Genomic DNA, 288,358 nt, shown 5'->3' with positions numbered 1-288,358 from the left:
ATACATTGGGGTATGAAGAGTCAGCACAAAAGAGTCATCCTAATGCAAGTTACACATGTTGTTGCCATAGGCAACAAAGGTACAGTCAGCAAGCATCCTGTCGATAGTGTGTACCGATTGTAGGTGGAACTACCACAGCGTTCTGTTTCTCATAGCAATGGAGCAGATATGCATCACAGAGGTTCTTATCCTGTACAGAGGTAGAGAAGTTTAAGAGTTAAAGGTTGAGTGCATGAGTGGAGCCCACACTAGGTGCATGACAGGCCCACTCTGCTGCTGGGGACAGTAGTGGAAAACACTGGACAGGTGGCTGTGGTCAGTGTTCGGCATGGCCCACCTAATTGCAACCTACAGTGGGAAGAGGTACATTTACATGGGGACCTGAGAGTTAACTGAAAAACAGTTGTGGTGCAAGTGTACATGATGTACATTCATATCTCTTATAGTAGGGACCTGCCTTTAGGTCGAGTATTCTCCAACGGCAACCTCAGCCTTTTCCCAGGGCATTGGTGAAAATGGCACAAAGTAAAGGTACCCCATGTGTATTGAAACTGATCCTGTTACAGGTGCCTAGCGTAGACCAGAAGAAACCATCCTGGAGTAGTCCTCTTATGTGACCCAGACTTGGTGCCTGATGAGTTAATGAGGAACATGGAGGAAGAGCCACAATCACCCCTACCCCACTGAAAAGCACCTTGTCCCATTGTTGAGGGATAACAGCTGCTTGAGCTCATTTTGCTCCCCAAAAAGGATGTGGTAAGGACTGATAAGTGTCTGGAAGCCACTTTTATAATAATCTGTCCCCTTCTGATGAAATGAGTACAGAGCTACATTAGTACCCCTTATTAACCATTCCAAAGAAGCACACACCTTGAAAAAGTAATTCATTTATTGTACATGCCAAAAAAACACAAATAAAATGTAAATAATGTCCCCTAATGTAAATTCATTATCAATCATGTCATCCAAGATGTCCCACCTCCACTTGCCTCTGTACTTCCTAATCCACCACTCACCTCTTCACCTCCTTCACCCCCTCATCCACTAATATACTCACCCCCATTATTCCCTTTGTACTTTTCCTCCACCAATGCACACCTCTACAAGGGGCAGACTGACAACTCATGGGGCCCCTGGGCAATAGGGGATCATGGGGCCCCTGTGTTCTTGCCCAAACTCAAAAAAGCCTATGAAAAAGGTACCAGGGGCATCTCATGGGGCCCCCTACTGACCCCGAGCCCTAGGGCAGTGCCCAAGTTTCCAAATGGTCAGTCCACCCCTGCCCTCTACCATTGCTAACCTCTGTAGCCCTCTTCCACTACATCGTATCTCTGCACCCCTCTTCCACTACTGCTCACCTTTGCACCCCTCTTCCTCTACTGTTCACCTCTGCACCCCTCTTCCACTACTTCTCACCTCTGTACCCTCCTCTTCCACTACTGCTCATCACTGAATGCCCTCCATCCCTCTTCCCCATTGTTCACCAAGTGTTAGGGCATGAAAACGCCTTACAAGCAGCACTTTCTCAGTAAGTGTGTTAGAGCCTAACGCTTACTGGATAATCTGCAGTGCTGGTCATTCTGTGACTGCCAAGCTGTCTTCTCCCTTATCACATTCATAATGCAGCCTCCTGCCACCCTTCATGCTGACATACAATGCAGCTCTCTGTCACTTTCACTTCACACTCACATACAATGTAGCACCGTCACCACCTACTCACATACAGTGCAGCTCCCTGCATAACCCTTCAACGCTCACATGCAATGCAGCTTCTTCTTTCCCCTTCACCACAGTGACGGCATGGCTCCTAACTGTTCCTCTTATGATACCAAATCCCTCTGTCCCTCTTTTTGGCCTAATGTGTACATTTCTATACAAAATATACTTTTTTGCTACAAAAATGTTAATAATGCACTAAACTTTGTATTCAACCTCTATATTACTGCATTTGTTATTTTTGAAAAGTCAATATAAAGGAAAAATAGAGGTCGAAAAAGTGTGAGATTTAGTCACTCATTTCTGCATATTAGACCTTTGTAGTCTGTGTAACCAGGATCATTGTAAGAACTTGTATTTTGCCTACATACTGTGTGGTAAAGGTGTCCCTTTTTATAATTTCAGGAAGTTGGGAGGTATTGGTGACAGTGTCTCACAGTCAGTCTAGATCCGCCATGCTGATGGCTAAGGGTGAGCATGTAAAAGAAACCAAAAAACTGCTCTAAAGTACGTGATAAATTAATAAATAAATAAAATATTCTATTGCTGCCACTTCTGATAAATCAGTGTAAACAACATTTCCTCTAAGTGATTCAGATAAAATATCATAAACATAAGTGTGAAAGTGAAAACTCATACAAGTGAAAAAAGTCCAAGAAGAGTCTTTATTTATCCCAAGATAATTCAGATTCTCCAAATGAAGTCACCACATGTGCAAATAATACAGTGTCCCCTCTCTGGTGTGCACTCACCACCTGATCATACCTCCCATTCTCATGGTTGGCGAAATCGCTTAAAAGATGTTATCCACAAGAAGATCAACTTTCATACTCAATGACAATCGCCTCCTCCAATTCACCACAATCTCCCTTGTTCCAGGGTATCCCAATGACATAGCACTGAGAGATAAATAATTGGTGTAAAGGAGCTAATGATGGTGTATAGCCAACTTCCTTCCTCCTAGGTTATCGTCTCTCAGACAGTCATGCAATAGACAAAACACAAAGGAACCCCAATGGTGCAGTACAAAACAGCTCCTTTATTGCCTCAAATAGACAACCACTTACAAGCTAAAATTGATAATCAAGCCCAATGATGTTGCAGATAAAGATCCAGATAACTGAACTAGGAAATTGATGCAGTGCTCTCACCAACGCCGAGTTCCACAAAATGGCGCTGCTTGTGTCACTTCCAGTTCTGATCACGTCACTTCCGGTGGCCACACCGGAATATCAGATATGACGAAACACGTCAGAGCGGGACTATGCAGCAACCAGAAGTGACGTGATCGGAACCGAAAGTGACGCAAGCAGAGCCATTTTGTGGAACTTGGCGGTGGTTCAAAAACCATAAGACCCACAACAGAGGCAAATGAGTTGGATATCAGAAACACACCGATTCCAACAGTACCAACACCTACCAACACCACCATCCTTACCACCAACATCCTCCCCACAAATCTCCAACCACTTCCTCTCATCATTTCAACAGGAAATCTTCCAACCAAACAACCAACCAGAGACTCTCATAGAAGTAACCCCCTTTAGGGAGTAAATCCACACGAGGACCACAAGGAGATGTTCATTCCAAGGTCCATCCATGCGCAGCTACATGTGCAAGCACATCTATTGTCCATTCATATTACAATTACCCTAACATTAAAGACAGTACTCTTGGAAATACCAGGGGTCCTGGCTGCACCGATCATCTCCCCAGTTCCCCCTCTTTTGTTAGAGAAAGGTATAGCGGGGATCACTATGCCCACACCAATACCTCAGCAGAGTCCTGTTGCACAAAAAACTTGGGGAGAAAAAAAGAGGGAGAGGAATGTGGTGAAAAAGAGGAGGAAAGAATAACAAAAAGAGGAAGGAGATGACTACTACACATTCTACTATAAAAATCTACAATATATCCAGTTTGGTGTTCACAGACACCGAACTTAACTTACTATGGAAAGGTCTTAATTTTGCTCTATACCCCCCCCCCTCCAAATTATTCAAAGATCTCAATAAATATGTCAGGAACCTCACTGTTAAGAGGTATTTTGCCCTTAAAAAAGAATCTCCAGAGGTCCCAGATCTCCACCTGAAGCAGCTACGTAACACCAGCTCTATCTGTAACGATCCCACACTCCCCGAAGTTGGAAAGCTTACTACAAGAAGGTGAATGTGACGGGTTTGCATTAACATTTGACAATCATTTGAGATCCCTTTTACCAGAAAAAGACAACATCATACATACAGATTTCAAACCTGCTTCTACCATCTTTCCACATTGGGTCAAAGGGAACTTCATCCCAACTTTCTATGAAATGGTATTTGATGATATCAAGAGACTTTGTGAACACAACAAATATCACTGAAACCCCAAGGAGTCTACATACTCTTTTGGGGGAGAAAATCTCGAAATTACCATGACCCATATCAAAAACAGGGACAACATCATTATTAGACAAGCAGACAAAGGGGGTGGTCTGGTCATTCAGGATAAAGATGTATATCTTTCTAAAGCCAATAGACTCTTAGGAGACCAAAACACCTATGAACAAGATCCTCTACCTGAGTATAAAGAATCTTTAAAAGAGCTTCTGGACGAAGCCCTGACCTACAAAATACAATCCAACAATGAATACATATTTTTGCTCAAACAACATCCATTAACCCGTACTTCTATCATATACCAAAAATCCATAAAGATTTGGAGAAGTCCCCTGGCAGGCCTATCATAGCAGGCACTGACAGCAGCACAAGTAATTTGGGATGCTACATAGACCATTTTCTTCAAGATTTAATAGTCGATTTACCATCTTATGTCAAAGACTCTGGACACATGCTGAATATCCTATCATCTTTCACATGGCATCCTGAACACAAATTGTTATCCTTGGAAGTCACATCCTTACATCTATTGAACATCAGTATGGTATGTCAGCGATCAAACACTTCTTGGAAAATAGCAATATACCTCCCATCCTTGTTGATTTCCTACAGAAAGCCATCTACTATACCCTGACACATAACTACTTTTCCTTCCAAGGGAACTTTTATAGACAAACTAGAGGCACGGCTATGGGGTCAGATTTGCCCCCATTTATGCCAACCTGTTTATGGGGTATTGGGAAGAAGAGTACATTTGGGACAACAACCCCTACCGGGCCAATCTAGCTATGTATGCTAGACGTATATATGTATAGACGATATCCTCATCATTTGGCAAGGGCCAGATGATGATCTTGATGGGTTTCTTGCCCACTGTAGAAATAACCCCTTTGGTATTGGGTTTACACATGTGGTGGACACTAACAGCCTGGTGTTTCTAGATCTAGAACTAAGAGCTGAACCAGATGGGTCAAAATCATTTCAAACCTAGCGCTGGCAATTCTTATTTGCATGCTGGCAGCCACCCCCACCCTAAGTGGATCCGGAATGTCCCATTTGGACAGTACTGTAGACTAAGAAGAACATGCACCACCAGAGATGACCATGAGGAACAGAGTGCCATTTTGAGGACCAAGTTCCCAGTAAAAGGCTACAGTGAGGTTCACATTGATGAAGCCTATCAAAAATATTGGGCCCAGTATGGAGAGAGTCCACTCAATACACATTTTAAGCCTGCCAGGCAAACCACTAAGGAGTCGAATACCAAATATCACAACCAAGTCAGATTCTGCACTAGGATCAACACCAAAAGCCTTCGATATACAACAAAGCATACACTGGAACACATATAGAACTGGAAAATCTTGAAGCAGGATCCTGTGTTGGGACAGTGTCTGGCTCCAAGACCAGAAATTGTGTTTAGAAAACTCAGGGACCTCTGGAGTCATATTGCACTTAGCAGGATCAGAAAGCCTCTCAGTAGTGCCAACAACACAGCCAATCCTTTGTCCACCAAAAAGGCAGCTACAAATGTGGAGTGAAGAACTGTAGAGCCTGTAAATACATGTGCCACAGGAAGAAAGAGGTGGTAGGTGCGAATGGTCAAACACATAAGATCAAACAGTTTATTAACTGTGGTACCACTTTTGTCATCTATGGGTTCATCTGCCCTTGTGGTCGTCTATATGTTGGCAGGACCATACGTCCCTTGAGAGTTAGGTTCGGCGAACACAAATGCAACATCATCAATTACAAAGAGAACAACAAAAGTAAAAACAAATACTCTGCACCACGACACTTCCAAGAGGCACATAACGGTGATCCGTTAGGCATTAAAGTCTTTGGAATTGAATCCATTACAGAGGTCCCTGATGGTGGCAGGAGGTTCCAGAGGGAATGTAAAACAGAGATCTATTGGATCTTTACTCTGGGCTCCCTTGCACCTGCTGGATTAAACGAAGATCTAGAAATACATGGGGTCATTCACTGATCCCGTACCATCTTCCACAGGGGTACTCCACTGAGCTTCACATGCTCCCGTTGGTCCTTCTTTCTCTCCCTTGCCCTCCTCCTTTGTGAAATTCCATCCTCTCTCTTGTGCTTACGGTAGGCACATGAACTTTTTCAGATGCATGTTTTTATGCACAGTAGTATCCTTTCATGATCACACTTTTTAATATGTTAGCTATCATATGTCTGTACCCTTATATGTCAGGTTGCTCACACTACAATACTTTGTTTGATGGTTTCGTGCAAGTACAGTGGGGATCGAAAGTTTGGGCACCCCAGCTAAAAATTTGCATTAATGTGCATAAAGAAGCCAAGGAAAGATGGAAAAATCTCCAAAAGGCATCAAATTACTGATTAGACATTCTTATAATATGTCAACAAAAGTTAGATTTTATTTCCATCATTTACACTTTCAAAATAACAGAAAACAAAAAAATGGCGTCTGCAAAAATTTGGGCACCCTGCAGAGTTAATATCTTGTACTGCCCCCTTTGGCAAGTATCACAGCTTGTAAATGCTTTTTGTAGCCAGCCAAGAGTCTTTCAATTCTTGTTTGAGGTATCTTTGCCCATTCGTCCTTACAAAAGTCTTCCAGTTCTTTGAGATTCATGGGCTGTCTGTCACACACTGCTCTTTTAAGGTCTATCCATAGATTTTCAATTATGTTGAGGTCAGGAGATTATGAGGGCCATGGCAAAACCTTCAGTTTATGCCTCTTGATGTAATCCCCCGTGGATTTCGAGGTGTGTTTAGGATCATTATCCATTTGTAGAAGCCATCCTCTCTTTAACTTCAGCTTTTTCACAGATGGCATCAAGTTACCATCCAAAATTTGCTGAAATTTTATTGAATCCATTTTTCCTTCTACTCGTGAGATGTTCCCTGTGCCACTGGCTGCAACACAACCCCAAAGCATGATTGATCCAACCCCATGCTTAACAGTTGGACAGAGGTTCTTTTCATTAAATTCTGTGCCCCTTCTTCTCCAAAAGTACCTTTGCTCATTCCGGCCAAAAAGTTCAATTTTAACCTCATCGGTCCACAGAACTTGTTTCCAAAATGCATCAGGCTTGTCTATATGTTCATTTGCAATGTTCAAACGATGATTTTTGTGGTGAGGACGTAGAAGAGGTTTTCTTCTGATGACTCTTCCATGAAGACCATATTTGTACAAGTATCTCTTTATAGTGGAATAGTGTACCACAACTCCAGTGTCTGCCAGATCTTTCTGGAGGGATCGTGCAGTCAAACGTGGGTTTTGAAAACGTGGGTTTTCTCACAATCCTGCGAGCTGTTCTGTCTGATATTTTTCTTGGTCTTCCAGATCTTGCTTTTACTTCCACTGTTCCTGATGACTGCCATTTATTAATTACATTCCGAACAGAGGATATTGACATCTGAAAACGCTTTGCTATCTTCTTATAGCCTTCTCCAGCTTTGTGAGCGTCAACTATTTTCAGTTTCAGTTTTCTAGACAACTGCTTAGAAGAACCCATGGTGCTGATTGTTGGGGCAAGGTCAGATGAGTCTGGGCATTTAAAACCTTTGAGATTGACATAACCTGGTCTTCCCAGACGATGATTGAGAACAATCCATGACACTGGCAGGTCTCAGTTTCGCAAAGGGGGCAGTGCATGCTATAAATTCTGCAGGGTGCCCAAACTTTTGCAGACACCATTTTTTTGTTTTCTGTTATTTTGAAAGTGTAAATGATGGAAATAAAATCTAACTTTTGTTGACATATTATAAGAATGTCTAATCTGTAATTTGATGACTTTTGGAGATTTTTCCATCTTTCCTTGGCTTCTTTATGCACATTAATACAAATTTTTAGCTGGGGTGCCCAAACTTTCGATCCCCACTGTATATGGACAGGCACCCACACGCAAACACTTATGCACACCTTTGTGATGGGTGTGTGCAGTGTGGCAGTGCTATATCAGTCTGTGTATGGATCTCATTCCTTTCAACTATTCTATTATTGTGTACTACCTATTGCATCATGTATCATACACATTTTTTAATATATACATATATTCACAATTTAATAAAGATAAACTGATGTAGCGCTACTCACAAAACATAATTAACATATTTTCATTAATATAATCATAAAAGTGGAGACTTACTATGCAGTGACACAATGTGCAAACTAAACCATGTGATAAGATCCTTATGGGGTCTTTATCAAATAACTCAATCGTGATATGATCCTAATTGGATCAACAAGTGAATAGAAAGGTGAAAAACACACATCTACACAATATGTGAAACCATATAATAAATAAATATAATTAGTGAGTATATCCTAAGCAGGATAAGATAGTGATGGTGGATAATAGTCCCACTGGGACTTAAAAGTGGCGAGTCCGTATAAATAAGGACTCAGCTAAGAAATAAACGCATAAACATGTAAAAGACAAATAAACGTGAATAAAAGATGCAAATTAAGGTATGATGATCATATATCCAGTGGTGCAACTATCCAAAAATCAAATTGCAAATCAAAGAAAAAAAAATATAAAAAATACAATAGTGAAAAAAAATATACAATAGTGAAAAAAAGTCTGTGTAAAACAGCTTCAATTATGCGGCGAACCGCACACTAAGGAATAATACACGACAGATATGTGAACCAAAGTCCAAAATGGTGCTAACCACACCACTTTAATCCAAACCCAGATGAACACTTGTGCCTGTGTATGGTGACTGTGGGTAACCACAGACAAAATCCAAAAGTGGCAAGATTGGCCTCTCACCTTATAGCTTCGACCCATAAGGATCACAGCATATTTGGGATCACAACATCAGATCCTCCAAGCATATGATTCCTCTGCTACTCAGACCTCTCCCCGTAAATGGTCTCCCTATCTGGGGTATGCGTAATGGTGGTGGCTTCCTCTCCAGGTATACAGTTTGGGGTGTGAGCCAATATCTCAGTGAAAAACATAAGTACAACTTCCCATAGTGTAATACCTTTTATTATTAGAGAAGTAAGCAAAGTATTTCCAAATTTGCACTTACATCATTCTTCCTGATTCATAAAGCCTTCAACCTCATGCTTTGGGTGTATTTGCATGGGTATGTGTAAAAAAGTGTAGAAAGATGGCATCTACGCCGGAAGTGCATACACAATTTACTATGGGGCCCATGTGGGCGCATGTGCTTCTGCACATGGGCTCACAGTTTCACACACGTATACACGTCTTCTATTGATTTTTCAGATTTCATAATTTTACAACCTCACAGTTTTATATTTATGTTAATAGGAACACATGCATCCATATACTGTAGATATGTTCTGACACTTGCATGTACACATGCACTGCCATTATTTGCCTATGCATTGCCATCCTTTTATCCAGGTGCACATTCCTCTTATTATGCAATACATCTCTAACATTATTACCACTATTAGCACCTTCTGGATTTATCATCCATTTTATTTGCAAATTATTTATTTGCTATTTGTTTATCTATTTTTTATATAATATATTACAATGTATTTTATTATTCATACTTCATTGTTTACACTTATTTCCATTCCTTATATTTATATACATATTTTAGTATGCATGTATTCATAGTATACAGTAGGTAGGAATGGGGCTTGAAAGTGAAATTGGTGTGTTTACAGAAGAACAATTAGACTCCATTCACATCTGCCTATTTCTGATTGCACTGCAAACCACACACCCAATGCAAATGTGCATTTGTTAATGGCACCCCAAGCATGGGTAGCAGACACGCATTTGACTTTAACTTTAACTCTTCAATAAGGCAGAAAATTTTAATCTAATGTAGGTTTTCTTCAGATAACTGCAATACAGAGGATGTTTTTCCAGTCTTTTAAAGTTTAAGATGAAAACAACTTTATTGAACCCTGTTTCTGCAGTGGAAAGTCAAATAACTGTACAGTAGGGTGATAAACAAATAGCACTAAACAGGAGGGGGTACAGGGGAATATACCATGGGCAGACAATAAACAGGCTACTGTGGCAGGCAGCTTCCTACCTGGTATCGGTAGATACTGCTATTATTATTATTTTCACAAACAATGCAGCAAACACAATAACAATGCTGTTCTACTAACGGTTAGCCGACAACTAGCTAACAAAACTGACAGAAGCAGCACTGTTCCAAAATGGAATTTACTTCTATAAATAGTTCTGTAAAACTGCAATACAATCACATGCTGTAAACTGAAATTACAATATGTTTTTAAACATGTCTCTCACAAATGCATACAATGAAAACATTTCTCGCAAACAGCTACCTACAAGTCACATTACATTCATTTAAATGCGATCTAGCTATGTATGTCACTTTGACAAACACAATGAAAGAACTTACAGAAATATGTGTATCAAAGGAAGAATGGAGGAGGCCTTCACTGGTGTTCTTCTAGAAACTGAATGGCTGCAATGGTTTATGGGAAATCTTTATTTTTAACATACGTGAAACACTTGTTCTATATTGATAAGGGAGCAATTGCAGTGAACCCCAATAGATGGCTCCCTACTCAACACAATGATGATATATGATATTCCACTTTCTTCTTGTTTGAAGGGATGACAAATACTTTTGCTTCCAGCATTTCCAAAAGGTATCAGCAAGGTTCTGAACCTACTTCCGCTGGCACTTGTAAAGATTTTTTTAAAGTGAACTTACCAGGTGGTGCAAATACTGCACAAACCTTCTGAGTATTGCTGGTGTAAGAATTTCAGGTCTAATCTCACTGTCAGAATTTGGTTCAATAAGGTCAAATACCTTGGCTTCAGCTTACTTGTATCTGCATGATGCAAAAAATCTGGGCCTGAGAACCATTTGGTGTGTTTCATTAGTCTGGTACTGTGATTTGCTAGGTTCTGAGCTCTGACTAGTGGTAAAATAATGCCACTGACCTGGCTCAGTGGATTTTGTAATGCGAATTACCCTGTTTGAGACATACTGTATATATAACATTTTCTAGAGGTATTGTGAATATAGCCGTGACCCAGCCCTGAGGCCCTCCTGCCTACCCCCGTGAGTAGCGAGACCTGCCACAGCCTACCAAGACGCAGCCCGACCCTGACCCGAGGCCCCTCTATCCACCCCTGAAGTAGACTTGGCGAGCGACCCTACCCCCGGAGAACGGCCCTGCCTTGGTGAGGCCTACCATCCCGGACCTCCTGTGCCCACTGGATGATCAACCCTATCCTGACCTGCAGCCCACCTAACGACCCCCTCATAACCCTCCAACCTGGGACTCACGCAGACTGGAACATGCTACCTGCAAATTACCGAACTGATCTTCATCCACCCAGATCCTAATCACTAGTACTCCTGCTACAAGAAGCTACTTCCATGGGATCCGCCACTGCACGGCAGACTTTCCGCATCAATACGCCCTGACGTGAAACCTTTCACCTCTCTCACTTGACCAGCAGTCCGCTCACCCTCTTAATATGCCACCTGTACTCCTCCTCCTCATACTCCTCTCCTCCATTCCCAAAATCTCCTCCCTCTACCCCCCTACTCCCCCAAAACAACTATACATCACACCCTCACTACTTCCATCTCCCCACTACAACACCTCCTCCTAATACTCCACTCTCCCACCGACCCACACACCACCTCTAACAGACCCACATGCTCTTGCACATCCCCCTCCCATGCCACCTTTCTCACCCTTCTTCTTCTCCTAACTGCCGGGGACATCTCCCCGAACCCTGGTCCCTCACCACCTCACTCACCCACTAGGCACCCTCCTACGCCCACAAACTGCCGCAACCCCCTCAACCTAATACCTGTCCACCTCCTCCCCACATCCACCCCTCCATTCTCGGTTGCACTCCTGAACGCCCGACCATTTTTCAACAAGCTCACCGCCATCCATGACCTCTTTATCTCCCTCAACCTCCTAGCGGTCACCGAAACCTGGATCCAAGCCACTGACTCCACCTCCCCTGCGGCACTCTCCTATGGAGGTCTCGTCTGGACCCATTCACCCAGACCGAACGGTTGTAGAGGTGGTGGGGTCGGCATGCTCTTGTCACCGCTGAGCACCTTCCAGGTCCTCTCAAACCCCCCCTCTCTATCCTTCTCCTCCTTCGAGGCCCACTGCATCCGGCTCTTCTCTCCCACCCCTTTGAGGTTTGCAGCAATCTATCGGCCTCCTGGACCATATCCCTCGACGATTTTTCCGCCTGGCTACCCTTCTTCTTCTCTTCTGAGCTACCCACCATCATCCTTGGTGACTTCACTATCCCTATCAACGTCAACAACCTGGCTACATCCCAACTCCTCCATTTAACCTCTTCTTTTGCACTCACACAGTGCACACAGTCCTCCACGCACACCGACTGGAATACCCTGGACCTCATTTTCTCTCATCTCTGCACCCCCCACAACCTCACAAACACCCCTTTACCTCTCTCTGACCACAACCTCATTACGTTCTCCATCTCCCCGTCCTCAAACATCTCCCCCCCAAACGTCAAACCATCACCAGCCGTAACCTCCGCAACCTGAACCCGGCCCCTCTCCACTCTGCAGCTGACCGTCTTTACGACAGTATCCTTCCACTGTCCTGCCCTGACGCCAGGTCAGCACTCTCTGCCTCCCCCCCCCCACCTCCACCCAGTGCCTCACTCACCGCCCACGAGATTGCCAACCACTTCCAAAACAAGATCGACACAATCCGTAAAGACATGCTCAATCTACCTCCTCACCTAGCCCACGATAACCCCCTCAACTCTCCCCTCCTCTAACCTCGCAACCGCCCTGACCCCCACCACACCTAACATCCCGCACACTAAAACCTCCCCAACACTCCACTCCTTCAGCCTTGCTACCACTGAAGAGGTCACTAAGGTCATCTCAGAAGCCCGCCTCACCACTTGCCCCCTTGACCCTGTCCCCACACAACTCCTCCAGTCTCCCTCCTCCTCCATCCTACGCTCCCTCACCACATCTTCAATCTCTCCCTCTCTGATGGCACATTCCCCTCCCCCCTAAAGCACGCGCACATCACTCCCATACTCAAAAAACCCTCCCTGGATCCCACCGACCTGATCGACCTAAGACCCATCTCCCTGCTGCCATTTTCATCCAAACTCCTCGAGCGCTTAGTCTACAATCGCCTAAGCTCCCACCTCAATGACAACAACCTCCTTGATCCACTACAGTCTGGCTTCCATCCCCTACACTCCACCAAAACCGCCCTACTCAAAATCACTAATGACCTGCTAACCGCCAAAGCTAATGACCACTACTCAGTCCTCCTACTCCTTGACCTCTCCGCGGCCTTCGACACAGTTGACCACCCCCTCCTCCTTAATAAACTATATTCCCTTGGCATCAGAGACTCCGCTCTCTCCTGGCTCTCCTCCTATCTATCCCAACGCTCTTTCAGCGTTACCTATAATGCTGTCACCTCCCCCTCTCTGTTGGGGGTCTCCCAAGGCTCTGTCCTCAGGCCCCTTCTCTTCTCCATCTACACCTCCTCCCTTGGCCAACTGATACACTCCCATGGCTTCAACTACCACCTCTACGCCGATGACACACAAGTCTACCTCTCTACCCCTTGCCTCACCCCTTCAGTCTCTGCCAGAATCACCTGCCTACTGAACAACATATCAGACTGGAGGTCACTCCACTTCCTCAAATTAAACCTTTCCAAAACCGAGCTCCTAATTTTCCCCCCAGCCCGCGCCCCCCCCACCCTCTCCATCACGACCAACAACGCCACCATCAGTCCCACCCCGCAAGCCTAGGTGTCACTCTAGACTCAAATCTGTCCTTCTAACCCCATGTCCAAGCGCTGGCAAACTCATGCAGGCTCCACCTCCGCAACATCTCCAAAATACGTATGTTCCTAACCCCAAACACTACTAAACAACTCATTCACTCCCTTATTATCTCACGACTCGACTACTGCAACTCCCTCCTCACCGGCCTACCTCATCACAGACTATCCCCACTTCAGTCTATCCTGCACTCAGCGGCCAGACTCATCCACCTTACCAACCTCTCCGCATCTGCCACCCCCCTCTGTCATTCCCTCCATTGGCTTCCGATTGCCCAACTCATTAGATTCAAACTACTAACATTGATGTACAAAGCCATTCATAACACTGCCCCAAACTACCTCACCGACCTGATACCCAAATACCACCCAACCCGTACTCTTCGCTCCTCACAAGACCTCCTACTTTCTAGCTCCCTGGTCTCCTCCTCCCACGCCCAACTGCAGGACTTCTCCAGGACTTCCCCCATCGTCTGGAACTCACTACCCCAATCCATCAGACTGCCACCTACCCTCCTCAGCTTTAGGCGCACCCTGAAAACCCATCTCTTCAGGGAAGCCCACCCCACCCTAACAGCCGATATCCTCCACTCCTCCTACCACTCCGTCCCCCACAGCCACTTCATCCTGTACCACTATCCCCTCCCTCCTAGATTGTAAGCTCGAAAGAACAGGGCCCTTGACCCCCTCGTGTTTTGTTTTGTTACTGTATTGTCTCATGTTCTGTCCCCCACTATATTGTACAGCGCTGAGCAAACTTTTTGGCGCTATAACACTGTATAATAATAATAATAATATAGCCTAATACAATTTTGCTGTTAGTGTAGTATTTAACTGCATCAGGCTCAAAGTCAATTTCTTCAAGAATCAGTTCCGCTAGCTCAGCTGACAAGGCTGATAACTCTAAACTTTGCACTGTGTGGGCTAGTCTTGCAGCTAGTTTAGATTTGGCCATAATAAAGCCTACATGACATTGGCCATTACTGTCTATCACCTTGAGATACACTACAGCTGCTTTTGCCACAGTAGAAGCATCCTAAATTACACATACTTCTCTTCGCACTGTAGATGTTAGTGACACTGGCACATAGGGCCTGGCAATACTGAGATCTTCAAGATGAATCAAGTCTTCTGTCCATGCTCTCGACTGATTTTTTCTTTCTGGTGAGAGTGAGGAGTCCCAGTCACATTGATCTATTGAGAGCTCTCTAAGACTTTGCATAGTAATCGAGGCTGCAAACCCAAGTCTGTTTATTGTGGCTAGGATACCTCTCCATATGTGTGGCTTCACCTCTCTAGATACTTGAAAGGTAAAACTTTCTGTCTGGAGTATCCAACTTACTCCTAACTCCATTGAAGGGTCAGAGGATCGACACCTAGAATGAGGTCTTTTAACTCTTTAGCTCTGTCATCTGAAGGAAATGCATCCATTACTGAGCTTCTATTGGATGCAATCTTGTGTAGCTTAAGATTAGTATACTGCAAGCATTTCCCTAGCTTTCTGCAGGAGACTGATCACTTCGGCTTCAGTAGGCACAGTCATCTATGGAGAAATTTCTTAAGATGAATCATTTTCCATCTTCTCCATATTAACTGGCTCCATGCTTAGCTATTTGTCTTAGACCATAAATAGCTATGGACAGGTTCTGCTTGGTCATGGTAAAAGATCTTTTACATAAAGTTAACAAAATGTTCTTTCATTTCAGGCAAAGGAGCACCGTAGAACAAAGAGTCTCTTTTGTGCTTGCTTCCTGTTTGGTAGTCTAGTTCGAGGTGAGCGACATGGTAGGGATGCTATCCAATGGTTTGTTTTGTTTAAAAACATTTCCTTTTCAACTACATCAAGGAACCCATGATCTTCGATGGACATAGCAGGTCTTCCATCATTTGGCGTTTTAGTGAACATGTTGTCACCTAAACTGTCCACGTTGAGAGCGGTGGTCCCAGAATGGCATAATGAGGGAGTGCATGACTGTATTTCGCAAGCATTAAAGTTCTTTTGTACTCGCATATAAGTGGTGCATTTGCTGAATAGAAAGGGGCACCTATTAGGCAGCACATTTGTCTTAAATGAGGAGTATTTAGGCATTAAGGTCAATTGTGGGGATCTTATCTGCTAAGGATTTCAAATGAGGGAAAAGCAGTGTAATCTCAGGGGTTAGTATTTCTGACCTGTTATCAGGCATCATGTCACATTCCATGAGAATGGGAAGTTTCATGTGTTTTCCCATCAATAGATTGAACAGTAAAGTTGAATGCCCCATGCCCTGTTTTTACCATAGTACCTGAGCATGTTTTTAGTGTGTGAGAAAATGTCTCACCACTAATGTTAAACACATTATAGAACTCTAACGTGACTAATAAGCGATTATTTTGATCATCTAACACTGCATAATTTTCACAGAACAGTCAAGTTTGTTAAGGGGTATACAGTCACTAAACAGATCTTGAAACATAATATGGGTCTTGTCTCTTTTGCACATACCTTCAAACACTTGGATATACAGTGGGGAAAATAATTATTTGATCCCCTGCAGATTTTGTAAGTTTACCCTCTTACAAAGAAATTAAGGGTCTATAATTTTTATTATAGGTGTCATTTAAATGATAGACAGAATATCAACCAAAAATCCAGAAAAAAGACACATGATACAAATGTTATATATTCAGTTGCAATTCAGTGAGTAAAATAAGTATTTGATCCCCAAGCAAAACATGACTTAGTATTTGGTAGAGAAACCCTTGTTGGCAAGCACAGAGGTAAGATGTTGTTGGTTACCAGGTTTGCACACATCTCAGGAAGGATTTTGGTCCACTATTCTTTACAGATCTTCTCTAAATCCTTAAGGTTTCTTGGCTGTTGCTTGGCAACTCAAAGTTTCAGCTCCCTCCATAAATTTTCTACAGGATTAAGGTGTGGAGACTGGCTAAGGCCACTCCATGACCTTAATGTGCTTCTTCTTGATCTCCAGGACTGTTGGGTAGTTAGAGCCCTATATCAGGTAAGAATGGGATGACATTCCTCTCCTAAAACTTCAGCAACTGGTCTCCTCAATTCCCAGATGTTTACAGAGTGTTGTTAAAAGAAGAGTGGATGCTACAGTGTGGTGAACATGGCATAACTTTTTTGAGATGTGTTGCTGCCGTCAATTTCAAAATTACCTTATTTTTTTCCTAAAAAGGTGCAATTTTTCATTTTAACTGCTCGGTTTGGTCATGAAGGGGGTAAAACCTTCCAGAGGTAATTTTTTGTTATTCAGCACTGCGTCAAATCTAACTGGCAATTGCACGGTCATGCAACACTGTAAACAAGTTTAATTTATATCATTTTTTCAAACAAATAGAGATTTCTTTTGGTGGTATTTGATTACTACTGGGTTTTTATTTTGTATTATATAAATAAAAAAGACCGAAAAATTGGAGAAAAAATATTTTCTATCTTCTGTTACAACACATGTCCTATTAAAAAGTGGGGGGAAAAAAATCAGATTTCTTCATACATTTAGGCCAAAATGTACTCTGCTACATGTCTTTTGTAAAAAAAATTCCAATATGTGTATATTAATTGGTTTGTATACAAACTATGGTATACTGTTTTTTTGAAAATTGATCAGTTCTTATGTATTGGCAGCATATCTCATTTCTTGAGGCCCTTAAAATGCCAGGACAGTACATAAGTACATATACCCCCAAAATTACCTCTTTTTGGAAAGTAAACAGTATGGGGAATGGCGAGTTGCAAGTTTTTTGTCACACTTTTTTTGAAAACGAAGAAACTAAATACATTTTTTTCCCCAATTTTTTTTACATACTGTCACCAGTGCAGTACAGTATCATCATATGACTGGCGTGGGGGTGATCAGGGACACTGGTGACAGCATGGTGAATAAATGTTTAAATTTAAAATGTTTCTTTTTACTTTTTTTTCTACTCTGGGAGGGTGATCAGAGATTTTTATTTTATTTTATTTATTTTACACTTTGTTTGCTGTTACAATGATCACCCTAACAGCAATGTTTTGAACTGTCATGAATGGGTTACATTCATAGCAACTGTGATTACTAGTGATCTGTGATTGGCTCGGGTACCATGTGATAGCTGTAGGCCAATCACAGCATCCTTGTACAGGAAGAGCAGCTGTTATGAATGAAATTCATTCATATTAGCTTTGTTGTCATAGCGATCACATGATCTCTGGGCCACTCAAAAGGGTTGTAAATACATAAGGATGAAGTATCTCACAAAACTTTAGGAGGTAGACTTGACACACCAAAAACAGTAATTGAAAGCATTAACCAATTTCTCCAAGAATGGCATAGCTAGCAAAGTCTATTATGGGTGGAAGAAGGATAGTTTATCTAGTTGGTTGAAGGGATGGATAAAAGAGAAGTTCAGGATTAAAAAAAAACATTAAACCTATATACTCACCTAGATGGCTGCAGCATCGATCCAAGCTGCAGATGTCCTGTGCCGCCTCTACACTGAGAACTGAATGATCAAAGACCACTAAACGCTCAGTTTTCGGATCCGCTCTGAGCAAAGAGAGAAAGAGTAAGGTCTTGAGCAAACCGCTGGCTTCTACAGTTCTCCCTATAGTGCAGCTTGACATCATGCTGGATTGAGATGTGAGGGGAGGTGGTGTCTTAATACTTTTTTGTGCCTTTTACTTTGGTTTACAAACATAACTGCATAGATGTCTTTCTTGTTCAATGTTTTTATTGATCAAAAGATAACGTGTACATAACATCAATTTGAAGATTACAATAAAGGGTGAGGCTTGCACCAACTCTAGAAACAATAAACAGAAAAGTATGTTGCACAAAGAAATGACATACTAACATACAGAGTAATCAGTAATGTTTTACAAGATCAAAGAACAGGAGCACTAAGCCCTTTGAAATGGGATTAGCTGATACACAAAAATGTTAATAGCAATATCAAGTAGCCAATTCAGAAAATTCGTAGTGAAAAGCTTATATTAAAACTTTAGTGCAAAACTTCCACAGATAGAGGAGAGTGGAAAAAGAACATAAAAAGAAAAAAAGGGGAGGGGGTAGAAAGAGGATAAGAGACAAAGAAAGTAGGTCACCCAGTCCCGAGAAGCTGTGATCGCTACATCGGGTAGGGGTAGAAGGTCAGGACTTGAGTAGGGATGGGACAAAACCAGGTGCTAATAAATTATCTACCCAAGGTTGTCAAACCTTAAAATGCATGGGGACGGTGTCTATCAAAGTGTCCTCAGTCTTACTATGAATCATAGCCTCTATGTTTTGTTTCTAGGGTGCAAAGGGTCGGGGTCTTCTAAGCCTTTTTCATCAATTTTTCATTAGATTACAGCAGTTTATATCAGTTTTTCATTAGTTTTTACATCAACCTTACCACTTGAGTCCCATTTTTTAGGCCTGAAGATTACTTAACCCCCCCCCCCCCCCCCCCCACCAACACCACCACCAAATAAAAAAAAAAAAGATATATTTTATGAAAGTAGACACCCTAGAGAAAGTAGACACCCTAGAAAGTAGACACCCCAGAGAATACATTTTTTGGTAGTCCCAATTTTCTATGTCACATGATCTTAGCGCAACGGTTTATAAAATGCAAAAATTCAGTAAAAAACGCATTAAAGTCAATTTTAGGGCACACAAACACAATAATTTGCCCAACGTTTGGTAAAAAGATGAAGTTGCCCCTAGAAAATAGATACCAAACATGTCAAGCATTAAAATTGCATGCACCCGTGAAACAGTAACATTTTTCATAAGTGATGCTTTAAAAGCCCCTACAGGTCATCAGTTTAGCGTTATCCATAAGCTCTGGTGCGGAAATTATCGATCTCTCTCTGGCATGTGCGGTAATACGTAACATGTGTAGCACAATTGCTGTTTTATGCATAGGCGCCCCAAAAATTGCATTTTTTTATGCATTTTTTTATGCATTTTTTTAATGTATGTCTGTGTATGTGGGTGTGGGGAAGCTCACTTTTTTTTTAATTTTCATGTGTCTTAATTTTTCTTTTAACTTATGATTTTATTGCTATGACATAGGGGACCAATAGGATTGGCATAAGGCCAATATGGTGCCTATATTTAAAAAGGGATCAAAATTTTTACCAAGTAATTATAGACCTGTTTAACTTCGATAGTTGGGAAGATACTGGAGAGTTTAATAAAAAACCACACAGGTGAGTTCTTGCTGGAAAAAAATATTTTAAGCAACAGACAGCAAGGAGGAAATTGTCAAGCTGTGCAGTGGAATAACGCCCTTACGTCCTTACAGGATGTCTCCAATTTACAAGCCGATCTCAATGCACTGTTTAATTGGGCAACTATGTGGCAAATGAAGTTTAACATTGATAAATGTAAGGTTATGCACTTGGGGGCTAAGAATATGCATGCATCATACATACTAGGGGGAGTACAACTAGGGGAATCAATGGTGGAGAAGGATCTGGGAGTTCTAGTAGATCACAAGCTTGCCAAGCTGCGGTTTCTAAAGTGATCAAAATCCTCTCTTGTATTATAATAGGTAAAGACTCCAGAGAGAGAGATATCATTTCCCCAGGTACACATTATTAGTAAAACCTCGTCTGGAATATGCAGTTCAATTTTGGGCACCAATTCACAAAAGACTTCTTCAGATTGCCTTGTTCTGGAGAAGTCTGCAATGATTGGCAGTGGATGGTTTACTCCATACCTACTGTATATACAAATATCTCGGACAGAATATTGCTGCTAATGCTTGCTAAAGCTTTTCTATACTAACTAGCTAGCATACTTGCTCACTGCCCAGGTTATCCACAAATTGGACTTATGAAGGGATATATATATATATATATATATATATATATATATATACAGTATATATATATATATATATATATATATATGTACTAATCACCTTTCTACGCTAATCCTACAGTCAGAGGACCTGTGATTATATATCTGTGATTTATGCTAATAGCTCTTCTCAGAGACTAGGTCCAGGACAACTAACTACCGTTCTTCCAGTAGATGTTGTAAAGCTTCTGGTGTTGAGCAGGTATGTTGTTTGCCATGGTAGGAGAACTGAAGAGCGAAGGTAAACCTCCAAATGTACAAAAATTTTACAAAATTTGCAGTTGAGGATTCATAGCCCATTGTTTGGCAATCGTTAATGGTGCCCAGTAAGACATTTTTTGGTAAGCATTACCTTGAAACTGGAGGGTATCCTTAGAATAAGCAACGGCCAGAAGTTGCTCCTTTTTAGGATAGAAGTGCAGCACATAATTGTGTCAGGAGGATTCAACAAGAAAGAAAAAAGAGAGAAGCCTCCTGTGCTGCAAAATGAACTATCCCAAAAACTCAGTGGCTGCTAGCACCTAACTATAATCAAATAGTGAAAAATATGTATGAAGAGAAATGGTGCTGCGCCACTTATCCTAAAAGCGGATAAACAATACACATAAATACAAAAAAAATACTGCACTATTGATAAATAAATGAATGAACAATCACATAGAACCCAAAAATTAGTGACCAATCCACATAGAACCATATAACTAATGTGCAAAAGAATGTCAACAAAAGTGAATCCACAATAAGTGTATCAAGTGACAACACGAATGAAAAGTGAACAAATGGTGAATGCAAAAAACATCAAGTGTTCAGTGGATAAATGGCATAAAAAAATACATGTAAGAAAAACAAATGCTATCAAAGGCGATAAATGAGTAACATAAAAGAGTGGCAACAAAGATAAAAAGTGGCAAAACAGTGAATGCAAAAAACATCAAGTGTTCAGTGGATAAAATGCATAAAAATATATAAAAAACAAATGTCAATGGCGATAAATAAGTGGCAAAAAAAGACAAATAGTCCCAAAAACACAAAGGGTGTGTGTATCTTCAGCACAAAGCCGTGAAAGATCAGTAACCACAAACAAACGGGCTCACCTTCAAACTGCGACCCTCAAGGAGTCGCAAAGCATAAATACAGGTAGATGATCCCCAACCAGATGGATCACAATGGTAAGACAAATGAAGGCTCCTCTCTATGGCATACACAGCAATCAATAATAGTCCTTAAGTGTGTGTACCTTTAAATCTCCTCCTCCAAATTCCTCACAAGAAAGGATCAAAAGAGATTTTCACAGTGTAGTAAGTAAGGCTTTATTAATAAGTACAAAAAGAAACTACTCACAAGTGTAAATGGGTGTAAAGGGGCCAAAGTCTCCAGGGTGTAAATCCACCATGTCTCCGCCTGACTCAAGACCTGGACCTTATTATTACCTCTCCAACGGGGCTAACATTTTTAAATCCCCCAAGAAACTAAAGAAGAAGGATCCTTATAATGATGGGTGGCAAAATGTTTTGAAACACTGTGTTTGGGGTAACCTTTCTTAATATTTTGCAAATGTTTCCTCAATCTTTTCCATAATGGTCATTTTGTTCTTCCAATATATTGTAACCCACATGAACATTGGAGGGCATAGAGCACTCCAACTGATCTGCAGGTAATAAAATCCTTGATCTTGAATTCTGACCTATTTGTATGTGATACAAAAGTGTTCCTTCTAGTATTCTGCCCCTTGGTTGCCAAACAGGCATAACAGCTTTTGCACAGGAAGAAACCATCCCTGCTTAGAAAAGTAACCTGTTTATTTTTCTTTGGATGGTCAACTTCATTTTTTGCCAATTTAGCTCTAAGATTCAGGGCCCACCTATAGATGAACTGGGGTTGGGTGGGCAAAATATCTTTTAATAGCCTATCTGCCCTCAGTAATGGCCAATGTTTATTTTAAAAATGCTCTCTATCTTCTTATGATGTGCATTAAAATCCAGGATGATAGGCATCTTGTCCCAAGCCACATCTTCCTTCATTCTGTCTTCAATAAGACTTTTCCAGTCTAATTTCAAAACATCTTGGATTACTTCCTTAACTACTTTCCCACCTGAGGATTTACCCCCCTTCCTGACCAGGCCTCTTTTTGCTACTCGGCGCTGCACTAATTCAACTGATAATTGCGCGGTCATGCAATACTGCACCAAAATGAAATTTACATCGTTTTTTCACACAAATAGAGCTTTCTTTCGGTGGTATTTGATCACCTGTGCACTTTTTATTTTTCACGCTATAAACAAAAAAGACCAAAAATTTTGAAGAAAAACAATATTTTTTACTTTCAGCTATAAAAAATATATAGTAAACTCAAAGTTAGTTATAAATTTAGGCCAAAATGTATTCCGCTACATGTTTTTGCTAAAAAAAATCCCAATAAGTGTATATTGATTGCTTTGCGTGAAAGTTATAGCGTCTACAAACTATGGTATAGATTCTGCAATTTATGCCTTTTGTTTGCTGTACAGCGCTGCGCTAGTTTAATGGACAATTGCACGGTCATGCAATATGGTACATAAATGAAATTTATGTCCTTTTTTTTCACACAAATAGAGCTTTCCTTTGGTGGTATTTGATCACCTGTGCGCTTTTTATTTTTGGCGTTTTTTTAAAAACAATATTTTATCATTTTGGTCATAAAAAATATGCAAAAAAACTAAAATTTCATCATAAATTTAGGCCAAAATGTATTCTGCTACATATTTTTGGTTAAAAAAATCCCAGTAAGTGTATATTTATTGCTTTGTGTGAAAGTTATAGCGTCTACAAACTATGGTATAGATAATGGAATTTACACAGCTTTTACTTTCTGACTGCCCATCACATTTCTTGAGGTGCTAAAATACCAGGATAGTACAAACACCCTCAAATGACCCCTTTTCAGAAAGTAGACACCCTAAGCTATCTGCTGAGAGGCATATTGAGTCCATGGAAGATTTATTTTTTTCCACAAGTTTCTGGAAAATGACAAAAACATTTTTTTTTTTTACACAAAGTTGTCATTTAAATGATTTATTTCTCGCACAAGCCATGGGTATATGTAGAATTACACCCCAAAATACATTCTACTACGTCTACCGAGTATGGGGATACCACGTGTGTCAGACTTTTTGGGAGCCTAGCCACATACAGGAGCCTGATATCCAATGACCACTTTGAAAGCCTGAAGGTCCGTAACTTCCTCATTACACTTCCTCACTACCTATCACAGTTTCGAAGGCCCTGACATGCCAGGATAGCACTAAACCCCCCCAAATTACCCCTTTCTGGAAAGTAGACACCCCAAGGAATTTAAAAAGAGGCATAGTGAGTATTTTGCAGATCTCATTTTTCCTTACAAGGGTTTGAAATATAAAAAAAAATAGAAAAAATATGTTTTTGTTTTTTTTCTTCATTTTTCAAAAACTTGTGGCAACAAATGAGATCTGCAAAATACTTACCGTGCTTCTTATCAAATTCCTTGGGGTGTCTACTTTCCAAAAAGGGGTCATTTGGGGGGGTTAGGTGCTATCCTGGCATTTCAGGGCCTCCAAAACTGTGATAGGTAGTCTGGAAGTGTAATGAGGAAATAAAGCCCTTTAAAAGCCTGAAGGTGCTTATTGGATTTTGGGGTCCTGTACTTGGTTAGACTGCCAAAACGTCTCTCACATGTGGTACCCCCATACTCGGGAGAAGTAGCAGAATGTATTTTGGGGAGTAATTCCACATATACCCATGGCATGTGTGAGCAATAAATCATTTAAGTGACAAGTTTGTGTAAAAAAAAAATATATTTTTTTTTTTGTCATTTTCCAAAAACTTGTGGTAAAAAAATAAATTCTTCTATTGATTCAACATGTCTCTCAGCAAATAGTTTGGAGTGTCTACTTTCCAAAAAGGGGTTGTTTTGGGGGGTGGGGGCATTCTATGCCCAGCATTAGAAGTTTATGCCACACATCACTCACTCTTCTAACCACCTGAAGACACTTTTTGTTCACATGAAAAACTTTTTTTTCTAGGAAATTAATTTAAACCCCCAAACTTATATATTTTTTTAAAGCAGACACCCTAGTGAAAAAAATGGTGGGTACTACAATTATTTTATGGCACATAGCACTCGCACAGCAATTTTTCAAAAGCAAATTTAAAAAAAACCAAAACATTTTTTACTTTTAATGCACAAAAAGACAATATATTGGCCAATTATTTGGTAAAATAGAAAAGATAATGGTATGCCAAGTAAATAGATACCAAACATAACATGCTTTAAAACTGCACATGCCCCGTGCAATGGCGACAAACTGCAAACATTTTTAATATCCATAGGCAACGTTTTAAAAGCCTTTAAAAGCTACTATTTTAGATTTACAGAGGAGGTCTAGTGTTAGAATTACTGCCCTTGATCTGACGTTCACGGCAATACCTCACATGCATGGTGCAACCGCTGTTTACATACCGGCACAGGGTCAAGGCTTGTGCGCACAGGTGTGCATGCATGGGAGGGGCGATTTTTTTATTTTATTTTATTTTTTTACATTGTACCTTTCATTTTTTTTTTATCACTTTTATGCTATAACAGGGAATACAAATATCCCCTATAACTTCAATGGGCATTGTCACATATTCTTTTTTGAGAAATCTGGGGTCTATCAGACTCTGGATATCTCCTCTGGACATCTCGGTGTGATTAGATGCTTTCCCAATTTACAAATGGAGCTGTTTATATCCTGCAAAACTGAAGTGATGAAATGTTTGTAGCTTCCGAATTCTTAGACTATAGAGATGATTGGCACCACTCTGGTCTCCAATCAGCTCTATGGTCAGCTGGCAGAAACACCGGCTGCATTCTCAGGTTCCCCCGATGGCACGAGACTGCCCGAGAAGGCCGTGGAAGGCAGCGGGGGAGGGGGGTCATCATCTCCCGCTGCTTGTAAAAGCAATCCTGCAGCTAATTAGCCACTATGATTGCTTTTACATGAAAGCTGATTGCCGGCTGAAAAAAACGACACCAGGATCATGCCTGCAGCTGTAGGCATCATCCTGGTATAACCATTCAAAGTCCAGTGATGTACCAGTACATCGCTGATCCTTGTTGGGTGTATATGCTATGCTCTTTTTTTTTGTATGTAGCCTGTGAACTGAATGAAAAAATTAGAAAACATCTCTGCCAGAAAAAGTGTGTGGTATGCCCACCATAAGAAAATATCGCCCTGTATCCACCCACTTCTAATGGTGGGCACACATTAGGTCACACTTTGCCACAAGCGCCAGTTCCAAGATTGAACAAATGTCTAAATAGTGGCACGCTTGAATAAAAATTGTCCACGTGTAAGTGGTACCCCATATGGAAAAAGGATGACACCAAGTCCCAAACTATCTTGCCACTGCTCCCCATGTAGTCTGGGCATCCAGGGGGCTCCACCTGACTATCTTTTCCCTCATAAATCCGAAAAGTATAGCCTGTTGCCCTCTCACAGGTCTTCTACATCTTGACCCCATATCTGGCACGCTTGCAGGGGAGAAATAGTTTGAATGCAAGGCGGCCAGAAAAATTAATGAAGGACTCATCAACGCAGATATTTTGCTAGGGAGTATAGACATCTGCAAATTTTTGGTTAAGGTGATTTGCGAGGGGCTGAATTTTGTGGAGCCGGTCAAATTCAGGGTTACCCCAACGATGACAGAGTGTATTGTCGTTGAAATGCATAAAACACATTATACTCTCATATCTATGCCTGGCCATGACAGCAGAGAACATGGGCATATGATGAATCCAGTCTGCAGACCAATACAACCGCAATTCATTTATTTTAGTAATGCCCATGTTGAGGGTTAGGCCCAAAAAAAATGTAAATTTGATAACTGTAATGAGTTTCCATGCGACTGGTCTGGCAAGGTTTGAATTTGGGTTGGCGGCAATAAATTGTTGTGCATGTAAATTGCTTTGATCCACAATCAACGCATACAGATATTCCGTGAAAAACAGCTCCAAAAATCAAGGAGGTATGTGAAAGACCAAGATGTACTAGACCGCTGGTACTCGCCAGTTCACCAAAAGGTAGAGCGGCACTAATACTGGCACTCTGCTGCATATGAGATTTATCAAAATTGCTAGTGCTAACAGAGATCAGGCCTGATTCTGCAAAACTGCTGTTTTATGTGCAATGTATCAAGTGACAGTGACCTACTGACACTGCACTTGCTGGGGGAGAAGGGGGGGGGGGTAAGCGTAGGGGCTAAACGCAGGTGCTGGCAGGTGCCGGGGCTGATCCCGCTAATGCTGCGTTTTGGGAGATGCTATACTAATGTGAACGCTGGTATAGTGCTGATCTGATCAAAGATGTTGACCCGTTCAGACACTATACTAGCAATGGAGGTTTATTGTGCATGAGCGTGCTCCTGGCAATCAAGGGGTTAAATGTGATGATTGGTGTTCTGACGGGCAATCTGACGCTATCTGGGAGGGGCGTGAAAACCACAGGAGCGCGAATCACGTGTATATATATATATATATACAGTATATACAGTCATGGCCGAAATTGTTGGCACCCTTGATATTTTTTTTGAAAATCAAGTATTTCACACAAAAAAGGTATTGCATTAACACATGTTTTGCTATACACATGTTTATTCCCTTTGTATGTATTGGAACAAATATAAAACAGAGGCAGAAAAGCAAATATGACATAATGTCACACAAAACCCCAAAAATGGGCTGGACAAAAGTATTGGCACCCTTAACTTAATATTTGGTTGCACACCCTTTGGAAAACATAACTGAAATCAGTCGCTTCCTATAACCATCAATAAGCTTCTGACACCTCTCACCCGGAATTTTGGACCACTCTTCCTTTGCAAACAGCTCCAGGTCTCTCTTATTGGAAGGACACCTTTTCCCAACAGCAATTTTAAGATCTCTCCACAGGTGTTCAATGGGATTTAGATCTGGGCTCATTGCTGGCCACTTCAGAACTCTCCAGCGCTTCTTTGCCATCCATTTCTGAGTGCTTTTTGACGTATGTTTGGGGTCATTGTCCTGCTGGAAGACCCAGGATCTTGGACGCAAACCCAGCTTTCTGACACTGGGCCCTACAGTGCGACCCAAAATCCTTTGGTAATCCTCAGATTTCATGATGCCTTGCACACAGTCAAGGCACCCAGTGCCAGAGGCAGCAAAACAACCCCAAAACATCATTGAACCTCCACCATATTTTACCGTAGGTACTGTGTTTTGTTCTTTGTAGGCCTCATTTCGTTTTCGGTAAACAGTAGAATGATGTGCTTTACCGAAAAGCTCTATCTTGGTCTCATCTGTCCACAAGACGTTTTCCCAGAAGGCTTTTGGCTTACTCAAGTACATTTTGGCAAACTGTAGTCTTGCTTTTTTATGTCTCTGTGTCAGCAGTGGGGTCCTCCTGGGTCTCCTGCCATAGCGTTTCATTTCATTTAAATGTCGACGGATAGTTCGCGCTGACACTGATGCTCCCTGAGCCTGCAGGACAGCTTGAATGTCTTTGGAACATGTTTGGGGCTGCTTATCCACCATCCGGACTATTCTGCGTTGCAATCTTTCATCAATTTTCCTCATCCGTCCACGACCAGGGAGATTAGCTACAGTGCCATGGGTTGCAAACTTCTTGATAATGTTGCGCACTGTGGACAAAGGCAAATCTAGTTCTCTGGAGATGGACTTGTAACCTTGAGATTGTTGATATTTTGCCACAATTTTGGTTCTCAGGTCCTCAGACAGTTCTCGTCTCCTCTTTCTGTTGTCCATGCTTAGTGTGGCACAGACAGACACACAATGCAAAGGTTAAGTGAACGTCTCTCCTTTTTATCTGCTTTCAGGTGTGATTTCTATATTGCCCACACCTGTTACTTGCCCCAGGTGAGTTTACAGGAGCATCACATGCTTGTAACATTCTTATTTATCCGCAGTTGTGAAAGGGTGCCAATACTTTTGTCCAGCCCATTTTTGGAGGTTTGTGTGACATTATGTCGAATTTGCTTTCTTTCCTCCCTTTTTTTGTTTTGTCCCAATACACACAAAGGGAATAAACATGTGTATAGCAAAACATGTGTTAATGCAATACGTTTCGTGAGAAATACATGATTTCCTGGAGAAATATCAAGGGTGCCAACAATTTCGGCCATGACTGTATATACATATGTGATTTTGTGCACCCGTGCCTCCCTATAGCAGTATTTCTGCTATAGGGCGGTCAGGAAGCGGTTACGGAAGCGGTTTGTGTTACGGCGGTGCGTTACTTTAACTGACAATTGCGCGGTCATGCAACACTGCACCCAAAACAAATTTACTATTTTTTGCCCACAAATTGAGCTTTCTTTTGGTGGTATTTGATCGCCTGTGCGTTTTTTGCGCTATAAAAAAAAGGCTGACAATTTTGAGAAAAAAAAACAATATTTTGGACTTTTTGCTATAATCATGTCCAGTAAAAAAATATAAAAATCAAATTTAGTCATAAATTTCTGCCAAAATGTATTCTGCGTCTTTGCTAAAAAAATCCCAATACGTGTAAATTAATTGGTTTACGTGAAAGTTATAGTGTCTATAAATGGCTGGAAAGATGCTGGGATTTTTTTTTTATTATACTAATAATGGCGGTGATCAGCGACTTATGGCGGTGATCAGCGATTTATGACAATGATCAGAGTTATGGCGGGACTAAGGGACTGCGACAAACATTTTGACACTGGGGGGGAACTGACTTGGGGTCACTGACATCCCCAGTGACACCAATACAGTGATCAGTACAAAAAAAAACACTGACACTGTACTAATGGCACTGGGGAGGAAGGGGTTAACATTTTTTAGGTAATGAAAGGGTTAACAGTGTGAGGGGAGTGTTTTATTAGGGGGCAGGGGTGTGTACTTCACGGGAACACGCTGATCCCGAGAGATAAACTCTTCTCTCAGGATCAGCATGCTCGGAACTGACAGATAGCAGAGCTGCAGTGTAAACACTGCAGCCGTGCTCCCTGTCAGTGATTGAAGGTAATCGCCGGCCGGGACCTAGTGATTGACACCCGCTGCCGTGATCGGCGGGACGGGTAGGGCGGGCACACGCTTCGCGTGCCCCCTACCTGTTTTGCAGACCGTTGTTTAAAAATGGCGTTCTGCGCAGCGGTGCTGCCCTGCCTCAGTAAAAACACTGTGGCTGGTCGGCAACCAGTTAATAACTCTAGGTTTATAACCTTTATCGATGAAACGTTTCCCTATTAGATTTGCTTGGCTTTGGAAGTCATCTCACGTAGATCAGATATTCCCTGGATCAACTTTACCTATAAATGTTAGTATCCAGTTATATTCTGTGTATCTAAGAAATAATCCAGTCCTTTTTTAAAGCAATCCACTAAGCTGGCCAGAACCAACTCTTGAGGGAGTCCATTCCACATTTTCACAGCTCTCACTGAAGAAAACTTTCCATGTTTGGAGATTAAATGTATTTTCCTCCAGAAGTAAAGAGTGCCCCCTTGTCCTCTGTGGTGACCTCAGGGTGAATAGCTCTACACCGAGTTCACTATATGAACCACTGATGTATTTATATATGTTGAGAAGAGGAGTAGAGATGAGCGAATCGAACATTACGATGTGGAATTCGTTTCGAAGATTAGGAAAAATTCGATTCGCGCCGAATCCGAAAATTAGCAAACTTCGGATGCACGAATCGAATTTTCACAAAAATGGCGGCGACATGTGTGGCGACGGAGCGGGGATCTCTGGGAAGGCGCGCAGACAAGGCGCGCTGACCCATAATGCATTCATTCATGACATGTGATCGCATTAGCCAATCAGCAGCCAGCCAGCCAGCACTGTGTAATGGTGGAGCTATAAATCGCGGCCATCTTAGAATTCTCCATTAGCCTTTGGTCATTCAAGAGAGACAGACCTGTCTGTATTAGGGACAGAGTTAGGGCCACAGAGACTTTAGGGCCACAGAATCGTTACTCAGGGACACAGAATCGTTACTCAGGGACACAGAATCGTTACTCAGGGACACAGAATTATTACTCAGGGACACAGAATTGTTACTCAGGGACACAGAATCGTTACTCAGGGACAGACACAGAATCGTTACTCAGGGACACAGAATCGTTACTCAGGGACACAGAATCGTTACTCAGGGACACAGAATTGTTACTCAGGGACACAGAATCGTTACTCAGGGACACAGAATCGTTACTCAGGGACACAGAATTGTTACTCAGGGACACAGAATTGTTACTGAGGGACACAGAATCATTACTCAGGGACACAGAATCGTTACTCAGGGACACAGAATTGTTACTCAGGGACACAGAATTGTTACTGAGGGACACAGAATCGTTACTGAGGGACACAGAATTGTTACTCAGGGTCACAGAATTGTTACTCAGGGACACAGAATCGTTACTCAGGGACACAGAATTGTTACTCAGGGACACAGAATCGTTACTCAGGGACACAGAATTGTTACTCAGGGACACAGAATTGTTACTCAGGGACACAGAATCGTTACTCAGGGACAGACACAGAATTGTTACTCAGGGACACAGAATCGTTACTCAGGGACACAGAATCGTTACTGAGGGACACAGAATCGTTACTAAGGGACACAGAATCGTTACTCAGGGACACAGAATTGTTACTCAGGGACACAGAATTGTTACTGAGGGACACAGAATCGTTACTGAGGGACACAGAATCGTTACTGAGGGACACAGAATTGTTACTCAGGGACACAGAATCGTTACTCAGGGACACAGAATCGTTACTCAGGGACACAGAATCATTACTCAGGGACACAGAATCGTTACTCAGGGACAGACACAGAATTGTTACTCAGGGACACAGAATCGTTACTCAGGGACAGACACAGAATTGTTACTCAGGGACACAGAATCGTTACTCAGGGACACAGAATCGTTACTCAGGGACACAGAATTGTTACTCAGGGACACAGAATTGTTACTCAGGGAAACAGAATCGTTACTCAGGGACAGACACAGAATTGTTACTCAGGGACACAGAATTGTTACTCAGGGACACAGAATCGTTACTCAGGGACACAGAATCGTTACTCAGGGACACAGAATTGTTACTGAGGGACACAGAATTGTTACTGAGCGACACAGAATTGTTACTCAGGGACACCGAATTGTTACTGAGGGACACAGAATCATTACTCAGGGACACAGAATTGTTACTAAGGTACACCGAATTGTTACTCAGGGACACAGAATTGTTACTCAGGGACACAGAATTGTTACTCAGGGACACAGAATCGTTACTCAGGGACACAGAATCGTTACTCAGGGACACAGAATTGTTACTGAGGGACACAGAATTGTTACTCAGGGACACAGAATTGTTACTGAGGGACACAGAATCGTTACTCAGGGACACAGAATTGTTACTCAGGGACACCAAATTGTTACTCAGGGACACAGAATCGTTACTCAGGGACACAGAATTGTTACTCAGGGACACAGAAACGTTACTCAGGGACACAGAATCGTTACTCAGGGACACAGAATCGTTACTCAGGGACACAGAATCGTTACTCAGGGACACAGAATTGTTACTCAGGGACACAGAATCGTTACTTTCTGCTTCACAACCACTATTGTACGTTCAAAGAGTTAAATCTGGTTTTATATTTGGGGTGCTTATTATTGAATTAAAGAGTATGTCAGACAACACGCAGAGGAGTGGCAGAGGAGGCAATGTTTCACGAGCGAGCAGACGTGGCAGCAGAGGAAGGGGTCGAGGCAGCACTAGTTGCAGCCAGAGGCCAGTGCTCCCGGTGTCATCCAGCGGTCGTGTCTCCACCGACAACCCTGCCGTCATCGATTGGTTGACTCGGTCGTCTTCCTCTTCCCAGGTCACCTCTGACACCTACAGCCAACGGTCGGTGGGTACGTCAGACACAACCGTTAGTTGGCATGGCCCGGGAGCAAGCCCACTGAAATCACGTGTCCTCTACCTGCCCCTGTCCTTTGGTGTTCCCTCACCAAGCGAAGTATCGCATGCTGTGGGCTCAGCCCCACTGTACAGTGAGGAAGAGCTAACAGAGGGTGGTCAGGAACGGGGGGAGACATCCGCCTCTTCAGCAGCCAGGCGAAGAAGTACTGGCGAGGAGAGTGGCTCGGTAGCCGGTCTAGAGACAGGTCTGTCTCCTGACGCACACGCAGCCGAGGGGGCTAGTAGTGACACGGAGACCCTAATTGATGATGATGAGGCTGATCGCACTTGGCAGCCTCGTCGTCATCAGGCTATTGCTTCTGCATCATCAGGAGAAGAGGGTGGCAGCTTGCCAGCGAGCAAAACAGTCGGTGGGTTGCCCAGGAGGCAGCAGGGTCGCAGCAGTGTCAGTGGAGACAAACGGCCACGGAGTACAGCACCAGCTCCACTGCAGCCTACCACCACGGCCAGTAGTGGTGCCGGTGTGCACGGAGGAAGTAGCAGTCAGCCAGTGAGGAGTAGCGGGGGCAAAGTTTCCTACTCGGCGGTGTGGCAATTTTTCGTCAAGCCGCCCGAGGAAGTAAACGTAGCCGTATGTCGACTATGTGGCCAGAAAGTCAAGCGTGGCCAGGGGGCCCATGTTGGGACTACAGCGTTGCGTCAGCATATGCAGCGTCGCCATTCGGTGGCCTGGGAAAACCGTGATAAAGATACGGCGGTTCTGCCTGCCCCAGCCCCCGCTCCATCACCCGCTCCGTTACTTGCTCCGTCACCCGACGTCAATCGCCCTCTATCAGCCAGTCAATGCTCCAACACCTCTGCTGAGGGGAGTTGTCGCTCGTTGGCATCTTCCGCTCGTTCAGATGCTCCTTCTCCTGCTACTCCTCTTCACGGATTCCGTCAGCAGTCTTTCTTGGAATCCGTTTCCAAGAGACAACAGTTTGCGAGCACGCACCCGACGGTGCAGAAGCTGAACGTCCTCCTGTCCAAGTTGCTGGTGCTGCAGTCCCTCCCTTTCCAAGTGGTGGACTCAGCACCTTTCCGAGAAATGATGGCTTGTGCCGAGCCGCGGTGGAGAGTGCCAAGCCGGCATTTCTTCGCCAAAAAGGCAGTGCCAGCCCTGCATTCACATGTAGAAGAGATGGTGGGCCAGTCTTTGAGCATGTCGGTCTCTGCCAAAGTGCACGGCAGCGCCGACGTGTGGAGCTGTAACTACGGTCAGGGACAGTACATGTCATTTACGGCCCACTGGGTGAACGTGGTGCCGGCACAGCCGCACCAGCAACTTGGACAGGTCACGCTGCTTTTGCCTCCATGTTTGCACGTCCTTGGTCCACAAAAGATGTCCGCCTCTACCACCTCTTCTTCCGCCGTGTCCTCAGCCGCCACCCCCGTGCCAAGTCCCATTACCCGACCGGCATATCACATGTGCAGGGCGCAACGGTGTCACGCTGTGCTGCACCTGGTATGCCTTGGCGAACGTAGTCACACAGGGGAGGAACTTCTGAGTGTAATGAACAGAGAAATCGACAGATGGCTGTCTCCGCGCAAACTGAAAATCGGAACCATGTTGACCGACAACGGAAAGAACATGGTGTCTGCTCTGCGTCAAGGAAGGTTGTGCCACGCGCCATGCATGGCTCACGTGTTCAATCTGGTTGTCAAGTGGTTCCTAAAATCCACCATCCCACTGCAAGACATCCTTAAAATGTCACGTAAACTTTGCATGCATTTCAGCCATTCCTACACCGCAAAGCACACCCTCCTTGAGCTGCAGCGGCAGAACGGAATTCCACAGCATCGCCTGATCTGCGACGTTGCAACAAGGTGGAATTCAACCCTACATATGTTAGACCGCCTTTACGAACAGCGAAAGGCCATCACCGATTTCCTGATGTTACAAGCGGATAAAGGTACTCCCCTGTGTAACTTAGATGTCAGCCATTGGCAGCTCATGCGTGACTCCTGCCGCTTGCTCAGGCCCTTTGAGGAGGCCACGCTATTCGTGAGTTGGCAGGACTATGGGATGAACGACGTCATTCCTCTGTTGCACGTCCTGGAACAAATGCTGTTAACAATGGCTGGTCAGGGTGCGGTAGACGTGGCGCACAGATCTCAACGCCACATGACCCCTGTGGGGGCAGGACAGGAAGAAGAGGAGGAGGTAGAGGAGGACATTGGTGCTCAGGAATTATTGAGTGAAATGGGTGGTTTTTCCACTCAGCGGACAGGAGTGGAGGAGCAGGAGCATCTGGTAGAGGAGGAGGAGGAGACAGAGGACCCAGACGCACCGTGGCAGTATGCTGTGGAGATGGAGGCAGGGAGTCCCTCGCATTCCTTGGCACAAATGGCCCATAGCATGCTCGCTTGCTTGCGTAGCGACAGCCGAATAATAACCATCAGACAGAGGGATGACTTTTGGCTGTGCACCTTGTTGGACCCTCACTACCGTTCAAAAATGGTGGCCTTTTTCACACCTGCTGAGAGGGAGGCCAAAATAAAGTACTATAAAAACCACCTATGTAGTCAGTTGGTCTCTGCCTTTCTGCGTCAACGTCCATCCTCAGACACTGTGGGCCCTGTGCGCTCGCGTTCCGCTGCCATGGCAGCAGGGGAGGGGTGGGGTGGTAGGAGCAGTGGCAGCTCCACCAGCAGCGGCTGCCTCAGTCTGCAGTCGATGATGAGTAGTTTTCTTCACCAGCGCAGTGAGGAAACTACTAACCAGCCGCAGCAGCAGCATCAGGTGGACCTGGAGCAGGACCTCAAACAACAGGCTCGGGCCTACTTGGACAGCACCCTGCCAACCGAGGTAGACAATCCCCTTGACTACTGGGCAACGAAACTTGACCTTTGGCCCCAACTAGCTGAATTTGCCCTTGAAAGGCTGTCATGCTCGGCCAGTAGCGTGGCATCGGAGCGCGTGTTTAGTGCGGCAGGAGGTATTGTAACTCCGCGGAGGACACGACTGTCCACCCAAAGTGTGGAGAGACTCACGTTTGTGAAAATGAATCAGGCGTGGATTAGTCTGGATTTCAAACCACCAGTTCCTGACACAACTGACTAAATCCGCCATGAATCATGCCCCAAACATGTTATTATTTTTAACATAGGCCTCTGTATGGCCTTCAATTTAAGCTGCTTACACTTCGCCACTCTGCCATGGGCCCCTGTACCGCCTCCTCTTGCTGCTGCCAGGTCCAGAGTGTGTCATGGGTCCCTGTACGGCCTCCCATTGCTGCTGACTTCATCGCCAGACTCTGCCATGTGCCACTTTCAGGTCTCCTTACACTGTTGGTGGGTTCCATTTTGTGATAGGGTGCTGTATGGCCTTCCATTGCTGCTGCCTCCACCGCCACCCTGCGCCATGTGCCTCTGTCGCCTGCTCACGCTGCTGACGGCTTCCGCTTTTTAACCGAGGCCTGTGTTTGGCTTCCGAATACTGCTGCATCCACCGCCACCCTGCGCCATGTGTCTCTGTCGTCTGCTCACGCTGCTGACGGCTTCCGCTTTTTAACCTAGGCCTGTGTATGGCTTCAGAATAATGCTGCCTACACCGCCACCCTGCGCCATGTGCCCCTGTCGTCTGCTCACGCTGCTGCCAGGTCCATACTGATTCATGGCCCCCTGTACCGGCTCTTCATGAACGTGGTTCAGCGGGTTTGCATCACTTAACGGCAAATCGTTGACAAACGCTGGGACGTTCAGTGTTGTGCGCATTAAGCCAGACACCAAAGGGCAGCACAGACCTGTTATTACTCGCTCAAGCATGGCTGAACAAAACCAGTCTCTACCACAAATTGGACCCAGACCTGCCCAGGGTCTCGTAAGTAGATTGCACGGAGGAGTAGAGTTCGTTATTGGAATTAACTGTGAGGGACTTTTAAACCTAGGCCTGTGTATGGCCTTCAATTGAAGCTGCTTCTGCTCCGCCACTCTGCCATTGGACTCTTGATACTCGACGACTATCAAGAGTCCAATGGCAGAGTGGCGGAGCAGAAGCAGCTTCAATTGAAGGCCATACACAGGCCTAGGTTTAAAAGTCACAAAAATAGAGCAGAAACAAGCCACCTAAAATGACATGAATAGCTAGTGTCATTATCATATCTCCGACTCACTTGTATAAGTGTGGATCCATAAACCCAAAAAAATGCATACTAAACAATATGGTAGTGTGACAAGAGCACCCCTACCTGGAAATAGAAGGTTACTAAAAGATCCACGCGGAGTACCGTATTTTCCGGCGTATAAGACGACTCGGCGTATAAGACGACCCCCCTACTTTTCCTGTTAAAATATATGGTTTGGGCTATACTCGCCGTATAAGACTACCCCTCTTCCAACGCGCACCAAATAAAAATGAAAAAACATCACGGCAAGTGATGTACGGTATTTTCTGTGCACACTGCATACAAAGCCTGTTTGGATTGGGTGGGTCAGCTCTCCCTGCCTGCCCAGCCCTGCCTGTCTCCAAGATACCATAAATTGCACAGAACTGCCACAGACATTATAATATTAATAATTAATTACCGTATCTCATAGAAGTTAAGGGGACAAGGTCGGATGCAGCAGTACCATACCGGTACTTCTGAGCTGACACTTCTGCACATGTCTAGGGCAGCAGTAGACGATCACTGATCACCATTCCTCGCAGAACTGCATGAGACGTCGGATGCAGCCGTTCAGTGCTCGATTGATCGTGACTGAAACTGTGACATGCGCAGAAGCGTCTTCTTGCCGCTACCCGATGTGTATCCCCTCTCTGCATATCACAGTTTCAGTCAAGCTCAATCGAGCACTGCTGCATCCGACGTCTCATGCAGTTCTGCGAGCTTTGGTGATCAGTGATCGTCTACTGCTGCCGAAGACATGCGCAGTAGTGTCAGCTCGGAAGTACGGTAAGGTTTCAGCACAGCACCCGGCGTATAAGACGACCCCCGACTTTGTAGAAGATTTCCAGGGGTTAAAATGTCGTCTTAAACGCCGGAAAATATGGTAATATGAATTCAAAAAATTCAGACAATACTTTATTTGATCACATAGATCATACGGAGGTTAAACATGAGCACGGTGAACATGTCAAACAATTAAAATCATGTTTAAAATGCACTAGGCGTCTTCATTGTAGGGTCATTTTAGCAAGTAGGGCACCATATATGGCGATATAGGGTAGTGGTGAGGAAATTCTCCTAGGTTTCCATGGATTTCCAGCTTATATTGGAGTAAGCCATGTATACAGCGGATATATTCCCAATATACGTCAGGAACCTCCTGGTATGTGAGAGCTGGAACACAAATAATACACAATATATATATGAGAATATAGGAGTTAAATCACCTCCAGGCCTCACCGCACCTCCCTCTCCAGCAAAAAATGGACACTTCAATTACCTTCTCAGTTGTAAGACTGTCATACCCGCTTCTCAAATATAGGGACCTCCTGGGTAACCACCCCAAGTGAAACAATGTCCACAGTACCAAATGATTCTGGGGATATATACAGAAATGAATATAAGTATATAAATCACAGGCATCAAGTGAACCCTGAAAACAAGGGACACAATATGGGTATATTACCATCAATGAAGATCAAGAAGACACCCGTCGACTTGAAATAAGATCAGGTCCTTGATGCTTGTTCAGAGGTGCATATGGGGGTGGGAAGCCAGGTAGTCACAGTACGTAAATTCCAGACACATGTACTATGTATGCAGCAGGCCGTGAGAACCTGAGTCTATATACCCAATAAAGGGTTTCCAAAAATTACTCAATCAGAGAGAATTGAAGCGGTTTGATTAGGATATGGCTATGTCACAGCATACAATGCCTAAATAGGATAGCGTGTATATATGCATATATATGTTATCCTCGTGAAGAGGATTTCAAAACATTCCCCGTATGTACAGGGTAAATTAGGCCCACATGAGATACCTTCTAAACTCCATATTTGCTCTATAAATCTAGACAGCTGAAAGCTTAAATAACTTGCCACCGGTGGAAGATATATTCCCCTAGGGGATTGCCGTTTTCAAACCGCTGTAATAGTAGCCTTATGGTAGTTTTTCAGAGGGCCTGGTGCCTTCCTAGCAAGGAGCTGTGACACCGCCGTTCCTTCCCACCTCGTGGACGCCACACCCTATGAAGACGCCGAGCGTAGTGACGTCAATACGTTGACGCGTTTCGTCCGCCAATCACCGCAGACTTCGTCAGAACTGGGAGGGGACTTCCATCCTTTGCCTTATATGGTGCACTAATTGCATACCAAAGAATCTCCACCTCGCCATCTTGTGTTGAAAGAATATCACTACATTTGAAATATCCAAAGTGAACTAAAACACACATACTAAATTTAAATAGACTGCTGGAAATAAAAAAGGAGGGACCATATTGCTGTAAATCAGATCATCTTTAAAGAGGATAATGGAGAGAAACTATTATTATAGTAATTATCATTCAAAAAGGGGAGACATCAAGATAAGGTTCAACTTCCCAATTATAATATCAATCTAGTTATTATAAGAATTTAAATATATAATGGGAATAGAAAGAATCACATAGTTAGATTCATATTTTATCCAGATAGATCAAAATTTCCTTCCCATATAAAATTCCCCAATACAGGTTATAACTCAAGGTATATTAAAGGTTAAAAATTCAATTCAAAAAAACCCCAAAATTGAGTTCTGTATTTAGTCCATATGGGACAAGTGCACCCAGGGTATAGATCCAGAACTTTTCTTTTCGTAGGAGGACTTTATCAAAGTCCCCCCGACGAGCTGAAATATTCAGCAGGAAAATCCCTTTCACATTTAGACCTTCTGTTTTACCCCCATGTACTTCTTTAAAGTGTTGTGCCAGTGGATTCTCTTTCTCTCCCTTTCTTATATTCCTATTTTCATTTCTGATATCTCTCAGATGTTCACCAATCCTAGTCCTAAGATTCCTTTTCGTTTTTCCTATATACATCTTCTTACATGGACACTCTATCATGTATATTATTCTGCTGCTAGAGCAATTAATAAAACTTCGTATCTGGAATGCCTTGGATTTATCATTGTTAAAGAACTGATTAGACTTATGTACAAATGGACAAATTTGGCAGTGGCCACATGGGAACATACCACATAGGCCAGTCCTCCTAGTTAACCAATTTCTTTGTGGTGCCCTCTGAAACTCTGATTGTACTAGTATATCATTCAAGTTCCGAGCTCTTTTTGCTACCATTTGGGGACTCTCCCCTACCACTCTTGCTATCTGTGGATTTTGAGTTAGTAAGTACCAATGGGAGTCCAGGGCCTTCTTGACCTCACCCCATTGTTGTCCAAATTTAGTTATGAATCTCACCGGTTGATTTACCGAATTCGCCCCTACCTTAGTTTTTGATTTATTTATAAGCTCATCTCTTGTTTTACCGAGGGCTCTTCTTTTTGCTCTTCTTAGGGTTCTATGTGAGTAACCTCTTTCTCTAAACCTCTTGTAGAGCTGAATAGATTCATTTCTATATTCAGCTTCTTCTGTACAGTTCCTTTTTATTCTCTGAAACTGACCAATGGGTATTCCCTGTTTTAGACTCCTTGGATGATAGCTATTAGCATGTAAAAGTGTATTGGCCGCTGTTTCCTTTCTAAACGTTTTAGTGACTAATTTATTTCCGTAGACAGAGATTGATAGATCTAAACATGTTATTACCTCTCTATCAGCTGTGTAAGTAAGTTTGATATTCCTATCATTCTCATTTAAGAATTCCATGAATTTTTCTAGGTCATCTATACCTCCATCCCAAACCATCAGGACATCATCAATGTATCGCAGCCATTTTATTGCATGCTGCTTATAGGGAGTGGAGGGATATACCAACTCCTCTTCCCACAGCCCTAGGTGTAAACATGCAAATGCCGGGGCCCAGGGTGCTCCCATGGAAGTACCGCATATTTGCTGGTAAAAGGAACCCAGAAACTGAAAGCAGTTATGCGTCAGCATAAATTCCAACAAGTCTGATATAAATTCATTTTGAGCCTCCATTTCAGGGAAATATATCTCCAAAAAGTGGGCCACAGCTCTCCGTCCCCAAATGTGTGGAATAGAGGTATATAATGATTCCACATCAATGCCCACCAGAAGTGCATCCTTTGGTACTCTTACATTTAGAATCTTTTTCAGTACATCTCCCGTATCCCTCACATAGGATCTGAGTTCCTATGTGAGGGGGGACTTTTTAACATAGGCCTCTGTATGGCCTTCAATTTAAGCTGCTTACGCTTCGCCACTCTGCCATGGGCCCCTGTACCGCCTCCTCTTGCTGCTGCCAGGTCCAGAGTGTGTCATGGGTCCCTGTACGGCCTCCCATTGCTGCTGACTTCATCGCCAGACTCTGCCATGTGCCACTTTCAGGTCTCCTTACACTGTTGGTGGGTTCCATTTTGTGATAGGGTGCTGTATGGCCTTCCATTGCTGCTGCCTCCACCGCCACCCTGCGCCATGTGCCTCTGTCGTCTGCTCACGCTGCTGACGGCTTCCGCTTTTTAACCGAGGCCTGTGTTTGGCTTCCGAATACTGCTGCCTCCACCGCCACCCTGCGCCATGTGCCTCTGTCGTCTGCTCACGCTGCTGACGGCTTCCGCTTTTTAACCGAGGCCTGTGTTTGGCTTCCGAATACTGCTGCATCCACCGCCCGCCCACTGCTGCTGCCAGGCCCGTAATCTGTCATGGGCCCCTGTACCGCCTCCTCATGCTGCTGCCAGGTCCAGAGTGTGTCATGGGTCCCTGTACGGCCTCCCATTGCTGCTGTCTCCATCGCCACACTCTGCCATGTGCCACTTTCAGGTCTCCTCACACTGCTGGTGGGTTCCATTTTGTCATAGGGTGCTGTATGGCCTCCCATTGCTGCTGCCTCCACCGCCACACTGTGGCTCCACACTCTGGTTTTGGCCCCATGACTGCCCAAATGAGTGAAGTGTGCGGTGATTCTAAGATCGACGGCACTCATCTGCATGTCATACTGACTGACAGTATTAGTTCTCTTCCCCAGCAGACTCCAAGGGCATTTAAATTAAAGGTACAGTGTTCTGCACTAATATAAAGGCTCTCTGAAGCCTAGAAACACTCTTTTTATAAGTTAAATTCGCAGCGAATATATTCGCTTCGAATCAAATTTATTCCGCGAATTCGGCGAATCAGCCGAATCGAATTTTTGAATAATTCGCTCATCTCTAAAGAGGAGGTTAAGGGGGGATATGATCAAGGGAGAATAAATTCAGTTCCTCTAATCTTTCCTCATAGCTGAGCTCCCCCATGCCTCTTATCAGTTTGGTTGCCCTTCTCTGTACTTTCTCCAGTTCCACAATATGTTCTTTTTGTGAATTGGTGCCCAAAACTGAACTGCATATTCCAGATGAGGTATAACTAATGATTTGTACAGGGGTAATATGATATCTCTCTCTCTCTGGAGTCTATACCTCTTTTAATACAACAAAGGATTTTGCTCGCTTTAGAAACCGCAGCTTGACTTCAATGCCATCCTGTTGGCCAATAATGGTATAGAAGGATGCTATATCGGCAGTTACCAAAAAATATATAATTACTGAATTGGAGGCCTGTCTGAAGATCATCAAGGAGTTGTATGAGATGTTTGGTATCTCTAAGATAAGATCTCATCTTCAAAACCAAAGGTTGTAAAAAATAATCAATGTATTGACCTAGTCTAGCTCCCTCCGACTGGATCCCATTAGCAATGGGCACGACCTGGTGGCTTAAGCTTACCCTTATGAATCTTCGGAAGTGTATAAATAACAGGAACCCTGCAAGTGTTCGGGACCAGATACCTAGATTCTTTAGCATTCAAAACCTTTTTCTTCACCCCTGTTTTGATAAGGTGATGTAGTTCCTTCTTATATTTGATCGTGGGATTAGACAATAATCTTTCATAGGTGTCTGTATCACATAATTGGTTTTGGAGCTCCTTCAGATAACAATCCTTGGAGAGGACAACAATCCCTCCACACTTATCAGCTGGCCTAATCATAATATCATTTCTTTTTTCCAGTCTTTTTATTCCTGTCTCCATCCCTTTATTTTGTACAATCCTTGGCAGTTTAAGCGAATTCAGATCCTGGGTAACCATCCTCCTGAAGACTTCTACATGGCCATTATCATTAATTTGAGGGTTAAACAATGATTTATTCCTAAAGTTGGTATGTTCCATTTCCAAATTGATGTGGTCGTTCTAGTTTCTCTCACTCCCGGTTGATTCAAAACATAGTTCTTGATATTCAGTTTTCTAACGTATTTTTGGAGATTAATATAAACATCAAATTTATTTGCAAGCTTCTTGGAAGCAAATTTAAGACCTTTTTCTAGCACCCTCAGCTCTTTTTTGCTCAGGGGCACTCCACTAAGCTTAAAAACACCCTTCCAAATCACTCTCTTTTTCTCTTGCTTTTTCCTCCCTGCTCTGCATCCCTTCCTCTGTTTGCACTTCTTCTTATCCATCCTTCTCTCTCTGGGGTCCTTTCTTGTCTCTCTCTCTCTAAACCACCTTTCTGATAGTGGTCATATATGGTTCCATAATCTTCTCTTAATGGTTCGTACCTATTATAAGTCAGCAAAGGACTCCTTCCCCCTTGTGATGGATTCCATGATCGAACACGTGGCCTTGGGCTCCTCTCTTCATACCTCTCATCATATCTAGGGTAATATTGAGGTCTATAGTTGTTATAGGGGGTCTCCAGTGTGTCCTCTCCCAGATGGTCTTCTTTGGAAAGAATTCCCATTTCTAGGCTTCCATTCGTTTTTAGGTGTCTGATAATTCTGAGCATAATATTCATGGTCACTATCTCTTCTCATATCCGCTAGTTTTCACACATTCCTCAGTGTCGGATGATTAGACCCATAATTATTTATTCTCATAGCAACTGGGGGATCCTGGTTCATATTCCCATTGTCAGGAGGATTGCCATCTGGTAGGTGACAGGTCAAAGCTCTATGGATGCTATCAAACTTCAGGTGTTCAATGAGTATAGCAGGAGAGAGCTCCTAGAAAAGTGCATTGGTGAAGGAAGTTAAATACTTTACAGCAGTGTTTCTCACCCTTTTTTCCTTCGAGGACCCTTTGCAAAAAGTTTAAGATCTTGGGGAACCTCTGAAAAAATGTTTCAGATCTACAGCTCATGGAACATTGGATCTGATCAGCGAGCTGTAGATGAAGCACATGCCTGGATGAGAAGGTGAAATTCAGTGTATGGCAAAGCTGAATGCAGAGAGGGGGAGCAGAGAGTGGGAGCATGTGGCTGAATGAGACTGAATGTAGCAGGAGGTGAGATCATAATAGCTTTATGTACATTTATGGCATAATAACAAAAAGTTTGTATCATCTCACCTGCTACATTCAATCTGATCCAGTTATGTGCTCCAACTCTCTGCAGTCTGCATCCCTACTGTCATACACTGGATGTCACCTCCTGCCTCTTTTCTGCCCCTCCTCCAGCACTCTGCATCTCTAAAAATATCTCACCTCCCTTACCGCCACATGCTCTGAAGGCTCTCTGCTTCCTCCTCCTCGCACTCTGCAGTAGCGCGGCTGTAACAGGATCTCGCCTCCGGATCCAGCTATCTGCTCCAGCGGCTGGAGGCTCTCTGCCCTCCTCCCTCCACCACCTCTTGCACTCTGTGTCTCTGTAGCTGTAGGATTTCACCTTCCAATGCAAGCCAAGTGCTCCCGCTCTGTGCTCTGACTTTATAGGGGCCGCAACTATAGAGAACGCATCGGGCACCAATGTGCGCTGACACTACTGACTGTCAAAGCGTACTGCGAACAACACTGGAAACAACATTAGCCGGTATACATCCGCCATAATGTTGTTTCATGGCTGGGGACTTCTCGGTTGAGAAACACTGCTCTACAGCCTTGGATATAACTTGGAGTCGCAGGTTAGAGCATTGGGAATGGTTCTTTGCATCCTCCATGCAAGATAATAGCACTTTGTTTTCCTCACGGAGGGCCTCTATTTCTTGGGTATGCTCATTTATAGTGAGCTCCAGATCATCTACTCAAGTCTCTAAATCAGTAGCCCTTTATCCCAGTTCTCGTATCTCCCGAGAGAGATGATCAGTAATTTGATTGTACGTTGATTTCAGGGCTTTATGCAATATCTTTACAATTTGTTGGAAAAAAGCCTCTCTAGGACAGGTTAGGTTGTGGTGAGCTACTTTGGTCAAAAGTAAGTTCTTCCCCACCGCTCTCTATGGGCTCTAATTGTGAAGCAGAGGGTGCGTGTACTTGTGTTTGTGCTTTCGCCGTCATCTTGGAGGAGGCGCGGGCCAAGTCCTCCTTGATCGGTTTAAGCTTGCTCTTTGTCTTATGGCCCAAAAATACCATCCTGTGATCTCCTGCGATATTCTGGCTGTGGGTCGCGTCTAAAGGGTGGTCATAAATAATAACACAAGTTACGTGCTAGGGGGAGAACCTTTGGGGGAATCTAGGATGGAAGATCTGTGGCTCCTAGTAGATCACAGGCTCAGCAATAGCATGCAATGTCAAGCTGCAGCAAGCAAAGCCAGCAGACTATTAGCATGCAGTAAAGGGATATTTACTTAAGAGATAAAACTATAATCCTGCCACTTTTTAAAACTCTGATCTGGCCACACCTTGAGTATGCTATCCATTTCTGGGCACCAGTCCTCAGGAAGGATGTGCTGCAGAAACTCCAGAGAAGGGTAGCAAAGCTAATAAAGTGGACCGGAAGGTGATTACTCGTTGGCACCCGGTGATTTCTGCCAATCTCGGATGGGGAGGAGAACTGTTTTCTTTACTAACAGTTCTCCTCCCTGTCAGCTCGGGCTGCTTTGGATGGCTGTGCACAGCACAGCCATCCAAACCAGTGTGCTTACAGTAAAGCACACTGACATGGCCCCCTATGTAAAACACTCTCAGCACACAGTTAACCCTTTGATTGCCACTCATGTTAACCCCTTCCTGCCCAGTGCCATTAGTACAGTGTCAGTGCTTTTTTTTTAGTACTGATCACTGAATTGGTGTCACTGGGGAAGTCAGTTCCCCCTAGTGTCAGAATGTCTGTCGCAGTCCCGCTATAAGTCGCTGATCTGCACCATTACTAATAAAAAAATTAAAAATTCCAGTATCTATACTGCCATTTGTAAATGCTAAAACTTTCATGTAAACCAATTAATTTACACGTATTATAATCCAAAATAAAGGCTGCAAAAATTGAAAATGAACGTTAGATTGCAAAATGATAGCAGGACCAACCCCAAGAAATTCTTCAAATATATTAATAGTAAAAGGTTTGGTCCGAGCATGTAGGGCCTTTACAAAATAATCTAGAGTGGGTGATTGGGGACAAAGAGAAGGCAAATTTATTAAATACCTTCTTCAGCTCTGTGTATACAAAGGAGCATTGGAGAGCTGTTGTCCATATTGGGCATGGTATTGACACAGCTCCAGATGATCCACATTGGCTCATAATTGATATGATCCAAAAATATTTAAACAGAATAATGGTGAATAAAGCACCTGGACTGGATGGCATACACCCATGGGTCCTTCCAAAAGCCATTGTTTCTAATTTTTATGGCATATTACAACTGGATTGGCGTAAGATCAATGTGGTGCCAATATTTAAAAAGGGGTCAAAATCTTTACTTTATAAGTAATTATCGACCTGTTAGTTTAACATCTATAGTTGGGAAGATACTGGAGAGTTTAATAAAATACCACACAGATGAGTTCTTGCTGGAAAAAAAATATTTTAAGCAACAGACAGCATGGATTCATGAAAGACAGAAGTTGTCAATCAAATCTGATTTCTTTTTATGAGGAGGTGAGCAAAACCTTGGACAGAGGGGTGGCGGTGGACGTGGTATACTTGGATTTTGCAAAAGCGTTTGACACAGTTCCCCACACACGGCTAATGTGTAAGGTGAAGTCTACGGGCTTGGAAAAATCCATTTGTAAATGGATAGAAAACTGGCTAAAAGATCGTATTCAAAAAGTAGTGGTTAATGATTCATACTCAGAATCGTCTCGGGTTGTCAGTGGTGTACCCCAAGGTTCGGTCTTGGGACTCTTTTATTTTTTAATATATTTATAAACAATATAGGGTCTAGGATTAAAAATAACATTTCAGTCTTTGCAGATGACACCAAGTTGTGCAGTGGAATAACGTCCTTACGGGATGTCTTCAACTTACAAGCTGACCTCAATGCACTGTTTAATTGGGCAACTATGTGGCAAATGAGGTTTAATGTTGATAAATGTAAGGTTATGCACTTGGGGGCTAAGATTATGCATGCATCATACATACTAGGGAGAGTACAACTGGGGGAATCAATGGTGGAGAAGGATCTGGGAGTTCTGGTAGATCACAAGCTTGATAATGGCATGCAATGCCAAGCTGCGGTTTCTAAAGCAAGCAAAATCCTCTCTTGTATTAAAAGAGGTATAGACTCCAGAGAGAGAGATATAATTTTACCCCTGTACAAATCATTAGTAAAACCTCATCTGGAATATGCAGTTCAGTTTTGGGCACCAATACGCAAAAAGAACATTAGGGAACTGGAGAAAGTACAGAGAAGGGCAACCAAACTGATAAGGGACATGGAAGAGCTCAGATATGAGGAAAGATTAGAGAAACAGAATGTATTCTTTCTTGAGAAGAAGATATTAAGGGGGGATATGATCAACATGTATAAATACATCAGTGGTTCATATAGTGAACTTGGTGTAGAGCTATTCACCCTGAAGTCATCACAGAGGACAAGAGGGCACTCTTTACTTCTAGAGGAAAATAAATTTAATCTCCAAACATGGAAAGGTTTCTTCACAGTGAGAGCTGTGAGAATGTGGAATAGACTCCCTCAAGAGTTCTGACCAGCTCAGCGGATTGCTTTAAAAAAGGCCTGGATTCTTTCTTAGATACACAGAATATAACTGGATAATAACATTTATAGGTAAAGTTGATCCAGGGAATATTCAATTGCCTCTCAGGGGATCAGGAAGGAATTTTTTTCCCTGCAGGAGCAAATTGGATCATGCTTTGCTGGGTTTTTTTTTCCTTCCTCTGGATCAACTGTGGGTATAGGATTATAACTTTTTTTTTTTTAATGGTTGAACTGGATAGACTTTTGTCTTTTTTCAGCCAGACTATGTAAATATGTAACTATTGGGATTTTTATTTAGCAAAGACAAGTCGCAGAATACATTTTGGCATAAATTGATGACGAAATTTGATTTTTACATTTATTTACTGGACATGTTTAAGAGCAAATAGTAAAAAATATTGTTTTTTTCTCAAAATTGTCGGTCTTTTTTTTTATAGTGCAAAAAATAAAAAATGCACAGCCGATCAAATATCACCGAAATAAAGCACAATTCGTGGGAAAAAAGTATGAAATTTAATTTAGGTGCAGCATTGTATGACCGCACAATTATCAGTTAAAATAACGCAGAGCTGTAACACAAAAAATGGCCTGGTAAGGAAGGGGGTAAATCCTCAGGAGGGCAAGTGGGTACATAAACACAAACACCCATACAGGTTGCACTAGATGTACTGGTGTCTTTACTCAAGTTTACCAACTACAGTATGTAACTATGTACCATTCAAAGTACTGAAGGAAGAAGGTCAGCATGACAACCACACAACCAATGGCTTTATAATTCAGCAAAGGTATTATATATATATATATATATCTTAGAATAATTTCTTTACAATGCAACTTTTTCATATTTGACCCAAGTATATTTTTTAAAGTGATTACTGGTATTACCTAGCAACACTGACTTCATCAAGCTCTTTTGTGTAACCCTTGATACATAGGCTATAATGTTCTATGTACAATAAATATTTTATTTGCTTGTGTTGGCAGGGCCGTACTTTACTGTTGTGAGTAACTTGGTTAAAATGAGATGAACGGTCAACACATTTCTTTACCACACATTGGAATGAACATAAAATGGATATGCAGCTTTTTTTTCCATCACAGCACACCACTGCTCATTAGGGTAAGCTTCAAGGCATGTGTGTCAGGCCTATGTTGACTTAATGTGTTCGGTGCCATTTAAAAAGAATGGCACCCCCATCATGTTTTAACACAATATACTGTGTAGCAATGGAGTGTTTCAGCCCTCAAGTTTGTCTTTTCCAAAGCTACTTATTCCTTCTTCAACTGTGTAAATTATAAGATTGATTCTCCATGGCAGTGGAAGAATAGAACATTTAATATACAACCTACCTGGCAGTGCCTCTACCCTGCTGGACATTGTGTAATGAGCTGTTACTCACCTAGGGCAATTCAGGGCTGGACATTTTTTTATCCTGTAACTTTACAGAAATTTGTAAAACTTGGATTGGTGGATGGAATACCCAAAAATGGTAATACTTTAGGCTATTTCTTGATATTTCTTGGTGGCAGGAGGGTCAGTGGGAGACCCGAGAAGAGAAGGATCAGGGCTGCTCTGTGCAAAACCATTGCACAGAGCAAGTAAGTATGATTTGTTTATTATTAAAAAAGAACATTTAGAATCACTTTAAGAGTTCACTCACTTAGAATGAGTATGCTGCCAATGAAGAAACTCTAGACTTTTTGGATCAGCACATCAGATCATGAAAGGTTGAAGAAAGGAATATTATGCATAATAAGCACTGCGCATGTACCTTCAACAAGTAAGCTTTGGCAGACTCCATATCTCTATCCTGCTAGGTTCACTCCAGGACTACTACCAGGAATGGTTTTCTGGCTTCTTGATTGGCCAGCTAAAGATGATGCCATCCCACACATGCACGTGTGAGTCTGCCATTCCGGCACAGAGGAAACCAGGAATACATACTGAGCTGCACGTGCACAGCTCAGTGAGCATTTGTTAGAAGACTGCAGATAGGCAGGTGTGTCTTACTGCAGAGGAGACATACGTCTCTTCTGCAATGAATAGCTGCTCGCTCTCAATTTTTAACATTTTAGGTTTAGCTTCACTTTATGGTTGGGGGTTCCACATACACCATGTTGCCAGACCACTAATTTCAACAAAAGTCTTTATATAATATTATACAGTATGTGCATTTAATTAATGTCAGCAGTCCCAGCAGGCATGGCCAGATTAGCGTAGGGGTTATTGGAGTTGCAGCTCCAGCCCCTACCTTAATATAGGCTCAGCCAAAAAAGAATAGGCCACTCACAGAAAGCAATGGGCAGATGGGGAGAGATCTCCCCTGAAGGGCCCTGCATTCCGTGGTCTGCCCGCTCCACCCATGACCCTCCCCCAATGTAGCGGGACCCCCGTAGATGCCAGCAGAGTGTAGGTCGCCAGGTCTTTTCCTACTATCGTCCCTTAGCCAGACACTTTCTCCATTTTGGCTCAGGAAAGTCTAGGGTTGTTGGTTTTGGTGTTTTCAACAGGGATTGAACTTGGATGGGGATTTGGAAAGTAGAATACTACAATAACTTGCTATAATGATCTTTGAGGACACTAAAACTTGTTTCTTGAAACTCTGAACTCTTGCAATGCTGAACACTGTCCCTGTGTAGCAGAGAGTGGACAGGTTCTGCAAGGCAGTATTGAGGAGTTTGAGTCTTTCTTGTTTAACAGTCCATGCAACAACCTCCTTCCTGAGGAATGGATAAGCCATGCTCTTCAGGACAAAAGAAATTTCTGACTTTCTAGCACACAGGAGAAGTGATGGCACTCAATCTCTAAAATCTCTTCCCGCCTGTACTCATAGAAAGATAGATGGTAGTCTCCTACCAGTATCCTGCAGGCAGCTTCTCCCAGTGGTACCAGAATCGATCTTTAGACGACAGCCCTTTCAATCAGCCTTCAGCAGCAAACAGTGGTTCCAGGTCCTCCAGCCTTCCAGCTGGGGCCTCCACTCAACAAGCACATGGCAAGTTTCTCAGGAGAGGCAAACAAGCCCGCTGAGCTGGACAAAGATTAGGCTGCTCTCTGCTCCAGGGTATTTATGCATTCTCCCAGTATCCTCTGGGCCAGATCTCCAAGGGATTGGCTGGGGCTACATAAATATTAGGCTGCTGATTGATCTGCTCCTACCTCTATTACCCAGAGCTGCTCCAGGTAAACAAGGAGAAGCAAACAATCATGTAGCCTCTGGGACACAGACCAGACAAAAATAATCAAACCCAGCTCCACTAGTTACAGTGGGCTAAACTACATTTACTTACACTAACACTTAGCTATAAGCCCCAAACAGAATTCCAGCTTCACTGGGTACAGTGAGCCAAACTAAATTTGCCTAACAACAAAATGCCCCATTGACTATGAAAGGTTGTCGCTAGCCCCTGGCTATCTGTCTTGATCAGTCTGTTTGAAGGTATGGACGTCCAGAAGACTAACTTCACCTAAGTAATAGACAAGTGCACAGAGTGATAGGTGAAATCAATCTACATTTTTTTATTAGCGGGAAGAGGATTAATATAACAAAAAAAAAAGGTGGTGGGCACAGAGTATCTGGGAAAAACTTAATTCTCAGTAATTGATTGGCTGAATACAAATACATGCATTTACGTCAATCCTGAATAATGATGAGAAGCAAAATTTACCTTTCCCAGGAATAAGGAATGTGTCTATAATATTTCAAAAAACTTATCTGCTAGATACTTGTCAAGGCTGTGAACATGATCTTTCTCAGGCATTGTAATCAGTTATAAGTAACAAACAATTATTTTCTCATGGGACAGCAATATTTGACATTTAATTGTATCATAACAGAAACAGGTGCTTGTTAATACAAAGAAATAATTGGATACTATCACCGTCTCTACCAAGGCTAAGCTAAGATAAAAAATAGAAGAATATTGTGAGTACAGTTCTGTAACACATAACTGACACAGCGTATTTTCATTAACTCATTCTGGTTATAATACAAAACAATTAATCAACATGGAATATAAAATGGAGTGGGGAAAAACAAAATGACAGACCTATAAAACATACATTTCCCTTCAATCCCCTCTTATAATCATTATTTACATATATGATTTTAATTTCCCCCTTATACAACATAGCTCATTTTCTGCTTCTCTCTGTATTTGGCTAGATAACTATTGTACTCTTTGGGTTTTGGGTTCAGTGGGGCAGTTTGTTCTTGGATTTCTTCCTCGTACATAGTCATATCTATACCTTTGTTCATAAGCTTCTTTATACAGGGAATCACACAGCACACTATCAGGGCTATAAGTATCAGGGTGACTACAATAATCACTCCTATTTGTGCTAGCATCTGCTTCCATCCCTTGAGCCATCCAAAATATTGATCCCATGGGTCAGTGATCCCTGAATTCCTTTTCAACTCTTCCAACAGATCAGACAGTTTTTTTAAAGCCATAGTGACCTTGCCATTTGGCCTAGTGTTGTCTGGGATGTAGGAACAGCAAGTACCTGTTCCTTTTATCATTGCACACACACCACCCTTTTCTGCAAGCATCATATCTAAGACCATACGATTTTGAAAGGTCATGGTGGAATCAGCCTGCAACTGCTCCGCTATCCCCTTCAATGCATCCCTGGTGTAGTTGACAAACCTCTGTTCAACATTCTTGTTGACGGAGATGATTGGAATGATTGACTCAAAACCTGCTTTGACCTGGTCCCTGGCCTTAAACTCATCTGGGACCCCTCTTGGAACCCCTATGGCGTCTATATAGACATGTGGGTCAAAACTACCCATCAGGGCTTCCCTCTTGTACCTCTGAGTACCTCCTGTTACATCTTCAGGGATCTCAGAAGGAATTTCACTAAAAATATGCAGGGGCATAATAGCTTTGGCCAAAGCACACTCACCAGACCACTCCTTCTCCAATCTAGACCTGATCATACCATCATCACAAATCCAGTAGATATCACCTAAAGATTGTGTCTGATTCTGTAAAAGCCTAGATGAGATGTTGCTGTATGTGTGACAAAAACCTTTTATAAAATTTCCAAAACTTCTTTTTCTTGCCACTCCTCTTTAGCGGGTATAATTCCCTGGGTAAATTTGCAAACCTTCGCCTGGTTTGGGGTTTTTTGTAACTATGGGATACTTTGCTTTCCAGGTTTCAAAGGAAGCATTCTTGTCATGTGTTCCTGAAAACATTCTTCATCTTCAGGAAGGTTTAGTGGCACTGTTCCCACATGGGGTCTGGCTGCTCCACAGACATAACAATTAGACTTGTTGTACTGCAGGGCACTGTACCTCATCCATTCCAACCAAAGATTTACATCTGAAAATCCCATCTCCGCTGCTACGGTATCTTCGAAAGAAGGATCAGCAATGGCAATCATATCCCTAATAGTACTGATGCGTGGCTTCAGGGGATTGTAATCATCATTATTATGCATGTCTTGTATCCTAAATTTCCCCCTTGTGCCTGATATACCTCCTCCCCAGTATAACCCAAATACATACATTCTCGAATCACTAGGGCTGGGATTTTCTATGGTAAGCGTATATTTGGCATTGGGCTTGGTAAGAGTCATTCTGTTTATGAGGGATTTTCCGTTCTTGTCCTTCTTATTTATGGCTGTGTCAGGTTTGTATCCCCAGTCAGTTCCTATGTTCCATCCCACTGCTCCCCAATAATCATAGTTACTCCCCCAATAATCATCAGTTACACAAATGTAACCTATTCCCTCCCTCTTATGCGCCCTTTTCCTGCTACTCTCTTCATCCCCTTTTTCTGTTAGGTCATCATAGGTGAAAGAAAAAGTAGCAACATAGGTATTAGAAGAGTCAAACCACAATGTAATAATCTTCCCCTCTCTGGTAATAGCAACCTTTGGTTTCTGTGCTGGTACATTGGTTTCTCTTTTGGTCCTAGTGTGTATTGGGTGTGCGTTTTCTGAGGTGTTTTTATCAAATGTGTGTTTTTCTGAGGTGTTTTTATCAAATGTGTGTTTTTCTGAGGTGTTTTTAGCATTGTTGTTGTAACCACATGTAACCTGAACAGCACCCAAATCCTCTGGGGAGTATATGCAGTTAGTCACTATCCATATTGGGGTAAACACTAAAAATGTAATCAGTCCCGGCAGAATCCATAGTTTGCCAGAGTCCTTGGCTAATAGAATGCTCATCTTGATTATTTTCAGAGGCTTTGTTACCGGCTTCACTCACTCTTCGAGGATTTGTATCACCTGCTTCACCTCCTTTAATAAACAGCACCTTGTCCTGTTCGAGGTCAGGGCTTTCTACCCCCGTTAGTACCTCCTTTCCTGTTTCCCTTGGGTCTGGTCCTGGGTCTTTCTCGACCAGCTTCGCTCTGGAAGCATGGATCCAGGTGGGGCTATGTTCAGTGAGGACTGCTGTTCTGGTTACTGCTACGACCATAGTTTCTGGTCCATAGGCGAAATCCTGCTGTTTCTTGTTTTTCGTCAGTTGTTTTACCACAATACGATCTCCGGCCTGGAACGGGTGGGTATTTTCCTGTGGAAAAGACGGAAGCTTGCGGATAACATCATTCTCAGTTTTTATCAATATTTCAATAAGCTTCCTTACATATTCATATCTGATATTATCATAGTTGTCTCCTGTCATGAATATATCCCTGGCCCAGGGGGTAGGGAATCGTCTTCCCATAAGGATTTCAAAAGGTAAATATCCTGTAGTCTTGTTTGGTGTCATCCTAATTTCTGCCAATATAGCTGGGAGATACCTTTTCCAGTCATTATATGTGCCTCCTGTTGCCTTCCTTAATTTATCCTTGATAGTCCTATTCATCCTTTCCACTATCCCTGAACTCTGTGGGTGATATGGGATGTGAAATTTCCACTCAATCCGCAAAGATCTGACCAGCTCCTTGCAGATCTGGGAGGTGAAAGCTGGACCCTGATCTGAATTGATCTGTAATGACACTCCCCATCTAGGTATTATTTCCCGTGTGAGCAATCTAGCCACGGTTTTAGCATCTTCTCTTTTTGTGGGGTACATTTCTGGCCATCGGGAAAACACATCTGTGACCACACAAGCTGGTTGTTGACCTCCCTTTGGTTGGGATATGTGTGTAAAGTCAATTTGAAGATGTGTAAAAGGTGTTGTGGGGTAAGGCAGGTGTTGATGCATGGCTTTATTTGGGTTGTTTGGGTTACTCCTGATACATGTGATGCATCTTTTCACATAATCTTGTACTAACTCTGCCACTTCTGTGATATAAAAATCTTTTTGGAGTTGTTTTACGGTTGCCTTCCATCCTATATGTCCTATCCCATGGTATTGTTCAATGTATATCGGGGCACTACACCGTGGGATGCATGGTTTCCCCTCTTTGCAGATTAATCCAGTCTTTGGATTCTTCTGTAAAATAGGGTAGCACCAGTCTTTGAGCTCCTCTGTGGAAGCTGACTGCTGCAAGGTTGTGATCAATTGGGAATCATCTGGGAGGATGGGGCATAGAGTGGGCATCTGTAGTAAAGCAAGTTGCTGTTGAGCCGCCTTTTTTGCTTCATAATCTGCTAGAGCGTTACCTTTTGTTATATCATCGTCCCCTTTGGTATGTGCTCTGCAGTGTATGACAGCAAGTTCCTTGGGAAGTGACAACGTCCTCTGTTCTACTGACAAGATCCACTGCCCTTACTGACACTATCCACTGCACTACTGATACCATCCATTGCTCTCCTGACATGGTCCTCTGCCCCACTGACACCGTCAACTGCCCTACTGACAGCATCCATTGTTCTACTGACACTGTTCACTATCTTACTGACACCATGCATTGCTCTTCTTACACCATCATCTGCCCCATGACAACATCCACTGACCTACTGACACTGTCCTCTGCCCTACTGACACCGTCTTCTGCCCTACTGACACTATCCACTGCTCTTCTGACACCCTCCACTGCCCTATGCCCTACTGACACTGTCTACTGCTTTTCTGACACTGTCCTCTGCCCTAATAACATTGTCTTCTGCTCTATTGACACAGTTCACTGCTTTACTGGCACTGTCTACTGCTCTTCTGACACCGTTTTCTGCCCTACTGACACCATCCTCTGCCCTACTGATACTGTATACTGCTTTCCTGACAACATCCTCTGTTCTACTGACAAGATCCACTGCCCTTACTGACACTATCCACTGCACTACTGATACCATCCATTGCTCTCCTGACACGGTCCTCTGCCCCACTGACACCGTCAACTGCCCTACTGACACCATCCACTGTTCTACTGACATTGTTCACTATCCTACTGACACCATCCATTGCCCTTCTTACACCATCCTCTGCCCCAATGACACCATCCACTGACCTACTGACACTGTCCACTGCTCTTTTGACACTGTTCTCTGCCTTACTGACACCATCCTCTGCCCTACTGATACTGTATACTGCTTTTCTGACAGCGTCCTCTGTTCTACTGACAAGATCCACTGCCCTTACTGACACTATCCACTGCACTACTGATACCATCCATTGCTCTCCTGATACAGTCCTCTGCCTCACTGACACCGTTCGCTGCCCTACTGATATTATCCACTGCTCTACTGACAGTCTTCTGCCCCACTGACACCATCCACTGTTCTACTGGCACCATTCACAATCCTACTGACACCATCCATTGCTCTTCTGACACCGTCCTCTGCCCCAATGACACCATCCACTGACCTGCTGACACTGTCCTCTGCCCCACTGACACCGTCAACTGACCTACTGACACCATCCACTGTTCTACTAACACTGTTCACTATCCTACTGACACCATCCATTGCTCTTCTGACACTGTCCTCTGCCCTACTGACACTGTCCACTGCCCTATTGACACTGTCCACTGCCCTATTGACACCCTCCACTGCCCTATGCCCTACTGACACTGTTTACTGCTTTTCTGACACAGTTCTCTACCCTAATAACATCGTCTTCTGCCCTACTGACAGTGTCCACTGCTCTTTTGACACCGTTCTCTGCCCTACTGACACCATCCTCTGCCCTACTGATACCGTATACTACTTTCCTGACAACGTCCTCTGTTTTGCTGACAATATCCACTGCCCTTACTGACACTATCCACTGCACGACTGATACCATCCATTGCTCTCTTGACACGGTCCTCTGCCCCACTGACACCATTCACTGCCCTACTGATACTATCCACTGCTCTACTGACACAGTCTTCTGCCCCACTGACACCATCAACTGCCCTACTGACACGATCCACTGTTCTACTGACACGATCCACTATCCTACTGACACCATCCAGTGCTCTTCTGACACCGTCCTCTGCTCCAATGACACCATCCACTGACCTACTGACACCGTCCTCTGCCCTATTGACACCATCCACTGCCCTGCTGACACTGTCCACTGCTCTTCTGACACCCTCCACTGCCCTGTGCACTACTGACACCCTCCACTGCCCTACTGACACTGTCTACTGCTTTTCTGACACTGTCCTCTGCCCTAATAACAGTCTTCTGCTCTATTGACACTGTCCACTGCTTTACTGGCACTATCCACTGCCCTACTGACACCATCCACTGTCCTACTGACAACGTCCACTGCTTTTCTGACTCCATCCTCTGCCCCACTGCCCTACTGACACTGTCCACTGCTCTTCCGACATCCTCCACCACCCTGTGCCCTACTGACACCCTCCACTGCCCTATGCCCTACTGACACTGTCTACTGCTTATCTGACACTGTCCTCTTCCCTAATAACATTGTTTCTGCTCTATTGACACTGTCTACTGCCCTACTGATACCGCATACTGCTTTTCTGACGTCCTGTGTTCCACTGACAAAATCCACTGCCCTTACTGACACTATTCACTGCACTACTGATACCATCCATTGCTCTCCTGACATGATCCTCTGCCCCATTGACACCGTCAACTGCCCTACTGACACCATCCACTGTTCTACTGACACCATTCACTATCGTACTGACACCATCCAGTGCTCTTCTGACATCATCCTCTGCCCCAGTGACACCATCCACTGACCTACTGACACTGTCCTCTGCCCTATTGACACCATCCACTGCCCTACTGGCACTGTCCACTGCTCTTCTGACACCCTCCACCACCCTGTGTGCTACTGTCACCCTCCACTGTCCTACTGACACTGTCTACTGCTTTTCTTACACTGTCCCCTGCCCTAACAACATCGTCTTCTGCTCTATTGACACTGTCCACTGCTTTACTGGCACTGTCCACTGCCCTATTGACACCATCCTCTGCCATACTGACAAAATCTACTGCCTTTACTGACACTATCCACTGAACTACTGGCACCATCCACTGCTTTACTGACACCATCCACTGTCCTACTGACAATGTCCACTGCTTTTCTGACACCATCCTCTGCCCCACTGCCCCCATCCACTGCCCTACTGACAATGTCCTCTGCCCTATTGACACTGTGCACTGTCCTACTGACACCCTCCATTACCCTGTGCCTTACTGACACCCTCCATTGCTCTATTGACACCGTCTTCTGCCCTACTGACACCGTCCTCTGCTCTAATGACATCGTCCTCTGCTCTATTGACACTGTCCACTGCTTTACTGACACTGTCCACTGCCTTATTGACACCGTCCTCTGTTCTACTGACACCATGCACTGCTCTACTGGCAATGTTCACTATCCTAGTGACACTATCTACTGCCCTACTGACAGTGTTCACTGCTCTTATGACACTGTTCTCTGCCTTACTGACACCATCCTCTACCCTACTGATACCGTATATTGCTTTTTTGACAACGTCCTCTGTTCTACTGACAAGATCCACTGCTCTTACTGACACTATCCACTGCACTACTGATACTATTCACTGCTCTACTGACACCATCCACTGCTCTACTGAAACAGTCTTCTGCGCCAATGACACTGTCAACTGCCCTACTGACAAAATCCACTGTTCTACTGACACCATTCACTATCCTACTGACACCATCCAGTGCTCTTCTGACACCGTCCTCTGCCGCAATGACACCATCCACTGACCTACTGACACTGTCCTCTGCTCTACTGACACTGTCCCCTGCCCTACTGACACCACCCTCTGCCCCACTGACACTGTCCACTGACACTGTCTACTGCCCTACTGACACCCCCCACCGCCCTGTGCCCTACTGACACCCTCCATTGCCCTACTGACACTGTCCACTGCTTTACCAGCACTGTCTATTGCCCTATTGACACCGTCCTCTGCCCTACTGACAAAATCTACTGCCTTTACTGGCACTATCCACTGCACTACTAATACCATCCACTGCTCTACTGGCACATTCCATTGCTCTACTGACACCATCCACCGTCCTACTGACAACGTCCACTGCTTTTCTGACACCATCCTCTGCCCCACTGCCCCCATCCACTGCCCTACTGACTCAGTGGGGCAGAGGGCTAAGTCATTAGGGCAGTTGATGGGGGCAGTAGAATAGTGGGCGATGTCAGTAGAGCAGTGGATGGTGTCAGTGGGACAGAGGACTGACACCATCCACTGCTCTACGAACACAGTCAACTATTCTACTGACACCATCCACTGCCCTACTGACACTATCTACCTACCTACTGACACCGTCCTCTGCTTCAATGACACAATTCACTGCTCTACTGACACCATCCATTATCCTACTTACACTAACCACTGCCCTATTGACACCATCCACTGTTCTTATGACACCAACCACTGCTCTTTTGACACCGTCCTCTGCTCCACTGCCCCCATCCACTGCCCTCCTGACACCATCCACTATTCTACTGACACCATCCACTATTCTACTGACACCATCCACTATTCTACTGACACCATGCACTGCGCTACTAACAATGTCCACTATCCTACTGACACTATCCACTTTCCTACTGACAGTGTTCACTGCTCTTCTGACACTGTTCTCTGCCGTACTGACACCATTGTAACGGAAGCGTAGGCAGGACAGAGCACACGGAGAAGATGGGGTACACACAAAGCTTTATTGAAACAACAAAATGACAGACACTCAATGGGGAAATGGCAGGGAGGGTGATGTGTGCGCAAACCAGGGACGATTCCAGGCACGGGGGGGGGGGGGTCTTCTCTGGCAGGGTGGCTTGTGCGGTCTTCCCCCCTTTGGACGCCTCAGCTGAGCTCCCTCCGTGACTGCACAGTAAAATGGAGACTCGGGCAACAGGCGAGCAACCTACCCCTGGGCAGGGCTCTCAGGCAGCAGGCAGGCAAGCTCCCCCCTAGGCTAGGGGGGTCCCAGGCAGAGCCGGGTCACGAGGGTCCCGCCTCCACTGAGCTCCCTCTGTGACTGGACAGCGGATTGGAGACTTGGGCAACAGGCAGGCAACCTACTCCTGGGTCGGGGTCACGGGGACTCAACGGGACTCTAGCTGTGGAGTCTGGCCTAGCACAGCTCCTACCCAGTTTTCTAGGGACATCGGGGTCACGGGGACTCAACAAGACTCCAGCTGTGGAGTCTGGCCTAGCACAGCTCCCACCCAGATTTCTAGGGACATCGGGGTCACGGGGACTCAACAAGACTCCAGCTGTAGAGTCTGGCCTAGCACAGCTCCCACCCAGCTTTCTAGGGACATCAGGGTCATGGGGACTCAACGGAACTCCAGCTGTGGAGTCTGGCCTAGCACAGCTCCCACCCAGATTTCTAGGGACATCGGGGTCACGGGGACTCAACAAGACTCCAGCTGTGGAGTCTGGCCTAGCACAGCTCCCACCCAGATTTCTAGGGACATCGGGGTCACGGGGACTCAACAGGACTCCAGCTGTGGAGTCTGACCTAGCACAGCTCCCACCCAGCTTTCTAGGGACATCGGGGTCATGGGGACTCAACGGAACTCCAGCTGTGGAGTCTGGCCTAGCACAGCTCCCACCCAGATTTCTAGGGACATCGGGGTCACGGGGACTCAATAAGACTCCAGCTGTGGAGTCTGGCCTAGCACAGCTCCCACCCAGCTTTCTAGGGACATCGGGGTCACGGGGACTCAACAGGACTCCAGCTGTGGAGTCTGAACTAGCACAGCTCCCACCCAGCTTTCTAGGGACATCAGGGTCACGGGGGGGGGGGGGTCGGTGTGCACACTAGGGACAGTTCAAAACACGGGTGGTCGGTGCACACACCAGGGACAGTTCAGGACACGGGTAGTCTGTGCGCACAACAGGGACAGTTCAGGACACGGGGGGAGGTTGGTGCGCACAGCAGGGACAGTTCAGAACATGGGTGGTCTGTGCACACAGCAGGGGCAGTTCAGAACACGGATGGTCGGTGCACACAGCAGGGACAGTTCAAAACACGGGTGGTTGGTGTGCACAGCAGGGACAGTTCAGGACACGGGTAGTATGTGCGCACAACAGGGACAGTTCAGGACACAGATAGTCTGTGCGCACACCACGGGCAGTTCATGGCTTCTAGGGACACTCACAGTAGGCGACTTGCAGGAGCTCGGCAACAGGCGGCTTCAAGGGAGGTGGGCGACTTGTGGACACTCGGCAGCAGGCAGCTTCCAGGGACACTCACAGCAGCCGGCTCCTCCAGGGGCCTAGCAATCAGCAGCAGGGGCCCTCATGGCGGCCAGCTCCTCCAGGGGCCCAGCAATCAGAAGGCAGGAGCCTTCACAGCGGCCAGCTTCTCCAGGGGCCTAGCGATCTGAAGGCAGGGGCCCTCACAGCGGCCAGCTTCTCCAGGGCCTAGTGACCAGCAGGCAGGGGCCCTCACAGCAGCCAGGAACAGCAGCGGGGGTAGCATGGCCGCGGGGTCTGACCCTGGAAGAGGGGCTCATGCAGAGCTGCGGAGACTCCCACCCTGGGACATTCAGCGGAGGGAGCAAGATGATTCCAGCAGTGTGCACAGGAACAAAAAGAGAAGGGCTGCTTCCTGTGCGAGTCTTTTAAAATCCATGTGGGACGCTGCTAGGTTGCCTCGGCAACGGCCTGCCCAGCAATGTTCATGGAAGCTACAGGACATCGGAATGTGCAAGGGGGAAGGGAGGGGTGGAGGGATATGGCTGGGGATGGGAGAGGCACTGGCACTTCATGACAACTCCTCCCCCTTCCATTTTACAAGTGCCGGCAAGGGGAGCTCAACAGGTCTCCTTGGAGGCACTTGTGGGGTGCTATCGCTCTCCATCATCTTCTTCCGCGCTCTGGTATCCCACCGCTGCCACCAGTGTAACGGAAGCGTAGACACGACAAAGCACATGGAGAAGATGGGGAACACACAAAGCTTTATTGAAACAACAAAATGACAGACACTCAATGGGGAAATGGCAGGGAGGGTGATGCGTGCGCAAACCAGGGACGATTCCAGGCACGGGAGGTCTTCTCCGGCAGGGTGGCTTGTGAGGTCAATGTTCATGGAAGCTACAGGACATCAGAATGTGCAAGGGAGAATGGAGGGGTGGAGGGATATGGCGGGGGATGGGAGAGGCACTGGCACTCCGTGACACCATCCTCTACCCTACTGATACCGTATACTGCTTTTCAGACAACGTCCTCTGTTCTACTGACAAGATCCACTGCCCTTACTGACACTATCCACTGCTCTACTGATACCATCCATTGCTCTCCTGACACGGTCCTCTGCCCCACTGACAACATTTGCTGCCCTACTGATACTATCCACTGCTCTACTGACACCGTCCACTGCTCTACTGACACAGTCTTCTGCCCCACTGACACCGTCAACTACCCTACTGACACAATTCACTGTTCTACTGACACCATTCAATATCCTACTGACACCATCCAGTGCACTTCTGACACCGTCCTCTGCCCCAATGACATCATCCACTGACCTACTGACACTGTCCTCTGCCCTACTGATACTGTCCTCTGCCCTACTGACACCGTCCACTGCCCTAGTGACACCGTCCACTGCCCTACTGACACAGTCCTCTGCCCTACTGACACAGTCCTCTGCCCTACTGACACAGTCCTCTGCCCCACTGACACTGTCCACTGCCCTACTGACACTGTCTACTGCCCTACTGACACCCTCCACCGCCCTGTGCCCTACTGACACCCTCCACTGCCCTACTGACACTGTCTACTGCTTTTCTGACATTGTCCTCTGCCCTAATAACATCGTCTTCTGCTCTATTGACACTGTCCATTGCTTTACTGGCACTGTCCACTGCCCTATTGACAACATCCTCTGCACTACTGACAAAATCTACTGCCTTTACTGGCACTATCCACTGCACTACTAATACCATCCACTGCTCTACTGGCACATTCCATTGCTCTACTGACACCATCCACCATCCTACTGACAACGTCCACTGCTTTTCTGACACCATCGTCTGCCCCACTGCTTCCACCCACTGCCCTACTGACTCAGTGGGGCAGAAGACTATGTCAGTAGGGCAGTAGAATAGTGGGCGATGTCAGTAGAGCAGTGGATGGTGTCAGTGGGGCAAAGGACGGTGTCAGTGGGGCAGAGGACTGACACCATCCACTGCTCTACTGACACCATCCACTGCCCTACTGACGCTATCTACCTACCTACTGATACTGTCCTCTGCTTCAATGACACAATTCACTGCTCTACTGACACCATCCATTATCCTACTTACAACTACCACTGCCCTATTTGACATCATCCACTGCTCTTATGACGCCAACCACTGCTCTTTTGACACCAACCACTGTTTTTTTGACACCGTCCTCTGCCCCCCATCCACTGCCCTGCTGACACCATCCACTATTCTACTGACACCATCCTCTGCCCCAATGACACCATTCACTGACCTACTGACACCGTCCTCTGCCCTACTGACACTGTCCACTACCCTACTGACAACCTTAGGCTGTGCACTTCCATCTCACCTCAGTGTTCGACGCCGATGTAGGGCTCTAATGAAAGCCTGGGGCTTCTGTAGTGTTGGGCCTGCACCCTTTCACCCTGACACAGGGCCCGTATGAAAGCCTGGCAACTAAAATGCCAGGCTTTTCCTAGCATTACACCTCTGTGGCTGCGCCCTTTCAAGTTTGAGCGCACACAAGCACAGGCTCCTTGAAACTCAGGAGGGTGGCCATTAAGAAGAGAGCTGGGGTATGACATTATGTCATATCCCTGTCAATCTTAAATCCCTGCCACTAGCCCCAGTACCAGAGCCATGATGCTCTTAATCCGGTCTTGCAAGCAGGTGTAGGGCTGTCACTCAAATGGCACTCTATAGTCCTCTCCTTCACTCCTCTCCTGCAGATATGTAGGGAATTGAGGGAAGGAGGAGCTGGACCAGCACACAGAAAGTAATTAGACACTCCCAGAACAGGAAACAGTTATGACATGCAAAGAGGGAGGGGGCAGTGCAAGAGAATTGACTATCCTGGAGTAGTTAGATTTTCTGCCAAGTTCAAAGGCACATTGTAAGAGGACAAAAATTGTTTATGAAAAGGAAAAAACTCTGCAAGAAAGCATTTAAAATACATAACTTGTCTTTGCTTTTAAAATTGTTTTCAGGGGCTCTTTAGGATAGAAATCACTTCTTTGCAAGAATTGTGAATTTTTAAAGAGGCCAACTTCAGTGGCCCACAAAACAAAAAAATTAAAAGAGGCAGCGGCTACAAATATTGTAGCTGCTGACTATTAATGTAAGAACACTTACCTGTCCAGGTATCCAGCACAGTCCTCACCCAAGCCGGTTCTTCACCAATCTTTGGGTCCTCAACATTTTTACAATGGGAAGTGAGTTGTGAGTCCTAGAGGCTTCACAGCTGGCTTCCTACTGTGCACAAGCTACACTGTGCTCTGTGAATGGTTCTGCAGCTTTCTGGGACCTGTGACATATTCCAGATTGCTGTGGGCAGGGGCGTCCCTAGGGTTGGTGTCACCCAGTGCGATAACACACCCTCCAAAGATCCCTGCAGGATGGTTCGGATCTGCAGATTGAGCATAATGGATCGGAGTCCAATCCATTATGCTCCCCAATCCGCAGATTCGATCCATCCTTCGGGGATCGTTGGCATGCAACCTGTATGGGGTGACACCGGACCCCATCCACAAAAAGGTAAGTTGTAAAGAAAGCGGACGATGGATCAGATCCAACCTGCGGGGATTGTCGGCTTGCTTTACCACTTACCTTTTCGTGGAGCGGATCCGGTGTCACCCCGTGCGGTAGGTGTCACCTGGTGTGGCGCGCAGCTCCCGCACCCGCCTCAGGAAGCCACTGGCTGCGGGGAAAGGGGGAGTCTAAGTGAACTGAATGGAAGTGGAAGCGGGTACCTGTCAAAACTAGTACCTAATAAACTCTCTGCCCCAAAAAATTGCATCCAAAGGTGATAGATGAAGTTCCCCTTTAAAGATTAATTCCGGGTATGCTTCAGTGATCTCCACAAGCTTCTGGGTCCTGTGCCAAGAGGCTGTCCTGCTGCACTCTGAACACGGGGTTAACTGCTCAGCACAGGCACCATTCAGAGATCACGTTACATTTTCTCAATGAATGAAAAATGCTAACTGACTGGACAAGATGGAGAGAAGAGGCAGTGATGTCACACTCTTCACCTCTTATAATCAGAGAATGCTTTGCATTCACTGACAAAATGCAAAGCTTTCTCAGAATGGTGTTCTTGCTGAACAGGAGGCCTGTGTTCAGAATGCAACAGAGTAGCCGCTTGGCACGGGACCCGGAAGCAAGTGGTGATTACTGGAGTAGCTATGCCTACTAAAGTGATTTTCAGCTATTAGAGGGATCCCACAAGTATGGTATATACAGTACATGGTTACATTGGTCCAAGATGGACCAATGTAGTTATTTAAAAATGTCTGTTCTGTCTCCCCAATCTAAGCATTGCAAGTGTATCAGTGTGTATAGGCAACACTGTAAGCATTTTCCCAAATTTCAGTGCATCCTCTAAGTGAGTCATCTCTCCCTCTCTAGCCTTGGCACAGTTTCTTTCACACACCAGGACAGCTTCAGGTCCACTTCAGCACATGTTAGGTCCCAAAAAGGCTAGTTGGCCTAACAGCAGAGCTCCATCCAGCACCACCTTTCCAGGCCACAGCCCAGTGAAAAAGAGCAAGCACAACTCCTGCCCCAAATATTTATTCCCCCTCCCCAGGAATGCACCAGTGGCCTAAACCTCCTACTGGATTGGCTGAAGGAAATATAACTCAGTCTTGTCAATGAAATCTCATACTACGACTAGTGTCACCAGTGACATCTACTGGCAACAGCTAGAAGTTACAACCTAACTGAAGCTTGGGGAAAAACCAGGTGAACAACTACACAATTAGTCCGGGCTGACTACCAGCCTGCCTAATTAAATTTAGGCTAGTAATACTGACGTTAAAATTTTGGCGAAAGTGTCAGTGAGGCGGTTACAAAAAGTGATTATAAAGCTGACCAGACTGGCTTTATGCCAGGCAGGCGTGCTTATATTAACCACTTGCCTACCGGGCACTTATACTCCCTTCCTGCCGAGGTCAATTTTCAGCTTTCAGCGCTGTCAAACTTTGAATGACAATTGCACGGTCATGCAACATTGTACCCATATGAAACTGTTATTTTTTCACACAAATAGAGCTTTCTTTTGGTTGTATTTAATCGCCACTGGGTGTTTTATTTTTTGTGCTATAAGCAATAAAAGAGCAAACAATTTGGAAAAAAATGAGTTTTTCTTTGTTTTTATTATAAATTTTGCAAACAGGTAATTTTTCTCCACTGATGTGCATTCATGAGGCTGCATTGATAGGCAGCACTCATGGGCACTGCTAGGTGGCACTGATGAGCTGGCACTGATGATGCTGCACTGATATGCAGCAATGATGGGCACTGATAGGTGGCACTGATGGGTGGCACTGCTGGACACAGGTGGGTGGCACTGGTGGGTCACTGATCAGTGCAGATCTGTTTTCTGACCATTGCCGGTTATCGGCAGTACTTTCCTCACTCTGTGACAATGTGAGAAAAAGGCAACCGGCAACTGCATTTACCCGGTGATCTGCTGTGTCATTGAACACAGCTGATCACATGGTAAAAGGCCGCTGTGATTGGCCTTTTACCACATCACGTGATCAGCTGTGTCTGAAGAAATCACTGTTTGTGCTAAATGAATGTGAATAAGAGGTTTTATAATTTTATATTTACTGTATCAATCAGCTGCTGCACTTGCAGTGTTCTAAGGAGAAACTGGCAGGGTCTGCGTCTCTTTAGACATGATTTCCCTTTGGGAGTATCTCACTAAAAATGACATTTTTGTAGCAGGGGGTGCTTAAAATCTGATTTTCTCAGTGCAGACATCTAGTAAAATCAGTAAGCCAATCACACAGGCAGGAAATGACATTTTTGGGGGAGTTCTGTACACCATTTCTGTATAGAACACTTTCAGGTAGCCATATTGCATTGCATTTTACTGAAAAATTACAGCTCTGCAGATTGAAAAGGAAAGGTAACTTTTAATAACATTCAATTACAATATGACAGCAGCAATCATATGGACTATATTAGCAATTGTATAGACAACTGTATATTATTATATTTTTATTTGCTATTTGTTCCTGCGAAAGTGGAGTTGCGCTTTGATTGTCCTGATAACAAGATAAATATTACCTGTAATCTCAGCATTAGAAATAATCTAAACAATGTAAGTACAAACACTTTAAAACTTTCAGGAAAAACAAATTGTACCCTACAAAGCAGACTTGGTGGGTATAGTGTGTAACCTGATCCACAGGGAATGGTGGGTTTGGGTGTGACCGATTTAGCAAAGAAATAGGCTCAGACATGAAAGAGCAACTCCAGTGTAACCACATGCCGACTGCGCCACAGACAATTGATGGCTACATTCCGGGCTTTCAGTTCTGGGAGGGTGTCTATTGATGTCCTCTTAGAACCGTACCACCCACCTGCCCTCTGCTGCGTGTTCTGTGATGGCTATGTCCTTCAGACACAGCTGATCACAGAGAGAAGTAAAGGGCCAATCACAGCTGATCACAATGTAAACACACTTGCCGGTTACCGGCAAGTGTGAAAGGGGAAATCTACACTGATAATAGGGCACTATAGGGGTTCGCACCCTACCAGCACCGCTATTCGGCTGTCAATCACCGGGTCCCAAACGGTGATTACTCACTGGCACCCAGTGATCGCCAAGTATTACTGACAGGGAGAGAGAACTGTATGTAAACAATACAGTTCTCTCACCTTTCAGCTCCAGCATTCTGCTTTGTGTGGCTCTGCATAGCAGAGTCATACAAAGTAGTGTGCTTGCAGTTGAAAGCACACACAGCATACTGTGAAACAGCACACAGTTAACCTTTTGATCGCCCCACATGTTAACCCCTTCCTGCCCAGTGCTATTAGTACAGTGTCAGTGATTTTTATTAGCACTGATCACTGTATTGGTGTCATTGGGGATGTCAGTGACACCAAGTCAGTCCCCCCCCAGTGTCCCTCTATAAGTTGCCATTACTAGTAACAAAAAAAAAACAAAACTCCAATATCTAAACCGCCATTTGTAAACGCTAAATTAATAATTTTTGTAAACCAGTTAATTCACACATATCGGGATTTGTTTTAGCAAAGACAGGTAGCAGAATACATTTGGCCTAAATTAACGACGAAACTTGATTTTTTAAATTTTTTTACTGGATATGTTTAATAGCAAAAAGTAAAAAATAATGTTTTTTTTTCTTAAAATTGTCGGTCTTTTTTATTTTATAGCGCAAAAAATAAAAAACGCACAGGTGATACCACCAAAAGAAAGCTTTATTCATGGGAAGAAAAGAACATAAATTTAATTTAGGTGCAGCGTTGCATGACCGCGCAACTGTCAGTTAAAGTGACGTAGTGCCATAACGCAAAAAATTGCCTGGTCAGATGGGGGGGGGGGGGGGATCCTCTGGAGGGCAAGTGGTTAAATGCCAGAAAGCTCTGTTTTTGTGAAAATGATAAACATTTCATATGGGTACAGTGTTGCATGGCCGCACAATTGTCATTCAAAGTGCAACAGAGCTGAAAGCTGAAAATTGGCCTGTGCAGGTTTTACCCAGTAGGCAAGTGGTTAACTAAACTCTCTATTACTTCCTCTCTTTCTCTACTAACTTAATTATAAAATAGAATTACACATCAGTTACCAAATTTGCAGTCTATCCAGGGTCAGGCAATGAACTCTGGGAACAAAAACGAACCAGTTTCCTCATATTAATGCACATGCACCATGCTCCATGCACACTAGCTTAAAAAACGCACCTAGCAGCAGCTTGTGAGCATTTTTTTTCTGTCTCTAAAATAGTATAATCCTATGTGCCAGTGCACACTATTTTAATCTAGAGGTGTTTTTTAGGCTTCAGCATCTAGGAGCAGAAAAAAAAGGATTTAGTTTGTGTTTTTGAGAGCAATTTGTTGGCAGAAAAAAAAATTATGAGCGCTTCTAAACATTGCTAACCACTGCTAAGTGCTGTTCCAGCAGGTTTTTTTTCCTAGATGGCGGTTGCCGACATCCTTCAGGCTAGGTTCAGACCTGTGCAGGTTGCATTTGAGCCATTTTGCATTGCATTTTGTGTTGTGTTTTGCTCCTGCGTTTTTTACGCATTTTTGATGTGTTTTGCAGGGTTTTTTTATTTCATTTTTGTTTTATTTTTCTTGTTGCTAGGCAGATTTAAAATGCATAAAAAATGTGGCAAAAACGCAATACATGTTTTTCTGCAGCGTTTCCATTGAAGTCTAAAGAACCAAAACTGCAACTTTTTGTATTCAAAAAAGTCCCTGACCCTTTCCAAAAAACGCACCAGGTGAAAACACGCGGATGTGAACATGTCCCATAGGAAATCATGTTAAATGGACTGTACTGCGTTTCTGCAAAACGCTGCAGAAAATGCTTAGGTGTGAACCTAGGATAACAACCAGTGAAAAGCTGGTTGTTAAGGAGCGGGCCAGGAAGCTGGTAGCCGTGTCCTTCACAGCAGATGAGTGGGGTTCACCATTGACAGCTGAATGTAAACAAATTAATTGGAATTAAAACTTGAGAAAAACAGCATGGGGGTCTCCCCCAATCCATACTAGGCCCTTTGGGTCTAGTATGGATATTGAGGGGAACCCCAAGCTAACATTTTTATTAAAAAATGGCGTGGGGGTCACCCCCAAGATCCATACTCCTAAAGCAACTTGTCCACATGCTGATAGGAACAAGGGCCTCTTCCCCACAACCCTGGGGGGTGCTTGTGGGGGTCTGCAGGCAGGGGGCTTATCAGAACTCGCCCTCCTCCTATGTGAAAGAGTAAGGGTATATTGTACCCCTACTCATTCACCAAAAAAAGCATAAAAAATAAATAAAAACACAGAGATAGTTTTTGACAAGTTAAAAGAAAAAACTGTCCCCCGAAATAAATCCAGCGTTAATTACGGTGAATGCTGCTGACGCTTTTTTTATTTTTTAATGCCAGCATTCTTTTGTTCACATTGAGCTGTCAGCGGGGAAGTCATTGGTTGTTAAGGATGCAACTGGCCGCCTGTTCGTTAAAAGCTTTTTCATTGTTTTTTCCAGCTCCTAGTGTGCATAGAGCCTTACACTTGTGGTTGGGGGGGTAGTTTAAAAGATGCCACTGAGCCACATTTTTACTGCCCCACCTTAAGCTGCAAAGGCAGCAGACAGTGGTGTACTTTTGCCGTAACCTCGATGCATTAGTAATGCTGTGATTTGGGTTTTTAGGGGTTAAATCAGGTGTTAAGTGGTGATATAATGCCTCCTCTTTGCCCATCAAATGCTCTCTGAAGAGTAACCCAACCAGATAGCTTTTTGGGATCAACAGATCTGTGAATGAGCCCTTAGGCTTAGGTAGCTCCTGTGGTTGGGGGGACAGAAAAACTTGCAGATGAACTAGGTTTTTACCACGGCCTAAGCTGCACAGGCAGTCATACAGGTGAAACTCGAAAAATTTGAATATTGTGCAAAAGTTAATTTATTTCAGTAATGCAACTTAAAAGGTCAGACTAATGTATGAGATAGACTCATTACATGCAAAGCAAGATAGTTCAAGCTGTGATTTGTCATAATTGTGATGATTATGGCTTACAGCTCATGAAAACCCCAAATCCACAATCCCAGAAAATTAGAATATTGTGAAAAGGTGCAATATTCTAGGCTTAAGGTATCCCACTCTAATCAGCTAATTAAGCCATAACACCTGCAAATGGTTCCTGAGCCTTTAAATGGTCTCCCAGTCTGGTTCAGTAGGAATCACAATCATGGAAAAGACTGCTGATCTAATTGCAAAAGACGCTGGATGTTCCCAAAGTGCTGTATCAAAGCACATTAATGGAAAGTTATGTGGAAGGGAAAAGTGTGGAAGAAAAAGGTGCACAAGCAGCAGGGATGACTGCAGCCTGGAGAGGATTGTCAGGAAAAGGCCATTCAAAAGTGTTGGGAACTTTCACAAGGAGTGGACTGAGGCTGGAGTCAGTGCATCAAGAGCTACCACACACAGACGGATCCTGGACATGGACTTCAAATGTCGTATAACTCTTTTCAAGCCACTCCTGAACAACAAACAATGTCAGAAGCGTCTTACCTGGGCTAAAGAAAAACAGACCTGGTCTGTTGCTCAGTGGTCCAAAGTCCTCTTTTCTGATGAGAGCAACTTTTGCATCTCATTTGGAAACCAAGGACCCAGAGTATGCAGAGTATGGAGGAAGTATGGAGAGGCACACACTGCAAGATGCTTGAAGTCCAGTGTGAAGTTTCCACAATCTGTGTTGATTTGGGGAGCCATGTCATCTGCTGGTGTTGGTCCACTGTGCTTCATAAAGTCCAGGGTCAACGCAGCCGTCTACCAGGAGATTTTGGAGCACTTCATGCTTCCTTCTGCAGACGAGCTTTATGGGATGCTGACTACATTTTCCAGCAGGACTTGGCACCTGCCCACACTGCCAAAAGTACCAAAACCTGGTTCAATCACCGTGGGATTACTGTGCTTGATTGGCCAGCAAACTTGCTTGACCTGAACCCCATAGAGAAACTATGGGGCATTGCCAAGAGAAAGATGAGACATGAGACCGAACAATTCAGAAGAACTGAAGGCCGCTATTGAAGCATCCTGGTCTTCCATAAGACCTCAGCAGTGCCACAGGCTGATAGCTCCCATACCACGCCGCATTGAGGCAGTAATTGCTGCAAAAGGGGCCCAAACCAAGTGCTGAGTACATATGCATGCTTATACTTTTCACATGTCCGATATTGTTCTATGTACAATCCTTGTTTTATTGATTGCATGTAATATTCTAATTTTCTGAGATTGTGGATTTGGGGTTTTCATGAGCTATAAGCCATAATCATCAAAATTATGACAAATCACGGCTTGGACTATCTTGCTTTGCATGTAATGAGTCTATCTCATATATTAGCTTCACTTTTTAAGTTGCATTACTGAAATAAATGAACTTTTGCACGATATCCTAATTTTTCGAGTTTCACCTGTACACCATGATGTGAAAAAACTCCTCCACCTCCACCTATAGATGTCAGAGCCCCTTACCAGACAGGATGGACCATAAAACTATAAATGGTCATAAAGTGCTCAGCTTGAAGATATCCAATCACATCAGGAGACTAGCGGCCATAGAGGATGATACTCCAAAATGCAGCCACCAACCACAACCCAAAATACGACATATTTGCAACTTGATAATCCTTAGATGTGGTGGCTGTATTAGTTTTCTTTGTTAAGCTTTTTTCCCCTCTGGTTGACCTGGCCACTAACACATCTTCTGTATTGTACAGACACCAATCTGGAGGAAAGAACATAAGAGACACATTTGGACAGAAGCAATGTCAGTCTGGGGGGGGGGGTAGATTTACTAGCAGATTTATATACACTAACTAGTTGAAGCTGAACTCCAGCTAATACTTCATAATCAATTACAACAATATTTGTTTTCCTTTTAGAATGAAGGTTTTACATAAATAAATAAAATCTGATCATTTAAAGCACCAGTACCAGTGGTCTGTCTCAATCCTATAACTGCAGGAGAGCCTTCCTCTTGAAAAACAACAGACTTACTGGGTGGAGCACCAGATGAAAAAAGAAGAGAGAAAGCCTAAACAAGGAAAGTAATTCAGCTATCATCATCTAAGAATTGGTACACTACAATATAAAAAATGTTTTCTTTTGTGTTTAAAGTGTTACTAAACCCAGGACCCTGCATTCACTCTATCTGGTTTCCCACAGTACACAGAACATGGAAATGCAATTATTTTAGTAAATATAAACTGCTAAATACCCTTTCTTATCAGGGGTTAGAGCAGTCTTGTGACTTCTATCAGTGTTCAGCAGAGCACTGGCTAAAGCTTGTAGGATTTGCTTTCTTTCTGCTCTGGGAGGATACAGGACCCCTGACCTCTGTCTGGACAGTGCTGATTGGCTCTGTGCTGATCACATCCACTCTCCCAAGAAAAAAAACCTCTCTAGCAATATATACCAAACTGAGCATGTGCAGCTTGCCCCCAAGGCTCTGTTCTATCAGGAGATGGATTGGGGACAGTAAAATAAGGGGAAGATCAGAGAAGACAGCCTTTTTATACAATGCAGATTAACCCCTTATGTTCCACAGTGAGTATAACAAGCATGCTTTACTGCATATACAGACTGATTTTACCATTGTGGGTTTATTATTATTATTATTAGGTTAGGTTCACACCTTTCCAGGTTATGTTTGAGTCGTTTCTGCATTGTGTTCTTACACCTGCGTTTTTGACGCATTTTTGCCATGTTTTTGATGTTTTTTTCATTTTTTAAAATTTTTTCTTGCTGCTAGGTGGCTTTGAAACACAAAACGCATCAAAAACATGTCAAAAAGCATAAAAAATGCTGCGAAAATGCAATACATGCTTTTCTGCAGCGTTTCCATTGAAGTCTATAGAACCAAAAATGCAACTTTTTGATTTAAAAAAAAGTCTCTGACCCTTTCCAAAAAATGCATCGGGTCAAAACCCTGAGATGTGAACATGTCCCATAGGAAATTATGTGAAATGGACTGTACTGCGTTTCTGCAAAATGCAAAACGCTGTAGGAAACGCTTAGGTGTGAACCTAGGGTTAGTAAGACTTTAATACTGCTTTATGGGGCAGAACAGTGGCTAAATAGCACCTTCGCCTGGCAGTACTTGGGTCGTTGGTTTGAATCCCAGCCATAGCACCACCTGCCTGGAGTTTGCATGTTCTCTCTGTGCCTGTATGGGTTTCTTCTGGGTACTCTGGTTTCCTCCCACATGCCAAAGACATGCTGGTAGGTTAATTGGAACCTGTCTAGATTGGCCCTAGTATGTGTATGTATGAATGCAAGTTGGGACTTTAGATTGTAAGCCTCTTGAGGGTTAGGGACTGATGTGAGTGAACAATATATATGTAAAGCGCTATATAAGTATCTGTAGTAAATAAATGTGGATTATATTTGGAGAATAAGGATGTCACTTTAAATAGAAAAAAATGTTTAGAATCAGCATTTCCGAGTTCAGCTGGAATGGAACAATGGGAAGGGTAGGAAAGATAAATATTAGCAGTGGAGGGGCTCAGCTATTAAACCAAATGTGTTAGTTTCTCATGATAGGCAAAATACAGGTTTGGTCACTTTTTTGAAAATCCAGAATCATTTCCAGGAACTCAACATTGCCAGATCAATTCTTCAAAACCTGCAACTGTCCCTAGAAGTCAAGAACAGCTGCCAACTGTGCTAAAAGGCAAACCCTAAATTCCCAAGTTCTTATGAATAATCACTTCCAGCTTCTTCCAGCATCTATTTCCAGGCTCACAATACTCAGGCAAACAGCAGAGAGAGTGAGTGACGTTTCCCTGCAGATAAGCCCGGCAATCCTGATAGACAGGTTCTCCACAGGTGTGCGTGTTACATGAGAATAGGGTGGAGAGTGGGTGCTGAGCTGTTGCTTGTAGGTGTGGCATGCACTGTAATAGAACAACATTCTACAGCCTGGGACTTCAAATTCCATATCTCCTAGCACCGACACAGCAGCAACAGGAAAACGACTGGAGAGGTCCTGCGGCTGGGAGAGCAGAAAGGTTAGAAAGGCTACGCTGGGTGGTGACACGGCGAGCTGAAAGTCATGGCCAACACGATCGCCAAAGATCAGGTACGTGGGATGCAGAGCGACTGCTCAGTTTCATTAGAGGCTGCTCTGTGTATATCTCCAACCTATGTAGGTCTGTTGCAGACTCACTTTGTGGTGTATAATAGATTTTATTTCACCTCCTAGGTGTCATATAATATTTTTTCTTAATATCTTGTGTATCAGTAGAAACATAGAAAAGTGAGAGCAGAAAAAAAGAGTCTCATGGTTTTTTTTTTTAATTTATACATGTATTTTTTTTTTGGATTTTTTGGGGGGTTTTTTTTTTTTTTTTTTTTTTTTTGGAATTTAGCAGAAGGGGGTATACCCCGAAAGCTTGTTCTGAAAATGTAACTGTTCATGCAAATAAAAAAAGTCTCATGGACAGTACTCCACTGTATATTGTGATATCAAGAGCTGCCTTACTTGTCACATGTGGCGGACAATCTTTTGCTTTTCAGGTATAACACATTTGGAGTGTATATCAATTAGTTGTAATTTAGCCACAAAAGTGCAGCATTGATAAACTCAAATAATATAAATACATTTTTATAAGGCAGAGAGCTACTGCTGATCGGCATCAATTTTAAAGTGGTATTAAACCCAAAAGCAAACATTTATTAGATTACAACTTACTAATAGTTAGATGTGGTGGCTGCATTGGTTTTCATTTTTAGGATTTTTTCCATCTGTTCTCACCTGGTGATCTGGCCAATACCACACCTCCTGTATTAGAATGCCCCCACTCTGGATGCATGAGCACAGGAGTACCTTTGGAAAACAGCAGTGTCAGTTGGGTGCGGTGGCTGCATTCATTTTCTTTTTTGGGCTTTCTTTCTTTTATTTTCACTGTATGAAATGATCAGTAAGTCTGTTGTTTTTCACCAGAACAAGTTGTCCTGCAGATGTAGCAGTTAGTAGGTCGAAACAAACCATTTACCACAGACTGGGGTGCTTACAAAGTACAGCTTTTATTCAGTTATGTAAAACCTTTTTTAAAAAAGGTATCGACTTTAAGAGATAGTTTTCCAAGGCTGAGAGCTGCTCTCCAAGACTTAGACTGGGTGAGAATATTGGCATTGATGAACACAACACAGAAATGGGAGTTCTTCAAAAAGACTGTATGTGAACACACTGCAAAATATATTCCCATGGACAAGTTTAAAAGGCAAAAAATCAAACCTATGTGGCTTACAGCCAAAGTTAAAAAAGCTATAGATAATAAGAAAATATAAAAATGAAGGAACTCTATCATCGTTTAAACATTACAAAGAATATAACAGAAGATGCAAAAAGGAAATAAAGGCCACAAAAATTGAAAACGAACAAGAGATTGCAAAGGATAGCAGGACAAACCCCCAAAAATTCTTCAAATATATTAATAGTAAAAAGGTCCGGTCATCTAGGCCCTTTACAAAATAATCTAGAGTGGGTGACTGGGGACAAAGAGAAGGCAAATTTATTAAATACCTTCTTCAGCTCTGTGTATACAAAGGAGCATGGGGGAGCTCTTGTCCATAACGGGCATGGTATTGACACAGCCCCAGAAGATCCACATTGGCTCACAATTGATATTCAAAAATATTTAGACAGAATAAAGGTGAATAAAGCACCTGGACCGGGTGGCATACACCCACGGGTCCATAAAGAATCAAGCTCTGTCATTTCAAAGCCAATGTTTCTCATTTTTTGGGACTGTTTAATGACTGGCATAGTACCACTGGATTGTCGCAAGGCCAATACGGTGCCTATATTTAAAAAGGGGTCAAAATCTTTACCAAGTAATTCTAGACCTGTTAGTTTACCATCTATAGTTGGGAAGATACTGGAGAGTTTAATAAAAGGCCACATAGATGAAAATATTTTAAGCAACAGACAGCATGGATTCATGAAAGACAGAAATTGTCAAACAAATCTGATTTCTTTTATGAGGAGGTGAGCAAAACCTTGGACAGAGGGGTGGCGGTGGACGTGGTATACTTGGATTTTACAAAGGTGTTTGACACAGTTCCCCACACACGGCTAATGTGTAAGGTAAAGTCTACAGGCTTGGAAAAATCCTTATGTAAATGGCTGGAAAACTGGCTAAAATATTGTATTCAAAGAGTAGTGGTTAATGATTCATACTCTGAATGGTCTAGGGTTGTCAGTGGTGTACCCCAAGGTTCTGTGTTGGGACCCTTACTTTTTAATATATTTATAAACAATATAGAGTCTGAGATTATAAATACCATTTCAGTCTTTACAGATGACACCAAGCTGTGCAGTGGAATAACATCCTTATAGGATGTCGGCAAGTATGTGGAAAATGAGGTTTAATGTTTATAAATGTAAGGTTATGCACTTGGGGGCTAAGAATATGCATGCATCATACATACTAGGGGGGGGGGGGTACAACTAGGGGAATCAATGGTGGAAAAGGATCTTGGAGTTCTGGTAGATCACAAGCTTAATAATGGCATGCAATGCCAAGCTGCGGTTTCTAAAGCGAGCAAAATCCTCTCTTGTATGAAAAGAGGTATAGACTCCAGAGAGAGAGATCATTTTACCCCTGTATAAAGCATTAGTAAGACCTCATTTGGAATATGCAGTTAAATTTTGGGCACCAATTCACAAAAAGAACATTGGGGAACTGGAGAAAGTACAGAGAAGGGCAACCAAATTAAGAGGCATGGAGGAGTTCAGCTATTAGGAAACATTAGAGGATCTGAATTTATTCTCTCTTGAGAAGAGGAGATTAAGGGGGAATATGATCAACATGAATAAATACATCAGTGGTTCATAGAGTGAACTTGGTGTAGAGTTATTCACCCTGAGGGCAAGGGGGCACTCTTTACGTCTGGAGAAAAAGAGATTTAATCTCCAAATACAGAAAGGTTTCTGCACAGTGAGAGCTGTGAAAATGTGGAATAGACTCCCTCAAGAGTTGGTTTTGGCCAGCTCAGTGGATTGCTTTAAAAAAGGCCTGGATTTTTAGATACACAGAATATAACTGGATACTAACATTTATAGGTAAAGTTGATCCAGGGAATATCCGATTGCCTCTCGTGGGATCAGGAAGGAGTTTTTTCCCTGCTGGAGAAAATTGGATCATGCTTTGCTGGGTTTTTTGTCTTCCTCTGGATCAACTGTGGGTATAGAATTATAACTTTTTTTTATGGTTGAACTGGATGGACTTTTGTCTTTTTCAGCCAGACTTACTATTTAAGAAAAGGAAAAAAAAACTGCTTTAACTTTTCTAAGGCTCCATTCACACTTGTGTGACTTTAAAATCGTGCAATTTTCATTGTGACTTTACAGTACGACTTGATGCAACTTTGGATGAGAGCAACTTTGACCAAGGATGATTGTTTGTGCTCTACAAAGTTGAACGCAAGTCATATGTACATCATTCAGGTGCAACTCTGGAGGGTTTACAAGTCCATGGCCCTCAAGTCGCATGAAAGTTGGACCAAAGTAGTGCAGGAACTACTTTCAAGTCACTCAGATATGAATGGTACTCATTGGAAAACATGGGGTGAATCCCAAAGTCGCATGACAAGTAGCACAAGTGTGAACAGGCTTTAAAAAGTGTCAGCTGGAGTTTGGCTTCAATTAGATGGATGGAAATTTGGCTCGTTAAGCACGGACTGGCTGAATTCTGGTCAATGTGTGGCCGCTGCAGTTGAACAGAAGTTGAATGACTGCTTCACCTCTGGCCAACCACCCTGTTGAATAAAAGCTCTTCGATCACTTACTGCAGCACTGATCTGTGTGTTCAGACAGAGGGGGAGTCTGGCCACTGTCCGAATACAACAGGGCAGTGGGAAGGATATCCCCTATCTCCCCCAAATGTGTCGATGGGGGAATCGGTTCATTTTTTAAAATTACTCAGTCCACTGACTTAACAAAATAAATGAACCATGTATTGTATGGCCAGCATAACACTCCCCCCCCCCCCCCTCCCAATAGACTGCTATTGCTGCTGTCTTAAGGTGCTCCTGTGCTCATTCATCCAAAGTGGAGGCACTTAATAGAGGAGGTGTGTTACTAGCCAGATCTTTTGGTGAGAACAGAGGGAAATAAAGACTAATAAAAGAAAACGAATGCAGCCACTGCATCTAATCACTGGTAAGCTGCAATATATTACATTTTTGCAACTGGCAAAGTCTTATGTGCTGCTATGTTCCAATAATAATAATATCAGTGAAGATTGCTGCACTCACTGCTCTGGTGTACTCACAGTCAAAATTAGATAAAAGAAAAAAATGTGGGGAGCTATCTCCTCATAAATAAACCCATGAGCTTTGAAAACATAAAATGACAGTCCAAAAAAATATTGTGTAACAAAATTATGATGATAGACATCCAATCCAGTATGTGTTGCGTTATCATCCAGCAGTCATCAACACCGTGCTTGACTTGTGGCCCCACTCCCTGCTCACCTTGACCATTGACCTATAAATTATAATAGGCCAAAACACGCTTTTTAAGGAAAATGTTTCTCAAAGATTCTGATCCGTGACGTGTTCCTTCCACGTATTATGCCTCCATTGGACCTTTAAAGTGCAAAATAAAACAAAAACATACCATACTGCAACACCATTTTGTACAACCAAAAATTAAACGTGCTACAATATCCACACACATTTGATAAATTATATGTGACTCCGAATTATAGTGAACAACTATATGCATTACTTCACCTTGCCGACTATATTATGATGTTTCCCATTACCGGGTAGGTACACCATGCACTCACCTTCTTCCCTGACCTAACAGATAGGTCATACACGCTTAGGGATGATATCAGATTTTGTGTATCCACTGCTGATCCTTAGTAGCTACTTCATTAATTCTGGCCCTTTAAGGGAACATATTCTCTGATATACAGTTGGATTAGGGCTACTTTCACACTGATCCGCCACAAAAACGCCTCAAAAATGCATAGGCATTTTTACCACGTTTTTGCCACATTTTTTAAAGGACACATGACTTAAAACTGCACCAAAACTGCTTCTCTCGAAAGTAGTAGGTCAAGGTCGGAAGTCGATGTGAGCGGACGTGCATAGCTTGACTCCTGCTTGATACTCCTGATGCTGTGAGCTGTGACCGAGAAAGGTGGAGCAAGCAGCGATCCTGAAAGGTGACACGGCAAGTGAGAGATCGGGGTAACCGACTATTTGGCTACTTGAACTTTGGAACATGGAAGCGTGGAACCCTGTATTTTGTGAGAAGGGGATTGCAGAGCGGTAGAAGCGGTAGATCAGAGGCCTGGAGGCTGGTGACCTGCCTGTCTTGATTCTAGTGGAGAGGAGGACTGTTTGCCAGGTGAAGAGATTAATCCGGCATGTTGGAGTTAGATAAAAAGAGACGGAGAGGTTGAAGTGCTGGTTAACTGGCTAATTTTTGAGAATCGGACTGAACAATAATTGATTTTTTTGTTCAGTGTGAACAGTCCCAATAACTAGAAAGAAGGGGAATGAAGCAGCACAGCAGGATGGGACAGGCATGCAAATGCAGCGGGTAGCAAAGGATAAGGGAATCCAGGCAGCAGCTAAATTGGAATGTTTTGCACATACCCCTGCAAAAGGGAATCAAGCCACTTTACAACAGTCTAAAAGTCATGTGGTTGTGTCACCAGCAAAGAAAAATAAGAGGGAACAAACTGCAAACTCGGATGTGAGCCTAGTAGGAGAAATGGCAGTAGAAACGGAAAATTTACAGTCAAGCCTTGAAACCTGTATCTCAATAGCAGAAGAACCCTCTTTAAAGGGAGTATTACAGGCAATAAACTCTTACAGATCCTCCCTAACTGAAATGTCTTTCCAACTTAAGAGTATAAGAGAGAAGTCATCCTTTTTGAGGCATGATCTACAGAAGGTGCGAGAGCGAACAACAGGCCTGGAAGGAAGAATAAGTGCAATGGAAGATGATTTTGGTCCTATAAAGAAGGAATTAAAAGTGCTTAGTGAGAAAGTGAATGCATATACCTCCAAAATGGAAGACATGGAAAACAAGTTGCGAAGAAATAATGTGAGGATTGTGGGTCTCCCGGAACGTAGTGAAGGGGTGGATCCAATTGAGTTAATGGAAAAGTGGTTAATAGAAATATTTGGAAGAAATTCTTTTTCAACATTCTTTGCAATTGAAAGCGCACACAGGGTGCCATTTGGAGCACCGCCTATAAAAAAGCTGTATTATAAAGATATAAACGTATTATTCTATGAAAGGCCAGAGAAATTAAAGATATCTCCTATAATGGAGTAAAAATCTCAACATTCCCAGATTTTTCCTTAGAACTTCAGAGAGGAGCAAAGTTCATAGCAGTTACACGAAAACTGCAACAACTGAAACTTACTTATGCCATGTTGTACCCCGCAAGGCTGAGAGTAGTGGCTAGGGGGGAAACCCAATTTTTTAACACACCAGCGGAGGTGACAACATGGCTGGAAAAGAATGAAAGGATGTTGCGGACAAATTGACTTTGCATACAGAATGTGTCTATGGTAGTTAGGTGTCACAGGAGGATGATCTGCAAAATAGAAAATTTTTGGTGGTGGGGGGCACATAGAGAGAAGAGGAATGGTGGGTTTTTGGTTCCTGTCTGGTGGAATTTTTTTTTTTGCCTTTTTTTTTCTTCAAGTTGGGTTTTGTTTTAGTTTTTTTTTGTTTTTGGTAAAGGTGTTGCAGGAAGTTGTTGTTATAATATGGAAAGCCATAATTTCACAATGATCATGAATGAAGACCACTTTGGATGTCCCTTGTAAGGGACTAAAGAGGCAGAGGGTGGGGGGGGGGGGGAGAGTTTGGGTGTATGTATATTGTTTGCTGTTTTTTCTTGATTGGGTTAAGTGTGTAAGGTATGAAGATTTTTGTACATGAGCACTACTAAGAAAAAAAGAGGAAACAAATGTTATTTAGGGGTTCACTATTACAAGTTGATTAAGTCACTGAAAGAAGTATGCACTATTCAAGACAGAATGGGAAAAAAAATATGGAGGGAGGAGGGTGGAAAGGATAGAAGAATAGTTAAGGTGATAAGTAGGATCATGAAGGACTTTTGATAAGGAAAATAATGCAATAGACAGTAAAGTGTGCCTTCTCAGTTTTAAATCCCTGAATATATGTTCCTGGAATGTTTGAGGGTTGGGGGAGCCAGCAAAGAGAGTAGCAGTATTTGCCACAATGGACAGATACAGATGTGGGGTGATTTGCCTGCAGGAGACACACCTTACTAAGAAGGCAGTCTCTCACTTGAAAGGCAGGAGGTTTTGTTGTCAGTATCATTCCATACATACTTCCTATTCAAGAGGGGTGAGTATTTTGATTGACTGGGGATGGTGTTCTCCTGCAGGCAAACTAATATTGATGACAAGGGTTGTTGATATTTTCCTTTATGGTTCTTTTGAGAATTACGTGTGTGTGTTGTCTAACATATATATTCCACCGCCTTTTAAAGCGAAGGTTATATACCAAGTGATACAATTTTACATCAATAAGAGGGATTGGTTCCCATCAGATACCTTGTTAAACTCAGCAGCAGAGGGTTTGTTGTCCCAAATAGTAGGGGGTTGAGAGATATACGGAGGATGCGAAATCCCAAGGATCAACAATATTCTTGCTTTTCTAAAATGCATTCTACATTGTCCAGAATTGATTTAGCTCTGGGGAGGGAATATTGTGGTGTGTTAAAAATATAAAATATATGCCCAGAGGTCTTTCTGACCACTCAACGTTGTTGTTAACGATGAACCTGGGGGAGAAACATGGAACAGGGTATTGGAAAATAAGTCCCTTTTGGTTGGAAATAATGGGAGAGTTGACTTCCTTGAAGGAGTTTATAGTGAGGAATGTTAATACGGCATCTATGGGGGTGGTTTGGGACTCGTTAAAGGCCTTTCTTCAGGGCGTACTGATACAACAGGTGTCCAAAATTAAGAAACATAATAGAGAGCGAGAAAAAATATAAAGGGGGAAGTGGCAACAGCAGAAAAGGAATATTTGGAGGACCCAACTCCGGAGACATTTATTTTCAAATATTTTTTTATTGAAAGGGTTTTTAACTTCAATACAAATATACAACCATTAGAATTGTCAGGTACACATATGCAGATTGACAACATGAAAGGGGTAGGAAGGGGTTGCAAGTCCCCACCAAGCGGCCGGGGAACTTAATATCGTATTCATATTTACATGAGAGGTATGCTCATTATTATGTGAACTATTTTGGAGTATATGAATCTTAAAGGTGGATATAAGGTTAAGTAGGGAGTAGAAAGAGAAAGGAGGAGGAGGAGGGGGGTTAGGCACCATTATCCTTATCTTAGAGGTATGTGTCCTATAAAAGTTAAAGTTAGTATTCAGGTAATTGAACAGGTGGGATGGTTTAACCATCGAGACCAATGTAATGTAAATTTATGGTACGTGGAATTTCGAATGGCCGTTCTTCGTTCCATCTCACACTGCAGATTAAGGTCAGTCACCAGGCGTGACAGCAGGGGAGAGGACAAGGATCCCCAGAGTTTGGTGATGTTGATCTTAGCCGCCGCTAGGATGTGTAAGATAATAATGCGTTAGCTTGTGGGGAATTTATCTATATTTATATGAAGGAGGGCTAGGGCAGGATTTGGGGCCACAGGCGTGTCTGTGATTGAGGAGATCAATTGGAAAACTTTATTCCAGTAAGATTTAAGAGATTTGCATGACCAAAGCACATGGAAGAGTGAGCCAGTTTCCCCACAATGTCTCCAGCACGCCTGTGACTGCTGGGGGTAATAGAGAGATAATTTGGTGGGGGTTAGATACCATTGGTGGAGGATTTTCAGGTATGATTCCCAATGGGCACTACATTTTGACGCTTTATAAGTAATGTTGAAAATCATTTCCCAGGGGTGTGGGCTTGTCGAGAGTAACAAGGTCTTTTCCCAATTAGTCAAGGATGAAGTAGACGTTGTGAATTGCGCTACTGTTAAAAGTGTATAAAAAGTAGATATTCCTTTCTTCGGATATATGGTCCTATTTAGGAATTGATGTGCAGTAGCCGGGATTTCTATTTTGAGTGGTATGTTTGTTTTATGAAGAGAATGGATTATTCACATATAAGTGAATTGGTCTTTATCAAGGAGATGAAATTTCTTCTGAAGAGTCTGAAATGAGTCTGGGTTTTGGGTGCTGAAAAGGTCTTGGATATATTGTATACCAAGCATTTTCCATGAGGCCAAGTTCAAGTGCGGGGATACGAAATGTAAGGATGAAAGCGGAGTAAGGATTTGAAGATTGTCCTTGTGGGAGCAAGTATAGGTCAAAAAGTCATGCCAAGCTAATAAAGAAGCTTGCACGCATGGGTGTGTATGTAAAGGTTTATACCACGCCGCACAAGGCACAAATAAGGCGTCTGTCAGTGAGCTTGGTGTGTGCATGGAAGCCTCCATGACAGTCCAAGTTTTATCCGGAGACGGTGCCACCAGAAGAAGAGCTGGTCTAACAGTACAGCTTGATAATACGATTTTATATGCGGGAGACCTGCTCCACCTCTGGCAGGCGGACGTATTAAGAGGTTTGTGGTACATCTAGGGCGTTTGGAATTCCATAAGAAATTATTCAGGATTTTTTGGAGTTTGGAGAAGAAGGTGGAGGGGGCTGGAATAGGTAGAGTGCGGAAAATATAAAGTATTTTGGGCAGTATGCACATTTTTATAGTTGCTATTCTGCCTAGTATTGAAAGGGTATTTGTGTGAAGGCTTTTGAGCTCTTGTGGGATTGTGTCAAGTAATGGTTTGAAGTTAGTTGTATAGAGTTGGCCGATTTTGGCAGTTAGCTTGATCCCCAAATAGGGTATGTTATATTTTTCCCATTTAAAAGGGAACCGTTTAGTAAGTAGTTTCTGGGTTGCAGCGGGTGTATAGAGGTTTAGGATAGAAGACTTGGGTTCGTTGAGTTTATAGTATGAGACTGCCGTGTAGGCATGGATATGTGTGCGAATTGCTGTAAGCGATTTGTTGGGGTTTGTAATCATTAGAATGTCATCCGCAAAGAGGCTAATTTTATGTTCGCGCTTAAGAAAATTGACTCCTGTGAAATTTGGATCGTTTCTGAGATTGGATGCTAGTGGTTCAATAAGTAACGCAAAAATTATGGGCGAAAGAGGGCATCCTTGTCAGGTGCCATTAGATATTGGGAAAGGTTGTGAAAGCGTGCCGTTCGTAAGTACTCTAGCAGAAGGTTTGGAGTATAGGGAGAGAATCGCTGACCGTATCCAGTCTGATATTCCGTATTTCTGTAGTGTATGTGTCATAAATTGCCAATGGATTCGGTCAAATGCTTTTTCCGCGTCAAGCGAAAGTAGGAGTGATGGTTGTTTGTCAGATTCAAGGTGGTGTAGTAGTGATATAATTCATCGAGTCGCGTGGGGAGCCTGTCTCCCAGGGATGAATCCCACTTGGTCAGGGTGGATTAATGTAGGAAGGTATGGGAGCAGTCGTTGAGCTATTATCTTGGCGTATATTTTTAGGTCTGTATTAAGTAAAGAGATCGGCCTTTAATTCTGGACTAACTGGGGGTCTTTACCTGGTTTCGGGATAGTGGTAATTATGGATTGTAGCATATCAGAGGGAAATTCTCCATTAGAAGCCACATGATTATAAAGGGCAGAGAGATGTGACTTAAGGTTGGGTGCGAACGATTTGTAATATTCATTAGTGAAACCGTCGTTTCCTGGTGATTTGTTCATGGGTAAACCGTTTATAATTTTTTCAATCTCTGCGGGTGAAATCGGTACAGAGAGGGAGTCCAGTTGGGAAGAGGTGAGTCGAGGAAGAGCTGTGCGACTTAGAAAATTCTCGATGGAGGGATTCGTTGGTTGTACCGTATCTGGGTCGTCCTTTGTTGTATAAAGTTTGGTAGTAGCATGCAAATGCGTTAGCTATGTCTTGTGGGTTCGACATTGGGGTTCGCGATTCTGGGTGTTGGACTATGGAGATTTTATTTTTAAGTCTTTTTTTGTTTGATGGTTTTGGCGAGAAGGGAGTTTGTTTTATTGCCAAGTGCATAGAATTGTGTTTTTGTTTTTTGAAGGTTAGTGTCATAGGAGTGTAGTAAAATGGCACGTAATTTATTTCTATCTCTATTTAGGGCCGCGGATGTGGAAGGATTCGGATTCTGTTTAATTGCTTCGTTTGCATGTATAGAGGCCAATAATTGGTCTATTTGTTGGGATCTCTGTTTTTTGATACGGGAGTTTAGTTGTATGAGGATACCTCTCATGTAGGCTTTGTATGTTAGCCAGAGTGTGGTAATAGAGATATCTGGGGTGGCATTAGTTTCAAAAAAGAGATTATGGGCATCCATTATATACTTCTGGTTTTCTGGTAGTTTCAAGAGTGCGGAATTAAGTCTCCAAATGGGTGGGATTGCTGACCGTTGGCTGTCATCTAGGGATATGCTGATCGGGGCGTGGTCAGACCAGGTTATAATACCAATATTAGAAGATGACACGTGTTGCAGTGTCCATTTATCAGTGATGAACATGTCGATTCTTGAGTACGAAAGGTGTGGTGGTGAAAAATAGGTGTAGTCACTTTCAGAGCCGTGCTGGCATCTCCTGATGTCGTATAGGTCGTGGTCATGTAAAACGTGGTTGAGGTCGAGGTTGGCAGTTTTTTTGCTGGAGGATGAGTCCATATGAGAGTTATTGAGAACATTAAGGTCCCCCCCAATAATGAGTCTACCTTGTTTGTGCTTAGAGATGAGGTTGAAGAGTTTGCGAAAAAATCTTAGTTGCTTGCTGTTTGGACCATATACATTCACCAGGGAATAGGTAATGTCGTTAATTTGGCATATCAATACAATATATCTCCCTTGTGGGTCGACTATGGAGGAGGTGTAATTAAATGCTAGAGAGTCATTAACGGCAATAATTACTCCGTTTTTCTTCTTAGTATTATTTGCCATATATATTTGAGAGAAGCTGTGAAGATATAGTTTAGGGGTCTTTTCCGTAGTGAAGTGGGATTCTTGTATAAAGAGTAAGTCAGTTCGAGATTTCCGGATTTCTCTAGATAGCATCGATCTCTTGAAGGGAGAGTTGAGGCCTCGAGCGTTAAGTGAAGTGATCTTGATCATTGGACCTATTTCCTAGGTATAGAACTAGTTGGATTGTTGTTTGGTAGATTATTTCAGATTGTGTGTTACTAATGTATATTCGGTGGTGCCATGAGAGAGGGAAGATGGGAGAGGGAGAAACAACAGTAAAAAAACACTTGCATATAACGCAAGTAACCAGTGTAGCAATGATCGCTACGTCAAAAAGGAGGAGTATGAACACGTCCTGACCTCCAGGGGGGTCAAGTCTGTTGCAAACTTGAAAAACAGAAAACATGGAATGTAGGCCGATTGCCAGCAGTTGTAAGATCTGTAGATGGCCTCCGGGGGAAGGTGTAGTAGAGTATAGGTGCAGCGTGTGCCTTTTGCGCCTTTCAAGTCGCCTCCATATTTTGAATGGAACTGGGCGTATTTTCCCACGAGTCAGAGGGCAAAATACTCCAAGCTTTAAGGAGGTCCAGGCCGGCCTCTAGGTTCCTGACAGTATAGGTCCCACCTTGGTTCCGTACTAGTAGCTTAGTGGGGAAGCCCCATTGGTAGGCAATGCCATGGTTTCTTAAGGCTGTAGTGATTGATATCATTTTTTTCCTGTTTGAAAGTGTGGCTTTGGATAGCTCAGCGTATAAGTGTAGATTCGCATGAGACTGTGGGAGCGGTGGCGGGTTTCTAGCCGCTAACATAATTTTCTCCTTGATATGATAGAAGTGTATGCTGATAAGCACGTCTCTAGGTACAGAAGCCGATAGAAATGAGGGTTTAGGAAGTCGATGCGCTCGGTCGATCGTGACCTCTACTTCGGAAAGTGCTGGTATCAGCAGTTTGAGGAAGTGTTGTAGATACGGCAGCAGTGTCTCATTGGTAATTGTTTCGGGGATCCCTCTGATTTTTATATTATTACGGCGTATTACGGCGTGATCTATCTTCCAAGTCGGCTAGTTTTAGTTGAATTTGTTCGATATCGGACGCATGATCTGCATGGGCATCAATCAAATCATTGTGTGCCGCCACTATGTCTCCCATGTTGGATTCAATATGGCGAATTCTACGTTCCTGCTGTTGCACTAGGGTGGTAAGCTGATTAAGTGGTGCAGATATGTCGTTGTGCAAGGTTTGCCGCAAAGACGCAAGCATGTTTTTCATGCTTATCTCGGTGAGTGGTTGATCGGACGCAGGGAATGCGTCTATGGTAGGCATAGCCATATGAGGTAACTGATGTGGGAGGTTTGGGGCCTGTATTATATTGTCAGTGTCACAGTCCAGTCGTGGCCTGGATTTGGCCGGGCTGCTGGTCGTGGGAGATAAGGGAGGTGACAACTCACCAGGGTCCCCTGGATAAAGCTGTTGCTGCAGCCTAAGATCTGCACTCTGGGCTCTGTAGTCCTCCTCGTATGCGCTGCTGCCTCCCTGTGCTCCTGTATTGCGGGCGCCATCTTGGTTTCCCGGCATGACGGCCGGGAAGAAATTAGTTAGCTTCCCTGGTTGCCCCGGGCTCTTTTTCCTGCGGGGCATGTCTAGTGGGCTGCGGGCACACTGCGGCTGTCAGAGTGTGCTGTTTGTTTCCCCCGGAGTCGGTGTGTGCCGAGTTATCGCTGGCGGGTGGACGGAGCCGACACTACTGCACGTCCATCCCCAAGCCGGCCGCGCATGCGCCCCCTCTGGAGACATTTAAACGATGGGTGAATAAGCAGGAGGAATACAAGAACTGGGCTCTAACTAGGGCAGAAAATAGGAGAATTTTCCAAAACCAGAGGTTTTGTGAAGGAGAAAGCGTGGGACATTTGTTAGCTCTTTTAGTAAAAACAAACGCACCAACGAGGGTTATATCCACTATCAGGGCTTCAACGGGTAGAGATACTTCATACATAACAGAAATTGTCGATACATTTAAACAGTATAATGAAAGATTGTATAGTACGCTGTGACAGTGTGACGATCTGTCACCCAGGATTCTCAACAAGGCAGGTTGAGGGGCTCCAGGGTAAGTGTTTGATATGGAGGAACGTGGCTTTTCACTTTCCTCCTTTGTTTGTAAGGTCTGTTTTGGGATCTGGAGACTGGAGATTTCAAAGAGATCTGGGAGGGATGAAATCTCCAATCCTGGGACCAGGTTTTGGGAATGGCCAGGAGACTGATTGCACAGGTGTGTGCAGGCCTTTTCATAGAGTCAGGACCAGGGTTCTGGGCTCCACCCCGGCAGATAGGAGTCAGGAGGGCTCCACCTGGAAGACTGGAAGTCAGGTGGGCTTCACCTAGGAGAGGTGGAAGCCAAAAGCAGCAAGGGGCTGCTAGAGACTAGCTGTGTGCTAGTGGCCAGCTGTGTGCAAGATCCATAATTCTTGAAGAAGTCTGCAGGAGACAGACATCAAGCTGAGTATAAGCCAGGAGGCTGAATCGTTGTTTTGTTTGATAGTGGATACCCCTGCGTGGGAAGCTTTATGTTATGGGACATTTGTTTAAATAAAATTGGGCAAAAAGGCCCTTTAAAGAAGCGAGTTGCTGTGTGCTTTAAATGAAAAGCTCTACCACTTTGAAGCGAGTTCCCACAACGCAGAAAAAGGACATGGGAAGGGAGATGGAGGGATTTTTTAGAGAGCTGGGGAATCCATGTTTATCTGAGGAAGATAGACAAAAATTATGTATGTATACAACTCTGGAAGAGTTACAACAGGCGGTACTAGCAATGGCAAACCAGAAATCTCCCAAACCAGATGGTTTGCCGGTAGACTTGTATAAACGTTATGGTGAGAATTTGCTGCCAGAGCTTTTGAAAGTAATAAATAGGGCAGAAGAGGAGAACGTTTTGCCTGCTTCTGTGAGAGAGGCAACTACTATAGTTCTGCCCAAAGAGGGGAAGGATCAAATTGACCCCTCTCTTCTTATAGACCAATATCTTTATTATGTACAGATTGTTTCAAAGGTTCTGGCTGCGAGATTAAATAAAATTATTTCAAAATTAATATATGTGAATCAGTCTGGTTTTATACAGATCTACAGGTATGAACATAAGGAGAGCATATATAAACATGCAGGTTCCAGTGGTTAATATGGGTTCAAGGGCTATTCTGTCCTTAGATGTGGCTAAGGCCTTTGATGGCTTAGTATAGCAGTACCTGTGGCAGATGATGAGGGCGTTTCAATTTGGACAAAGATTCATGGAATGGGTAAAGCTGCTGTATATGAGGCCCACGGCGAGGGTTAAGATCAACAAAATGTTGGAGCTGTTTCCGTTGGCTCGAGGGACAAGGCAGGGGTATCCTTTATCGCCCATGCTTTTCGCCTTAGAAATGGAACCATTGGCTATTGCCATTAGGACCTCATCAAGAATGCAAGGGTTTCAAAGGGGGAGTGGACAGAAAAAAATTGCATTGTACACGGATGACGTGTTACTATTTCTAGGAGGTACACAAACATCCTTGGTTGTGGTAATGGAGCTGAGTTCAGACGATTTTCAGGTCTAACAATAAATTGGGAAAAGGCAGTGCTTATGCCGATAGATCATCTTGAGACACCGCTGCCTCAAGAGGTTTCAATAACCTCCCTAGCGGCCTGATTATGTCAATATTTCTGTGCTCAAAGCGGTAAATTTTTTTGCATGGAAATATGTTGTTTTTTTATTGTAGGCCTGTAATTTTTAGAAATAACTCACTGAAATCTGTCCAAACAAGAGTCTAGTAAACATCCCGAGTATGATAAAATTTGAAACATGAAATCATAAATTATAATATAATAATCATAAAAAATAATAAATTTAATTCAATAATATAATCAAACCAAAAACACTGCCATTTGAAATAGAGCGCCAAGTTCGCACATCACTGAGCTTAGTCGCAAAATCGTTTTCAGTGTCTGATGACGAATTTCCCCACGAATCATCACTCAATTCTGCAAGTGGTTCTAATTTACTATCGCTGTTTTCTAGCTGGTCTAAAACCGCTTTTGACCTAAAGGGACGCTTTTTGGACGCCATGGACGTTTCTCAGTTTCAAGGCAGAAAGAAAAGTAAAAATGCAGGCAGGGCACAGGAAAAAGCAGTAGGGACAAAATGTATGTGAAATGCGTTGATACAGTAATGTAATACTGTGTGATTTTAGTGTATTTAGTGAATGTCACTTTTTAACATTTTTAAATTTCCCGCTGGTTCCGTCCCCCGTATGTCCTGATGCTCGCAGGGACAGGAAGATGGATGTCGGAATCAGCCGGAGGAGATGGCCAGGGATGCTGCAGGGGGGACATCGCGGGAGCGAAGGACAAGGTAAGTGCAAGACAGATCCCTGAGCAATGCTGCAGGGTGATCCTGAGTGTAGCTCAGGGTTACCACTTTTGGTACTGAAAGTTAACCCCGAGCTACACTTGGGAATACCGCCAGGGAGGTTAATAAAAATTGTAGATAAAATTAAATATCTGGGTATATACAGGTGAAACTCGAAAAATTTAAAAATTGTGCAAAAGTTAATTTATTTCAGTAATGCAACCTAAAAGGTGAAACTAATATATGAGAGAGACTCATTACATGCAAAGCAAGATAGTTCAAGCCGTGATTTGTCATCATTGTGATGATTATGGCTTACAGCTCATGAAAACCCCAAATCCACAATCTCAGATTATTAGAATATTACATGCAATCAATAAAACAAGGATAGAACATAGAACAATATCGGACCTCTGAAAAGTATAAGCATACCTATGTACTCAGTACTTGGTTTGGGCCCCTTTTGCAGCAATTACTGCCTCAATGCAGCGTGGCATGGAAGCTATCAGCCTGTGGCACTGCTGAGGTATTATGGAAGACCAGGATGCTTCAATAGCGGCCTTCAGCTCTTCTGCATTGTTCAGTCTCATGTCTCTCATCTTTCTCTTGGCAATGCCCCATAGATTCTCTATGGGGTTCAGGTCAGGTGAGTTTGCTGGCCAATCAAGCACAGTAATCCCACGGTCATTGAACCAGGTTTTGGTGCTTTTGGCAGTGTGGGCAGGTGCCAAGTCCTGCTGGAAAATGAAGTCAGCATCCCCATAAAGCTCGTCTACAGAAGGAAGCATGAAGTGCTCCAAAATCTCCTGGTAGACTGCTGCGTTGACCCTGGACCTAATGAAGCACAGTGGACCAACACCAGCAGATGACATGGCTCCCCAAATCAACACAGACTGTGGAAACTTCACACTGGACTTCAAGCATCTTGCAGTGTGTGCCTCTCCATTCTTCCTCCATACTCTGGGTCCTTGGTTTCCAAATGAGATGCAAAAGTTGCTTTCATCAGAAAAGAGGACTTTGGACCACTGAGCAACAGACCAGGTCTGTTTTTCTTTAGCCCAGTTAAGACGCTACTGACGTTGTTTGTTGTTCAGGAGCAGCTTGACATTTGAAGTCCATGTCCAGGATCCGTCTGTGTGTGGTGGCTCTTGATGCACTGACTCCAGCCTCAGTCCACTCCTTGTGAAAGTCCCCAACCCTTTTGAATGGCCTTTTCCTGACAATCCTCTCCAGGCTGCGGTCATCCCTACTGCTTGTGCACCTTTTTCTTCTACACTTTTCCTTTCCACATAACTTTCTATTAATGTGCTTTGATACAGCACTTTGGGAACATCCAACTTCTTTTGCAATTACCTTTTGAGGCTTTCCCTCCTTATGGACGGTGTCAATGTTGGTTTTCTGCACAACTGTCAGGTCAGCAGTCTTTCCCATGATTGTGATTCCTACTGAACAAGTCCGAGAGACCATTTAAAGGCTCAGGAACCCTTAGCAGATGTTATGGCTTAATTAGCTGGTTAGAGTGTGGCACTTTAAGCCTAGAATATTGCACCTTTTCACAATATTCTAATTTTCTGAGATTGTGGATTTGGGGTTTTCATGAGCTGTAAGCCATAATTGTCACAATTATGACAAATCACGGCTTGAACTATCTTGCTTTGCATATAATGAGTCTCATATATTAGTTTCACCTTTTAAGTTGCATTACTGAAATAAATGAACTTTTGCACGGTATTCTAATTTTTCAAGTTTCACCTGTATATGACAGGGGACCCAAGGCAGTACATATCGGATAATATAGCCCCATTGATAGCTGAATTTAAACATAAGGGGAATATATGGAGATGTCTACCCTTGTCGGTGATGGGACGGAGTAACCTAATAAAGATGATCTGGATGCCACCATTATTATATGTGTTACATAATTCACTGGTATGGATACCAAAGCAGTGGTTTCAGTGAATAGATACTATATTTAGGGAATTGATTTGGAAAGGAGAACAGTCTAGAATAAGGTTACGTATATCACAATTACCTAAATATAGAGGTGGGGTTGGGTTACCGCACCCCTGGAGCTACTTTCTTACAGCACAGGTACAGTATTTAATGGGGAGTTATGTATCGATGGGGAATGACTCTAGTAAGAAGATGATGTTAGAAGGATTACAACACAATATGGTAGTGGAAGCTATGGAGGCAGATGCCTTCCATCTCCAATGTCCCACGCTCTCAATGGTTGGTAAGATATGGAAGATAGTGAAAGCATTGATGGGTTATAAAGGATATACGTAATATTCCCCGCTTTGGGATAATAACTATCTGCAGGAAATATATAAAAAGGGAACGTCAAGGAATGGGAAAAATGTGGGGTTAAATATCTTTCACAGCTATACAGGTCAGGGATTTTTAAATTCTTCCAGGACCTGCATGAGGAATATGGCATCCCAAGCCACTCTTTCTTTAAGTATCTTCAAATTAGGCATGCTTTGAGTGTGCAGTCTAAAGAGAGTGTATTAGGATGGAGTAAGATACCACTTCTCTGCAAAGCAATTAATAAAGAGTAACTAAGGGATTGATTACAGAGTTATATGTAGGTATACGTTTGGCAGCAATAGAAGGGGAGAAAGTACTTTCATGTAAGAGTAAATAGGATAAGGATATAGGAAATTTTACAGATGAACAAAGGATACATATATTAAAGATAAGGCCATTGCTATCCTCTTCCCCTTCACAGAGAATGTCTCACCTCTTTCTACTGCATAGGGCATACCGTACACCGCAGAAACTTTTTTTGTTTGGGCGGAGACAGGATGCCAGAATGTGGAAACCATGGTTAAAGAGAGTAGGAAACATGGAGAGGGATTGAGAGAAGATTAGGTGGTAATCCCAAGGTGAAGGGCAGTGGTGGAGAGGACCTGTATAGAAGGTCAAAAGAAATCCTTGGAGTTTTGTTTTTGTGGAAGAAAGTAGTGCATTATGATGTTAAGATGTAAATGAAACTATGAAAGAGAAAATTAAGTATGAATGTTTGTAAGTTCTTTTTATGTACAATTGCAATAAAGAATATGTAAGACATATTCAGAGGTGTTTTCCATTGATTTCAATGGGAAGAGGCATTTTTGGGGTTTTTTTTTTTTTTTTAACTCCCCAAACATGCCCCAAAGATGCTACAAGCAGGAGGTTTTACACCGCACCACAAGCGAAACTCCCCAGTGTGAAAACATACATAGATCTACATTCACATACATAGGGAAGCAGTTTTCTTTTCAGGTGCTTTTTTTAACGCAAAAATTCTTGAAAAACTCCTCCAGTGTGAAAGCTGAATAAGGTGTATATGGTCAAAGATAAAAGGAATAGATCATATTGCAACCCCATAAAATATGAACACTTTATTCAAGTAAAAAATGCACTCACAAAAGTAATGAATCAAAAATATATCATAGCCATCAATCAAAATGGTTCCTCATATCACTCGTGCCGGTTTGTGCATGACCGGAAGTGACATCATTAGGCTCCACCCGCCGTGTTGCGTCACAGGTCAAGTGACTTCTACATTTTTGGTTTTATGTTTATTACTGCTTTAAAGTGGCTGTAAACCCTTAGATATAATCAGTTAAGTGACTGGCCTCATGTGTTTCACAGGGATGAAACAAATTCTCTTATATATGTTGTACCTATTTATCTGATTTTTCTAGTCTCTTCATCCAGTGAAAGTGTAGAATCAATGCAGCTTGTCTGAACTCTCAGAAAACAGGGGATGGAGAGCTGAAATTGCACACTGCAGAGCTCAGTGAGAAGAGCTTTGAGAGCTGATTGGAGGGAAAGGACACACCTTCTTCACACAGCACACAAGAACAGAACTGAGGCTGTCAGACTGTGTACTGGAGTTCTCTTTCCTGTCACCCTTTTTCTCTTGGTGTCAGGCAAACTTGTCAGACATGATTTATCCTGATAGCAGAGGAACAAGGTAGCAGAAAGAAATTACACTTAGTGCTCCGTACTGAGATTAGTAAACACTATAGAAGGATATGCTTTGTTCATATTTCATGTCTGAGGTTTACAACTACTTTAAGGAAAAGTCAAGTTTTGTCACCTCTGCCTGTTTGGCTTTTTTGGTTACACAGCTACTCAAGACATTTCAATCACACACTGTTGATAAGAACTCAGCACCTAAATTCTCATACAGTATGAAGAATAGATCTCTATAGCAAAAGATTGCTCTAGCTTGGGGATCACATCCCTGAAAGATCTGAAAAACTAATGGTATCTATCCATTACTGATTTACTAGTTGTGGTTGGAATAGTCTTTTAACATAAACAGATCTTTTTTTTTTTTTTAGAGCAGATAGATTGTGTTAGTAGGACAATGAACTATTCTCAAGCTTCCCAACAACAAGCCTCCCTGTAACCTTAAAAGAATAGTTCACCTTTACAGAGAAAAATGTAAAGCTGAACATACACCGGACACCATCCGTACCCACTGGTCCCCGCTGTACTTACCTTGGGGGCTGCTGAGCTATCAGCATCCCTGCAGCTGTCTAGGGATTTGAAATTCCCACTCTTCTCCATGCTTTGTCTTCTGGGACAGACCAGAAACAAGGGGCAGACTGACCATTTGGAAACTCAGGCATTGCCCGAGAGCCCAGGGTCAGTAAGGGGCCCCATGAGATGCCCCTGGTACCTTTTTCATAGGCTTTTTTGAGTTTGGGCAAGGACACAGGGGCCCCATGATCCCCTATAACCCGAGGGGCCCATGAGTTGTCAGTCCGCCCCTGACCAGAACGATTCACTAATGCCACTACATTTAATCACAGGTAAGCTGTGATATATTACATTTTTGGTTTTGGGTTGAATACTGGTTTAAAGTGGCTGTAAACCCTTATATATACCCAGTGCAGTGACTGGCCTATTGTGATACACAGAGATGAAATACATTCTCCTACAAATGTTGTACTTGTTTATCTGCAGTTTTCTCTTCTCTACATCTGTTCAAAGTGTAGAATTAATAAAGCTTGTCTAAGTTGCAGTGGGGAAGGTATTTGTTGTTCATTCTCCTTTACATTTCTTCTGTAAAGGAGAACTAACGCTTTAAAGTCCAACTCCAGGAAATCTGAATATTCACAGTGAGGCTATGCCCGCATTACAAGGGTTAACTGGTCCTTTAATGTCTAGGGGGACAGTAACAGTAATTTTACCTAAAAACTGCCTATGCAGATAAGGGGTGCATATAGATAAAAACAAACTGTGCAGCTTTGACTAAAGTTGAAGAATGCCCTTGCTATATGTGTAGGCCATTTTCGTACCTCCTGAAGCCTGATTGCAATACTCCCAGGCCATTGCTAAGTGAGGCCTAGTCATTACTGCTCACCTCCACCATCATAAGAGTGACACTGAGCTCAGAGCTACTGCATCAGGGGGGAGAGGGTGCATGTGAGGGGGTTTAAATCAGAGAAAAAACTCACTCCTGTGAAGGTGAGCAGTAACAACTAGGCCTTACTTAGCAATGACCTAGCAACATCTTGGGAGTATTCCAGTCAGGCTTCAAGAGGTTATATGTAATACATGCATCTTTTACACTTTTTTTAGGTGCTCCTATTGAACCCTATTGGAGCCAAAAAAGCTCAAAGCTTGTAGTTCCAAAAAAGCTCATGCAGTTTTTTCAATCTATGAGTTTCAAGTGACGCTATACTCTTGTGTAAGCACCTTTGAAAACCATGGGATCATGAATGTTGAGCATTTTGGAGCTTCAAGCTACAAAACATTCTGGTGTGAATAGGGCCTAATGTCATCACTGATATCCAAGAACAGCGATCACAGTGGGCCACTTGCTGTGCAGCTCCTCCTTCTTTTTAAAAATTAGTTCTGTGATTGGACAAGGTTGTGATGTTCATACATCCCTTGTGCAGTCACAGAGCCCCTAGTTTTCTTTGAAATGAATAAAGAAAAAGTTATGCATAGAGGTGCACAGCAAGAGTCCCATTGTGATTGCAGCGCTCCAGCCCCGACATTCAGTTTCACTGCTACATCAGAGGCTGTAACATTTTTTTCAAGAAATAAGCAGTCGCCACCAATGGGGCACACATCTTTAGATGTACCTTATTGGTACTTAACTAATGGCCCAAAAACGTTTTTGCCCATATTCAGCTTTATGTTGTGTAGTTTGCTAATTCATAGTAGAAATGGGGCAGATTTATCCCATACAGATAATATCACAATGATAGAACTCTCTGCTCTAAGCGGCTGCTCCCTGGTGCCACTTGAACCCCAGTAGGCAAGCTAAATCACCCAAGCTGTCTAACCAGGAATAGAAGGAAGAGTCAGCTTGTGATCGATCACAAGTGTCCATGTTTATTATACAAACTTTCCACTAACATGGCCGTGACAGTCCTTGCCCTAGGACTGCCCCCTCTAATATGTTTTACCCGATTAGGGCTTACTGCAATGTATGGGGCTGTAGCATTATCTGCAGAAGGAGGACACAGGTACATTGTCCAGCTCCGGTGCTGTAGCCTGTCAAACTCTATGAGAGACTGCTGCGACTGGCCACCTTCTAGTAGGAAAAAGGAAGTCCGAACAGCCGCACTACCGTAGAAATCACCTTTAGTTAGAAAATCACCAAACCGGGGTTAGGGTTGCCACCTCATCCCTTTAAAACACATATTATTTACACAGGTTCTGTGGCTGATTAAGGTGGAAATTAAACTCACCTAGTGCCTTATCTGTGTTAAATTAGCCTCAGAAACTGTGTAATTAGTATGTGTTCAGTTTTAAAGGGAGGAGGTGGCAACCCTCCTCTCTTTCTCTGTATTGTGTTTAAAAAAAAAAGTTGGTGTCTGAGTTTTATATTATTTGTTTTTGTTCATTTTAATCTAGCATTGCAAGATTGTATATTATTAGTCTTTTGAGGGTTTTGGATGTTTATTATAAGATTACATATGTATATTTTTCTTTGTAGTTTGTTTCTAGCACATACATGTGATACTCTTGTGGTGGGTTCTTTTCTTTCCCCTTTTGTCTTGATTGCCCCATCGGTTTTACCTGTGGATGGGATGCTAAGTAGTCTATATAAGTGTGTCTCTCAGGGGATGGGGGGGATGAGATTAGTGTGAATAAGTGCTAGTGTAGCATGATGTGGGGCAGTCTGGTTTTCCACTGCTATTGCCTTGATGTTTTTACCCGTTTGGTGATTTTCTAGATAAAGGTGATTTCTACAATAGTGCATCTGTCCGGAAGTCCTTTTCCTTTTTTCCTTTATCATCCACTGTAAGCTGGACTGGCATCTGTTCTGTGCTATTGCGGCAGTACATGTCTGTGGACCTGGAGCTGTGTTTTCTTTCTTGTTCTGCACCTAGCAATAATTCCTTTTAGGGCAATATGTGGACTAATGCCCAGAATGTACACTGTTTGTGTGCCGGGTATTCATCCCTGGGCACATACTAGATTGTGCCTATTTAAAAAGTGGTCCACATCACTTCCCAATTATGAGACCGATCGCTGTGATGATTCTGCCTCAATCTAGTTTGACATTAGTGACAAACCGCCTAACATTTGCAAAATATGGGCAGCACAGTCGCTAAATGGTTAGTACTTCCACCTGGCAGTAGTGAGGTTGTTGGTTCGAATTCCAACCACGGCACCACTTGCCTGGAGTGTGCATGTTCTCCCTGTGCCTGTGTGTGTTTCCTCCAAAGACTACAGTTTCCTCCACAATCCAAAGACATGCTGGGAGGTTAATTGGATCCTGTCTAAATTGGCCCTAGTATGTGTATGAAAGAAAGTTAGGGACCTTAGATTGTACGCCCCTTCAGGGTTAGGGACTGATGTGAATGTACAATATATATGTAAAGCGCTGCGTAAATTGACAGCTCTATAGAAGCACCTGAAATAAAATAGGAAGTGTCCTGGCAATCGCATTCACCTGCAAAATGTAGAGTGGGAACTTCAAATTATTTGCATACGTTCTCATGGTGCGAAATTTGGAATTGGAGCACAGCCGCGTTCATAAATTTCCCTCACAGAACTTCCTATGGCTTCTACTGCTGCTAGTTGTTTTGACTGTAGAGTCAACTGACCCAGTCCATGATCAGGTTCTTCTATTGATGCTATTTGAAACCACCCAGCAGCTGCTGGGCTTTGAGTTGTTTTATGTTCCTTTTTTTTGAATGGCCCTTTGTGTTCACTTGCTAAATGCAAAAAGTATTTTATATTTAAATTATAGAACGTGCTCTTTTGTTTGCATACACCTGCAAAGACCTAGGGAGGGATACACATGAAATGCCAAGGTGATCCTGCAAAATATGGTCTGCGCTTCAATTTGAAGGAGTAGCCAGCTATTAATTTTTAATGCGATGTAGGTGAATTCACCAAAGGGTTAAGCATTGCCTTCCCTAAAGTGGCACTCTGGCAAAAAAAATAGTTTTGTATAGAGTGGGAAAGGGTTAGTATTTCTGATAGTTCTTGCTTTCTGTTCACTTGCTTGACCATCAACTTCCTATCCTAAGGACACACCATGAAGTGCTTGGAAGTAAGGACCCTTTCTCATGGGCCTATCAGTTTTTGGGCAAACCTGACTGGAAGCTCTATACAGCTCTATGGACAAGCAGGTGTAAACTGATTTGTGTCCATTTACACTCTCCTACCTAGTCTGTTTAGGTCTGAGGAAAAATACAAGGACTGCATCCTTTTCCATTTTCCAGACTTAAACATGATGGATCTGAAGTAGCTTGATATAAACTAATACAAGTTACATAGGGTCTAGGATTAAAAATACCATTTCAGTTTTTGCAGATGACACCAAGCTGTACAGTGGAATAATGTCCTTACAGGATGTCTTCAATTTACGAGCCGACCTCAATGCACTGTTGATAAATGTAAGGTTATGCACTTGGGGGGCTAAGAATATGCATGCATCATACATACTAGGGGGGTACAACTGGGCGAATCAATGGTGAAGGATCTGGGAGTTCAAATTGTATCATGCTTTGCTGGGTTTTTTGCCTTCCTCTGGATCAAAGGTATAGAATTATAACTTTTTTAGTAGAACTGGATGGACTTTTGGTCTTTTTTCAGCCAGACTAACTATGTAAGTTTGTTTATATCTGGATGCCCATAGACCTATCCTGGGTCTGCCGGACATCAACTGAACGGGCATGGATGTAAAAAAAAATTAAAAATAACATTCATCCCATTCAGCTCTGATTTAGCAGGGGATCCATTCCGATCAGCGGGGATCCCCTCAGATTCCCTGGTGATTGGAGCACAGAGGGTGGATGACACATCAATGTCTGCTCAGTTTCTGCATAGCAAACACAGACAGAGCCCTCTCTCCTCTGTGGGCTGCTTGGAGAAAATGACTAACCTCCGATCCAATCCACCTAAATGAAATAGGAAGGATCTCCTGTGTGTGTGTTTTTTTTTTTTTATTATTTACTTTAGGCAGACTGGATTGGACCCAGAGGTAGGTGGGTGTAAAGGGACACAAGTCCATTTACACCTACCTGTCCATAGGAATGCATGGCCCTTCAGATCAGGTCCACCTTAAAAACTGTCAGGTGGACTTGATCAGATCGCCTGTGTGAAAGGGTCATTTCTGTGTCAAATACAATTAAACTTGATACACATAAGTTGTAAGCCATGTGAGCTGTCACCACATACAACCTACACAAGTGAACAGGGCTGTGCCGCACTCGCAAATCAATCGCTTGGCTTGTGCTGCGGCATTTCAATTGAAAATCATTCCTAGGCTTAAAAAGAGGTATTCAGGAAGCGGCAATATCAATTCCTGCTGAATGTCTGGCGGCTGCTGTTTACTGCCCTCTGAAAAGTGATCCAACGTGAATCATTTTTTTTGTAGAGGGGTGGTAGAGTGTTGCTCGTGTAAATCCTTATTTTATTATTTGCACAATGCATCTACACGGTAAATGGCAAACTAAATGTGTTTATACACAAGCACCACATTGTAGTATTGATTGAAGACCTCATTCTTAAAGAGAAATCTACCTTCCAGCAAACTTGCCTTTACATGTATTTTTTTTAATATAATCACCGTCATTAAGAATTCAGTAGGAATGTTGCTGACTTCATGCAGCTCTGTGAAATGAGGCAGCAGTACTCCCTGACCGCTCAGCTTTTTACAATTCATGTTCGTTTAAAGATGTCAGTGGGGCATGTATGAACTAGTGTTCTGTCATAAAATGGGTGTTTCTACACTACAAAAATATCCAGGTTTCTTTTAATTTATGGAACATCAGATCAATATATGGAAGTGGATCTCTACAAGGCCCCATTCACACTGAAAGTGGTAATAAACCTCGGACATGAAATATAAACAAAGCATATCCCTCTATAGTGTGTGCTTGTCTTAATCCAGAACACTAAGCCCCAGTTCACACTGGATCTGACTTTGAAATCAATTTCAAAGTCGGATGGCAGGGTGCAACTTGCTAGAAATCTGTGAGACATCATGCACAGATGTCTGCAAGTCGCACCTGAAATTGGCAAAAGTAGTCCAGAAACTACTTTTCAAATCTGTTGGAGTTTCACCAATTAGAATGGTTCCATTGCCAATCATTGGATGCGTTTTGTCATGCAATTTGGTCAAATCGCATGGCAATTAGCATCAGTGTGAACCAGGGCTAAGTGTCTTTTCTGTTTGCTGCCTCATTCCTTTGCCATCAGCATGAGTCACTTCTGATCAGTTTTCCTGACACCAGGAGAAAAATTGTGACGGGAGGGCACAGCTTGTGCTTGACAGCCTCAGCCCTGTTCCTGTGTTAAGGAGGTGGATGTCCCTTACCTCTCACTGATGTAACTTCAGCTCTCCTCCCCGTGCTTTTCAGAGCAGAGAAATGCTGTGTAAATTCTGTACTTTAAATGGGTGTAGGGGAAAGGTTACTGTTGATAAACAGGTACAACTTATGTAGGAGGATTTGTTTCATCTCTATGTATCAGTCACTTCACTGGGTATATGTAAGGGTTTATGACCACTTTTAACCTGAGCCTAGCCAGGTGATTTGGAGGCTTTAGTCACTTATAGTACAGGAGCTGAATCGCACATTTTATGCCCCATAGGCTTTTAATGGAAGTTTATGAAAAATGCATGTTAACATGCTTTTTTTCAGGCACTTTAAAGTCTATGGAGCCAAAAACATGCAATTCTGCACCAAATAAGCTCATGTACTTTTTCAGGCTGCATGCTACAGGCAACAAGCCATGCAACTCTTAGTAAACGGGTCCATTGAGAATAATGGAATACTTCAAGTTGATCATTGTTGTGATTTGGGAATCATGTGACAAAATGCAGAGGTGTGAATGGAGCTAACAGTTGCTCTAAGGTCCCTAGAGCTCAGATGTGAACAAAATGGCATACATTCTTTCTGGACAGTATTGCCAATTATGCCTTGTACAATAAAGGTGCAGATTGACCCACCATTTTCATACGTGAGTATCTGTGTGAAAAGTCTGCCTGTAAGGGTGAAATACACATTTTTAGCATTTGGAATAAAAACTATAGAAAATCTCCCCTTATCCCTGTGGTTGATTAAGCACTGATGACCTGGTCTCTGGCTACTATGTGCTTTTGTGAATGTTTCATATAATTAGAGACTGAAAAGATGAGAGAATATGCTAGAAGACACCTGATTGTAAAATGATCAGATATACTGTACCTGCCCTTACATACACATAATTACAAACTATATAAAAAAGATTTGTAAAATATTAACAGTCTTTGATAAGATTTTCATTCCATTTTACATTGTTGTATATCTACAAATTTAGATATACTATATCTATTTATAGGGGACCTGCACTGAGAGAAATATAGAGGCTGCCTTTTGCTTTTGAAAAATAATTATTTATCTACCTTTTTAACTTCAATACTTTTGAATCACTGACCAGGATTAAGCACTGAGACCTCCTGTCTGTCTACTTGTTCCAGGTTATGGAGAAAGTGAGATTACTGTACCTGCTGGGAAATTCACATTCTTAGAAAGTTAACCTTAAAGTGGAATGAAAAGCTAAAGTTTTTTTTTTTTTTTTTTTAATTTTACTTTGAGTAGAGAGGTTTTTTTTTTTTTTTTTTTTTTTGCCATTTGTGTCCCATTGGGGAGATTTCCTACAGTACCACATACTGTCCCTTAGCTAAATCAGGAAGTGAGAGGAAATCCCTACAAAGTCAGAGAATCCCGGTTGTCACTAGAACTAGTGTCCTCATTGGAAAACATTCCTTCTATTCCTGTTCAGGGGTAAACCCAAAATTTTTGTGTTTTTTTTTTTTTTTTTTTTTTTCACTTGCAGTGACAATCCTGAACATGACAAAGAGGGTGAATCTCCCTAACAAAGACACAGACAGCAATAAAAACTGACAAGTGTTCTAATTTCCTTCCCCTGTATCCAAAACAAGCCTTTAGTTATACTTCAAGGGCCAAGTCACATGGATGGCAAAGGAGTTTAAGGTGGTTGAGCTTCCCCCGACCACCCACCTTCATTTTGGCATTGCAGCTGAGCGGTAGTACAGATACCATACCTATGACACTATGCTTGCAAATTTAACTTGGCTTACAGAGTTTGCTAAGCAGCTCTGCCTGTCAAACTCACCCATTGGGTTTAACGTGTCTGCACTGCGAACATGTCAACCAGTTGTAGTTGCAGTATGGTATTTCAATACAAAACCCCCATAGGATTAAAAAAAAAAGGATCACCTCCTGAATACCTGGCAGCCCCTGCTCCACCACCTCTGAAAAGTGACCCACCACAGATTGCTTTTCAGAGGGTGTTAGAGACTCCTACCCATATGAAAGACAGTGGAACTGTCTTAAAACATCCTTTTTATAGCCCATACATAAAAAATAAATAACCTTAATATTAAAATAACCAATTGAAATGTAAAATTTAATAAAAATGTACTGCTGAGAAAAATTATGATGCCATGCCTTTTAAGTCATAGACATATACACTATCTTATCTGTTAATAGAGCCGTTCCACCCTATGTAGCATGCCAGAAGAGATATTGTTATGTCTATTCAGCAGGATGTCATTTCCAGAACTCCTGAATTCGAAATACTTAGCTCTGCATTATCTTTAATTCTTAATGTGCTTTTAGCCAAGACTATACACAAACTGACAATGAGTGGCGTATCATGCTTCCTGGTGCGTGTTTTAATACTAAGTAAACATATTAGTTTGTCCAATAGTTTTCTTATCAGTCATTATTGCATGCATTTACTTTGATAATAGTCTGTCACTGCCTACTTGTTACCTTTGTTATAATGTCCTTCAGGCCATAGTAATGATAAGTGAACTGTTAGGACTAGCTAGAGAATGCATAGTGCATGCATGGGCCCAACTCATACGTTTTTGGCAGGCAGCACTGCAGCTTTGTGGGTGATATCTTGCTACTTTGAGGTGCATATAAGACTACCAGGGGTAGCTAGGCCCAGTGGTGTATTTAGGTTTTGTGCTGCCCTAGGCAACACAAAAATCATCTGCCCCCACAGACACTGACCAACACCACCCCTCCTTCCCCCTCACATGGAGAGAACCTGACATTGACCAACAATACCCCTGGGAGAGCCTTCCACTACCCCCACCTCAGCAATAGAGAGAAACTCCTCTTCAAAGCTCAGGACATCCCTGGGAACGAGAGTCAGTCTCTATATACACTATCAAGCAGCCCATAGCCTCTCTTGGATTCCACCTGGTGGTTCCCATGGTGCGCATGTCCCTTCTTTCATCCCTTCTTCTGGGTGGAGGTGCTGCCCTAGGCAAGTGCCTTGTTTGCCTTCTGGTAAATACCCTCTTGAGCTAGGGACAAGGAAAAACAAAAATATGTGCACTTTTTATGGAATGCGAGCATGGCAAATATATTGTTTATGCAAATTTTAGTAATGAGGAATGACAATTGCGTTTTTCATTAAATTTAAAAAGTCCTCACTTGATCATAAACCAATAACCAGCTGCAGAGAGACTAACTTCCTTTTAAACTTCACACAGTAAAAAATGTAGTATTTTAGTAAAACATCAAGTATAAAACCTACAGTATATACTGGACAAAATATATTACTGTAATTTGCCTTGTATGGACTATGCAGCATACAGACGCTCACTGTGCCACATACTCAAACTATACAAAAAATGTTTGGAACAAAAACCTAGTACCAAAGAAAAAGGCGGACACAACAAGAGACAGTTTAACATAAAATCACATACTTTATTCTCGATTTAAAATCTTCATAAAAGAAAAAGAAACAAGCAACACCACCAGACTACTATATGACTGATGCTAAATATCACCCAACCCTAAGATGGAGCTAAGAAAAGAGCACTGTATCTTGGTTAGAAATTTTTCTGTGTGAGTGGAAAACACATCAAAAGCTTGGTGGCATCATATACAGTACCTTACAGAAGTGAGAACACTGAAGAAATTACACTTTGCTACAATGTAAAGTAGTGAGTGTACAGCTTGTGTAACAGTGTAAATTTGCTGTCCCTCAAAATAACTCAACATACAGCCATTAATGTCTAAACCGCTAGCAACAAAAGTGAGTACACCCCTAAGTGAAAATGTCCAAATTGGGACCAAAGTGTCAATATTTTGTGTAACCACCATTATTTTCCAGCACTGCCTTAACCCTCTTGGACATGGAGTTCACCAGAACTTCACAGGTTGCCACTGGAATCCTCTTCCACTCCTCTATGACGTCATCACAGAGCTGGTGGATGTTAGAGACCTTGCACTCCTTCACCTTCCATTTCAGGATGCCTCACAGATGCTCAATAGGGTTTAGGTCTTGAGACATGCTTGGCCAGTCCATCACCTTTACCCTCATCTTCTTTAGCAAGGTAGTGGTCATCTTGGAGGTGTTTTTGGGGTCATTATCATGTTGGAATACTTCCCTGCAGCCCAGTCTCCGAAGGGAGGGGATCATACTCTGCTTCAGTATGTCACAGTACATGTTGGCATTCATGGTTCCCTCAATGAACTGTAGCTCCCCAGTGCCGGCAGCACTCATGCAGCCCCAGACCATAACACTCCCACCACCATGCTTGACTGTAGGTAAGACACACTTGTCTTTTGTACTCCTCGCCTGGTTGGCGCCACAGACACTTGACACCATCTGAACCAAATAAATTTTTATCTTGGTCTCATCAGACCACAGGACATGGTTCCAGTAATCCATGTCCTTAGTCAGCTTGTCTTCAGCAAACTGTTTGCAGGCTTTCTTGTGCATCATCTTTAGAAAAGGTTTCCTTCTGAGACGATAGCCATGCATACCAATTGGATGCAGTGCGTGGCATATGGTCTGAGCACTGACAGGCTGACTCCCCCACCAGGGGCGTATCTACCACGAGGCAAACAAAGCGTTTGCATAGGGCGGCAATTTTTAGGGGGGCGGTACCGCTGTCTGTTGCTGCTCAAAAGGTCCCTTCTTCCGGGCGGCACCGCCCCCCGGAAGAAGGGACCTTTTGAGCAGCAACAGACAGCAGGAAGATCGATGTTGTGGGGCGTGGGGGAGGGCAGTTGCAGAGCGATGGTCATGTACCTCTCCCTCCAGCAGCTGATGAGCCAGGACCAGGGGACAGCCTGGAGCAGGGAGTGAAGCGGCAGAGTGGAAAGAGCCCGGAGTAGGTGAGCTGTGTTGTCTTCTGTGGGCTATCCCTCCTGTCATCCATCCAGCACATTACACGCTGACAGATCGTATGGGACTGCACACACCTCTGCCCCCCCCCCCTTCCTGCTGCCCCGGAGATCAGCAGCCCTTGGAGGGGGGGGGGTGTGGTCCCTCCCATAGGATCTGAGGAAGAGAGGAGGATAGAGGGAGGAGGGATGGAGAGAGAGGAGGGAGAGAGGGAAAAGGGGAAGAGAGAGAGAGGTTAGAGAGAGAGGGGGAGAGAGAGAGAATCATATATACATACACACACTTATTGAACTCTCTTGCTCTCTCATTGGGGGGGGGGGGGCAAATTTTTGTGTTGCCTAGGGCAGCACAAAATCTAAATACACTACTGCCCCCCACCCCTTCAACCTCTGCAGCAATGCTGGCAACACTCATATGTCCATTTCCTGAAGACAACCTCTAGATATGACGCTGAGCACGTGTACTCAACTTTTTTGGTCGACCATGGCGAGGCCTGTTCTGAGTGGAACCTGTCCTGTTAATGCGCTGTATGGTTTTGGCCACTGTGTTGCAGCTCAGTTTCAGGGTCTTGGCAATCTTCGTATAGCCTAGGCCATCTTTATATACAGCCCAAATTCTTTTTTTCAGATCCTCAGAGAGTTATTAGCCATGAGGTGCCATGAGGTGCCATGCTCCCCATTCACCCGAGACCTTGTAACACTAATGAGTCACATGACACCGGGGACGGAAAATGGCTAATTGGGCCCATTTTGGACATTTTTACTTAGGGTTGTACACACTTTTGTTGCCAGCAGTTTACATTAATGGCTGTGTTGAGTTCAGGGGTGGACTGACCATTTGGAAACTCAGGCACTGCCCGAGAGCCCAGGGTCAGTAGGGGGCCCCATGAGATGCCCCTGGTACCTTTTTTGATAGGCTTTTTGAGTTTGGGCAAGGATACAGGGGCCCCATGATCCCCTATTGCCCGGGGGCCCCATGAGTTGTCAGTTCGTCCCTGGTTGAGTTATTTTGAGGGGACAGCAAATTTACACTGTTATACAAGCTGTACACTCACTACTTTACATTGTAGAAAAGTGTCATTTCTTCAGTGTTGTCACATGAAAAAATTGCATAAAATATTTACAAAAATGTGAGAGGTGTACTCACTTCTAGCAGATACTGTAGGCTTCAGTCCTCTATGTCAGTGTCCATAGGTTCTCCATAGGCCAACTTGTTTAAGGAAAATTTTCCCTTCTTGAGGATTGGTTGGGTGCAGATAAAGTCTGCTTTTTTCCGTTGGCAACAAGTTTTTGTTCCAAACATGTTTTATGTTGTATGGGATAATGATTCTCTTTTTACTTATTGAAAAAGTCCTCAACTGACCATTAACCAATCACTTGCTGCACTAACCATGTTCCTAAACATTCACACTTTATTAATGATGAGCAATACTGTAATAATACATTAAAGTGTATTTAAGGTCAAAGTGTTAAATCATATATTTATTTTCACATTGTATCTCATAGAAACAGATGAGTGACACACAGGAAAAAATAAATAAATAGACTTGCCATACATAAAAATTATGATTCTGGTACAAAGCATTGCAAAGTTATTTAAAAATGAAAGTGTTTTTTTTTTATTTTCAATTTTGCACATTTTTAAATGTGTAAAATTATGTAAAAATATTAGGAAACAAAAATGTTTAAATATTAATTAATAAAATGGAAACAAACAAATCAGCAGGAAAATAATAGTTGGGCTGATTAAAATAAGCTAAAGGTTCATAAGGGGTTAAACAGAGTAACATTTTATTTTAATTTATATATATATATATATATATATATAAAATTTTCTTTACTTGGCAGGTTGCCTTAATTGACATCATCTGTAGATCACCACTTTGAAATGTAGATGAAAGACATAGATGTAACAATGTTGCATTGTATCTTTGTATAATCATGGATTGGAGCAGCGTTGTTTATAAACACTGATTCAGAATGCTTTTTTGATAGAGTTGTAGAATTCTGAGTATACAGTAATGCCGGTTTGATTAATCACAGCTGAAAATTACAGTATACTGGGGTGAGGGAAGTCCCAGAAGTATGGCAGAGAGACAGGATGTGCTACACATGCCCTGTGTACAATGCTGATGTTTTTTTGGAGGGGTGTCTGCAACTAGGCAAAGGATAAATTCACCCTTGGAACATGTTACATGTGGCACTCGTATTAATGGTGAAACATGTTCAAGCTCCTGCCTCCATTTACTTCCTTTTAAATGTGTGAGACATATTCAATATGGCCATCTTTAATATTGATTGGGCCCTGGGCAAACATTTTCTTGGTGCCCCCCCCTCCATACACACACACACTCAGAGACATACAAGAAAATAGCAGGTAGACTCAATCAGTTTACTGCAACAGATCACGCAGCAATGCAATTGCTTACCAGAGGTTACAACACATAATTTCTGCTTGCTGTCTGGTTGCTAGAAGTTACTGTACATTATTACTGCTCACTGATTAGTTGCTATAGATTATTGCTTGTCATTACCGCTCACTGATTGGCTGCTAAAAGTTACAGCACAACATTGCCCTGATAGGTTGCTAAAAGTTACAGCACATCATTACCGCTTACTGATTTGGTTGCTAGAGGTTACTGTACATCATTACTGCTAATTGGTTGCTAGAGATTACAGCAAATCACTACTGTTCACTGACTGGTTACTGCCCTACATTAATGCTCACATAGCAGTGGAGCAAACCCAAATAATTGAGCAAGTAAAGCAACATATTAATACACATACTACAAGAGATGGTCAGAAACTGTGGACATACTAGAGGAGATGACCAGAGGGTGCAAACGTACTAGAGGAGATGACCAGAGGCTGCAGACGTACTACAGGAGATGACCAGAGGCTGCAGCCGTACTACAGGACATGACCAGAGGCTGCAGCCGTACTACAGGACATGACCAGAGGCTGCTGATGTACTACAGGACATGACCAGAGGCTGCTGATGTACTACAGGACATGACCAGAGGCTGCGGACGTACTACAGGACATGACCAGAGGCTGCGGACGTACTACAGGAGATGACCAGAGTCTGCAAACTGAAGGGCTCAGTTTGCAGGTAAGTCTGTCATAATGTGCTAGTATGCGGTGCATACGAATGCGTTATGACTTAAACCTGCAGCATTTTTAATTTGTAAAAAAAGGACTTTACTATTGTTCTAGGCATGGTTCACATCTATACAGGTCTGTGCAGGGTTCCTGCAAACATGCTGTGTTTTTAGATGCTCGTGCCATGCATCTAAAAATGCAGCACATTTTGCGGGTATGGGAACTGCATGGAAATAGCATGGTGCAAAAGTACCTTGCCATTTCAAGGACACTGCATTTCTCAAATGCAGAATGCCCCTTTTAGGCCTAAAAGAAATCCATTAAGCTCAAGCAGTGTTGTCTGCCTGTGTGGAAGATGTCATGTGTGCCAGTGGCACTGTGGCCCTTGCCCTTTATATACAGAACAGCCATTGTCAAGTCAGGGTTTAGGAACAGCAAGAGGAAAAGCACATACCTGGTTCTGTCCAGCCGTGCTTTGCTCACCATCTGAGGGCTCATCTCTCAGTACTGTTGGCCGCTCCCACTATCACCTCCTACCCCACAGTGTCCTGAGCATACAGGCAGCATGGCATGGGGAAGTGTCAGAGCGTCAGTGGAGGTCACAGTCCCACCCACTCCTTCCTTGCTGGGGATTCAGAAACAATAGACGCTGCACCGGTGCCTGTCCTGGAGTCCTGTTCCAGCTGTCACCCGTGAACAGCGTGTGTTCCCGGCCAGTCATTCTGCAATGACCCCAGTGCCCCCAATTTGTGGGTAGTCAAGGGGCAGCTGCTTTGGGCCTCAAAAAAAATATTGGGCCAGGGGTAGCTGCCCTCTTGCTCTGCATTAAAAACAGCCCTGAGTAGGCACTGCTGTGTCAAAGAATTCACAAAGCCTGCCTTCTGAACTACAAATGTGATGAGGAGTTTCAGGAGGCGGAGTCAGTGTAGGAATCACTGTTGGCAGACAGTAAGGTACCATGGGATATGTTGGAGAGGAGAACCTGCACAGCATGCAGGGAATTCAGGCAGCTGTGGAAAATGATGGGCAGCAGACAGGCAGCTCTCATGAAAAGAGATTGTTCAAGGACGTTTATGTTGAATTGTCAAACAGAACTATTGTTTGCATTGTTGTTACAATGCTGGTGTTTGAAAATTAAAGTGTGTGCTGTGATCATAGAACTCCTTTAATTGTAAATCCTTTGTAGAAGACTATATATTTTTTGGGGAGGTATATTTTATTTTCTGTTGCTAGGATGTACATACTCCATACATCACACTAACTCCTGGTTCACATGTCCACGTTCCTGCGGGCTGCGTTTTGCGCGGGCACGAGAGCCCATTAATTTGAATGGACTCCCGTGCCCCGGGACACAGAGAGAAGAAGTTCCTGCACTTCTTCTGAAAATGCAGCCCGCATGGGAATCTCGGTTCCCAGTATGGTTGCGATTTTCCATTGCGGGCGGTGTACCATTAGAATTAATGGCACCCACCCGTGGGTCCACATTCTTCTGTGTGGGTGGTGCAGCTGCTCGGATTTTTGTGCAGATCCACAGCGGCACCACCCGCACATATGCGAACCTAGCCTAAAAGGTTGTTAATAGGATGCACATAGTCTATACCTCATACTAAAAAAGATGATGCCAGGATGTACATACTCCATACATCACACTAAACACAACGGAGAAGGAAAGAGGAATCGAAGCATGGCTTTCTCCAAAAGAAATGAGGGACAGTTGGGAGCATAGTGAATATGGTAACATGCTGAATACATAAAGTAATGTATTTAAACTATCATGGATCTATAGAGGTAACAAAGGTCTAAACTGTGTTTTTGTTGTGCATTTAGTGGCTGGTGATCATTCAAACTTTTTTACTCCTGACTGTTCATATAAAATACGTAATCTTGTTTGCTGCTGTATAAATTCTTACCTTTTTGTCTTTCTTCTATCTTTTCAAGGCCCTGACTTCTCTTCTGTCTCTAACTGCTTCGGTCTACCCTTTCTGTCTCTGCAATGCCTGGAAGGAGATTCTACTTGCCTTGAGGCCGATTCCAATCTGGTTAATAGTTTTTACAGGTTCTGCAGCATTCCCTACGCACCTTCCTGGTATTCAAATGTAGCTTTAACTGATTTTGTACCTTTTTTTTTTAAGGGCTCATGTACACTGCAGCTGCTAAACTGAAGTTTAGGAGCAGTTGTGCGTTTTTTTTCTCAGCAGCCCCTGAACTCTCCTTTGTTTTCCTATGTGTCCATGTATACATAGTCGTTTACAGTTTAGGGGCAGTTAAGGTTACAGGCATTTTTTTGAAAGCACAAAAATCGCGTTCAGGATTAGAGTTTACCGGCGTTTCAACCGCCAAACGCTTCTAACCGTGTGCAATGCATTTATGCGCATTTACGGTTAGATGCGTTTTTGGGCTGGCCCATATCCAGATCCTGTCCAGTGCCTTTTTTCTTCATCAAAAATGCATGCACAGCATTTTCCATGTATTCAAATGGACCTAGTACACCAGTGCAGTCAGTTCCAAAATGGTAGAACGTGCTGCATTATTTCTTCACAGAACTGTACTGGAACACATCAAAACACAGCAAAAAAAGCACAAGGAGTGTTGTGTGCACTCCAGAATGCATCCGGAGGCATTACAGGCAGAACAGCACTATGTAGCTCCTCCCACAGTGCCATGCATGTTTCACGAGCCACTTTTGCTACAGTTGCAATACCTATAAGAAAGTAGTGCTCTCTCTGCTTCTGTTCTCTCTATTTCTCACAAAATGTCTGAAATAGTTAATTATTCACTATTTTTCAGTGCATTCTGGGCATTTGGGAGGGTCTTCTGAGGTTATCTTTTTAAAATGCTTCTAAATGCAAACGTGTATAAACGCGGTAGGTAAAAGCGGCTAAACTGACGTTTTTAACCTATGTTTTCTATCAGTCAGTTTCCAGCAGTCAGAAAAGTTTTTCAAATGCCCTGTGTACATGAGCCCTAAAAAAGCACTGATATAGTGAGTACAAGATCTGCTTGCTCCTCGTAATCTGGCTTGCATTTCCAGACATGGAGAAGTATAGTGTCCCACAAATGTAACATTAATGATGTGCATGAACTGAACTCAGACAATGATCGGTGTCAGGTTGCCAATTCATGCATGCACACAGAGGAGCAGAGCTGCTGTTAGAAACTACGGGGCCCCATTCAGCTAACTTGACAGGCCCCCACCCACCGAAAAACAAAACCGTTTACTATGCTTTAGTTATGAAGGAACACAGTGAGTGATCAATACTGATCACTCATTGTATTTAGGCAGGAAAAGAAGGTGCTGGTAAATGTGACATATTTACCGGACCCTATTGTGTGCTTGCAGCTGCTTGTGAGAAGGAGAAGAGTGAAGCTGGCAGCACCGCATGTTTGCCAGCAGGAGGTTGAGTAGAAGAAGAGGAGAGTCATATAGCCCCGGGCTGATCACTCTGCCTTCTCACATCCGAGTCACCCAGCGGCCTGGACCCTGTACAGGAGGACTGGTGTTACCCCCTTATCCACGGCCCTGCAGAGGAGAATGTAGTTTATAAGGCCCCTTTCACCAGTGGCATCTTAATAGCATCAAGTTAATGTACTGGGGCCCCTACTAAGGAGATGATGGCCTGCAGCACTGCTTGGTCTCATTTTTAAAGACTACGTGGTGCTGCTGTGCTCCTCTATCTCCCTGCTGTGAGTTACATAGTTAATCCAGCTAAAAAAGACAAAAGTCCATCCAGTTCAACCATAGAAAAAAAAAGTTATACCCAAAGTTGATCTAGAGCAGTGTTTCTCAACTCCAGTCCTCATGGACCCGCAACAGGTCATGTTTTCAGGATTTCCCTCAGATGAAACAGCTGTGGTAATTACTAAGGCAGTGAAACTGATCAAATCACCTGTGCAAAATAATGGAAATCCTGAAAACATGACCTGTTGGGGGTTCATGAGGACTGGAGTTGAGAAACACTGATCTAGAGGAAGGCTTAAAAGCAAAGCACGATCCAATTTTCACCTGCTGGGGAAAAAAAATCCTTCCTGATCACCTGAGAGGCAATCGGATATTCCCTGGATCAACTTTACCTATAAATATTAGATTCCAGTTATATTCTGTATATCTAAGAAAGAATCCAGGCCTTTTTTGAAGCAATCCACTGAGCTGGCCAGAACCAACTCTTGAGGGAGTCTATTCCACATCTTCACAGCTCTCACTGTGAAGAAACCTTTCCATGTTTGGAGATTACATTTCTTTTCCTCCAGACGTAAAGAGTGTCCCCTTGTCCTCTGTGATGACCTCAGGGTGAATAACTCTACACAGAGTACACAGAGTTCACTATATGAACCACTGATGTATTTATACATGTTGATCATATCCCCCCTAATCTTCTCTTCTCAAGAGAGAATAAATTCAGTTCCTCTAATCTTTCCTCATAGCTGAGCTCCTCCATGCCTCGTATCAGTTTAGTTGCTCTTCTCTGTACTTTCTCAAGTTCCCCAATGTTCTTTTTGTGAATTGGTGCCCAAAACTGAACTGCATATTCCAGATGAGGTGTTACTAATGCTTTGTACCGGGGTAATATGATATCTCTCTCTCTGGAGTCTATACCTCTATTAATACAAGAGAGGATTTTGCTCGCTTTAGAAACCGCAGCTTGGCATTGCATGCCATTATTAAGCTTGTGATCTACCAGAACCCCCAGATCCTTCTCCACCATTGATACCCCCAGTTGTACCCCCCCTAGTATGTAAGTGACGTTGCTGCCACATCTCTTGTCAGCCTATAGTGGCAGAGCCTAATGCAAGATTACCCCCTGGGCACTGGCCCATGCATTAAAACAGCCCTGCCTTTCACATGGGCGGCCGAAGGAGTAGTAAAAACAGGCAGTTGAGGCATGGTTTACCACCCTTCACAGCTCACCTAAAACCTAACATACAACCGGAGTGGGCTATACACATGTTGAAGCTGCAATGCTTTGCATCGTGGCAGTGGCAAATTTAACATGGGCAGTCAGCCGCTTGTCAAACTCACCCATTCAAATCAATGGGGCAGCACCACAACCATAAGCCAACCAACTTGGCTCATGATTGCAGCTTGTTCGTCCCATTCAAAATTGCCATTTTTTCAAAAAGGAAAAAAAGAGGGCATTCACAAGGCGGCAGGGTAGCCTCCTGTACGCTTGGAAGCCTCAGCATAGCTGCTTTATGAAAATGAATCCACTACGGATTGCTTTTTAGAGAACACTGTAGTTCAAACCTAGGCTATATCTGTTAAGATTACCCATATTAACCAGTAGAAGGCAACAATGTAGGTGGGACCAGATGCACACTTCAAAGTAAAGAATCATGAAAGAGTGTGGATGTGAAAAAACACCCTGCAGCAATGATGATAGGTGTGTGCTTGTGCATTTAAATGGGGAAGGAGGAGCACCCAGGACACCCACTGAGATCTTTTCTATTGTGAGCAAATACTATCTAATATATAAATAATATTGCATTTTCCTGCTTAGCACATATACAGTTGTGTCCAAAATTATTCAACCCCCACTGAAATTGAGTGTTTTGGCCAGTTTGACATTGCTTTTGATCATTCAGTCATCTTGCTTACATTTACATTAAAGAGGCACTTGTAGGTCAGACAAATATAACATAACAGTTATAATGAAATAACCACAAATGTCTTTTCTGTGCTCACAGCATTATCAGTTTTATTCAACCCCCAAGTGACATTCAATCTTAGTACTTAGTACAGCATCCTTTTACAGTTATAACAGCTTTTAAACGTGAAGCATAGCTTGACACAAGTGTCTTGCAGCGATCTACGGGTATCTTCGCCCATTCTTCATGGGCAAAGGCCTCCAGTTCAGTCACATTCTTAGGCTTGCGCACTGCAACTGCTTTCTTTAAGTCCCACCAGAGGTTCTCAATCGGATTTAAGTCTGGTGACTGCGATGGCCACTCCAAAATGTTCCAGCCTTTCCTCTGCAACCATGCTCTAGTGGACTTGGAGGTATGCTTGGGATCATTGTCCTGTTGAAAGGTCCAACGTCTCCCAAGCCTCAGGTGTGTGACGGACTGCATCACGTTTCCATCCAATATCTCCTGGTACTGAAGAGAATTCATGGTACCTTGCACACGCTGAAGCTTCCCTGTACCTGCAGAAGCAAAACAGCCCCAAAGCATGATTGACCCTCCACCATGCTTCACAGTAGGCAAGGTGTTCTTTTCATCATAGGCCTTGTTCTTCCTCCTCCAAACATAGCGTTGATCCATGGGCCCAAACAGTTCTAATTTTGTTTCATCAGTCCACAGAACACTATCCCACAACTTTTGTGGTTTGTCCACATGGCTTTTGGCATACTGCAGTCGACTCTTCTTATTCTTTGGAGACAGCAAGGGGGTACGCCTGGGAGTTCTGGCACGGAGGCCTTCATTACGCAGTGTGCGTCTTATTGTCTGGGCTGAAACTTCTGTACCCACATCTGACAAATCTTTTCTCAGTTCCTCAGCAGTCACACGGGGACTTCTCTCCACTCTACGCTTCAGGTAGCGCACAGCAGTCGAAGTCAGCATCTTCTTTCTGCCACGACCAGGTAGCGTTTCAACAGTGCCCTTTGCCTTGAATTTGCGAATGATGCTTCCTAAGGTGTCTCTTGGTATGTTTAACATCTTTGCAATCTTCTTATAGCCATTGCCCTTCCTGTGAAGAGAAATCACCTCTTCTCTTGTCTTCCTGGACCATTCTCTTGCCTTCACCATGTTTGTAACCACACCAGTAAATGTCTAGAAGGAGCTGAGTATCACAGTCATTTTAAAGCTGCCTAATTGGTGCTTATTATGCTTGATTGCTGCTCGGTGACATCCACAGGTGTTTTCAATACCTGATGGAAAGCACCTGTATGAACCTCTGTTCTTCAGAGTGGTAGTCTTTAAGGGGTTGAATAATTGTGGCAATGAAGAAACCACATAAGAACCATTTACTACTGTATTACATAAACAATTGATGTCATTTTAGTTGCATTTGGGTAGTTACAACGTCCTTGTAGGATTTGATTCTGAATACAATTCCAAATGTACACTATAGTCCCTAAACCCCTTTACAGCATTGGGGGTTGAATAATTTTGGACACAACTGTAAATGGTCTTCAGCAGTCGAGGAGTTTTGAGGTTTTTGAAGGTTTAAGACCTTTTTGCCTAATAGCATATTAATGCTCAAAAATGAGATATAATTTAAGATCATCAGTTGATTTGCTTATTCACTGAATGGCAAGTTCAGACATCAGACAGACAATATCTTTAATATATGAAAGAAAATGTTTTTTGCTAGTTTAGGAATGACGTTTGCCTTGCCCACAGTCAGAACAGTGCTTAGAGCATGGACTCTGCTTCTATATTGACAACACAAAGCGTACTGACATACCTCACATAGTGCATAGACTTACAAGAGGAAAGGGCTTGAATAAATTGTTTACCCTGGGGTCATTACTCGCCAGATAGGACACTAGAAGCTGCAAAATGTGGAGAGAAGGGTAAGCTTCTTTTATCATAACACCATACCACGGGGCATGCACAGGAAATTAATAACTGGAGTTTGAGTCGAACTTAATTTAATTTCCTTTTTTTTACTATACGTTTTTTAAACAATTTTATATCTGTTTTTCAATGGGGCCTATATATCAGTGTTAAGAAAAGATATAGACAATTTCCACTCAAGTCAACTATTTTTAATTAGATTCAAATGAAAAATGTGTGATAAATAGATCCTATATGTACAATCTTTGTTTAATAGCCAAGCATTTAATATATGATAAGTCTTGAAAGGAAAGGCTTCATCTGTGAATATACTAGTAGAATTTCAAACAACAATTTGTATGAAAATTCCTAGGAAACTTCATACGGAAATTCTCAGCACATTTGAATGTTGTAACTGTTGATTTTTTTTGGAAGGAATGGACTTTACTGAACAAAAGCCATTTGTACATTAGAGAAAAAATGTCCATCTCTGTGGTCAAACATGAACAATGATTTGACCCCACTAATGATTAGAAAAAAACAAACAAACATCCTTATGAAAAATGTAAAAATTAAGTTTTACTAGTGTATACCTAGCTTTAAATACATTCGGGTAAAGGTAGGAATGTATTGGGTATAACGATCTACACTTTCAGTATAATGACTTTAACACAGAGCAAAGGATAAAGTATCGATTAACTTAGGAGCCAATTTAGAAAGCTGTAGTATGGCTTTGCCACCTCCATACCACATGTGGACGTACGTGATATTATTATACTTTGACATTATAGCCTTGGGACAGTGTTTTTAGTATTTAGCAGTAGTATAGATTATATTGAGCACCTTTTCTTCTCCTTTTTTCCCACTTGAAGCATCAATTATAATTGTGGTGGTATAGATTGATATGCATATTCCATTTTCATTCTGTGCTTTTTCTTCATATTTTGTAATATGTGGATGTTACACTTGAGTACATACCTTAAAAGTATTTTATTACTTTTTATGTGTGACACCTGGCCTTTTTGAACATTTGTTCTGCATTCTAGTGCCTTTTGCATGGTACCTTTTGACATACTGTTATACCAGCATTCTTTTGATCGTGTCAATCTTGTATGTATATTTTTGCCTTCCATATCCAGTTATTTATGTGATACCTGGTATGCCTTTCTTGTTCATTGAGAGATACAAGATTAAGAGACAATTGGGTTGTACCGCTACCTAGAGGAGGATTTGGACACTGGCAAAGAAAAAAAAAAAACAGTGACCAGCATGCCTTATCTTTTTCTAGTGTCCTAGCAGAATAAAAATGTTTCTTTGCTGAGAAAAAGTTAATGTTACTAAACCCACAACAGTAAAATCAGTCTGTATATGCAGTACAGCATGATTGTTATACTCACTGTGAAACCTAAGGGGTTAATCCTCCGAATTGTGTAAAAAGGATGTTTGATCTTGTCTTCTCTAATCCTCCTTTTCCCCAGTCCCGAATCCATCTCCAGAAAGAACAGTGCCTTGGGGCAAGCTGCACATACTCAGTTTGGTGTGTATTGCTAGATCGTTTTTTGTTTTGTTTTCTTAGGAGAGTGCATATGACCAGCACAGGGCCAGGCAGAGGGTCAAGGGTCCTGCACCCTCATAGGACAATGAGGGGAGAATGAAAACTCCTCCTACAAGCTTTAACCAGTGCTCTGCTGGACATTGATAGAAGTCACAAGACTACTTTAACTGCTGATGAGAAAAGTTATTTATTAGTTTATATTTACTAAAACCATTACATTTCCATGTTTTGTGTACTGTGGGAGACCAGATATAATGAATGCAGGGTCCTGGGTTTAGTAACATGTTAACTAATTTTTGCTGTCAATTTTTTTCTAAAACATTCTGTATATTGCTTTGTTCAATCAATATTTCCCTACACATTGCTTTGGCTGGTCTGTATGTGCAGCTATCCAGATTGCCATATCATCAGCAATAGCTTTGGAGTCCCTGTTTTTTGGATAGTGCAAATTTTCACTGTCATTTTCAGTGATAAAAGCCAGTGATAAAAGTCAGTGATAAAAGCAAAATTCAACCCTCCATATACTGTATAAAACGAGTTTTTTAACTTACATCTGAAAAGAAAGACAGACATTGTGGAGTCTGGTAGTCCTACCTTGTATTTAGTAGGTCTGACTCCTAAATAATATTTCATTGTACAACAGTGTAACATAATGTAAACAGCATGGGAAATCATTACAAAGACCAAACTGTCCAGACCTATACCTTTATCTGCAAAGTCACGCTCAGGGTGGTAGCCAATGCTATTGGTTATACACAAGTTGTCAAGCTGATTACAGAATCAATGTTCACACTATATAAATTGGTTTCTTATTCCCCCTTGCAAAAAATTTAGTCTGCTCTTTTAGTCAATTCTCAATGTTTCCTAAAAACTAAGAGTATTGAAAACTCAGAGGAAAATGTGTTTTCAGGTATTGCAGCTAAGCTCCTTCATCTGGCTATTGTATGTCTAGCTAGGAGAGTAAAACATTGCTACATATACAGTATCTTCTGAAAAAGCATATAGTTATGTTAAGGTTTAAAACAGAACTTGAAAATGGGTTCATCTCACTGGGATCCATAGGATATGGTGCATAAATATGAACATGTTACAAAATATCCCTGTATCGCTACAATACACGGATTCCTGATATGTGCCTGCTGTACCATGCACTAGTATGAAAAAGTATTCTGTTCTCTTTGTATTGCTTCTTTTTGTGTGAAATTCCTGGTGTTCCTGCCCAGTCACTCTGCGTTCCTATTAAAATGGATCACACTAAGCAGGAAAACCCAGTGTGGTCAGTTTTCTGGCTGTGTTGGGAGCTAATCCAATGATCAGGCTATGGGATCTGTAGTGGGCATAGAGCACATGACCACAACTAATGTGCACCCGTTTCAAACAAACGGAAGTGATGGGAAAAAGGAGAGATTCAGGAGCATACAGAGGATGTTACAAGTAAGCAGAAAAACACAATAAGAAATTATTTAGCCTTGTTTCACACCAGTGCAACTTGTCATGCAACTTGACAGTCCAAAGTTGCACCCCATTTGCAGCAATGGAACTGTTTTAAATAGGTGTGACTCAAGTCGCAGCTACTTTGAAACAAGGTTCCTGCACTCTTTCTGTGCAACTTGCATTGACATCTGTTAAATGAAATTGCACAGTGTCAGAAAGACAAAATGAAATAACATTGAATAGTCAGCATTGAAGTCGAGCTGAATTAACGCAACTTCAAAGCCGCACTAGTGTGAACCAGGGCTTAATGAAGAAATGATTACAGGAACATTAAGTAATGGATGTATATGGATTATTTTTTGGAGAAAGGGATATTATTTAGAGTCACTTTAAATAATATCAAATACCATAGATAATACTGTCCTAACACTATATACATCAGATGACCTAGAAAGGTGCAAGTTGGTTGTCAGTGGTCATTTTTATATTGACTGGACAGGGCAAGTTATATTTAATATTTATTTAGTAATGGCTGCTAACTGAAGGAAAGGCTATTTACACATATCCTCCCAATCCCTCCATAAATACCTGGAACATCTGCCTACCACTTAAAGTGTAGTTCTTCAATGGACATGTATTCTTACCTGAATCTTTATGTGCTTTGTGTTTTTATTCCAGATCTGTGCAGTAATAAAGTGTGAAACTTTGCTCTTGTGCAGGAGCTTCCTGTAACAAAGACAGATCACTGCTGCTTTCTCTCCTTGTGCAGGTTGACTGGTCTTGTCTCTGCCCCCTCTTGTAGTTTTCTACATACAGCCTGTAGTAGGGGCATCTGCATGGCCCCTCCCACAGCTATTACTGCTACTAGTATGAGGCATTAACTGGGTTTGCAAAGGCATTTTACTGCATACATAGTAGGTTTGTATCATTTGTGGATTTGGGCAATATATCTAAAGATTTTTTTTTACCTGGAGTTCAGCTTTAAATCCTTTCAACACGTGTGCATGTTATAGCTTGGGTGTTTCTTGTTTACTCAGAATTGTACTGCTTATTTCATCTGTACTTTTTTTGCATTTTGTAAGAGTATTTCAGTTTTAATTTCTCTGATATTGCGTAGTGTGGAATAATTTGTTGCGGTTGGGTGATTGTTTGTTTGGTAATTTACTAATTCAGATTGCTGCCTGTTATTTCTGCAGCTTCAGTTATGCTGGTTCTGCTGCATTTTGTTGATAATATTTTGCATTAACACATGTTTTTGTGTGTTTTTAGGTATGCTGAGGTAAGGCAGCTGATTCATATCAAAAGGAATTTCAGTGCACCTCAGTGCATGAATAAACAGACCAGTAATGGGCTTTTTTTCAGTGCAGCACACCATAATATTGAGTGTGCTAAAACGCATATGCATTATGGTGTGCAGGGTAATTCTATTGGTGTGCCATTCAAAATCAACTGCACTCCGTTATTGTGTGTTGTAGTATTTCCATTTTACCACTTTATTGTTATGCATATTTTTACATAGGACCCTAAAATCAAAGGTCTTTGATCTATTTACAGCTGTCCATTTTCCTGCAATATAATTCATTTTTCTGCATTAAAGTGCATTCCAGGAAGAAATCACATTCTTTCTAATGTGGCTTCTTCACACCCATTGAGTATTTGTTTTCAGTTGGATAAGCTCCCATTTACATCTACTCTACATGCGTGCATAGGTTTGAATGGGCCCTTGCTGACTCTTGGTTTGGCTAGTTAAATTACATTGGAGGTACATTTTAGTAAGACTGGATGAGTAGATCAATTTGAGATTGGTTTAGCATATGAATTACATTTTCAGTAATATCGTTGCTACTTTCCACCATTTCAAAGTCTTTGCTTTGGAAGTTTTAACAGAGATTTAGGTTGGCCTCAGATATCTCTCTCAGAATGGCAATGATAGAGATAGTTGCTTCTCCCCAAACTTGTAGTTAGTGCCAAAAACTGATGGTGACCGTGCCACATCCATTGTACTTTGATTCTTCCTTACTCTCCATAGAAGAGGGAAGGATGAGGTCCTCTGGGAAGGTGACTTCCAGTCTCCAATTTGGAGGACCGCATAATTTTAACATGAGATGCACAAAATCAAGAAAATCACTTGTCCTTATTGGCTCATTTATGGCCTACATTAGCCTGCAACCTCATTCTTCAGGGTGTTGAGATATTTTTGACCTTCTGCTTAGTAGAAGACGTCGCAGGCAGACAAATGACATAGTTACATAGTTAGTCTGGCTGAAAAAAGACAAAAGTCCATCCAGTTCAACCATAGGAAAAAAAAAGTTATAATCCTACACCCACAGTTGATCCAGAGGAAGGCAAAAAACCCACCTGGGAATCTGAAAAGTTGGACCTCCTACACAAAGGGTGTTAACAAAATGTAAAAAAAAAAAAAAAAATATTGCTCTGGCTACCTTGAATTTAACACAATAAACCCCCTTCAATAAGCAGTCCACCACAGATGGTATACAGTATACACCCAAACAAATTACATATACTAAAGTGAGTAGCGGTGCTATTATAAAACACACAAAGATATGAATCACAATAAAGCATCAAAGCATGCAGTGTTCTTTAAAAGTTCTCATACACAATGGTTACATATAAGGAACCTATGTTTTTGTTTTTGTTTTTTTTTTCCTTTTTTGTTTTTTTGCTTGTATTGGTTATTTAGGTTATTTTTCCTTTTTAAAGTGACATAATCCTTAAGAGGATGTGTGCATTTTATGTAAATAGTTTGCTCTTTAAATTTTGCTGAAGACATCCTGCTACTAACTCCAGATTTGCTGAAATGCATAGGGTATTTGTTTATCAAGAGAACATTACTCTTTTTTTTTCACCTGTTTTATGGTTTGTTTTTTTTCAACTTTATTGACCTTCACAATTGAAGCTATTGTTCTCTCCCTACCTTCCATGTGAGTGTACAGAGCTAGCGGTCTCTTTACTGAAACCAACAATGGAACAGCTAACCAGGAGAGTTATGGAGGGATAGCTGGAACAGTGATTTATTTAAAGTGTACCTATGGTCAAAATGTAAAAACATTATATTGATTTCCACATCCATGAATGTCCGTTATCTCTTGCCTACTCCTATTCATCTGAAAGATCTTGACATTTTGTAAACTGTGAAGATCCCTGCACATTTACTTACCTGAATTCGGGAGTAGGCACTCCTGTGTCACAAAATTCACAGATCCTGCCTTGTGAGCTATGGAGGTCCTGAGAGGAAGAGATTCAGGAGGTGGAGTCTGTACTGGAATCACTGGATGCAGGCACCAAGGTGCCATGGGATATGCAGTCCTTAAGCTGGCCATAGACGGTTTGAATCTTGGCTAGTTCAGCAGGGACCGACCGAGATTCAAACCATGTATGGGCAGGCTGAATGTACCGAAGTTGATTGACTGACTGATCAACATGGGTCCCACCAGCCTGTTGGATTTTACATGCGATCATTGCTAGCGGCTATTATAGCTTCTAGCAGTAATCACTGTGTTCTCCCAGCAGAGAAGGCTCCCCCATCAAAATGGGGTTACCCCATCAACACTGACTGTGATGATGGTGGAATCAGGCGACTTTCACAAGTTGCAGGAAAGAAAATTGCTAGCTTTAGAAATGGAAAGTAAATAGCAGAGGTGAAGCTGTAAAGCTTGCAGTAAATCCAGGAAGCTGAGGAAAGAGAGGGCCAGCAGAGAGGAAGCACTCACTATATGAAAGGAGATTTTTTCTAGTAAACTTATTTTGGATTGCCAAAAATTACTATTGTTTGTATTGCTATCACAATGCTGATGTTATAAAAGGAAAGTGTATGTTGTGACCATAGATTTCCTGTAACTTTTGATAGCCATTTGAGGCTTTATTGTATTTGTTATTTTTGTGTTTTATGAAAAAAATAGCATTGCTGCTTTCTTTTATGTACAGTAGGTAAAGATTGTTTACTGAATACTTTTGACGTCCAAAAAAGTCTTACGTAAGCAAAAACGTACGTGGTAGCTCTTCCTTCCTGGATATCATAGCTATAGAAGAAGACTTCATTAGCATCATGTCAATCAGCATGACATGGTGGAAGCAAAATATTTTCTCTTAGCTTCTCTTCTGTTGTTAAGAAAGACAGTGAAACTGTTCATTGAAAGGATTTGGAGTCTTCATAAGCACCACATATAGCAGAAATTAATTTTCTAATTAGAACAGAGGTCTCTAATTTTCACAATTTGATTACACAACATACACTTTCCCACACTTTGGTTTATTTTTGTTCATTCCCAGCGGAATTGTTAGAATAAGCTACAACAATATGCGATGAGTCAGGAAAGGCATCCACCCAGAGCTTCCTTTCATTACACTAACTCAAGACCACATCTAATCTGTTATTCATTTCTACAGCTACTGTACTGCAAGAACAGGCCAAGTTTATTTAAACTAGAAAAGTATTTGGATATGTACTGGAAATGGAGAAACATACGGTAGGTGCTCTTCAGAAGTGACTTTTTTTCAGTGTAGGAGAGTAAAAGCATGTGTCTATGTAAGAAAAAAAAGAGCATGGATTGAGAAATGGGGCTGTCACCTTGGGGATGCATAGTTTGGGTGTCAGGGGGATACAGTTTTATATATCTAGTGTTTTATAGAGTGGTACACATTAAATGGTATGAAGTGGCTCTGTGCTTTCAGCGTTGGACTATACACATTCTGTGCACTGATTCATCATATTGCATTATATTAACCATTTCAATACAGGGAACTTTTACCCTCTTCCTGCCCAGGTCAATTTTCAGCTTTTGGTGCTCACAGTTTGAATGACAATTGCGGTGTGTGTGTGTGTATGTATGTATATGTGTATGTATACTGTATGTGTGTATATATATGTATTTATATTAATAAAACACTGTGACCAGAGTAATATAGTGTTACCATAATAACATTGTTTTTTTTTTATTTTTTGTACACATTATGATTGCCTATATCAGTGAATTTCACTGCTATAGGTAAGCATTTAACTGCATTAAATCGATTAATTCAGTGTTTTTTGTTGTGGTTAGCTGTGATTGGCCACAGACTAATCACATGACAGACTAGCAGTGACTGGCCCAGTCTGTACATGTGATCACTGTGACTAATCACAGCTAACAAAACAATTGCTTACAATTGTCATGTGACCTGATGTGATTGGTCACATGGTACTGGCAACGGGCCGCTACACAGATCGGTCATTGGCCTATGGACACAGCTGGTGATAAATCACGCAGCAGGGCGGCCCCGTGGGCGCGTACAAGGTGGCGATCCGGGAGGACGTCATATGCCGCCCACTTGGATGGACGAGAGTCCCTCTCGGGCCAATTTAGACAGAATCCAATTAACCTACCAGCATGTCTTTGGAGTGTGGAAAGAAACCGGAGGACCTAGGGGAAACCCAAGCAGGCACAGGGTGAAAATGCAAACTCCAGGCAGGTGGTGCCATGGCTTGGATTCAACCCAATGACCGTAGTACTGCCAGGTGGAAGTGCTAACCATTTAGCCACTGTGCTGCCCAGCTTCATGCTAGCTGTATAGGAGGCTTCGCACACACATTCAGAATTCACAACTGTACTTTCATGGCTCATGCATCATTTTTCTATCTGATTTCCTCCATTTATACTGCACTCCAGCCCTCAGCTACCAACTCCTTAGGCAACATGCACACTTGAGCTAAAAAACTCTTTTTACAGGCATTTGAGCTTTTTTCTCTTCCTGTCAACTCCCCTTCATGTTAACATATGTGTCCAAGTACACTAGAGTTTTTTTTCAGGGGTTTAGAAGCAGAAAAAAAACACAATTTGTGCATTCAAGAGAGGAGTGTTTTGGCAGATACAAATGTCTGATGCACATATACGCACGTTAACACTAGCCTCTTTTAGTTCTTGAGGGTTTTTTTTTTTCAATGGCCAGAATAAATTAAAATTATGTCCAATGAAATGGAAAATAAAAACACCCAAGTACTGGATGCACTTACATGCATTTGAAAAAATGCCACTTAGGAATGTTTTTGCAATTGCCTTTTTCTTGCCAGTAGAAAAGAATGTAGGCTTCTTTCACATGGAGTAGACTGCAGCTGCGATCTGCTTGCACAGCGGACAATCTTTCTGCTGATCCCCACTGAACATGCGGATGACAGGTCTGTGTCCACTCTGCATTAACATGATGCATAGCAAACACGGACACAGACCACTTTCCTCTATGGATGGTCGGATGTAAACGGACTGCCTGTCCATTTACACCCGACTGCCACCCGATCCACTGGAGGGAAGGGGAACAGATCCCTATCCTTCTCTTTTTGACAGATCGGATCAGATGTAGGCAGGTGTAAATGAACACATGTCCATTTACACCCACCCCTCCATGTAGGAGAATAGAGGTTCTGATTGGTCCACCTGAAAAGTGGACAGGTAGACTCAATCACAACATCCCTGTGAAAGGGGCCTTAGAAGAGCCCCAGTGTGCATAAAGCCTGTTTTTCAACACAAAAGTCTCTTGCAGTTAGAGGCTGCAACCATTTTTACTGACAGGGATGTTTAAAATGATCAGCTTTTAATTATTTATGTAAAACCTGTATCCCAAAAGGAAAAAAAACTGTTTGCTGTAACTGATTATAAACTGTTATCTGGAGTTTGGCTTCAATTTGTCACTGTATTTAAATCTGCTAGTACATCTAACACTCCCCTCCCCCCAGACTGACAATTCTGCTATAAATGTGCCTCCTGTACTCCTTTATCTAGAGTGGTCCCTGCATAGTACAGAAGGTGTGCTATTGGCCAGATCACCAGGGGAAAACAAAGGGGAAAAAAATAAAAATAAAAAATAATACAGCCGCCACATCTAATGATTGGTAAGCTACAATATATTACATTTTTGGTTTTGGATTTAAACCCTGATTCACACCTATGCAACTTCAGGTGTGACATGCGTTTTTTCACCTGAAGTCGCATCTAATGTATTTCTCTGGCACTGTTTTGTCGTAATCAGTGTGATCTGAAGTAGCACGGTTTCTAAAAGAGTTCCTGCAGTACTTTTTTTTTCTTTTTTTTCAATTTCATTGCGACTTGCATTGACTTCTGTGGAATGAAGTCGCAAGCCATAGTGAAATCAGTGGTACAAATCACACTGATTTGCATCTTTGAAATTGTGCTACTTCAAGTGAAGTAGCGAGATTTCAAAGTTGCATTCAGTGTGAACCAGGGCTAATACTGCTTTAAGGTTTAGGATCGAATGGGTTTGATCAGAAAAATGCAGATGCACTCTCTAAAGCCCACTGGTAGTTTGAGCTTGAACCCACAGGTTCTAACAGGATGCATGGGTAAACAGCCTTTTTGGGTTTAGGGCAGAGTTGTGAATGGGGTTTACCTGCCATCTAGACCAGGGGTCTCTAAACGTTCTAAACAAAGGGCCAGTTTACTTTCCTTCAGACATTAGGGGGTCTGGACTGTGGCCAGTGGGAGTAGAAAAGGTCCTTGGTGTCAGTGGAAGGAAAACCGCCCCATCGTTGGTGTCATTAGAATAAACTGTGCCCCATCATTTGCGTCACTGGGCCCCATCGTTGGTGTCATTGTGACAAATTGTACCCCTTCAATGGTGTTGGGGGGGGTTGGGGATTATTCTCCATTCTTGGTATCAATGGAAGGAATAGTACCCAAAGGGCCAGATAAAAGCAAGCAAAGGTCCGCATCTGGCCCCCGGACCGCAGTTTGGAGACCACTGATCTAGACTGTGGGGTTTTGCCTGGTAGGTCTGTCTATCAGATGTCAGGCAGTTCAGCTCTGGCCACATCCTTTACCCCCCACTTGGGCATAATTTTAGTTTTCTCTGAAATGAGCAGTTTGATGTGTTTTGGAAAGAGTGACTGCATGCAGGCTATGCTGGAACAGTCTGCAGGCCTAAGATGGCCCATGTGTCAAAAATAGCTAGGAGGCTGAATGTTTTGTTGGCTAATGGATTGTGCTGTCACCATCCCCTGCAAGTAAAATTCTTTTGCATTGTGTTTGATGCCACAGTGACGAACAAACTCTGGCAGCAGGCCTGTAAACATACTGGAGGGTCTGGACTACCTGGCTGCAAGCTCTACCTTTTGATGTTGACCCACATTGTGTATCTCATGTTCTGTTAAACATAGTTATGGGCTTATCTGCAAATATTTTTTCATCTTTTCTCTTTGCAGAAGAATGTAGTCTGTTAAGATATGCCTTCTGAAGTGATTATAACTTTTCATAATCATGCAGATTTTTGTTTTAAAGGGAGAGACAGGAATGCAATTATTCACGGTCTATAGACATTTTTGCTATATGAGAAAATATTTTGCCTAAAAGGTTATTTGCATATTATAGAACATTGTGTTAAAGATTTGGTCACATTAGTGAATGTGTTTTTTTTAGAATTTAGAAGACATTTACACCTCACTGGAGACATTTACAAGCTCACTGGAGTTAAATCTCAACTGATGTCCCTCAAGTTCAATGTCTTTCAACTTCTGAAGCTTTGCTCCAGCAGTAGGCAAAACAAACCATTGTTATTTAGCTTTCTAATGACCTAACCGTGGCAGTAGACATGAGAAAGGTCTGTTAAGAACAGAACTATTACCTGCATTGTTGTTTCATGAAGTTATTCCTTAAACATTTTAGGCAAACATGTAACATACATTGGCCCAGGGGCGGACTGACCATTTGGAAACTCGGGCACTGCCCGAGAGCCCGGGGTCAGTAGGGGGCCCCATGAGATGCCCCTGGTACCTTTTTCATAGGTTTTTTTAAGTTTGGGCAAGGACGCAGGGGCCCCATGATCCCCTATTGCCCGGGGGCCCCATGAGTTGTCAGTCCGCCCCTGCATTGGCCATTGCTATTACACACATTCAACATTCATGAAGATGGATCTTTTAAAGAGCATGCAAGCAGTGCTCACGAGATATTATAATTCATCTGCCAGCATTTACTGTATATGAACTTTCCACACTGCCAGACAAACTATTGTCTTTTAGGTAGTTATCGTTCAACAATAATGTTGCATTAGCTAGTTTCTGAAATCTAGCAGGCCTGTTGGCCACCGATTACCAGTCCACAATGATCATGGTTTCAGATAATGTTTTTAAAGGAAATTATTATTTTTGAAACAATATAAAGCATGCAGTCAAATGTTGAGAGTGAACAACAGATATCCACTTATGACCAGGCATTATTACATCTTGCTAGCTAGCCCATGATGGCTTTGAACATTATCAGATACAACATACAAATTAGGCCATATTGTATGTACATTGATTGATCTGAACAACATTGGTAAAAGAAAATCTGCGTAGAGTTTGCTGTACTGTCCTTACAATGGTCTCTAAAAAATGTTCTTGTAACACGCACTGTTATATCAGCAGCCCAAAATTATCATCCAAAAATACAGTTATCTGTGTTTTGTTAACATGGGGAAAAAAAGGTGCTGATGATAATTGACTTCAGTGCAAAATCGTGTCCCATTGACTTCAATGCAAAGTCATGTCCCACTGGCTTCAGTGCAAAAACACATCCTATTTAAGGTTTTTTTTTTTTTTTTTAATTTTATACATATTTCATTTTATTTTCTGTCCGATTTTTTTCGTGTTACTGTCAATAAAAGTTATTTTACGCTACGGGATTGTATTTTTTAAATTCATATTCATTTAAATTCATAATAATAATTAAAGTCAAATAAAATACAATTATATAGAAAATATATATATATATAATTTTTTTTTTCTTTTTTTTAAAAACTGTCCATTTCAGGATCTTCATTTCAGTGCACCACTATAACATTTTGTTGTCTCAAATTTACTGTTATGTCATTTTTGCGATCAGTATTTATTGGATGAATGAAATTACCAGATGGATGATATAGAAAAGATATCGTGTTTTACTTTTTCTGATATAATGCACATGTTGTGAAATATGAATATATAGCAAAAATATATTTCTTTAATACTGGTTAAGATATATTTATTTATTTCAAAGTGATCAAACAAAAATTAGACAACACATCTGGTACTATTATGCAAAACTCAATTGTATCTGACAAATACTGAATTAAATGGAATAATGATTCCAAAATCAAGAGAAATGTGAAGGCTGCCATTGTTGACCTCCTTTGATTAATAGATACTGACTCACTGTCTTTAGTGCTTTCTCTTACCTCCAATTTTTGCTGTGCACTCTAAAGTTGGGGAGTGCCTTCATTCAGATGAATATTAGATGTGGCTTAAAGGGGTGCAATTAAATAGTCTACGCCTACCCACTTTAAACATTGCACACATATGGTGCAGTCCTTGTACCTACAGAATACTTGTTAAATACTGCCAGATTCCCACAGACGCGCCCGAATGTCAGGACCAAGGATCATTTTCAAATAACAAAACTTTCATTACATTTGCTTTTTTTGCAAACAAAATATAGACAATCTAAGTTTACTCTAAATGATGTAATTAAAATAGGTGTGGGAATGCTTAGCAAGTTTATATTAGCGAATTTGGCATCAGTAGCCAAATAGCTAAATACTTTCATTGATCAGGATGGATTGTTTTCTCCCCACTGCAGCAAATTGTATCAGGTTTTGCCTTCCTCTGGATAAACTGTATATGGTAGTGTATATGGAGGTTTTCTATTTGTGTGTGTGAGGTGTGGTGTTTTTTTTTTTTTGGTTGAACTGGATGGACTAGTGTCGTGTTTTTGGTTTTTTTTTTTTTTTCAACCAGATTAACTATGTAACTGAAATTATACCCCTCCCCCCTTACATTTGTATCCGTGACCGTAATCTCACCATCTTTAAATTGTGTCACACATCCTCTCCACTTAAATTGGTGTCAGTGGCAGAGATCTTCCCTTTAAATTTGTATCATTGGCTGCTTTCTGCAATGAATTGGTGCCAGATCTATGCAAAAGCTGTCGGAAAGAAGATCACTCCACCCATCAGCATCTGCACAGATTTTGTGCTGGATTCTGGAATGAGTGTTACAGCACTCGGCACCAGGGCATGATCTGTGGGATGCTGAGATTAGCATTATATTTCAGAACAGTCCCACAGAATCTGGAATGCTGTGTCATGGGGTTGCAAAGTATAAATCAAGATAAAATATGCAAATCAGAAAAGTCAGACTGCACATAGGATGTAGGCAAAGCAGTAGCAGATTATTTCAGTGCCATAGGTCTATGAAATACTAACCATTTAAAACCTACCTGAGAAATAAAAATAAACATTCCTTTTATTGTAATCATCACTTAGGGATATTCTTAAGTAAAAGACAAATGCTAAAAATTATTTTTAGTACTTTTCCAAACACAAAAAAACAGTGCAGACCACATGGCCAGTGCTGATGATAAATGTCCCATCTCTAAAGATGAATACAGTAAAGGAAAGTTATTTTTGATTAGATATCCATTTTAGCTTTTTCATACACAAGTGATAAGCATTTTACTGGTTTCTTCCTCTTCTTAATTGTACTGTTTTTGTGTCTCTGCAGAGCTGGATCCCCAAGTTATTTAAAAAGAAAACATGTACCACATACATAGAAGACAACCGGCCCAACAGGTGTGTTGCTTTTTACGCTTTTAAATTGCTAAATGCTTTATTTGTGATTCTTTAGCTTAAGGCTGCCAACTTAAATGTTTAAAACAGAACTATGCTAGGTGTTCAGTGTATTTTATATTCCCTATGTAATAGCAGTAAAAAAAAACACTGTTCATAGGGTTTCCATGATTTTAAAAGATATACATAATTAAAGTATAGTGCAGCGCTAAGTAATAGCAATGAATGTGAGAAGTATAAATGAATGATAAATGAATAATAAATGAGTAATAAATGTCCCATAAGATATCTAGAAGCACAAATGAACCTTTCATGAAATATATAAGATGATCCACTTGTAGCAGTATACCAAGGCAAGTTGTGACAGTAACAAATAGCACTCACTGGACGCGCATAAATATTGCGCATGTAATCAATATCCACCCGGATCACTTAGGAAGGCGGAGTACGTGAGCTTCCATCTAAAGGTAGGTTATCTTGTCTTGGTAAGATTAAACTGCTAGGTCCAGAGGTCCCCTTAAGGTTGGACAGGTGCACAGCCTGGGTACAGAGCTCCCTCCCTCTGGTGGTAGTGGATTGTAGTCAGATGTCCTGGAAATCAATTCGCTCCAATGGGAGCCAAAAAGGTGCCCATAGTGTAGTATTTAAAAAGACTTTATTCAAAGGGTGCATATAAAAAAACCAGGGTAGTATACACTCTACATATAACTGTAATAGTGAAGAGTAGTACTGACCCCTTAGTAAAGATGGCTGCCGGGCCTCCTTGTGGATCCGGGCGGCTGTGACGTCACGCTCTGTTGACTCCTCCTTTAGGCCTTTCGTGCAGATGGGAGGCCTCCCCTCTGATGATGTGCTCAATCCCATACAAAACCATCAGGAAGACGATGCTCTGAAAAGGAGGGGCAAGTGATAACAAAAAATAAAAAAACTGTTAGGGATGAGCTGATAAAAGGTACAGAAGTACAGTTTTTAGGTTCAGGTGGGATAGTCTTTCCTGAAGAGATGAGTTTTCAGGAATCACCTAAAGGTGGACACAGTAGGAGATTGCTGAAAACATTGGGAAAGGGAGTTCCAGATGATGGGAGAGGTTCTGGAAAAGTCTTGGAGGTGAGTGTATAGTAAAAAGCGACTAGGGAGCTAGAGAGCAGGAGGTCCTGGGAAGAGTGGGTGGACAGTTTTGGTGATATTTTAAGGTGTGGTTGGTGACATTACTGGAGGCAGAGTTATCAATGTTATTAGGATTAAGTTATAAACAAGTACAAATTTGAACAATCACATTATCAAGGAGCATAGGGGAAGATAGTTTCTGCACACCTGTGGGACATCATTTCTGGAGCAGACTATGGAAGACCTCAGTATCTTGGTTCTTAAAGGGAATTTCAAAATTATTCAAGAAAGGAAAACCCTTGAATTAAGAATGATAATGGCCTAAATCTAGACCTGGGTTTTTTGAAGAACTATCAACAGTTTTACAGCCCCCTCTGTGACTGTCCAATCCCCCCTTCCCCCAGTCTCTTTCTCTGTCTTATCTCACTAACTATGCCAGTTCATATACCACTGCTGTGTTTTTGTTTGCTTTTTTTTGTTTTTTTCCCACTCAGAGATTCTTTTTTTAACATTCTGCTAAAACTTTGTGTATTAGGCTCCATGCACAGTGGGCGTTTTGATAATGCTGGTAATGTTAGCTGTGTAAAGTCACGTTAAAAATGTGAGTTTTTCAGCTTTTTTTTTAGCGTTTCGCATTAGTGTTTAGTGGCGTTTTCCCACGTTTGTGTTTTTCGGTGGGTTTTTTTTGGTAAAAAAAATTCCAAAAACGCTAGTTTGCGGAGTTTTGCCATGTTTTTCAGCGTTAGAGCATTTTTACAGCTAAAAAAACTCCTCCAGAAACCCACTAATCCTGGGGGTTTTTTTCCAGCCAAAAAACGTTGATTACAGTCTGTGTGCATGGACACACAGGATAACATGCTGGGGGGTTTACTGGCTGTAGAAAAAAATGTCAAAAGCCAAAAACTGCAGCTGTAAAAATGTCAAGTGTGCATGAGGACTTAGTACTGGTCGGACTTTGAAGAAAGGGATACACCCCAAAAGCTTGTCGTGAAAATACAAAAAAGGTATCACAGACGGTATTCTATTGTTCCTTACCCTACAGAAAACTGAGCCTGTCATGAAAGGGTGTTAGAGTATTGTACTGTGTTAGCCATCGATTATTGCAGAAGGTTTAGAGTTTAAGTGATACCCTTTACTGGCTAACTTAAAATGATATTAAAGTTTGTATTTTTTTTTTTTTTAAATAACAAACATGTTATATTTACCTGCTCTGTGCAATGGTTTTCCAAAGAGCATTCCTGATCCTTCTCTTCTGGGCTCCCCTGCCAGCGCTCTCTCCTCCTCTTCAGTGTCTGCCCCATAGCAAACACTTGCTATGGGGGCAGACTTGCAGGCTCGACATCATAGACACAGTGTGGCTTGGCCCTACACCCAGCTCTGTGCTCGGGCACAGTGATTGATTGAGATCGGGCGCAGGTAAGTATTGTTGGTTATGTGTTATAGAAGACACTGGTAGTGATAGCAGAATTCAGACTTTACTTGTGTGGCTTAAGTTACAAACATACAGAGCACATTTCACAGCAGACAGATTACTTCCTGAAGAGATGATAGAGAGAGGAGAGGAACAAACAAGTTTTCAGATATACACAACTAGTAACCTTTAGTGTACAGTGCCATCTACTGGTCAAGTGATATTAACACAGAATACTGTATATAGTACATTATAGTACATGCTGTTGCATTCCCAACACCCCTTCTCAACGGCATGTGCATAATTATATGACATTTAGTCTCTTTTGTAGAAAACTATGACGTTCCCTTGTTTTTGGATAATCTGGTTCCATTGGTGTTTTTGCTTCCTTTGCATCTTGCATGTGAAACTGTTCTAACATTTCTGTAATATTCTGACTTTGGTTAAGAAGATAGCTTCCATCCTCTTCCCGCTCTATTTGAATTCCTAGGTAGTGAGTAATGTTCCCCAACTCTTTAATTTCAAAATTTTGTTTCAGTTTGTGAACTATTTGGTCATAGTCCCCTTCTTGTTCAAAACACGTCAAGATGTCATCGACGTATATTAGAATGTATGTACATTTGTTCTCTTGATTCTTTGAATACAGACATGGATCTGCTTTACTTTTTGAGAACCCTTCTTTTCTGAGTATTTCGTTCACTTTTTCATTCCATGCTCTCGCTGCTTGCTTGAGCCCATAGATGCTCTTTTGCAGTTTGCAAACAAGGTTCTTTTCTTTCTCAAATCCTGGTGGCTGTTCCATGTACAGATCCTCCTTGATGTCTCCATACAAAAAGGCAGTTTTGACATCTAGATGCTTTACTTGCATTCCCTTTCCGGCAGCAATACTAAGGAGTGTTCTTATAGTAGAATGTTTCACAACTGGAGCAAATGTCTCATCGTAATCTTCTCCAAATTTCTGGGAGTATCCCTTGGCAACTAATCTTGTTTTGTATCTATAGATGTTTCCTTCTGTATCATATTTCACTTTAAAAGTCCATTTGCTTCCGATGGTTTTGCGACCAGGAGGGAGTTCTGTTAGTGACCAAGTTTTATTTTCTTGAAGTGATTTTATTTCTTCTTCAGCTGCTTTTCTCCACTGATCGGCTTCCCTTCTCGGCAAAGTTTCTATGTCTTCCCAGGATGTAGGCTCCTGTGTTTGATGTGTTTTAGCAGCGTATGATAACCTGCGGGGTGGTATCCCTTTTGTCATTCGAGAGGATCTTCTGATTTCTTGTTGTTCAGTGGGTTCTATTGGCTCGTTGATTGTAAGTTCCACTTCTTCTTTTGGCTCTTGTCCTGCTTCGCATAAATCAGTGTCTCTTGCCGATTCAGTGTGTAAATCCTCTCCACATTTTTCAAGAATTGTATTATCTGGTGCTTCACTTTCATCAAAATAAACACTGCGGCTTACTGTGACCTTGTTGGTCTTTGGACAAAGGATTCTATATCCCTTACTCTGCTCACTGTAGCCAACCAGAATGCCTTCTATGGCTTTGTTCTCCAACTTGGAGCGTTTCTGACTTGGAATGTGGGCATATGCTTTACAGCCAAATACTCTGATGTGTCCTACGTTAGGTTTTGATCCATTCCACATTTCATATGGTGTACTCTCAATAGATTTTGATGGGAGCCTGTTTTGTAGGTATGTTGCAGTCATTATTGCTTCTCCCCAGTATTTGTTAGGTAAGGCAGCGTCCGTAATCATACATCTTGTCATTTCTACAAGAGTGCGATTCTTTCTTTCAGCTACACCATTTTGCTCAGGAGTGTATGGTACAGTTGTTTGGTGTATAATACCTTGTTTCTTTAGGTATGATTCCATCTCTTTATTCATATATTCCCCTCCATTGTCAGTGCGTATTATTCCAGGTTTCCTTTGAAACTTGTTGCTTGTCATAGCTACAAAATCTTGAAGTTTTTCTAATGTCTCACTTTTGTGCTTCATTAGATACGTTATTGTGTACCTGGAATAATCGTCGATGAAAGTCAGTAAATATCTGTTCCCGCCAGGTGTGATGGTTTTCATTGGTCCGCACACATCACTGTGTATTAGTTCCATGGGTTTAATGGTTTTACTCTGACTGGTCTGTGGAAGAGAGGTTCGGGTGGCCTTTGCTTTGATGCAACACGTGCACTTGCTGAGTGTGTGGCAAGGCAATATTTTCATGTCTTCTGATAGACCTCTCTTTGCAAAGTCCTTTATAGCTTCTGGGTTTCGATGCCCCAGTCTTCTATGCCACAGGTGGATGCACTTGTCATGTGGGTTATGAGTTGCCGCATTAGCCTTCTCACTTTCAGTGATGAGTTTGTACAGATGTTCATTTAATCTTCCTCTTGCTAGAATTTGCTTTCCATTTTGAATTGTGCATTCATTACCTCTGAACTGGACAGTGAGTCCATTGCTTGCAAGGGTTTTAACTGATAGGAGGCTTCCTTCTAGGCTTGGAACATATAGAACATTCTTTACAAGGATTCTCTGCTTGCCCCCTGATGGCGTTTTGCAGTTCAGAAATCCCTGACCATTACCTTCTGCTGTAATACTTTTCCCATTTGCTAGGAAGACTTTATCTTTTACACTAAAATCAATTTCTGTGAAGAATGTCTCGTCGCTTGTCATGTGACTTGTTGCCCCTGAATCAATGTACCATCCGTGTGGGGTACTATTCTGAGTCACTTTAAAAGTACCACTCCATGATGCACTTTCATTTTCTTTCATGACTGCTTTAGCTCTTTCTCTTGTGGGTAGCTCCCGCTTTCGCTGCTCAGCTTTCCAGATTGAACAGTTCTTTTTCAGGTGACCGGCCTTTTTGCAGTGAAAACATACCCTGGTTTCTTTGCTTTGTCTTATGCCTTCATGCACCTTCAGAGCTGCCTCTGGTCTCTCGTTCTCTTCACTATGCAAATTTTCCTTTCTTCTGCTGTATTCATCAATTAATTTTCCCTTAACATATTCTAGTGTCCGTTCAGTTTCCGGTCTAGTTTCTAGAGCATTTATAAGGGCACTGTATGATTCTGGAAGGCTGCACAGAAGTATTGACAGAACATGGTTGCTTTTTAATTCTTCACCTATTGCACCCAGCTGGTCCACAATTTCTAGCATAGCATTTACATGTTCACCCATTTCCTGCCCTTTTTCCAGCCTCATCTTATACAGTTTGCGTAGCAGATATAGTTTACTGGTTAGGTTTGCACGTTCATGCAGTCTTTGTAGTGCAGTCCACATACCTTTAGCTGTGCTTTCTTTCCTTATATGAATGAGTTGATCGTCCTCCACTAACAGGCTTATGACTGCTTTTGCTTGCCTGTTTTTTCTGTCCCATTCTTCCGGGTTGTCATTGGGTCTGTGAGTATCTAGTACCTGCCACAAGTCATCTTTGGATAACAGCATTTCAAGCTTAAACTTCCATAGCTGGTAGTTGGTGTTGTTGAGCTTTGCTATTGTAAACTTCATATCTGAAGCACTTGCCATCTTTCAGTGAATTGGTAGGATTGTAAATGCAGCACTTACTTGCTTGTAGTTTTCCTTTTTTTTCAGTGTCTGGAGCTGGGCCCATAACCTGTTGGTTATGTGTTATAGAAGACACTGGTAGTGATTAGAGATGAGCGAAGAAATGAAAAATTCGATTCGACTGATTCGGCGAATTCGTGGACAATATTCGATTCGAGTCGAATAAATTCGCTGTGAATTTAACTTAAAAAAGGGTGTTTCTAGGCTTCAGAGAGACTTAATATTAGTGCAGAACACTGTACCTTTAATTTAAATGCCCTTGGAGTCTGCTGGGGAAGAGAAATAATACTGTCAGTCAGTATGACATGCAGATGAGTGCCGTCGATCTTAGAATCACCGCACACTTCACTCATTTGGGCAGTCACGGGGCCAAAACCAGAGTGTGGAGCCACAGTGTGGCGGTGGAGGCAGCAGCAATGGGAGGCCATACAGCACCCTATGACAAAAATGGAAACCACCAGCAGTGTGAGGAGACCTGAAAGTGGCACATGGCAGAGTGTGGCGATAGAGACAGCAGCAATGGGAGGCCGTACAGGGACCCATGACACACTCTGGACCTGGCAGCAGCATGAGGAGGCGGTACAGGGGCCCATGACAGATTACGGGCCTGGCAGCAGCATGAGGAGTCGGTACAGGGGCCCATGGCAGATTACGGGCCTGGCAGCAGCAATGGGAGGCCGTACAGGGACCCATGACACACTCTGGACCTGGCAGCAGCATGGGGAGGCGGTACAGGGGCCCATGACAGATTACGGGCCTGGCAGCAGCATGAGGAGTCGGTACGGGGGCCCATGACACACTCTGGACCTGGCAGCAGCATGAGGAGGCGGTACAGGGGCGCATGACAGATTACGAGCCTGGCAGCAGCAACTTGGACAGGAGGACGTTCAGCTTCTGCACCGTCGGGTGCGTGCTCGCAAACTGTTGTCTCTTGGAAACGGATTCCAAGAAAGACTGCTGACGGAATCCGTGAAGAGGAGTAGCAGGAGAAGGAGCATCTGAACGAGCGGAATATGCCAACAAGCGACAACAGGGGCCCATGACAGATTACGGGCCTGGCAGCAGCATGAGGAGTCGGTACGGGGGCCCATGGCAGATTACGGGCCTGGCAGCAGCTATGGGAGGCCCGTAATCTGCCAGCACCCTATGACAAAAAATGGAACCCACCAGCAGTGTGAGGAGACCTGAAAGTGGCACATGGCAGAGTGTGGCGATGGAGACAGCAGCAATGGGAGGCCGTACAGGGACCCATGAGAGACTCTGGACCTGGCAGCAGCATGAGGAGGCGGTATAGGGGCCCATGGCAGATTAGGGGCCTGGCAGCAGCTATGGGAGGCCCGTAATCTGCCAGCACCCTATGACAAAAAATGGAACACACCAGCAGTGTGAGGAGACCTGAAAGTGGCACATGGCAGAGTGTGGCGATGGAGGCAGCAGCAATGGGAGGCCGTACAGGGACCCATGAGAGACTCTGGACTTGGCAGCAGCATGAGGAGGCGGTATAGGGGCCCATGGCAGATTAGGGGCCTGGCAGCAGCTATGGGAGGCCCGTAATCTGCCAGCACCCTATGACAAAAAATGGAACACACCAGCAGTGTGAGGAGACCTGAAAGTGGCACATGTTTGGGGCATGATTCATGGCGGATTTAGTCAGTTGTGTCAGGAACTGGTGGTTTGAAATCCAGACTAATCCACGCCTGATTCATTTTCACAAACGTGAGTCTCTCCACACTTTGGGTGGACAGTCGTGTCCTCCGCGGAGTTGCAATACCTCCTGCCGCACTAAACACGCGCTCCGATGCCACGCTACTGGCCGGGCATGACAGCCTTTCAAGGGCAAATTCAGCTAGTTGGGGCCAAAGGTCAAGTTTCGTTGCCCAGTAGTCAAGGGGATTGTCTACCTCGGTTGGCAGGGTGCTGTCCAAGTAGGCCTAAGCCTGTTGTTTGAGGTCCTGCTCCAGGTCCACCTGATGCTGCTGCTGCTGCTGCGGCTGGTTAGTAGTTTCCTCACTGCGCTGGTGAAGAAAGCTACTCATCATCGACTGCAGACTGAGGCAGCCGCTGCTGGTGGAGCTGCCACTGCTCCTACCACCCCACCCCTCCCCTGCTGCCATGGCAGCGGAACACGAGCGCACAGGGCCCACAGTGTCTGAGGATGGACGTTGGCGCAGACAGGCAGAGACCAGCTGACTACATAGGTGTTTTTTATAGTACGTTATTTTGGCCTCCCTCTCAGCAGGTGTGAAAAAGGCCACCATTTTTGAACGGTAGCGAGGGTCCAACAAGGTGGACAGCCAAAAGTCATCCCTCTGTCTGATGGTTATTATTCGGCTGTCGCTACGCAAGCAACCGAGCATGCTATGGGCCATTTGTGCCAAGGAATGCGAGGGACTCCCTGCCTCCATCTCCACAGCATACTGCCACGGTGCGTCTAGGTCCTCTGTCTCCTCTTCCTCCTCCTCTACCAGATGCTCCTGCTCCTCCACTCCTGTCCGCTGAGTGGAAAAACCACCCATTTCACTCAATAATTCCTGAGCACCAATGTCCTCCTCTACCTCCTCCTCTTCTTCCAGTCCTGCCCCCACAGGGGCCATGTGGCGTTGAGATCTGTGCGCCACGTCTACCGCACCCTGACCAGCCATTGTTAACAGCATTTGTTCCAGGACGTGCAACAGAGGAATGACGTCGTTCATCCCATAGTCCTGCCGACTCACGAATAGCGTGGCCTCCTCAAAGGGCCTGAGCAAGCGCAGGTGTCACGCATGAGCTGCCAATGGCTGACATCTAAGTTACACAGGGAGTACCTTTATCTGCTTTTAACATCAGGAAATCTGTGATGGCCTTTTGCTGTTCGTAAAGGCGGTCTAACATATGTAGGGTTGAATTCCACCTTGTTGCAACGTCACAGCATGAGGAGGCGGTATATAGGGGCCCATGGCAGATTAGGGGCCTGGCAGCAGCTATAGGAGGCCCGTAATCTGCCAGCACCCTATGTCAAAAAATTCAACACACCAGCAGTGTGAGGAGACCTGAAAGTGGCACATGGCAGAGTGTGGCGATGGAGACAGCAGCAATGGGAGGCCGTACAGGGACCCATGACAGACTCTGGACTTGGCAGCAGCATGAGGAGGCGGTATATAGGGGCCCATGGCAGATTAGGGGCCTGGCAGCAGCTATGGGAGGCCCGTAATCTGCCAGCACCCTATGTCAAAAAATTCTACACACCAGCAGTGTGTGAGGAGACCTGAAAGTGGCACATGGCAGAGTGTGGCGATGGAGACAGCAGCAATGGGAGGCCGTACAGGGACCCATGACAGACTCTGGACTTGGCAGCAGCATGAGGAGGCGGTATATAGGGGCCCATGGCAGATTAGGGGCCTGGCAGCAGCTATGGGAGGCCCGTAATCTGCCAGCACCCTATGTCAAAAAATTCAACACACCAGCAGTGTGTGAGGAGACCTGAAAGTGGCACATGGCAGAGTGTGGCGATGGAGACAGCAGCAATGGGAGGCCGTACAGGGACCCATGAGAGACTCTGGACCTGGCAGCAGCATGAGGAGGCGGTATATAGGGGCCTATGGCAGATTAGGGGCCTGGCAGCAGCTATAGGAGGCCCGTAATCTGCCAGCACCCTATGTCAAAAAATTCAACACACCAGCAGTGTGAGGAGACCTGAAAGTGGCACATGGCAGAGTGTGGCGATGGAGACAGCAGCAATGGGAGGCCGTACAGGCACCCATGAGAGACTCTGGACCTGGCAGCAGCATGAGGAGGCGGTATATAGGGGCCTATGGCAGATTAGGGGCCTGGCAGCAGCTATGTGAGGCCCGTAATCTGCCTGCACCCTATGTCAAAAAATTTAACACACCAGCAGTGTGAAGAGACCTGAAAGTGGCACATGGCAGCAGAGTGTGGCGATGGAGACAGCAGCAATGGGAGGCCGTACAGGGACCCATGAGAGACTCTAGACTTGGCAGCAGCATGAGGAGGCGGTATATAGGGGCCCATGGCAGATTAGGGGCCTGGCAGCAGCTATGTGAGGCCCGTAATCTGCCTGCACCCTATGTCAAAAAATTTAACACACCAGCAGTGTGAAGAGACCTGAAAGTGGCACATGGCAGCAGAGTGTGGCGATGGAGACAGCAGCAATGGGAGGCCGTACAGGGACCCATGACAGACTCTAGACTTGGCAGCAGCATGAGGAGGCGGTATATAGGGGCCCATGGCAGATTAGGGGCCTGGCAGCAGCTATGTGAGGCCCGTAATCTGCCTGCACCCTATGTCAAAAAATTTAACACACCAGCAGTGTGAAGAGACCTGAAAGTGGCACATGGCAGCAGAGTGTGGCGATGGAGACAGCAGCAATGGGAGGCCGTACAGGGACCCATGACAGACTCTAGACTTGGCAGCAGCATGAGGAGGCGGTATATAGGGGCCCATGGCAGATTAGGGGCCTGGCAGCAGCTATGTGAGGCCCGTAATCTGCCTGCACCCTATGTCAAAAAATTAAACACACCAGCAGTGTGAAGAGACCTGAAAGTGGCACATGGCAGCAGAGTGTGGCGATGGAGACAGCAGCAATGGGAGGCCGTACAGGGACCATGACAGACTCTGGACTTGGCAGCAGCATGAGGAGGCGGTATATAGGGGCCCATGGCAGATTAGGGGCCTGGCAGCAGCTATGTGAGGCCCGTAATCTGCCTGCACCCTATGTCAAAAAATTTAACACACCAGCAGTGTGAAGAGACCTGAAAGTGGCACATGGCAGAGTGTGGCGATGGAGACAGCAGCAATGGGAGGCCGTACAGGGACCCATGAGAGACTCTAGACTTGGCAGCAGCATGAGGAGGCGGTATATAGGGGCCCATGGCAGATTAGGGGCCTGGCAGCAGCTATGTGAGGCCCGTAATCTGCCTGCACCCTATGTCAAAAAATTAAACACACCAGCAGTGTGAAGAGACCTGAAAGTGGCACATGGCAGAGTGTGGCGATGGAGACAGCAGCAATGGGAGGCCGTACAGGGACCATGACAGACTCTGGACTTGGCAGCAGCATGAGGAGGCGGTATATAGGGGCCCATGGCAGATTAGGGGCCTGGCAGCAGCTATGTGAGGCCCGTAATCTGCCTGCACCCTATGTCAAAAAATTTAACACACCAGCAGTGTGAAGAGACCTGAAAGTGGCACATGGCAGAGTGTGGCGATGGAGACAGCAGCAATGGGAGGCCGTACAGGGACCCATGAGAGACTCTAGACTTGGCAGCAGCATGAGGAGGCGGTATATAGGGGCCCATGGCAGATTAGGGGCCTGGCAGCAGCTATGTGAGGCCCGTAATCTGCCTGCACCCTATGTCAAAAAATTAAACACACCAGCAGTGTGAAGAGACCTGAAAGTGGCACATGGCAGCAGAGTGTGGCGATGGAGACAGCAGCAATGGGAGGCCGTACAGGGACCATGACAGACTCTGGACTTGGCAGCAGCATGAGGAGGCGGTATATAGGGGCCCATGGCAGATTAGGGGCCTGGCAGCAGCTATGTGAGGCCCGTAATCTGCCTGCACCCTATGTCAAAAAATTTAACACACCAGCAGTGTGAAGAGACCTGAAAGTGGCACATGGCAGAGTGTGGCGATGGAGACAGCAGCAATGGGAGGCCGTACAGGGACCCATGACAGACTCTGGACTTGGCAGCAGCATGAGGAGGCGGTATATAGGGGCCCATGGCAGATTAGGGGCCTGGCAGCAGCTATGTGAGGCCCGTAATCTGCCTGCACCCTATGTCAAAAAATTTAACACACCAGCAGTGTGAAGAGACCTGAAAGTGGCACATGGCAGCAGAGTGTGGCGATGGAGACAGCAGCAATGGGAGGCCGTACAGGGACCATGACAGACTCTGGACTTGGCAGCAGCATGAGGAGGCGGTATATAGGGGCCCATGGCAGATTAGGGGCCTGGCAGCAGCTATGTGAGGCCCGTAATCTGCCTGCACCCTATGTCAAAAAATTTAACACACCAGCAGTGTGAAGAGACCTGAAAGTGGCACATGGCAGCAGAGTGTGGCGATGGAGACAGCAGCAATGGGAGGCCGTACAGGGACCATGACAGACTCTGGACTTGGCAGCAGCATGAGGAGGCGGTATATAGGGGCCCATGGCAGATTAGGGGCCTGGCAGCAGCTATGTGAGGCCCGTAATCTGCCTGCACCCTATGTCAAAAAATTAAACACACCAGCAGTGTGAAGAGACCTGAAAGTGGCACATGGCAGAGTGTGGCGATGGAGACAGCAGCAATGGGAGGCCGTACAGGGACCATGACAGACTCTGGACTTGGCAGCAGCATGAGGAGGCGGTATATAGGGGCCCATGGCAGATTAGGGGCCTGGCAGCAGCTATGTGAGGCCCGTAATCTGCCTGCACCCTATGTCAAAAAATTTAACACACCAGCAGTGTGAAGAGACCTGAAAGTGGCACATGGCAGCAGAGTGTGGCGATGGAGACAGCAGCAATGGGAGGCCGTACAGGGACCATGACAGACTCTGGACTTGGCAGCAGCATGAGGAGGCGGTATATAGGGGCCCATGGCAGATTAGGGGCCTGGCAGCAGCTATGTGAGGCCCGTAATCTGCCTGCACCCTATGTCAAAAAATTTAACACACCAGCAGTGTGAAGAGACCTGAAAGTGGCACATGGCAGCAGAGTGTGGCGATGGAGACAGCAGCAATGGGAGGCCGTACAGGGACCATGACAGACTCTGGACTTGGCAGCAGCATGAGGAGGCGGTATATAGGGGCCCATGGCAGATTAGGGGCCTGGCAGCAGCTATGTGAGGCCCGTAATCTGCCTGCACCCTATGTCAAAAAATTTAACACACCAGCAGTGTGAAGAGACCTGAAAGTGGCACATGGCAGCAGAGTGTGGCGATGGAGACAGCAGCAATGGGAGGCCGTACAGGGACCATGACAGACTCTGGACTTGGCAGCAGCATGAGGAGGCGGTATATAGGGGCCCATGGCAGATTAGGGGCCTGGCAGCAGCTATGTGAGGCCCGTAATCTGCCTGCACCCTATGTCAAAAAATTTAACACACCAGCAGTGTGAAGAGACCTGAAAGTGGCACATGGCAGAGTGTGGCGATGGAGACAGCAGCAATGGGAGGCCGTACAGGGACCCATGAGAGACTCTAGACTTGGCAGCAGCATGAGGAGGCGGTATATAGGGGCCCATGGCAGATTAGGGGCCTGGCAGCAGCTATGTGAGGCCCGTAATCTGCCTGCACCCTATGTCAAAAAATTAAACACACCAGCAGTGTGAAGAGACCTGAAAGTGGCACATGGCAGAGTGTGGCGATGGAGACAGCAGCAATGGGAGGCCGTACAGGGACCATGACAGACTCTGGACTTGGCAGCAGCATGAGGAGGCGGTATATAGGGGCCCATGGCAGATTAGGGGCCTGGCAGCAGCTATGTGAGGCCCGTAATCTGCCTGCACCCTATGTCAAAAAATTTAACACACCAGCAGTGTGAAGAGACCTGAAAGTGGCACATGGCAGCAGAGTGTGGCGATGGAGACAGCAGCAATGGGAGGCCGTACAGGGACCATGACAGACTCTGGACTTGGCAGCAGCATGAGGAGGCGGTATATAGGGGCCCATGGCAGATTAGGGGCCTGGCAGCAGCTATGTGAGGCCCGTAATCTGCCTGCACCCTATGTCAAAAAATTTAACACACCAGCAGTGTGAAGAGACCTGAAAGTGGCACATGGCAGAGTGTGGCGATGGAGACAGCAGCAATGGGAGGCCGTACAGGGACCCATGACAGACTCTGGACTTGGCAGCAGCATGAGGAGGCGGTATATAGGGGCCCATGGCAGATTAGGGGCCTGGCAGCAGCTATGTGAGGCCCGTAATCTGCCTGCACCCTATGTCAAAAAATTTAACACACCAGCAGTGTGAAGAGACCTGAAAGTGGCACATGGCAGCAGAGTGTGGCGATGGAGACAGCAGCAATGGGAGGCCGTACAGGGACCATGACAGACTCTGGACTTGGCAGCAGCATGAGGAGGCGGTATATAGGGGCCCATGGCAGATTAGGGGCCTGGCAGCAGCTATGTGAGGCCCGTAATCTGCCTGCACCCTATGTCAAAAAATTTAACACACCAGCAGTGTGAAGAGACCTGAAAGTGGCACATGGCAGCAGAGTGTGGCGATGGAGACAGCAGCAATGGGAGGCCGTACAGGGACCATGACAGACTCTGGACTTGGCAGCAGCATGAGGAGGCGGTATATAGGGGCCCATGGCAGATTAGGGGCCTGGCAGCAGCTATGTGAGGCCCGTAATCTGCCTGCACCCTATGTCAAAAAATTAAACACACCAGCAGTGTGAAGAGACCTGAAAGTGGCACATGGCAGAGTGTGGCGATGGAGACAGCAGCAATGGGAGGCCGTACAGGGACCATGACAGACTCTGGACTTGGCAGCAGCATGAGGAGGCGGTATATAGGGGCCCATGGCAGATTAGGGGCCTGGCAGCAGCTATGTGAGGCCCGTAATCTGCCTGCACCCTATGTCAAAAAATTTAACACACCAGCAGTGTGAAGAGACCTGAAAGTGGCACATGGCAGCAGAGTGTGGCGATGGAGACAGCAGCAATGGGAGGCCGTACAGGGACCCATGAGAGACTCTGGACCTAGCAGCAGCATGAGGAGGCGGTATATAGGGGCCTATGGCAGATTAGGGGCCTGGCAGCAGCTATAGGAGGCCCGTAATCTGCCAGCACCCTATGTCAAAAAATTAAACACACCAGCAGTGTGAGGAGACCTGAAAGTGGCACATGTTTGAGGCATGATTCATGGCGGATTTAGTCAGTTGTGTCAGGAACTGGTGGTTTGAAATCCAGACTAATCCACGCCTGATTCATTTTCACAAACGTGAGTCTCTCCACACTTTGGGTGGACAGTCGTGTCCTCCGCGGAGTTACAATACCTCCTGCCGCACTAAACACGCGCTCCGATGCCACGCTACTGGCCGGGCATGACAGCCTTTCAAGGGCAAATTCAGCTAGTTGGGGCCAAAGGTCAAGTTTCGTTGCCCAGTAGTCAAGGGGATTGTCTACCTCGGTTGGCAGGGTGCTGTCCAAGTAGGCCCAAGCCTGTTGTTTGAGCTCCTGCTCCAGGTCCACCTGATGCTGCTGCTGCTGCTGCGGCTGGTTAGTAGTTTCCTCACTGCGCTGGTGAAGAAAGCTACTCATCATCGACTGCAGACTGAGGCAGCCGCTGCTGGTGGAGCTGCCACTGCTCCTACCACCCCACCCCTCCCCTGCTGCCATGCCAGCGGAACGCGAGCGCACAGGGCCCACAGTGTCTGAGGATGGACGTTGGCGCACAAAGGCAGAGACCAACTGACTACATAGGTGGTTTTTATAGTACGTAATTTTGGCCTCCCTCTCAGCAGGTGTGAAAAAGGCCACCATTTTGGACCGGTAGCGAGGGTCCAACAAGGTGGACAGCCAAAAGTCATCCCTCTGTCTGATGGTTATTATTCGGCTGTCGCTACGCAAGCAACCGAGCATGCTATGGGCCATTTGTGCCAAGGAATGCGAGGGACTCCCTGCCTCCATCTCCACAGCATACTGCCACGGTGCGTCTGGGTCCTCTGTCTCCTCCTCCTCCTCCTCTACCAGATGCTCCTGCTCCTCCACTCCTGTCCGCTGAGTGGAAAAACCACCCATTTCACTCAATAATTCCTGAGCACAAATGTCCTCCTCTACCTCCTCCTCTTCTTCCTGTCCTGCCCCCACAGGGGTCATGTGGCGTTGAGATCTGTGCGCCACGTCTACCGCACCCTGACCAGCCATTGTTAACAGCATTTGTTCCAGGACGTGCAACAGAGGAATGACGTCGTTCATCCCATAGTCCTGCCGACTCACGAATAGCGTGGCCTCCTCAAAGGGCCTGAGCAAGCGGCAGGTGTCACGCATGAGCTGCCAATGGCTGACATCTAAGTTACACAGGGGAGTACCTTTATCCGCTTGTAACATCAGGAAATCGGTGATGGCCTTTCGCTGCTCGTAAAGGCGGTCTAACATGTGTAGGGTTGAATTCCACCTTGTTGCAACGTCGCAGATCAGGCGATGCTGTGGAATTCCGTTCTGCCGCTGCAGCTCAATGAGGGTGTTCTTTGCGGTGTAGGAATGGCTGAAATGCATGCACAGTTTACGTGACATTTTAAGGATGTCTTGCAGTGGGATGGTGGATTTTAGGAACCGCTTGACAACCAGATTGAACACGTGAGCCATGCATGGCGCATGGCACAACCTTCCTTGACGCAGAGCAGACACCATGTTCTTTCCGTTGTCAGTCAACATGGTTCCGATTTTTAGTTTGCGCGGAGACAGCCATCTGTCGATTTCTCTGTTCATTACACTCAGCAGTTCCTCCCCTGTGTGACTACGTTCGCCAAGGCATACCAGGTGCAGCACAGCGTGACACCGTTGCGCCCTGCACATGTGATATGCCGGTCGGGTAATGGGACTTGGCACGGGGGTGGCGGCTGAGGACACGGCGGAAAAAGAGGTGGTAGAGGCGGACATGCTTGCTGGACCAAGGACGTGCAAACGTGGAGGCAAAAGCGTCGTGACCTGTCCAAGTTGCTGGTGCGGCTGTGCCGGCACCACGTTCACCCAGTGGGCCGTAAATGACATGTACTGTCCCTGACCGTAGTTACAGCTCCACACGTCGGCGCTGCCGTGCACTTTGGCAGAGACCGACATGCTCAAAGACTGGCCCACCATCTCTTCTACATGTGAATGCAGGGCTGGCACTGCCTTTTGGGCAAAGAAATGACGGCTTGGCACTCTCCACCGCGGCGCGGCACAAGCCATCATTTCTCGGAAAGGTGCTGAGTCCACCAGTTGGAAAGGGAGGGACTGCAGCACCAGCAACTTGGACAGGAGGACGTTCAGCTTTTGCACCGTCGGGTGCGTGCTCGCAAACTGTTGTCTCTTGGATACGGATTCCAAGAAAGACTGTTGACGGAATCCGAGAAGAGGAGTAGCAGGAGAAGGAGCATCTGAACGAGCGGAAGATGCCAATGAGCGACAACTCCCCTCAGCAGAGGTGTTGGAGCCTTGACTGGCTGATAGAGGGCGATTGACGACGTCGGGTGACGGAGCAAGTAACGGAGCGGGTGATGGAGCGGGGGCTGGGGCAGGCAGAACCGCCGTATGTTTATCACGGTTTTCCCAGGCCACCGAATGGTGACGCTGCATATGCTGACGCAACGCTGTAGTCCCAACATGGGCCCCCTGGCCACGCTTGCATTTCTGGCCACATAGTCGACATACGGCTACGTTTACTTCCTCGGGCGGCTTGAGGAAAAATTGCCACACCACCGAGTAGGAAACTTTGCCCCCGCTACTCTTCACTGGCTGACTGCTACTTCCTCCGTGCGCACCGGCACCACTACTGGCCGTGGTGGTAGGCTGCAGTGGAGCTGGTGCTCTACTCCGTGGACGTTTGGCTCCACTGACACTGATGCGACCCTGCTGCTGTCTCCTGGGCAACCCACCGACTGTTTTGCTCGCTGCCAAGCTGCCACCCTCTTCTCCTGATGATGCGGAAGAAATTGCCTGATGACGACGAGGCTGCCAAGTGCGATCAACCTCCTCATCATCAAGTAGGGTCTCCGCCTCACTACTAGCCCCCTCGGCTGCGTCTGGGTCAGGAGACAGACCTGTCTCTAGACCGGCTACCGAGCCACTCTCCTCGCCAGTACTTGTTCGCTTGGCTGCTGAAAAGGCCGATGTCTCCCCCCGTTCCTGACCGCCCTCTGTTAGCTCTTCCTCACTGTACAGTGGGGCTGAGCCCACAGCATGCGATACTTCGCTTGGTGAGGGAACAGCAAAGGACAGGGGCAGGTAGAGGACACGTGATTTCAGTGGGCTTGGTCCCGGGCCATGCCAACTAACGGTTGTGTCTGACGTACCCACCGACCGTTGGCTGTAGGTGTCAGAGGTGACCTGGGAAGAGGAAGACGACCGAGCCAACCAATCAATGACGGCAGGGTTGTCGGTGGAGACACGACCGCTGGATGACACCGGGAGCACTGGCCTCTGGCTGCGAATACTGCTGCCTCGACCCCTTCCTCTGCTGCCACGTCTGCTCGCTCCTAAAACATTGCCTCCTCTGCCACTCCTCTGCATGTTGTCTGACATACTATTTAATTCAACGATTAGGTGTCCCTGAGTAACAATTCTCTGGCACTCAGTAACAATTCTGTCTGTCCCTGAGTATGAATTCTGTGGCCCTGAGTAACAATTCTGTGTCTGTGCGAGTAACAATTTTGTGTCTGTGCGAGTAACAATTCTCTGGCACTCAGTAACAATTCTGTCTGTCCCTGAGTAACAATTCTCTGGCACTCAGTAACAATTCTGTCTGTCCCTGAGTAACAATTCTCTGGCACTCAGTAACAATTCTGTCTGTCCCTGAGTATGAATTCTGTGGCCCTGAGTAACAATTCTGTGTCTGTGCGAGTAACAATTCTGTGTCTGTGCAAGTAACAATTTTGTGTCTGTGCGAGTAACAATTCTCTGGCACTCAGTAACAATTCTGTCTGTCCCTGAGTAACAATTCTCTGGCACTCAGTAACAATTCTGTCTGTCCCTGAGTAACAATTCTCTGGCACTCAGTAACAATTCTGTCTATCCCTGAGTATGAATTCTGTGGCCCTGAGTAACAATTCTGTGTCTGTGCGAGTAACAATTCTGTGTCTGTGCAAGTAACAATTTTGTGTCTGTGCGAGTAACAATTCTCTGGCACTCAGTAACAATTCTGTCTGTCCCTGAGTAACAATTCTCTGGCACTCAGTAACAATTCTGTCTGTCCCTGAGTAACAATTCTCTGGCACTCAGTAACAATTCTGTCTGTCCCTGAGTAACAATTCTCTGGCACTCAGTAACAATTCTGTCTGTCCCTGAGTAACAATTCTCTGGCACTCAGTAACAATTCTGTCTGTCCCTGAGTAACAATTCTCTGGCACTCAGTAACAATTCTGTCTGTCCCTGAGTATGAATTCTGTGGCCCTGAGTAACAATTCTGTGTCTGCGCGAGTAACAATTCTGTGTCTGTGCAAGTAACAATTTTGTGTCTGTGCGAGTAACAATTCTCTGGCACTCAGTAACAATTCTGTCTGTCCCTGAGTAACAATTCTCTGGCACTCAGTAACAATTCTGTCTGTCCCTGAGTAACAATTCTCTGGCACTCAGTAACAATTCTGTCTGTCCCTGAGTAACAATTCTCTGGCACTCAGTAACAATTCTGTCTGTCCCTGAGTATGAATTCTGTGGCCCTGAGTAACAATTCTGTGTCTGTGCGAGTAACAATTCTGTGTCTGTGCAAGTAACAATTTTGTGTCTGTGCGAGTAACAATTCTCTGGCACTCAGTAACAATTCTGTCTGTCCCTGAGTAACAATTCTCTGGCACTCAGTAACAATTCTGTCTGTCCCTGAGTAACAATTCTCTGGCACTCAGTAACAATTCTGTCTATCCCTGAGTATGAATTCTGTGGCCCTGAGTAACAATTCTGTGTCTGTGCGAGTAACAATTCTGTGTCTGTGCAAGTAACAATTTTGTGTCTGTGCGAGTAACAATTCTCTGGCACTCAGTAACAATTCTGTCTGTCCCTGAGTAACAATTCTCTGGCACTCAGTAACAATTCTGTCTGTCCCTGAGTAACAATTCTCTGGCACTCAGTAACAATTCTGTCTGTCCCTGAGTATGAATTCTGTGGCCCTGAGTAACAATTCTGTGTCTGTGCGAGTAACAATTCTGTGTCTGTGCAAGTAACAATTTTGTGTCTGTGCGAGTAACAATTCTCTGGCACTCAGTAACAATTCTGTCTGTCCCTGAGTAACAATTCTCTGGCACTCAGTAACAATTCTGTCTGTCCCTGAGTAACAATTCTCTGGCACTCAGTAACAATTCTGTCTGTCCCTGAGTAACAATTCTCTGGCACTCAGTAACAATTCTGTCTGTCCCTGAGTAACAATTCTCTGGCACTCAGTAACAATTCTGTCTGTCCCTGAGTATGAATTCTGTGGCCCTGAGTAACAATTCTGTGTCTGTGCGAGTAACAATTCTGTGTCTGTGCAAGTAACAATTTTGTGTCTGTGCGAGTAACAATTCTCTGGCACTCAGTAACAATTCTGTCTGTCCCTGAGTAACAATTCTCTGGCACTCAGTAACAATTCTGTCTGTCCCTGAGTAACAATTCTCTGGCACTCAGTAACAATTCTGTCTGTCCCTGAGTAACAATTCTCTGGCACTCAGTAACAATTCTGTCTGTCCCTGAGTAACAATTCTCTGGCACTCAGTAACAATTCTGTCTGTCCCTGAGTAACAATTCTCTGGCACTCAGTAACAATTCTGTCTGTCCCTGAGTATGAATTCTGTGGCCCTGAGTAACAATTCTGTGTCTGCGCGAGTAACAATTCTGTGTCTGTGCAAGTAACAATTTTGTGTCTGTGCGAGTAACAATTCTCTGGCACTCAGTAACAATTCTGTCTGTCCCTGAGTAACAATTCTCTGGCACTCAGTAACAATTCTGTCTGTCCCTGAGTAACAATTCTCTGGCACTCAGTAACAATTCTGTCTGTCCCTGAGTATGAATTCTGTGGCCCTGAGTAACAATTCTGTGTCTGTGCGAGTAACAATTCTGTGTCTGTGCAAGTAACAATTTTGTGTCTGTGCGAGTAACAATTCTCTGGCACTCAGTAACAATTCTGTCTGTCCCTGAGTAACAATTCTCTGGCACTCAGTAACAATTCTGTCTGTCCCTGAGTAACAATTCTCTGGCACTCAGTAACAATTCTGTCTGTCCCTGAGTAACAATTCTCTGGCACTCAGTAACAATTCTGTCTGTCCCTGAGTAACAATTCTCTGGCGCTCAGTAACAATTCTGTCTGTCCCTGAGTATGAATTCTGTGGCCCTGAGTAACAATTCTGTGTCTGTGCGAGTAACAATTCTGTGTCTGTGCAAGTAACAATTTTGTGTCTGTGCGAGTAACAATTCTCTGGCACTCAGTAACAATTCTGTCTGTCCCTGAGTAACAATTCTCTGGCACTCAGTAACAATTCTGTCTGTCCCTGAGTAACAATTCTCTGGCACTCAGTAACAATTCTGTCTGTCCCTGAGTATGAATTCTGTGGCCCTGAGTAACAATTCTGTGTCTGCGCGAGTAACAATTCTGTGTCTGTGCAAGTAACAATTTTGTGTCTGTGCGAGTAACAATTCTCTGGCACTCAGTAACAATTCTGTCTGTCCCTGAGTAACAATTCTCTGGCACTCAGTAACAATTCTGTCTGTCCCTGAGTAACAATTCTCTGGCACTCAGTAACAATTCTGTCTGTCCCTGAGTAACAATTCTCTGGCACTCAGTAACAATTCTGTCTGTCCCTGAGTAACAATTCTCTGGCACTCAGTAACAATTCTGTCTGTCCCTGAGTAACAATTCTCTGGCACTCAGTAACAATTCTGTCTGTCCCTGAGTAACAATTCTCTGGCACTCAGTAACAATTCTGTCTGTCCCTGAGTAACAATTCTGTCTGTCCCTGAGAATGAATTCTGTGGCCCTGAGTAAGAATTCTCTGGCACTCAGTAACAATTCTGTCTGTCCCTGAGTAACAATTCTCTGGCACTCAGTAACAATTCTGTCTGTCCCTGAGTAAAAATTCTGTGGCCCTAATAACGTTTCTGTGGCCCTAAGTAACAATTCTGTCTGTCCCTGAGTATGAATTCTGTGGCCCTAACTAGCGTTTCTTTGTCCCTAAATAACGATTCTGTGGCCCTCATTAACAAGTCTGTGTCCCTGAGTAATGGTTCTCTGTCCCTAAGTAACTTCTCTCTGTCCCCAATTCTCGTTTCTGTGGCCCTAACTCTGTCCCTGTCCCTAGTACAGAGCGGTCTGCCTCTGTTCAATGACTGCAGGCAAATGAAGATTTCCAAAATGGCCGCTATATATACCTCGACCATTACACAGTGCTGGCTGGCTGGCTGCTGATTGGCTGATGCGATCACATGTCGTTGAGGAATGCATTATGGGGCAGCGCGCCTTGTCTGCGCGCCTTCCCCGACATCCCCGCTCCGTCGCCGCACATGTCAGCCGCCATTTTCGGAAAAATTTCGATTCGCGCGTCCGAATTAGGCTGTTTTTCGGATTCGGCACGAATCGAAATTTTTCCGATATTCGACTCGAATTCCACTTCGGATACTTCGATTCGCTCATCTCTAGTAGTGATAGCAGAATTCAGACTTTACTTGTGTGGCTTAAATTACAAACATACAGAGCACATTTCACAGCAGACAGATTACTTCCTGAAGAGATGATAGAGAAAGGAGAGGAACAAACAAGTTTTCAGATATACACAACTAGTAACCTTTCGTGTACAGTGCCATCTACTGGTCAAGTGATATTAACACAGAATACTGTATATAGTACATTATAGTACATGCTGTTGCATTCCCAACAAGTATTTAGCGGAGCTGATCGGGGGGGGGTCTGCACATGATCTTTGTTTTTTTTGGTTTTTTTTAAATTCCTCTGTGAATGAGAAACTACAAGTCCCAACAGCCTCAGCAGCTGTCAGCTTGTAGTTCTCAATTATTGAGTGGGTGGGTGTTTTGTACCCTTCTCCAAAATGTTTAGTATGAAAGCCACTCACAGCTTTTAAAGAGAAAAGTGAAAAACATTGGAAGTAAAAAGTAAAAAATGCTTACCTTACAGTGTGACTTCTGTTGTTCACTCAGGTGAGGAGGATATCACTGGGCGCCTGCCTCCTATGGGGATGCACAATAAAAAAAGCTCTTTCTCTTAGGATTTGGGATATAGTTTTCTTAGTAACCTAGGGAAAAGACCCAGATATGTCACCGTTACCTACAGGAAGCAGACCCTTATAAGGGTGGAAGTTATTGAGGTTGGCATCAGCAGCTTTTTTTGCAACAGTACAGACATGAAAACAATTGGTGATTAAGCATTTAGTTATCCCCTGATCAGTTCAGCAATGTAATAGTTTGCCCAGGTAACATCCCAGGCATAGAGACAGTGGTCAAATTAAATATGCTCACCATTGGTTTCATTCATGTTTGCTAGTTTCTGAAGGCCTGATAGACCAATTTTTTATTGAAGATAGTTTCTTGGCAGGTTTGGAGAGGCCCATAAAGGGTAAACCTAATAAAAAGTGAATAGGATCAAATGGGATGTGAACCTACAAAAGATGCAGTAAAAGGCTTAGCACCTCTCTCCAGAAAGGTTCAATGTGTCAGCAAAGCCAGAAAATGTGAAAGAATACCAATTTCCTTGCCACATTGGCAGCAGACAGGAGAAACATTGGGATTACGAGCGTGGAGGAGCTCAGGGGTCCTGTTCCAAAACATGAAAGCTTTATAGGTATTTCCTTATATACCACACATTTAGAAGATCTGGAGGTGGACTCCCAAATTTTACTCCAGTGATCTAGGGGAAAATCTTGTTGGAGGATTTGGGGCCATTTCCACATATAGAAATGTAGGTCTGTAGATAGTGTTTAAGTGTCTTGTAATAGCTTGTATATGGTGGAGATTAGGCCCCATTGGCAAGGACCCTGAATGCAAATGCGTTCAAAGTGAGTAGGCTTCTCTAGAGTCAGGGAGGGGATTTTGAGGAGAAAAAGGTTATATCTGCAAGTAAACATAATGCTGTTGAGGAGATATTTGTGTAGCTTTTTGTAACTCTGTAAAATATTTAAGCTTCCAAGACACTGGGTGCACCAGATGTCTTAGTTAAAATAAATTTGCTTTAGCCCAGGGGCTTATATGGGTAGGGGTTAAGCTATCAGGAAGATTAGGGTTAAATATGATATTGGCTAAAGGTGAACAAGGGGAGGACAGAGAGAATCTACCTCCACAACGCCTCCATATTAACAATGTAAATTGCATTGGCCCAAGCAGTCGGTGTTTTATGTGGGGAAAATTTCAGTGGAAGTCATAGACCAGAGTAGGGAGCAGGGGTGTAGTGGATGTAGCTGTGCCCATTCAATCTCGGACCATTTACTGGGGGGGCGTTGGGAAGACCAAGAAATGATAATGCAGAGGTATGTAGCCAAATATTATTTCACAAGGTCTGGAGACCCTAGGCCTAGTAGAACTGTGCGGGCAATTCAGTGAGATTTATTATGCCAGATGAATTGGAGGAAAGATTTCTGAAGGGAACATAGCTTGGACATGGACATGGGGATAGGCACTGGAAGTGTCTCACACAAGTACAATAGTTTGGGCAGTATGGTCATTTTAAGTACATTAATCCTTCCCAGGAAGGAGATGGTAAGCTTGTCCCAAGATTTCAAAGATTGAGTAATGGTTTGGAAAAGGAGTGGAAAATTAGCTTCATAAAGGGAATGATAGGAGGAGGTGAGGTTGGTACCTAGGTAACTCAGAGAGTGGGAATGTGAGATGGGGAAACAACTTTCATTGTTTGAACACTGATTGAAGTAAATTAAAAACATTCTGACTGACATTCTGCAGTTTAGCCACAAGATGTCACTGGTTTTTTTTCTAACACAGCCTCAGACTGCATAGAGATTTCTATATTCATGAAGGGGTGGGGCTTTGAGACTTGGAGAGTGAACAGGAAAAAAGAAGGGTAGCCATGCTTGAGAGAGAAGATGGCTGAGTGATCTGAGAATCCATCGCCATCCAGCTGTGAGGATGGCCCTCCGTAATCAGAAATTCACTTGAGTGAAGCTGATGGTGTTGAAGACGCTAACCCTGTTCAAAGAAAGGAAGATTTGCTGCCAGGAAGCTGATGAGGACAGAGGAGCAAAGCAACATATACTGCTGATGACATCGCATGCTTAGCGGAGAGTCATCTGTTCTGTTCAGAGTCACCAGCGGATGAAAAGCAGACCCGGGTCGGTAAGATCGTGCACGCACCTCATTTCAGTGTTGGTGCCTATAGGACTGAGACAGGCCTATAGTTAGTTAGTTAGGGTCTCTGTTTGTGTCAGGCCACAAGTGTTGTTACTGATCATTGGAATGACTCCACAACTTAAAGTGACATTTCACATTGGAGAGCTGATAAAATCCTACAAACTCAAGCCAGACTGGCGTTTTGCTCAGAAGGAATACTCAGGCACGTGCCACAGGACCAGTTACGGGAGGGGGAATACTGTAGATTTCTGTAAGATTGTAAGCTGTTGTGCTGCACCACAGGCTAGCCCATACCATACACCCATACACTGATTCTTGTTCTTTTAGGGTAATAACAGGTAAGGTGTGGCAGCTTAGTTGTGCCCGCCAGTAGGTAAATTACTACACTTTCTACCTTCATCCATCAGAAGGCGCCGTGCTGTGCAGCCTTCTGATGGATGGGTCTCAGCCTTTGGGCTGAGTGTATGTAAATTTATTGTATATTCCAGCATTTGTGGTTTTGTTTATTTGCCACATCTAAGTAAAATTCTGTTGTGACAAAAGCGTTGGGGTTGCTTTCCTCGTTCGTGACTTCACTGTATCCTGGGGAGCCCACCCCGGTACACGGCTTACAACTACACCAGCGGTAGGGGTAATTTGACTTAAGGGAGGATAGGATGATGGGGGGTATGTGAAGTGGTAACGCTTCCATTTTAGAAGTGGTAACCTTATATCTAGAGATGAGCAAATTATTCAAAAATTTGATTCGGCTGATTCGCCGAATTTGAGGAAGAAATTTGATTCGATGCGAATTTATTCGCTGCGAATTTAACTTATAAAAAGGGTTTCTAGGCTTCAGAGAGCCTTTATATTAGTGCAGAACACTGTACCTTTAATTTAAATGCCCTTGGAGATGAGGAAGGAGAAGGAGAAGGAGAAGGATGAGAAGAAGAAGGATGAGAAGAAGAAGGATGAGAAGGAGAAGGAGAAGGTGAAGGATGAGAAGGAGAAGGATGAGAAGAAGAAGGAGAAGGATGAGAAGAAGGAGAAGGAGAAGGATGAGAAGAAGGAGAAGGATGAGAAGAAGGAGAAGGAGAAGGATGAGAAGAAGGAGAAGGATGAGAAGAAGGAGAAGGATGAGAAGAAGGAGAAGGATGAGAAGAAGGAGAAGGATGAGAAGAAGGAGAAGGATGAGAAGAAGGAGAATTCCAAGCTGGCAAAAAGTGTATCTGCAGAGCTCCGCTATTTCTTAGCGGAGCTCTGCAGATACACTTAGCGGAGCTCTGCAGATACACTTTTTGCCGGCTTGGAATTCTTCTTATTTTCATCCTACTTCTTCTTCTTCTTCTTCTTCATCCTCATCCTCAGAAGAAGAACAGGATGAGGATGAAGAAGAAGAAGAAGAAGTAGGATGAAAATAAGAAGAATTCCAAGCCGGCAAAAAGTGTATCTGCAGAGCTCCGCTAAGTGTATCTGCAGAGCTCCTCTATTTCTGTCAGTTCTCTGACATTCACATTTACAGAGGTTGAAACATTGTATCTATTTGTTTCCATAAATGGAAACAAATAGATACAATGTTTCAACCGCTGTAAATGTGAATGTCAGAGAACTGTCAGAAATAGCGGAGCTCTGCAGATACACTTAGCGGAGCTCTGCAGATACACTTTTTGCCGGCTTGGAATTCTTCTTATTTTCATCCTACTTCTTCTTCTTCTTCTCCTTCTTCATCCTCATCCTCAGAAGAAGAAGAGGATGAGGATGAAGAAGAAGAAGAAGAAGTAGGATGAAAATAAGAAGAATTCCAAGCCGGCAAAAAGTGTACCTGCAGAGCTCCTCTATTTCTGACAGATACACTTTTTCCCGGCTTGGAATTCTTCTTATTTTCATCCTACTTCTTCTTCTTCTTCTTCATCCTCATCCTCTCCTTCTTCTGAGGATGAGGATGAAGAAGAAGAAGAAGAAGTAGGATGAAAATAAGAAGAATTCCAAGCCGGCAAAAAGTGTATCTGCAGAGCTCCGCTATTTCTGACAGTTCTCTGACATTCACATTTACAGCGGTTGAAACATTGTATCTATGTTTCCATTTATGGAAACAAATAAGATACAATGTTTCAACCGCTGTAAATGTGAATGTCAGAGAACTGTCAGAAATAGAGGAGCTCTGCAGATACACTTTTTGCCGGCTTGGAATTCTTCTTATTTTCATCCTACTTCTTCTTCTTCTTCTTCTTCTTCATCCTCATCCTCAGAAGAAGAATAATGAAAAGAAGAAGGAGAAGAATGAAAAGAAGGAGAAGAATGAAAAGAAGAAGAAGAATGAAAAGAAGAAGAAGATGAATGAAAAGATTCTAATTCTTCTTTTCATTCTTTTCATTCTTCTTCTTCTTTTCATTCTTCTTCTTCTTCTTTTCATTCTTCTTCTTCTTCTTTTCATTCTTCTTCTTCTTCTTCTTCTTCTTTTCATTCTTCTTCTTCTTCTTTTCATTCTTTTCATTCTTCTCATTCTTCTTTTCATTCTTCTCATTCTTCTTTTCATTCTTCTCATTCTTCTTCTTCTTTTCATTCTTCTTTTCATTCTTCTTCTTCTTCTTTTCATTCTTCTTCTTCTTCTTCTTCTTTTCATTCTTCTTTTCATTCTTCTTCTCATTCTTCTTTTCATTCTTCTTCTTTTCATTCTTCTTTTCATTCTTCTTCTTCTTTTCATTCTTCTTCTTCTTCTTCTTCTTCTTCTTTTCATTCTTCTTCTCATTCTTCTTTTCATTCTTCTTCTCATTCTTCTTTTCATTCTTCTTCTTTTCATTCTTCTTTTCATTCTTCTTCTCATTCTTCTTTTCATGAAGAATGAGAAGAATGAAAAGAAGAATGAAAAGAAGAAGAAGAAGAATGAGAAGAAGAAGAATGAAAAGAAGAAGAATGAAAAGAAGAATGAGAAGAATGAAAAGATTCTTCTTCTTCTTTTCATTCTTCCTCTTCTTCTTCTTTTCATTCTTCTTTTCATTCTTCTTTTCATTCTTCTTTTCATTCTTCTTTTCATTCTTCTTCTTCTTTTCATTCTTCTCATTCTTCTTTTCATTCTTCTTTTCATTCTTCTTCTCATTTTTCTTTTCATTCTTCTTCTTCTTTTCATTCTTCTTTTCATTCTTCTTCTCATTCTTCTTTTCATTCTTCTTTTCATAAAGAAGAATGAGAAGAATGAGAAGAAGAATGAGAAGAATGAAAAGAAGAAGAATGAAAAGAAGAATGAAAAGAAGAAGAAGAATGAAAAGAAGAAGAAGAATGAAAAGAAGAATGAGAAGAATGAAAAGATTCTTCTTCTTCTTTTCATTCTTCTTTTCATTCTTCTTCTTCTTTTCATTCTTCTTCTTCTTCTTTTTTTCATTCTTCTTTTCATTTTTCTCATTCTTCTTTTCATTCTTCTCATTCTTCTTCTCATTCTTCTTTTCATTCTTCTTCTCATTCTTCTTTTCATTCTTCTTCTTTTCATTCTTCTTTTCATGAAGAAGAAAAGAAGAATGAGAAGAAGAATAAGAAGAATGAAAAGAAGAAGAAGAATGAGAAGAAGAAGAAGAAGAAGAATGAAAAGGAGAATAAGAAGCAGAGGAATGAAAAGAAGAGGAATGAAAAGAAGAGGAATGAAAAGAAGAATGAAAAGAAGAATAAGAAGAAGAAGATTGAAAAGAAGAATGAAAAGAAGAAGAATGAAAAGAAGAATGAAAAGAAGAAGAAGAATGAAAAGAAGAAGAAGAATGAAAAGAAGAAGAAGAATGAAAAGAAGAAGAAGAATGAAAAGAAGAAGAATGAAAAGAAGAAGAATGAAAAGAAGAATGAGAAGAATGAAAAGATTCTTCTTCTTCTTCTTTTCATTCTTCTTTTCATTCTTCTTCTTCTTTTCATTCTTCTTTTCATTCTTCTCATTCTTCTTTTCATTCTTCTCATTCTTCTTCTCATTCTTCTTTTCATTCTTCTTCTCATTCTTCTTTTCATTCTTCTTCTTCTTTTCATTCTTCTTTTCATTCTTCTCATTCTTCTTTTCATTCTTCTTTTCATTCTTCTTCTTCTTTTCATTCTTCTTTTCATTCTTCTCATTCTTCTTTTCATTGTATCTGTTTTTATTCGGAAACATCTGTATCCTAAATGGAAACAAATAGATACAATGTTTCAAAGAATGAGAAGAATGAAAAGAAGAATGAAAAGAAGAAGAATGAAAAGAAGAACGAGAAGAAGAATGAAAAGAAGAATGAGAAGAATGAAAAGAAGAATGAAAAGAAGAAGTATTCCAGTACAGCAAAAAGTGTATCTGCAGAGAGCTCCGCTATTTCTGACAGTTCTCTGACAGTTCCTTCACATTTACAGCGGTTGAAACATTGTATCTGTTTCCGAATAAAAACATCTGTATCCTAAATGGAAACAAATAGATACAATGTTTCAACCGCTGTACATGTGAAGGAACTGTCAGAGAACTGTCAGAAATAGCGGAGCTCTCTGCAGGGACACTTTTGCCGGCTGATCGGGAAAAATCCGTTTCGCGCACCCGAAGTATGCTAATATTCGGATTCGCCGCGAATCGAATTTTTCCTGAAATTCGAAACGAATTCCACTTCGCCTGGTTCGATTCGCTCATCTCTACTTATATCCAGATAAGCACCAAAGAATTGGTGAGTGTGATGGAGAACAGGAAGAGTGGTATGGGGTTCTGTCAGGGGTTGGTAAAATATCATCTGAAAAAAGTTTAAATTCACAACTGTGGGCATGTATCCCATGAATATCATGATTGGATCTGATAGCTATTGCTATGGGCTCTAAGCAGAGGATAAATAGTAAAGGGGAAAGAGGGCATCCCTGGTGTGTTCTATTGGACATCTAAAATGTAGGAGATAAGTACGAAGCCAATTTGACCTGGGCAGAGGGAGTGGAATACAGGGCTTTCAAAGACTTTACAAATGGGCCACAGAAGCCAAATCTCTCCAAGGTTTGAAAAATATAAGGACAATCTAAACTGTCATATGCTTTTTGGGCATCTAAGCTTAAAAGAGTGGGTTTTGGGGACGTGTTGATGAGAACGACCAGGTCAATGGTCCTCCTAGTATTATCCGCTGTATGTCTAGCTGGGACAAATCCCACCTAGTCTCTGTGTATAATTTTGGAGATGCATTTGGCCAGTCTATTGGCTTTTTGTGAATAATTTGTAGTCAGAGTTCAACAAGGCTATGGGGCAATAATTATCTGGGAGAGCGTGGTCTTTGTCTGACTTCGGGATCACAGAGATGTATGAGTGCATAAAGTCATTCTGTGGGTGGGTCCCTTTTAGGAGAGCCTGAAACAGGTCAAGCAAAGGGGGGCTAAGATGCCAATCAATGATTTGTAATATGAGTAGGGAAGACCATCCGGTCTCAGGGGTTTGTGAGTGGGGAGGTTCCTAACATCTAGAAGTTCTTCCATAGAAACCTCTGCATTTAAAGAATTAACATTGGAAGGTGATAAACGGTGTATTGAGTCAAAAAAAGTGTTAAAAGCAGCCATCTGGAAAGGGGGATAAAAATCAGGAGTAAGGCAATTATAAAGCTTCTAGTAATATTCCTCAAATATTATAGCCATGGCATGTGGGTCATATGTGGGTGTGTCATCAGGCTGGTTTAAATGACCCTGGAGATAAGGGGGTGTTTGAGATTTGAGTTTATTCACTAGCATTCGGTGTGGTTTGTTGGAAAACTCATAAAATTTGTGCTTGGCCCAGGTAAGAGATTGAACTGTTTTATGTAGATCAAGAGCCCTGATTTGATCACGTATATAGGAAACCTTTTTTAACTGGGGTATAGAGGGCTTATTAAGCAATCGATGTTCCGCTATGGATAGTTGGCATAATAAGGATTGCCTGGCGTGGACAAATTTTTTCTTCAAACGAGCACCAATAGAGATACAGAGGCCTCCGATGACGGCCTTATGGGCTTCCCAAAGGTTAGAGGGTGAGGCTACTGTGCCAACATTTAAATGAAAATAAGTGTCCAAAACCTGGGACAGCTCCTTTCAAATCTGCTCTGTGCGCAGAAAGCTTTCATCAAAGCACCAGTGACAAATTCTAGGAGTGGATTTAGAGAGGATGAGAGCCAGTGATAATGAGGCATGATCTGACCATGTTATTGGGTTGATCTCCGAAGAGACTAGAGAGGGGATCATGGGGGTGGTGATAAAGAAGTGATCCAACCTAGACTACATGCTGCGTGGATTAGAGAAGAACGTACATTGCCTTTGGAGAGGGTGCTTAATCCTCCAGGCGTCAAAGAGGCGATGCTCCCTAATCAATTTGCGGAACACTCTAGATGTGGAGCATAGTCTCCTCGACGGAGTAGGGGTGAAGAGCACTCTTCTTCTGTCTTTATCAGGTGACATGACTAGGTTAAAATCTCCTCCAACTATCATACAAGGAGTTGATATCGAGCATAACTTGTCTAAAGTCTGAGAAAGAAATAACAACTGACCAGAGTTGGAAGCACACAAATTCAAAAGTACTAAAGGAGTATCAGCATACATACATTCCAATAGAACATAACGACCATGTGGGTCGACTCGAGAGGAGGAGACCCTCAGGGAGCAGTTTTTCCTGATCAAGATAGCTACTCTGGCTTTCCCAGAGGGATCAAAAGCTGAGTAGGATTGAGAGAAACTCCTGCTTAAAATGAGTTTATTGGATAAATATAATATCTGCTCCCAAAGATTTGAACTCCTTCAGAGCCATCCACTGTTTTTGGATAGAATTGAGCCCTTTGACATTATATGATAATAACCTTAGAGCCATTATGAGGCAATAATGGGTATGGTAGCTGTGCAACCTGAGTATACAAGGTAGATATCATCGATGAGAAAAGAAAGTTAACATAGGTGGAGAACCAGAATTAAATTATGACAACAGGCCTAACAATAACGAATGTGTCATAAAAAACGGGCTGTGTGGGATACAGCCGGAAGAGCAAAAAATGCTAAAGATATCATCAAAGATATAAACCCGAGGCATCTAGGATGACTCGATTTGTCAGGACTAGGAGCCTGACGTATAGAGGGGTAACACGGCAGCTGTCCCCAAATGACAGGTGCCTACTTTAGTTAACCTTGTAATGTCTATATTCAGGACATACATATGAATGAATACAAAGGTTGATAGGAAGTTCCTATTGTACACAAGAGAATGCAGGAGCATCATCTGGCATCCAGCTCTTGCGTGGCCTGGACGATGCACGTGGTTCCAATAAGGCCTCCTCTGGCAGGGGGGGAAGACCCAGTTGCTTGAAGAAGGTGTCGGCTTCATGTAAATCTCAAAGTAAAACTTGGGAATTGTCCTTGGAGACAACAAGCTTAAAAGGGAATCCCCACCGACAGGCAATATGGTGCTGTTGGAGATGAGCTGTAATTGGCCACAGAATGCACCTCTTGGCTAAAGTGATGGGGGATAGGTCGCTGAAAATCTCCAGTTTGTCCCCTTTGAATTCCAGGGAGGCTTTGTAGCGAGTAGAAATGAGCAAGGCTTCTTTGCTGTCAAAGTAATGAAAATGAATGATAACGTCTCTGGGCCTAGTATCCTCAGGAGGTTTTGGGCCTAAAGATCTGTGGGCTCGGTCCATACGCCAATCAATACCTGGGAACTTAGGGGCCACATTATTAAACAGAGACAGCAAATAACGTTTAAGTTGGGGGTCAGGGACCGATTCAGGGATGCCACGAACATTAATATTCTGGTGGCGTTCCCTGTTTTCCAAGTCCTCCTGTTGGAGCTGTAATTTAGTAATGGAATGTTTCAAATTCTCATTCTCTTCTTCCAAGACATGTATGTATTGCATTCATCAAATTTTGTTTCAAGATGGTCGGTGTGGTCCCCCAGTTGAGTTATCTCTCCCCTAAGCTCCTGAGCCAGTTTCGGCGGAGATAATACAGGTAATATTGTGTAGAAATACCTGTAATTTGTCCTCCAGTATGTCCACTGTCAGGTGGGGGTGTGGAGGCGTAGGAGGCTGAGTGGCTGGAGTGTCTGTGTCCGTCCTCACCATTTCAATAGGCACTGTGGAGCACTTGCTCGGGCCTCCGCAACTACTTGTGGCCGGGGATGCAGGCCTGGTAAAGAAGCATCAAGCATGGAAGGCCTCTGGTCCACAGGAGGTGGCGTGGGTAGTTTCCACCACCCGATTTTCCCATGTTTGAGCTTGCGGTCGTCCCGAGTCAAAAGAGAGCTCTCCCGGGTCTGTGGCAGCTGCAGAAGAGGATCAGGAGGCTTTTGCAGGATGAGGATCAGCAGAGCTCACCTGTTACACGTCCGCCATCTTAGGATGCCGTGCATGCACCCCCAGACCAATATATTTTTAATAAAGCTGGCCAATACATTTCTGCATGAACGTTGTACAAAAAATCTTATCAGTACATTTGATAAAACCGAAATTTCATTTGTTTGCAACATCGGATTTTGAAATGAATGGAATTTCCCAAACAAAATCACATTCCCTGTTAGAATTTTTTTTTTTTTTTTTTTTCATCCTACTCCTTTGAATTTCCTCATCACTACAGTTAAATGATCAGTTTGACCCCATTAGCGATTAGAAAATCATATAAATGTTCCGCAAATTTACATTTCCTTACAAAATTCTTCTACTATATGTCCAGCTTTAGAACTGAATTAATTCACCTTATCGACCCATTGGGGTTTATTTACTAAAGCTGGAGAGTCCAAAATCAGACTCCCTTCTGCATAGAAACCAATCAGCTTCTAACCTCAGCTTGTTCAATGAAGCTTTGGCAATGAAACCTGGAAGCTGATTGGTTTCTATGCAGAAGGGAGTCTGATTTTGGACTCTCCAGCTTTAGTAAATAAACCCCATTATGTCTGGTTGTTGGATGTGGGGAAAAAAGTAAAATTCTTTCAAATACATTTATTGGGTCTTAAATATTTTCAAGATCTCTCAGGTGACATAAAAGATTAGTTGGCTTAACATGGAATAGACAATAATGACATAAGCAATGTTCAGTATCAGCATTCCAGGCCTTTTGACACTGCTTGATTTTCAATTCTCTTCATTTTCTGAAGCTGAAAGTGTAAAGTTGGCCAGAGATGGGTAGAAATCGCTAAAAAATTTGCTTGCACTTGATAAAGATCTGTCGAACGAGCATGCGATTAAGCCATCATTGATACAATTTTTTTTCCTTCACTTGATGACATATTGGCATTCGTTTATAACATAAAAAGGTAATTTTTTTTTTTTGTCAATTGATTTCATGCACTCATGCGCATAATGATTTTTCGTGTTATTCCCAATTGATTCCACTACTTACATTTAAAAATCGTTCATTGACACTACAAAATTCCAACATGCCGGATTGTTTTTTTGCCAGAAATCTTTGCATTTTGAGAATCAAATTGAGCCCGCTAACATTTGGAAAGTCAAACAATCAAGCATTTTCAAGTATTTTTTTTTTACTATTTTCTACCCATCTATGGCCAGCTTTAGAGAACACTCCTATGGAAGTTAGTGAGCGAAGCCATGGTGTATTAGCCTAATTGTATTTATCAAATACCTTGGCTTATAAGATCCAATTCTTTGATCCAACCATCAGGGGGTTTGATCAGTCCTGATCTTTCATGGAAAATATGTAAACCTGATTTGAGAGCCCAACATCGGCATGGCTAAATAAATAAATATTTTTCCATGAGTTTAAAATATGCCTGAACCATTATTTACCAGTATCCTGGCAAAAAAAACACTTTCTACTAGTGCATGAAATACAGTAGAACGCTGACTTGGCTGAAAATGGACAACTAACATTACTCTGCTCCTTGTGACGTACAGTACTTCAGTAGCAAGGTCATGATAAATTTATGACAGAACAAGTGTATTTTCTCTTTACATTGTATTCATTCATTTATTTGTTTTATGACACAGAAAGGAAGAAATGTGCCAATGTGGTCTGGACAAGCAGAGTCATGTGTCAGTAGCCATGGAGGATAACTTTGGAGCAGCCATTGTGAGCACCTGGAACTCTGCAGATCATACGACAGAAGAGCCTACTGATGCTTATGGTGATATTGAATTTGTTGGTGCTGGGAAGAAACATAGCAAGGTGAGAATTCTTGTTAATTTCAGACATTGTCCCAGTAATATACTTTACAGTATATGTGTCCATCAAGACAGATTTTATACACTTTGATTGCCAGGCCCTCACTAATATCCTTTACACTTACAGAGGACACTGTACCAAAAAAAGAATGGGCTCCTTGCTGCTGATCTTTCACTACTTATGAATTTTCTGCGTTGTGTTTCCGTATGTAGGCAGACATTTTAGTAGACAAGAATGACTTGGTATTCCTGTGTCAGAGCTGTTCCTCCAATGACAGAGGAATTTTCAAGAAGCAATGAGAAGGGTTCAGAATTCACAGTTCCATAACAACCGAAGAAAAGACGTAGAAGGAGAGAGATCCTTGCACTACAGCTTTCTTGCTAGCAAAAGACAACAATGAGCAGCACAGTAGTAAATTTACAAATGTCACTCTAAATCATATGAGACTGGTAGTCAGTCAACAGTGCCTTAGATGATTTCACATTCTAGATATATATTAGGCACAAGAAAAACACTGCTATTTTTCATATGCATTCAAGGCAAAAGGTAGATATTTCAAGGTATTGCTTAGGCACCATTAAAATCTATATATTTTTCCTATAAGATAGCAAACCTTCACTTTTTTAATTGATTCATTTAAAAAATGGAAAGAACTCAGATTTCAAAATAAGATGTGGCATTCATGCTTGGAATAGATCTGTTAACTAGGAATGTAATTCTTCTCCTATGTTTGCCTATTTTACCCAAGCCTCCTTTACTAAGGACTTAATATTGACAATCTTTCAACAAGATTCTTGAATTTCTCAATTATGAGCATTATTCTAGTTAATGACTAAAACTCTAATAATTTGCAGTGCAGTCCCACATCAGGGCATACATCTAGGCCCCTATGAAAAGCTGCCTCAGGCCTGGAGATATTTCAGAGCTCCCAGGTAGTGATGCTTTTAAAAAGTTCAAAGGCACCAGAGGGAAATGGTGACTCAGCACAGTTGCATGAATAAAGGTGGGGCAGGAGGAGGCCAGAAAGAAGGTTGGGAGACTTGTGAGACTGCACAGCTGCCACATGACTGACACAAGATATAGTTTTATTTTCTGAAAAAAGGATTATTCATTCAGTGCTGACAGTGAAAGGTTTGAAACTTTTGCCCAATTTCTGATAATTTTCACATCCCCTTTACTGAACTCTTTCAGTATTTAACTTCATCATTTTATCAAACCCATAGTGAGAAACCTCCAAAGACCCTTACAAGATTTGAATCGATATGTAAATCCTTTGCAACCACTAAAGGCACCCTGTCTCTGATTTATGGGTCCTTGCGACCATCTAACAGAGGTGTTGCCTTCCTACCAATCTGGCAGACCACCTAAAAGTGCTCCCAGAATATTCAGATGTTGGAAAATTCATATAAGGTTCTCACTCACAGGTATTTTAAGCCAGGCGCATAGCTAAGTATGTTCCTGGATGGGATGCAGACCGAAGAAGACGTCCCTGTGTGGAGCTCCTGTGATCCTGCTCTCATCCTATGGTTATTTTCAGCCTTTCAGGGGTCTACCTCCTGGCACCAGAAGTTCCCCTCAGTGTGACTGTCTGCTTGATGCCATCCAAGCAGCGTTCCACCGAGCAAAGGGCAAGCGGCTGCCGCTGCTCCACGTGCTGACGCTTTCTTGGCCCTGAAGCTTCTTGTGGACATGGAGTAAGCTTCTGTAGCAGAGCCCCAGGTACCAACGTGCAGTCGGTCACCAGCGAGAAGATATCACCTTGATCCTGGCGATCCGTGGCGATTGAACACAGCAAGACCTCATTGCTGGTCAGGATAGATCATCTGGCTGAGAAGTGCAATCTGATCAGGAATGACCTGGATAAGATCAGGGGCTGCCTCACAGAATCAGAAGCCTGGGTATCAGAGGTTGAACACCGTACAGGACAACAGGCGACCATGTTTGCAGAATTACAGCAAACAGTTAAACTCCTGGTGGCAAAATAAGTTGAGATGCAACAATGCCTGGGTCCTTGGTCTCCCTAAAGGGGCAGAGGGTGAATGCCCGGAGGAGTTTGCAGAAACCTTCTTCAAAGATCTCCTGGATCTTTTTGATGTCTCCACCAATATGTAGCTGAATAGGCACACAGGGTTCCCGTTGGCCGCCTGACACCTGGGGCCCCTTCCTGGTGCAGTTTCTGAATGACCAGAACCAGGACTGCATGCTCACAGCAGCCAGGAACCATCAGAATCTACAATATGAAAATTTTCCCATCATGTTTTTTCCTGACTTCATGCATGATCTTCTAAAGAAGTGCAAGACCTTTACAGAGGTTCACCGTGGTCTCTGGGAACACAGCATCCAATGCAGTCTCCTGTACCCAAGCCATCTGCAGATCCAGCATGAGGGCACAACAAAATGTTTTCATACTCCAGCTGAGGCGGAAAACTAGCTTACCATGCTGTGGTAAGATCTGAGATTCCTGCTCTGCTAATACTTTACTGTTTTTGTGATTTCTAATTTGTTGGCTATGGAAGAGCAGCTTTGCCTCGGTTATTCCTATTTGGCTCCACTGACCTTACGGAGACATGCATTATCTGTTACCTGCCAGCTGTTGTTTTTGGGCACTTGCGCTTATTATCAGCTTGCTGACATTGTTTTGCTGCTGATGGGCTCTCTGCGGACCCTTTCCCCGGTTGGATTATCCTCTATACCTTGGGCTCCTGTATGTTGGGAGTGATCATACAGACACATGGCAGTTGCAGTACACTACAGAACCTTAATCAATCCCCCTTGCTTTTTACGGTGGGCTTTTTCTTGAACTTGCCAATAAAGCAGAAATCGTTTAGGCCGTGCATCGTAACATACAGTGTCTTCCGCAAACTGGGAAAACCAGGTGCTGTGCACAGCCTCCCATTGCCATGAATGGCTGTGCACAACTATACTCTAGTATAGGGCTTAAATTTTCAAGTCCTGAGCTACTAGCCAGGCCTTAGGAGTTACTCACCACCAGTTGCTCCACCCAACCGCTACCCTGCCGCGCCCTAATCCCTCCCTTAAACATGTCCTCGTAAATTCTCTCATTAAATGACACTGTTAAATGTTTTATGCAGAATACAGTTACAGAAATAATTATATACCCTCCTCCACCCCCTCCATAGCCATGTCCTCAATAAAAAAAAAGGGGTGAGAGAGAGCGGGGGAAGGGGGGCTAAAAAGGGGAGTGATTGGTATTTCTGCTACTCGCAATTATGGCACCATCCCCCCATAATTTGAGGTTATAATGAGCACACAACCCCCTTTGTCATTCACTCTCTCCTCTCACCGGACCGGACTCGTAGCACGCTTGCACAATCCACCCTGTGGCCCTCCCCATCCTTTCAAGAGCCTGTCATAGGACCTCCTAAGGACTCTGGGCCCTTGGGTAGTGTGTGAGTGCCTAAATGTCTGAAAGCTTATTCCCCCTCTGGTGCCGGCACCCTACTCCATATCCATCGGCTGTTTGATCAATCTGGCCCTCGCCCCCATGTTATTTCAACTCGCGGAATGCGAGCAGGCAAGTGGAAATTTCAAGGCCTGCTCTAGTATACGCCAGTGCTATTCTAAATGTGAGTATAGCGTAAGGATGTGATTGATCTGAGGGCAGCAATCACTTTTAGCTGTTGACCCGTCCATGGCAAACTGCTTTTTTGCTGCAAGGCTTTTCTTATAAAGTTGACTTTAGTTTCAGAGGGATGGTATCTTGGGATAGTCATTTCTTTTACTAGTATTATGGGGAGTTTTTTATGTTCATAGGACTTAGTTTTTGGCAGACTATACTGTTAATGCCAATAAAAACCTTAATAAAAAAGGTCACAATTGTATATTGCATAGAGTTTACCACACCACAAAACACCTCCAGTCTCTATGACCTTTATTCAACATGCAGATTAGATTAAAGTGGTGTTCTCCTTCTTTTAAGTAGACAATTTAAATTTTATAGACCTTGAACTGATTTGATAGATCTAGACTTGTTAAAGTTGAATTCCAGGAATTCCTCTCCTTTGTAAGTAGTGAAGGGATACTTAAAGTAAAGTTCAAGGTGCATTACACCTCCTTGTTGGAAATATGTTGTTATAAAATATATTTATGGAATATAAGTGTGTGTGTGCATATATGTATGTGTGTATGTATGTATATATATATATAATTTTTTTGGGCAGCAGAGGGGAGGGACAGGTATAGTTGCTCTTCTCACAGTTCAGAGTGTATTCTCCAGCAAAGCTATAAACTTGTCATACTTAAGGTGATTGTAAACCCTCACTGTAAAACAACCAATTCAGTTTAAAATAAAAAAAAAATGTAAAATATTTGTGTATAGATATAAAAGACATTATAAACACTTTTTCCCCCTTTTTGTTATAAAGGATCACATTCCCTTTATTCGCAGCTGCATAAGAGCAGGAGGAGGAGAAACACCAGAACAATGATCTTCCCAGTAAATGGCTGTATGGGGGACAGTACAAACTATACAGTACAAAGGGACAGTATACTTTTTCATACAAGTACATGGTACAGCAGGCACATATCAGGAATATGAAATCTTGGGTTTACATATTTTTTTATAATCGAGATAAGCCCACGAGGTGTCATGCACCTCAATGGACTTAAGTGATAAGGGGCATTTACTAAATCTGGAGCATGCAAAATCTGGTGCAGCTCTGCATAGAAATTAATCCGCTTCCAGATTTTATTGTGAAAGACTAATTGAACACACTGAAGTTGGAAGCTGATTGGCTACTGTGCACAGGTGCACCAGATTCTACATGCTCTAGTTTTAGTAAATCCCCCTTATAGTGAGCCTTCACTTTTTACAAAGGAGCTCAGCTCCTGGAATTCAGCTTTTAAGAGCTTATTTTAAATTTTGTTTCTTATTTTTAGATTTTTTATTTGTTCATATTCCTATTTTGGGTTATTTGCAAGACCCAAGCATGATACCAGAATGAAAATTAGCTGCAATTTGAATTTTTTGTTTTAGGAAAGGAACTAGTTGCACAAAAAAGTGAAAAATGTAATTAAGTAACTTACTATACAGTATATTAAATGTCATATATGAATTGCAGGGAACAGGGAGACACCTACTGGTGATCACTGACCTTGCAGTGTTCTGGTCCATGAACCATAGTGTCACCAGCAGCTATTTCAGCTGACCTTAAAGTACACAACATACATACCTATCACATGTCTCTCATTTCCCTCTGGGTCCAATAGGCTGGTGATTGCCTAGAACAAGGTACTAGAGTTGAAAAAGGCAGAGTTGTTGGCTGGCTGCTTAAGCAGAGGCATATAATCAGCATCTTTTTGTATTTCCCTTTCTGGTCCCAGCTGATGTGTTATGGTGGAAATAGTGGGGTATCGCCAGTCTGTTAGACTCAAGGAACAGAAGTATGCTTGAGGAGAGAGTACGAGGGTTCTACAGAAAGTTTCCACAATTTAACACATACACTATATTGCCAAAGTATTGGAACGCCTGCCTTTACACACACGGATGGTGCTAGATTATTTTGCACCCAAGGCAAGATCAGCTACTTGCAACCCACCCAAAAAAAAAGCAATCAACAAAACATGATTTCTTTTAATTTGAAAGGTAAGTGCCAAAAGATGCCACCAGCACTAATATTAAAGACATAATCAGTGTCAAGGAGGGACTGTATCTGTGGCTATGGGGGGAGATAAAATGCTGTGACAGAAGGCAGCCCAGCCCACACACACAGAAAGGAACGCCTGAACTGAGCGATCCCACACAGTAACAGATCCAACACAACACACTGCCACCAACACTGACACAGATCAGCAGGTCCAGTAGGCACCAGAAGAGCAGGCTGTGGGATTGTGATGTCATTAATCACTGCCACATCTGCCGGATCGCCGACTGGCCGGGTCACACTCACACAGACACAAGTCCGCTGATGAATAGGAAGAGAAGGGATGGAATTTCACAATGATCAGCAGCCACTAGCTGGCTTGCAGTAAGGAACTGAGTCTGAGAGGAACACTGGAAGGAGCAGCAGCTCAGCTACTACACTGGCCCCAGACAACCGCCATCTTTTTTTGCCTTTTCTTTCTCCCCTATTCTGTCCCTCCCCTCAGCTGAAGGATCATTCATGATGTGGCGGAGTCCCAAACAGAGAGAGTGCCGGCCTGTGCTGTGCCCAAAAGTCCATCTAGTTCAACCAAAAAAAAAGTTATAATCCTATACCCACAGTTGATCCAAAGGAAGGCAAAAAACCCAGCAAAGGACGATACAATTTGCTCCTGCAGGGGAAAAATCCTCCCTGATCCCCCGACAGGCAATCAGATATTCCCTGGATCAATTTTACCTAAAAAGGTTAGTATCCAGTTATATTATGTGTATCTAGGAAAGAATCCAAGCCTTTTTTAACCACTTGCCTACTGGGCACTTATACCACCTTCCTGCCCAGGCCAATTTCCAGTTTTCAGTGCTGTCACACTTTGAATGACAATTGTGCGGTCGTGCAACACTGTACCCATATGATATTTTTATAATTTATTTCACACAAATAGAGCTTTCCTTGGTGGTATTTAATTGCCACTGATGATCATTGCCAATCTGTTTTCTGACAATTGCCAGTTATCGGCAGTACTTTCCTCGCGCTGTGACAACGTGAGGAAAGTGCAGCCGACAACTGCATTTACCTGGTGATCGGCTGTGTTGTTGGACACAGCTGATCACGTGGTAAAAGGCCGTTTGTGATTGGCCTTTTACCACATCACGTGATCAGCTGTGTTTGTAGTACACAGCGATCATGGAGATCACTGGGTGGGCGCTGCTGGGGGCACGCGGGAGGGTGTCATATGATGCCCTCCAAGAACTGGACAACCACGCTGTAGCCGTCGTTCAGCTATAGCCCGGTTGTCAAGTGTTTAAAGCAATCCACTGAGCTGGCCAGAACCAACTCTGGAGAAAGTCTATTCCACATTTTCACAGCTCTCACTGTGAAGAAACCTTTTTGTGTTTGGAGATTCAATTTCTGTTCCTCCAGACGTAAAGAGTGCCCCCTTGTCTTCTGTGAATAACTCTACACTCAGTTCATTATATGAGCCACTGATGTATTTATACATGTTGATCATATCCCCCCTTAATCTCCTCTTCTCAAGAGAGAATAAATTCAGTTCCTCTAATCTTTGCTCATAGCTGAGATCCTCCATGCCTCTTATCAGTTTGGTTGCCCTTCTCTGTACTTTCTCCCGTTCCCCAATGTTCTTTTTGTGAATTGGTGCCCAAAACTGAACGGCATATTACAGATGAGGTATTATTAATGATTTGTACAGGGGTAATATATCTCTCTCTCTGGAGTCTATACCTCTTTTAATACAAGAGAGGATTTTGCTTGCTTTAGAAACCGCAGCTCGGCATTGCATACCATTTATTAAGCTTGTGATCTACCAGAACTCCCAGATCCTTCTCCACCATTGATTTCCCCCCATTGTTCTCCACCTAGTATGTATGATGCATGTGTAGGTAGTGTACCGGTGTGGGCTCCCCAGGATACAGTGAAGTCACGAACGAGGAAAGCAACACCAGCTTTTGCCACAACAGAATTTTACTTAGATGTGGCAAATAAACACAACCACAAATGCTGGAAACATACAATAAATTTACATACACCCAGCCCAAAGGCTGAGACCCTTGTGCTGCACGGCGCCTTCTGATGGATGAAGGCAGAAAATGAAGTAATTTACCTACTGGTGGGCACAACTAAGCTGCCACAACTTACCTGTTATTACCCTAAAAGATCAAGAATCAGTGTATGGGTTTATGGTATGGGCTAGCCTGTGGTGCAGCACAACAGCTTACAATTTTACAAAAATCTACAGTATTCCCCCTCCCATAACTGGTCCTGTAGCACGTGCCTGAGTATTCCTTCTGAGCAAAACGCCAGTCTGGCTTGAGTTTGTGGGATTCTATCAGCTCTCCAATGTGCAATGTCACTTTAAGTTATGGAGTCCTTCTAATGATCAGTAACAACACTTGTGGCCTGACACAAACGGAGAACCTAACTAACGAACTAAAGGCCTGGACTCAGTCTCAAGGCGCCAACACTGAAATGAGGTGCGTGCATGATCTTACCGACCCGGGTCTGCTTTGCATCCGCTGGTGACTCTGAACAGAACAAATGTCTCTCCAACAAGCATGCAGTCTCGCCGTATATGTTGCTTAGTTCCTCTGCTCTCATCAGCATTCCTGGCAGCAATCTCCTCAGCTTCCTGGCAGCAATCTCATCAGCTGCACTTAGCTGCAGCTCTGGTTACGGAGGGATGCTTTCACACCTGGATGTCATCAGATTCTCAGCTCACAGGGCCCCTTATTCACCATGCTCCAAAAACATGGTGTTATGGACCACCTGGTGTACTCCAGCAGTCCACAGGACAGGATTCCCCAGGGCGTGGAGTCTAAGCCCCAGTCCGCTTGTTAACCAGAGCCCCTGATGGTGGGGATGGGCTTGGAGCAGACAGTGACCAGGTCGCGGCCCCTGAGTACACCCACCTGAGGTAGAGGAATAATGACAGGTGGAGAGCCTGGTGTGAAGAGGCAGACAGGTCTAAAGAATAGCAGCTAATCCGTGCGGGTTGGATGGATGGCTGAGCAATAGCATTTTCAGACGGGCCAGGTCAATAACGGGCGGACAGCGTGGTACAAGACAGCAGGCACAGATGAATCAGGTCACTCGCCGGGTCTGGTAACAGAAGTTCAGATCAGAAGGGATATCCAGAAGAGTAGTCAAACGAGCCAGAGGGTCAGGGCAGGAGAATATCAGCAAGGTCAGGTTCAAGCAAAGGTCAGCAACAGTCAGGAATCAACTCACAGATCACAGGAACAAGATCAGACCAATACGGCAACTTGTGTCTGTGCAGGGCTGGTTTAAGTAGCCCGCCCTGCGCCTGACAGGCGCAGCCTAGGCCCTAGTGCCTTCCCAGCGTCGTCATAGGTGACGGGTGCGCCTGGGTCCTAGTGCCCTGCTGCCTGCATGTCTTGACAGACACCTACGCATGTGCAGACCCATGCGTCGTGATGGTCCCTGACACATGGCTTCTCCCTCTCCTTCCTGTTTTCTCTCCACTCTGTGTGAAAACTTCACCTCTTCATGAATATAGAAATATCTATGCAGTCTGAGGCTGTGTTATAAAAACAGTGACATCTTGTGGCTAAACTGCAGAATGTCAGTCAAAACATTTAATTTACTCCACACAAGCAGTATTCAAACAATGAGAGCTGTTTCCCCATCTCACATGCCACCCTACTAGAGGTTGTCGTCCTCGGCAACCCTCCCCATACAAACTCATTCTGGGCATAATGCTGTGGGGGCACACCAGCATTGGGCCTTGTTGACCTTCGTAGAGTGACAGGCTCAGAAGCACTGGGGATGTCAGACACATTTACTGGGAGAGGAGCTGCTGACCGCTCAACACTTTCCCTTGGTGGCAAAGTTGCTAAGGTTGGAGCCTCTGTGGGTATCGGGGCAGGGACAACCCACCGTTCCTCCCCCTCCTCTAAGGGGATTTCCTCTGTACTCTGAGCAGGAGGAGCCATCCCCTCCACACACACTGGTTAATCTAAATTACAACGCCTCAACATGTTACGGTGCAAGTTTTGTGAGGGCCCCCCAGTCCCTATTACCTCATAGACCGGGATGACAGGGTCTACCCTCCTCTTCACCGTGTATGGGACCGCCTCCCACCGCCCATCCAACTTTCCAGACGGTCGCATGGCTTTAACTATCACTCGATCACCCGGAGCATACCCCTCCTTCTGCACTGGTCTTGGATTGGGGTATACCACTTGTCTAAGACGCTCCCCCACAACCTTGTGGAACGCTCTCAGCCGGCGGCTGTGCTCTTGCACCCATGCGGTAGTATTTCTTGGTGATAGCTTCATCGGATCGGGCATGTGGAGATGTTCACTCTCCCGTCCGGCTCTCCCAAACATGAGCATACTGTATGTGGGGAGTATCTGGTGGTACTGTGTACCCTGTTATTATAGGCCCACATCAGTTCAGGTAGGTATTCGGGCCACTGAACTTTTTGGCGGTCCTCCAGAGTCTGCAGCATCTGGAACAAGGTGCGGTTGAACCACTCGCACGCCCCGTTTCCCTGGGGGTGATACAGGGTGGTGCGGGAACATTCGATCCCATACAGTTGGTACAACTCATTCGAGTACCATGAAAACATGCCCCCTGGTCCGAATGTATTCTCTGTGGACACCCGAACACCTGTATAAAGTGTTTGCAGACCACTGCAGCGGCCGACTCTGCCGTCTGGTCTCTGGTGGGTACAGCCACCGCATACTTTGTGAAATGATCTGTCATGACTAGACAATACGAGTGTCCCGAGGTAGAATACCCTATCTGTACATAATCGATCATAAGGAGCTCTAGCAGGTGGCATGGATGAGCACTGAGAGCTGGCACTGATGGACACTGACAGGTAGCGCTGCTGAGGCTACACAGATCATCAGGGCACACTGATCATCAGTGCTCTGATGATCTGTATACATGTCCCCTCCGAGGAATGCCGATTACCGGCTCTCCTCTTCTCACGAGCTGTCAGCGTGACAGCTCGTGGGGAGAGAAATGCCTATAACCGGCATTTCCCTGTTTACATGTGATCAGCTGTGATTGGACACAGCTGATCACATGACCGAGCCGACATCTTCGGCTCTTTCCGTTGATCGGTGATCCACTGTGTCTGAGGTACACAGCGCACCGCCGATCGCCATGCTGAACGCTCCGGGAGCCGCACATGCGCGGTGAGAATGGGAGAACGTCATATGACGTCCTCCCAGAATGAGAGAACCACCTTTTGTCTGTCATATTACTATATGGCGGGCAGGAGGTGGTTAAAAAGTAAGGGTCCCAACACTGAACCTTGGGGTACACCACTGAGAACCCTAGACCATTCAGAGTATGAATCATTAATCACTACTCTCTGAATACAATCTGTTAGCCAGTTTTCCATACATTTACATACAGATTTTTCCAAGCCTGTCAACTTTACCTTACACATTAGCAGTGTGTGGAGAACTGTGTCAAATGCTTTTGCAAAATCCAAGTATATCACGTCCACCGCCACCCCTCTGTCCAATGTTTTGCTCACTTCCTCATAAATAGAAATCAGATTTGTTTGACAACTTCTGTCTTTCATGAATCCATGCTGTCTGTTGCTTAAAATATTTTTTTCCAGCAAGAACTCATCTATGTGGTCTTTTATTAAACTCTCCAGTATCTTCCCAACTATAGAAGCTAAACTAACAGGTCTATAATTACTTTAAAAAAAAAGAGCCAATGTATCATCTGGTGCAGTGTCAATACCATGTCCATTATGGACAAGAGCTCCCCCTTGCTCCTGCTCTTTGTCCCCAGTCACCTACTCTAGATTTATTTGTAATTGTCCTACATTCTTGGACCTGACCTTTTTTACTATTAATATATTTGAAGAATTTTTTGCTGTTTGTCTTGCTATCTTCTGAAATCTGTTGTTCGTTTTCAGTTTTTGCGGCCTTGATTTCCTTTTTTACATATTCTGTTTATATTCTTTGAAAAGTTTAAACGATGATAGCATTCCTTCATTTTTATATTTAATAAAAGCTCTTTTCTTATTTTTTATAGCTTTTTTAACTTTGGCCGTAAGCCACATAGGTTTGATTTTTAGCCTTTTAACCATTTGCCCTCCTGTGGATTTACCCCCCTTCCTGACTAGGCCATTTTTTGCGTTACTGTGCTGCATTACTTTAACTGGCAGTTGCGCGATCATGCAACAAATTGAGCTTTCTTTCTGTGGTATTTGATCACCTGTGCAGTTTTTTTTTTTTTTTGCCCTATAAAAAAAAGACTGACAATTTTGAGGAAAAAAAGCGGTTAAACTTGTTGCCCATGGGAATCTATTTTGCAGTGTGTTCACATAATCTTTTTGAAGAACGCCCAATTCTGTGTTGTGTTCATCGATGCCAATATTCCCACCCAGTCTAAGACTTAGAGAGCAGCTCTCAGCCTTGGAAAAATAGCTCTCTTAAAGTTGAGCTTTTTTTATATTTCCTGTATGTGCTTGTTTACAGCTAACAATAAATGAAATCATGTTATGGTCACTGCTACCCAGATGTTCTTTTATATGGACATTAGTAATATGCTCTGCATGGTGTGAGATTACCAGGTCCAGCAAAGCATCATTTCTAGTTGGGGCCTATATGAACTGTACCATAAAGGTATGTTTATACATTTTTTTCCCCTTAACTGTTCCTGCAGTGCCATTACTCCAGTCAATTACCGGGTAGTTAAAATCCCCCATTATTATCACTGTCCCAGCCCTTGCAGCCCTTTCGATCTCTGCAAGGAGCGGAGTCTCCACCTCCTCATTAACACTGGGTGGCCTATGACAAACTCCAATGATAACCTTTTGTAGTATGCACCCTCTTGTGCAGTTCTACCCATAATGCTTAAGCCTCATCACACTCTCCATCAACTAGATCTCTTTCACACTCGCTGTGAGATCACTTCTTACATAGAGGCAGACACCACCACCTTTCCTTTTTACCCTGTCTCTCCGAAAGAGAACATAGTGAGGAATATTATTGGCCCACTCATGTGAAGAATGAAGCCATGATTCAGCAATACCAATTAAATCATAATTCTCTTCATGCACCAAAGCTTCCAACGCCCTCATTTTGTTTGGCAGACTTCTGGCATTAGTGAACAAACACTTTAATTCACTGACACCTTTTTAACACGTATTTTGCATATTTTTTATTTATGTACAAATGGTACCAATTCCAATGGTTGTTTGGAACATGGGCACCTTATCACCTGCCATAGCCCTCTCCCCATCTTTCCCCATTCCACCCACCAATGACTGACCCCTGTCTGATCTGTCTGCCCCATTATAATGTAATTCTTCAACCCCCCCTTGATTCTAATTTAAATACTCCTCCAGCCATCCTATAAACCTTTCCGCAGAACAGTAGACCCCCTTCCATTTAGGTGCAAACCATCTTTAGCATATAGGTTGCATCCCAATGAAAAGTCAACTCAGAGCTCTAGAACAGGGTCTCCGAATTTTCTAAACAAAGGGGCAGTTTACTGTCCTTCAGACTTTAGAGGCCAGACTGTGGCCATAAGGAGTAGAAAATGTCCCATTGTTGTTGTCTTTGGTAGGAATTGTTCCCCGTTATTGGTAGGAATTGTGTCCCAACATTGGTGTCATTGGGAGGAATTGTGCCCCATCACTGGTGTCAATGCAAAGAATTGTGTCCCATCACTGGTGTCATTGGAAAGAAATGTTCCCGTCTCTGGTGTTATTGGGCCCCATTATTTGTGTCATTAGGATGAACTGTGCCCTATCATTGGTGTCATTGAGAGGAATTGTGTCCCATCATTGGTATCATTAGGAGGAATTGTGCCTGTTCATTGGTGTCAGTGAATGAAGTAGTGCTCCAAGGGCCAGATAAAAGTAAGCAAAGGGACACAGTTTGGAGACCACTGCTCTAGAAACCCAAATCCTTCCCTCTTACACCAATGTCATCCCAGTACTAGTCCGTAGATTTCAGTTATGAGTTGGCCCATCTATAATCGCTTCAACTCTTTTGGGAAGGCTGTACACAAGATTTAGGAGTGTGTCTATGGGAATGTTTGATCATTCTTCCAGAAGCACATTTGTGAGGTCAGGCACTGACGAGAAGGCCTGGCTCGCAGTCTCCCCTCTAATTCATTCCAACGGTTTTATTGGGTTGAGGTCAGGACTCTGTCTGTGAAGGCAAGTCACGTTCCTCCACCCCAAAATAGCTCATCCATGTCTTTATGGGCCTTGCTTTGTGCACTGGTGCGCAGTCATGTTGGAACAGGAAATGGCCATCCCCAAACTGTTTCCACAAAGTTGGGAGCATGAAATTGTCCCAGATTGTCTTGGTATGCTGACACCTTAAGAGTTCCCTTCGCTGGAATTAAGGAGCCAAGTCCAACCCCTGAAAAACAACCCTACACCATAATCTCCAACCCCTCCGCTAAACTTTACACTTGGCACAATGCAGTCAGGGAAGTACCATTCTCCTGGCAATCGCCAAACCCAGACACGTCCATCGGATTGCCAGACAGAGAAATGTGGTTTATCGCTCCAGAGAACGTGTCTCCACTGCTCTAGAGTCCAGTGGTGGCAGGCTTTACACCACTGCATCTGACGCTTTGCATTGCACTTGGTGATGTAAGGCTTGGATGCAGCTGCTTGGCCATGGAAACCCATTCCATAAAGCTCTATATGCACTGTTGTGCTAATCAGAAGGCCACACGATGTTTGGAGGTCTTTAGCTATTGACTCTGCAGAAAGTTGGCGACTTCTGCACACTGTTCGCTTCAGCATACACTGACCCTGCTCTGTCATTTTACATGGCCTACCACTTCGTGGCTGAGTTTCCCAGTTGCTTCCACACTGAACATTGGAAGAAAGGGAGGATCAGAGAAGACAGGAGCAAACAGCACTTTTACTCAATGCAGAGGAAAGCCCTTAGGTTCCACAATGAGTCCATCAAGCATGCTTTACTGCATATACAGACTGATTTTACTGTCGTGGGTTTAGTAACACTTTAACATAGAAAAATGAGTACCATACGCACTAAGCATAATTACACATTGGTAGTACCTAATTCTTGGCAACCAATTGAGTTTTCCTATTGTACAGCTTTCTTCTTCTGCAGGTAAAATGTTACTAAACCCAGGACCCTGCATTCACTATATCTGGTCTTCCATGGTACACAGAACCATGGAAATGCAATTATTGTAGTAAATATCTTCTGCCTGGCAGTACTGGGGTTGTTGGTTCAAATCCCAACCACGGCACCACCTGTCTGGAGTTTGCATGTTCTCCCTGTGCCTGCGTGGGTTTCCTCCGGGAACTCTGGTCTCCTCCCACTCTCCAAAGACATTCTGGTAGGTTAATTGGCTCCTGTCTAAATTGTCCCTAGTATGTGTATGTATGAATGTAAGTTAGGGACCTTCGATTGCTGATCATATGCGCCCTCCAAAAGAAAAATTAAAAACTCTCTAGCAATACATACTAAACTGAGCATGTGAAGAGTGTATCCAAGGGCTCTGTACTATCAGCAGATGGATTGGGAACTGTGGAAGAAGGAGAGAATCAGAGAAGACAGGATCAAACATCCTTTTTACACATTGCAGAGGCTTAACCCATTAGGCTCCACAGTGGGTATAGCAAGCGTGATTTATTGCATATACAGACCGATTTTACTGCTGTGGGTTTAGTAACATTTTAATGGTCATTAAGGAAGCAACGGGTGTTGGCACCTTTTGTGTCATTAACAACCAGTGACATCACCCAGCCTCATTCATTTACTGACCTGGAATCCTGGATTGGGGTAGTTAGAAGAAAAAAAAAAAGGCATGAGGTTTCCACTATAATTCATACCAGGCCGCTCAGGTCTGATATATAATTTAATGGATACCCCACCCACAAAAAAAAGTGGCATTGTCTAGTATACTAGTATGGATTTCAAGGGGGAAAGAAAAAAGTGCAGGGTCCCCCTCCTAAAATCCACACCGGACACTTATCTGAGAATGCAGCCTGGCAGGCTAAGCCATACCAGGCTACAAACCCTCACCATGGGGGGACTCTCAGGCTTAGTACCTTTTCTCCATGTTGATATGGACAAGGGCATCTTCCCACAACCCTCGCCTGGTGGTTGTGGGATTCTGTAGGTGGAAATCTTATCAGAATCTGCAATCTGTACATACATCAGCAATCAGCCAATTCAAACCTCCTCGCATGCACTCCCGCATGCACTCCCCTGTTGCAGAAGCTTTGAGTTTAGGGATACTGCAAAAGAGGAAATAGTTGACCACACATGTGTGGGGGTTTCAGAGGTCACTTCTGTGCTGGTGGGGTTGACCAGTAATAGCTGGGAGTGTCTTAGCAATAAACGGTATAAGTATCCTCCTGTGTTCCACAGACTGCCTAAATATAGCTAGCTGCTAACATCTACACCCTATACCGGGTGTCGGCAACCCGCGGCTCCGGAGCCGCATGCGGCTCTTTTTCACCTTTCCTGCGGCTCCGGAGCACACTGCCCACCAGGTGACAGGCAATAGGGTCTGCAAGCCGCGGCTCTTTTAATGCAGCTCTTCTGTGTGCCGGGCGCCCGCTGGCAAACATTGGCTGTCAGGATGTAGGCGGGGCAGCCCGGATGTAGGCGGGGCAGCGTGACGAACTCCTCTCCTCTCACAGTCCGCCCTGAAGACCAGAACGGCGCGGGAACCCAGCGAGAGGAACGCGCGGAGCAAAGGTAAGTGAATTCACACAATATGGGGAATGAATTACTATAGGGGGGATGAATTACTATATGGGGGATGAATTACTATAGGGGGGATGAATTACTATAGGGGGGATGAATTACTATATGGGGGATGAATTACTATAGGGGGGATGAATTACTATGGGGGATGAATTACTATATGGGGGATGAATTACTATATGGGGGATGAATTACTATATGGGGGATGTATTTTCAGTTTTAAAAATGTTTCTCTCAAAATAAATTTCAATCGTGGTTTTGGCGAGATTTGGCTCAGTCGAAAAAAAAGGTTGCCCACCACTGACCTAAGGCTATGATTGTGATTATGACAATACACTGTGGCCCTGATTAACCCTTTGCTTACTGGGCCCTTATACCCCCTTCATGACCAGAGCGTTTTTTGCAATATATGCAGTGTCGGATTTGTTTTAAATGTTGCAATGGTTTTGCGGCTCCCAGTCTTTTTTTCCCTCTCGGAAACGGGTCCAAGTGGCTCTTTATGTCTTAAAGGTTGCAGACCCCTGCCCTATACCATGGGACAAACAAGATACAATGTCAAATATTGGATGAAGCGCTCTGCTATAGTGTGCTATGTACAAAACCAAGATATTAAACACATATATAAAATATAAAGACAAAAGTGACTAGTGCTTAATAATTAATATAAAACCAGTCTGCCCCCAAGTGGCTAGAACTGGTTATACATGTGCACACACAACTGAATAAAAATGTAGGATTTATTCACTGGAGTGACACCTTGGTCTGAACACTATTTGGATGAAGAAGCACTTATATTATTTCCTCACAGAAGAGTGATAGCATGATTTTTGCACATGATTATACTATATGTATATTGATTGTTATTTAAACACTTGGCACTTTCTGAAATAATTCACTGTGATTTTTTATTTTATTTATTAAGACACTATTTATGTAATTTAGCACTTGGTCACTTTTTATTCAGTTGTGTGTGCACATGTATAACCAGTTCTAGCCACTTGGGGGCAGACTGGTTTTATATTAATTATTAAGCACTAGTCACTTTTGTCTTTATATTTTATATATGTGTTTAATATCTTGGTTTTGTACATAGCACTACTATAGCAGAGTGTCTTAGCAATGTCCTAGCAACAAGGCAGGATGGTATAATGCCATCTCTGGGAGCTTTTAGGCCAGGCTGTGGGAGGTATATAAATGACTTACAGCTCCAGCAAGGGCATTATTCAACTTTAGTCAAACCTGCATAGTTTGTTGCAGAGACGTCATCCCTTACCTGCATAGGCAGTTTTTTAGTAAAGGTGGACAAACCCTATATGTTCTTCTCTCAGTCAAGACAGATACTGGCAAAAGTACCCTAAACCCAGGATGCATTCCCTGCACCTTCCTATTGCTTTGTAAGACACACTCACTGTGTGTCATTAAACACTAATAACAGTCACACATGGCTCTCTGTTTATTGTGCAGTACAAATAATACATGAAAAAGTTCCATACTACATATTATTACATCATGGGCATGTGCAGTGGACAACACAGGGCCACAATTTCCACAATTGCCCTTTATTAGAGTGCAGCGATATGCAGTAAAAGTAACACAGGACCCTTTAAATTGCTGGGCTGTACATCATGTACCTACACTAGCAGCCTTTAAAAAAATATACTGTGCAAATGCCTCAAGCATTTGCACAGCTTCCATGAATAAACACTGTAATGTGTCTAATATGTTTATATCCTATGATCATCAGCTCCATCTAGTGACCGTAATGCAGTATTTTTCTGATTGAGGTATTTCAGGAAAAAAAACTCCATTATGACCATTAGCTGGAGCTGGCAATCATAGGAAATAAACATATTAGACACATTACAGCGATTATTCCTGTCTGCTGTGCGAATGCAAGTGGTAAATATTTTTAGAAATGGACCCACTGACCAGACAAGTACGCAGTTTAGGAAAGTCATAGTAAAGTTAAAATACAATATTTGTATTCCTGGTTTTGTTGGTGACTCAAAGTATTGAAACCAGAAAGTGAGCATGACAGCCAGACAACTAGCATTTAGCAAGTGAGAAGCCAGTGAGGACATCCTCCATCTTTCTTTCAAGAAAGGCTAAGGAATATCTTATCATTGGGTTTTTCTATTTTACTTGTCATCTGCAGCTTCTCAGGTAATTATAGATCTGTCTCAGGCTGTTTACTAGGCATTCTCGGGAACAACGCACATGTCAGACATTCAAAACAGGTTTGTGCTTCGGCTGCATGTCCAGGCGACAGATACAGACTGTTTTGTGCTCTGGTTTTTTCCAAAGGACATCATGCAAATGCCTGTGTTTTGTGAATACATGGTTAGTACATTTCCACTATCAGATACAGTTCTGCCTTCCCTACCAGTTATTGCCTCTCTGTGGGCCTTCTGCCCTTTTTTTTCTTTAAATTATTCTAGCAAGAAAGGTATTGGATTTTGTGCTTGAAAAATAAGGGTGGCAATACATGATACAATTTTTTTTTTGTACAGTTATCCTTTAGATTTATCAAAATCATATATTAAGAGGTCAAACCTAAACACTTTCAATTTGTATGAAATCAGGCAGGCCCTTGCACTACATAGCTGAAGGTAAATCTAAAGGAAATTGAATAAGAAAATTGCATAATATGTGGCCAACTTAAAGTGTTACTAAACCCTCAATAGTAAAATAAGTCTGTATATGCAGTAAAGCACGCTTGTTATACTCCCTGTGGAACCTAAGGGGTTAATCCTCTGTATTGTTTAAAAATGCTGTTTGATCCTGACTTCTCTGATCCTCCCCTTCTTCCTGTGTCCCCCTCTTATCTCCTGATAAGACATCGTGTAGAGACACATACTCAGTTTAGTGTGTATTGCTAGAGAGGGTTTTTTTTTTTTTTTTCCTTGGGAGAGTGCATGTGATCAGCACTGTCCAGGAAGAGATCAGGGGTTCTGCATCCTCCTAGAGTAGAAAGAAAACTCCTCCTACAAGCTTTAACATGTGCCTGGCTGGACACTGAAAGAAGTCACAAGACTGGTAAAACTGCTGATGATAAAAGGGATTTAGCAGTTTATATTTACTAAAATAATTGCATTTCCATGTTTTGTGTACGGTGGGAGACCAGATATAGTGAATGCAGAGTACTGGGTTTAGTGACACTTTAAGACCTTATTCAAGCTGGCACTGTCAGACCTGTGTATAGAATACATTTCTAAATGTATGTAATAGTTTTACTGGTGTCATTCGCACTGTGAGTTTACCTAATTTAGGTGAGGTCAATTTAGCTGTGTTTAGAGAAAATAGAACTCTGTACATCCAATTAGAAACTCCAAACGCAGCTAAACCCATGTAAGGCCCCTTTCACAAGGCCGGTTTGTTGCTGCTTCTGGATTCCTGCTACAAGAATCTGTGGATTCTTGCTGCAGGAATGACTGGGTTATGCGATTAGCATCAGATGCTCAGCCCATTTAAACAAATGTAGGGCTGACAGCGGCCCCTGCTGATCTCATGTAGCCACACAAAGAGCTATTAGCTGTGGTTGCGGGACAGATGTCCGAGCCTTGACGCAGGTGGGGGCAGCATTTACTTCCTTGAATCCATCTGCCCTTAACTCAGGTATGCATGAGAGTGATATTCCAGATCAGAGGTTTCAAACCAGGGGCAGACTGACAACTCATAGGACCCCCGGGCAATAGGTGATCATGGGGCCCCTGTGTCCTCACTCACACCTAAAAAAGCCTATGAAAAAGCCAATTAAAGGTACCAGGGGCATCTCATGAGGCCCCCTACTGACCCCCGGCCCTCGGGCAGTGCCCAAGTGCTCGAATGGTCAGTTCACCCCTGTTTGAAACTAAATTTAATTGTGGGTTACATCAGCATTCAAAGGGTCGGTTGTATCTGTAAAACTATATAAATGTACTGTATCTAATCTTTATCATATTAAATAATTACCTCTGAATTCACTTATTACTGGTTTTAGTCAGGGCTTTTTTTCTCAGAGGAAAGGTGGTGGAACTCCCCCACCCAAACCTGGCCACGCCCCCATCAAACCCTAGGACCACCCCTTTAGAGAACAGGAATGCAAGTAAAATTTGGGAGGGGCTATAAAAGTAAATGTATGGAATTAACACCGCCCCCCCCCCCACATTAGTAAGAATAGCGAGTAACACTGCCCCCCCCCACATTAGCAAGAAAAGCGAGAAAAATTGTATCGCCGCTCCTTACCTGATGCTGACGATCCGCGCTATGGTAGGATCGACGAGCAGAGGGCGTGATGACGTCAGCGCGCACCGCCGGGTGTACTAAGATACACCTTTCCTATGGGGGTGGCCGCGCGCCCCCGATGTTTACACGCTGGCGGTAGAGGGGGGGGGGTGAAGCGTGCATGTCCCCGCTCACCGGCTGTGAGCAGCGGCAGTGACAGGTGCCGGGCACGCGCAAGCATGACATAAACAAGCCGCGTCCGGCACCTGTCACTTTCGCTGCTCTGCATAGCTTGTCAGCTCTGCAGAGGCAGTCGGTGAGCGGGGACAAGAAGAAAAAGGTGGCGGAACGCAGTACCGCCGCGTTCCGGCAGAAAGAAAGCCCTGGTTTTAGTAATAATTTAAGACTTAAGCTTTGAAGGGTAGGTGCAGACCAGCACGGAGCCCACTCCCACTCCTGTATCAGATGATACAAGTCTGAAAATGAGGGTTGTCTTGTGCACCTCTGATATTGTCCACAAGAAACTTTATTGGAGACTGCAGACAGAAGATGATTCTGCCATGGTGTTCTGTCTGAGCAATCGCCAATAACATTTCTAGTGAATGATACCACAGGTATGTGACCCTACTTTTCAACTGGCAAAGAATTGTATTATTTTCATATTAGAAGCAGCTGTCCAGAGCACCCCACCCCCCTTACATCAGATGTCAAGAGGCCCCCCACCATCAGAGGTCAAGAGTCCCCCACCCTCCCTTACATCACAGTGCTCCCCCACTTACTTTGTGCTGCTGCTGGGGGAGAAGCTGCAGGAGAGGTACGAGAGCCACATGAAATGGCCTGGAGGGACGGATTTGGCCCATGTGCCTTGTGTTTGACACATGTACTCCAGAAAAAAAAATGTCCATGAAGACTTCTAGGGTATATGACATAATTTTGGCCTAGACCAGAAACAAGGTAGCAACTGGAGAAATGTAGAAAAAAATACAAGAAAATATAATATACTAGAAAATATAATATACCTTCCTACTTACTAAAGTTAGTAGCACAAGGATTAAAAATAGTTCATTTTAACGGAGAGAGTTTAGTTCCACTACAAAGTCAATTTGTTTTTTAATTTATGGTATAGGCAGTTGATCTTTTAGGAATGTACAAAATACTAAAGAGGGGAAATCTGCAATGGCTGGTAAGTTAAAAGGATACAATATAATTGGAATTATCAACAGTATTATTTGACATTCTTAAAAAGAAAAAAAAAATCATGGATCCATAAGAGATATATATCCCTGCATCCTGTCCTGCTAACAATGTTATACCAAATAGGAAGCAAGGGTAAAAACAGGCTAACATAAAAATGCGTTTTCCTTAGTAGTGTATGGAAACCCTGTCAGATCTTTGTTCTTGTCTTTGTCCCTGTTGCAAATTTTCCTTTACTTCCTATGTGATGTACACGGTACGTTACATAATCTTGGCCTCTGTACTCTGTATGTTGCGCCATTTTCTGCACTTCCAGGATATAAAGGGCAGAGTTCAGAAGAACATACCACACAGCACAGAATGTGGAAATTCAGGCAAAAAGTATCCTTTTTCTCCCCCAGTAAAAATCCTGCACACCCCCAAAAGCAATAATTATCCTCCCTCGCCCAAAGGAAAATCTGTACCCTCCTCCTTAAGCAATCTTTATGTGTATGGCGGTGAACTGACCCTTTAAATAACAATGGAGTTGATAAAAAACTGTATATACAGTGACAATGCAATTTATATTGTTTACAGTGAAATGTTATTTAATCTTGTAATTGTTTGAACCTCTCTTCTCTTTTCTAATTTGATACACCATATGGTTAAAAAAAATATATGGTCACAGTTGTTTGTTTAGATGCAAGTAGTGTTCATAACAAATTTTTTTTGTTCATTCCAGTTTATTCGCCTGTCAAATGAAACAGATTCCTCCATTGTGTATAACCTTATCACCCATCACTGGAAGATTCCTCCACCCAACCTGGTGGTGTCAGTTGTCGGAGGTGACGGCGACTTTAAAATGAAAACATGGCTGAAGGACATCCTAAGAAAGGGGCTGGTCAAGGCTGCACAAAGCACAGGTCAGATGTTAGAGGGCCTAAATTAGTCCTTGTATGTGCATGTGTCATGCTACTGTGATAGAGACATAAATGGCTTGATTTACTAGTGAGTAAAGTGCAGCGACCTTGCAGGAGCAGGAAAAATGGGTGGAACATGTAACATGTTCCTGAAGGTGAACTTATCCTTTAAAATATCCAGTCATGTAGGAGAGTAGCGGTGAAATTCAAACTTGCCTGAACATAAATTTGCACAGAATTTTGAGAATTCAAACTTACAACAAAATGGTGAAATTTGACAAATTTGCAGTCAACAAATGTTGACATTCACCCATTTCTCTATCACCCATTGAGGGACGCAGGAATTCTGAATTCTGATTGTTAAACTGCTGCCTCCAGGATTGGATACTGGCAAACAAAGAAATAAAAAGAAAGCCAGCCCTCCTACCACAGTGCTTCCTTTTTTTGTTGGTGTCCTAGGAAGATGGATGTTTTATCATCTCTATAGATTCAAAATTTAACCTGTAATTATTTCTAGCAACTTTTCCTATTCAGTCAAGAATCTTCACCCTATAGTTGCTGGTGGTCCCCCTACTTTTTTGCAGCTATCTGGCGCAGTTGTTCTCAGCCTTGGCTTCCAGACCTTCACTGCTACCACTGGACACTGGGCACTGGGCGCTGCTCAATCACCTTTCAGACTGGTTCTGGTTGCGTTCGCTGCAGTGCACTTTATAGGTCGAGCGCTGCTGACATTGCCATGTGTTTGAGTTGTCTCTAAAGACTCAATTTTCTGAGTAGGCCATTCATGCTTGGCACTAGGAGCTCCCTCATTTTTATTAGTCACTGGACACCAAACTTGATTCCCTTGTTTCCCCCCAGTTAGCCACTGAAGAGTTAATACTATGGGACAGAGAAATAATATAATAGCGCTCAGTGATGTGTTGTGCATGTACATTCCATGCTCTCTTTCCTGCCACACAGCACTGATGAAGCATCTTCCTACTGATGCTCATCTGTTCTTACTATCTGCCTTCAGTGACTTAGTCCTTAGTCATAGTTACATAGCTAGTCATATTGAAGAAAGAAACAAACACACCCAGTTCAACTAATATAGCAAAAAAAATGGAAAATAGATGATCACCACTGGATTCCTAAACTTCCTCCTGGAACACTCAGATACTAGCAGCCCAGGTGGTGTGAGTACATGATGCTTTGCCTCTTACTTTGAGCCTGTACATGCTCATCAAATTTGCCACTGCAATATGTCTGATTATAGACACAAGAGGACAGCCTGTCTGTAATCAGACAGGTGCCCCAGATCACTGTCTACTGATAACAATGATGCCCTTAGTCTAGGATCCTGCTCTTTTGATCATATCCTCTTGTTGGCGTCATTCTTGACTCTGTCTCTTCAATGGCTTAGAAGATCTGTGGCATGTAATGGAAAATAATCTAGAGCAGTGATTTAGACAACCGTTAAACGAAGCAGAGCAAGAGATGAAACAACAAATAATTTATAGTTCTGGTCAGTGTTGCTGCAATCTACAATATTGCTGCTCTTAGCCCTAAATATGAATGATTGATGTGTAGTAAAGTGCCTGTGTGCCAAAATGTCAATTTGGTAATACTGGTATTTCAGTTATGGGTAGAATATGCCAGGGCAAGTTAAACAATAAAATTTCTGGGTCTACTATGGACTCCATCAATGCAATCTTTATACAATAACCACCTGGCTCTGTTCCCTCTTACCTTGGAGTCTTGCTCCTCTTGCTGAAACGTTTTTAAACAAATCCAAAAACTAATCTCAATGCGTGAAAACAATTTTGTCAATGTACAGTACATATCATCACAGCTACTTTTGTGCATCCAGGTGGATTATACCACATTTATTTCAGCACAAATTTGGCTTTCTTTTGGGGGTAAATGGTAACTGATATTCCCCCCTTTTTTTTTTTTTTCATTTTCAAAGAAAAACTGGGCCAAAATATTTTTAAAACTTTTTTTTTTTTTAAATGTAGCTGTTTATTGCTTGCTACTACTATAACCTACCACCAAATAACAACCCAATATAAGATCTTCTGTGTAAGTTGTTGTTTGTACCCGTAGTAGGGCCCAGAAACAATAGTGCATATTTTGTTTTTTATCCTACCTAAAACACACTGAGTGAGACTGACTGACACTGATAATTAAAATAAATGCTTTTTAAAAAAAATCCTGCCCAAAATTTACTGACTATGACCTTTCACCCTTACTTGACCATAACATTAGCCCTGGCACTGACCAATATCTAACCTTGATCTAGGTATTTTGTTTTCTTCTTTTCTTTTTTTTTTACACACACTTGTTTACTTTTTGAATCAGAGGAGAGATACAATGCATCTCCATTCAGAGAGTGAGAAAATAAAAACACAGGGGCGGGCTGCACAGTGACTGATCACTGTGATAGCCAATCAGAGGCCATTTCAGGTGACCCGGAATTGGAGGCCATTTCAGGTGACCCTCAATCAGAAGTCCCAGGTCCCAATCATTAGTACAGGACTCCCAGTGACAGCCCAGTCTTTGTTCTGGGAGCTCGCTGTGTAGCTTTCTCCCAGCACAAAGACAGATACACATGTATGCGTCCACTCCCCACAGAAAAAATCCAAATTCTGTGAGGCCGCATATATGTGTATGGTTGGCGGGAAGGGGTTAATATCACACCCTCACTTAATATTACATACTGTAAGTTTAAATGGTATTTTGTTAGCTAAAAGAAGCAGTGGAAGACCAAACAATTGCTTTTAGTACATATATCAGTGAGACTATTTATATTTTTGTCAACAAACAACTAAAAATGACATTAGGAGGTTGAGTAATAAAGAATTTGCATAGCCATTTGCCCAGTGAAAGTGCATAAACATTCACTCTGTGCAATTGGGGCAGAAAAAATGAATGTAAATAGCTATATCCTGTCCTGGTCATTTGTAAATCATTTGGCCATCAGACTGAGCTAAGTATTACAAGAAATTCCTATGATACTTATCTCTCTCTAATGGCCAACTGCAGTATTTTTCATTTTAAGTCAATGATTTACACTTCAACACAACAAGAATACAATAAATACTGTATTTAACTTCAATGAATATGATGCTCGTCTTCCAGTAAATATGACCAAGCAATCCCTATTGCGCACACAATAAAATAGACTGAACTTACAAGATATATATATATATATATATATATATATAATTTATAGTGTGTGTGTGTGTGTGTGTGTGTGTGTATATATATTACATATAATCTATTAAAAATAGTCCTGATTGGATATGCTTCTTGTGACTTATCGTCTCAAAAAAAGCTAAACAATTCTTTATAGCCATAATTCAGTATGGCTTGAAATATGGTATGAAATTCCTGTGAACTAGAAATGTGGCAAAGAAAAAAATATGTAATCCATGTTTTTATAAGAACACCGTATCCATCTCATGTAGCTGTTGTCCTTATCATAAAGTATCAGTTATACTTTCTTTCAGCTGCATAAGTTAGCTGGAGAAGGGCTCCTTCACATAATTTTGCAGTGACCTGCATTTTTCTGAAGCAGAAAAATGCATATCACTGCAAGGGCACATAGAAAATAATATTTTCTATATGCCTCATTCACGCCACAAGGGGCCTTAGTGGCAAACAATCCTCAGTGGTATAATGCATTTACTAAATAATACTGAGCATATGATAGTTAATTGCACTGGAAGTTTATAATTAGAGATGAGCGAATCGAACATGACGAAGTGGAATTCGTTCCGAAGATTTGGAAAAATTCTATTCGCGACGAATCCGAAGATTAGCAAACTTCGGATGCACGAATCGAATTTTCCCAAAAATGGCGGCGACATGTGTGGCCACGGAGAAAATGGACAGAGAAGATGGGGCGGGGATCTCTGGGAAGGCGCGCAGACAAGGCGCGCTGACCCATAATGCATTCATGACATGTGATCGCATTAGCCAATCAGCAGCCAGCCAGCACTATAAATCGCGGCCATCTTAGAATTCTCCATTAGCCTCCGGTCATTCAAGAGAGACAGACCTGTGTGTATTAAGGGACAGAGTTAGGGCCACAGAGACTTTAGGGCCACAGAATCGTTACTCAGGGCCACAGAATCGTTACTCAGGGACACAGAATCGTTACTCAGGGACACAGAATCGTTACTCAGGGACACAGAATCGTTACTTAGGGCCACAGCTATCAAAGAATCGAAAATTTAAAGTGACATACACCCTTTTTTTTTTTGGTGGCTGTCGTGCACAGTTGGTGCTGCAGTTTGCCGATTGTGCAAAATAAACTGACTTTCTGCTTCACAACCACTATTGTACGTTCAGAGTTAAATCCATTTACACGCCGGCTGGCGGTAATATTTTTTGGGTGATTAGTGCATTCCAGTGGCAGAAACGTACAGTTTCCAGCCAACAGCAAGCTGCAATTGACCGATTGTGTACAATAAACTGACTTTCTGCTTCACAACCACTATTGTACGTTCAAAGAGTTAAATCCATATACACGCCGGGTGGCGGTAATATTTTTTGGGTGATTAGTGCATTCCAGTGACATAAACGTACAGTTTCCAGCCAACGGCAAGCTGCAATTGACCGATTGTGCTAAATAAACTGACTTTCTGCTTCACAACCACTATTGTACGTTCAAAGAGTTAGATCCATTTACACGCCGGGTGGCGGTAATATTTTTTGGGTGATTAGTGCATTCCAGTGACATAAACGTACAGTTTACAGCCAACGGCAAGCTGCAATTGACCGATTGTGTACAATAAACTGACTTTCTGCTTCACAACCACTATTGTACGTTCAAAGAGTTAAATCCATATACACGCCGGGTGGCGGTAATATTTTTTGGGTGATTAGTGCATTCCAGTGACATAAACATACAGTTTCCAGCCAACGGCAAGCTGCAATTGACCGATTGTGCTAAATAAACTGACTTTCTGCTTCACAACCACTATTGTACGTTCAAAGAGTTAAATCCATATACACGCCGGGTGGCGGTAATATTTTTTGGGTGATTAGTGCATTCCAGTGACCTAAACGTACAGTTTCCAGCCAACGGCAAGCTGCAATTGACCGATTGTGTACAATAAACTGACTTTCTGCTTCACAACCACTATTGTAAGTTCAAAGAGTTAAATCCGTTTTTATTTTTGGGGTGCTTATTGAATTAAAGAGTATGTCAGACAACACGCAGAGGAGTGGCAGAGGAGGCAATGTTTCAGGAGCGAGCAGATGTGGCAGCAGAGGAAGGGGTCGAGGCAGCACTAGTCGCAGCCAGAGGCCAGTGCTCCCGGTGTCATCCAGCGGTCGTGTCTCCACCGACAACCCTGCCGTCATCGATTGGTTGACTCGGTCGTCTTCCTCTTCCCAGGTCACCTCTGACACCTACAGCCAACGGTCGGTGGGTACGTCAGACACAACCGTTAGTTGGCATGGCCCGGGAGCAAGCCCACTGAAATCACGTGTCCTCGACCTGCCCCTGTCCTTTGGTGTTCCCTCACCAAGCGAAGTATCGCATGCTGTGGGCTCAGCCCCACTGTACAGTGAGGAAGAGCTAACAGAGGGCGGTCAGGAACGGGGGGAGACATCCGCCTCTTCAGCAGCCAGGCGAAGAAGTACTGGCGAGGAGAGTGGCTCGGTAGCCGGTCTAGAGACAGGTCTGTCTCCTGACCCAGACGCAGCCGAGGGGGCTAGTAGTGACGCGGAGACCCTAATTGATGATGATGAGGCTGATCGCACTTGGCAGCTTCGTCGTCATCAGGCTATTGCTTCCGCATCATCAGGAGAAGAGGGTGCCAGCTTGCCAGCGAGCAAAACAGTCGGTGGGTTGCCCAGGATGCAGCAGGGTCGCAGCAGTGTCAGTGGAGCCAAACGGCCACGGAGTAGAGCACCAGCTCCACTGCAGCCTACCACCACGGCCAGTAGTGGTGCCGGTGTGCACGGATGAAGTAGCAGTCAGCCAGTGAGGAGTAGCGGGGGCAAAGTTTCCTACTCGGCGGTGTGGCAATTTTTCGTCAAGCCGCCCGAGGAAGTAAACGTAGCCGTATGTCGACTATGTGGCCAGAAAGTCAAGCGTGGCCAGGGGGCCCATGTTGGGACTACAGCGTTGCGTCAGCATATGCAGCGTCGCCATTCGGTGGCCTGGGAAAACCGTGATAAAGATACGGCGGTTCTGCCCGCCCCAGCCCCCGCTCCATCACCCGCTCCGTTACTTGCTCCGTCACCCGACGTCAATCGCCCTCTATCAGCCAGTCAAGGCTCCAACACCTCTGCTGAGGGGAGTTGTCGCTCGTTGGCATCTTCCGCTCGTTCAGATGCTCCTTCTCCTGCTACTCCTCTTCACGGATTCCGTCAGCAGTCTTTCTTGGAATCCGTTTCCAAGAGACAACAGTTTGTGAGCACGCACCCGACGGTGCAGAAGCTGAACGTCCTCCTGTCCAAGTTGCTGGTGCTGCAGTCCCTCCCTTTCCAAGTGGTGGACTCAGCACCTTTCCGAGAAATGATGGCTTGTGCCGAGCCGCGGTGGAGAGTGCCAAGCCGGCATTTCTTCGCCAAAAAGGCAGTGCCAGCCCTGCATTCACATGTAGAAGAGATGGTGGGCCAGTCTTTGAGCATGTCGGTCTCTGCCAAAGTGCACGGCAGCGCCGACGTGTGGAGCTGTAACTACGGTCAGGGACAGTACATGTCATTTACGGCCCACTGGGTGAACGTGGTGCCGGCACAGCCGCACCAGCAACTTGGACAGGTCATGCCGCTTTTGCCTCCACGTTTGCACGTCCTTGGTCCAGCAAAGATGTCCGCCTCTACCACCTCTTCTTCCGCCGTGTCCTCAGCCGCCACCCCCGTGCCAAGTCCCATTACCCGACCGGCATATCACATGTGCAGGGCGCAACGGTGTCACGCTGTGCTGCACCTGGTATGCCTTGGCGAACGTAGTCACACAGGGGAGGAACTTCTCAGTGTAATGAACAGAGAAATTGACAGATGGCTGTCTCCGCGCAAACTGAAAATCGGAACCATGTTGACCGACAACGGAAAGAACATGGTGTCTGCTCTGCGTCAAGGAAGGTTGTGCCATGCGCCATGCATGGCTCACATGTTCAATCTGGTTGTCAAGCGGTTCCTAAAATCCACCATCCCACTGCAAGACATCCTTAAAATGTCACGTAAACTTTGCATGCATTTCAGCCATTCCTACACCGCAAAGCACACCCTCCTTGAGCTGCAGCGGCAGAACGGAATTCCACAGCATCGCCTGATCTGCGACGTTGCAACAAGGTGGAATTCAACCCTACATATGTTAGACCGCCTTTACGAACAGCGAAAGGCCATCACCGATTTCCTGATGTTACAAGCGGATAAAGGTACTCCCCTGTGTAACTTAGATGTCAGCCATTGGCAGCTCATGCGTGACACCTGCCGCTTGCTCAGGCCCTTTGAGGAGGCCACGCTATTCGTGAGTCGGCAGGACTATGGGATGAACGACGTCATTCCTCTGTTGCACGTCCTGGAACAAATGCTGTTAACAATGGCTGGTCAGGGTGCAGTAGACGTGGCGCACAGATCTCAACGCCACATGACCCCTGTGGGGGCAGGACAGGAAGAAGAGGAGGAGGTAGAGGAGGACATTGGTGCTCAGGAATTATTGAGTGAAATGGGTGGTTTTTCCACTCAGCGGACAGGAGTGGAGGAGCAGGAGCATCTGGTAGAGGAGGAGGAGGAGACAGAGGACCCAGACGCACCGTGGCAGTATGCTGTGGAGATGGAGGCAGGGAGTCCCTCGCATTCCTTGGCACAAATGGCCCATAGCATGCTCGGTTGCTTGCGTAGCGACAGCCGAATAATAACCATCAGACAGAGGAATGACTTTTGGCTGTCCACCTTGTTGGACCCTCGCTACCGTTCAAAAATGGTGGCCTTTTTCACACCTGCTGAGAGGGAGGCCTTGATAGTAGTCTCCCCACACTGCTGCTGGGGGGACTTTTTAACCTAGGCCTGTGTATGGCCTTCAATTGAAGCTGCTTCCGCTCCGCCACTCTGCCATTGGACTCTTGATAGTCGTCTCCCCACGCTGCTGCTGGGGGGACTTTTTAACATAGGCCTCTGTATGGCCTTTAATTGAAGCTGCTTACGCTCCGCCACTCTGCCATGGGCCTCTTGGGTATCCCAGAAGCTGCTCAGCGGGTCAGGGCAATAAAGCTCCCGGTTCGCAGGTTGTTCCGTCTTATGGATGGAAGTACGACGGTATATGATCTTCTTCGCACCCACGGCATCACCTCATAGAATCTCTGCATTGCATCTGCAATCACAACGCTGACTTCCCGGATCGCCACTCAGCCATTGGACTCTTGATAGTCGTCTCCCCACACTGCTGCTGGGGGGACTTTTTAACCTAGGCCTGTGTATGGCCTTCAATTGAAGCTGCTTCCGCTCCGCCACTCTGCCATTGGACTCTTGATAGTCGTCTCCCCACGCTGCTGCTGGGGGGACTTTTTAACATAGGCCTCTGTATGGCCTTTAATTGAAGCTGCTTACGCTCCGCCACTCTGCCATGGGCCTCTTGGGTATCCCAGAAGCTGCTCAGCGGGTCAGGGCAATAAAGCTCCCGGTTCGCAGGTTGTTCCGTCTTATGGATGGAAGTACGACGGTATATGATCTTCTTCGCACCCACGGCATCACCTCGTAGAATCTCTGCATTGCATCTGCAATCACAACGCTGACTTCCCGGATCGCCACTCAGCCATTGGACTCTTGATAGTCGTCTCCCCACACTGCTGCTGGGGGGACTTTTTAACCTAGGCCTGTGTATGGCCTTCAATTGAAGCTGCTTCCGCTCCGCCACTCTGCCATTGGACTCTTGATAGTCGTCTCCCCACGCTGCTGCTGGGGGGACTTTTTAACCTAGGCCTGTGTATGGCCTTCAATTGAAGCTGCTTCTGCTCCGCCACTCTGCCATTGGACTCTTGATAGTCGTCTCCCCACACTGCTGCTGGGGGGACTTTTTAACATAGGCCTCTGTATGGCCTTCAATTTAAGCTGCTTACGCTTCGCCACTCTGCCATGGGCCCCTGTACCGCCTCCTCTTGCTGCTGCCAGGTCCAGAGTGTGTCATGGGTCCCTGTACGGCCTCCCATTGCTGCTGACTTCATCGCCAGACTCTGCCATGTGCCACTTTCAGGTCTCCTTACACTGTTGGTGGGTTCCATTTTGTGATAGGGTGCTGTATGGCCTTCCATTGCTGCTGCCTCCACCGCCACCCTGCGCCATGTGCCTCTGTCGTCTGCTCACACTGCTGACGGCTTCCGCTTTTTAACCGAGGCCTGTGTTTGGCTTCCGAATACTGCTGCATCCACCGCCACCCTGCGCCATGTGTCTCTGTCGTCTGCTCACGCTGCTGACGGCTTCCGCTTTTTAACCTAGGCCTGTGTATGGCTTCAGAATAATGCTGCCTACACCGCCACCCTGCGCCATGTGCCTCTGTCGTCTGCTCACGCTGCTGCCAGGTCCATACTGATTCATGGCCCCCTGTACCGGCTCCTCATGATTGTGGTTCAGCGGGTTTGCATCACTTAACGGCAAATCGTTGACAAACGCTGGGACGTTCACTGTTGTGCGCATTAAGCCAGACACCAAAGGGCAGCACAGACCTGTTATTACTCGCTCAAGCATGGCTGAACAAAACCAGTCTCTACCACAAATTGGACCCAGACCTGCCCAGGGTCTCGTAAGTAGATTGCACGGAGGAGTAGAGTTCGTTATTGGAATTAACTGTGAGGGACTTTTAAACCTAGGCCTGTGTATGGCCTTCAATTGAAGCTGCTTCTGCTCCGCCACTCTGCCATTGGACTCTTGATAGTCGCCTCCCCACGCTGCTGCTGGGGGGACTTTTTAACATAGGCCTCTGTATGGCCTTCAATTTTAGCTGCTTACGCTCTGCCACTCTGCCATGGGCCCCTGTACCGCCTCCTCATGCTGCTGCCAGGCCCGTAATCTGCCATGGGCCCCCGTACCGACTCCTCATGCTGCTGCCAGCCCCGTAATCTGTCATGGGCCCCTGTACCACCTCCTCATGCTGCTGCCAGGTCCAGAGTGTGTCATGGGTCCCTGTACGGCCTCCCATTGCTGCTGTCTCCATCGCCACACTCTGCCATGTGCCACTTTCAGGTCTCCTCACACTGCTGGTGGGTTCCATTTTGTCATATGGTGCTGTATGGCCTCCCATTGCTGCTGCCTCCACCGCCACACTGTGGCTCCACACTCTGGTTTTGGCCCCGTGACTGCCCAAATGAGTGAAGTGTGCGGTGATTCTAAGATCGACGGCACTCATCTGCATGTCATACTGACTGACAGTATTATTTCTCTTCCCCAGCAGACTCCAAGGGCATTTAAATTAAAGGTACAGTGTTCTGCACTAATATAAAGGCTCTCTGAAGCCTAGAAACACCCTTTTTATAAGTTAAATTCGCAGCGAATATATTCAGCTCGAAGCGAATTTATGCGGCGAATTCGGCGAATCAGCCGAACCGAATTTTTTAATAATTCGCTCATCTCTATTTATAATATGCATTTTTTAGTTGGCTCATAGGGGTTGATTTACCAAAGGCAAATAGCCTGTACACTTTGCAAACTGCAGTTGCACTCTGCAGGAGCAGTTGCTCCAGTGATTAGTAAATGAGGTAAAGTTTCACTTTGCAAAGAATACCCAATCAGGTGCAAGGAAGATAAAATAAAAACAGCATTTTGCTTGCACATGATTGGATGATGGAAGTCAGCAAAGTTTCTACTCATTTACCAAGTTCTGGAGAAACTGCTCCTGCAGAGTGCAAGTGCACTTTGCAAAGTGCACTGTCTATTTGCTTTTAGGTAATCAACCCCATAGTGTAATATGGGGTTAAATAAATTCCCATGTGTTACAGTAAGTACTTTGCAAACAGATCAATGTTCTACTATATCACTAACCAGACAACACCCGCTGCATATGCAAATAGATCTGTGTATGCATTCAGCAAGTAAATTATCTTATATACATAATGGCCAATGGAACACCAGGTTGCAGTTCTCGTACAAGGAAAAAATCTGGCAAGAAGATTTTCTATGGCAACCACAGATCAACCCTTGAGAATGTCTTTTTACCAATATATGTTTCTGATGGCATCCTATCAGAATCAGAGGGTTTCCAGATCAGAGTTCCTCTAGCAGATGCAGCTGATGTTCTGGTCACTGTTATACTTGCAGGTTTATGTGTCATGCTTTCTCCAAACCTTCCATGAACGATCAATTGGGGGGAGATTTCCACCAAATTGGCTAAAAAGATCTATGTACTTAGATATAATTCCCCTAGCTGTGGATGCTCTGGCTTTAACAACATGGCTATTGAAGTTCAGGTTCGAATGCCCTATTCACACGTGAGCATTTTGTAAAGCGAAGCTGCAAAACGCTCAGGGAGAAAAAAATCAATATTACTCTATGGAGATAGTTCACATCTGCACTCCAAGTTGCCTGAATATCAGAAAGTTTTGGAGCTACTTTTGTAGCATTTAGGCAGATTGATGCATTTTTGGGTAGTTTTAATTCCCATATATATACGTGGAAATGCACATATCTCCCTTTTTTTAATGCACTTTTGTGTGTTTTTCTAACATGGCAAAACATGGCAACAATTGATGTAACAGATAACATTTTTCTCTATTGGCTAATACAAAAACACCAGCGCTCAAGAATCTGAAACTGCCCAAACAAATTGCGCATAAAAACACACAAAACACATGAAAAAATGCACAAAAGCACTACACTCAGATGTGAGTGGAACCTTTGAGACTGTGGTCTATCAGAGGCTGTTATATTGACCATGGATTGGGCATATAAACCTTCTTTCCCACAATCTCATCTCTGCACCAAGAAATATTTCTTCAGATGGTGCGAGGAACCCTATTTTAACCTTAGCCTCTTTACAGTAGATTTTTTTCCAGGCATAGAACAGTGCCTGGAGTACTATCGAGAGTAAAATATTAGCTCTTTCAGTTTTGCTCTAATGACATCTGGCTAACCACACCTTGGTTCACAGTGTTGCTTACATCATGGCTAGTTGGGGTCCTAATCTGGTATTACAAACATACAAAAATGACAGCAGAAAATAGACCATTAAGTGATCCATCAAGTCTGTTCCCATTTTTTTTTATTTATACATGTTTTTGTTTTTTTAGTTCACTTTTTTGTCTGAGTATAGATCTTTGTTTTTCTCAAGCATGTTTGAATCCACTTACTGTTGACTGACTCACTACCATTGCTGGAAGTCTATTTGAAGCATCAACTGCCCTTTCAGTAACATAATACTTTCTAAGATTAGTTTTAAATTTTATTCCTGTTAGTTTGAGGTCTTGTCCCTGTGTTCTTGACCTTGATTTCATATTGAAAATATACTGCCCTTTTGAACCTTAGTCACCCCCTTGATGTATTTAAAGGTTTCAACCATGTCTACACTTTTCCTTCTTTCCTCTAGACCAATGGTCTCCAAACTGCGGCCCAGGTGCCAGATATGGTCCTTTGTTTGCCTTTATCTGGCCCTTCAGGCATTATTCCTGCCACTGACTGCAACAATGGGTCATAATTCCTGCCACTGCACCAACAATGGGGGCATAATTCCTGCCACTGCACCAACAATGGGGGCATAATTTCTGCCACTGCACCAACAATGGGGGCATAATTCCTGCCACTGCACCAACAATGGGGGCATAATTCCTGCCACTGCACCAACAATGGGGCATAATTCCATCCACTGCACCAACAATTGGGCATAATTCTTTCCACTGGCACCTACAGTCGGGCACTATTCTCACTGACACAAACAATGGGACATAATTCCTTGTACGGACACATACAATTGGGCACATTTCCTCCCACTGACACCAATCAGAAGGCACTATTTTTCCCACTGACACAATTGAGGGGGGCGCTAATCTTCCCTCTAATGAGGCATAGTTTACTCTCACTGGACACAGTCTGGCCCCCCCAAAGTCTGAACAACAGTAAAGTGGCCCTTTGTTTAGAAAGTTTGAGTACTCTTGCTGTAGACTGTACTGTATATATATTAAGTTCCTGAAGTTGCTCTTGATATGTTTTATCCCTCATACCTTTCACAATTTTTGTTACTTTCTCATATTGGCATCATCCCCCTTTTATGCCTTATAAGAAGCCTCTTAATATGACTTTGCACCAGAAAATGTTTTTTCTTATAACCATTACCTCTGCTCAGAGGGTGTTATAGCTGGAAGCTCTAACCTGTCAAACACTTTCTGTTATACTTCACTGGGACATTTCTTTTTTCCAAAAGTTGTTATCTCCTCTTACCTTAATAAGGATATTATACTATCTTCCTTCTGCCCGTCTTCTCATTGCAAAGTCTTTGGCCTCTACTTTCTTGATGTGGTTCGGATAGTTGAGATTTATCTGGCATGGGTGCCGATACTAAGCATTTGCAAGAGTATCGGTACTTGTGCAAATGCTCTGATACCTGAAACCGGTACCTTCAGGCTCGATTCTTTCAGCTGTCAGTGGGATTCCCCTGCTGTCAGCTGAAATATAAACAAAAGCCAGCAATTACCAGTTGTTAAGGAGTGAGGTTGCATTCACTCATTCACCTGTCAGCAGAGTTCCCCTGTTGACAGCTGAAGTGTAAAGAAAAGAAAGCCAGCAATTGGAGCTGTGAAAAAAAGCTGTCTGACAATGTTTATCAACAACATTGCTGGCCACTAGAACAGAAAGATATTAAAAAAAAACATTGTTTCATTTTGTATCTTTCTGTTTATTCATCTACAGAGCTGATGGATGAACTGCAGATTAAGTCAGTTAAAAGCAACCTGTCAAGTAAAAAAAAGTTGTTTTTTTATTATTTTTTATTAAATGTTCCATTGTTTAATCCCTTATTAACCCTTAATTTATTCTAGCCAGCCCTAATTAGTTCCTTATTCTCCTTCTCCGTTTAATTATTATTATTTTCCTGTTGTTATTCTTTTGTTAATTTCTATTTTATAGAATATTAATAACTAAAACTTTTTTTGGTTTTGTTTGCTTAGTTTGTTTTTATTTTTACAGATTATTTACATAGTTCACATTGAAAAAAGCACACAATCGAAAACATGTATTTTATTTGTAAATAGGTTTATTACAAATAACTATTAAAATAATTCAATAACCTTGAATAAAACATTCAATGTGTATGTGCAGTGACACTATTTGTTTTTAAATGAACACTGCTCAAAAAAAACGTGCATGGTGTTTTTTTTTTCTTTGTTTTTTTAGTTTTCTTACATTTAATTGTCTAAGGATTGTGAAAAATAAAATAAAATTGTTGCAAGACAATTTTCACAAAAAGAAAGTAATGATAAAGTTATCCCCCAAAAAAGGTCTATAGCAGAAATGTAAAAATTGCTCTGGTCTATAAGGGGTGAACAGGTGTTAGGAGTGGGGCCACCATGTCCTTAACAATGATCACTCATACAGCTGTCAGCAGGGCTCCCCCGCTGACAACTTTTTTTCCTCTACATCACATGTTTTTGTTTAGGTGAATGAGTACACTGATTTGATGGTACCTGCAGTTCCATATACATATCACAGCAGCCTATTGTATAAACAGCTATTTTTTTGGTTGGATATCACAATTTTCAGTAGTTATATTACTTTTTTTCAGGGGGTTTTAGACACATAGGAGCACATAAGTTTTTATTTTTAACAGTTGCTGGCAGGTATAAAAAAAAAAGTATCAGTACTCGTACTCGCTGTAAAGAAAAATTGGTATTGGTGCATCCTAATTTTAAGGGTATAAAAAATCAGTTTCTCTCAGATAAAGTGATTCCTTCCTAGTGAACAGAAGGTAGAGAATGGGAATGGGTTGGTACTCTTCCTTCTTTGTTTTAATGCGTTATTTCCTACATTTAATCAACCATTTATTTAGAAATTATGCTTAGATCAGATATCTAATTGAATTTATTGTCAATAGGTGCCTGGATAATGACAGGTGGAATGCAGGTTGGCATAGGGAAATATGTTGGTGAAGCTGTCAGAGATCATGCCACTGCAAGCTCCAATTCCAGAACCAAAGTAGTGGCAATGGGCATTGCACCATGGGGAATTGTAAATAACCGTCAAAGCCTGGTAAACCCTAAGGTAAGACAGTGTTCTTGTTTGCCTCCTCTTCTTTTTTTTTTTTTTTTTTTTTTTTTGCTACATATAGTTGCTACGTTTGGAAGTAATTTTGCAGACAGTTGTAAAAGATTAATTGGCTAGCAACATTTTTTTTTTTTTTTTTTGTATTTCAATGGTTTTTATTAATTTTAAACAGTATAAAACAGAGGCAACAAAACACGCCCACGCAGGGGCTATCAATTGCACCGATAGAAAATGTATAATAGAGCAGACAACGCTCTAATTCCAATAAGGCAAAACGTATGCCCACGTAGGGGCTATCAATGGCACATAGGTTACAATAACATCAGTGAAACTCAGATTATCGCAACTAAAGACAGCTGTCCACTGTCACATCAAAACAAACAGAAAAGGAAAGCAGAAAAGCAGAGAAGAAAGAAAGAGAAAAAACAAAAACACACACCAGAGAGCAAGGGTCCATGAGCGCCAATACAAAACTCCATCACCTCCCTACACTGGCCGGGGGGAGCGTGGGAAAGGCATATTGCAACCACGGTTCCCATATTTTCAAAAATTTATGTTGAGAGTCATTGCATACAGTTGTGTCCAAAATTATTCAACCCCCACTGAAATTGAGTGTTTTGGCCAGTTTGACATTGCTTTTGATCATTCAGTCATCTTGCTTACATTTACATTAAAGAGGCACTTGTAGGTCAGACAAATATAACATAACAGTTATAATGAAATAACCACAAATGTCTTTTCTGTGCTCACAGCATTATCAGTTTTATTCAACCCCCAAGTGACATTCAATCTTAGTACTTAGTACAGCATCCTTTTACAGTTACAGTCATGGCCGAAATTGTTGGCACCCTTGATATTTCTCCAGGAAATCATGTATTTCTCACGAAACGTATTGCATTAACACATGTTTTGCTATACACATGTTTATTCCCTTTGTGTGTATTGGGACAAAACAAAAAAAGGGAGGAAAGAAAGCAAATTCGACATAATGTCACACAAACCTCCAAAAATGGGCTGGACAAAAGTATTGGCACCCTTTCACAACTGCGGATAAATAAGAATGTTACAAGCATGTGATGCTCCTGTAAACTCACCTGGGGCAAGTAACAGGTGTGGGCAATATAGAAATCACACCTGAAAGCAGATAAAAAGGAGAGACGTTCACTTAACCTTTGCATTGTGTGTCTGTCTGTGCCACACTAAGCATGGACAACAGAAAGAGGAGACGAGAACTGTCTGAGGACCTGAGAACCAAAATTGTGGCAAAATATCAACAATCTCAAGGTTACAAGTCCATCTCCAGAGAACTAGATTTGCCTTTGTCCACAGTGCGCAACATTATCAAGAAGTTTGCAACCCATGGCACTGTAGCTAATCTCCCTGGTCGTGGACGGATGAGGAAAATTGATGAAAGATTGCAACGCAGAATAGTCCGGATGGTGGATAAGCAGCCCCAAACATGTTCCAAAGACATTCAAGCTGTCCTGCAGGCTCAGGGAGCATCAGTGTCAGCGCGAACTATCCGTCGACATTTAAATGAAATGAAACGCTATGGCAGGAGACCCAGGAGGACCCCACTGCTGACACAGAGACATAAAAAAGCAAGACTACAGTTTGCCAAAATGTACTTGAGTAAGCCAAAAGCCTTCTGGGAAAACGTCTTGTGGACAGATGAGACCAAGATAGAGCTTTTCGGTAAAGCACATCATTCTACTGTTTACCGAAAACGGAATGAGGCCTACAAAGAACAAAACACAGTACCTACGGTAAAATATGGTGGAGGTTCAATGATGTTTTGGGGTTGTTTTGCTGCCTCTGGCACTGGGTGCCTTGACTGTGTGCAAGGCATCATGAAATCTGAGGATTACCAAAGGATTTTGGGTCGCACTGTAGGGCCCAGTGTCAGAAAGCTGGGTTTGCGTCCAAGATCCTGGGTCTTCCAGCAGGACAATGACCCCAAACATACGTCAAAAAGCACTCAGAAATGGATGGCAAAGAAGCGCTGGAGAGTTCTGAAGTGGCCAGCAATGAGCCCAGATCTAAATCCCATTGAACACCTGTGGAGAGATCTTAAAATTGCTGTTGGGAAAAGGTGTCCTTCCAATAAGAGAGACCTGGAGCTGTTTGCAAAGGAAGAGTGGTCCAAAATTCCGGGTGAGAGGTGTCAGAAGCTTATTGATGGTTATAGGAAGCGACTGATTTCAGTTATGTTTTCCAAAGGGTGTGCAACCAAATATTAAGTTAAGGGTGCCAATACTTTTGTCCAGCCCATTTTTGGGGTTTTGTGTGACATTATGTCATATTTGCTTTTCTGCCTCTGTTTTATATTTGTTCCAATACATACAAAGGGAATAAACATGTGTATAGCAAAACATGTGTTAATGCAATACCTTTTTTGTGTGAAATACTTGATTTTCAGGAAAAATATCAAGGGTGCCAACAATTTCGGCCATGACTGTATAACAGCTTTTAAACGTGAAGCATAGCTTGACACAAGTGTCTTGCAGCGATCTACGGGTATCTTCGCCCATTCTTCATGGGCAAAGGCCTCCAGTTCAGTCACATTCTTAGGCTTGCGCACTGCAACTGCTTTCTTTAAGTCCCACCAGAGGTTCTCAATCGGATTTAAGTCTGGTGACTGCGATGGCCACTCCAAAATGTTCCAGCCTTTCCTCTGCAACCATGCTCTAGTGGACTTGGAGGTATGCTTGGGATCATTGTCCTGTTGAAAGGTCCAACGTCTCCCAAGCCTCAGGTGTGTGACGGACTGCATCACGTTTCCATCCAATATCTCCTGGTACTGAAGAGAATTCATGGTACCTTGCACACGCTGAAGCTTCCCTGTACCTGCAGAAGCAAAACAGCCCCAAAGCATGATTGACCCTCCACCATGCTTCACAGTAGGCAAGGTGTTCTTTTCATCATAGGCCTTGTTCTTCCTCCTCCAAACATAGCGTTGATCCATGGGCCCAAACAGTTCTAATTTTGTTTCATCAGTCCACAGAACACTATCCCACAACTTTTGTGGTTTGTCCACATGGCTTTTGGCATACTGCAGTCGACTCTTCTTATTCTTTGGAGACAGCAAGGGGGTACGCCTGGGAGTTCTGGCACGGAGGCCTTCATTACGCAGTGTGCGTCTTATTGTCTGGGCTGAAACTTCTGTACCCACATCTGACAAATCTTTTCTCAGTTCCTCAGCAGTCACACGGGGACTTCTCTCCACTCTACGCTTCAGGTAGCGCACAGCAGTCGAAGTCAGCATCTTCTTTCTGCCACGACCAGGTAGCGTTTCAACAGTGCCCTTTGCCTTGAATTTGCGAATGATGCTTCCTAAGGTGTCTCTTGGTATGTTTAACATCTTTGCAATCTTCTTATAGCCATTGCCCTTCCTGTGAAGAGAAATCACCTCTTCTCTTGTCTTCCTGGACCATTCTCTTGCCTTCACCATGTTTGTAACCACACCAGTAAATGTCTAGAAGGAGCTGAGTATCACAGTCATTTTAAAGCTGCCTAATTGGTGCTTATTATGCTTGATTGCTGCTCGGTGACATCCACAGGTGTTTTCAATACCTGATGGAAAGCACCTGTATGAACCTCTGTTCTTCAGAGTGGTAGTCTTTAAGGGGTTGAATAATTGTGGCAATGAAGAAACCACATAAGAACCATTTACTACTGTATTACATAAACAATTGATGTCATTTTAGTTGCATTTGGGTAGTTACAACGTCCTTGTAGGATTTGATTCTGAATACAATTCCAAATGTACACTATAGTCCCTAAACCCCTTTACAGCATTGGGGGTTGAATAATTTTGGACACAACTGTATACTCGACATCTGTTCATTGAGCATCATAGTAGTCATACGATCCCGCACCCCCTGAAAAAGTACAAACGGACTCTTCCAGGCCTGGGCAATTGTCCTAGTGGCCGATAAAAACAAATAGGAAGCCAATCGCTGCTGACGAGCCAAGAGGCCCGGTATGGGGCAATGAAGCAAAGCATACCGAGCATCCCAGCGTATGGAGAGATGAAACAAAGTGAAAAGGAGGCCAAACACACGAGACCAAAAACGAACCAACCTCGGGCATGACCACCAGATATGCAGTACATTGCCACGATGGCCACAACCCCGAAAACATCGATCACTACAGGCAGGGTTAGCCTGAGCCAAACGAGCCGGCACCCAATACCAACGAAACAATACCTTATAGGCTGCTTCCAGCGTGGTCGTATTAAACGAACATTTAGCTATGAGTGACTAGGCTTTATTCCAGTCCTCCGGATCCGCAGCCACTCCCAGGTCGCGTTCCCACTGAACTACATATGAAAGAGAAGTGTGCGACGAGCATCTGTTCAAAGCTGCGTAAAGAAGGGAGATAAGGCCCGGGGCGCCCGGACGCTGCTGGCAAAGCCGTTCAAAGGCAGATGTCTGATATGGGAAAGCAGAAGTGGCCCTCAGCGAGAGTAGCCAGTGCCGCAATTGAAGGTACCGAAAAAATTCCGCTGGGGGAACATCCCGAGACTCCCGGAGGACATTCCAGGTGGGAAAGGACCGAAAAATCAAAAAGTGTCGCACCTGTGAGAAACCATGAGCCACCCACCAAGAAAATGCCCTCGGGTGATCTAGACCCGGCGGGAAAAGAGGGTTATTAACGATTGGAAGCAAGGGCAAGAAAGGTGACATCAGGCCACTGGAGTAACGTACCGAGTCCCAGGGCTAGCAACATTTTAAGGTGAGACTCCAGTCAACAATAGTTTCAGACATTGTATTTTTGTCTGATTTTTATTTTGCTTTGTGAAAATATCCCATATCTTTCTGCATTGTACAGAATGTGAGGGGAAATATCTGTAGTGGGGACTCAACTGCAATATAAGCACTTTTTTGATGGATGGGAAAGCCCGTGTCAAGTTGTCATTGCTCTCTGTGTAATCATTGGGATGATTTCCCCTTGCCAGGACAGAAAATGAAGAGAAAATATTCTAGGGCAACAATGACTGCAGTAAAACCTTAGCGTTTAAGCCATCTACCAGTAAATAAAAAACAAACTTGTGGCTGAAATGTAGGCCACTCCTATACTGGGCATTGAGGAGTTCATATAGGTCCAGGTATTTGTGGGGATTATGGTTTGCAGCAGATTCCTGGATGGGATTCTGAATTAGACACCTTACTGTTTTTTTTTTTTTTTTTTGTTTTCTACTGGATCACATTAAATTGGGAATGCAGTGTGCTATTTTTGCAATCTTTTAAATTTTTTTTCATCCTGCAAACCAGAAAAATGTTCTATTGTTAGCAGACTATTAAAAGCTGAATTGTAGTATACAGATACTGCCACACATGGCTTTTATAACTATCATGGTTTCCCTTATTTCCTGTCTGCCATGATATGCATTGGCAAAAGCTACTTGTCTAAACTGAATATGACAGTTCAGAGGGGTTGCAGAAAAGGTGGAAGATGATTTTCTATCCAGGGTGCTAACGTATGTGGGAAATTGAGCCAAATGTATGGTAATAAAGCACCATGCATTTTGGTGCAGTGTAATAAAGAACGTGCTTGTACTTCTTTGGTGCAGTTGTCAAGCATGGGAAAACCCTTTGAAATGAATGGACTGGCCTAAGTGCGACGTGCAAAAATGCACGTGCACCGTTGCACATGCAGCCTTAAAGTGTTACTAAACCCAGGGCCCTGCATTCACTATATCTGGTCTCCCACAGTACACAAAACATGGAAATACAATTATTTTAGTAAATATAAACTGATAAATACCTTTTCTCATCAGCAGTTAGAGCAGTCTTGTGAGTCAGCTGAGCACTGGTTAAAGATTGTCGAGGGGTTTTCTTTCTGCTCTAGGAGGATGCAAAACCCCTGACCTCTGTCTGGACAGTGCTGGTTGGTCCTGTGCTGATCACATAAACTCTATCAAAAAAAAAAAACCTTTCTAGCAATACACACTAAACTGAGCAGATGCAGAAGGGCTATGGGTTCAATCTGTCTTATCAGCTTGGACATTTGAACAAGAGGAGGGTCAGAGAAGTCAGGATCAAACAGCTTTTTTACACAATGCAGAGGATTAACCCCTTAGGTTCCACAATGAGTATAACAAGCATACTTTACTGCATATACAGACTGATTTTACTGCTGTGGGTTTAGTAACACTTTTAATCTCGCTGCTAATTAGTGTTTCCAAAAACAGGTCAGAAGGTCAATTTTTGACAGCAGTGACTGCTGTATTTACAGAGCAAGTTCCAGCTGTTATGTTGCTGGTAAAAGCACTAAAGCGAGCCACAGCTGGAGGGGAAGTAGAGGACATGTAACATACATCTGGCATTCTGTGATTTTTTTTTTTTTTTTTTTTTTTTTTTTTTAGGGCATGTACGTACCACACCTAATCTAACAAACTAACTTCTCACCTGATATATCAGGTATGGGGACTAAAAAGTACCCCTACAGTAGTCTCGTGCTGTGCTTAAAAAGGCACCTAAAAGTATTGATTAGATGTGTGTACGCAGGAAATTTTAATTTCTTTTTGAATGCATTCGTTCATTGAGGAATTTCATGTTGTAATATTTATTATGTGGAACTGTTTTGTTTTCGGAATTCGTTTGGTATCTCTGGCATTTGTTTTCTATATTCGTTAGTCCAGTTGGATTCCAAAAATGTTGCAGTTTTTCTTGAAGCTTGCTATATATTTAATACAATATTGTATCGGGTGGGTTCAAATCAGAAGGCTTTGATTTTTTTTTTGGATGGTAGTCCAACCCACCAAGAGAAATGGCATGAACTGATTGCGCAATATCAACTGGTGTCATGCGCATCTGAATTACTGAATGGAACAAAATTCATATCCATTACTTATCTGAATTATCAAACAAATTTGAAAATTTATATTTTAAAATTTCCCCATGGGCCTGAACTACTATAGCATCATGTGACATCATTTGAATGAAAAAAATTAAACGAATGCATTCATTAAGCTCAATACAACTTCTTTTGGATTCGTTGACATTCGTTACTGTCCATTCGGAGATTCATATACATCTGAATCTGAAAACTAATCGTAACGAAATGCACATGTCTAGTAGTGATCCACATTGCCTAGAAAGGAGACAGTCAATTAGACAAAAGTTGCCAACGTTTTTTGTGTTTAAGGTTAATTCCAATGGGTCGGTCTTTTCTAAGCCCAGCAACAGATAACTGATTAGGAGCAATTACTTTTTACCAGTAGACAATATGGGACACATTTTTAAAGCATTCTAATATTCTAATATTCACCAAATGTTCACTGCATTGGAATCTTTTAGGTGCATGTGTTTTTAAATTGCCATAATTGTTTCACTACCAGTGAATGTTTAGTAATATTTACATTTATTGCTTTATAATTCTGTCCCTATGTGTTGTATATGGCTTATAGCCTCAAGGGGAAGCTGCCCTTCTCTGGCTGGTGGGCTACATGCTAGTTCTGGGTCAGAGTCATCACTTGCAGTGGTGAATGAGCTCTTCTTTGGTGCAACAGAATAATTGAGGGCTTTGTATCAGACATCCTTTTACATTTGTAACCTTTCATGGTATTCATTCCTAGCTGTCACTATTGTTTCAGGGGTCTTCTCCTGCAAAATACTACATGGAAAATGTGGACGGGCCAACTTATTCCTTGGACAACAATTACTCTGTTTTCCTCCTAGCGGATGATGGAACCAATGAACAAATGGGAGGTGAAACAAGCTTTAGATTCAGGCTGGAGGAGCACATATCACGACAGAAGACTGGAGTTGGAGGTAAGTGTAAAGTGTAGCCAGAGAATTCAGTGTGGCAATGAGCAGTCAGTAAACTGATATATTCCACAGCAACCAATCGGCATTCAGCTTTCACTGACTGTTCTAACCTGAAAAACGGAGAAATCTGATTTGGTTCTGTAGGTTACTTCATTTAGAACATCATCATTGCTCATGCACTGTTTAAACCTACAAATCTAGAACTGAAAGATTGCATTGAAGCGAACCATACATGGATCAAGATTTAGCCAGTTCAGCAGTGACCGGACATATTTCGATCCATGTATGAGCAGGCTGGTTTACTGAAGTTGGTGGGGCTGTGCTGATCAGTGTATTTTGATGGCAGGGAAGTCAGAATACAACATTTCACTGGGTTGGATTCCCCTATCCACATAAAGTCTTTTTTTTTTGGTTTGTTTGTTTGTTCAACCTGCTGGTTAAGTGAGAAAATATATTCTCCTATGGGTTGCTTTGGATTTATCCATCAGTTACGGATACTCAAAGTAGGTCATGTAGATAAGGACATTTACAGATTATGAAAGTATATTATTTCATTACTGTATTCATAATAGATGCTAGAAAGTGAGCTGATATCTACTGAGCATATTATAGCTAGATAGAGTATTGAAATGTGCTATGCTACCCACAACAGCCAATCGGATTCCCCATATTATTTCTTCAGCTCAGGTCTAGCAGGATAAAGTTTTTAGATATTTTATCACTATACTATTTTGTGAGTGGCATGTCCGTAGTAAACCTAAGGTACACCCGAAGCACATGAATAATTTATGAATTTTGCCTGATTTAAAGACCATTTTTAGAGCAGATGTAACTAGATAATGGAAATGGTATCTTCTACCCATGACAATCAACTGGGTTCAATGGTGCTATTTAAATTGGTCATGATGTCAATAAGCGCAGCCCTACTTTGCCTCCTAATCAAAACGCGTTAACACGGTTCATGTGAATCATGCTGGGAACAATTTAACCCTCCAGGCAGCCTCCTCAAAATATGTGAAAGCAATACTCTAAAATGATACCACAATATACCTCCTCCTTCATCGACAATGTGAAACATTAAAAATATCACCTAATGTGCTGAAAAATTATTATTCTTAGAAAAAGACCAATCTCTTTTATAGGCAAAACATACAAAATCCACTGTGACCCACTTCAAATTCACCATGCGTTTACTCTTCCCATTGGATGTGTTCTCATCTTTAGGAATATGACCACTAAGTTATAAGGGTCACAATAAGCTTTTCCCCCTCAGGGGTTTCTGTAGCACCTACACCAATCAGCCGTCCCTTTTCCTCCTCTATACATGTTTGATGTACTATAGCTCAGAGTAAAGCATATAATACACTCATAGTGCTTTCCATTCGATATATTAACATTTCTAACATCATAAAAAATGCACTCAGATTATATTGTGCACAGAAATAGAGCTTGCTTGATAAAATATCCAATAAATGCATACAGCTGTGAACAGTAATGTTATTTTTCCGTTTGTTCAACCACTTCCTGTTTGAGTGTGATGACATCATCTGACTCTGCCCTACAGGTTAGATTGCATTACATGCCTTCCTCAAGGGTTTGGGGTAGAGGGACGTCTTCCCTATCCTACTATACTTGCTAATTGTTTATGGTTACCCAGGTTACCACTGAAAAGAACAGAGAGAATGAAACAAATATGGCGGAATAGTAACCTAGGTAACTATAAGCAACTAGCTGTATATATGTATAGAAATATATACTGTGTGTGTATGTATGTATGTGTATGTGTGTATATATATATATATATATATATATATATATATATATACATATATATATATATATATATATATATATATATATATATATATATATATATATATATATATATATATACATATAAAATGTGTGTGTGTGTGTGTGTGTATATATATATATATATATATATATATATATATATACTGATACATAGAAGTAAGCTACTGAAGAAAAGTAGTTTTACTACTCTTTTACTTTATTCAGACTATTCGATCATATGCTGCAGCATTTTTATTTTCTTTTCCAGGAAAGGGAAGCATTGAAATCCCTGTGTTGTGCATGCTTATTGCTGGAGAGTCCAAGATGCTGGAGGTAAGGAATGGATGTTTGGGAGGGTGCAGAGACTAAATCTTCCCTTGAATATCTTCTTACTGCCATATTCAACTGCTAAGGCTCATGTCTCCCGTAGCTTCTGCTGTGTGTTCCATAGTAATTTAAATAAAAAATGGAGATACTCTCAAGATGGTTATAGTGAACTGGTGCAGATATCTGTTATTTAAAGGAGAAGTACATCCTATATTTATTTTGGCTGTACTTCTACTGTGGATCACAGGAGTGCAGTTTGTTCTGCACTCCTGTGACCCATTTTCAGCTGATAGGGGGTTGAAGCCCGCTGTCAGCTGACATAACTCAGCCGGTCGGGCTGAGGGAAATAACCCAACTTTAAAGTCAGGATCCACTCGAGTCTGGAGCGGCACCTGGCTCAGTGAGATGCTGAGAGCATCATTAAGCCATTCTCTCCCCCTCCACAGCCTGCACTCCAGTGAGAGCAGGGGGGGGGGGGGGGGGCAGAGCAGACAACAGTGGCTGACAACTCACTGCTCTCTTCTCACACTGGCTGTGAGAACTCAGCGATCAGCAGTCATTTGAGTTCTCACACTTCAAAACCGCTGGGGGTCAGATGCAGCATTGGACTGATGCTGCATCCATCTTAAGTATAACTGGGCAAAAAAAAATCCCCTACTTCTCTTTTAAAGTGCCCAGTTAATAGAAGCAAGGAGTAGAATCTATTTGTCCAACTAAAATATCAGTTTTGGATGGAGTAGCCATTAACGTCAAAGGGTTGGTCTACCCAAACCTAAAATATTTAATTCTGATAACTTTGATAACCGGTTTATTAAAGTTATTAATTTTCTGTAAAATCTAAACAACTAGAAGATGTCCCACAGCGTACAAGGCTGTCAAACAACATTTAAAATTTGCAGTTATGTCCCTAAAGGGCTCTCCTGCTCCTCACATAGGTCTTAAAACATATAAAAACAAGTAATATTTTATTTGCTTTATTTGTTTTTTTTCTTTAAAATCTGTTTTTCAGAGTTTTGCTAGGCACTGTTTATTCTACTTTATAATCCATCTGGGTTATCTGCTGAAACATTCCATTGCTGATTGTTCCCTTACTTACCATTTTCTGCTCTATATAACCATATTTGTACTATTTTCAGAGAGTCTACAATGCCACAATGAGCCCCATCCCATGTCTCTTGGTTGCTGGTTCTGGGGGGGTTGCCGACTGCCTGGCTGAAATCCTGGAAGAGTCATTGCCAATGGAATCCGTTAGAACAGCAATAGAAGAGAAACTAAAATTGCATTTTCCCAAAGAGAATTTGACCAAAATTGTTGGGAAGGTGAGAAATATTTTTGAAGAACAATTGTTACAATAATACAAATAATTATGATAAAAGTAAGCATCAGCTGAAAATAATGTATTTGCCCTCCAGAGGATTTAGCCCCCTTCCTGACCAGGCCATTTATTGCGATACGGTGCTGCATTACTTTAACTGACAATTGTGTGGTCATGCAACGCTGTGCATAAATTAAATGTATGTCTTTTTTTCCCACAAATAGAGCTTTCGTTTGGTGGTATTTTATCACCTGTGCGTCTTTTATTTTTTGCTCTATAAACAAAAAAAGTCCGACAATTTTGAAAAAAACCCAATATTTTTGACTTTTTGCTATGAAGCATATCCAGTAAATAAAAATTTAAAAATCTAATTTCTTTATACATTTAGGCCAAAATATATTCTACTGCATGTCTTTGCTACAAAAAATCAAAATACATGTAAATTAATTGCTTTACGTGAAAGTTATAGCGTCTACAAATGGCGGTATATATATTGGAATTTATATTTTTTACTAGTAATGGCGGTGAGCAGCGACTTATAGCGGAACTGCGGCAGGCATTGTGACACTGGGGGGAACAGACTAACTGTCACTGACATCCCAATGGCACAAATACAATGATCAGTGCTAATAAAAAGCACTGACATTGTACTAATGACACTGGGCAGGAAGGAGTTAACATCTGGAGCAGTGAAAGAGTTAACTGTGTGCTGTTTTACATCATGTGCTGTGTATGTTTTACTAGGTAATATAAGCTGCTGTGTATATCTCTGCTGTTCAGAGAAATACACAGCAGCATGTTATTACTGGCAGGAGAGAGACCTGTGTTGGTTACACACAGGTCTCTCCCCTGTCAGTGTTACTCGGCGATCAACAGGTGCTGGCGGGGAATCTCCAGATGGGACTTTGTGATTGACATCTGTAACCGCCAATGGCAGTGTGGGTAGAGCAGCCCCCTACCCGGAAATGCAAATCACGTATATATGTAATTTTGTGCAGCCCTGCCACCCTGTAGCAGTACTTCTTATATAAGGTGGAGGGGAAGAGGTTAAATAAAGCGTGCTTGCAGCTTTAAGGCTTTGTTTTGATGTGTGCATTTATATTCTAGACACTGTAATGCACATTTTATTTATACACTATTTGCATTGTGAATGCATATAGGAGATGATCCCATTCATTTCTAATTGGTCCTCAACACATGACCCTAATGCACTGCAACATATTTCTGTAGACACCTGTGATGCATTGTGGTGTTATGTTAAAAAAAGGGTCATGTACATTTTTTGATGCCTGAACATGCCTTGACAGTCCATAGGAAACAGATGAATGCATACAAAAACACATACACCCACATGCATTAGCTCATATAAATATACATTATGGTGCAAGCCCATAGGTGTAAATAAAATATTTTTCTAGCATTGTTAGTATGCCAATGTAAAGCTCAGTGATGATTTGCAAATGAAGCATTGTAGCACATGCTACAGTGGCAAGAATGTATGTGAACCTCTTGGAATTAACTGTTTTTTGTTTTTTTAAGTAATTTGCCATAAAATATGATCTTATCCTTATCAAAGGCACAATAGACAGGCACAGTGTGATTAAGCTGATAACACACAAACAATTCTAATTTCTCGTGTCTTGAATGCATCCAGGAGGGATTGGGGATTGTAACTGAGCTGTGTGTGTCTATGGCCACACACAGCCCAGCTCGGGAGCTCTCCTGCACAGATGCCTCCATACCACACAGTTTGCTATGGGGGCACCTGCAGAAAAGGAAGAGCGGAGAGCACTAGTGAGGGACTCCAGAAGAGGAGGTAAGGGGCTTCTCTGTGGAATACCACTGCACAGAGCAGGTGAGTATGACACCTTTTTTGCATTAATGAAAAAAAAATATGCATTATTATTACTTTAAGTGAATTTTGTCAGGTTCATCAGGAACCAGTCAAGGTTTTAATAATGTATGGCCAGTTTAACATTTAGCTGTCTGTTACACAGAGATATTTGCTGTGCAGAGCCTGACCAGGATGCATTTTGTTGGAAGTTGCACAGTCTCTCCAGAGAATGTTTTCTGGCTGGGTTGTTCATCTTCTATGCATGTGTTTAAGAATCTTTATACCAGGGGTGGACTGACCATTTGAAAACTGCCCGAGGGCCCGGGGTCAGTAGGGGGCCCCATGAGATGCCCCTGGTACCTTTTTTCATAGGCTTTTTTGAGTTTGGGCAAGGACACGGGCCCCATGATCCTCTATTGGCTGGGGGCCCCATGAGTTGTCAGTCCGCCCTTGATTCATACCTATGGAATGGCTGTCCACTGTTGGTGGATTGCATTTCTATAGGAATTAATAGAGATTCTTCCACACAACAATACAGCCTGGAGACCTTCTATGGATAGGATGTGTGGATCCTAGCAGCCACATAGCAAAGATTTCTATTGACAGGTAAATGGTAGACTTGGGAAAGTTGCTGGGACTGAAAGTAGTGGATCTAATGAAGGATAAAAAGTGTTGTTATCTATTAATGGCTTCAGAGCTTTGTAAATCACTGACCCAAAATAATTCTGCAGATTAGGAGTTTTTATTTGTGTGTGTGTGTGTGTGTGCATGTAAAGTATTAAAAAAAGTATTAAAAAAAAATAGATACCCACTGTATATGGGGAGGAAATTAGGGTGGGACTTTCAATGTACCTCCAGGTTAATCTCCAACACATATAATAGACAAAATTTATTCAACGATTCTAAAACCATCTTAAATTTCAGCAGCACTCAAAATCAATGCATTTCACAACATCCTGAAGAAATGATCCGTTATGAAACACTTTTAGTGCTGATAAGCTCTATTAGACTATAGACTTTTTAATAATTTTTTGCATAATTATGTGTTATATGGGATGGAGATTAACCCTGGAGGTACATTGAAAGTATAGCTCTACTTTCTTCTCTATATAGGGTGGGTTTCTATTTTAAAATGTTCTTTGCAAAGTGAATATTCATATTGCTAAGTGATCATCCTTTACTCTTTTAGGTTAGGTTCACATATGTTTGAGTGGTGCGGCTGCGGGACCCGTACAAAAATACCTACAGCCGCACCACCCACACAGAGCAATGCGGGACCTGCGGGTGGGTGCCATTAATTCTAATGGCACGCTGCCCACACTGGAAATCGCAACTGTACTGGAAACCTTGGTTCCCGTGCGGACTGCGGTTTCCAATGAAGTGCAGGGATTTCTTCCCTGCATGTCTCAAATGAATGGACTCTTGTGCCCGTGAAAAACGCGTCCCGCACGGCTTCAGATATGTGAACCAGGGGTAATACAGTAAACTAACTACAGTGTTTCAAAGTATTGAAGCCAGAGGCAACCAGGCAACTATTGCTTTCAGAAGGAGGTCATCAATGGCAGCCTTTGTATTTCTTTTGGTTCATGTTCTTTGATATACCTCACTCCATAAAACAAGGGCAACACATAAACATGGGTACATTTTTCATTGATATGTTATAAAACAGGCTCCAGCTTCTCTTTTTTGTTTTTATTTCATATTGCTTTTCCAATGTTCTGGTCAGTGCACACGAGTACAAAACCGTCACTGGTAAAATTTACATCATTGCAAATTAGCACCGTTCTCACATTTCACATCACCTTGGTGAACATGGAAAATCAAAATATGTTATTTAAGGATGACACCTATATATTATGAATATACTCACCCTTAATTTTCCACTACTATATACCCCTAAGGAGCTTTTGTAATAAAATGTGCTAAGAACAGCACATTGTCTATAGCAACTGACCAGCATGCATCTACCATTTCTGCAGTTACTATTAAAAGTGGAAAAAGTGGCTCTGGTTGTTGATAGGAACAAAACTGTTTTTGTTACTGTAACTTTCATACTGTACATCAGTAACTAGGTGTTGCAGGTACAGACGTGCACACTATATAATGATGCCCCATTGTGGAGAGTTTGTTTGCTGGTGCATTGGTTAGGAAATAACCCCTTTCTTAAGCACAGTACTGGATGAAGTTCATCCAGTGCCCAGGGTGAAGTAGCCAAACTACGTTTTTTTCCCCCTTGGGAGGAGCAGAGGGTATGCCGTACCAAAACATATTTAATGGTTGTGCTCAAATAATGCAAATGGTTATGGCACACTGCAGCAAACTAAAGAGTTTAATACCAGTACACATATTGTCTTGCAGTATATATGGGTATGACGGTGGCAGACAAAAAAATGCTTTTGTATCATTCATTGTCAGTGGGAGAATAAAATGCTGATGCATTGGTGATGTCAGTCCTAGAGGACTTCATTGTCATCAATGAGATAAAGAAGGGGAGGTGGGAGACTGGAGGGCTCTGTGGGGTGCATTTTACTAAGGGATCCTGTGTAACATCACATATATGAGGGCACTTCCTTTCAGCAACTATCATGGCCTCTGCTTTGTCTGACAGGAATGACATTGCTGTCACTCTTGGTAATCAAGCAGAATGGAGCAACAACAAGTACAGTGCCCCCACCTTGATCCAGCCCTGAGGTGTCATATGTATTGTGCAGTGATTTCTTGTCTCTATGAATTATTCTAATTAAGTGTCAACTAGGCAAACATTGGTGCCTGTGAAAACTGTGCAAACCGGTTGATCCAGCAAAACATGCATGCATGTCTACCACCCTATCACAGGAAAGTAATCGCAATTACAGTCCAAACTGACTAGAACTCAATGCTATTTATAATATAGTTGTATTATTTATTGAGAGCATTTTGTTTGTATATCTGGCTTAAAGTAAAATGTGCTTTGCCAAATCTAGGTTGAAAAGATAGTTGAGAACCGTGACTTGGTCACAGTCTACTCAAACACAGATGGGACAGAAGATTTTGAGACTGTTATCTTGAAAGCCTTGGTTAAAGGTAATAATATACTGCTAAAGTATTTTATATTGTACTGGATAAATCAGTTTTGTGGTCCATAAAAAATACTATATTGTATAATATCAGACTGTCATTGCTGGTTTTGGCCTTTAGTGATGGAAGATTTGTTGATTTTCAAAATTCTGTGCAGCTTGCAAGAAACATTCCAGCGATGCCACAGAATATCTGGATGAACTGAAATTAGCGGTGGCCTGGAACAGGGAGGATATTGCCAAAACAGAACTGTTTCATGGAGAAATCCAGTGGCGGGTAAGACAACATTATAAATAATCATGTCAGTGATTAAGTCTTGGCAATCAGCGTGGATGTGAAAGTTATATGTTGTGAACGATGTTGCATTTTTCCTATTTGAAAAGAAGTATAATTTTATTACAAAGACAATGGTATCCAAATTCCACACTTTCCTCAATTCTATGCACATGGACCCAGAAGAGGTGGGACCAACATGCACTCACTGCACAGAATGGAGAAGTTCAGGAAGCGCTCCTCATCAGCACTGACTCCCCAAGGTATTCTCCCCTTAGTACAGAGGTGTCAAACTGGAGGCCCTCCAGCTGTTGCAAAACTACAAGTCCATCATCATGCCTCTGACTTTGGGAGTCATGCTTGTAACTGTCAGTCTTGCAATGCCTCATGGGATTTGTAAATTGGCAACAGCCAGTTTGACACCCGTGCCCTAGTATGTATGATGCATGCATGTTTTTAGCCTCCAAATGCATACCTTTACATTTTTTTAAATTAAACCTTGTTTGACACATAGTTGCCAACTTAAATGCTGTCCAGAAAGTGCAATTCTCTGCAGTAAAATTCAAAAGAAAATACAAAGAACAAGAGAGTAAAATTGGTAAAAATAACAATTTAATTAATGCAAGTATACTCACAAGCTGCTCAGGATAAAAAAGCTCAAAAACATCATGCTGCAGTACACCAGTGGGTGTGATGATGTCATAGGCTGCAAGCCCCAGCCTACACATTTCGTCTGTGCAACGGACATCTTCAGGGGACAAAAGTCTTTTTTTTTTTATGCATTTTCCGGAAAGCTAAAGGAGGACCCTATGGGCATAGGTGTTATCATACCCTGGTGAGATCCATAATTTGTGTATTCTGTGCTATTGATCTCTTATTATTTGGAGATGATGGTCATCCAGTAAGGGTATTCATATATCTATGTACAAGGTGGTTTGGAACTATTGCACATGGAACTGTGGCATTTGATTTTCACTCGATATTCTATTCTGGTCCTATGGTAGAGCCCTGAACATTTTCTTTGGGAATGGACTTTCATTTTCATCATAATATTACTTAATTTACTTTGAACATATTTTTTTTGCAATTTATGGTTTTATTTAGGCACTGCACTGGTGATTTTCTATGTATTGATGCTGATAATACACTATTTTATTGTTTCATTTCACTGTGATTTTGAATCTTTTGGTTAGAGGTTTTGTGCAACTTTTCTGTCTATTAAGGTTTAATGTTGGTAAGTGTAAAGTTATGCATTTGGGGGCTAAAAGCGTTCTCTCATCATACATTCTTGGAGGGGAATAGCTAGGGAAGACAACCTGTACTTAGTTTGGTAGGTGTTTACATGGAGCTTTAATAGTGCAGAGCCCTTTGTGTTACTAAGCTTTGCACAGTTTTGATGAGACTCAGAAACTAAAACAAACTATTGTGTATGAAGATGCTCTTTTTATGCTAAACTGAAGCCTTATTTCCTTAGTTTCCCTTTGAATACCTATACTAAGATGGTTGCATAATACCAGCAGTCTTCGGTTGGCCCCCCACTCTCCCCACTGTGTGCTATCGAGCAGCAGGGGAACAGAGGCAAACGTTACAATCCATCCTGCAAATCAGCTTTAACTGCTTCCCAACTGCCCTATAGCAGAAATAATACTACAGGGTGGCACGGGTGTGCAAAATCATGTATATATACACATGATTAGGTCTTCGTGGGCTGGGGGGGCACGCGCGTGCTCCCGCCAACCCACGGGTGCCGTGATTTAATCCCCAAGGGAGCAATCATCCGATTTTAGGACAGTGATGGTTGGCCTAAGTTGGATGATCACCCCCTGTCCTATCAGGGATCTTCCTCTACCTGTATTTACACTTACACAGGTACAGGAAATGAAACGGTGAGTAAAACACTTGCACACAGAACACATTTAACCTCTTGATCACCCCCCCCCCCAAGTTAACCCCTTCACTGCCCTGTTACCAGTGTCATTAGTACAGTGTACAGATTTTTTGCTGATCACTGTATTAGCGTCACTGGTGACTTCAGATAGCGTTAGCATCTGTGCCCCTCCCAGATATCGTCAGATTGCCGGTCAGTACACCAGTAATCACATTTAACCTGTTGATTGCCAGGAACACACTCACATACACAATAAACCTCCATTGCTAGTATAGTGTCTGAGGGGATCAATATCTTTGATCAGATCAGCACTATACCAGCACTCACATTAGTATAGCGTCCTCAAAAATGCAGCATTAGTGGGAGCAGCCCCTAAACCTGCCAGCACCTGTATTTAGCCCCTATGCTTACCCCCCCTCCCCCCAAGCAAATGCAGTGTCAGTAGGTCACTATCACTTGATACATTGCACAACAAACTGCAGTGTATGCAGAATCAGGCTTGATCTCTGTTAGCACTTGCTGGTAATTTTTTTTTTGTAGCGATTTAAGCAGTCCCTGACAGCCAGGTGCTCTTTTTCCCGTGAGTCACACTGAGTACCTATAAAGTTAGTGGCCAAAATGTTAATGGAAAGGTACTCTAGCGAAGAGGCGTACAGGATTCTGAGCATGTCGGATGTGAGCGAAGGGGAAGAGTCACTGACACAATCAGCCTCAGAATACGAACCTGTAGACAGAAGTGGCACCCTGACAGATAGCTCAGACAATGGAGAAGAGGTCCCTGCTAAGGTCAGGCGACCCCGTTCCCAGGTTGCTGAGATGTTACAATCACATGATGACTCTCATATGTAACAGAGTGACAGTACTAGTGCCTTTCTACCTTTAGGTGAACTGGCGAGCACCAGCGGCCTAGTACATCCTGGTCTTATACATACAAGCACTGCAGTATCACTTGGTGATGTGACAAGTCCCATAAGTGCAGTACAACCTGGTGCAGTGGCGAGCACAAGTAGTGTCCCGCAGCCACCAAGAATTCACACACAGGCCTGTAGAGCCCCTAGTATCCTTCCAGATGCGCTTGCAAATCCCAGTTGGCAGCCCACAAGTTCTGCAGCACCCATACTTCTGCCCAACCCGGAATTCAGGTGGAAACTGCAAATTTAACTACTCCCCTTGATTTTTTGGAGCTGTTTTTCAAGGAAGATCTGTATGCACTGATTGTGGATCAAAGCAATTTATATGCACAACAGTTTATTGCTGCCAACCCAAATTCAAACCTTGCTAGACCATTCACATGGAAAACCATTTCAGTTTCCAAAAGCTTTTTGGGCCTAACCCTCAACATGGGCATTACTAAAAAAATTAATTGCAGTTGTATTGGTCCAAAGACCCAATTCATCATATACCCATGTTCTCTGCTGCCATGGCCAGGCAAAGATATGAGAGTATAATGCGTTTTATGCATTTCAACAACCATACACTCTGTCGTCCTCAGGGTGACCCTGAATTTGACCAGCTTTACAAAATGTGGCCCCTCTTAAATCACCTTAACCAAAAATTTGCAGATGTCTATACTCCCCAGTCAAACATCTGCGTTGATGAGTCCCTCATTAATTTTTCTGGCCGCCTTGCATTCAAACAATTTCTTCCATGCAAGCATGCCAGATATGGGGTCAAGATGTATAAGACCTATGAGAGGGAAACAGGTTATACATATAAGTTTTGGATTTACAAGGGAAAAGATAGTCACGTGGAACCCCCCAGATGCCTAGACTACATGGGGAGCAGTGGCAAGATAGTTTGGGACTTGGTGTCATCCTTTTTCCATATGGGGTACCACTTATACGTTATTATTTTTATTCAAGCCTGTCACTATTTAGACGTTTGTACAGTCTTGGAATTGGTGCATGTGGCACTGCGCGACCTAATCCCTGGGGCTTCCACCAACTGCTTGTAAATACCTGTTTTAAGGGGAAAAAGCCAGCTTGAGAAATTAGCAATTGCTCACAGTGAAGTGGAAGGACAAATTAGATGTTTTCATCCTGTTTTCCATTCACGCAGACACGACCATCCAAATTGCCACAGCAGCTGGTGTTGTTGAGAAGCCCCTCTGTGTCAACGACTATTACCTTAACATGGGAGGGGTGGACTTCAATGACCAGATGATGAAGCCGTACTTAGTTTCCCAAAAACCCAGACGTTGGTACAAAAAAGTGTTTATAATGCTTTTGTGCTTTGCAAAGAAACTAGACGAAGTGGATCCTTCCTAAATTTCCAGGAAGAGATCATCGCGGCCCTTTTGTATCAAGAAAGTGCTGTGGCCAAAACCCACAACACAGATGCAATTAGCCGGCTGCATGAGAGGCATTTTCCCGATGCCATTCCTGGTACCCCAACCCAAAGGACACCCCAAGAAATATTTTGTGTCTGTAGCAGACATGGAATTAGGCATGACACCCGCATTTTGTCCCTCCTGTCCTGGCCAACCTGGTCTCTGACTGAAGGACTACTTCCGTCGCTACCACACACTAGTGAAGTATTAGTATAGTATACAGCAGGCAAAGTTCAGTGCACATATTTGCACAGGGTCTCGAAAGATGTTAGGTAGTTAGGAAACTGGCTATCACATTTTGAGAGACCCTACAATCTGGTTTAAAAAGTTAACGTTAAAAAAAAAAAAAGTAAAAAAATAACATAAATGAAAATAAGTATAATGATAATGTGATGCATTTTGTAATTAATTTTTCAAAGAATGTGATCACTCTATACCATCTTCTCTTTAGGCATGCGATCTTGAGGACACAATGACTGATGCTCTGGTCAGTGATAAACCCAGCTTTGTGAAGCTCTTTGTGGACAATGGAATGAATATTGTGGACTACCTCACCTATGGTCAACTGGAAGAGCTGTATAGCTCTGTGTTGGATAACACTGTACTCTTCCAGTTACTTCAACGTAAACATGAGGAGCGCAGAGAGTCCAATAAAGGCAATCATCACCAGGAGTACCTACCAGTAGACACGGCTGGGAAAGGACATGACTTCAAGCTCTATGAAGTGGCCAAGGTTCTGCGAGAGTTGATGGGTGATGTTTGTGCTCCCTTCTACACACATGTCCTGGGCAACGCCAAGAGCTCTGTGAACAGGAGAAACAGCAGTGTAATTTTTTATATATTTATTTTGTTGTTATAGTTCCAAAACATTCTGCAGTACTACCCCTGTAGAGGCTCACACTCTAAAATGTCCCCAATAAGGTAAATCTTATAGCATCATTACTTTAAATTTACCAACAACTAAGCAGTGTGAGGGCCTACCTGCTTGCCTTTTAAATTGATTGGATTGTTTTGTTAAACCCTTGCATATATATATAGTAGTTGTTGGTAAATCTAGTTTAACTGAGGTAGCATAATCACATTTTAATTTGTGGCTTGCTTATTTGCCAGCCTGGACACAGGGGAGGGGAGGAGGACATTTATCAAGGTACTCACATTCATTCAGCCATCCTGTATCACAAAAGCCAGCAGCTCTGCTCAGCTGTCCGTGACAAATCCTATTTTTCGGGACTCCGCCCTGGAATTTTGAGATTGTTGGCAACTATGCCATTGCAACCACAATACAGTCGCTAGTGGAAATTGGTTGCAATTAGCTGCCCAATTCTAGTGCTGGTGCATTCAACATTCTGGAATGTGTCAATTAAAACCTTTTGCAATATAGATAACCAGCATATAAATATACAGTTGTGCTCAAAAGTTTACATACCCTGGCAGAAATTGTGAAATTTTGTCATTGATATTGAAAATATGACTGATCATGCCAAAAAATGCTCTTTTATTGAAGGATATTGATCATATGAAGCCATTTATTATGAAATAGTTGTTTGGCTCCTTTTTAAATCATAATAACAGAAATCACCCAAATGGCCATGATCAAAAGTTTACATACCCTGGAATGTTTGACCTTGGTACAGACATACAAGGTGACACACAAGGGTTAAAATGCCAATTAGAGGTTAAAATTCCACATCTGTGGCTTTTTAAATTGCAATTAGTATCAGTGTATAAATAGTCAATGAGTTTGTTAGCTCTTATGTGGAAGCACTGACTAGGCTAGATACTGAGCCATGGGGATCAGAAAAAAACTCAAAAGTCCTGCGCAACAAGGTAATGGAGCTTTATAAAGATGAAAAAGGACATAAAAAGATGTCCAAAGCCTTGAATATGCCAATCAGTACTATTAAATCACCTATTAAGAAGTGGAAAGTTCAGGGATCTCTTAATACCAAGCCAAGGTTCGGTAGACCAAGAAAGATTGCAGCCACAACTGCCAGAAGAATTGTTCGGGATACAAAGGGAAACCCATAGGTAACCACAAGAAAAATACAGGCTGCTCTGGAAAAAGAAAGTGTCTGTTGATCCCTCATCCAGCGTGTAGACACCCTAATACAGGATGTGTGTTACTGGCCAGATCACCAGGTGAAAACAAACCGTAAAAATGCTAAAAAAAGACAACTAATGCAGCCACCACATATAATGACTGCTAAGTTGCAACGTATTAAAGTTTTGGTTTGGGATTTAATACCACTTTAATTACTGTCCCCTAACAACCATGTCACACTTTGACACAAAGCATGCCACCAGGACATTAATTCAAAGAAAACATCCCCAATACAGACAGCATCAGAAAACCCAACTGAGGTTCTTACCAATTCTCCGATAAAGGAATTTTAACTGATGTTTTTGTATGAATTGGAAGTATTTTTCCCACACTGCCTGTCCTTGTCCTTGTCACTGACTCCAATAGAGGTTTTATCCCATTCCTGCTGTTCATGCAAAATGTGACTGGTCCTGCTCTAGTGTTCTCAAGTCTGGGAGGTACATGACTGAGTTTACATGGTATTCCCTGCATCATAACCACAAAGTGGGAGGTTTGGGGGACCAGTTATCACATAGTGTTATTGTTGTCACTGAAAAGAAATACCCCATTTGTTCTTTCATTTTTATATTTTATGATGATATATTCTGACTTTATGTATTTCTTCACAGAACAAAGCCAACCAATTCAATGGAGAAAAAAAGTATTATAATATGAAGTCAACTTCCCCTTGGATTGACCTCTTCATTTGGGCAATACTGCAGAATCGAAATGAAATGGCCACTTACTTTTGGGAGATGGTGAGAAAAATTACTTTTAAACTGTAACAGTTTATCGACTTGTGATGAAACTTTGAAATTTAGAGCCTACTTGCTACATAGATCCATTTTCCATGTAGACTTGGCTAAAATTCTGGTGATTCCTAAAAAGCACTCTCTTAAAGATGTTGAAACACCCTTCTTGCTGCCTCTCACTAAAAAAGAATATTCATAAGAAAAGTGTGCAAACAATTTTCGTACGACTTTTCTTATGCATATTCTCTGCCAAAGATCTACATGTGTATGGCCAGCTTAAGGCTGACCATACATGTAGAATTTTGACAGAGGAATATTAGTTTCAAGAATATTAATTTGATTTTCTAATCGTTAAGCTGGCCATACATGTATAGATTTTCATTTCGAATTTTTGTTTCAGGAATATTCGTTTGATTTTCTAATCATTAGTATGGTCATATTGATGTGTGTTTTTGACAGTAGTGACAGGAAAATTTGAAGGGGCAGGAAGAAAAACTTTTCTCGATCAAACAAATTTTCGGCAGTGTATGTGGTTATTGTTCAGAAATTATGTTTATTTTAAAATCGAATGTTAAAAGCAAAGGACAATGTTCGACATTCGTCCATTCATTGAATGTGCAAACAATTTTCATACGATTCGATCGAAAATTGTCTTTTGCTTTGAACATTCGATTTTATAATGAGTGTAATTTCTGATTGAGAATCACATACACGGGCTGAAAATTATGTTGATGGAGAAATATTTTCCTTCCTCCTCCTTCAAATTTTTCCATCACTTCTGTTGAAAATAAACATTAATTTGACCCCACTAATGGTTAGAAAATCAAATAAATATTCTTGAAACGAATATTCTGGGAAGAAAATTTGCATGTGTATGGCCAGCTTACCTTTTCTAATTCGGTTTGAGGTGAATGTAGCCATATTAGTGCATTTGCGACAGGAACAATTGAGTACTGTCCATGATACTTTTTTTATTTGCACTAACATACAATTTTGAGGACAAGCTTTCGGGGAATGTCCCCTTCTTCAGGTCTAAGCTTGCCCTCAAAATTGTATGTTAGTGCAAATACAAAAAGTATCACGGACAGTACTCAATTGTTCTAATTCGGTTGAAATCTTTTCAACTTCATACAACTTTTTGATTTTTTTATCGAATTGAGCTGAACCAATTTCAAATGTGAATGACTTTTCAAATTGAAATGTTTTCGAATTGAATTCTAATACGAATTACTGAAACGAATCCTGAAAACGAATGGAACAAATTTACTGAATCCAACTACACGAAATTTGTCAAATTTCGAATTGAAACCAAACAAATTTTTTCATTTTGCACATGTCTAGTGCCTACATAACATTTCAGCTGCTACTTTATATCACTTTTTGAAAAGAAAGTTTAGTTTAGGAAAACAAATTCAGCTTGTGAAGAAAAATCTATAATTGCAACATCTAAAAATGTAGCTATTATGTAACAGGTCTGAAGGTAGCTAGTCAAATCATAATTCAAGTTCTATCACAAATTCCAAACACTGTTTAATTTATTTTTGAAGTAATATTTCAGTATGCGTATCTAAAGTTTTTGTATTTTGAACTTTTGGGTTATACTGTTGCCTACAAGAGGATTGGACACTGGCAAAAAAGGCCATCCCTAAGTATGACCCTCCTACATCAGGATGCTTTAGTTTTCTGCTGGTGTCCTAGGTGGATGGATGTCTTTTCTTTAGCTCACCTGATTCAAGGCTCAACCTGTATCTTCTTCTAGCAACTTCTCTTCTACAATCAATATTCTTCTACCTGGTGCAGTATCCCAGCATCTGCTGTTGAAAGTTGAAAGCTGTTGAACCCTGCGGTACTGAACTTTAAGCCTGGAAGTGGCCTTTGGGCACTGGGCTCCACTTGGAGTTAATAGGATCTGGTTTGTCAACTGCAAAGTGCCTTCCAGGTCCAGAGCCAAGGCATTGCAATAGGCTTTTCCAATGTCCAAATACTCATTTTCATGTGAGTAGGCCAATCAGGCCAGGCACTTTGGGAACTTCCTTCAGTTTTTTAGTTGCTTGGGTGCCAAAACTCTGTACCGCTATTTTTGCCAGCACACCGCAGAAGGAGATAGCTTCGGGGAGAGAGCACTGTTGTCAACCACTGCTGGGTACAGTGTCAGGCACATGCACTTCACCCTCTCATTTCCCAACAGTTAGCATCACACAGTAACACAGAACATGGATCTTTGGTCTGTTTGTGCTTCCCACCAAATTGGTCTACCTTTCTTACTTCATAGAGCGGATCCCCTTTCTACAGAGGGTTATTTCCTTGGCCATGCATGGGTTCATGTTTCAGATCACCAAACTGGTTTCTGAATCTGAATGCAGATGCCACAAGCATGCCTTTCCATCAGTGTCTGAATCTGACCTGACTGCAGTTCTGGCTGCTTCTAATCAGTCTACTGATGACCCTGTCTCTCATTCTAGGTTTGTGTTTTCCCTGGGTCAGAAGCCCTTCCTTGAGAAGTCCCAATCCACAGGCTCTCAGTTGAGCTGAGAGACCACTTCAAACCCTGCTGATGTGGTGTGCACTACTCTGAAGCTGGAGCGAGCATCGGTCTGTCTCTATTACCAATTCAGTCACTTGCTGTGATTCCTTTCGACCAGTGGCAGTCAAATAGGAAATTATGAATGGCCTCAAGTGTGGCCCTCAACACCTCCACAAGGCCGCACCTCAGCAAAAATGTTGGCCCTGCCTCATTTTGTGCAGCATATTGCAATACACACTGAAGAAGTTGGAGTACATTTATCCCAATAATTGTGTCAGTGGATGCAATGAGAACCCCCAGCATTGCTGTCAGTGAACGCAATAATAATCCCCAGTATTGGTATCAGTGGATCAATAATAACCCCCAACATTGGTGTCAGCGAATGTAATGATAATTCCCAGCCCTAGTGTCAGTGGACACAGTAATAATCCCCAGCAATGTTGTCAGTGAAAGCATTAATAACCCGCAGTATTGGTATCAGTGGACACAGTAATAACCCCCAGCATTGGTTTCAGTGAACATAATAATTACCCCCGAACATTGGTATCGATGAATGCAATATTAGCCCCCAGCACTGGTGTCAGTACTATTAACTTTGGTGGTCAGTGGCAGTGAGGTTTAACCCTAGCCTCACATTTAGTGGTCAGAGACAGTGGAGGGTAACCCCCTCCCCCCCCATACACACACGCTTCCTCCCCCACATTGATGGTTATTGCAGGTAAATTTAACCCCCATTTACATTAGTAGTCAGCAGCAGTGAGAGTTAAACCACCATTCCCCGTCCATTGTTGGTCACAAGCAATGAAACTTAATCCCCTACCCCCATCACATGCTTCTGTGCCGCTCTCCTGCTCCCCAGGCCAGGACTTAACTTGTACTGTGGGTGTAGATAACTCCACCCACAGTGCAGTCTCTCTTTCTGTGCCAGAGCTGCAGTCCAGAGTGCATTCCAGCACCCCACTGCCACTCTGCTTTCAACATGGTGCCTAATTCAACATGCACGCTGTATGTTGGGCACCAGAGCTTTAAACCTATCAAGGCTACTAAAACATTTGCTCATCACCCACTATCTGTCTCTGCATGAGGACTAGAAGCACCCTAAATGGCTCTTCCTCCTTCCTAAAAGTTTGGTGTGCCTATACACACTCATCCCCTTGATAAAGTCACGTGACTAGTGACGAAACGCGTTAGAAGGAGTGTGGATGACGTCACAACGTTACCATTCATCGGAATAGCGGTTGTAGTACTCTACAAATGGCTTTTGGAATGACATTCCAGCAGGCAATAGCATTCATTAAGTGGGCCCGTGCTTTGCTTTGCATTACAATACGTATGGTGTCTGTTTTGAGCATGTACAGGACTCTGCTGCTGAGGTGATGCTGCCATCTTGTGTCTAATCAGTACATCTCTGGATCTTCATCATACCTGGTGCAAAATACACCTCTGGAACGTGAGTGTATTTCTTATGTTTAATTGATGAATAAAAGTTTAAAAGGATAAAGCACTATGTCGAGTTCTTTTTAATGAGGAATACGGCGGCTGATACAAAGACGCTTATCAGGAGGGAGCTTACTTTGGAGTCTTCATTCAGCAAGCTGATCTTCTGAGTCCATATGGGACCAAAAGTGCAGTTAGACCATAACATTGTATAATGTGAGGTCACACTGCGTGAGGTGAGCAGATATATGGTGGAGGATGTCTTTGCACGGGAATTGATGATGGATGCACATAATTTAGTGAACCCTCCTTTGGATAACGAAAAATAATACTTTATTGATTGAACTTGAGTTTTTGAATGACTTTTGTTTGATTCACACGTAAACATATTTTTATTTTTTGTGTGTTTTTTGTTATCATGTGTCACCATGCCTCTTATGAAGTACGTCGGACGGTCTCCTTTGCAAAAAGGGGTCATTTTGGGGATATCTGTACTGTTCTGACATTCTTGAACCTCAAGAAATTAGATTGGCTGTCAGTACTTCAGGATTGATCAATATTCAGGTCTATGCCATAGTTTGAACTTTATAACTTTCCTACAAACTAAAAAATACATCCTAATTTGGGTTATTTTCACCAAAGAAATGTAGTAGAATACATCTTGGCCTAAATTTATGAAGAACAATTATTTATTTGCAAACTTTTATAACAGAAACAAAGAAAAACGTGTTTTGTTTTTTTTCAAAATTTTCAGTCTTTTTTTTCTTAATTTAGCAAAAAATAACAACCCCAGCGGTGATTAAATACCACCAAAAGAAAGCTCTAGTTGTGTGTTTGGGTACAATGTTGTATGACCGCGCAATTGTCATTCAAACTGTGAGAGCGCTGAAACCTGAAAAATGGCCTGGGCAGGAAGGGGGTAAAAGTGCTCGGTATTGAATTGGTTAAGCAGCCAGGCTGTGTACAGTCCCACCAAAAGTTATTGATAGATGAATGTGCTAATTAGCGCCACAGCGAGTGTGTGGATTGCGTCTGATTATGGCGCAAATGGTGCGTAGGTGATAATAAAAGTCCAAAATACAGATATTGTTAAAAATCAGTGCTCCAAGTGAGTGTGGAAATGAGAATATATTGCATTAACCGCAACAAAAAGCTCCTTTGAGTAACTCAGACCACTCCAGGTCATCATTATCCTAGGGTAACCACGGGGATCATCTGGCATACGTCTGCACATCAGCTGATCATCCACTGCTACTCTCCGGACTCCAGGAAAACTCCACTCCAAATGTGTGTGTACCAAATAAAAGCACTTAAGAAATCCACCATGAAAGCTAGAGGGAGTGCTGGACATGGATTTTTACAGGTTATCAAAATGTAGACAAATTACTTGAGCCCACATGACCTGTATTCGGCATCTCACCACAAAGATGGGGATCCCCCAGGACAGGACATTCACCTGCTCGGATGGATGTTCGGCAGAGATTAGTAGTCCATGCTCCGGAGGACGGAGAGGAGAAGGCAGACCGATCCCGCTCCAGCATGCAGCACACTGCTTGGGGCTGACTTCATCCACTGGCTCTGCCTGACGTCAACGCCGCTGTCACATGCCTACATGAAAGCCATGGTTGTCCTGTGTCAACTGCTGTGCAACTCCTGGCTGGTCCCACTGCAGGCAAGTCTCTCCAAAGCACTGTCCTTAGCTGTGCTGGTGGTTCCCAGTACTTATTGGTCAGTGTGGATCCTCAGGGTAGGCCAGCTCCAGGTACAGCAGAAGTAAGCATGGCACATGTACAGCACATGCATGCTCCTTCATTATGTCCTGATGAGCTTTCCAGAGTTCAGAAAAGCCCCACCAATTCTTCCACTCCTCCAGTTTCTCTACCAGAGTCAGACCCGGATATGCTGGTTGTAGAGGATGCTAAATCAGAAGTGAATGAAGAAGATGATGGGATAGAGTTGGGGGAAGCTGCAGATGATTTCTCTCACTCACACTGTCACTGTATGGAAGTGGGAGCTTCACATACCATGCTTGCCAATGTTGAAAAGCCCATTAACTCTGCAAAAGCTTTTGTCATTGTGCAGGTTGACTCTCTTTCCTCTTGCTATTGCCGTTTGGGCACAGAGAGACCTACTAAAACTTACAAAACATTCTCTGTTGTTGAACAGAGAGAGAGTTCAGTTTCTGACGACTGTGTCATTTCTGAAATGATTTTCACTCACCCAAACAAACTGCTGACAAGGCCTGTGCTTGTAGTTGCAGTTCACTTCTGTTTTTCTACATTACTGTCAAGCAATCCCTGATGAAAGGGCAGCTCTTGGACCCTCAAAATATGTTGGCTACTTTGTGGATTGTACCCCTGACTTTTATAAGAATAAAATTGTATCTGGACTTTTTAGCGGAGATCTGGCACTTTCATTTCAATTTTTGTTACAATAAACTACAGATCAAGGAGACTGTGGCAATCCTCTTGGGTGTAAAAACTGCCTGCCTGGAAACCAGATGATTTACATTAACAATTCAGGATAACCAGTGACATAACCCTACAGGTCTAGCACTATTTTTCCACTTTCCTTAACTTCATTTGGTTCTCCCTGCCTTATGCAAACCACTCTTTGAACCCATCACCTCTTTCAGACATGTCTCTAAATTGGTGGCTCTTTTCCTGTGGAGAGCCTTTACAACATCCAGGTCGTATTATGCTATCCCTTCTTTCAAATGGTTTCAACATTCCATCTCAATGAGGATAGTGTTCTGCCATCCTTATTCCCTGCTCCTAAGCATCCAAAGAAATCTCTCTACACTGCCTGGACATAGTCAGAGCCATTAGAGTGTACCTAAAACCTAGTGATTCTCTGCTTTTTCAATCCTCAGGACCCCTCAGGGGGCATTCTGTTTCACCATTGCATAATCGATAAGGAATTTGATCACTTGTGCCTATGCTCAAAAACAAAAACCTCCGCTTGCTCTTTAATGCGCCCACTCTACCAGATCTGGTGGAGTATCCTGGGCCTTTAGGCATCAAGCCTCTGTCACCCTACTCCTGTATTGCTGCCACCTGGCCTTCTGTTCATACTTTTTCAAAGTGTTATTAGGTATATGTCCAATCCTCTGCAGCTTTTAGTCGCAAGGTTCTTGAAGCAGGATTCTGAACCCAGGTCTTTTAGCCCTCTTGTTGTTCAGGCCTGTTGGCACAGTCCTGTTTGCCTAGTTGTTGCCCACCTTGCTTTCATCACTTTGGGATGTCCAATAGTCTATGGAAAAGTTGCCTGTCCCCTTTTACTGTAATGATTAAGATCAGAGGAATTTTGGCTTCCAGTTCAGGACACAGAACACCCTCTCTAAACTATCCTTGCTAGTCTGCATTGCTTGCTACAAACTGAGGACTCACGGGTGGGATAGGGTTATAGAAAAGGTGCCCCAGAGGGTTGTGTCCTCAAAAGCTTGCCAGTGTCCAATCACCTGAAGGTAAAACACTATAACCCATGGTGTATGAATAAGTTGCCTATGTCCTGTGCTCGACTCTAAGATATGGAATTTACAGGTAGGTCAAAATGCCATCGTTTTGTAAGATTGGATATTCCACATGCACATTTGCTTTGCATAGGTTGATAAAAAGATACATGTACATCTAATGCAATAACAAAAATAATTTTTTTTTCTGTTATGTTGATTGAAAAGGGTACAGAAGCTGTTTCTTCAGCTCTCGCTGCCTCTAAGCTGCTGATAGAACTTTCTCGTCTGGAGTCTGAAGCAGAGGAGTCATTAGCTATGAAAGATTTAGCAGCAAAATTTGAGCAACTGGCAATAGGCAAGTGTTTTTTAATTTTTCTGTGTCTCAGTTATATCACATTGAGCACCTGATTCGCTAAGATGTGGTGAAGTGTGAAGAACAAGTGAACTTAAAATCACATCAAATATACAATCATGTAAAAAGAAACTACTTTTTAAAACATTTTCACACATTGCTTCAGCTCATTTTAGTAAATCTTATTCATTGCTGTTTATCAATTAAAGGAGTAGAGCATGTTCACTTTTCAAAAACCGTTTAGTTGCTTGCACATAATTGGATCACAGAAGTAAGCAGAGCTTACTAAATACCTTGGACTGTGTATTTTCCAAATATGAGTAATTTGGGGGGTATTTGTACTATCCTGGCATTTTTGGACCTCAAGAAATTAGATGGGCCCTCAGTATCAGGTTTGATCGATTGTCAGATACATATACCATGGTTTGTGGACTCTAGCTTTCCTACAGACTAAATAATATATACTAATTTGGGGTATTTTCACCAAAGAAATGTAGCAGAATACATTTTGAACTAAATTTATGAAGAAATGTTATTTATTTGCAATATTTTATAACGGAAACAAAGAAAAACGTGTGTTTTTTCCAAAAGTTTTGGGATTTTTTTGTTTATTTAGCAAAAACTAAAAAACTCGGTGATTAAATACCACCAAAAGAAAGCTCTATTTGTGTGAAAAAAATGAAAAACATTTTATGGGTACAGTGTTGCATGACTGCACAATTGTCATTCAAAGTGCAACAACACTGAAAGGTGACATTTGGCCTTGGCAGGAAGGGGGTAAAAGTGTTTGGAATTGGAGTAGTTAAATCATACTTACCTAGGTGGATGCAGCATCTGTCCCCCAATGGCTCTAAGGGTGAAAACCTCAATCAAACACCACTGATCGCTCAGTTCTCCGTTGCATGAAGCAGAGAGCGGCCACTGTCTGTCACTGCTGTTTGCTTTACCCCTCTAGTACTCACAAGAGCACTGGGCTGTGGAGGAGACAGGAGCAATGGCTCAGGCTCTCAGCAGCTTGCTGAGAACCTGAGTAAGGTGCCGTCCAGACATCGGGGTGGATCCCGACTTTAAAGTCAGGATCTTTACCCAGTCTGGACCAGCTGAGTGACGTCACCCAACAGCGGACTTTAGCAGAACAAAATGCACTCCTGTGATCCACAGAAAGTACAGCCAAATGAGCTATGGCTGTACTTCTCCTCTAAACCCCACAGTGTGCATAAAGCCAAATTACTTGTATACGGTCAACTGAACCTATTCCCATCTCTGACTGTACTTGTTAAAAAGATCAACTTGAAATAAATAGTTTTATCAGTGTGTTTTAATGAATTCATTAAATTCATTACCTTGTTTGTTTCCATGTAAAATGTGTAATTACACATATGTACTGGGGCAGATGTATTTGCTTGGTACATTAGCAGCTTCTCTGCTTGCTTTGCAGTGCTACACTGTGGTTGTGTTTACTGCTCCTTCCAACTATGCAAGTATATCAGTCAGACGATAATTTTAAAATAATGTGCTGTGGCTAATTTAACAAGGCTGACTTACTTAATGCGTTAAGAATCTACACACAATATTCACAAATTGTGTGAAAACTTACTTCAGTTATCTGATCATTTGCAGATAAGTAAGCAGGAATTAGTTTTTTACCTAAAAGGACAATTGAAGTTAATATTCACATAATTTACGCAAGAAAAGTACATCTGAAATTACTTAAATATAAATGCAGCAATAATAATTTAAAATTTCAGGTCAGTGAAATACATGATATTTTGCCTTAGGGCTTTCTGGCACAAATGTCCTCTAGTGTAAAATTCTTGGCATCTTCCTGCACCCGGGGGGCCACATGTGGCACATACAATTGGCCCTAGAAATGAATGGCTGTACACCTTTTTACCTGTGTAAATGCCAGTTAATCTCACATCAGCATTTACCTGCACATTCACATATGATGTATTTTCTGAATGTAATACATCATTCTTGGGAAAACGTCCACACACATGCGTGGTTAAATGCCAATGCAAGAATTTTTTTTTTCTTCTAAAAATTCTAAATTTGGCAGTATATCTGGGTATTTAGATCTCCTGTATGCAAGGATTTAGTCTTCATATTCTATACTTGCCTCAGACCTCATTTCACAACTTAAATCATCTGTGTGGGCTAGGCACAGCCATTAGCTAAGACTTTCTGATGTTAGGCAACATACATCCATACATACATAGAAAAGTTAGATTATATACTCTCTATTTTTAATTCTGCAAATATATAAACTGTTTTTAGGATAAACTGCTTATATCTAACAATTATCCTTCTATGCTATTGCATTGGATGGGCTTCCATATGCAGTCTTTCTACTTTAGAAAGGTAAACTGGGTACTGCAAATTCATTACTCCATTCCTTCAACAGGTATGCAAGACACCCATACACAGGAACATCTGAACAATGGTTTTGGGTGCCCTCACCCTTTGTCGAGTTTCACAGTATTAAACAGTGCCACACTGCCATCTTTAATTGCAGTGGCCTCTGCAAGCTACAACCATTTTTTATTAATGAAGCCTTCAGCTTACAGTATATGTGATAGGTTTGTTGAAGCGGACATAGTGATCAAATGATAGGGAACCACTCTGTTTTACAATCATTAGAGGCGACTGGAGCTCTCAGTGACAGCCAGATTTAACATTCAGCAGCTGTGTAAAGTGCAGATAGCTGTCAGTGGGATGAGACAGCTTAACATATCCTCAGCATGGAGTATTTTACAGAGAAACAGTAATTTTCAAATTGTTGGCCAGAATCTTTTAAAGTCCAGCCTTAGGACATGTGAAAAAAACTCAATCTGAAACCTTTTTATTAGTTTCTAATGAATGGATTGTTTGCTCATTGACTTCAGTGATGAGCGAATCTGCTCCGGTGCGAATTACCAGGGGTTTGACAAATCTTGTTTGAAATTTAGCAAGCTCAAACTTAAGAGGCAAATTTAATTCTAGTCAGTGGGTGTCAAATCTTGTTTACTTTTTGTCAGTACTAATAGTAAAACTACTTTTGCGAACTGCATTACGCTACTGTGAGATGGGTTAGCAGATACACTCTGTCAAATATCCAGGATGAGAATTCTTTCAGTTCATATGCAAAGAAACCTTTGGTCTGCAGAGCTTCAAACTGTTCTTCAACGGTGTTCCTTGCAGTAGCTCATTGCCTCAGTTCCAGACATGGAGAGGTTTCAGGGCTTCTACTCTAAACTTTCACTATCCCCAAGGCAAAGGGAGGCATTCTGGACCCATCCTGGATCTGAAGATTCCCAACAAGTACTTTCAGGTTCCAAAACTTTATATGGAATCTGCCAGATCAGTTATCACTTCCCTTTAGCTGGAGGACCTTCTGGCTTTTGCGCAATCAAGGATGCCTACTTACACATCCCTATCTCCCACAGCATCAACACGTAATTGTGTTTTGCTATGGGCATGCAACAATATCAGTTTGTTTCCATTCTATTTGGCCTGTCCATGGCACTTTGGGCCTTCACCAAGGTGCTAGCTCCTGTCCTTACTCTATTGTGCTCTATCTGATGGTGGGATACCTGAGCAACCTCCTGCTGAAGAAATGAAGTTGGTCTAGACCTTGAAATCCAAGGTCTATTAGATGCTGCACACTCTGTAGTGGTTTTAATAGATCCCAAATCTTCAGAAGTCAGCTCTGGAACTAACCCCCTGCTTGTAGTATCTGAGCCTGATTTTAAACCCCACCTTGTCCAGAATTTTCCTCCAAACTCCTGGCCCTCTGCTCTATCATTCAGACCCTACTGTCCCGGGGATACCTAACTATTTTTGCATGAGGGTCTTTGGACCTTATGATCACCTCCTTTTGAAGCAGTTCATTATGCCAAGGTTTACTGCAGACTGTTGAACTCAACATTCTAGCTGCTTGGGACAGACAGACCCTGAATGTGCCTGATCATAAAAAAAACTTGACCTAGTGTGATGGATTTCGAATCTAGTGCTGGAATCAAGGAATTCTTTTCTCTTGATGTCTTAGAAGATGCGCACAACAGACACCAAAATGGATGCCCACTCGGTTCAGTGGACTTTGCTGGCAAAAGCCTATCTGCCTATTAACATTCTGAAGGTCTCATCTGTGAGACTACACAACCCAGGTTCTCAAAAACTGAAAATGCAATCTTTCTCTTTGTCAGAGTCTGGTTCCAGGAGAATGGCCTCTTTACCCAGAGGAGTTTTAAGACCTTGGTCATAGATGGGGGGGACACTTGATGTGGATCTTTTGGTTCAGGTACATCAACAAGCTGGACAGTTTTGTTTCCAAGACCTGCCAGGGCCTGGAAGTCCTACTTTGCATCATGCAAGGCTAGAAAATTTCATCCCAGGAGGTACTCTATGGAATGTATCCAATCCTTCATCCAGTTTTATCCAAGTCAGCAATTGGTCCTGAATACCATCCAGGGTCACATTTTGACCCTTTTCATTCTTTTCCAGAGACCACTTGCCTCTCACTTTTTGGTGAAGGTCTTTGTGCAGGATCTCGCTCCCACTGTTCCCCCTGTATGCTCTTTAGTGACTCCATTGTACCACAACTTGGATTTATCGGCTTTTCAGAAACCTACCTTCAAGCCTATCAATGTCCTGCCCATTCCAAGGAGACTGTGCTCCACTGTCTATATTTGGTTCTATCTGTGAAGGTTTACCTTTCTGAGGATCACCATAGGGGCAACCTGCCCTTGTTCCACCATTGCCAGGTGGATTAGACAAGACTGCAATCTGAAAAATAAGGTTCCTCACTTTCTTGTTAAGGCACATGCTACCACAAAATTGCTGGCTACACAATGTACAAAGGATTGTACTGACTTGCAGTAAATATAATTCTCTTAAAGACTAGTGAAGTGGTTATGACCTCCTTTCTGTTCTATATTTTTAACCAGCTGTGAAGCCACATCACATAACTGTGGTAGTGTGACTCGCAGGGTGGTGATTGACACTGAACTTAAATTAAACACCGCTTTTACAGGTGTTTGACTTTTTTTTTTAGCCTGGAAATGGACCTCTGTTAGCTTATGGTTTACAGATGTATTAGAAGTGGAGCATTTTGAGGCTGAAAAAAAACCACATCACTTGTGCGTTCATCAAAGGAGCTTTTGGGCAGAAAAAACATGGAAATGTGCCTAAAAGCATCTAAAGGCCCTTAAATGCTAGATGCATTTAGCACTTGAGCGTTCCTTCCTTTCAGTGGTCAGAATACAGTATATTAATATTCTAGCCAGTGGAATCAATGAATGCGAAAATGCTTCACATGCCCAAATGTATCTAGACATGTGTGCAAAACACTGCTTTAGGCGTGTTTTTTTTTTTTTTTAAGCTGCTTTTTTCTTGCCAGGAGCAAAGGCATCCAGGGGAGGAAAAAAAACCTCCTGTGTGCATGAGGCCTAAATAATTGGAGATATATTAAAACCAGCGACTGATTCAGCCCATTGGCCCTCATGTGTAACTAAATGATTACGGGATCATTACAAATTAATCATTAGGAAGTAAATACATAAAAAATGACTGGTATATATGTCTTCTGAAATTGAAATTAGTGCTTTAAAGCAGAGATACAATATCATAACATAAATAGTGTAGGAGCCCTTCTCTTTCCCTACCCCCCCCCCTTTTATTTTTTTCTTTTCTCTTTCTACCCTTCTACCATATTGTCAATTTCTATCTTTTCCCATCTACACCTATCCATAACTCATTTCTTATTGATATTTCAATGTATACAGATGGGATCGTTTCCCTGACCCTTGTGAGGGGTTATGGGCTTGTCCTGAATAGATCACATCTATGTCACTCACTTTTAGGAGACCACTTACTTGTACATGTATAAAGGCTCTTTTATTGAACCCAATGGGGGAGTTACAAAAACTGGAGAGTGCAAAATCAGATGCAGCTCTGTATAGAAACCAATTAGTGTTCAGGTTTTTTCTCAAAGCTTAACTAAACAAACAGAAGGTAGAAGCTGATTGCCTACCATGCACTGCTGCACCAGATGATACACTCTCCAGTTTTAGTAAATCTCCCCCATATGTCTGTGCTCATTGTATTTGTTTACACTGGATGTCATTATGACATCTTTATATGTTTCTGTATTGGTGGCCTGTTTTGTAATCTCACAAGATATGCTGTGTTGACAATTTGCTTTGTAGGGGACCGTTTGTTTTTTTCATGTGCTTTCTCTGATTGTCCTATATTGTAACGTACTTTTCTATATGTACTACACTATTCTGTTTTGCAAAAACCAATAACAGTAGATTAAGCATAACTAGTGTAGAAGATGGTACTCTTTGACATTTGTTGTTAACCTCTCACCACTCTGCTTGTTGGTACAGGAAGTGATGATGAGCAGATATAAATTGCAGAGAGTTTAGGAGAAGACTTATTTGGATGTTTAAGCATATTGGCTGCAGTAGGGTTTACAAGTATTTTGGATATTAAGTATGGAGCAGTTAGTATGGGGGTGAAACTCAGACTCAGAGGCCTTGACTACTATCTCACACCAAGGTCGCATTTCTTTTTTTAAATATACGCCAAAACATTTTTTGTTGTATCCCTTTGCTTTAAGGCCCAACTTTCTGTTGTTATCCTATATTTAAACACCCAAATTAGTTTTTTTTTATCACTGTAACCCTACTAAATGAATATAATTTCTATTAATCAGGGACCCAAAAATGTATGGTATAATCTTATTTAAGATTCTTTCCCACACATGCGTGTTTTATAGGATGCCAATTTGATTTCTCTCGACTGGACATTGGTATTTGATAAGAGATTATTTCTTTATCAACTATATAATAGATATAAAAGTATTGTTATTTCTTGCAGGAGTCTTTAATGAATGTTACCGAAATAGTGAAAATCGAGCATTTAAGCTGCTAGTACGACGCTCTAATGTTTGGGGAGGGGCCACTTGTCTGCAGTTGGCTTACGAGGCAGATGCCCGCAACTTTTTTGCACAGGATGGTGTCCAGGTGCGTACACATTCTATAAGGCTGATTACACAAGAAAATCCTTCTCATTTTTAGCAGTGTTTTGCAGCTTTTCAAGTTTATTTTCAAGAGATATTTTGGGTGAAACGTAAAATAGATTCACAGGAAGTTTTGGTAAAGCCTCATCCTGTCTGTATTTGTTTTTTTTACTACTGGACCACAACTCTGTTATTTTTTTTTAGGCGGAAAATCCATGTGCTGCAGGCTCCCATTGTTAATCCCCTTGTTAGTTGCTTGCCTGTCATACTAATCCTATCACTTTAGTACTTTCTGAGTTGTTGACCCAGTGCCAACATCCATAAGTGACAGGCAGTCAGAATGTTTAGAAGCAGAATCTTACCTCCATCTTTCTCTGTTTCTAAAAGTAAACATGATAATAAAAATACAGGGACTGTCATTGCTGATCTTCTTTTAAAAATGTCAATGACCCTCAAGCTTCAATAGGTTATGTCAGTGATAAAAAGTATGTGGATTAGGAGAGTGAGAGAAAAGTCAGACATACTTGTTCTGAGAGGTCACCAACTCAAGGTACTGAAGCAAGAGGGCCAATGTGACAGTGACAAAAACTAGCATTCTCTGAAGGAAGATGCCAGCAAAGATGGCCTCCATGTTGTTCTAATGACAGCTGTACTTTAAGAATATATTAACTAGTGGTAAATGGTTACAAATGAGACAGAGGTATGTACAGTAATAGTTTGTTCTTTTTATGATTTGTTTATTATCATTTTAATAACATTATGTTACATGCTTATTTTACAGTCCATGTTAACAGAGAACTGGTGGGGACAAATGGCACAGAACACACCGGTATGGGCAATGGTTCTGACTTTCTTCTGCCCGCCTCTCATTTACACACATCTGATTGAATTTAAGTGAGTAACCGTTTTTGTTGTTTTGCGTTATTATTTGCCACAGTAGATAAACTATTCAAAATGTACCAGGACTGTCTTTTAACACATTTCAAAAAGAAACAAATGTGGTGCTGTGTAAGCATTGATACATTTTGGAGGTTCTACTGCTACTATTCACTCACTGGCCACTTTATTAGGTACACCTGTTCAATTGCTTAGTAACACAAATTGCTAATCAGCCAATCACGTGGCAGCAACTGAATGCATTTAGGCATGTAGATGTGGTGAAGATAACTTGCTGAAGTATAAACGGAACATCAGAATGGGGAAGAAAGGGGATTTAATTGACTTTGAATGTGGCATGGTTGTTGGTGCCAGACGGGCTGGTCTGGGTATTCAAAAACTGCTTATCTATGTACAACCATCTCTAGGGTTTACAGAGAATTGTTTGAAAAAGAGAAAATATCCAGTGAGTGGCAGTTGAGTGGACACAAATGCCTTGTTGATGTCAGAGGAAAATGGGCAGACTGGTTGTTGCAACATTCAGATGGTAGGGTCAGAACATGGTGAAAACAACATGAAAAAATGGATCCATCCTGCCTTGTATCAACAGTTCAGGCTGGTGGTGATAGTGTAATGGTGTGGGGGATATTTTCTTGGCACTAGCAAGGCGTACCTAATAAAGTGCCCAGTGAGTGTATACTCTGTATATTGTATGCTAATATGCAAATAGTAGCCTTGTTAATGCTAAAATGAATTTGTTCTCTTTAATAATGGGCCAAAATAGGAGCTGCTTTTCAAAAGCATACATACATTTCTTTGGGGGGATAGTGGGCGACAGTACAGGAGGAGGCAATGCAAGATAAGGTTCTGGAAGGGACCTGGCTACTCTCTGGAATCAGCAGTGGAGAGCTCATGAAGGCTCACTGATTCAGGACTTATTCTTCTTAGGGAACATTAAACCCAGAAGTGACAACTCTATATATTGCTGCTACCCCTAACAGCCAGGAGAGCAACATATCTAGTAGAGGTGGTGAAAGTAATTCTGGAAGGCCAATAGAGCTGGTGGTAACAGGAAATTTTATTCTCTGGAGGATTGATAAAATAATTTATCACCAGGATTGCCTCAACTGAAATGTTTGCTGTCTCGCTGGGGCCAGGGTTTGGTATATGGTGAACCAAGTAGATGAATTATTGGGAGGAGCTGGTATATGACGCAGCCATCTTGTTTTTCATGTTGGGACCAATGGCAAAATACATGGAAGATGGAGGATTCTTAAGAATCAATTAAGATAACTAGGCTAGCTAGTTCAAAGGAAGGACCTCTAAACTTATATTTCCTGAAGTATCGACTGTACCATGTGCAATACAGTGAAGATAGTGTGAGCTTAGAAAGCAACATGGATAGTAAATACCTGGTGTAAGAGGGAAGGACTTGGTATTCCAGAGAACTAGACTTTTCATTGGGTTACAACCTATATGCCAAAATGGTTTGCACCTAAAAAGAAGGCAGTCTGCTGTGCTAGGGAAGAGGTTTATGGGAAGGGTTGGGGAGGTTGAGATATATATATATATATATATATATATATATGTAGCACTGCCCCTTGGGACAAGCTGGAATATATTATGGGTCCTGCGCTCAATAGATCCAACCCTAAGCAAACCCAATCCCTCTGGCACAACTGGTAATGAATAGCAGATACCCCGCCAAGAAATTTGCTGACACAGGGTTAAATGAAACAAGAACAATTTTATGGAGAATGAAATGCAGTGTAGAGGGGTGGGGTTCCCCTTTCAACTTCAAAACTTACTTTTCTTCTTTTATGCAATGCAGTAAATTTGGTCTGCCACTAAAGGGCTTCACAGCCAAGAGTCTCCGGATGGCAGAGTTGCAATTTAAGCAGAATACAACTGATATCAAACAAATAAACTTACTTATACTCTATCAATGAAATGTATTACCCACACCGGTGTATGATTCTGCTTCTGAGGGGCGTTAGCCAAAAATCACCTCAGAGTCAGAACAGAATGCAATAAAGAGGTACCTCTAATAAGGCTACTAAGCCAGATTCCCCCACTCTAGTCCTTGTAACGGTGGAGCTCTAGTTGGTGCACGTTTAGTCCTTACAATGAAGTAAATAGCAGCTGAAGGCTTCTTGGAGTTTCAGCTGGTGTGGGTTACATCCGATTTCACTAGGTTTCTGGGCTGAGAGGGTCCAACCTCAGTGTCTAAACGCAACACAAAGCACCCCAAGACCAGGGGCAGTCGCAGGATGCAATCTCCCAGTATGTGTCAGTCCCCGGGGCAGACAGTCTCAATTACACTGGTGGTGAGGGGCAAAGCAGGCAGAGGGATCTGTGGCTTGCACAGGGCCCCGGATGGGTGAGATCCCAGCAGTGGGGTGCGGATGTCCCAGTCTATATGCAAAGTGTAAATGGTGTGTCTTACTCTCTCCAGGGGGACAGCTCACCAGACTCTGAACACACAGCAGGGTCCCTCTATCCGCGCTGGGTGCTGTAGTGCCTCCTCCTCTGCTTGGACGGGCTCCACATGTCCCTGTCTTTTCTCCAGCCTTGTGTCTCTCTGTTCTCCCCTTCACTTCCTGATTCCCTCCCTCTCCCAGCATTCTTTGCTGTGTAGTGGATGAGTCATAAACTTGGCAGAATGCCCAGGTTTCACAAATAGGAGAGAGAGAGAAAGGACTGACTGCTGATCATGTGATTCCTTCTGAATCCTCTTGTACAAGGAGCCTGCTACATATATATTTATACCCTTTGCACAGACATGACACAAGAGATGGATAGAGACTGTGGATATGATGCAAGAGATGGTTAAAGGCTGCGGACATGATAGAAGAGATGTTCAGAGTCTGTACAGACATGATACAAGAGATGGCAAGAGATTGTGGCCAAAGCTGTGCTCAGAGTGGCGTGTGATTCTCCAGCAGCCATGGATGGATGATGCAGGGGTCCGGTCTCTGGGACTTTGTCTGTTTGCTCAGAGTGGTGTGGGCTGGTCTCCGGGTCAGGACTCAGGAGGCGTGCCCACTGCCATGCTGTTGTGATGCCGTTCTTTCAAGCATGGTACTGGGCATTGCCAGGATGTCACTGACTCACTGCATGAAAATGACCGAGCATGTCTGCCCAGTAGTTTTGCAACTGCACATGTGCAGTTGGTAACCCTGTGTCACACGGGTGATGTCCTCATAATGACAGCACTGTTTAAAGTGTTTTTTACAAATTCCAGAAGTCTGCTAGTAAAAGTAGGGGAGTTAGAAGTTTTGGTGTTTGAAGAAAATTATAATTTAATTGGTATTGCAGAATCATGGTTTCTTGATTCTTCTGTTATTATTCCTCGCTATGTTGTCTCTTAGAGGTAAAGGACAAAACGAAAAGAAGGTGATGTCTGTCCATGTGTGTATGTAAAAGAGGATCTTGTTAATAAAGTGTGATGGTGCTGAGGCATTATGAGTGGGGTTACATGTGGATGTGCATACTGAAATGTTAATTATCATTAGGAGATTTTAACTACCCTCAAATTGATTGCTGTAATGACGCTGCTGGAACAGTAAAATCGCAGAAATATATACACTTGTTACATAACAAAGGATAGTTTTTAAAGCCCCCAATGTAAAATTATTCCTGTTAATTTGAAATAAATGTTTAAAGAAAGAAAAATCTGGGTAGCAGTAATCATGGTTTCATTTCATACGTGCACGTTTCTTGATCTTTTATCCCTTTAAACAAGCTGCAAGTACAGAAAGATACCTGTCGATGTGCTAGAAATATAGTATACCCCCTCTTTTTCTTTGACATGATGACTCAACTCTGAATTCCTAATACATTGTGTCATCCCTACCTACTTCTGATTACTGATGGATTACAGTGAACACAGATCTCTCCTCATTTCTTTTCCTCTTCCTCATCCCCATAACCCCTGTTTGTGCACAGGCAGAATCACATGAAGGTTATCAGCTCGCAAGATTCCTTGCAAAATCAACAGGTACTTTCTGTACTTGTTGAACAGATGTAACAAAACACTTTCAATGGTATACTTCGTAGCCAAAAAGGGAGAAACATTTTTAGTTCTCATTCACATATGCTTTCCAATCAGATCCATTAAATGTGGAAGATTAACTGTTCCCAAATGGAAACCAGGCTACTACCTTCATATATTCTCATGCAGCAGAGGTTGCAGACCTTACAGCAGAGGCTGGAGACATTAACCAGGATGCCTTAATGATTCTAAAGCGCAGCGTAACTTGACAGCGCTATATAAGTACCTGCAATAAATAAAATAAGAACTTTACTTGAATATGCAGTTTAATGTTGGGCATCTATTCACAAAAACAATGTTCTCCACTGCATCACATTTGAAGCCCTCCCCTGTGCACTGCTCAGATCCTTGGGATACAGGAGAGGTTTTTTTCTCTCCATTCATTATATGCAGATTCAGACCCCAGATAGATGTAGACTGCCACAAGTCAAAATTCTGCCTCGATCATGGGGCTCGCAGGCTGTCTCTACTGTTCTACACCCTGGACAGGTGTTACCCTCCAAATGCAGAACTGGGGTCTATGGTCTCTGCTTCCCCTCCTCTTAGAATTTACCACTTTCATTACAAGACTGATTCAAAAACCACCAAAGGAACCTAGGATTTAGGAACCATTTCACCCCTTGCTCTGTTTGGAGATTCATATCCAAATCCAAGAGGTGAGACAAACTATGATCAAACAGGAGGGTTGAATCTTCCTTCCACCTGTAGTGAGATGTGGGTCCCTGGAATGATCTGTGTAGCTGTTCTGCCACAACTCAGGTCAATTTCCAGCTGTTGTGTTCAGTTGAGGGCAGTGAAAAAGTGGCCTACATCATCCATTGCACCACTGCCAGTGTCTGATGTAGTTTTATAGGTCTTATACTGTAGGTGCTATGAATACAGTGGGCTCACTGCTTCTTCTCATGTGTTTGCCAGTATGCTCACCTGCATTGGCCACAATAGCATGTTAGCATGAAATGCTTACATGTGGCAACTCTCTCCCTACTTGCTCCATGGCCATATGCAGTACCTCCAATCCTAAGTCTCCCACAACCTTGAATTTTGATAAATAGAAGTATGTATTTTTATGTAATGTGTTATGTATGGAAGGTCTATCTCTATTCCACATGAATTTGCCAGAAAATGAGTTGTAAACACTTTATACTGGATGAAAAGCCCATCTCTGTGGATTATTATCGAACATTATGTTCCCTGCTAACAAGTGGTTTTTTTTTTGGGTAAGATAGTTTAACCACTTGCCCTCCTGAAGATTTACCCCCCTTCCTGACCAAGTCATTTTGTGAGTTACAGCAACTGACAATTGCATGGTCATAGAACGCTGCACCTAAATTAAATTTATGTCTTTTTTTTTTTTCCCCACGAACTGAGCTTTCTTTCGGTGGTATTTGGCCGTATGTGTGTTTTTTATTTTTTGCGCTGAAAATAAAGACCAACAATTTTGAGAAAAAAACAATATTTTTGACTTTTTGCTATTAAACATGTCCAGTAAAAAAAATTTTAAAAATCAAATTTCGTCATAAATTTACTCCAAAATGTATTCTGCTACATGTCTTTGCTAAAACAAAATCCCAATATGTGTAAATTAATTGGTTTATGTGAAAGTTAGAGCTTTTACTAATGGTGGTATAGATACTGGAATTTTTTATTTTTACTAGTAATTGTGGTGATCAGTGACTTATAGCGGGACTGGGGGGAACTGACTTGGTGTCACTGACATCCCCAGTGACACCAATACAGCAGTGCTAAAAAAAAAAAAAGCACTGGCACTGGGCATGAAGGGGTTAACGTGGGGCAATCAAAGGGTTAACTGTGTGCTGTTTTACTATGTGCTGTGTATGTGGGCTTCATTGTAAGCAGACTGCTTACATGTACAGCCATCCAAAGCAGTGTGCAGGAGCAAGAGGTGTGCAGTGTGCAGGAGCTGACAGGGAGGAGAACTGTTTTGTGCACAAACAGTTCTCCCCCCCCCCCCCCCCCCCCCCGCCATCAGAGATGCTCGGCAATCACCGGGTGCCAGCAGATGCAAAATCATAGATATATATATATATATATATATATATATATATATATATATATGATTTTGCTCACCCGTGCCGCCTTGTAGCAGTATTTCTGCTATAGGGCACTCAGGAAGCGTTCAAATGAGCTTCCATAATCCTCAGGAGTAATTTACAATGCTTTTTGCCCTTCAAAGCAGCTAAACATCTCTTCATTTCACTGACATGTAGATTTTTCACTGAGATTTTGGTGTAGTGAAGTTTGTCAATGTTGCTCATTCCTAGTGAGGTGTGCTAGCAGGGAGGACCCCCTTTTTTACACTGCTCACAATAAAACATTCCTTTTGCCTGATCACTCACAGAGCTTTAGTATATATACCAACTAAAATATTGTGCTGTACAGAGTTGCTACAAAAAAAAATCAAATTTGAATACTATTAATATACTGTACTATAAATTAAATATAAGAGCTTCAGTCAAAAAAGTAGGGCTGATCTGCTATTTTCTTAAGCAATAATTATGTAAAGGTAGCCCTGTTACAAAATAGAACTACACTTGCTGTCTGAAACCATTTGCTACAGTATTATGCTAAATTGTAAATTGAAATAAACTTGTGATTCTGTTGTATTTCTTCATTTTTAGGAGCTCTGATAATGAGAGTGGAACAGACAATGTCCAGCGAGTGGAAATGGATAGTCTGGATATTGATATAAAGACCACGGTGGCAGAAATCATGGAAGGGTAGGTTACTAATATCAATAGTTTTTCCAATGTAAATCAAAGAAAACCAAGCTACTTTTATTCCTCCATGTAACAGTGGATAGTGCCCTTTGCCTCCTTGAAGACTCCTTAGCAGCCCCACCGCCAATCAACACTCTTCAATTAACATTTGCTGAGGTATTCACACTGGCCTCACTAGTTGTGCCATCTGCATCAGTGCAGCCAATGAGTGCAGTTCTCTCCCATTGTGCATCACTGCAACACCTCTGCCAAACTGTGTTTCTACATGTGAGCCTGGGAGGTCTCTGTGGGTACTAGGTCCACTTAGAATGCACTAACATTGGCATTTTTAACTGAGCCCGGGCACCCCCTTGTTCTCATCCATTTCTATGGTGTGAGTGCTCCGAACTGTGCTGGGAACTGTTAAGTGTACTGTGCCTGGGACCACTTGGAAGAGGTGGTTCTGAGCAAGATTAATTTGTGGCCCAGTACAGTTCTCTTCAGTGTGAGCACAAATTCATGCCTAAGCACAGAACTATCCATAGATCATTGAGCACAGAAGCGGGGATCATTATGGTCTTGTTGGCAGATCTGATGATGCAAGTTTTCTCAGGAATGCTTGCTTATAGTCCAGTGTGAGTGCAGAGCAGCAGGGTAGTGGGGAGGGGGACAGTTGAACTTGGGCAAGTTCGATGTTGCACAGTATGAGTGCACCCTAAGAGTGCTTTCCAGACTAAACTCTGGTTTGTCAGTGAAATTTAATCTTTACAGGAGGTCTATAACTTACAGGTAGACCTGAATGTTTTGTTTTATTGGGAAACTTTGTGACAAATGGATTTAATGTTGATAAATATAAAGGTATGCACTTAAGGGTACAACTGGGAAAGTCAATAAGTTGAGAAGAACCTGGGCGTTCTGGTAGATCATAGACTTAATAATATCATGCAATACCAAGATCTATAAAGTCGTTTTTAAAGCAGGCAACATACTTTCCTGTGTTAAGAGACACAATTTTGACCCTGCACAAAGCAATGTATCTCTGAAATCTTCAGTTCAGTTTTGGGCACCATTTCACTAAGGCTCACTTACACTTGTGCATAGGTGTGTGCAGCCAATTGCATTGGTACATGTGTGTGCATGTGTGTATGGAGTGCAGAGTTTAGGAGTACACTATGTACAGAGGGCAGAGTTCAGGAGTGCGCTGCGTACAGAGGGCAGAGTTCAGGAGTGCGCTGCGTACAGAGGGCAGAGTTCAGGAGTGTGCTGCGTACAGAGGGCAGAGTTCAGGAGTGTGCTGCATACAGAGGGCACAGTTCAGGAGTACACTGCGTACAGAGGGCAGAGTTCAGGAGAGTGTTGTGTACAGAGGGCAGAGTTCAGTTGTGCACTGCATACAGAGGGCAGTGTTCAGAAGTGCGCTGATTACAAAGGGCACAGTTCAGGAGTACACTGCTTACAGAGGGCAGAGTTCAGAAGTACGCTGCATACAAAGAGCAGAGTTCATGAGTATACAGCGTACAGAGCGCAGAGTTTAGGAGTACACTATGTACAGAGGGCAGCTATGTACAGAGGGCAGAGTTCAGGAGTGTGCTGTGTACAAGGGCAGAGTTCAGGAGTGTGCTGTGTACAAGGGCAGAGTTCAGGAGTGTGCTGTGTACAAGGGCAGAGTTCAGGAGTGTGCTGTGTACAAGGGCAGAGTTCAGGAGTGTGCTGTGTACAAGGGCAGAGTTCAGGAGTGTGCTGTGTACAAGGGCAGAGTTCAGGAGTGTGCTGTGTACAGAGGGTAGAGTTCAGGAGTGTGCTGCATACAGAGGGCAGAGTTCAGTTGTGCGCTGCATACAGAGGGCAGAGTTCAGGAGTGCTCTGATTACAAAGGGCACAGTTCAGGAGTACACTGCTTACAGAGGGCAGAGTTCAGGAGTACATTGCATACAAAGAGCAGAGTTCATGAGTATACAGTGTACAGAGCGCAGAGTTTAGGAGTAAACTATGTACAGAGCGCAGAGTTTAGGAGTAAACTATGTACAGAGGGCAGAGTTCAGAAGTGCGCTGTGTACAGAGGGCAGAGTTCAGGAGTGTGCTGTGTACAGAGGGCAGCATTCAGGAGTGCACTGATTACAAAGGGCACAGTTCAGGAGTACACTATGTACAGAGGGCAGAGTTCAGGAGTGGAGCCGTGCTTTTACAACCCCCAGCTAACCTACACCCCAACACACACACATGTCCACTTTAAATTCTCACGCAAATCAGTTTTTGGCATTGTTGTTGCAGATAATGTGTTTTGAATTTCTTTTTAGGGAGGAAATAATGAGGGAAAAAAGTGAACTTGTTGAGCTGAAACCTGGCAAGACAACTGACTTAAACTCAGAAGCCCCAGAAGTGGAAATCACTAAAGAGAAGCCCCGGCCGCAATGGATGAGGCGCTGGAAGCAGTTCTGGAGTGCCCCTGTCACTGCATTCTTTGGCAATGTAGTCATGTACTTTGCTTTTCTCTTCCTTTTCTCCTATGTGCTGCTCATGGATTTCAAAGAGCCTCCGCCCATTGGCCCAGCCACTTCAGAGATTATATTGTATTTCTGGGTCTTCACCATGGTTTGTGAAGAAATACGGCAAAGCTTCTTTGTGGGGTCAATGCCAGTGGCACAGAAGGTCAAGCAGTACTTGCAAGATTCTTGGAATCATGTGGACATCACAGCCCTGTTGCTTTTCATCATTGGTGTAATCTGCAGGTACATCAGCATGAAAACATGGCATTGTAAACCCTTCAAACTTATAAAGTGGATATTTCAAGTGGCTCTGTCATGCAAAATTTACATCTTATAATTGTCCTAATGGAACCTATAGATTATAGGATACATATCTGTTGCCTCAATTGATTTGGTGATCATTTGTTCATATTAAGGCACCATAAACCTTTTTGGCCTCAACATTGCTTTACACAGTTGCCAATGAACAGATTATTTTGTATGACAGGAAAGGAAGGCAAGGAAGTGGGGAACTGCATGTCTGCTCTCCCCATATCTCAGAGGTCCCAGTATTTTGTGAGGTGCCAGCAAACACTATGTAAGAATCTTTTCTCACATGATAGGCATAATCAGGTACCTTTTGATGACTACTATTCATCCCTAAGCTTACCCTTACATTATTGCAATACAACAACAGGTTCACGTTAACATTGTGCCATTTATTATAGATTACAACAGCTATTTATTATAGATTAATTACTTGCTGCCCAAGCTATTTCTGACACTTCTCACATTCACATAAAAACATGCATTTTTTACTAGAAAATTACTTAGAATCCCCAAAAATTAGGCATTTTCTGAAAGCAAAGGCCCTGGAGGAGAACATGTTGGTTGTTGCAATTTGTTATGTCCCACAATATTGGTGCAGCGATTTTTCAAGCACAATTTTTTTGGGGGAAAAAATACACTTTAATGAATTTAGTGCCCATAAACACAATATAATTCCCAATTGTTTGGTAAAATATAGAGGATGATGTTACATCTTGCTTTAAAATTGTACACACCTGTGGAATGGCGACAAACTATGATACTTAAAAACAATTCATATATGAAATTTTAAAAGCCTTTTCAGGTGAACAGTTTAGCATTAAACAGGTGGTCTGGTGCTAGAACTATTTCTCTTACTCTGTCATTTGCAGCAATACCTCACATGCAGTGCATTCACCATTTCCATGTGCATGCGGGTCCTATGAATGTGGTAGCATTTGCACATGCACATGTGCTTGGGGGATGGGGGCACTTTAATTTTTTCTTCACAGTGTCTCTTTAGTTTTTTTTTTAAATCAACTTTATTGCTATTACAACATCCCTTGTGATAGCATCTTCTGCCCTCCTGTCTTCAAAAACATCTGATCAAATCAAGATGGGTTTGATCAGATATTTTACTTGCCAGTAATGGCTTGTAAACAACAAACTGAACCTGGAAGTGACAAAATTCTTATCGCTTCCTGTTTCATATTTCATAGATACCATAGATGATCGGGGAATAGAAGTTCCACCTGCATTTCTGTGATGTGCCACTTTGACCACTGGTTTCAGCCATAGGCTCTCCAGTGGAAGGTTACATTTCTCTGCATATTCATTTGCCACTTCTCAAAGTGTAACTATGGACAAAATAAAAAAAAATGGTATACTGTATATGATGCAGTCTCTCAATGGCATTAAAGTGCTGATTTTGTTTTTTTCTGAGTCCCTCCTAACAGTATTATTACCTTTTCATCCTGCCAATAGACTCATTATTTGTCCATGTAACAGGCCAAGCTGTCCAGAAAAAGTGACACATACAAAGTTGGGATAAACCAAATAACCCTGGCAGGAGTGCTTTCAAACTTCAGATTCTGTTCATATAGCTTAAAACTTTTTTAAAAGGAAAAATACCTGTTGTAGCTGCTCTGTCTCTTACGTAAAGTTTTTTTTAAAACAACATGTGGACTACTCAGTCCACAATATAACAAAACTTCTGAGCTCAGCCAACAGATTTCTTCATCCACACAAACCTGGTTGATGGAGAATTCTCCCCGCAAGAACATTATTTACTGACTGCTGCACTCATTGCTTTCAAAATACACTGAACAGTGGACGATTTGAGAGAAGTTTTTTGACAGAAGTCCATCAAAATTTTGATTTCTGTCAAGCAGGGACAAACAAAGACTGACCACAATGTGGTTGTTCCTGAATTTTGGCTAGCGTATGGCCAGCTTTAAATGGTTTCTCACAACTTTTGCTGAACAGTTTGTTCTGTTACAAGAAGTGCAAAAATAACAGATCTGTTGGCAGTAATTGGTAATACAATACTGCTAATGTTGCAGAGGGACTCAAAAAGACAAAACCTGCTGTGTTAATGTTATTGCCAGACACCGTTATACTGTACTGTATTTGTATTTTTTAATATGCCCAAAGTTTCACTTTAGGAGCTTTGATGACTCTCTTTGCTTCTTGTATTGTGATTTCTTTGTTGAATAGGTATTTGTTAAGGGAAAGATTTTGGCTAGGGCAAATTTAGAGAAAAGTGAGTCTGCCTCAGGGGGATTAAATGAGTTCCATGAGATTATATCGCTGATATTTGCAAAAAAGTAATGTTTTGGGGGCTGGTGAGGTCCCCATTTTCAGATTTTAAATTAATGGGTCTGTTGGCATACAAGCTTTGTCTTTTATGGGTGCGAATACACTGTCCCTAATCTTCATTTCTTGGTTGTTTTGTAACCTACTGTAAGGTAGGAGGTGAACTCAGACCTACTTTATACTTCTCCTTAGCAGCCCAGTATATTCTTAGTTATTTTAGCTTATGACTTAATCATGGCATGTTTCAGGAGAGATTAGCTTGTATGGTAAATGTCCTAATAATCTATTCTGTCTTTTCACAGAATGTTTGAAGTTTCATATGAGTCAGGGCGGACCATCCTCTGCTTCGATTTCATGGTTTTCACTCTCCGGCTCATTCATATTTTTGCTGTGAACAAGCAGTTGGGGCCCAAAATCATTATTGTCAGAAAAATGGTAAGAACACAATAGACTACACTACAATTTGTCAAGAGCAGACAAGTAGCACAGTAAGCTGCAGTAGCCCATGGTCATGTCTCCATCCCAGCTGAGCAATGTGACAGGAATGTGTGAAATATAATATTTAGGCAATTTAAAAATACACATACTGTAAATGTATTTTCAACTGTTGGTATGGAATTCAACTTTAATATTTGTGTTTTTGTCTTACAACAGATGAAGGATGTATTTTTTTTCCTTTTCTTTTTGGGAGTTTGGCTGATTGCTTACGGAGTTGCCACAGAGGGTCTCCTTCACCCCAATGATATGCGTTTGGGCTGGATTTTCCGTCGTGTCTTCTATCGGCCCTACCTACAGATCTTTGGTCAAATTGAACTGAACAAGATGGACGGTAAGATGAAAAAAGACACATGATAAAGCGAGTACTGCTCCAAAAGTTCTTCACGTATCTGGCCTATTCATTCTTTCAAACATGACCACATAATCATTATTTTTTTAACCCTTAAACTGGGTACACACTATAGGAAAACTGGAAGAAAGAATTGGAAGCCCTATAGGGGCTTTAAAAGTGTTGCTTATAGAAGATTTAGGGTACAGGCTTTTGTTACTATTTTATGGGCACATGCAATTTCAAAGCTTGACATCTTTGGTGTCTATTTGGTGCAACCTCTTGTTATATAGTTTACCCAAACATTAGGTAAAATATTGGGTTTGTGTGTCCTAAAAAATGTTAGTGTATTTTTCACTGATATATTGCACTTGATAAACTGTTGCACTAATATTGTGTAACATAAAATATGGCACTACAATTATTTTATTCTCCAGGGTCTCTGCTTTCAGCAAATATATAATGTTTTGTGGGTTTTAAGTAATCATCAGGCCTAAAATAATTTTTTAATGTGTGCAAAACGAAAAAAAAAAGGCAAGAACAGCTTAGAATCGATGCTACCTAATAACATCATTACCGCTTTCCCACTGGCCATATGCACATATGTGGCCTCTTGGCGGGTAGGCCTTAATGCCGAGAGGTCGCATATATACTTACCTAAAAATAAACAGAGCTGTGCTGAGAGCATGTGCCCTTACTAACGGAAAGTTCTTGATCTCTACTTGCGATTAGGAGCTTTCTGATCATGTGACTGCTGTTACAGCCAATCAGTATGGTCATATCAGAAACCCTGCTCCACCTCCCAGCATCTGAAGGGCTGGGTGGTGCCCGTGCCAAGAGGTTAAGGATGCATAAAAAGAACAAATTACAAAAAGAATGACAGTCTTTATTTCCTAGTTGACCCTTGCTGTCCCTGTCATTTTTTAATATAATCATGTAAACTTTCACAGCGCACAATGTTTTTTTATTAACTGATTCTTGACTGCCCTATAGCAGAACTACTGCTACAGGGCAGCAGGGCTGCGCAAAATCAAGTGTATATATACATTGGTGGCTACAGCTGTTGATCACCGGGTCCTGGATGATTTTTTACATTTTTTTACTGGACTTGTTTAATAGCAAAAAGTAAAAAATATTGTTTTTCTTTTAAAAATTGTCGGACATTTTTGTTTATAGCGCAAAAAATATAAAACGCAGAGGCGATCAAATACCACCGAAAGAAAGCTCTATTTTTTGGGGAAAAAGGACATACATTTTATTTAGGTGCAGTGTTGCATGACTGCACAATTGTTAGTTAAATTAACAGAGCGCCCTATCGCACAAAATGGTCTGGTCAGGAAGGGGGGTCAATCCTCTGGAGGACAATACTTAATAACCTTGGTATAATGTAAATAGTATAATATACATATTTTTATTTATTTGTTTTGTTATTGTAGCCGGAATGCTGACAATTGACAACTGCACAAATGACCCTGTGGCTATCATGAATGAAGAGTTACCCCCATGTCCCAACACTTTTGCCAACTGGCTTGTGATTTTGCTTCTGGTTGTGTTCTTGCTTGTTGCCAACATCCTCTTGCTGAATCTACTGATTGCCATGTTCAGGTAACTAATGCATAATTTTTTTAAAGGTAGCCTCTGCCCAAAGCAGACAATTCACTGCTGGCTGAAGTTTGGTGGCTGGTGGCAGTTGGTGTGCTTCAGTTTCCCCAGCCGTTCTTCTGTGGTGTTCTGCTGCTAGTAACTTTCCAACGTCATTATGTTGGTAATCTTTCCACACACTGGGGGAGATTTACTAAAACTGGAGAGTGCAAAATCTGGTGCAGCTCTGCACAGAAACCAATCAGCTTCCAGGTTTTATTGACAGAGCTTGATTGAACAAGCTGAGGTTAGCAGTTGATTGGTTATCATGCACAGCTGCACCGGATTCTGAGTGCTCCAGTAATTTCCTGTGTTGTATTCACAGCTACATCCTCTGATTTCCGCATGGAATAGATGTAGTTACTTATGTGTTTTACATAAGGAAGATTGTAAGATGAGGACACAATAATCTGTACTTTTCGCAGTACTGTGCTATTTATCTCCTGCGCCTTTTTTCTTACAGCTACACCTTCTCCAAAGTGCAAGGCAACAGCGATATCTACTGGAAGTTCCAGCGATACAACCTAATTGTGGAGTACCACAACCGCCCAGCACTGGCTCCACCCTTCATCATCATCAGCCACATTCACACCTTCATCAAGCGCAAGATTCGCAAGGTGGAATCACAGAAGATAAGACATTTCAGTACGTAATGGCTCATGCATAGAGGCTAGGCAGTTTATCAAGAGAAAAAAGTGACAATTAGTATTTTAAAAAAAAAAAGAAAAAAAAAATCTCAGTACACACACTCATTAATAAAAGAAGAGTGGAGGGGAACTAAAACTTTTATTTTATTGTATTACAGTTTGCTGTTTTTTCTCTCGATAAGCATTTTCTACTTATAGGAAAAATAGACAGTCAGCAGAAGGCCACAGGTTCTGTATACTTCTAGAGTTTGCCCCATAGGTCTCGATAATACATGGCTATAAAAGAATATGGGGACGAGGAGGAAGCAGTGTATAGTATGTGGAATTTTTTGAGCAATTAAGCAAAACAATTAGGCCTCTTTCTCATTGGGGGGGGGGGGGGGGGCAGTGAAAACAAGTAACTGAGCCATGGTTTTATCACTCCCTAGCGACCCACCTAAAGAGTAAAATATTGGAAAAGCCTGTTCACTGCCATTAACTTTGATGCAGCAGTGCCGAGTTGACAGGTGTGATCGCCAGTCAAGTCAATGGGGCCATGCTACAACCACGAGCCAAACACTTGGCTCGTTGCTGCTTTGCATTAGTCCAATTTTAAGTTGACAATTGGCAAGGAAAAAACAGCCATTCAAGAGACAACAGGATTGCCTCTTAACAGTGGCTGCTTAGCCGCTCTTAACATAATATAAATTAGCATCACAAGACTTTGGGTGCTTGAACACTGAAATTCTCTACTCCAAGGCTCTTCTCTTCTCCACCACTCAAACTTGAGGTGCTAGGGGCAAAATGAGCTGTCCATGTTCACGGAATGAATGCAGAAAAGGAAGTTGCCACAACAAAAGAATCACTAGTATTGGTGTTTGTGTAGGAAATCCACAGGCATAATTTGACAGTCCCTGCCCCAGGACTGCTCCTCTAATGGGTGAAACCCAATAGAGCTTAGTCATAGAGTGTTGTAGCTCTACAACTAAACCCTATTAGGTGAAATGCATGAGGGTGTGCTTGTGGACTTCCTACACAAAAAACACACATACTTCTGACCCTTTTAGTGTTCGGCCACTTTCTTTTCAACATCTTAAGAGTGATTATTTTAAAAGTGTAATTCCAAAAGCCATGCTGATCTCAATGTTAAGGAAAATTTGGAAGAACTAGTAAGTAGATTGAGACTAACTGAGGTTTCTTTTGGGTTAGACCCTATAATTTGTAAACTTGCCAGTAAGGAACATTTTGTTTTGTAGTGTTGGAATTGAAGGAGCCTCTAGACAGCAGGATGCTAACATGGGAGGCTGTTCAGAAGGAGAACTACCTGGTGAATATAGCCAAATACAAAAGGGACAGTGATTCAGAGCGCCTCAGACGAACGTCACAAAAGTAAGGATTTAAAATTGGAGCTCAGCTATTGCTGTTTTGTAGTACCAAACGTGATATTTTGTAATCACTGGGAGGAAACTATAACTAGGAAAATGCAGATGGAGTATGATTTGTCAGTATTTCTACCAAAAATCAGCAACTGTTTCTGTGATTAGATGCTTACTTCTTTTGCTCTCATTTGTTAAAGGAAACCTGTAAGTGTAAACTGTAACAATGGAATTATTATTTATACAGTTATGTAGTTAGTCTGGTTAAAAAAAGAAAAGGCACAAGTCCATCTAGTTCAACCAGTATGAAAACACACACATAGAAAACCCCCATATACACAATCCTATACTCACAGGTGATCCAGAGGAAGGCAAAATAGACAATAAAGCATGATCCAATTTGCTCCAGGAGGGAAAAAAATGAATTCCTATTCCCCAGGAGGCAGTCAGGTATTCCCTGGATCAACTACCCTTGGTGTACCTATAAATATTAGTATCCAGTTATATTTAGTGTATTTAGGAATGTATCCTGTCCTTTGTTTAAAAAAAAAAAAAAATCAAATGAGCTGGCCAGAACGAGTTCTTGAGGGAGACTATTCCATATGTTCACAGCTCTTATTGTGAAGAAGCCTTTCCATATGTGGAGGTAAAAAATGTTTTTTCCTCCAGAAGTAAAGAGTACCCCCTTGTCCTCTGTGATGATGACCTCAGGGTGAATAACTCTACACCGAGTTCACTATATGAACCACTGATGTATTTATACATGGTGATCATATCCCCCTTAATGTCCTCTTCTCAAGAAAGAATAATTCAGTTCCTCTACTCTTTCCTCATAGCTGAGCTCCTCCATGCCTTTTTGTTAATTTGGTTGCCCTTCTCTGTACTTTTCAGTTCCCCAATATCTTTTTTGCGAACAAACACCCAAAACTTAACTACATATTCTAAATGAGGTTTTACTAATTATTTGTACAGCAACAAAATGATCTCTATCTCTCTCTCTCTCTGGGGTCTTTACCTCTTTTAATGCAAGAAAGAATTTTGCTAGCTTTAGAAATTGCAGCTTGGCATTATATGCTACTATTAGGCCTATGATCTAACAGAACATGCAGATCCTTCTCCACCATTGATTCCCCCAGCTGTTCTCCTCCTAGTATGTATGATGCATGCATGTTTTAGCCCCAAGTGCATAACTTTACATACATCAATATTAAACCTAATTTTCCACAGAGTTGCCCGATCAAACAGTTCATTGAGGTCCATTTGTAAGTTGGAGACATCCTGTAAGAACACTGCTCCGCTACATAGCTCGGTGTCATCTGCAACAATTAAATTGTATTCTTAATCCCAAACTCTGTATTTATAAATATAATAAAAAGTAAGGGTCCCAACAATGAACCTTGAGGTATACCACTAATAACCTTAGACCATTCAGTATATGAAACATTATTCTCTATTCTCTGAATACGGTCTCTTATCCAATTATAAACTGAATTTTCCAAGCATGTAGACTTTAACTTACACATTAGCTGTGTGTGGTGAACTGAGTCAAATGCTTTGCAAAATCCATGTATACTATATCCACTGCGTCCCCTTTGTCTAAATTTTGCTTACTTCCTCATGAAAGAAATCAGATTTGTTTGACAACTTTGGTCTTTCATAAACCTATGCTGTCTATTGCTTAACCACGTCCTACCCAGCCAATGTACGTCCCGGGTGGGAGCCTCCTCGTTCCAGGAGGATGTACCCTCTTTCCAGAAGCATGCAGCGGCGCAATCTGTGACTCTTGTGTCCACCGTAATTGGCCCTGGTATCATGTGATTGCTGTGACCAATTACAGTGATCACAATCAGCAGTAGTAAACAAGGCTGTCAATTCATGACACCATTTTTTACTACAATGAGATCTCTGTGATTGGTCACAGCAATCAAATGGTACAGAGAGGATCACAGCGGCCCTGTACCATGTAATTGCTGTGGTCAATCAGTAAAATCATAGAAGTAAACACTGGTCTCAGGAATTGATGCCAGACACATAAAGTATTGCTTATACAGTGAACATCACTGTAATAAGCAATCATCACGTAAAAAAAAATCCTGATCAACCCCCTCCCCAAAAGTGATATGGTGTTACTACTATAGTGACATTGTACTGCTGCGATCATGTACAATGGCTGGCTGCTCTGATATCACTTGTGTCAGTGCGGCCAGCTATTATCTCTGATCACCACGACAGCAGTACAATTTTACCGGACCAATCATGCCAGTCAGTATCCCTAATCACTGCCACCCACTCAGTGTCCCTAATCACCACCACACCAGTCCCAGTGTCCTGATCACAGCCATGCCAGTCATATTGTCCCTAATCCCTGCCACATCAGTTACAGTATCCATGATCACCACTACACCAGTCATATTGTCCCTCATCACTGCCACATCAGTTACAGTGTTCCTGACCACTGCCACACCAGTTCCAGTGTCCTTGATCACCTCCACACCAGTCCCAGTGTCCATGATCATCACCATCCAAGTTATAATTTCCCTAATTACCTCTACACCAGCTACAGCATCCCTTATCACCATTACACCCCTTGGGCAGTCCACTGCTTCCCACCAAACCAGAGACATCAAAGGCTAGCTATATCCAGCTCCAGGTGGTATAACTGGATCTGGGGTTCCCAAATACATAAAAACATTTCTAGTCTGGAAAACTTCTAGAAGACTAGACATACACTTGCTAACCATTATATTGTCTCTTTGAGCTCAAGAAATTGTATGAGATGCCGTTTTCAGTTTCTAGGAGCTATGTGACTCTTCTGATCTCCATGCTTATTTCAGTTTAGTGACCCACAAAATATTAAAGTTAGCTGTAATAGGCAGCATTAACAGCCTTGATATCTCTCTCTTTCCTTAATATCAGTCAGGAAGTCGTACTTAGAGAATAAACAGAAGTACGTATTGGTGCAGGAGAGGTAGTAGTGGGTATGCGAACTGTAAAGAGTTTTTAGAGGTGTGTAAAAACGTTTTCAGTTATAGGAGAGCATGGGGGCTGCTCCATATACCGGGGGGGAGAAAAAAGGGGGAGGGTGGGGCGAGAAATATATATAGTATATGGTAGTATAGGAAGGATATTGCAGCTCGAGTAGTTCAAAAGGTGGAGGAGTCTTGTAGTTCAGGTAGTGATGGGCAGGAAGGGGGGATATGGTGATAAAAAAAAAAATATATATATATATATATATATATATATATAACACCGGCGTGAGGCCGCACTCTCTAGAGTAAACCGGAACTCTGTGTGGAGAGAATAGAGGAAAAAGAGAGAGGTGCGCCAGACTAAGTGCAGTAAAAATGGTAACTGTTTATTGCACACAAGATATTTAAAAACTCACAAGATGTGGGTAAAATTCAGGCATCAGGTTATAGATATAGGACGTCATCTACCTCAGCTATCCACTCCAGATGTCCACCCTAGATGACGTCCTATATCTATAACCTGATGCCTGAATTTTACCCACATCTTGTGAGTTTTTAAATATCTTAAGTGCAATAAACCGTTACCATTTTTACTGCACTTAGTCTGGCGCACCTCTCTCTCTCTCCTCTGTACTTAGAGAATTTAGATGCCTTGTCTGCACTAATCAGTCAGAGTAAACCAACCCCAGTCAGTCACATTTTCTTACTTCTACAGGGTTGACACTGCATTGAAACAACTCAATGAAATCAAGGAACATGATCGGAGGTTGAAAGCACTGGAGGCAGAGGTAAACATACTAAGCTATGTTATGAGGAATAACCAGAATATCCGTATGTCTAAAATATGGACAACATTGCATGTTAATGAAAAGTCTGTAACCCGAACATATCAAGCTTAGACTGAACTGAGATGTTCAAACTTTTAATGGGCAATGAGGGCTGCACTTGCAACACACTGGAAAAAATATGTATAGGGTACAATATGGATATATAGAGTATGGTTATATATTTAAAAAGCCCAAGATAATTTCACAGTGCAAAATCCCAAAATTGATTTTGCAAAAAGCCATTTGAATTGTTAGTTAAAATGCAATATTATTTGCAGAATCATACCAATAATAAGCTTAAAATAAATGTAAAATGTGGTTACTCATTCACTTCAAAAACTGTTTGTTTTATGGTAAAACTGTCATTGAAATGACTTGTAGAAAGGGCAAAGAGGAAATGCAGTAAGATCATGCTGTGGGGATAATGCCAAAAATAATTCCTGGAGGAATGCTGCAACCAGATCTGAAACAAGGCCCTCTGGCACCCAAGGCAAGGATACCAAAACCTGCCCTCCTGTACACCTCCCCTTGTCACTCAATGACCAACATTAGTATGAATGAATGCAATAATAACCCCCTAGCATTGGTGTCAGTGATATTGCTGTTAACTCCCCTTCTGCACTGGTTTTTAGAAACAGTGCTATTTAATCTCCCACACTGGTGATCAGTGGCAGTGTTTTTAAGCCCCTCTCCCCCTCCTCATTGTTGATCAGTACGGTGGCAGTAAAACCCATCTTACCTGATCATGTGCTCCCACACCTTGCTCTCTCTCTCCTCAAAAAGGCCAGGAGTGTACTTGTTTGTTTCATTGCCAGGTGCTGAAATGCAGAGAACAGTACCCCGCTACTGTCCTGAAAATTTCACAGGTGACGGACCCAGCCCAAGACATAGTGGGTTGTAATCAGAATGCCACATGTTGGGCACTACTGTCATAAAGCAATATTTTAGCACCGTAATTCTTAGAGGCTGCATTAGTTTTATTTTTTTAGAATTTCTTCTCTCTGTCTACACCTGGTGATCTGGCCGGTAACATTTCCTGTATTAGGGTGCCTACATTCTAGATGACAGAGCAACAGAGACACCTTTAGACAGCAGCATTGCCAGTTTGGGGGGGGAGAGTAGTGTTAGCTGGAGTTTGACTATAATTTTTAAATGTATTTAAATCTGCTAGTGCATCTAACCCTTTTTAAGCATTTACAGCAACAGGTTTTTTGGGGGGAACAAAGGTTTTAAATAAATACAGTAAATAAAAGCTGGCCATTGTAAGAATCCCTGTGCTTGTTAAATGGTTTGTCTCAACCCTCTATCTGCTCTATCTGAAGAGGCTTTACTAGATTGCCAAACTGTAATGCTGTAATGCTTTTAGTTTGAACTTTTAAGGCTAGTCACACGTGTCCATTTTTATGCAGCAAAACTCATTTAGCTACATAAAGATGCATTTTAAGAAGAAACGTCATTTTTCTGTGTGGCTGGTTCACATTGATACCCTGCTATATTGTGTGAAAAGGAAACTGTTATGGCCAATTCACACCTTGCCACATGCTGTAACACACAACAGTATGAGTCCAGTCTCAATGTTTGAAATTACCTAGATTTTCTTTACACAGAATGAAGAACAATAGATCTGCCCATATACTGTAAGAGTTTAATGCAAAACTAATCACCAAGGATCATTGTTTTCTGACACCTCAACTTCCAGCTGCACTTTTCATAGTGCTAGCTTTTCACCAAGGTCCAACATTCCTTTGCTCTTTAAGATGCTGAGAAATATATGTACTGATGTGCATTGGTGTATCAGTCTTTCTGGTTACTTACAATAGTTTACATATTACTATGTTTATGAGGACGTTGCTGTGCACATGCATCCTGCAAATCTGGAAAGGTGAACACTGTCTGGATGCAAAGACATGCCCTGCAAAATGATTTCACCAACTGGAGACGTTGCTCAGTTTCATGACAGGCACTGTACAGAGCAGGCAAAAACAAACAGTTCTCCGGAAGGTGGTCACTGGTCAGCAATGTGGGTTCTCATAGATCACTGCATCAACTGAGAACTTGTGACCTGCGCCATGGCTTAGGATACTGTATGTAAAAGGTGTTTTTACAAATATAGTGACAAATGTAAAGATTACATATTTTTTATGTTGGCTATTTATTACTTGTATGAAATTATTATTTCAGAAGAATAACGTGTTTTGCAGTAGCAGGTCCAATTTAAAAACTATGGCCATATTTTTATTATTGTCTGTATATTCATCAGTTCCTGCTAACACCCTGTTACATCCTGACAGAGATTCTAACCTTTCCCTACTCTAATTAAAATTTGATTCTCTGTTGGAGAGAGATCCCCTCACTTCCTATGAAAGTGTTGGGGACAGGAAGTGAGGAAATATTTGCCAGACAGAGATGGATTCTAATGTTTTAATGTTTCATTTAGAAAACCTTGTGGCAAGCAATGGCATAGAAGAGTAATCAGAACTTTTTTTTTTTTTTTTTAGCTTGAATACTGTGGTAAGGCACTTTCATGGATAGTTGATGCCCTTCAAGAAAGTGACATGGTAAAAAGCACTAAACCACCTCCAGCCTTTAAGTAAGGTAAGCAGAAAGAATCACTTTCAGCAAAAAGAATCACTTTCAGCTATACCTCCAGTTCCAAAAAACAATCAACTGGTTTCTGGAAATGTTTTTTGCAAAACTGATTGTCCTATCAGCAGTTGTGCATACATTCAGTAAAGTATATATTTTAAAAATCCTCCATACCTAAAATGAAAAGGCAAAAGTAGTTGTGTTACCAACTTGAGCAATTCAAACATTACATTAAACATGTAATAAAAAAACAGAGATTATCTCCAGTGAAATGCACATTTCAAATACCCAATAAAACTAGAGAAATATGTCTGGTTTTTCTTCCCTGCCTCAGATCCTCTCTGCTGGTCCTTTAATGTGATAGGAAGATTTATTAAATACTAGTGTAGCTGTTTTTCATCACTCATTTGTTTCCTTCTTCATGCCACTAAAACACAATGCACCTGTATGGTAAACTTAAAGCTGAGCCTCCATAAAGGTGCATGGGACCATAGTATATTCTTTGGCAAAGCCACCACTGAGTATGGTGCAAGTGGGGCCCCCTGTTGAGATTAACTCCCCAGTTAGTGTGACTCCCAACCGAGATTAACCATTTCCCCAGGCATAGCACTCACTGAACTGTACGTCTTGTACTAGCCATAGTCCAGTTCTTGGATGTCTTTTGAAGGTTTATTGCAGGAACAGGGGTGGGTGGAATACCAAAATGGTGGCTCATCTTCTAAGAGCTGAATGTCCATGGCTACAGCTCAAACTTCTTCTGTGTATAGCAGACAGAAGTAGCATCCAGTTCAACAGACCTTCCTGTGTTTTTTTTGTTCCAGATGGTGATTGAAGAGTCAGGCCAGTGGAGGTACAAATGTTACTCTGTTGTTCTTAAATATATTACTTCTGCTGCTGAAGCAACATGGGGGAGATCCCAGACCAGGGTACCAGTTCCAGTGTTATTCCAATGTCCCAGCAATATCCATTTAACAGCAAATGCAGTATGGGCTGGGTTCTCTGTAATTAGGTAGCACATGGTGGCAGGACAAGACTTAATACTGAGGCAACAGCATGTAGGCAAAAGACCCCTCTAGATGTCTGCTCAGGATATGTGGTAAAATTGGTCCCAACCTACTGAATAAAATCTTTGTTGATTGGCAAGCTAATCAACTTGCAAGGCCAGCCCATGCTGCATCCCTGGCTAAACCCTCTGAAGCTTTCATGAGAGACTGATGACATGGGAAGCCCTTGAGAACAATCCAGAGGAAAAACTACAGCAAAAGATAAGCTCGGTACACATGTACTGATGTTTGGCAGGTTAAGCAGGATCCAGCTGAATTTTGGTAAGGGTGTACTTCTCTCTGTTCAACAGAAGACAGTCTAACAACTGACTTCTGTGGAACGGTACTGCTGGAAAACCAATATTCAGACAGTGCATGCAGTTCTGATCAGTGTATTATGACACAGACTCTACTTTATACATAACTGCAGAATAAACAGGCCCTGGGGAACCCATCCCTAAAATAGGGAAGGCTAAGGACTTTATAGACAGCAAGGCCGAGCTTGGTTTCTAGTAAATGGAGGATTAGCGTATAATTTCCATTGACTATATATTTGAATCTACCGACCTGATGCTTGTGTAGCCAGATGCTTGGTTATAAGGAGTGAGTTATGACATTGCCTGCAGCTGTTTTTTAAACTACAGCTGAACTGATATGCTGGATTTAGCATTGATGCTTCCTGCCACCAGGGGGAGTGGCAAACTAAGGGTCCCCTGTAGACTTCTATGCAAGCAGCATTGGAATCTAAGAGTTGAAATTCAGGCCTGCAGGCTGCAGGCCTGTGTGGACCCTTGGACTTTAGTTTCTAGAGGGGAGATGGAGACAGAGGCTGTTTTACCCTGGCTGTCAGATGAACTAGGTCTCTTTGCCACGGGGAACTGTAGTGGACACCTCTCCCTGTCTGGGTTTGTGCCCACCTCACACAAGCCAATGACCTGATCAGAGATCGAGGCCCTATGCACTAAGAACTGGAGAGAGGGAGAACAGATCGGAGTGACCAGAGACTGAGGACTGAGTCACTGCAGGATACAGTCGCTTGCTGCACAGGCACTGAAACATTGTAGCCTGGTGAACTAAGGATCAGAGTCAAACCAGAGGGCACTTGCACAGCTGAACTTTTGCAGCTGTTTTGCTGGATTAGAGGGTGGGCCTTTCGGCCATAAACAGTTTCATGGAGACTAAGCGTCTGGGGATTAGACACTTATTCAACAGTTTATACCACTGCATGCAGATTCCACTGGGACTATATTCATGTGCACCATCATCAAGACTGGACCCCAACAATAGTCAGCTGAAGATCCAGGGCTAAGGGCTGTCTCTTTAGAGAAGCTGCTTTACAAGCACTCTAGTCATTGCCTGTAGAAAAGTAATATAGCTGCAGTAGATAGTTTAGTTAGTTTGGTTTCTATGGAGAAGTGAGCCAGATTTTGCACTATCTAGCTTTAGTAAATAAACCCCATAGTGTAATATGTCCACATACACCATACAATCACTGTCTCTTATGATAATGTGCTCACATAAGTGTGACAATATCCATTGTGCATCATCCAGTGTAAATCACTCTCCAGATCCACATGCTAAAATACCCTTACCAAACTAGTACATCCTTAGTATTCATGCATCCATCAATAAATCTTTTTCTTCCCCTCTCAGTCCAGACATGCTCCTAATTACTTTAGCCCTTGTGAGATATCAATCAAGAACAAAATAAACAATATAGTGTAATCCGTTTCACAAATAGACAATTATATAAAATATATGTGCTCAAATGAGTTGAATCAAATCGCCATGTGCACTCCCATCTTCATACATCAATTTAGTTTAAATTGCCCAAGTATATGACAGGTTTACTGTAAATGTATGTGAATGAGCTACTATTAAAAAGGAGGCGTTAGAATGGCAATTTTTATCCAGTGAGATTTTAGACAGGAAGTCAGCTGCATATTGGAATATGTATCCATAAATATTGTTCAAAACTCTTTTTTGCATGTTCCTAGATTTCATTTGGTAAGGCAAACCAATTTAAACTAAAATTGTTAAAATAATTAATTTACTGATTTTGTTCTGTAATGCTTGTACAGACTTTTGAATCATTTATTATGACCAATGTGAAAAGTTGAGATTTTCTTTTTTTTTTTGTTTGTTTACAAACTATATATTAAGAATGTACCATAAAAGACTTCAGTATAAAATATATAAGAATGGTGTTACAATCTGGTGATAAAAAAGTAACATAGTCTCGCAATTGCAACGTGACAGTATGAAGAAAAGTGGAGATTTTTTTTGTAGATAATGCTGTATAAGTGCCAACATTCCATGCTCACACTTAATAATAATTTGAATACCTTTCAGTGGTCAAAATTAATATTTCAAAAGTCTGTAGACATAACAGGACATTTGTTAAACTCAATGGGCTTGTGTCTTTCAACCTATGTAAATCAGGTCATTATTAAAAAAATTATTTCACGTAAATCACTACTTTCAGACATTCGAGGCATTAAGTTTTAAAACTTGCTCTCCAGACATTTTACCCCCTTGCCTGAGCAGGACATTTTTTGCAATACGGGGCTGCGTTAATTTAACTGACAATTGCAGGTCATGCAACACTGCACCCAAATGAAATTTATGTCCTTTTTTTCCCCACAAATAGAGCTTTGTTTTGGTGGTATTTAATCACCTCTGCAGTTTTTTTACTTTTTGCACTATAAACAAAAAAAGACTAACAATTTTGAAAAAAAAAAATTTCTGCTATAAAACATATCCAATAAAAAAAAATTAAAATTTCGAATTTCTTTATAAATTTAGGCCAAAATGTATTCTGCTACATATTTTTGGGTAAAAATAATTGTATATTGATTAGTTTGTGCAAAAGTTATAGCGTCTACCATGGTACATATACTGGAATTTTTTTTTTTTTATATGCTAGTAATGGCAGCGATCAGCAACCTACAGTGGACTGCGATATATTGGCAGACATTTTTACACCAACTGACACTTGTAAACATAGATGCAGCTCTGTTCTTCCTCCCTAACTGAGGATCTGCAGGTGTCGGCAAGCAACTGATCGGTTTGTGCTGTGACCTTTCGCTGCAGAAGTGATCCTCTGGTGGTGCACACGTGCCCCCCCGTGTGGCGGAGGTGAAAAAATCACATATATACTGCATTTTGCACAGGAATGCCACCCTGTAGCAGAAAAACTACTTATAGGGAGGATGTAAAGTCGTTAAAGTGCCTAAAATGCTAACTTTCTGTGTTGTCTACAATAACCTCCTAGATTGTAAGTGCCAAGGAGAAGGGCCCTCCTAACCCTGTTGTATTGAACTGTATTGTTGCTGTATTGTCTCCCATTATATTGTAAAGCGCTGAACAAACTGTTGGCACTATTTAAATCCTGTATAATAATAATAACCAACTATATTCTTCCCGAACATAATTTGCATAAATGCTGGTGTAGCAAACAGATTACAGGTGTCACTATTTGCAGTGCATGAGTGGTTGCTCTTGGCAGTACATTGTGTGTATCTTAAAGGAGAACTAGTTCATAATTTTAAAAAGAACATTTGGTTATAAAATAAAGCTGATATCACTAAAACACGAATAACACTTTCCTTAGAATTACTAACATAAGTATTTGTAACTACCTAACAGTGCTTGGGCCTGGATGTAGAAAATGTTTTTCTATAAAAGCCAGGATAATTTTTGATGCAGCAGCATTGTATTTGTAAGATGACAAGCAATAAAAATCAATTTATTTGAGCTCAGTTGTGTTTTTTCTTTTCCAGGTCATGCTGTGGAACATTTCCTGTGTACTGCCAATAATAGGAGAATAATACTTCATGCATTCAGTGCTGCACTGGATAGGAAGTTTGGTTGGCCTAATGATGGAAGATCGGACTTTTTAAAACAAACTTTTCTAGTAACTGCCATGTCTATCCTAATCAATCCAGGCTCCGTCACAGTGCACTGTATATTTCTAGATTTCATTTTGACACATGAACTGAAGCTCTTTACTGTCAAATGAAACATGTATATAAACAGAAGCAAATCTGTAAAAGTATAATGTTTTAGTTTTGTCTGATATTTTAATTGTACGTTTGCCATTCCTGTTGTAGCACCAGCCATTTTGTGCACTGGAACCATGTTCAGCTTGTATGTTTGCTAGTAATGAGTAACGCCACTGAAACTGATTGGTTGAGTGGTTGTGGGGCATGTAACATATATGAACGTGAGCCATTTCAGTGGGATTTTAACTTATTTTTAATATGTTTACTGCAAGTATAAAAACAAATGGCAGCTCCATATGCTACGTCTTTATCATGCCTTCATACCCATTAATTTTTTAAAATATAAAAAATGCAATGTCCAGTTTGATATGTTTTTTGTTTCAGTGCAAAACAGTTTACATTTTTGAAGGTTTTATTTTTTTAAATTATTATTTCATTTGCACAATACATTAATCTCCTCACTTCAACAGGTGACTTAAAGTGGAGTTTAATCAACCTAAACCTAAAATGTGTCAAGTACACATTTTGCTCACAAAATGGCTGCAGTCTCTGCTCTCTAATACGTAAACTTTGAAACCTTAGTCTCCTTTTATAGAGCATGAAAGTCAACAATGCCATTTTGGGCATGGTGAGTTCTGAATTAAAATACTTACTGATTTTAGTATGCCTGGAATACCATTTTCATTTCAATACTGTTTCTTTTTTAAAACTCTATTCATTTGTTTTGTGGGGGGGGTTGCATCTTGTCCAATAAAAAATGGATATATAAGTGACCAGATGTCATTTGGTACTTTTGAAGTAGTCCTGAAACAATTTATAGTTTGTTAGGTCAAAGGAAGAGTTATCATTGGGTAATAGTACATTCCGGGTGATGGGGTACTAGGCTTTTATCAATCAGGAGATTTTCTAATGGGAGCCTATATTCATCTACTGTAGCAGTGACTCAGAAAAAGACATAAGTTTTCAGGGTCACAACCTACCCTGCGCAAATCGCATGCTGAGTTGGGTGCACTGAGACTGGATAACACTTCACAGAGCTGGCCTGGACTGGTTTCTCTTTTCCCAAATGAAAACCAAGCGATCCCTCATATATCAAAACCTCAAAGATCAACCACTTCCTTAACAAGGATCATAAAAAATGAAATCATAGCACACAAGTTAGCTGTGCATATCTCAAATGATCATGTGTTCAATCATAACTGTACTGTGCAGAAGTGGAAAATGGGGAAAAAACTAGTGTATAATTCAGCAATAGAGGAGCATGGGCCCATCACAGCTATCAGTGTATTGCAGTCTTTCCTGCCCCATGGTGCCCCAATGGTTGTTCAATTTGTGTTGCCTTTTGTAAAGTATATTACTTGGTCATTGACTGTAGAAGAATGCTGGCCCAGATGACAATTGGCCTTTGGAATTTTTGCCAGCAGTTCAATGACTATCGGTTGATAGAGTAGCCTCCTCCAATGCTGGACATAGTTAATTAATAACTCCTATATAAACCACTATAAGAAAAAAAACAAAACAAATGCAGTGTTGTGAACCCTCATGTTGGGACTGTATGTAAAAGTTTGTTTTTTTTAACACAGTTGTATCCTTTTGCCTATAAAGTCCCAATAGAGGGGTTCACAATATTGTATTTGTTCTAATATAGGGATGTTTGCAACATTCTTTCTGCTTTTGCCTCTGGTCTAATTACGCTAAGAAAAAAGCTATTTTACCTTAGAAACATAGAAGAGTGACAGCAGCAAAGGACAGGGTGGCTCATTCAGTCTAACCATTTTTTAATAATTTTTTGTGTGTTTTAACATTTTGTGTGAGTGTGTATTATTTTATGCAATAATAGGAATTGCAGAAAAAAAAAGTCTGCACAAATAGGAAATTAAGCAGCTAGCAAGGAATTAATATAATTATAAATTCCTAACAGATGTTGGTAAAGGCATTGCATTTGCCCCCCCCCCCCCCTATAAAAGGAATTAAACATTTTTAAACACAGTATATAATATTTGAGTGTCCCCCCCTTATTAATGTGCATTTTTATTGTTAACTTTTTTATTTACACATAGCAGTGAGACAGTATATCCATACAGGTTATGGTGAAAACTGACTAAAGCAATCAAAAACCCTTCCAACCAAATTGGTGCATAGCACAGTAAAGCTATCCTAAAATAGAAGGTATTCACATAACTCAATAAATAAATTGTTGTAGCGCTAAATAAATACTAACATATACATCACAATTATATACATCACAATTATAAACATAACTCATTACACCGTGTATAATAATATTAAATAAATCAGTGAATATAATAAAGTTAGGGCAGATATGAAGTTTATGGGAAGGCATTTAGGAACATAGAACAATGGATGCCAAATGCACAGATGAAGCTTGAAACAGTTATATGTTTGTAATTCATGGCTCTATGATGTTAAGCTGTATTTGCTTATGCCAACAGGGCATCGTGATGACAGAGTGTAAAGCAATTATCTGAATGGCTTCGTCCACTGTCCAGAAATTAGACAATGGATTTGATGGAATGAGTTATGTGAATATATATAAAGAACAATCTCCTGCGCTTAAATCGATCAACCCTACCCTAAGCCGCTAAACACCTTACTTCAACCATAAAGTGCAAATTAAATAAATAAATAAATTGGTGTAGCACTAAATAAATACTAACATATAGATCACAATTATAAACATAACTCATTACACCGTGTATAATAATATTAAATAAATCAGTGAATATAATAAAGTGCAAAACACTACAAAGATTACATTTGGATGATTCACTCAATTTGGGGAATCAAAAAAATATATATGAACATAAAACACACAGTGCACGTGTACAAAAACACACTCAGTGAGAATAAATGTCCACTCCAACTCTATACGCTGCACTTATAATATTAAATAGTGCTCCACAAATCATGTGTAAACTCAATCCAACGTGCTATGAATCCAGTGCCAAACCACGAATCCAGAATTAGCCAAAATGCCCCCTCACCTCCTTACAATGACCACAAGGGCCAACTTGCTTTTTAAGGTTAAGCCACACTTTTACAGGGATATCCTCATCACCACCAGATGGACCCTCCTAGAAATCGCCACAGATCCGCAATCCTCTTTTAGTACTCCAACTCAACTGGTCGTTCTCTCACAAAGGATCATAGTAGAAACAAACAGAGATCCTCCATAGTGTAAATCAGTAATTTAATATTCAAGTAACAAAGAAAAATCCCACTCACATGTAAAATAGCAAAATCCAGCTTTTACTCATATCATGGGTGTATGTGCATGGTACTGGGTGATCCAAGATGGCCCCCACGCCGGAACTGACGTCACTGCGTACCAACGCGTTGCGTCACAATAATCACGTGACTTCCGATATACCCTGAGGAAGTCACGTGATTATCGTGATGCAACGCGTCGGTACGCAGTGACAGGACGTCCGGTGTGCGGTGACGTCAGTTCCGGCGTGGGGGCCATCTTGGATCACGCAGAACCATGCACATACACCCATGATATGGGTAAAAGCTGGATTGTGCTATTTTACATGTGAGTGGGATTTTTCTTTATTACTTGAATATTAAATTACTGATTTACACTATGGAGGATCTCTGTTTGTTTCTGCTATGATCCTCTGTGAGAGAACGACCAGTTGAGTTGGAGTACTAAAAGAGGATTGCGGATCTGTGGGGATTTCCAGGAGGGTCCATCTGGTAGTGATGAGGATATCCCTGTGAAAGTGTGGCTTAACCTTAAAAAGCAAGCTGGCCCTTGAGGTCATTGTAAGGAGGTGAGGGGGCATTTTGGCTAATTCTGGATTCGTGGTTTGGCACTGGATTCATAGCACGTTGGATTGAGTTTACACATGATTTGTGGAGCACTATTTAATATTATAAGTGCAGCGTATAGAGTTGGAGTGGACATTTATTCTCACTGAGTGTGTTTTTGTACACGTGCACTGTGTGTTTTATGTTCATATATATTTTTTTGATTCCCCAAATTGAGTGAATCATCCAAATGTAATCTTTGTAGTGTTTTGCACTTTATTATATTCACTGATTTATTTAATATTATTATACACGGTGTAATGAGTTATGTTTATAATTGTGATCTATATGTTAGTATTTATTTAGTGCTACACCAATTTATTTATTTATTTAATTTGCACTTTATGGTTGAAGTAAGGTGTTTAGCGGCTTAGGGTAGGGTTGATCGATTTAAGCGCAGGAGATTGTTCTTTATATATATTCACATAACTCATTCCATCAAATCCATTGTCTAATTTCTGGACAGTGGACGAAGCCATTCAGATAATTGCTTTACACTCTGTCATCACGATGCCCTGTTGGCATAAGCAAATACAGCTTAACATCATAGAGCCATGCATTACAAACATATAACTGTTTCAAGCTTCATCTGTGCATTTGGCATCCATTGTTCTATGTTCCTAAATGCCTTCCCATAAACTTCATATCTGCCCTAACTATAACACTAATATGCTTCCCTATTTAATAACGCCAACTAGCTCTAACACTAGCCTTCTATCCTAACCACAAAATCTCCTAAAGGGTGTAATTGTATCACACATACAGTGGGGCAAAAAAGTATTTAGTCAGCCACCAATTGTGCAAGTTCTCCCACTTAAAAAGATGAGAGAGGCCTGTAATTGGCATCATAGGTAGACCTCAACTATGAGAGACACCTACAAACAAGCAAGATTTCTGGCTCTCACAGACCTGTACCTTCTTCTTTAAGAGGCTCCTCTGTCCTGCACTCATTACCTGTATCAATGGCACCTGTTTGAACTTGTTATCAGTATAAAAGACACCTGTCCACAACCTCAAACAGTCACACTCCAAACTCCACTATGGTGAGGACCAAAGAGCTGTCGAAGGACACCAGAAACAAACTTGTAGACCTGCACCAGGCTGGGAAGACTGAATCTGCAAAAGGCAAGCAGCTTGGTGTGAACAAATCAACTGTGGGAGCAATAATTAGAAAATGGAAGACATACAAGACCACTGATAATCTCCCTTGATCTGGGGCTCCACGCAAGATCTCACCCCGTGGGGTCAAAATGATCACAAGAACGGTGAGCAAAAATCCCAGGACCACACGTGGGGACCTAGTGAATGACCTGCAGAGAGCTGGGACCAACATAACAAAGGCTACCATCAGTAACACACTACGCCACCAGGGACTCAGATCCTGCAGTGCCAGACGTGTCCCCCTGATTATGCCAGTACATGTCTGGGTCCGTCTGAAGTTTGATAGAGAGCATTTGGATGATCCAGAAGAGGATTGGGAGAATGTCATATGGTCAGATGAAACCAAAATAGAACTGTTTGGTAGAAACACAACTCGTGGTGTTTGGAGGAGAGAGAATGCTGAGTTGCATCCAAAGAACACCATACCTACTGTGAAGCATGGGGGTGGCAACATCATGCTTTGGGGCCGTTTCTCCACAAAGTGACCAGGACGACTGATCCATGTACAGGACAGAATGAATGGGGCCATGTATCGTGAGATTTTGAGTGCAAACCTCCTTCCATCAGCAAGGGCATTGAAGATGAAACATGGCTGGGTCCAACATGACAATGATCCCAAACATACCGCCCGGGCAACGAAGAAGTGGCTTCGTAAGAAGCATTTCAAGGTCCTGGAGTGGCCTAGCCAGTCTCCAGATCTCAACCCCATAGAAAACCTTCGGAGGGAGTTGAAAGTCCGTGTTGCCCAGTGACAGTCCCAAAACATCACTGCTCTAGAGGAGATGTGCATGGAGGAATGGGTCAACATACCAGCAACAGTGTGCGCCAACCTTGTGAAGACTTACAAGAAACGTTTGACCTCTGTCATTGCCAACAAAGGATATATAACAAAGTATTGAGATGAACTTTTGATATTGACCAAATACTTATTTTCCACCATAATTTGCAAATAAATTCTTTCCAAATCGGCCAATGTGATTGTCTGGATTTTTTTTTCTCATTTTGTCTCTCATAGTTAAGGCCTACCTATGATGCCAATTACAGGCCTCTCTCACCTTTTTAAGTGGGAGAACTTGCACAATTGGTGGCTGACTAAATACTTTTTTGCCCCACTGTATGACACTGCAGTCACATATCATAAAGGAATGTACTCAGATCTTGTTGTGTATGTGGTCTAGCTAGTGTGTGCATGGCTTGGGTCAAGAAGTGCTGGGGTTATGTAAATTACATTCACCTCTGTGCACTCTATTTAGTATTTTAAAGGATCATTCTAACAACTTTTGGAACAGCTAATGGAGGTGCAGTAGATAAAAGCTCTTGAAGTGGATTTTTTAGGTAGCAGACCAAGGTAACATGCTCAAAGGCGGTGGTCTTTTTCACCATACTTACTATTACCAATTGGCTCCCAGAACCAAATTGTATATCGTAGAGTTGCATGGAGTCCCCTTTTATACAGAACATACATACAGTTGTGACCAAAATTATTCAACCCCCACTGAAATTGAGTGTTTTGGCCAGTTTGACATTGCTTTTGATCATTCAGTCATCTTGCTTACATTTACATTAAAGAGGCACTTGTAGGTCAGACAAATATAACATAACAGTTATAATGAAATAACCACAAATGTCTTTTCTGTGCTCACAGCATTATCAGTTTTATTCAACCCCCAAGTGACATTCAATCTTAGTACTTAGTACAGCATCCTTTTACAGTTATAACAGCTTTTAAACGTGAAGCATAGCTTGACACAAGTGTCTTGCAGCGATCTACGGGTATCTTCGCCCATTCTTCATGGGCAAAGGCCTCCAGTTCAGTCACATTCTTAGGCTTGCGCACTGCAACTGCTTTCTTTAAGTCCCACCAGAGGTTCTCAATCGGATTTAAGTCTGGTGACTGCGATGGCCACTCCAAAATGTTCCAGCCTTTCCTCTGCAACCATGCTCTAGTGGACTTGGAGGTATGCTTGGGATCATTGTCCTGTTGAAAGGTCCAACGTCTCCCAAGCCTCAGGTGTGTGACGGACTGCATCACGTTTCCATCCAATATCTCCTGGTACTGAAGAGAATTCATGGTACCTTGCACACGCTGAAGCTTCCCTGTACCTGCAGAAGCAAAACAGCCCCAAAGCATGATTGACCCTCCACCATGCTTCACAGTAGGCAAGGTGTTCTTTTCATCATAGGCCTTGTTCTTCCTCCTCCAAACATAGCGTTGATCCATGGGCCCAAACAGTTCTAATTTTGTTTCATCAGTCCACAGAACACTATCCCACAACTTTTGTGGTTTGTCCACATGGCTTTTGGCATACTGCAGTCGACTCTTCTTATTCTTTGGAGACAGCAAGGGGGTACGCCTGGGAGTTCTGGCACGGAGGCCTTCATTACGCAGTGTGCGTCTTATTGTCTGGGCTGAAACTTCTGTACCCACATCTGACAAATCTTTTCTCAGTTCCTCAGCAGTCACACGGGGACTTCTCTCCACTCTACGCTTCAGGTAGCGCACAGCAGTCGAAGTCAGCATCTTCTTTCTGCCACGACCAGGTAGCGTTTCAACAGTGCCCTTTGCCTTGAATTTGCGAATGATGCTTCCTAAGGTGTCTCTTGGTATGTTTAACATCTTTGCAATCTTCTTATAGCCATTGCCCTTCCTGTGAAGAGAAATCACCTCTTCTCTTGTCTTCCTGGACCATTCTCTTGCCTTCACCATGTTTGTAACCACACCAGTAAATGTCTAGAAGGAGCTGAGTATCACAGTCATTTTAAAGCTGCCTAATTGGTGCTTATTATGCTTGATTGCTGCTCGGTGACATCCACAGGTGTTTTCAATACCTGATGGAAAGCACCTGTATGAACCTCTGTTCTTCAGAGTGGTAGTCTTTAAGGGGTTGAATAATTGTGGCAATGAAGAAACCACATAAGAACCATTTACTACTGTATTACATAAACAATTGATGTCATTTTAGTTGCATTTGGGTAGTTACAACGTCCTTGTAGGATTTGATTCTGAATACAATTCCAAATGTACACTATAGTCCCTAAACCCCTTTACAGCATTGGGGGTTGAATAATTTTGGTCACAACTGTAAGGTCCCTTCCAACCAATATCTGCAATTTCATAGATCTAATGGAGGTAGATAAAAGTTCTTGAAGTGGATTTTTTGGGTAGCAGACCCAAATTAACATGCTCAAAGGAAGTTGTCTTTCTAACCATATTCATTATTACCAGTCAGCTCCCGGGGCACCAAATTGTATATTGTAGAGTTGCATGTAGTTCCCTTTTATATAGAACATGCATAAGGTCTCTTCCAACCAACATCTGTGATTTCAAAGGGTTTTGAAAGAGGTGGGGTATGATGTATTGCATTACATTGTTAAAGGAAACATGGATTGTTTTGATCAAATGTATATAGCCTTTCTGACTTGGCTCCAGTTTCAGTACACAAAAAAACCATCTCTGGGTAATGTTGCTCCTCCCCCATCCCTCTCTCCTGTTACTGATTTACCATTGTAAATACCTTTTGAAGCCATCATTTTTTTTTATATTTAACGTCCACATAAATGTACTGTATGTGTCAGCAAACATTCAATTTGCTTCCTCTTTGTTTTGAGTGCAAATTTTAAACCTTTTCCTAGAGCCCATAATTCATCTGAGATTACCCCACCCCCAGTCCTACCTGTATATCTGTCCTGTTCTTTCCACCCTACATCCCTTCTTCATCTTAAAGGAGCCCCCCCTCCCAATTTGCTGTGTCTTCACATGTTGCTGGGGTTCCGCCTTCCACCTGTGCAGCAATACAAGCTGTGATAAGTGGTAATGGTGAACATCTCACATAAAGGTGGACAACACACATTCGGATTGATCTACAGTGTGTGGGTTATATAGTTATTTGAATTTTTTTTCCCATTGGTGGAAGCTAAAAATTTAAACTTTTCCATTTAATGAAAGTGCAACCGAAAATACTGTTGATTATGTTTATTAAAATGTGCAAATCGGAACTAAATACTTTTATTTTAAAACCAAGAATGGGCCAGGAAACATTCAAAGGTTACACCACAATCAGTTCATGCATCAGTGTCAAGATCTCATCATTGCTTATTTTTTATTTTTTTTTAAGCCATAGTTTGCTATTAAACATGCATGAAGATCTGATAAAACATCATGTCTGCTCTCCTGCACAGACTTTGACCAACATCAGTGACTGTGTACAGACCTACATTCAAGGCAGTACCACACCACAGGACCCCCCAGCCTTGCAAACTAATACTAGGAATGCACAAGGATTTTTGGCCTGCTGATTTCCACACTTGCACCAGCATGTGGTGCACCTATTAACAATATAAATATAAAGTGCAGCGCTCTCCCTAAACTAATTTAAATAAATATACATAAATTTAAATAAAGTGCACACTTGATTAAAAATACTTTACATATTAACACAACTTACTCAACATATGTGCAAAAATAGTGCATATACAAATATGCGCATAAACAAAAATTGTGCAAATCATGTGCTTAAAAGTGAAAATAAAGTGCAAAATTGAGAATAAAGTGCAATCAAAATCACTCCAATCATCTATTGAAATGATGATCAATCTCAAATGAAATAAAAATAAAGTGTCCAAATGCGTCAAAAAAAACTATCAATCTTCATGCATGTGTCACACGTGTCCACACTGTGTGAATCCAAACTTTGGCCGTGATGGCTCCTCACCTCCTTGCCAAGACCCCACAGGGTCAGCTCGCTCAACAACAGGACACCCTTTAGATGACTCGCCAGGACCTTCCCCGCCTCTTACACTCTAACAGTGATCTCCTCCTCGGTTTATATGCAAACAAAAACTCACATAGTGTAATCCTGTTTATTCAATCAATAGATATGTAGAAAAAATTGCCCACTCACATTTAAAATCGTCTTGTAACAAGCCTTCAGTGCCCCATGCTATGAATCTCCTCCATGGGTATATGTATACAGGGGTTTCAGGTATGGCCGCCACATGAAGGCTTGTTACAAGACGATTTTAAATGTGAGTGGGCAATTTTTTCTACATATCTATTGATTGAATAAACAGGATTACACTATGTGAGTTTTTGTTTGCATATAAACCGAGGAGGAGATCACTGTTAGAGTGTAAGAGGCGGGGAAGGTCCTGGTGAGTCATCTAAAGGGTGTCCTGTTGTTGAGCGAGCTGACCCTGTGGGGTCTTGGCAAGGAGGTGAGGAGCCATCACGGCCAAAGTTTGGATTCACAGTGTGGACACGTGTGACACATGCATGAAGATTGATAGTTTTTTTTGACGCATTTGGACACTTTATTTTTATTTCATTTGAGATTGATCATCATTTCAATAGATGATTGGAGTGATTTTGATTGCACTTTATTCTCAATTTTGCACTTTATTTTCACTTTTAAGCACATGATTTTCACAATTTTTGTTTATGCGCATATTTGTATATGCACTATTTTTGCACATATGTTGAGTAAGTTGTTAATATGTAAAGTATTTTTAATCAAGTGTGCACTTTATTTAAATTTATGTATATTTATTTAAATTAGTTTAGGGAGAGCGCTGCACTTTATATTTATATTTATTCACTCATTTTGGTAAAGGAGTTTGGTGTCAGCTGCTTGGTGAATAAGGCCCCATTCTTAGCGCAGGAAGTTCTCGCACTTTGATTTCTAGATTGTAATACCAATACTTCTAGCAGCTGTAATGGATATTTTCAATTATATAGAGAACAGGTCTATTAATATGGATGATATTTTCATGCAACCTGAGAATAATGGTAATGGTGATCTAGATACTCTTTATAGGAGGCTGGGTCACCTGATGGAAAAGACAGAATCTGTGTGGTGGGATATGATCACTAGAGATGAGCGAATCGAAGTAGGCGAAGTGGAATTCGCTTCGAATATTAGAAAAATTTCGATTCGCGCCGAATCCGAAAATAAGCAGACTTCGGATGCGCGAATCGAAATTTTTCCTAAAATGGCGGCGACATGTGCGGCGACGGAGCGGGCATGTCTGGGAAGGCGCGCAGACAAGGCGCGCTGACCCATAATGCATTCATTCATGACATGTGATCGCATTAGCCAATCAGCAGCCAGCCAGCCAGCACTGTGTAATGGTCGAGCTATAAATGGCGGCCATTTTAGAATTCTCCATTTGCCTCCAGTCATTCAACAGAGGCAGACCTGGCTGTATTCAGGGAGAGAGTTAGGGACACAGAAACGTTACTTAGGGACATAGAAACGTTACTTAGGGACATAGAAACGTTAGTTAGGGACACAGAAACGTTAGTTAGGGACACAGAAACGTTACTTAGGGCCACAGAAACTTTACTTAGGGACACAGAAACGTTACTTAGGGACACAGAAACGTTACTTAGGGACACAGAAACGTTACTTAGGGCCACAGAAACGTTACTTAGGGACACAGAAACGTTACTTAGGGACACAAACGTTACTTAGGGCCACAGAATCGTTACTTAGGGCCACAGAATCGTTACTTAGGGCCACAGAATCGTTACTTAGGGCCACAGAAACGTTACTTAGGGCCACAGAATTGTTACTTAGGGACAGACACAGAATTGTTACTGAGGGACACAGAAACGTTACTTAGGGCCACAGAAACGTTACTTAGGGCCACAGAATTGTTACTTAGGGACAGACACAGAATTGTTACTGAGGGACACAGAATTGTTACTGAGGGCCACAGAACTGTTACTTAGGGCCACAGAAACGTTACTTAGGGCCACAGAATTGTTACTCAGGGACAGACACAGAATTGTTACTTAGGGACAGACACAGAATTGTTACTGAGGGACACAGAATCGTTACTTAGGGCCACAGAAACGTTACTTAGGGCCACAGAAACGTTACTTAGGGCCACAGAATTGTTACTTAGGGACAGACACAGAATTGTTACTGAGGGACACAGATTTGTTACGGAGGGCCAAGGAACCGTAACTTAGGGCCACAGAACCGTTACTTAGGGACACAGAATTGTTACTCAGGGACAGACACAGAATTGTTACTGAGGGACACAGAATTGTTACTGAGGGCCACAGAACTGTTACTTAGGGCCACAGAAACGTTACTTAGGGCCACAGAATCGTTACTTAGGGCCACAGAATCGTTACTTAGGGCCACAGAATCGTTACTTAGGGCCACAGAAACGTTACTTAGGGCCACAGAATTGTTACTTAGGGACAGACACAGAATTGTTACTGAGGGACACAGAACCGTTACTTAGGGCCACAGAAACGTTACTTAGGGACACAGAATTGTTACTCAGGGACAGACACAGAATTGTTACTTAGGGACACAGAATTGTTACTCAGGGACAGACACAGAATTGTTACTGAGGGATACAGAATTGTTACTGAGGGACACAGAACCGTTACTTAGGGCCACAGAAACATTACTTAGGGCCACAGAAACGTTACTTAGGGCCACAGAATCGTTACTTAGGGCCACAGAAACTTTACTTAGGGCCACAGAAACTTTACTTAGGGCCACAGAAACGTTACTTAGTGCCACAGAATTCTTACTTAGGGACAGACACAGAATTGTTACTGAGGGACACAGATTTGTTACTGAGGGCCACAGAAACGTTACTTAGGGACACAGAATTGTTACTCAGGGACAGACACAGAATTGTTACTGAGGGACACAGAATTGTTACTGAGGGACACAAAATTGTTATTGAGGGACACAGAATTGTTACTGAGGGACACAGAATTGTTACTGAGGGACAGACACAGAATTGTTACTGAGGGACAGACACAGAATTGTTACTGAGGGACACAGAATTGTTACTGAGGGACACAGAATTGTTACTCAGGGACAGACACAGAATTGTTACTGAGGGACACAGAATTGTTACTGAGGGACACAGAATTGTTACTCAGGGACACAGAAATGTTACTCAGGGACACAGAATTGTTACTGAGGGACACAGAATTGTTACTGAGGGACACAGAATTGTTACTCAGGGACAGACACAGAATTGTTACTCAGGGACAGACACAGAATTGTTACTCAGGGACAGACACAGAATTGTTACTCAGGGACAGACACAGAATTGTTACTCAGGGATAGACACAGAATTGTTACTCAGGGACAGACACAGAATTGTTACTCAGGGACAGACACAGAATTGTTACTGAGGGACACAGAATTGTTACTGAGGGACACAGAATTGTTACTGAGGGACACAGAATTGTTACTCAGCGACAGACAAAGAATTGTTACTCAGGGACAGACACAGAATTGTTACTGAGGGACACAGAATTGTTACTGAGGGACACAGAATTGTTACTGAGGGACACAGAATTGTTACTGAGGGACACAGAATTGTTACTCAGGGACACAGAATTGTTACTCAGGGACAGACACAGAATTGTTACTCAGGGACACAGAATCGTTTAATTAAAGAGTATGTCAGACAACATGCATAGGAGTGGCAGAGGAGGCAATGTTTTAGGAGCGAGCAGACGTGGCAGCAGAGGAAGGGGTCGAGGCAGCACTAGTCGCAGCCAGAGGCCAGTGCTCCCGGTGTCATCCAGCGGTTGTGTCTCCACCGACAACCCTGCCGTCATCGATTGGTTGGCTCGGTCGTCTTCCTCTTCCTAGGTCACGTCTGACACCTACAGCCAACGGTCGGTGGGTACGTCAGACACAACCGTTAGTTGGCATGGCCCGGGAGCAAGCCCACTGAAATCATGTGTCCTCGACCTGCCCCTGTCCTTTGGTGTTCCCTCACCAAGCAAAGTATCGTATGCTGTGGGCTCAGCCCCACTGTACAGTGAGGAAGAGCTAACAGAGGGCGGTCAGGAACGGGGGGAGACATCCGCCTCTTCAGCAGCCAGGCGAAGAAGTAGTGGCGAGGAGAGTGGCTCGGTAGCCGGTCTAGAGACAGGTCTGTCTCCTGACCCACACGCAGCCGAGGGGGCTAGTAGTGAGGCGGAGACCCTAATTGATGATGATGAGGCTGATCGCACTTGGCAGCCTCGTCGTCATCAGGCTATTGCTTCCGCATCATCAGGAGAAGAGGGTGGCAGCTTGGCAGCGAGCAAAACAGTCTGTGGGTTGCCCAGGAGGCAGCAGGGTCGCAGCAGTGTCAGTGGAGGCAAACGGCCACGGAGTAGAACACCAGCTCCACTGCAGCCTACCACCACGACCAGTAGTGGTGCCGGTGTGCACGGAGGAAGCAGCAGTCAGCCAGTGAGGAGTATCGGGGGCAAAGTTTCCTACTCGGCGGTGTGGCAATTTTTTGTCAAGCCGCCCGAGGAAGTAAATGTAGCCGTATGTCGACTATGTGGCCAGAAAGTCAAGCGTGGCCAGGGGGCCCATGTTGGGACTACAGCGTTGCGGCAGCATATGCAGCGTCGCCAATTGGTGACCTGGGAAAACCGTGATAAAGATACGGCGGTTCTGCCCGCCCCAGCCCCCGCTCCATCACCCGCTCCGTTACTTGCTCCGTCACCCGACGTCAATCGCCCTCTATCAGCCAGTCAAGGCTCCAACACCTCTGCTGAGGGGAGTTGTCACTCGTTGGCATCTTCCGCTCGTTCTGATGCTCCTTCTCCTGCTACTCCTCTTCACGGATTCCGTAAGCAGTCTTTCTTGGAATCCGTTTCCAAGAGACAACAGTTTGCGAGCACGCACCCGACGGTGCAAAAGCTGAACGTCCTCCTGTCCAAGTTGCTGGTGCTGCAGTCCCTCCCTTTCCAAGTGGTGGACTCAGCACCTTTCCGAGAAATGATGGCTTGTGCCGTGCCGCGGTGGAGAGTGTCAAGCCGTCATTTCTTCGCCAAAAAGGCAGTGCCAGCCCTGCATTCACATGTAGAAGAGATGGTGGGCCAGTCTTTGAGCATGTCGGTCTCTGCCAAAGTGCACGGCAGCGCCGACGTTTGGAGCTGTAACTACGGTCAGGGACAGTACATGTCATTTACGGCCCACTGGGTGAACGTGGTGCCGTCACAGCCGCACCAGCAACTTGGACAGGTCACGCCGCTTTTGCCTCCACGTTTGCACGTCCTTGGTCTACAAAAGATGTCCGCCTCTACCACCTCTTCTTCCGCCGTGTCCTCAGCCGCCACCCCAGTGCCAAGTCCCATTACCCGACCGGCATATCACATGTGCAGGGCACAACGGTGTCACGCTGTGCTGCACCTGGTATGCCTTGGCGAACGTAGTCACACAGGGGAGGAACTTCTGAGTGTAATGAACAGAGAAATCGACAGATAGCTGTCTCCGCGCAAACTGAAAATCGGAACCATGTTGACCGACAACGGAAAGAACATGGTGTCTGCTCTGCGTCAAGGAAGGTTGTGCCATGTGCCATGCATGGCTCACGTGTTCAATCTGGTTGTCAAGCGGTTCCTAATATCCACCATCCCACTGCAAGACATCCTTAAAATGTCACGTAAACTTTGCATGCATTTCAGCCATTCCTACACTGCAAAGCACACCCTCCTTGAGCTGCAGCGGCAGAACGGAATTCCACAGCATCGCCTGATCTGCGACGTTGCAACAAGGTGGAATTCAACCCTACACATGTTAGACCGCCTTTACGAACAGCGAAAGGCCATCACCGATTTCCTGATGTTACAAGCGGATAAAGGTACTCCCCTGTGTAACTTCGATGTCAGCCATTGGCAGCTCATGCGTGACACCTGCCGCTTGCTCAGGCCCTTTGAGGAGGCCACGCTATTCGTGAGTCGGCAGGACTATGGGATGAACGACGTCATTCCTCTGTTGCACGTCCTGGAACAAATGCTGTTAACAATGGCTGGTCAGGGTGCGGTAGACGTGGCGCACAGATCTCAACGCCACATGACCCCTGTGGGGGCAGGACAGGAAGAAGAGGAGGAGGTAGAGGAGGACATTTGTGTTCAGGAATTATTGAGTGAAATGGGTGGTTTTTCCACTCAGCGGACAGGAGTGGAGGAGCAGGAGCATCTGGTAGAGGAGGAGGAGGAGGAGACAGAGGACCCTGACGCACCGTGGCAGTATGCTGTGGAGATGGAGGCAGGGAGTCCCTCGCATTCTTTGGCACAAATGGCCCATAGCATGCTCGGTTGCTTGCGTAGCGACAGCCGAATAATAACCATCAGACAGAGGGATGACTTTTGGCTGTCCACCTTGTTGGACCCTAGCTACCGTTCAAAAATGGTGGCCTTTTTCACACCTGCTGAGAGGGAGGCCAAAATAACGTACTATAAAAACCACCTATGTAGTCAGTTGGTCTCTGCCTTTCTGCGCCAACGTCCATCCTCAGACACTGTGGGCCCTGTGCGCTTGCGTTCCGCTGCCATGGCAGCAGGGGAGGGGTGGGGTGGTAGGAGCAGTGGCAGCTCCACCAGCAGCGGCTGCCTCAGTCTGCAGTCGATGATGAGTAGCTTTCTTCACCAGCGCAGTGAGGAAACTACTAACCAGCCGCAGCAGCAGCAGCAGCATCAGGTGGACCTGGAGCAGGACCTCAAACAACAGGCTTGGGCCTACTTGGACAGCACCCTGCCAACCGAGGTAGACAATCCCCTTGACTACTGGGCAACGAAACTTGACCTTTGGCCCCAACTAGCTGAATTTGCCCTTGAAAGGCTGTCATGCCCGGCCAGTAGCGTGGCATCGGAGCGCGTGTTTAGTGCGGCAGGAGGTATTGTAACTCCGCGGAGGACACGACTGTCAACCCAAAGTGTGGAGAGACTCACGTTTGTGAAAATGAATCAGGCGTGGATTAGTCTGGATTTCAAACCACCAGTTCCTGACACAACTGACTAAATCCGC

General features: G+C 42.8%; 1 protein-coding gene across 3 annotated transcripts; it reads left to right on the top strand.

The window, feature by feature from the left end:
• The first annotated feature begins 74,448 nt into the window (after positions 1 to 74,448).
• TRPM4 (transient receptor potential cation channel subfamily M member 4) lies at positions 74,449 to 272,341 on the top strand. Of its 3 annotated transcripts, XM_089671601.1 has the most exons (26): positions 74,449 to 74,732; positions 131,783 to 131,850; positions 166,765 to 166,942; positions 189,385 to 189,565; positions 204,573 to 204,739; positions 212,343 to 212,520; positions 214,580 to 214,644; positions 215,775 to 215,957; positions 220,751 to 220,850; positions 221,002 to 221,120; positions 225,786 to 226,160; positions 228,044 to 228,172; positions 235,807 to 235,936; positions 242,795 to 242,940; positions 243,718 to 243,830; positions 250,506 to 250,604; positions 252,881 to 253,312; positions 255,973 to 256,105; positions 256,325 to 256,499; positions 257,933 to 258,101; positions 258,601 to 258,782; positions 260,020 to 260,152; positions 263,824 to 263,896; positions 266,434 to 266,530; positions 267,343 to 267,371; positions 271,347 to 272,341. In XM_089671601.1, exons 1-24 carry the CDS (start codon positions 74,706 to 74,708, stop codon positions 266,527 to 266,529), a joined length of 3,651 nt encoding a protein of 1,216 aa, XP_089527727.1. In that variant the 5' UTR covers positions 74,449 to 74,705; the 3' UTR covers position 266,530; positions 267,343 to 267,371; positions 271,347 to 272,341. The 3 variants fall into 3 exon arrangements, with proteins under 3 accessions (XP_089527727.1, XP_089527726.1, XP_089527728.1); XM_089671600.1 differs by lacking the exon at positions 267,343 to 267,371 and having other exon boundaries at positions 74,450 to 74,732; XM_089671602.1 differs by lacking the exons at positions 74,449 to 74,732; positions 267,343 to 267,371 and adding an exon at positions 124,664 to 124,748.
• The last annotated feature ends 16,017 nt before the right edge of the window (positions 272,342 to 288,358 follow it).

The sequence above is a fragment of the Staurois parvus genome, unplaced genomic scaffold (genome assembly GCF_062004578.1).
Source record: "Staurois parvus isolate SC_StPar_1 unplaced genomic scaffold, SC_StPar_1.0 ptg000108l, whole genome shotgun sequence".
Lineage (NCBI taxonomy): Eukaryota > Metazoa > Chordata > Amphibia > Anura > Ranidae > Staurois > Staurois parvus.
This window is presented reverse-complemented; position numbering and strand designations above follow the sequence as displayed.

Bases quoted from the DNA above. Each gene is read 5' to 3' on its own strand.
- TRPM4 (XM_089671601.1), top strand. From the start codon at position 74,706: ATGGCCAACACGATCGCCAAAGATCAG. The intron at 228,173-235,806 runs GTGAGAAAAATT...TTGATTGAAAAG, and splicing joins CCACTTACTTTTGGGAGATG to GGTACAGAAGCTGTTTCTTC. The intron at 242,941-243,717 runs GTGCGTACACAT...CTTATTTTACAG, and splicing joins TTGCACAGGATGGTGTCCAG to TCCATGTTAACAGAGAACTG.